Below are 288,358 nucleotides of genomic sequence, written 5' to 3' on the forward strand. Positions count from 1 at the left end.
TGGAAATTTTCTGTCATGTACACCCCTCAAAGTGACTTCAACTGTGATGTGGTCCCTAAAAAAATGATTTTGTAAATTTTGTTGTAAAAATGAGATATCGCTGGTCATCTTTTAACCCTTATAACTTCCTAACAAAAAAAAATTGCTTCCAACATTGTGCTCATGTAAAGTAGACATGTGGGAAATGTTATTTATTAACTACTAGCTGAAGAGCCTGGCATTACCCGGGCATATAACTAACTGTGGTTAGTTATAACAAATTATAATGATTGTATTGCACATAAAAACGTCACATCATATATTCAACACTACAGATTCGCAACACAAATTAACTAAACAATTACCTAAGTATTGATAGTATTTTATTTTCAACTCATTCAGGAGCCTTTTGGTAAACAACATTTTTGGTTTTTCCTTTCGGTGCAAAGATGAACAGATTTTTGGCAGTTCCAACTCTTGAACAGGCCACGTAAAGTTGACCATGAGAAAAGCATGGAGATTGCAAATAGATCCCTACTACTTTCAAGGACTGCCTCTGAGCCTTGTTAATGGACATTGCAAATTCCAGTCGAAGTGGAAACTGGATGAGTTTAAAATCAAAAGGCAAATCAGATGGAATAGTGGAATTCTTGGAATGAAAATGTGCTTTCCTTTGGCACATCCTTTTGCTGAGCCATGTACCTAATTCTATCCTGTGTGATACCGACTGCTGAGGTGTGTATCTTATCCTATCCTGTGTGATACTGGCCAGTGTATCTAATCATATCCTGTGTGATACTGAGCTCCCCCTGCAGTCTGTGTCAGAGGGTGGTCTGTGTTGGCACGGTAATAAATTGTGTTATTTCCAGCTTTACAGAAGGACGATAACACCATAGAAATGATAAGAATAATAGTCCTCAGTTACCACAGCTGTCTACAAGGAAAACTGTTGCTCATAGCAACCAATCACAGCTCAGCTTCTTTTAAACAGCTCTGGTGAAATGAAAGATGCTTAGTGATTGGTTACTATGTGGAGTGGGCGTGGCTGATACACATTTTATATATATATAGATTTTGTGTGATATCTCTCTGATTTAAGGGCATAAAAATTAAAAGTTTGTAAATTGTGAAATTTTAAAAATTGTCGCCATATTTCCGTTTTTTTAATAAATACATGCAAGTCATATCGAAGAAATTTTACCACTAACATGAAGTACAATATGTCATGAAAAAATATTCTGAGAATCAGTGGAATCCGTTAAAGTGTTCCAGAGTTATAACCTCATAAAGTGACAGTGGTCAGAATTGTAAAAATTGGCCTTTTCATTAAGCTGCAAATTGGCTCTATCACAAGGAGGTTAAGTTAGATAGTTTCCTCTGATGAACAGCAACCTTCAAGTCAGACCACAGATTCTCAATTGGATTAAGGTCTGGGCTTTGATTAGGTCACTCCAAAACATTTTACATATTTCCCCTTAAACCACTTGATTATTACTTTAGCAGTATGCTTTGGGTCATTGTCTTGTTGTAAGTTGAACCTACGTCCCAGTCTCAAATCTATGACAATCGCCAAGTAAAGATGCAATCTGTAGTGGTATAGCATGTAAACATGAAATACAGGTGCTTCTCGCAAAAGTAGAATATCATCAAAAAGTTAATTTATTTCAGTTCTTCGGAAGTTAAACTCCTTTGGCATCAATTACTGCATCAATGCGGTGTGGCATGGAGCTGATCAGCCTGTGGCACTGCTGAGGTGTTATAGAAGCCCAGGTTGCTTTGATAGCAGCCTTCAGCTCGTCTGCATTGCTGGGTCTGGTGTCTGTCCTCTTTCTGTGGGGTTAAGGTCAGGCGAGTTTGCTGGCCAATCCAGCACAGTGATACTGTTGTTTGTAAAGCAGGTATTGGTATTTTTGGCAGTGTGGACAGGTGTTATGAGCTCATTTTCTGCTCCACCAGTTGAGAGTTCTCCTTCCGTTCTCCCTCTGGTGGTTACAGGAGGTAGTGAGGTTGGTTTAAGTGGAAGTGATCTGCCACCTGATGAGGAGGATAACGATTGGATCTCTGGAGTATCAGACTGGATATAAGACAGCCGACGCCTTATCCTGGTGCTGGTGATTCAGTTTGCTTCTCAGGTCTTGGACTTCAGCTCTCATCCAGTCTTCTCAAGTTAAGATTGTTATTTGCTAATGTTCACACTTGCGCTTGTTCAATTCAGTTTCTTGTGTGGTCAGCTTGCCCCTGCTGGGGCTATGCTGAACTTCCACTCATATTTATCTGTATTTGCCAATTTGCCTTTTTGTCCCTTATTAGATTGGCCTCTTTTTGCTCTGTTTCAGAATATTTCAGAGTGCTGATATAGTGGGAGAAGTCTAGTGACTTCAGGGTTAATTTTGCTATCAGACGTGTTGGACATTATTTTGGTAGGGTTTTTTGGCAGATTGCAGACAGTGGCTTTCCTTTCCTGTCCTTTCTAGTTAGTCGGGCCACATCGTTTGCTCAGCCTATTTTCCTGCCTTTGTTTGTGTTTTCATCTTGCTTCACAGTCAATACATGTGGGGGGCTGTCTTTCCTTTGGGGTCTGCTCTGGGGAGTTAGTTTTCCTCTTTTCCTGCTTTAGGCTTATGTAGCTCTCCGGTTGTGACGAGGCGTCTAGGACCATCATAGGAACGCTCCACGACTGCTGCTAGTTGTGTGGTTAAGATCAGGGATCTGCAATCTGCATAGTTACCAACCTCTCTGGTTTTCTGAGACTTAGCTTGTTGTTTTTTTTCCTCCTCGGTGACCCGTTCATAACAGACAGGGACCATTTCCTGCTGGAGAATGAAATTCCCATCTCCAAAAAGCTTGTCGGCAGAGGGAAGCATGAAGTACTCTAAAATTTCCTGGTAGACGGCTGCGCTGACTCTGGTCTTGATAAAACGCAGTGGACCTACACCAGCAGATGACATGGCTCCCCAAACCATCACTGATAGTGGAAACTTCACACTAGACCTCAAGCAGCTTGGAATGTGGCCTCTCCACTCTTCCTCCCGACTCTTGGACCTTGATTTCCAAATGAAATGCAAAATTTACTTTCATCTGAAAACACCACATTGAACCACTGAGCAACAGTCCAGTTCTTTTCTCCTTGGCCCAGGTAAGACACTTCTGGCTTGACACTCATGACCAATAGACTGCCGGCAGAAAGGTTTTTTTTTTTTTTTTTTTAAGTATATACTGTACATATTTTCATTATGTAAACTAGGGGACAGGTCAGCAGTCTGCATTATGAATAGCTAAGCAGAGCACCACATGAAACCTCAGGAAAACAAAGCACATTTATTAACTGCACATTGAACATGCAATTAAGCTGCAGCGCAGGTGCCATAGCTGGTGCAATATATAATGCATATATTCATTATGTAAGCTAAGGGGGGCAGGTCATTGAGGGATCTGTGACCTGTCAGCAATCTGCATTATAAATACCTAATCAGAACACCACATGAAGACCCCCACCTGCCACCCCGATGCACAAGCAATTCATTAAAGCCCCCGTTACACACTGCGATATCGCTAGCAATATCGCTGTAAAGTCACCGATTTTGTGACATTGCAGCGATATTGCTAGCGATATCGCTGCATGTGATACTTACCTCCGACCGGCTCCCCCGCTGGTTATCACTGATCGCGCGAGAAGCTCCTGGATCATTCCTCGTCGGTCACTTCCTGCGGCGCTTCCTGCTGTGACGATGATCGACGCGTGGAGCCGGGCGGGAGGACGCAGGATCGCCGCGTCTGACAGGTAAGTAGCGGTCCCCGTCCCCAGCGATGTCGCTGGTGAGACCTGCCTGTGTGGCAGCTCACTAACGACGCACCAGCGATCCTGACCGCGTCTTATCGCTGGTCGGGATTGCTGGTGAGTCGCTAGGTGTAACGGTACCCTAACTCAGAACTGAAAATAAAGATTAAACAACAACCACAAGACGGATTTCATCAACCAAGGTATCATTTTACTCAGCATAACGGCACCGACCTAACATTGTCTGTAGGTTACTGTGCATAATCCTGTGGACAGATTCCCTTTGAGGCTGTGTGCACGCTGCGGATTCTGCTGCAGATCCGCAGCGGATTTGGCCCTGCGCATCCGCAGCAGTTTCTGCTGCAGTGTACAGTACCATTATTCCTTATGGGAATTAAAAACCGCAGTGCAGATGCTGCGGAATTTTCTGGGCGGATTTTGCTGCGGTTTCAGATCCGCAGAAAGAATTGCATGTCAATTCTTTCTGCGGATTCCGCAGCGGTTTACCATCTCCTCCATAGTGGAGATGATAAATCGCAGGACAAAACCGCAGGCCAATCCACAGATAAACCACAGGTCTTTTGACCTGCGGATTTTGCAAAATCTGCTCTGATGAATCCGCAGCGTGTGCACACAGCCTAAGCCTATATTTTTCTCACTTCCCCAACTTAGACTATTTAGTGCTGATGCATCAAAAAGAAATTGATTAAAACCTGTTTAAAAAATGTTTTGTGTGAGATCAGTTCTTTAAGATTTGGGGGCCATGGATGGAGGTGGAATCAAATATGCAATTAGACCAGATCCTGCGCATGTCACCATAATACCTCCGAACTATGGGGATGGGGAGTTGAGATCAGGACCTGGAAATGCAGTACATAACCGCTGTGTATTTGTTCTGGGACAATAATATATAATACTCAGTTTCTTCCTGAAAATGATTGCAAACACAAATTCTTTGGTATTATCTTTATTTAATTTGTCTTAAATGAAAAAATACAAAAAGAATTGTCCTAAAGCCATATTGGATATAATTCCACACCAAACATAAAAAAAAAGAGGGTGGACAAAAGTATTGGCACTGTTCGAAAAATCATGTGATGCTTCTCTAAATTGTGTAATTAACAACAGCTGTAACTTACCTGTGGCACCTAACAGGTGTTGGCAATATCTAAATCACACTTGCAGCCAGTTGACACGGATTAAAGTTGACTCAACCTCTGTCCTGTGTCCTTGTGTGTACCACATTGAGCATGGAGAAAAGAAAGAAGACCAAAGAACAGTCTGAGGACTTGAGAAACTAAATTGTGAGGAAGCATGAGCAATCTCAAGGCTACAAGTCCATCTCCAAAGACCTGAATGTTCCTGTGTCTACCCTGCGCAGTGTCATCAAGAAGTTTAAAGTCCATGGCACTGTGGCTAACCTCCCTAGATGTGGACGGAAAAGAAAAATTTACAAGAGATTTCAATGCAAGATTGTGCGGATGTTGGATAAAGAACCTCGACTAACATCCAAACAAGTTAAAGCTGCCCTGCAGTCCGAGGGTACAACAGTGTCAACCCGTACTATCCGTCGGCGTCTGAATGAAAAGGGACTGTATGGTAGGAGACCCAGGAAGACCCCACTTCTTACCCCGAGACATAAAAAAAAGCCAGGCTGGAGTTTGCCAAAACTTACCTGAAAAAGCCTAAAACGTTTTGGAAGAATGTTCTCTGGTCAGATGAGACAAAAGTAGAGCTTTTTGGGCAAAGGCATCAACTTAGAGATTACAGGAGAAAAAAAAAGGCATTCAAAGAAAAGAACACGGTCCCTACAGTCAAAAATGGCGGAGGTTCCCTGATGTTTTGGGGTTGCTTTGCTGCCTCTGGCACTGGACTGCTTGACCGTGTGCATGGCATTATGAAGTCTGAAGACTACCAACAAATTTTGCAGCATAATGTAGGGCCCAGTGTGAGAAAGCTGGGTCTCCCTCAGAGGTCATGAGTCTTCCCAGCAGGACAATGACCCAAAACACACTACAAAAAGCACTAGAAAATGGTTTGAGGGAAAGCACTGGAGACTTCTAAGGTGGCCAGCAATGAGTCCAGACCTGAATCCCATAGAACACCTGTGGAGAGATCTAAAAATGGCAGTTTGGAAAAGGCACTCTTCTAATATCTTAGACCTGGAGCAGTTTGCCAAAGAAGAATGGTCTAAAATTCCAGCAGAGCATTGTAAGAAACTCATTGATGGTTACCGGAAGTGGTTGGTCGCAGTTATTTTGGCTAAAGGTTGTGCAACAAAGTATTAGGCTGAGGGTGCCAATACTTTTGTCTGGCCCATTTTTGGAGTTTTGTGTGAAATGATCAATGTTTGGCTTTTTGCTTCATTCTCTTTTGTGTTGTTTTCATTTAAGACAAATTAAAGGAAGATAATACCAAAGAATTTGTGTTTGCAATCATTTTCAGGAAGAAACTTAGTATTATCTGACAGAATTGCAGGGGTGTCAATACTTTTGGCCACAACAGTACACACAGTGGATTCAATGCTTCTTTTCCCTATTGTATTTCCCTACTGTTGTAATCGTCTTGTCTTTCCCCCTTAGATTATATGTATGTCATGACAAGTTAAAATTCCCCTATGAGGGAATATGATTTACAGTCTAATGTTCATTTGAATTATGAAAATTTCAATAAAAACCATTTTGAAATTAAAAAATGTTTTGTAATGTAACAAAATAGATTAAAAAAAAAAAGAAGCCATGGGGAGATTACTTTTGCAAGCCACTATATGTAGAGATGCAAAGTCAATCTTTTATCTTGCTTGTAGAAATCTATTTTGAAATTTGAAAGTTGAAATTGTTTGCTAATGTTTCCATGGAAGTGGGTCAGACCTTGCACATACAGCTCTCCTGGCTCTCTCCATATCACCAGCTTCTGCCTGCTTCCTGTCTCTGACTTGTAAGGGGGTGAAGAGGAAGAAGAGCCAGAAGGGGGTTACCTCTCCTGCTCCGTGTCGGGAACCTCATAACACGGGCAGCAGGTTTGCCGGGGGGGGAAGACTTAGTGACTTGGACCGACTGCACCACGTGACTGTAAGGGGCAGTGGAGGAAGAGAAGGGGGGTGGACAGGAAGCGGTTCAGGCTGAGGGCGTGGAAGCAGAGTGCGCCAGGGTCAGAGCAGCGCACGTGAGGCAGAGAGCAGGCTGCAGCGCTGCGCTCTAGGAGAGAATGGACTCCTGGTCGGAGTACTGAGGGAGAAGGACGTGATATAGAGAGCGCTGTCTGAGTATGTGAATGCGGAGGCCCCGGTGACCAGAGGCCGCTGTTGACGGTTCCAACGTTGGATAAAACGACCCTTCAATCAACACTTCATCAGACTGATAAGTTGCAAGAATACCCGTTTAACCATTTTCATTCTGCTTAACTGTTTTACAACTTTGACTTGTTCCGTTAAATTGTTTTACTCAGTCACATTTACCCCCACTGCTTCGCCCTGCGTGGAGATACTATCCCCTGTAAATAAACCCTTTAACTTTTGGTCTGCCTCTGATCCATGGTGACATCATCCACACCTGCTTATTATTACAGACTGACAGGTCACTGAATTATGAGTGACCTAGAAACAAGAGGCAGGCAAAAGGAAAAGAAAAAGTAGGGCTGTAAGTGCAGTGGTTTTCTGAGGTCAACATTTGTGAATAAAAGACAGTAAATGCCTTAAAGGGAAGGTGCTGTGATTTTAATTTTTGTATTAATAATTATTGATTATACAAGTATGTCTTTAATCCACAATTGTCCTGTATAATGCAACCCTGGCACTTCACAACACTAATTACCTAAATTCGGACTTACATAAATCATAGCCGAAAGAAGAGTTCCATAAATGTAATAAAAAAACACATTTTTATTTATATTAATAACAATTAAAATATCAATGAGCACCCAAAATAAGAGATATATGCCAAATGTGTTTAAATATCCTGCAGCTAGTGCATCACCACTTATAATAATCCCTTACTAAATCCACAATAAAACGCTATATAGCCAATAGTATTCCATCAGAAATGTGGCCCTATAATTCCATATTAAATATGTATAATAGAAACAAGTCCACAATATAGCGCTGTGTTTATAAACTACATTTTAGTAATGGAGTCAAATACTCCATATAGTGCTATAACTCTTTATGTCACATATATAATGAAAAACTGGTCACATTACCAGGGAATGCAAATTGCGGGTGAAGGCAGCAGAAACACCGGGATGACACGTCTCTCCTCACCCCGACGTGTGTTTCGCCCCGGAAGAAGCTGGATGTGACAAAGAGTTATAGCACTATATGGAGTATTTGACTCCATTACTAAAATGTAGTGTATAAACACAGTGCTATATTGTGGACTTGTTTCTATTATACATATTTAATACGGAATTATAGGGCCACATTTCTGATGGAATACTATTGGCTATATAGCGTTATATTGTGGATTTAGTAAGGGATTATTATAAGTGGTGATGCACTAGCTGCAAGATATTTAAACACATTTGGCATATATCTCTCTTATTTTGGGTGCTCATTGATATTTTAATTGTTATTTTTAATATAAATAAATATGTGGTTTATTACATTTCTGGAACTCTTCTTTCGGCTATGATTTATGCAAGTCCGAATTTAGGTAATAAGTATGTCTTTAAGTAAAGTTGAACTGTTGAGTATGAACATGCAGTCTGGAATTGTTTGTGTGAAGAACCTTGAATCTGGAGCTGAGTTACAAGATCGGAAGGAACTCTGGGGTCAAATGTGAGCGTTCTACTTTACACACAACAGGTGGGACACTGTTTCCTTTGGGGGGTGGCAGGGTGTGGAGACGCAACAGCTCCTTGCCACGACTACCACCCTGGTCACCTCACATTACCATACTATGAACCAAGTGTGTTATTGCAACTCTGCACCCATTGAAGCTTGGACTACTTGATAACCTGCAGGGAAAATAATCCTGGCGGTCCTGTCCTACATACAGGTCCAGGAAGTGGGAAGCTTAAAAGGGATTATCTGGGGCTATTTTTTTTTCTCTTATGGGCCTAAAGAACTTATCAGTAGGTAGTTGCTAAATACCTGCCTGTTGTGGCCAGGGCTAATTATGTGGCTTCTGAGGACGCTCAGTTATCAGAGCAGCGCAGAAGACAAAAAGCTGCTCTATTGATGTGAAGAAGCAGAATTGCTGGCAGTAGTAGTGAGTGAATGCACTGAGACGGACACAACAGACAGGTAGTTGGAAACTAAAATAGGAGTCCTGGATAAACCCATTAATTGGACTGTCAGCACAGACTTACTGTTCAAAGCAAGTACAGATGCTCCATGCTCCACAGCAGGGGTCAATAAATCTCCTGCACAGATCCATCTTATTTGATTGACAGCTCTGGCTTCATAGAGACAGAAAATGGTAGTGAGCGAAAAGTCAAGCAGGTGGGGAGATGCACTTAAGGTCTACTTTACTTTTAAATTAATTTTTTATTCTTTTCTCAAATGCAATGTATTGGGTGGATCAGTGCTAGGTAATATTTAAAACAGGTGATTGTGCCCTCTACCCAAGAGCAGGACACCACTAAACTGGTTGACATTTCCAATAGGATCACTTGGACATTACCAATGCTCCCCTTATTGTATCAGCATGAAAAAAAACCTTTGAAGTGAAAAAGTTTAACTAGAAATAAGATTTCCAGTCTAGGAAACTTTGATCTTTTTACTCTTAGACCTGTGACAGGGACAAGGGGGCATCCTCTACGTCTGGAGGAAAGAAGGTTTAAGCATAATCACAGACGCAGATTCTTTACTGTAAGAGCAGTGAGACTATGGAACTCTCTGCCATATGATGTTGTAATGAGTGATTCCCTACTAACATTTAAGAAGGGACTGGATGCCTTCTTGAAAAGTATAATATTACAGGGTAACTAGTTTCCTTAATATTGCGTTGATCCAGGACGCTAGTCTGATTGCCGTATGTGGTCGGGAAGGAATTTTTTTCCCCAATGTGAAGCTTACTGATTGCCACATGAGTTTTTTTGCCTTCCTCTGGATCAACATGGTAGGGCAAGTTAGGATAGGATATGGGTTGAACTAGATGGACTTAAAGTCTCCCTTCAACCTTAGTAACTGTTACTATGTTTTGGGCAAAAACCCATTTCATTTAGGAATCTGTTCCGAGCTAATCTGCACTTCCCCCTCCAATGGCATTTTCATTTATAGTGCTAGCATTAATGCTCCCTGCAGGACTGTATGTATTCTATACCTACTTGCATGGATAAAGTATTTTAATCCCTGCTCTATGCTCTCATCTTGGCTGCCTTCACTCCACAGTGCAGAAGCTGGCTTAATGTCAAGCATATTAATCTCCCATCTTGACGTGCAAGTAACCCAATCCTTATACTAATGTCTCATCCATCACTGAGATTTCTTTTACATGTTGATTTTCATTGTGGAGAAAAAGTCTTAGTTACTCACCGGTTAACGGTATTTTTCGGAGTCCATGACAGCACCACCTGAGAGAGGGGATCTGCCCTTCAGGAACAGGAAACCTACAGATACAAAAGGGCGGCACCTCTCCCACGCATCAGTTGGATTACAGAGCACAAGAGGACCACAATGGTTAATAGCAAAATTATATACAGTACTTTACACAACTATTCTTTACCGATGTACATACAAGAGGAAGAAGTGCACACCCAAATTTAAACTAAAGGTAGGGAATATACGGGTGCTGTCATGGACTCCGAAAAATACCGTTAACCGGTGAGTAACTAAGACTTTATTCGGTCATCCATGACAGCACCACCTGAGAGATTTACAGAGAGTAATAACTATTTTAGGGAGGGACTACAGCCTGCAGTACCCTTATACCAAAAGAGAGGTCTGTGGAAGCACCCAAGTCTAGCCTATAATGATTATAAAAGGTGCTCGGAGAGGACCAAGTAGCCGCCTTACATATGTGGTCAATGGAGACTTCTGATCTCTCGGCCCACGAGGACGCCATGGCTCTGGTGGAATGCGCCCTCAGTTTTGCAGGTGCCGGTCTGCCCTTTGAGGTGTATGCAATTGAAATAGCCTCTCTAATCCACCTAGCTAGTGTATTTTTTGACACTCTACAGCCTTTCCTGGGACCTTGATGGGAGATAAATAGGGCATTCTCCTTTTTCCAGGGGTCAGTAACCGCCAGATATTCTTTAAGGCATTCTCTAACATCTAAGGTGTGTAATTTCTCTTCCTTCTCATTAGCTGGATTAGGGAGGAAGGATGGAAGGACTATTTCCTGTGTTCTATGAAAGCTAGAAACTACCTTCGGTAAGTACGCCGGGTCAGGTCTGAGTATTACCCTATCGTCCTTAAACTGTAAATAAGGAGGACGCCTAGATAATGCCTGGATGTCGCTTACTCTACGAGCTGAGGTTAGAGCTACCAGGAAGGCTACCTTGAGGGACAGGTTTTTTATAGAGGCTGATGAGATGGGTTCGAATGGAGCTTCTGTCATGGCTGTGAGGACTAGGTTCAAGTCCCATGGCATGAATCTATCCTTCACCACTGGCCTGGATCTACCTGCTGCCTTGATGAATCTACTGACCCAGTAATTACCCGCGATGTTGCAGCTAAAGAGGGCCCCCAAGGCTGAAACTTGTACTTTGAGGGTACTAGTGGAGAGCCCCATTTCTAGACCTTTCTGAAGAAATTCTAAGATTTGATTTATAGGAGCCGAACCCCCAGCGACTACTCTAGAGTTCTTTAGGAATCTCTTCCAAATTCTGACATAGATCTTGGTAGTAGTGATCTTTCTACTTTTAAGTAGAGTGTCAACCAGGTCTGGGGAGAAGCCTTTATCTTTCAGCAGTGTCCGTTCAAACTCCACGCCGTCAGATGTAGGCCAGCCACCTGAGGATGAAAGACTGGGCCCTGGGATAGGAGATCCGGGATCTCCGGCAGGACCCAAGGATCGGACACTGACATGGTCCTGAGGCATGAGAACCAAGCCCTCCTGGGCCAAAACGGAGCGATCACTATAACTTTCGCTCTGTCTCTCCTGATTTTCCTCACCACTAGAGGTAATAGCGATAGGGGAGGGAAGGCATAGGATAGCCCGAAATCCCACTTTATCAGCAAGGAGTCTACCACCAGGGGGTCTTCTCTGGGATTTAGTGAGCAAAACTGCCTTACTTTCCTGTTTTCTTTGGTGGCGAAGAGATCTATCTCTGGCAGTCCCCACTTCTGTACAATCAGGTCGAAGATAGAGTTTTTTAGGGACCATTCTCCTTGCCTTAAGAGATTGCGGCTCAGAAAATCTGCCGTGGTGTTTTATTTCCCCTTTATATGTAGAGCTGTTAATGATAGGAAATGCTGCTCTGCTAGCTGGAACAGCCGTTCTGCTACATTCATCAGGGATTTGGAACGGGTCCCGCCTTGGTGGTTGATATACGCTACGGTGACCAGATTGTCAGAGAACACTCGCACATGATGGCCCTGTAGATACACAAGCAGTTCTTTAGCCGCCAGCTCTACTGCTGTCAATTCTTTCAAGTTGGATGACATCTCTATCTGATGATGCTCCCATAGGCCCTGGACCAGAATTTCCCCCATATGAGCCCCCCAACCGGAAGGGCTAGCATCCGTGGTGATTATGCGGGATATGTCATATTCCCAGGGAACCCCTCTGGATAAATTATTCTCATCTAGCCACCATTCTAGGGACTCCCTTGTGTTTCGGGACAAGGTTAGCTGGCCCTCTAAGTAACCCCCAAGCATTTTTTGATGCCTTAAGACCTCGCCCTGTAGAGTTCTTGAATGAAACTGGGCCCACTGGACCGCCGGGATACAGGAGGAAAGTGAACCTAGAAGGGACATGGCTTTCCTGAGGGACATGGTCGGGTTATTGGAAGCGTTCAGGACCTGATAGTGTAGGCGAACCAGCTTCTCCGGGGGCAGACGGCATTCCTGTTTTACGGAATCTAGGATGAGGCCCAAGAATTGTTGGATTCTCATCGGCTGTAACCGAGATTTTTTAATGTTAAGCAGCCATCCTAACCGTTCTAGGGCAGACCTTGCCCTTTGTAGCTGTTGCAAACAATGGTTAGCCGTTTTCCCTACAATCAAGAAGTCATCTAAGTAGGGAACTACTAAAATGTCTGATTCACGTAGATGGGCCATAACTTCCGCTACTACTTTAGTAAACACACGGGGAGCGACTGCTACCCCAAAGGGGAGGGCCGCATACTGGAAATGTTGAACTGACCCATCTAACTGCACTGCCACTCTGAGAAAACTCTGATGATCTGCATGAATGGGTATATGGTAGTAGGCATCTTTCAAATCTAACACCACCATGAAGCAGTTTTGAAACAGTAATTTTATTGTTGAATTAATTGTTTCCATCTTAAATGGACGTGTGACCAGGAATTCATGGAGGGATTTAAGATTTATTATGGTCCTAAAGGAACTGTCTGGCTTGCGGACCAGGAACAAAGGGGAGTAGAAACCTTTCCCCTTTCTTCCTCTGGAACTTTAGTTAGGACCTTTTTATGGCAAAGATCCCGAACTTCAGCTTCCAGGGCAGACTGTTCTGATGAGGATGACCTAAGAGGAGTGACCTTAAAACGATCTTGGGGAACCCGGGAGAATTCTAGTCGTAGGCCCGCAGTTACCACCCCCAGTATCCAGTTGCTATTAGAGATTAATGCCCAGGCCGGGTAGAAGGCAGCTAGTCTCCCCCCTACCGGAGCAACTAGTCATTGGGACGGCTTTTTAGTGTCCCATGCTGGACCTTCCTGGCGCCCCCCTCCTCCGAACATGAATCCAGTACCTCTCCTTTTGTCGTCCCATCTGCCCTGATCCCTGGACGGCCTCCTACGGAAATATCCTTTCCTGGTAAAGGGGCGTCTAAAAGAGGGGTTCGGCAGACTGGGGAACTTCTTTTTATCGTCCCCGGCCTTCTCTAAAAGTTCATCCAGGACGGGCCCAAACAGGTATTCGCCCTCACAAGGAATGGAACAGAGTCGAGATCTGGCCTGGATGTTTTCTGGCCAGCATTTTAACCAGAGAGCCCTTCGAGCTGCGTTGGATAAACCTGCGGTCCTAGCCGCCATCCTCGCAGAATCTGCTGACGCATCAGCCAGAAAAGCAGCAGCACTTTGGATAACTGGTAAGGCTTTTCGAATGTATGCTCTCGAGGTTCCATCCTTCAATTGGGAATCCAGCTGATCCAGCCAGACCATCAAGGATCTGGCCGTACATGTGGCCGCTACCGCTGGTCTCAATGCACCCGCTGACATCTCCCATGTTCCTTTCAGAAAAGAATCCGCTTTTTTATCTAGCAGGTCTTTTAAGGAGGCCATGTCATCGAAAGGTATGGAGGACTTTTTGGAGGCTTTGGCCACTGCCGCGTCCAGCTTAGGGGCCTTGTCCCATTTGGTTACCACTGGGTCATCAAACTGGTACCTTCGTTTGAAGGCAGGTGGCAAAGAACCTCTTTTTTCAGGCTTTTTCCATTCTCTATTTATTAGGTTCTGGACTTTATCATTCAACGGGAAGGATCTGCGCTTTCTGGGATCTAGGCCTCCGAACATCACGTCCTGTGCCGAAAGTTCCGGTTTTGTGTCTGCTACCCCCATAGTGGACCTTACTGCTTTAACTAACTTATCCATCTGGTCTAAGGGAAAGCAGAAACGGCTCGAGTCTTCCTCTGAAGATGATGAAGTGGAGGCCGGGGAATCTGAGGAGATATCGATTCCAGGTGCGGCCGAGGACTCTGAACCAGAGAGGTTAACATCTCTTCCCTTAGAGGAGTCTTTTTTAGATAGGGCCTTCATTTCTGTCCTGATTATCTCCCTCAGGCTTGTGGTGAAGTCCGGTGTTTCTTCCGCCACCTGTATGGACGGGGAAGAGTGTAAGGGCCTGTCAATCTACCCCTAGGGTACCCCTATCCAACCCCTACCGTTTGTCGCACGCATGGCTGACACAACTTTTTAGGGTGGCCGTCTGGCAAAGGGCAATTACAGAGGGCACATTCCCTGTGCTTCTGCTTCCCCGTAGCTTTCCTTGCCTGCGAAAGAACAAAAATAAAACACTGCATCAGGGTACATTCACGGAGATCTCTTACCCATGCAGATGAGGCAGGTACCGGGTCACGGAGGGAGGCAGGAGGGTCCTTCAGCCTGGAGGAACTTCTGTGGCTTTGTTCACCCGTCCGTTTCCTCTTCTGCTGGCCACTCGCCTGTGAATTCACTGTGGCCTGTTTCTCTGGGCGCTCCTGCGCCTCGTCCTGCTGCTCTGTGGGGGCTTCTGTCGAATCCATTGCTGGGCCTTCAGAAGCACCCCAGCAGCGTCACCTCCTGTCTTTTAATGCCTCCCCCGGGTCAGCAGGGCTCTGGCGCGGCACCTCCCCCCCGGGTCCTCCCCCCCGCGACTCCCCCCCACATGCTCCGTCCCCCCCCCCTCCCCGGGTACCGCGCGCCGCCCCAGACCGCCGAACACCGGCGGCGCATCCCGGAAAGCCGGCCGGCACTCGACTTCCGGTTTCGGCGTTCCCGGCCCCGCCCCTTCCGCTGCGTCACTTCCGCTGCGCGATCAAGACCGCGGGAGCGCGCGGAAAGGAGCCGGCACGGCGCCCCCGGCTCCGGAATGCCTGCCGCCCCCACATGCGCCGACCTGCGCCCGCCGCACAGGCGCGACCGCCAGCCCCGAGAGAGAGAGAGAGAGAGAGAGAGAGAGAGAGAGAGAAGCAAGCGGAGACCGGGTGGATGCAACAGGAGGGGTTCCAGGGGTCATAAATACCTTGCGCCAGCCCTATGGAGACGGCTGTCCACCGGACCCTCTGCTCCGCCTGCTCCAACCACTGTCGTGGTGACCCACCCGGCCCCACCATGGCGCATCCAGGGACCCGAGCTTGACCGAGGTAGGAGACCCCCCCGCTACCTGGGTCGGTCAGCCGGCCTGGGAATCCCTCGACGACTCCATGATGGACCATCTGTAGGAAGTCCCGTCCTATAGGAACAGGAAACCAACTGATGCGTGGGAGAGGTGCCGCCCTTTTGTATCTGTAGGTTTCCTGTTCCTGAAGGGCGGATCCCCTCTCTCAGGTGGTGCTGTCATGGACGACCGAATAAACCTTTAGTTAGCCTAATAGGGTTATGGCTCTTTCACCATTATCGTTAGGAAAGGCCAGGTGATGCATATTTCCCAGCTTTATAAAAACCCAGTCTCCTCAGACCTTGTGCAAAAAAACAGCAGACATAGGTTCTTTTAAGCGGCTGCCTAACACTCTGAAAATGGTGAAGGCCCACAAAGCAGGAGATGGCTATAAGGAGTTAGAAAGGTGGTTTCAGGTTGCCTTTTCCTCAGTTTTAAATGTAATTAAGAAATGGCGGTGAACAGGAACAGTGGAGGTCAAGAAAAGGTCTGGAAGACCAAACAAAATTTAGGGAAGCTGCTCGTAGGATTACTAGAGAGGCAAATCAGAACCGACACTTGACTGCAAAAGACCTTCCCAAAGCTTTAGCAGACTCTGGCGTAGTCATATATTGCTCTACTGTTCAGAGGCACCTGTACAAATATTGACTTCATGGAAGAGACATCAGAAGAAAACCTCTCCTGTGCCCTCACCATAGAATTCAGCATCAGAAGTATGCAAAAGCATATCTAAACAAGCCTGATACAATTTGTAAACAAGTCTTGTGGACAGATTAGGTTAAAATAGAACTCTTTGGACACTGATTATAAGGCATGTGTGGACAAAAACGGCACAGATTTTCAGGAAAAGAAGATCGCATCAACCATTAAGTATAGGTCTGGCTCAGTCATGCTTTGGGGTTGTGTTGGAGCCAATGGCATGGTGCTTTATCTCTGAAGCCAGTATAGAAGCCGCAAGATGTTCAGCCAGTCTAGATTTAAATCTAGACTGGCTGAACATATTGCAGGTTCTATACCTGCTTCAGAGAGAAAAAAAAAAAAAAAAAAAACGCTCTCAGGTGTCTCAAGGCACTTTTTGGAAATACACCAAGGGAATACATCAGCATTGTCAGCATGTATTATTAAAGGTGTAATTGAGAAACTATTGATTCCTTTTGTACTTATACTCTTTCAATAAGAGTGATGAGAATTTTTGTGAATATACACACAGGAAGCTATCTTGCATGCATTTTTCCTGATACTATATCCATTTACCATCTGCATAATTGTGTACTGGATTGTATATATGAAACCTTATATATGTATTCACTCTACTGTTTTTGTTGCACAATGTATATATGTTTTATTTGTATATTATGCGATTTTATACAGACATATGTTTGTGATAATTGTAGTCTCATCATAATTGGGTGTATTATACCTCCTTCCTTTTTGTATAAAATTTTATATCTCTGTATGTATTTGCTTTGATTAAGGACCCAGTGTGGTCTGGAACTGCGTAAGCAAGGTGTTTATGAAATTACAAGAAAGGTTTTTAATATCCTAGCCTAATTTTCCTCTATCCAATACGCCATTTTTCCTATGACTGGACTTCCCTCTGCTTGTGTATATTGTTCAGACAAAAATATTACCCAATACAACCTTACCATATAAAAGCATGAAACAGTAATGCTTGTACTAGCAAGTAGGTGTATTTAAATCCTAAATGGAAAATAAGCGCATGCAAGATAAAGTGCAGATTATATAAAATTTTTTTTCAAAAAACAAAGTGATCGTTAAAGTGTCGTAGAACAAATCCAACCAAAGTACTGTGCAGAAAAGGTCCCATTACAATAGGGCACAGGCAGTGTCACGCTAGTAGTCAATCACATTAATATCCTGGATCATTGCTAAGGCAAGACATAACCATAGTTCATAAGAGGAAAGCAACCCGATTAGTAGCAAGGGACCCAATTAAAGCCCATTTAGAAATCATTTAATCTTCAACTTGATTAACTGTTAATAAGAGCAATTTTGACCAGGGTTGTCCAAACTTTTACATGCCACTGTATTTTTAATATAATGAATGAAATTAAAAGTTTTTTTGTCATTTCGAATTTGCATCTCAGCAGCCTGGCCTGCAGGCAACATGTCCACTAGTGGAGGCCATGTAACATCTAAACCATCCACACCAGTCGTCAATCTTGGGCAGTGTGAGGATATTTTCACCTTCTGCAAAGCTTATGATGAAAATTGTGGAAAACCGTAACATTTCTGCTATGAGATCCAAAAGGAAAAGCCCAGAATTTGTTGTGTTCTTTTCCTAATGTGAACTATTGTGTGGGTGTACTTTTTTTTTTTGCCAAGCAAGACAAAACTGTAGGGATATCTTATGCTGGTGTAAAGAATCTGATAATGGTAGTCATGAATGAGCTGCTGCTAAATCAAGCCCTGGCACTATACAGAAAATTGTGGGTCGTGGCTGGGTGTTCATGTTGTGAGGGTCTTGTGCCTCTGCGGGCCGCCGGTAACTGATGGAAATGACTGTCCTGGATCCCTAGTTCCACAGATTAATAACGGAGACTTCTGTTCAAACATGGGGGTCTTTACTGAACTTGATAAAGGTTATGTACAAAGGGTAGAGGATACAAAGTCTTATGGACATTTATTTTACAGTGTAACATACATACACACACTATCCTTCCATTGTAGCCGATTCCAGGACCGGTGAAGCACACTGTTTTGTCCTACTTCATCACAGTCTTGCTTGTCGACACAGTCCTGATCAGCGGGTCTCTATGTGCTTAGAGGTTCACGTTAAATCACTTTTGACCACCCACTAGTTCCCACAAACTCAGTCCTGTCAGTTACCATTGGCATTTAGCAAGCTCAGGGTTTCTTGTGACATGTCATCTATCCAAAGGATCCCTTTAAAGTAGAAAGCTACTGTCAGATCCAGGTTGCACTACTTCCTTGTCCCTTCATCTCCTTTGGTGTAGTTCACCCAAAAGGCAGCACTGCTTGCAGACACATCCTACTGCTACTTGGTTAGTCAGAGAGAAAGACGTTAATCAGAAAACAGTCACTTGCCCCAACACCTGCCCCTGTGGGCTAGTAACAACAACTCTTAGAACAAAACCGTTGGCACAACCCTGGTAACCGGAGGTGGTGCACAAGTAGGATCCCAATCCGTGAACTTCAATTAATATAGACTTGGCACACACCAAAAAGATTCTGATGCAGAAAGGTGGTTTTAATGAATTGCAGTACATACATACAGACGTTTCGGTCTAGGACCTTCATCAATGTACAATAAGTTGTACTGTGAGCCCTTGGATTCGCGGTGGATACTGCGTCCACTTGTTATATAGAACCACGTGGGATGGCCGCAGGCGCCTCCTTGCAGTGTTGGTGTCTCCCTTAAAGCCCAGTCACTAAGAGCTCACAGTACAACTTATTGTACATTGATGAAGGTCCTAGACCGAAACGTCTGTATGTATGTACTGCAATTCATTAAAACCACCTTTCTGCATCAGAATCTTTTTGGTGTGTGCCAAGTCTATATTAATTGAAGTAACAACAACTCTGTCTTACCCTACAGTCTGTTGCTGGGCAGACAACCTTTCGCCATCATTCTATGAAAACACTGCAAACACTCATCTCTATCATGCATTACATCACTATACATTATAATACCTTATATTACAACCTAAATTATATTACAATATATGTAAAAGATGCACAACACTTATTCCCATAATGCGATTGGAGTCTTCAGGGATAGCAACAAGACAGTCATGTCCACACCTCTTACACTGGCTTATAGGGTTGGTATACACTATTTTGCAATATGCGAAATCATGTAAAAGCAAAAGGCTACAGCAAAAAAAAGTGAGGGAAGTTAACTCATTCTCCTTCGTGAATTATATGGTCAAAACCTCCACGATGCAGCTTTCATCTTGTGACAAGTCCCGATCTACTCTTTTTTTTTTTAAAGAAAGTGTCCATTTTAAAAATAAGTCTGCAGTCACACAATGTGACTACAGACTTGAGAATCCCGACATCGCATGCACTGCGTGCTTAGGATTCTCCGTTGCCGGCACTGGAAATGGTGGTCATGTGAAAGTAAGTACCGTAAGCAATATGCACACTCTCGGCCATATTCGGACTTGAGCAAGGTCAGAAAGGCTCTACACTTGTATTGAGCAAGGCCAATGTCCATCTAATCGGAATATGGTCGGCAGTATGTAAATCATATATATGCTGACATAGCTGCCGCTCCCGGTGCCGTTAATTCCTCACAGCACATGTCATGTGTGGATTGACTTCAGACCTAAGATTTCATAGCCAGAGTGAAAATAATTATTCCTAGTCTACGTCGCAATTCAGTCATGGAAATGCCAACTTGGATGATTGAGAAATTCTCTTATTGTGAAAGTGCGCTTATGTGTAGTTTTTTTTTTTTTTTTAATTTTTTTAAACCACTAAAAAAAAAAGAAAAGGTTCTGTTACCAAACTTAGAAGGGAAGAATTGATGAAGAAAAAGAAAAGCAACAGGTTTAAAATAGAAAATCCTGCACAAGGATGCACGACAGCTGAAATATCACATTGCTGTCAGAATAGAGATCTATGGGATGAAGTCCACATTTAGTATAAGAATGTGTCACCATTGCCAGAACTCTAAAACAAGGAAATAACCAGAGACAATTGTATTTTAGACATTTTATTACAGTAGGATACCCCTGAGAAAGGCAGCCAACGCCCCTCATAACAAACAGACAATTCATAATCAATCCTTTTGGGTGTCTAGTCACCTCCGTTTCTAGTAGCTCAGCTCATACCAGTCTGATCCAGCAGAAAAGGAGCCAACAGGAATCATCCGTGGGATAAAATGATGAAAGGAAATAGAAATATAAAAATCACCCAATATGGGAGAAAAGGCAAAGGAAAAACAGACACAGGAATAATATTTGTAACGGCACAAAACAATTTTTTTTTTTGAAGAGCAGACAATTGTACAATGAGATAGGATACCCTTAGAATATGAGCCCTACACAGGGTTGGCTATAGATGAGAATTGCATAGTGTTATATTAGTTTGCTTCCAGGCAGCTACAGTGTAGGTAAGAGCAGGGTCAGGCTGACCACCACACACAGATCTCAGACATTTTTGTTTCTAGCATGGCATGGGCACCATCCATGGAGAAGCCTAGCTCTCTCGATTATGCGTATTAGGATTAGAAGCAATGGTAGCTCTAAAGCTCTTTGTCCACCACTCACTACATGTTGCCGAGATCGAAAAATACTTCTTTGAGGTTCTGGGACAACAAAATAGAAAGGGAGGTGACCAAAATAGTTTCTTTGATGCTCTATACTAGTGGTAACTCTGCAGGTTTAATCCAAAAGAAGAAAAGTGTCCAGCTCAACCGATTTTGTGTCATGATTAAGGGAGCTTAGTCTCCAGAAACGCATCGAGATTCATACCCATTTGGTATTTTTGCTGAAGATTTTGTCCTCCATGTTACAAGTTTTGGGAATAAAGAAATTTTATCTTCACAAAATCAGTTGAGCTGGACACTTTTCTTCTTTTGGATTATAAACGCTTGGACACAGCGGGTCCGTGCTCCTGAAGCTTATGAAACGCACTGACAGGTGAGCTGGCAACATTTTTTTTCTTCTAAAACTCTGCAGGTACCCTTGTAGGACACACTTTATTAATAGGGATAAGCTGCAGAGTTTCTTTACAAACTGAGCAAAGGAGATTTGGTAAAAAAAAAAAAAAAAAAAAAAAAAAAAAGTTATCCCTTCTCTGCATGAAAATCCATGGTGGAAATTGACACTGAGGGGTTTAAAATGTGCAACACAAATTTAGCCGCAGCGCAGATTGCCATTCACGACGTCCCCCTTTGCAAGGCAAAAGATGAAAACCATGACAAATCCACATTGAAAAATCGCATGGATTTTGTTACAGATTTTTTTTTTTTTTATTCTTAACCAGTGGTAAAACTGGTGGTATATAATAAAGGGGCACATTTGGCTGCATATCAAATTTTAAACTGTCTATAAAATTCTTTTAAAGTTTTAAAAGGGATGAGCTAGTAACCCAAGTCTGTGGTATGTATTAAAAACTTGACCAAGCTTTACTCTACATGTAATTTTGCCAGCTGCCAGTGACAAATCCAGCTCCTCCAGTGCCTCAAAAATCACTAATTTTAAAAAATATATATATAAAAAACCCAGATTTGTCATCACAGGTAATGTGCAAATTCTGCCACAAAAGTGGTTCAGAAAAAAAAAAAAAAAAAACCCACAAAAGACATTAACAATACATACACGGAATAGCCAACCCCATATTCCACTTCATATGCATTACATATTTAAAAAAGTTTCAATAAAATAGCTAAAAACACATTTATTGCACTTGCAACACCTTTTAAATATCAGCAAAGCCTTTGTGTCCACGTGTTTAACACTTAATGGCATGGAACCAAGCAACACAGAAAAGCACCAAGATGCACGACTGACTGTTCAAGCAATGCAGTGGTCATGAGTCTTTTACAAAAAGATAACAGAATCAGTGCTCAGCCAGATTTATGGACAACCTGCTTCAATATACTTATAAGGCACTTGAATCTTTGGTATAAAGTCCGATTAGTCCTAAAAAAAAAAAAAAAAAGTTGATTCTTTGGGGTTCTTGGTACTCTGTATATAAATATATATCTTAAATACTGACTGCCTGGTCCTCTAACCAAGTCTTTACCTTTGGCATCTGCCCAAAGCTGTAGGGCTTCATATTGATGCACCATCCTTGGTACTTCATATTTATTTGGCCTACAACATATATTTACTGAGCACTGCTACTCTAAAAGCCTCCCCGTGCAATCTGCACTCCCATCCATCATAGCTGAGGATCTTAGCACCATCAGAGAAGCATCACCTTGTAAATACAAGCTAGATGCACTTTACCAAGTCTTGCCTATTCCTTTGGGAATGTCTTTGGCAAATTCATTTTAAAAGATAGTATCTGGCAGGACATTAGGGGTAAATGCTTAAAAAAAGGAGCAAGCAAGTCTTAATCTAGACCCCTCACGAGTGGCCTCAAGTAGAGGATTTAAATGTGAGATTGTAGCCTCAGTTACCATTTTGTAGAATTTTTTTTTTGCAATTGTGTGCTATATACCTATCCAAAGAAGTGAAATTCCTCAAACTCAGATTTTAGGTTTCCCAAAATGTAAGTGTTACCAATGTGCCTGTGTCACAAGGAGAAGACCGCTGCCATTTTCCTATATCTTATACATAGAAGCACACACAAATGATGTGATAAAAGCTCAATAAGTTAAACTTTCCTTAAACAACTTTCAGCTCAAATGATCACTTAAAAATTTTCCATCCAATATTTCAAAACGGCTCCTTGGTTTCCACCTTTACATATGCAGTCACTTTTCTCTGGGAATCAGAGTTCTATCGTGAGTAGAGAAGTAATACTTCATGCCTTGAGGGAGGCTGCTCCGCTTGTGGAGATGTCCAAAGGCAACTTCATAAGAGAACCAAAAAAGATCAGGTAATAACCAGCACCAAAACAGTGGTTAGGGTCAAGATGGACCAGCAAGTTTTCCACCTACATTCTTGTTTTGGACGGGCTCGAGGGAAAGTCAGGATTTTGGTTTTGTCTTAAATAAAAACACCTGTCCTCACCAATGACCTCAAGCAGTTCAACTTCAGTAGATGCCCGAGTGGTTCAGTCATATTTCCCCTGTGGTATCAGGTCCTTTCAAAACAAGCACAAGTTGTGAAATCCATAGGTCATGATGGCCTCCCTCCTTCTCAGACAATGTAGTGTCAACGTCAAAAAAAGAAGAAAAAAAAAAAAAAAGCCATGACTGTTCTTTCACCTTCCCTTTCGAAGATTCTTTGGCAGTGCAAGGGATGAGGCTGTAGGCGCAGTCTAGGCTTCTGAGGCAGCCTGAGGTTTGAGTTCAGCTTTTTCCATAGCAGTTCCATATGGCAAGGAGCGTTTAAAGAAGCCAAGCTGTGCAGAAACCACAAACAAGAATGGTTAAAATTGTAGCTACAATTGTAGTACACATATCTTCATACATCAAATGGAATGAATAATGAATAAGATAATTCAGGGGTAGGTACATTAAAGTTATGGTGTCACCTTTATAGCTGAAGTAAACGTTGCAATTTACTTGTTATTAAAAATCCTCTCTAATCTGAAACGCATAAATCATTTCTCTCCATTTTTAAATCTCATTACCTTGGATACCATCCAACTCTGCAGTCTGAAAGTAGGGGCCAGTCTCTGAGGCAAGGAGTGCAGCACCAGCAAGCACTTTACTATAAAGCTTGTAAGCACTGCTCTGAGCTGTCTGGATTCCTGGATCAGACCAGCTGGCATTTCTATGTATCTACAAAATGCAGGGCCTGTATCTCTCACCAATACTGGGGTCCCCCGATCCACCATTCCTATTGGTGCTGCGGCTGAAATATATATATATTTATTTTTCCCCACTTTGGTCTATGCCATGTATTGCATCTCATAGGAGTGAATAGGGCACAAAAAGACATCAATTTGAGTTTTGAAAAAAGCAGCAATGTTATTCCCAGGAACATCTCTTTAATATTAACCAAGGTGTTACGTAGTGCTATGTGGCGTCCTGGCTGTACAAATAGTAACAGCAACAAGAGATACACTTAGCATAGAACACCACAATGATATTGCTGTAACATGCCCTTATAGTTTTTACAAATGATAATTTTTTTTATAGATTAATGTCTAGAACACAGCACTAGGCACTTGTATGGACTCACCTTATACAAAACATATATAAGTAAGGCAAGCAGCAACAGACCAATTAAGATGGCCAATATTATAATCCATAGAGGAACGCCATAACTACTCTCTGGTTTCAGCCAGTGAATGGTTGTATTGACCTGAAGAAGTAAATAAGATTTTTTTTTTTAAAAGTGTGTCAGTGCATTAAAATAAAGTTCTGCTTATGTGAACATAGACTTAAAAGAGAACCTGTCAGCAGTTTTGGCCGATATAAGATGTGACCACTGCCTTGCAGAGCTTATGTACAGCATTGTATAATGCTGTAGATAAGCAAAATAAGTTTTATTATACTGCAGGGCGGTCCAGTCCAATGGATGTTGCAAATCCGGGTCCGACACCTCCCATCTTCTTGCAATGCCACCCTCCTGTTGCTTCATGGCTCTGCGGCATCGTACTTCCGCGAAGGTGTACTTTTGTGCCCTATTGAGGGCAGAATAAAGTACTGCAGTGTGCAGGTGCTGGGAAAGGTCAGAGGCCCAGCGCCTATGCACTGTGCAGGGCAGATAAGTATGCCTGCGTAGCAGCGAGATGCCGGGGAGCAATGACGCAACAGGGGGCGGCATCGCAAGAAGATGGGAGACGCCAGACCAGCGACACCCATCGGACCGTACCGCCCCCCGGTGAGTATAATGAAACTTATTTTTCTTATCTTTCAGGTCGGACCGGGGGCCGTAACCTATGTCGGCCAAAACTGCCAACAGGTTCGCTTTGAAAGGCAAAACTTATTTTTATTCTCTGCTTCAAATCATCCCACGTCTCCCAACACATCTTTTTCTCTTGCTCACTATGGAAGGAAGAATACAATTAAGCATTTTATCAATGTTTTTGATGTGTATTTTACTGGCATTTCCCAATTTTTTTTTTTTTTTTTTTTTTTTTTTATTTAATTCCATTAAAATAATGTAGAAACCAATGTCTAAGACGAAGACGCTGGCAAATGCTCAAAAAGACATCTGGTCGTCTAAGCTTTTCCATTGACTTGTAAAGTATGGCAAAAAAATGCCTGAAGTGGCCTCACTGTACTTTTATCCACATGGAAACTTGATGCAATGAAGAGACACTGAAACGACTGAACATATGAACAATAGGGATGGGCGAATCTACTCGTTAGGACTCGTTACTCTGCGAGTAGTAGGGGACTCGCAGGAGTCGGTACTCTGCGAGTTTCCAAGCGATTACTCGCACAGTAACGAGTCCAATGCAAATAAGGCTAAGTGCACACGTACCGCAACTCTCGTGGAAATTACCGCGAGAATTCCGGAATTCCATTCCGCGGGAAAATCGCATTTTAAATTCCTGCGATTTTCCCGCGGAAAACAGCGATTTGCAAGCGTATTTAGCTTGCAAAATGCTAGCGTTTTCCAAGCGATCTGTAGCATCGCTTGGAGAACTGATTGACAGGTTGGTCACACTGGTCAAACAGTGTTTGACCAACTTTTTACTACTGAGGCCGCCTATGCGGCATCAGTAGTAAAAGATAGAATGTAAAAAAAAAAAAAAAAAAAAAGTGTTATTCTTACCCTCCGACGTCCCGCACAGCCTTCCCGCCTCTCCATGCATCCGTTCCCAGTAATCCTTTGCGAAAATGCCCGCGATGACGTCCGTTCTCGCGGGATCGCGATGTCTCGCGGTAATTCGCGATGTCGTCGCGCGAATGACCGCGAAACTTTGCGATCCCGCGAGAACGGATGCAATCGCGGGCATTTTCGCAAAGGACTACTGGGAACGGATGCGTGGAGAGGCGGGAAGGCTGCGCGGGACGTCGGAGGGTGAGAATAACAATATTTTTTATTTTTAAATTCTATTTTTTACAGGGATATGGTACCCAAAGCCCGGAGGACAGTCTCCTCTCCTCCAGACCGTGGGTACCATCCGCAATTGTTCTGCTTACTTTCCGCATGGTGTGCACAGCCACATGCGGGAATCAAGTGGAACAAAAAAAATGGCAGCACAGGAATCGCTGCAATACTCGCATCCCCATTCATTAACATTGGACTCGCTAGACTCGCAACGAGTAGCTAGTTTCCGAGTCGGACTCGTTAGAGTCTAGCGATTCCGAGTATTTCAGGATTCGCCCATCCCTAATGAACAACAAATTGTTTTTACACAGAAATGCACATTCATTCTTTTGAGAGTTTAGCTAGTGCTTTTTCAGGTGGTTTTCGGAACAATACGCCTGAAAAAGACATTGTGTGCCCATTCACTAAGAATACACAAACATTTCTTTGCTGACATTTCTCTAACTTTCCCATTCATCTTTTATTTTCTGCAAAGCAACCACATCAGTGGAACGAAGATTCAGCCTCAAGTATCTGCAACAAATCTGTCCTTCGTGATATTGCATGGTATTCACGAAGGGCCCAATTCAGCCGATCCATCAATTGCGACCTTTTTGTGTAAATGTACTCTTAATCTTCCCCTTGGAGTCATTTTACGTACATTATTTTTATATACACTATTTTTGTGCAAATTTTGCAACATTTTCATGGAACATGAGACTTGGAGAGTATAATGCATTTAAAGGACTGCCACATAATGACCCTTACTCTAATGACTCCAACCCCTTTTACAGACGATTTGTACCACTGTCGGTTGTGGATGGCCCGGAACTTTCAGATGTCTTGGCAAGTGATAGATGCAGCACCAACCATTAGTGTGGCGAGTAGAGTTGAGCGACTTTGGTCGGATCGGGTTTCATGAAACAAAATTTGAGTCTGATGAAACTGGTCCGACTAGGGAAAATAAAGCCGGAATTTCGTCCGAATCCCGACCCCAATGCAAGTCAATGGGGAATAAAAGTCAGCTTTGAGTGGATGAATGTCATCCGCTCAATGCCGACTTTTATTTCCCATTGACTTGCATTGGGGTCGGGTTTCGGACGAAACTCCGACTTTTTTTTTGCCCTAGTCGGACCAGTTTCATCCGACTCAAATTTTATTTCATGAAACCCGATCCAACCAAAGTCGCTCAACTCTAGTGGCGAGTCATCAGAACTGCTCTAAACTTGTATTAGAATTTTGTTTTAATTCTACTATTTGACCAACTTTTCCCAACTTACGTGGTGCGTTCCCTGAGGATATGATTCAGGTAGAATTTTGTAAGGAAGTCGATGAATTTGATATGCGGCATCACATTGCAGCGCAAAGCCTTGGTTCTCATTCTGGTAAACAAAAAAAAAAAAAAAACAACCAGAAAATTAAGGATTGATCACTGCATATTAAATTAAAAAAAAAATACACTTGGCATTACATTTATAGAGCTACAGGACCTGCTGCTGTATATGTAGATATATATTTTTAGACGTTTTCCACTAGGTGGCACTAGCTGCACTGAGTAAAGTTTTCCCAGCAGTTAAACAGTTCAAGAAGTTCCGAATGGTCAAAAGATATAGAAAAATCAACTTGACAACTGTAAATTGTGGCTCACAGTATAGAAAACTGTAGAGACTCCTACAGACTACTAGAGGAGAGACTGGAATGTGTTACCTGTACAAAAGTGCTGGCCCAGACACGGAAATGAACCTTAAGAATGGCTCGTCGCGTCTTCTCCAATGGCCCGACATCACAGCGAAGGTGGAAACAATCCGAATGAGGCGGAGTGCATTTCTGTAGAAAGAAGCATAGAATGGATCACATACAATCAGATAGAGCAGTAGAAAGGAATATACACAGGCACATGCTTTTATATAGGAGTTTGTTAATCATTGTATTACAAAATTTGGATTAAGCATTAATGACCTGAACGAATCCACATTCTACAACTATCCACAAAACACACATACCTACTACTGACAATTCCACGATTAATTTACACCATTATGTTATTAACAGTAGTAAATTACACACGGCTAAAGTCAAAAGGGAGTCTTATGTAAAGAAAAAAAAAAAAGAAAAAAAAACAAGCAAAAACAAAACCAAAAAACTATTTAAACCAACCACATGGTCAAATAGAGAATTTAAGCTCGAGAAACAAATGATACGCCATACTATAAAATGTGGGACACTGATTGCAAACAAGGTTTGTCATTTTGCATACACTAAAGGAAGTAATTTATTGATTTTTGTTTATTACTTAAAGTTGGATTTTGGCCTTTACAGTTCAATAAGTATGAGGAGTTCCAGGGAAATACATTCAGAAACTCTTACTAGAAGAAGTGATCCTCCTGCGGAAACTCGAGATGTGTCACGACGTTCTATATGATGGCCAGATGGATTTTGCTCTGCTGATGAATACTAAAAATGAAGAGGGAAAGTTACGGTAAGTATTAAGAAAAAAAATAAGTAGATAGTAGTATTGTAGCTTACGAAGGCTCCTGGGATCAGAAAACCACACACCTACCATTGCTGTATGTATAAATGTTAGGTCAAGTAACTGCTACTCGTCCCAAAATTTTTGACTTTCCCCATTTTCAACAGGCTACTGCTAGACTCCTCCTGTAGTGGCTTAGGTCTCACAAAAGATTGGGCATGTGAAAATCCAATCCTTTTACCCACCATCTCCTGGACAAGAGGAGCTCAGACAACCTTCCAATGTATGTATAGGTGGGTGGTCCTCTCAAAAGAAGATGACCAGCAAATATAGTATAGGATGGTACTGAAATCTGGTCAAGATGATGGCGCATTTACACTGCTCGATGTGAAGTGTTAAACGCCAACATGCTTTCTGGTAGATGATAGTTTACTAGTCCGTTTACACCGGCAGACTGCACAATCTGCATTAGATTGTCCAGTGTGCCCAAGAGGCCATTATTCTCGGCAGCGAGAGTCCCATTTAGACAAAATGATGCACTACCGAGAACAATCATCTTTTGTACAAGCAAAAGATCATTTCACCCGACGAATGAGCGGTAGCCTGTTTACAGTGTAATATTATCGTGAAATCGGTGTTCTTAGGAAAAGAAGGACTTTAAGAGTGGCAGGCGGCATCATTGAAAAAGGGTTCATGTATAATTTTATTCAAAGAACAGATTATTAGTGCTTAAATCAAAAGGCACCGCCACCCGTATGTACCGTGTCACACAATCAAAGCTTGTCCTTACCTGCAGCTGAAAAGGGTTGAGCGGCTGACTTGTTGAACAGTTCCCCAATCCTTGCACTGAATAGTTCATGACATACATAGTTTGTTCTTGGTTGTGAACGATGGGGCAGCTAAGTGTTAAGACTCCATGACTGATGGAACTTGGCCCTTGATTTGCCAGCTGGAAACATAAAAACTAAATTGTAAATTCGTACCTGCATGTACAGGTTAGCTGCATGTTGACACGGTCATTCTTAATTCTTCCCTAGTACAAAAACAAACATTGCGCTCGTACCTCATACACATGATTAACCTCTGGACCTGCGTCTTCTGCTTGGATGAACTGTTTGCTTGGCTTCCAGTTTGCCAGCGGAAAGATTACAATGTCAGGTTTAGAAACCCTGTATAGAAGACAGAAAAAAAAAAAAATGCATTCACTACTGGGCTGTGAGAACCAACCAACACCAATATCTATCTCCCACAAGAACAATCGCACGGACATGGCAAAATTCAACATTTAATGTCTATTGAAGGACCTAAAGCTTCGCTATATGCATACAAAGAAATGAATGGGTGTATGCTACCGAAATCAAGCGCCTTTATGATTTTATTGGTCAGCCTAAGAAAATTTGTCACACAACTGTATTCATTAACTGATCTTTAAGACCTGATAAGGCTGATGTATTTACCTTTAAAATCTAACTTAGAATGGTTGTAATACTTAAAATGAGCATTTTCGGAGTCCACCTGAACATAAAAATTCACATTTTAATATTTGGCAACAACCTCTTTACAAAAAAAAAAAAAAAAAAAAAAAAAGGGTCTACAGCCCTTCTTGCAGGAGCTTTCAAAATAAGTACATCAGCTTCATCAGATAACGTATTATCTTGTGCATACTTGTGACATATCTAGCTTTTGTAACCAATGGCCATTCGACTGCATGGTTGGGAGTACCACTCTCACACCACACCAAGGTTATAAGGACCAATGCGCTCCACCCCACTCAATCTCAAGATCACATCAACCTCTGAATGAAGACCACCACCAATAATGAACATGGCGGCATATCCTACCAATAGGTCAGCCATCAATTTAAGGGATGGTCCAACCCCTTTGATGTTCGCTTGATCGCCAGATCAAACTATGGTCAAAATGAAAATTATTTTTTTTTCACTTAAAACATCTAAGCCTTTATTGAGCTGTTGGAAGAGTTTTATATCCAGAAACCCAGTACAGATATAACAAGAAGATCGACCATATTCTGCAAAATGTCACAACTACAACTTCTCTAGCCGAAACTCGGCATACTGTCCATTGGGGCAGCGATTACGTAGTGTTTCCAGACCTCATGATCGACCTTGTAAGTAGACTTTACTGTGAAAGAAATCCTCACTGGGATTACCTATTTAATGGCAGCTCTGGTTTAGTTTGTTGGCTAATATGTGGGAAGAAGGGCCCCCCGCCGAGTGTCCGGGCCGGAACCAAGGGGACCGTCACCTAGGTTCCGGGGGAAACTGTTCCCAGGGGACAGAGTTCAGGGACAGACCGTTGTCTCCCGCCACCCACAGCCGCCCTGCTCTCACCCGTGGCAAGTCCAGTGTCGTAGGAGGCCACCACTGTCCCGCTCCGGTCCGGGCCGTTGCTTGCCGCGGATTTCCCGTCGCAGCTGCTAGCTGCTTTGGTGGCCTGCCAATCGCCACCCCGCATCGCTGCTGCTTGCCCCAGTCCAGGGGCTGCGGGCCATCCGTCCAAGGACTCCTCCGGGGTCTGTGGTGCCCTGGTGTCACCGGAGCGTTGGAACGCTCGAAGACTATGTCAACTCTTCAGCGGCTGCTATGCTGACTAACCACCATCCAGAACGCCGAGGGACGTCAGGACGGCCAAGTTGATTATATAGTTAAGGACCCGTAGTCGGCCATACCGTGGCCCTATAGTGATCGGCTTTCGCCGGACGAAGTCGTGTTCTAATTTGTTCGTGTTTGCTTGTATTGAGCCCCTGCGAGGGCAACTCGTTACCCCTTTGGTTGGTCAGGTTACGACTGAGGACAGTTACCTCTAGGCCTATAAACGTTATTACTAAAAGCCCTAAACCGTCTCGCGCCTCATCACTGTGCCCTGCGTACCTGCTAGTACCACAAATAAGCCATTATCAATGGCAGGAAGTTGGCTCTTATCAGGTGAAGAGAAGGTGGCTGAACTGCCCCAAGAAAGAGCTAAAAGCCATCCAAGCCATTAACGAAAACAAAATTACAGCCATAGGAAGACAAAAAACAAATGACCAGTGATAAATGGGAGGAATGCCGATATAACCCCCTTTCCTAGTAAAGGGAACACATATACAATATACTTATAAATGTATTTATTTTAATATAAAAATATATATTATATATAAAAAAAAATATGGGAAAGTCAATGATATTCACGGCATAATTTTTTTGTGCAATATTTAACCCGACACGATCACAACACAGATTTTTAAATTCTCGCTATTCGGTAAAAGAGTAGGGTACATGTCGGGCATCTTTCATATATAAAAAAAAGGTTAGTGAACATATTCCAAGATATGCTAAAAACCTGTAAGGTTTATCGAATAGAAGGGTTAGTCAGGAGTAACATGAGAGGCTTGAGGACCAAGGGTCACCCTCAACTGTCAGTTGCCAGTATGTCAGTCACATGGAGGAAGAGTCATGATCTTTTGAAGCAACCATGATCACTATCTAGTATAAATATTTCCCGTCCTTAGCTGGAGGCGCAGGATATCATATGGAGCAGCCAGGATAAGCTTCCGTATGTGAATACAAAGTTGAGCACACAAATCAAGTAAAATTAAGCCCGTGTCATGGCCTCTTATACAGGGATTGACAACTTGAATGCAGATGTTCTGGCTGTTAACAGAATTGGTCAACGAGTATCTACATTGTTTTCTCCGGCTTTTCCACATTTTTCAATGTTGAATTTTCTTTAGCTTTCAAGGTTAAATGTATACAAGGCTTAATGAAATCATCTTATATTCAGCCATTTATTTTAAAAACACAATCTAAAAATGAGAAATTAACCCCTTTACTCCCAAGGGTGGTTTGCATGTTCATGCCCAGGCCAATTTTTACAATTCTGACCACTGTCCCTTTATGAGGTAATAACTCTGGAACGCTTCCATGGATCCTGGTGATTCTGACATTTTCTCGTGACATATTGTACTTCATGTTAGTGGTAAAATTTAATTCATTTAACTTGTGTTTGTGAAAAAAATGGAAATTTGGCAAAAATTTCGCAATTTTCCAACTTTGAATTTTCATGCCCTTAAACCAAAGAGATTTGGCACTCAAAAAACTTAAAAGGGTTGTCCGGGCTTTTCACATAATCTCAGTACATATCTGGGCTGCAGAATTATGACACTCCATGATTACAATACATAACTCATTATCAGTAATTCCTGATTTGTCTCACAATCTGTTGTGTGACAAAGCCTCTACTGTGTGAATGAGACAGCTCTATGTCACCGATTTCTTCACACAGCAGCAGATTTGGTGCAGTGTATGTGTGAGCACTGTGTCTCTAATGACACAAATACTGATGTGAGCAGCCTGTCCAATCAACAGCTGTAACAGTGTGAAGTGTTGGGGTGTATGTATGTATTGTGCTGCTTTCACAAATAATGGATCACTGCTGTGTTCTTTCCAATGCTGGAATGATAAAGATGAGTGCTGGTGCAGTTCACTGCCAGCCAATGAGTGGGCAGTGGGTGGTGCTGGTCACTGGAGCTTGCTGGGCTTTTGGTGGAGCTTCACACATACACTGCACCAAATCTGCTGCTGTGTGAAGACATCAGTGACACAGCTGTCTCATTCACACAGCAGAGGCTTTGTCACACAACAGATTACATCAGTGACTGCCATCCCCTGTGCAGATTAGAATACAGGATGATTTCCCTCCTCCTCACTGGTTTCACTTTCCATAGATATAGATAACTGTGTGTGTCTGGGGGAGGAGCAGCTCTTTGCTCTCTGCACTGAGGCTGCTGGAGGGGAAGAATTAATTACTGTGTATGGAGGGATAGGCTTCTTTATGTGGACTGGGAGGGCCTGTAGCTAGGGAGGGTGGGGTTGTGGCTATAGAGGGCATGTTTGGAGTAGAGTAGGAGGTTACGACTAGTTCTCATTTCAATGCCATAACACCCCCCCCTTGGATGTTCTGTTCAGAATATCTAGAAAACCGTGCAAACTAGTGACAGAAAGTAAATTACTTATTGTCATAATTCTGCAGCCCAGATATGTACTGAACTTATGTGAAAAGCCCGGACAACCCCTTTAATAAGTAACATTTCACATATGTTTACATTACATCAGCACAATTTGGGAACCAAAATTTTTTTTTTTTTGCTAGGAAGTTATAAGGGTTAAAAGTTGACCAGCGATTTCTCATTTTTACAACACCATTTTATTTTTAGGGACCACATCACATTTGAAGTCACTTTGAGGGGTCTATGTGATAGAAAATACCCAAAAGTGACACCATTCTAAAAACTGCACCCCTCAAGGTGCTCAAAATCAGATTCAAGAAGTTTATTAACCCTGCAGGTGCTTCACAGGAATTTTTTGAATGTTTACAAAAAATTAACATTTAACTTTTTTCCACAAAAAAATAATTACTTCAGGTTCAATTTTTTTATTTTCCCAAGGGTAATAGGAGAAATTGGACTGGAAAAGTTATTGTGCAATTTGTCCCGAGTATGCCGATACCCCATATGTGGTGGTAAACCACTATTTGGGTGCATGGCAGAGCTCGGAAGGGAAGCAGCGTCATTTGACTTTTTTGGCTGGAATTGACATCGGACGCCATGTTGCATTTGGAAAGCCCCTGATGTCCCAAAACAGTGGAAACCCCCAATTCTAACTTCAGCCCTAACCCCAACACACCCCTAACCCTAGTGGAAAAATGGAAATAAATACTTTAATTTTATTATTTTTCCCTAACTATGGGGGTGATAAAGGGGGGTTTGATTTACTATTTATAGCGGGTTTTTATGTTTGGCAGCTGTCACACGCTAAAAGACGCTTTTTATTGTAAAAATAGTTTATGCATCACCACATTTTGAGAACTATAATTTTTCCATATTTTGACCCACCGAGTCCCAATTTTTGGTACGCAGAATTAACAAAAACCAGCGTTTCATGAATTTCTTTTTTTGGGGGGGTGGGCGCGTTTACACCGTTCCGCGTGCGGTAAAATTGATAAAGCGGTTTTATTCTTCAGGTCAGTACGGTTACAGTGATACCTCATTTATGCCGTTTTTAATGTTTTGGCTCTTTTATGCAATGAAAACAATTTTATATAAAAAATTACTTTTGCATCGCTTTATTCTGCGAGCTATAACTTATTTTTTCGCTGACGACGCTGTGTGGCGGCTCATTTTTTGCGGGACAAGATGACGTTTTCAGTGGTACCATGGTTATTTATATCCGTCTTTTTGATCGCTTTGCAGGCATGAGGAAGCCGGCTCCCTGCAGGCCCCTGAAGGTCCCCGCCACCATATTGGATCCGGGGACCTGCCAGGAAGGAGGCCCATGGAGCAGTGCAGCACATCGCGCTTCTCCGGGGGTCTCAGGGAGGCACGGAGGGAGCTTCTCTCCTATGCCGCAGGTACACTTCGATCGTGTTTGATCGCAGTGTGCCAAGGTTTAATGTGTCGGGGGGTGGTCCGTGACCTCCCCTGACACATAGCTGATCATCACAGCTGACACCCGGCACTGACACCCGGCCACCCCTCCGTGAGCGCCGCTGATCGCGCTAGATGTACTATTCCGTTCTTGGGACTTAGGTCCCAGGTCACATGGACGGAATAGTACGTCTAATGTAGGAAAGGGGTTAAAATTGAGAAACACTGACCACACTGTGAATCAGTCTGCAGGATTTTCTGCATGCAATGTTGTGCTCTCTGTAAGTTTCTTACAAGTGTTAATGTGGTGGGTTTTAAATCAAAATCCATTGCTTCAAGGGGTTGTCCAGCCTTCAAGTACAAGTCTGCAGTCACATGCCAAATAGATGGGCGCACCATCACTCAATGCAAGTGTATTGAGTGAGGCCGGACACAGCCCAGATGGAATGTGGCCAGAAGTATGCAAATTGCATGCTTACAGTCACATGACAACCCCCCCCATAGGGGAATTCTCAGTTTTGAACAGCTGATATGTGCCCCTAACAGCCATGGGTGGAATTGCGATCCACCCGCGGCTGTTAACCTGCTAAATTCCGCTGTCAATCTCTGACAGCGGCATTTGACGTGATCATGCGGGAAGCCTCTCACTAATCTCGCCCATCAGCGCCCATGTTACAAGACCATGGGTCACTGATGGGTTGGTATAATAACCCGAGGTCTGTGGTTGTCATAGCTGGATTGCTTTGAGTGCGAATCACTGGGCGGCGCTCATAGCAAGTGAGCACTTCTGCTACATAGAGCACAAACCATTGGATGATCGCAGCTTCCCATGGAGACTATTGAAGCAAGTGTAAAGTTACAAATTTTTTTTAAAAATATGAAAAAAATGAAAATTTAAATACCACCCCTGTTTGCTCCATTCAAAATAAAATACACAAATAGCATAACCGCGTTCAGAATCGCACGTTCTATCAAGATATAAAGAGATTAAGATTATTATCTGTAAACGATGTAGTGAAAAAAAAAAAAGGTTAAAAATGCCAGAATTGTGCTTTTTTTGGTTGCTGCAACATTCAAAAGATCGTATCTACACCAAAATGGTATCAACTCTGCACGCAAAAAATAAGCCCTCACCCAGACCCCAAAAAATGGTATTTTTAACAAACTTAAACAAAAAACAGCCTATACATGTTTGGTATCTATAAACTCGCAATGACCAGGATAATTAATGTGGCAGGTCAGTTTTAGCATTTGGTGAACGTGGTATGGGGAAAAAAAAAAAAAAAAAAAAAGTTATGGCTCTGCGAAGCAGGGGAGCAAAAGAAAATGGACTGCGGCGCAAAGGGAGTCAAGTGAATCTGTCACCAGGTTTGCACTAGGCAACCCGAGAGAATCATAATGTAAGGGAAGAGAGCTTGGTTCCAGTGATGAAAATCAAATCGTAAAACTGGAGACAAGAAAAAGAGCAAATCGGGTCTTATCTGATTACCAAGTGCTATAAAATATTATAGGTGTGCTCACCTGATGGGGTTGTGACAGTCGTAACTCCTGTAGAAGCATGTAAAGGCTGCAGCAGGACCACCAAGATGATACAATGCAATTAAGGAATACTGTGGTTCAGAGTCCGCGCTGCCCAAGGTTCAAAAGTACGATCAAGCGCGAAGGTGAAGCATGAGTCCGGTGCATTATGCCAATGTCATCATTCTGGTTTGGTCCTGATGAAGGTTTAAAAACCTTGAAATGCATTGACCTTCATAAACCTCATTCATGCTTCACCTTTGTGCGCGATTGTATTTTTGAACCTTGGGCAGCACAGACTATGAACCTCCACATTCCTCATTTATTGGATCCAGTGATGTGTCACTTATCAGGCTGTGTTTTGCTGCTTCAAAATTATTGTTTTATGAGCAAGAGATGACTACAGGACAACTGGCCTCATGCGTCCTGGTAAAAAAAATGAAATGCCACCAGCGCCGATTCGCAGCTCCCTATCACTATACAATGTACATAAAGCCGTTTTGTGGGCGGATTATATACATCTCAACATATGAGCTCTGCTACATCTGTAAAAGAAAACTGGGATTCTATCACAACTGCTGCACCCAAAAAAACTAAGTGATACACAGCTGGTTGGAATCTGGGTCTCTGTCCCTACATCATGCTACTGTCATATTACAAAACCTAAGCAGCTTTACAAAATCCCTTTAACTGCACAATTCAACACAGAAGGATCCAAGAGGTTATAGTACGGAGAGAATATAGACATCAATATATTGAAAAAATGCTGTTACCTTTATGGGCTAAACTTACCCAAAAAATGAGACAGAGGTTTTTGCTTCCACACCGATGGTTAGCTGCACAAGCTCACTCTGGGAGTTATTAGCATTTTTGCTGTAAAAGAGAAGGCAATATAAAAGTTCTATACAGAACAGATGAGGTTGCTGAACTAAGCCTTGATATTTCTTAGTCGCTGTACATATAACCAGTCCGTACTGCAGCCATGATGGGCTGCTACAATGCTCTGCAATGGTACAATTTGCAGCATGCTCTACACCGTGTACATCATATTAAAGCCTGACTTACACAGCCAATGTACTGTGGAATATTTGGAGTCACTTTTTTGTGCGGTAACTTCTCCAATAAATTTTTTTTTGGGAAAGCACCTGGGAAGTCCATTAAATCTAGATTCGGGTCTTGATGCCGTATCCACTGGAGTCGGATGCATAAAGTTCATTAACTGGCATAAGCCTCGATGAATTTCGCTCATCTGTCAGCAGGAGAGCCCCAAGGGCGGACGATCACAGCACTCACTGTCTGGAGTAGATTTTTGCTACAATTAATGCTACTTTAATGGTGTATAATGAATTTCTCAGGCTGTGACACCAGGACTCCTTTCTCCACTTACTTTTCAAATGATTGGCGGAGCGGACATAGAACCACCAAAAGTCTCAAAATTTTTGAGCAAAAAGTAAAAAAAAAAATAAATTGAAAATGGTGACATTTGCAATAGTTTTACGATTTTTTTTTTGTTTTTTTTTGTTTTGTTTTTTTTACACAAACTGATGAATTGGGTCCATTGCGTCAACCAATTTAATCTGATGCCTGAACACGTGTCCATTTTATAAAAGCACACATTAACAGCTACAGCACTGAAGGTATAAACCTAGCAGGTGGACGAACAAAGTGGCAAGGTGACGCCCCAAATGTATATACACCTACCTGCGAATCTGACAGTCAAACTGCACTTTATGACTGGAATCACGAAGGTGAGGAACAGTGAATCTCAGTCCGCCCCACAGCTAGACAAAAAGAGAAATAGAAAAACGTTGTACAAGCTTATTCCAAGTACAGCATGTCGAAAAAGGGCATTAATAGGAGAATGCCAGGCAAAATCATCAATAAAACTAGATGGGTGGCAATAGGGTTTTCTAGGATGAGCAAATGAAGGGGAAGAGCAAAGTCATTTTTTGGAGATTAAAGTCCCGGGAGAAGGAAAGAGGAAAAAAAAACAAAAAAAAAACACTTAAAATGAATTAGGATGAAAGATTACAATCTAAATACCTTTTACTACCAGGTGTCAAAGAAAAAAATTGGTTGTAAATTCATTTCATTTAACTTCTAATACCTTTATATGACCAATAATTAAAAGGAAATACTTCCAAAAGCATATATACCCAAAAGAAAGGGACGTGAAGACAGCCAAATGCTAAAAGTAAAAAAGAGTAATAAAGAGAGGAGAAATTGTAGATCAGAGTAGAGCCAGGGCAGGTCTGACTTATGTCCTTTCTACCTGCATTTACATTACACATACAGTAGGAACGCCTATGTGATGTGTTTCACCCTCTAGTTGCCCAGACTGTGTTGGTTTTCTTCTTGCCCTTTACTGCATTAATATTCTATCATGTTACTGGGTCAGTTATTTATTTGCCTTATCACATTATGGTGACCTTGTTCTGTGATGTTGTTAGATTTCCCTGTATTGTACACCATGTACCTATTGCCGCTGCCTGGCTCTACTCTGATCTCTATTGTCTCCACTCTTATTTACTGTATTTTATTCTCGTTTCTTCTAAGTGGATAATAAATATTACTATAATGTATAATTTGGGTGTATTCGCTTCCCTTTCTTTTGGGTATAACTAAATATTTCAGTAGCGTTGTTCATAATCCGATTTCATTTTTTGTTCAGATATTTTCTTTGTATAGCATCAATGTAAATGTCTGTACAATACTTCATGAATTCATGTACTCAAAATAATTAGTATCACTTTTGGGATTTGAACACTGAACACACCGACACTTCAGATTATCTGTGTGATCACAGCGCACAATGTTCAACGTTACGATTAGCGGATCAAACGAAAAATTCTAATTTGCCCATTCGCGCGTTCTTTCTTGAGAAATTCTATTCATGCAGAATTTTTTCTCCCCAACTTTAAATATCCCTTATTACGTTCTAGGATCACTCCCGACCTAAAAGCGTAATAAACGTAATTATATAAATGGCCGCATCTTATGATCTTCCACCGGTCACATTGGAAACTTTGGTCCTCTTGCACTGTGACAAACTTTCGGGTCCAATTGCACCCGGAAGGGTTTTGCACAAACAAGCAGGAGGTCAAAGTCACGACAAATGCCAAGAGCACCAATGCAGAACCCTCCTAGGTGCCATAACCATTTCATTTAAAGTTTTTAAAGACCCATTATGGTTCAGAAAAACAGTGCTCAGTGTTTGCCATTTTGCAAAAGCGGATAAGAAAAAAAAAAAAAAAAAAACAACCTCATTGGTAGTTTGGCTAATTTATGTAAAATTTTAATTTATTCGCTCATCTCTAAATTCGCTAATCAACCATTTCATTCTTGCCCTACATTGTTTGCTAGATATGAGTTAAGGTCGTATCGTTCAAAAGTTCATTTGCGCACATAAACAAACCCCCAAATAGTTAACTTTTCCTGGAGGCAGTTGGAAAAAGTTAGTGAAATGCAGAAGCCATAGACTGAACTATATGTGCAAAATGTTCAAGACACCCAATTGCAAAAATGATTTGAAGCTAAAAATATATCCATTTAAAAAAGTAAAATAAATCCCCCGAAGGTGCCCATTCTTTTAAATCTACTTACATTGGTCATAGGTTTCATAGGGTTTCCAAGGTCACATATAGCAAATCGAGTTTCATTCTGCAGCTCATAGCGACAGTTCACAACAGAGGGATTCTGTGGAGAGAAGATTAAAAAAAACAAAAAAAAAAAAAAGTTATAGCTAAAATTTGAGATTCAGGTTTCAGAACTGGTTTAAGGAAAGACACACAAATACAACATTACTAAAGCAGATAAAGTGAAAAAATGTAGCCGCAGCCACATGGCACATGCAGTATCACAATTCAGTGAAGGGGGGAGGGAATAGCAGGGCTGTGGAGTCGGAGCTCATTTTGTGGAGTCTGAGTTGGAGTCGGTACAAAATGGTCCGACTCCTAAAATACATAATAAATTGGGTACAGTAGTTCAATGCAGAATGTGCTGAATATTTTTTCATAGGAATTTGGGAAAGTTATGAAATGTCCTATAAATGGCTGTTCTATTCCTGATCTAAGGCTACATTCACACAGCGTTTTTGCTGCGTTTTTTGAGGATATGTTTTTCAGCTGCAAAAGCAGATCAGGTTTTTAAAAAACCACATCACCTGAAAGGTTTTTGAGCTCATAGATAATGTTTTCAATAGCAAAAGCAGATTAGAAATCTGCTCTATCTATCCATTTATCCATATCTGTCTATCCATATCTTATCTGTACCAAAAAGAATGAAAGCCGCGTAGCACACAGACTAACACTCCTTTTTTTTTAGCACCAGTCAGGTACACCTCAGATGCCCAAAAGTACGCCCAGGACAGGCATTGCTCGTCTTCAGTAACACATCAACATCAATTGATAGTTGGAATAAATAGACTGCATTCACCACATCTTAATGTGCAGGCTTTATTTTCAAGTGTAGGGGTGTGCAGTATAAGGTTCTGCAGCAGCTGAGGTGTGCAGTATGAGATTCTGCGGAACAGTATGAGGTTCTGCCCCCCTAGTTTTGATCCTGGCTAAAACCGTTTCTTATAGATATGGCGAACCCTCAGGTAACCCTAAATGAAGGTCAATGGACACAGGTGGCTGAATTGAAGGAATTGCTTAATCACCTATTTACCATGACTAAAAAATTACAAGCTGAAGATTTAACTCCTGGCATTTTCATAAGGGAGTGGAAGAACTTGCTATTTTGCCTCTCCCAAAGAGGAGATTTAATCGCAGATGGCATTTCTGCTTCGATGAAATGGAGAGAGAGACACAGCTATTGGAAAATAAAATTTTTCTGGCAGCTGTTTATGACTGTGGACCCAAGTCATCGTATATTGCTTGATGATCAACAGCTTACTAAAAGGAAAAGAAGCTCTGAGTGAGGTAGCAGTTAGGATGAGTGGCCTACAGGAGGACTGCCAGGCGTAAGAGGACTCGGGTCCTGACAGTGCTACTGCTGCCATATCTTCATCCTCATCAGATGAGGAGTTTGACCTTGACAAGTATTTGGATGATATGGAGCAGGCAAAGCGTTTCTGCAAGGAAAAAGATTTCACTCCATCTCCTATAGCAAGCAGATTGACCATATTTCAGCAAAACGTTTCACTTGCTCTCAAAGAAAAAGAAAAATTCAACCGTTCATCAAGACTGACTGTGCATGAGGCAATTCCTTTATACTTGGAAATTGTTAGAGATGTTCCCATGTGGTTACAGTTTTGCCTCCAACCCAAGTTAGCGTAGAGAGGTTGTTCTCTGGCCTTAAAATTATTAGGTCAGATTTGAGGTCATTTATGACGGAGGAAATTCTATTTCCTAGAACAAATTCATAGACTGCACAAATGTTTAGTATGTTTTTGTTGAAAACTGTTTTTTCCCCACTTACGTAGTTTATTACATAGAGTGTGTGTGTGTATATATATATATATATATATATATATATATATATATATATATATATATATATATATATATATATATATATATATATTTTTTTTTTTTTTTTTTTTCTTCGATATTACATAGTGTATTACATATTTACAATTTATTATAGTTTTTTGTGTTCTAAAGTTGTATTCCAATAAAAATATATTATGTTCTATCTAAATGTCTTGATTATTGTATCAAAGATTATTAAATGTCTGATGTTCATATTGTACTACAATAAATTTTTCACTTAAATATAAGCGATATATGTTGGAGTCGGAGTCGTGGAGTCGGTGGAAGGGAAATTTAGGAGTCGGAGTCGCAGGTTTGGCTTACCGACTCCACAGCCCTGGGGAATAGAAAACTAAATTGACAGTGTTGGACTAACAGATCCAGAAATAATTTTTCATAAATTAAATAGAGGGGGGTGTCAATTTTTCACATAATGGAGTGGATTTCCAAAGGTTTTAAAGACATTAATAATAAATGTACAATCTGAGCTAGGAGTTAACTCGGAATTATGGCAGCGAGGTGTGACAAACATTCATTTAATAAATGAGACGTGAAGCATTATTAGTTTGACACCACTATGTGCCATTACACAATCACACGCTACACAGACAAAAGACCAAACACCGAGGAGTCTTACTTCATTTCTCAGAATGCCACTGTACTCCGCCTCTGGGGGCAAGATGACGTAGAGCTCGGCCTCATAAGCACCACCTTCACCATCATTTACTGCGTTAAACATTAACACCAAGGAGTTGTCGTCCCCAAGATACACAGATTTTCTATCGCTGCAACAATGAAGCATAAGATACTTGTAAGTGTAAATTACATAGCAAAGTCCATTCATTTATTCCAACAGAGAAAATGTGAGTCATAAGAACACAAGGCTGAAAACCAGGCAACACGAATGCAGGAAAACATGAGTTCTGCTTACACTTCAGAGCTTGAATCACTAGAAATTCTGAAAATCTACCACAAATCAGGATTTCAACAAGGGTGTAACAAACCACCATAAATGCCAATAGAAACATTTAAAAACATGATCCAACTTAACCCCTTAACGACCAAGCCATTTTGTAGGTTAAAGACCAGGCCTTAATTTTGAAATCGGACCACTGTCAATTTATGTGGCTATAACTCTGGAACGCTTCAACGTATCCCGCTGATTCTGAGATTGTTCTTTCGTGACATATTGTACTTCATGTTAATGGTAAAATTTCTTCGATATGACTGGCGTTTATTTATGAAAAAAATGGAAAAATGGCGAAAATTTTTAAAATTTTGCAATTTTCAAACTTCTAATTTTTATGCCCTTAAATCAGAGAGATATGTCACAAAAAATAGTTAACAAACCACCATGGTTACTTACCGGTAGCCGGTTTTTCCGGAACCCATGACAGCACCACATGAGAGAGGGATCCGCCCCGCCAGGACAGGAACCTACTGAGACATAAGGGGCGGCACCTTTCCCCCGCTTCAGTTGGGTTACAGAGCATTGAGAGGACTTCCCGGTTAGTTACATGTTTATCCAACACCACAACACTCAAAACACCCTACTAATTGGGCACACCATACAGTGAAAAAGGGGGGGAATGTACGGGTGCTGTCATGGGTTCCGGAAAAACCGGCTACCGGTAAGTAACCATGGTGGTTTTCCCTTCACCCATGACAGCACCACATGAGAGATTTTTGGAGACTTCGAAACACCTTAGGGAGGGACCACCGCTTGCAGCACCCTTCTACCAAAGGTTAAGTCAGCAGAGGAGGATAGATTTAATCTATAGTGCTTAAAGAAGGTTGAAGGTGAGGCCCAGGTAGCGGCCTTACAAATTTGTTCGATTGATACCTCTGCCTTTTCAGCCCAGGAGGTCGCCACGGCTCTGGTGGAATGAGCTTTGATGCCGTCAGGAATCGGGATACCACTAGCTGAATAGGCTACACTAATGGCTTCCCTGATCCATCTAGCAATAGTCCCTTTTGAAACCCCATAGCCTTTCCTGGCACCCTGAAAAGCTACGAATAGGGACTGTGACCTCCTCCACTGGCTAGTGGCAGATATATATTCTACAAGAGCTCTTTTAACATCCAGACTATGGAATTTTTCCTCCCCCAGATTTTTTGGATTTTCGCAAAAGGATGGAAGAACAATTTCCTGACCCCGATGGAAATCTGACACTACCTTGGGCAGATAACTGGGGTCTGTTCTTAACACTACCCTATCCTGAAAGACTTGCGTATAAGGAGGATTTACTGAGAGAGCCTGTAAGTCGCTTATCCTGCGGGCTGATGTGAGGGCTACTAACAGGATCGTTTTTAGGGTCAAAAACTTTAGGGGTAGCTGATGTAATGGCTCATACGGTTCTTTTGTAAGGGCTTCTAACACCAGGTTTAAATCCCAGGGGGCTATTCTAGGTATTGGAATAGGTCTAGCTCTATGGCAGGATTTAATAAATCTGGCTATCCACCTATCTGATGCCAGTTTGCAATTGTAGAGCGCCCCTAGTGCCGACACCTGAACCTTAAGTGTGTTTACTGCTAACCCCATCTGCAACCCAGATTGTAAGAACTCTAGGATGTCACTAATCGGAGGTTCTTTCCCTAACGGCTTACCCAAGAACTGTAGGAACTTATCCCATGTTCTGCCGTAGATGTTAGTAGTCACCGGTTTCCTGCTTTTTTGCAGAGTGGCCACCAGCCCAGGGGAGAACCCCCTATCTATTAAAAGCGACCTTTCAAATTCCACGCCGTCAGATGGAATCCTTTGACCTGAGCGTGTAATATTGGACCCTGAACTAGTAGGTCCGGGATTTCTGGCAGAACCCAAGGATCGGAGAGGGACATCTTCCGTAGCAGAGCGAACCAGGGCCTTTTTGGCCAAAATGGAGCTATTAGAATCACCCTGGCTTGATCGTTTCTGATTTTTCTTACCACAGTCGGGATCAGAGCTACTGGGGGGAACGCGTAAGCCAGTCTGAAGTTCCACTGGATGTGCAATGAGTCCACTGCCCATGGGTTTTCCCTTGGGTTTAGAGAGCAGAACCTTTCTGTTTGCCTGTTGTGCTTGTTTGCAAAGAGGTCTATCACCGGTTCCCCCCAAAGCTGAATTAACTTTTGAAAAATGGATCGGTTTAGTGCCCATTCTCCTTGCCTCAGGGTATTGCGACTCAGGAAATCTGCCTCTATGTTTTCTGCCCCTTTTATGTGTAGGGCTGTCACGGAGTGTAGGTGATCCTCTGCCCTGCTCAGAATGTTTGTTGCTGCTTCCATTAAGGAGTGTGATCTTGTCCCTCCTTGGTGGTTGATGTATGCCACTGCTACCTTGTTGTCTGACATGATGCGTACATCTTGACCCTGGAGTAGCGGAATGAAGTGGTTTAGGGCCTTGCCCACTGCCCACAGTTCTCTCAGGTTGGAGGATGCCTTCCTTTCTTGAGGTGTCCAGGAACCCTGACCTATGAGGCCCCTTAGGTGTGCCCCCCACCCCGAGGAGCTTGCATCTGTTAAAATTATATCTGTCGCCTGTCTGTCCCATGGTATTCCTAAGGTCAGATTTGTCTCGTTCAACCACCAGTTGAGAGAGTCTCTGGTTTTTAAGGAAAGCTCCAGCTTTCCTTCCAAACGCCCTCTTAGCGATCTTTGTGCTCTTAGTATCTCCCTCTGGAGTTGCCGGGTGTGAAACTGAGCCCACCTGACCGCCGGAATACAGGATGTTAGGGTACCTAGCAGGGACATTGCTTTTCTTAATGTCATACATGGTTGGTTTCGGCCTGCCAAGGCCAGATTTTGCACCTTCTCTATCTTGGACTCTGGGAGCAGACACTCTTGCCTTTCTGAGTCCAGTATAAATCCTAGGAAGGTCTGTTTCTTTAGGGGTTGTAATTTTGATTTTTTGAAATTGACTATCCACCCTAACTCTTGCAAGGTGTTGATCACCTGAGTCAGCTGTGCTGTACAGTGGTCCTCTGAACTGCCCACTATAAGAAAATCGTCCAGGTATGGTATTATGACCGTATCGTGAATCCGGAGAAAGGCTGTCACTTCCGCTATGACCTTGGTGAAGACCCTCGGGGCTATGGATATGCCAAACGGAAGAGCCCTGAACTGAAAGTGCCTTAGTGTGCCCTGAATATAAAGCGCTACCCTCAGGTATTTCTGGTAATCTGGATGGATAGGGATGTGGTAATACGCATCCTTTAAATCGACTACGGCCATGAAGCAATCTTGATGTAGCAGCTTCACTGCCGTAGTTACTGATTCCATCTTGAAGGTCGGGTTCTTTATCCATAGATTGAGGCGTCTGAGATTTATGATTGTCCTGAACGACTGATCCGGTTTTTTTATTAGGAAAAGGGGTGAATAAAACCCCTTTCCTTCCTGTAAGCGTGGCACCTCGGACAGTACCCGCTTGTCTATCAGGCTCAGGATTTCTGTTTCTAAGGCCAGTTGTTCTTCGGTCATCTTCCTGATAGGTGTGATGACGACCACGGATTTTGGCTGACGAATAAAGGGGATTTTCAGGCCTTCTTTTAGGATGCTCAGAATCCAGGTGTTGGAGGAGATCTTTTCCCAGGCCTGGAAAAAGAGTGCCAATCTCGCTCCTACTGGAATACTGGCGTCACTGTGGTGACTTTTTGGAGGTGGAGGTGCCTCCACCAAACATAAACCCTGATTCTTTCTTCTTTTTATCCTCCCATCTTCTCCTGTCAGCGGGAGGACGTCCTCTATTGAATCTTCCCCTCCGAAAGGGCTGTCTCCTCTGATCCATAGGGAATCTGGGGAAGCCTTTTTTCTTATCGCCTGCTTTCTCCAGAATATCGTCCAAGTTTTTGCCGAACAGGAGTCGGCCATCGCAGGGGAGAGAGCACAATTTGGTCTTGGACTGAAGGTCACCCGGACAGCCTTTAAGCCATAACGCGCGTCTAGCAGCATTTGATAGTGACGCTGCTCTGGCTGTTAATCGCATAGAGTCCGCCGAGGTATCTGCCAGAAAAGCCGCTGCCCCGTGCAAGAGATACATGTCTGATAAGATCTTCTCTCTTGGGACCCTTGACGCCAGCTTCTCTTCTAACTGCTGCAGCCAGATCATGAGGGAGCGTGCCGTGCAGGTGCCCGCTATCGCCGGCTTAAGACCTCCTGCTGTTGCTTCCCATGCGTGCCTCAAATATGAGTCCGCTTTTTTGTCTAGCGGGTCTCTAAGAACCCCTGCGTCTTCCAAGGGCAGGGCCGACCTTTTGGAAGACCTGGACACCGCTGCATCTATTTTTGGGACTTTGTCCCATATTTCCGTATCCTTGTATTCAAAGGGGTATCGCCTCTTAGAAGCGGATGGAAGGGCCCCCGATTTTTCAGGCTTTTTCCACTCCTTCTCAATAAGCGCCTGGATTTTCGCGTTTACTGGGAAGGTTCGTTTTTTCCTCTCCTGAAGCCCCCCAAACATGACGTCCTCTAGGGTTTTGGCCGCCCTTTCTTCCTGTAGGCCCATTGTGGTTCTAATGGCCTTTAGGAGGGCATCTGTATCTTCTACAGGGAAACATGGCTTACCCCCTGTGTCACTATCTGAGGAGTCTGAGGAGGATGATTTTTCCGCCTGAGATGATACTGATGCGGAATCTGAGGGGGAACTAGGGAAATCCTTCCTGCTTTTTTTCCCTTTTTTCAATAAGGACTTAATTGAGCCTTCCATTTCTGACCTGAGGGCAGATATTAGATTGGCTGCGAAACTAGGCGCTTCCTCCGCCATAGTTCGCTGAATGCACGAAGCACAGAGATCTTTTTGCCAGTCTCTTGCTAGGGGAGATTTACATATAGCACAATCCCTATTGTTCTTCTTGCTTCCTGCTTTTCTGGGCCTTTCCGGATTTGGAGGCTGCGTCGGAGCACCTGACCCGCGCTCTTTGGACCTTGAGGAGTGCCCCGACCTGCGGCTGGGGCGACTGCTGCTTGAATGGCTTCCATGCTTTCTGCCAGAGGGCTGTGAGGGAGGCAGGGACGCTGAACGTTCCTGCTCGGACTCCATCTTGCACCGCCGATCTACCGCTGTCTTCCCCTTTAAATCTGCATGCCTCCGCCTGGTGAGCGTCTTCCTCCCCTCCCCCCTGCGACCGCCGGCCCAGCGCTTCAGAAAGCCGGCCGGCGTCGCACCCGGCGCCATTACACCGTCGCCTTCTGCTGACGTCAGCCGGCGCACCCAGCATTCCAAGCGCCGCTGACGTCAGCGGCCGGAAGACGCCAGCGTCTCTCCCCTGCCACGGGTATCGAGATGCGGCGTGTGCGAGGGGAGGGCGGCGCGGTGGGGGCTTCCCGGAACCACCGGGATCCCATCCACGCCCGCACGAACCCGGAGCCCCAGGGACCCCGGGGACTGCGCTTCCAGGACCCGACGGCCGGCGCTACAGGTAAGCTACCTGTTCTTCCCGCGCCGGGACGGGCCTGGGTCTTCTTTCTCTTCGCCCATGACAGGCACCGCCACAGTGGGATTCCTTCCAGGACAGGAACCCAACTGAAGCGGGGGAAAGGTGCCGCCCCTTATGTCTCAGTAGGTTCCTGTCCTGGCGGGGCGGATCCCTCTCTCATGTGGTGCTGTCATGGGTGAAGGGAAAATAACATTTCCCACATGTCTACTTTACATCAGCACAATTTTGGAACCAAATTTTTTTTTTCTTAGGAAGTTATAAGGGTTAGAAGTTGACCAGCGATTTCTCATTCTTCCAACAAAATTTACAAAACCATTTTTTTTTTAGGGACCACCTCACATTTGAAGTGAGTTTGGGGGGGGGGGGGGGTCAATATAACAGAAAATACCCAAAAGTGACACCATTCTAAAACTGCACCCCTCAAGGTGTTCAAAACCACATTCAAGAAGTTTATTAACTGTTTAGGTACTTCAAAAGAATTGAAGCAATGTGGATGGAAAAGAAATGAACATTTAACTTTTTTCCCCAAAAAATTTTTATTTGGACACAGTTTTTTTTATTTTGTCAAGGGTATCAGGAGAAAATGAACCACAATATTGGTTGTGCAATTTCTCCTGAGTACACCGATACCCCATGTGTGGAGGAAGACCACTCTTCAGGCGCACGGCAGTGCTCAGAAGGGAAGGAGCATCATTTGAGATTTTGAATGTCAAATTGGCTGGAATCGAGAGCGGATGCCATGTCGCGTTTGGAGAGCCCCTGATGTACCTAAACAGTGGAAACCCCCCCTCAAGTGACCCCATTTTGGAAACTAGACCCCCCAAGGAACTTATCTAAATGTGTGTTGAGCACTTTGAACCCCCAAGGGCTACACAAGGTTATAACGTAGAGCCGTAAAATTAAAAAAAATTATATTTTTTCCACAAAAATGATCTTCAATGAGCTATAGTTTTTCCATATTTCGGCTGACAGTCATGTGCGGGCTTGATTTTAGCGGGAAGAGCTGACGTTTTTATTGGTACCATTTTCGGGCACAAAACGTTTTTTGATCGCTTTCTACTCTGATTTTTCTGTTCATTTTTTGAATGAACAAAAACCAGCAATTTTAGGAATGCTTTCCCCCCCCCCTCCTCCGTTCCACATGTGGTAAAATTAGTATGGCAGCTTTATTCTTCGGGTCACTACGATTACAGCGATACCACATTTATGGTTTTTTTTTTGTTTTTTTTTTTGTTTTTTTAAACACAATAAAAACTTTTATAGAAAAAATATTTTTGCATCACTTTATTCTGCGAGCTATAACTTTTTATTTTTTTGCTGATGGAGCTGTATGGCAGCTCGTTTTTTTGTGGGACAAGATGACGTTTTCAGCGGTACCATGTTTATTGATATTCGTCTTTTTGATCGCGTGTTATTGCACTTTTTCCAAGCGGTATGATGATACTGCTTGGAAAAAGTATAATTTGCTACTTTGTGTTTTTTTACGGCGTTCACTGAACGGGTTAACTAGAGTGATACTTTTATAGATGGGATTTTTACGAACACGGCGATACCAAGCGTGTATTTTTTTGTTTATTTTATTTATTTTTTTACATAAAAATGTGTAATTTTTAGGGGATTTTTTAGGGAATTTTTTATATTTTTTAATAATTTTTGTAACTTTTTTTAAAAAAAATGTTTGTTTTTTTACCTTGTCCCTTTAGGTATAATACATTACAATGCTCCAGCATTGTAATGCATTATACCAATGCTGAGAGCTGCTGACACAATGCTGTGAGCATGATCTCACCAGCTCTCCGTAGGTAAATGACTCGTAGGTTGTCATGACACCTCCGGGTCATCATGGCACAGGTCGGGCCCCGCGATTACATTGCAAGGACGCCGACCTGAGGCAGAGGGAGCCCCCTACCCTCTGCCTCCCCCTCTGAACGCTGCTATCACGCTCAATCGCAGCAGTGAGGGGGTTAACAGCCAGGGGCAGTGGGGGCTCCGCTCCTAGCTGTCAGTGCAGGAGGCTCAGCCACTGCAGCGCTGGGCTCCTACACTGATCAGGCAAGGAGAAGCTCAAATTTCAGCTTCTCCTGCTGATCACTGCTGTGTTTGGTCTGTCAGATTGACCGACCAATCACAGCGCTGTGGGTGCAGGACGGAGTGCAAGGGTCCCTGCCCCCCTTCCTGTGCTTCTCAGCTGTCGGCACTGAACTGAAACTGCGTGTTTACACGCAGTGACAGTTCAAAGGCAGGATGTGCAGAGTCTGCTATGGTGCTGAAAGTTACCTCCTGCCATGACGGACTGTGCACGTCCATAGACATTAAGGGGTTAAAGGGAATCGGTCACCTACTTTGACAGGCTATTTAAATGAGGTCTGTCCGGTCCGATGGGCGGTTTCTCTGATCTTTGCCGCCTCCCCATCCTTGGCCGCCATCCGCAGTTTTTTCATGAATAGGAGTAGGTGTATCCGCCATCTTTCACGCGTGCGCTAAGCATTCTTTGCTCATGCACGCGCAGTATGCTTTGCCCAACTGCGGGCAAAGCCCAAAAGCCTGGCTGCGCATGCACCGGTTAACTAAGCCTCGGAAGTATTTTGCCGTGTTCTGGGGTCTAGTTAACCGGCACATGCGCAGTAAGGATTTTCAGCTTTGCCCGCAGTTGGGCAATGCATAATGCGGTGCGTGAGCCAAGAATGCTTAGCGCACACGCGAAAGATGGTGGACTCCTACTCCATGAAAAAACTGCGGACAGCGGCCAAGGATGGGGAGGCAGCAAAGATCGGAAACACCGCCCATCGGATCGGACAAACCTCATTTAAATAGCCCGCCAAAAGTAGGTGACAGATTCCCTTTAAATTAGAGCAGTCACGTCCACAGTGATGACTATAGTGGTGGACCTCCTTTTGCTGCTGGTCCCCACAGTTAACACTATGCCCAATACCCCAGTAGTATGGAAATACATGGACTCTTCTCCCCCCCCCCCAAAAAAAAAAAAAAAAAAAAAAAAAAAAAGCTCAAAACAGGATCAACTTTGATCACCTACAAATTGTACAATATACTTATACATACCTACACAAATTGGCATCACTGGCACCTAAACTCTAAAAGCTCATGCAGACATCCATGGGCCTTTGTCCTATCATGGACTGCAATGCACACACTGACCGGGCGTCTCCCGACCGGAGTGCGACAGTCTCACAGAAATATATGAAGCTGTCATACTCTGATCGGGAAAGCCTCAGCCAGTCTATGTATAGTGGTCCATCATGGCACAGAAATCCACAGTTGACTGCATAAGCACTTGGTGTGAGAAGTGTAATCTCTCAATTATTCATTTGTACAATTTATGGCTATAATAAAAAAAAAAGTACTTAAAAGTTTTACATTTTAGTCCTGCCAATCAAACTATCCAAATTTTCATACATTGTTAATTGCAACCAACATATCAGCAATCTTAGATTGTAAGTTTGCAAGCAGGGCCCCTCACTCCTCTTAGTATGCGTTGAACTGTTATTCAGTAATGTTTTATTTTGTAACGCATGTAGGCAGAGACCTATCAATCCAGGGCAGAGGGTGAGAAGGCCCCGTGGACCTGCCCGCCTTTTAAAGTATGTTTCTCTACAACGCTGCAGCGTTTCAAAGTCAAACATACCCGGCTGAGATCATAGAATGTCAGAGTTGGAAGGGTCTTCTAAGGTCGTAATGTCCAACCCCCTCGCTCAATGCAGCAGCCGGTACCCAATACATGTGGCCATATATTGTGCAGCACATATAAGCTGTCAGATTCACTAACTTCCTAGATGGTGGAAAATTTCAGAAAAAAACATCTGCTCATTTTTAGAGACTGAAGAATGAACATCAGACCTACCTGGTAACATTGAGCTTCAAGTCTGGGACACAGATATTATTATCACAGTCCAGCTGAATCTGAGCCTGCCAAAGACAAAAACATCACGTGTTAAGTATATTTACACCTATGAAAAAGAACTAGCAGAATTTAAACTAAGTCCATTAAAATGATTTCCAATAAATTAATAATTTTGTAAAAATTTCTGATTATGACAGCAATAAGACTTTATGCATTACCTTGCAATTTCTGAGCAACTATAGTTAGGCCTAAACAATCGGAGGCAGATTAGTTGCTAAGAAAGTGTAGCCTGGCCAAGCATAATAAACTAGTAATACTGTTGTGGACTACCCATGAGAGACTGTTCCTTATTTGTTCCAAGTTATAATTCCCGTTCCTGCTGAAGTAAAAGCAACTGTTATCCCCAAGACCGGTGTATGTCATAATTCCTTCGGCTGCAGACACAAAGGAACGTTCGGCCTGGTCACTCATTACATGTGTTAACTTTTTTCCAAAATATATACACACTACAGATTTGTAGTCCTACATCCCAATCATCCTAATTCAGCAGGACAGGGATATTGAGGGGAGATTCACCACTGTCCCGGGAGGTCAGGACCCTGTACTAACTTTTGTTGGGTCTTTAAAAGGAACTGCCAGAAGAGAATGACGGTTCTAACCAAGTACAGGAGCTTGGTGCATCATGATGGTCCAATCATTTAAATACACCTTCTCACCTGCTTGTTTCCATCCATCTCTGCTCTTTTCTGGTTCTATGAAGGTAGAACTGTCAAAGAAGATGGAGGGTGGAGATAGAGAGAAAGCAAGCAGATGGCAAGGTGAATTAAAAGGACGGGCATCGCCATAATACACAGATTGCTTGTACTTGGTTTGAACAGTCATTCTGTGCTGACCTAATTTGTTTAAGGACACAGCTGAAGTTAGGACATGTTCCCGACTTTCCAGGACAGTGGGAAATCTCTCCTTAATTTTGAACTGTCCAGGTGAATTGGGCTCAGTTGGGATGTAGAACTTTAACTGAAGTCAGGACAATCTGTGCATCATAGCAATCTGCTGTGCTCTGTGCAACATTACATAATGCACAAAGTCTGTTTTCCTTAAAACCTAGTCTTCTCCAGGATTTGAACTCACACCCTCTATCATAGTAGGCAGGAGCTTAGCTGTGAGCCACAAGCTGTATTGCCGAGAATACAAGAACCTTCTGTGACTGCAGTTAAGGCTGCTACCAACCATGCTAGAGCGAGATTGAATCTAGGGAGGGAGGACCAGACTTTATCCCAGGGATAGATCTAAAGATTTAGGCCGGTTTCACATTTGCGCTTCAGGGCGCAGCGACAGCCTGCGCACGGCCGCCGCTATGCCCCGCCCCCTGCCGCGCCTCCTGTTGCAATTTGGTTGCGCTCGGCGCACAGTCAAAAGGACGCAGGCGCCGCCAAACGCATACTGCGCACGGCCTGCGTCCTCAGTGATAAAGATAGGTGACGCTTGACGCATGCAGCGTCATGCGCCCGGAGGCGGAGCTACCGGAGGAGGCGTGGCAGGGGGTGGGGCTTAGCGGTGGCCGTGCGCAGGCTGTCGCTGCGCCCTGAAGCGCAAATGTGAAACCGGCCTTACATATATATTTTAATCTCCAGATTTATTAGTCACTTGACCATCTGCTCACATCAGCAATTTCAGGGATTCATGACAGTGTGCGCACTACACGCTTGTTTGGGCTTGCTTTTTGTTGTAAAAATGGTAGTTTTGAATGAAACCACCCAATTTCTCATACAATCTACTGCAAAATAGTAGGATGAAATGCTTAAAGAAAAAAGTAATTTTGCCATGATTGGGTTTCATTTTTACAGAATTAAAACATTTTTAGTATTTTATATATATGTGGCTAGGGGAGAATGAAGTGGTAAATAGATGTGGCCTAAAAAGTTCCCACATAATCGGTCCCCATTTTACTTCTAAAAAAAAAAGTTGGAAGGTATAATGTAGTGTCCCCACTTTAAGGCTATGTTTAAATATCATTGTTCGGCGTAAGCAACGGGAAAACTTTATATGCACACTTCAATATTATCTTTAAGCCACTATTAAGCCACCCAACCCAAAAGAACGTAATTTTGCCCTTATTTGTATTTTTTTTTCTAAGTTGTGCTGTAAAGGTTTTGCACTTGCATACCTTGACAGGGAATAAGGGACTATTCCTGACATGCACGAGATACAAGAGCCTAATATGTTTTATGAAAAGTTACATAACATGAGCAGATTAGTATCCAGCAACAAGAATAATTGCTCCATCACCTAACCTTCTGCTCTATATGGTTCTTAGTCCGGTAGTTGAAAATTGGCAGCAGTCCATGTGCATCAGTTGGAGCCTGCGCATCCAAGGAGAAGTTCAGAGAGATGAAAATTGGAGAAAGCTTGTCCCGAAACTCAGACTCGTTCTAAAAAAAAAAAAAAAAAAAGTATAATGTATAAATGTAAAAAACACAATCTAATATAACAGTAAAACCCCTACGCTTCAACCTTCCACAGATTTTGGCTCCATCCATCTACCTTGGGCTTTTACCATAACAAACATGTAGAACTGAACAGCTGTCCACATGCTGACAGATCAGAATCTTCGCTAGTTCAAAGCAGTTACCGCTTGGTCTGCAGCCATATTTATGGATCTTGGATTTGCTTTTCTTTTGCATTCCTCACATAAATCATTTAAAGACCAATAAAAAAAATATTACATGTTTCAGGTTCAGGAAATCTCCATGCCAGTTAAGCACTATGGTGATCCTAAGGATAATAATCGACACATATCTTCAGAAAAATAAGAGGAAAGCTTAGCAACACAATTTGGGAGTTTTGGAAACAAAGTTCCAGAATGGAGATGCATATAAAATTGGAACCTGTACTTCTGGTTTCAAGCAACCTTTAAAATTTTTCTGCAAATCAACATTATACTTTAATCTTGTTAACGAGTTAGGTGGGACTTTGGGAGGTTTCTCAGTATGGTGACCGTCCCTCCTTTCCATATCCAAATTGAAAATTTGGACATCATGGTTGGAAGAATAGAAGGAACAAGCCGAAGATGAGGAGCCCGATGGCTTGATGCAATCAAAATACTGGCGGAGAAGACCCTGGTGGACCTATCTAGGCTTGCACAAGATCAATTTTCCTACAGAGCGTTAATCCATCAAGTTGCCATGGCTGGAGATTATTGTTGAAGGCCTTCAACAATAATTAAGAAATTGCATAGTCAAATCACCTGGTACACTGCTGCGGCAGATCATGCATATTTATAGCACTTTTTCACTTTACAAAAATGCCACTGGTCTATGACTTCTGTATTGAGAGCGTTCCCAAGTCACAGACTGAACCTTTGCTACAGACTAGAAGAACACAGTGCTGACAGAGCAGGGGTGAGCAACTAGGACTTCAAAAATTGTTCTCAATAGGAGTTCCATTTTTAAAAGGATTATAACATGGGCTAGCCATTCTTAAATGTGTTTAAAACGAGGGACTAGAACACTTGCCCAGTGCACGAATCGTTACGGTTGTCTACATATTTGTCAAGTTTTCAATTTAGACTGGATGGTCACATCAATATTCTGTGGTCCTATATCAAAAAGCAGCCTTTTGTGGACAGGTCTAATTTTTAAAGCAATCACCTACAGTATATCAATGACTTGTATAAAATGCATATGACCAAGTCATTAAAAAATAATATTCTGCAGCACATAAACGTTATTCGATTTACAGTTTCAAAATGGTTCTAATGCGGAACAGGACAATCATAACTACCATAAAAGTAGGCAATTAACATTGTTACCATGTGGACCCTGCCATCGCACCTGTTATTTAGTTTTGTACAGGTTTTTTTTAATCCAATTCATGTGCTCACCTGTTTTGTTATTGGTTTTCTGCTTTGCGGGAAAAGTTAAAAGATTCCAGATGTTTAATTCACCAGTTGCAAATTTGAAAAAAAAAAAAAAAAAAAAATTGCAAAAACTAGGGGCAAAGCCACTCCAGTCCTCCACTCACCTGCTGCATTTCAGAGAGATTATATAATATATATATATATATATATATATATATATATATATATATATATATATATATATATATATATATATATCCCAAAAATGCAGCCAGAAACGGACGAAATTTCACTGATAATTCTCATCTCCTAGTTACAAAGCTAGTCATCGGAGCTTCTTGTACAACCATAGAATAAGTGAGAGCAGTAGAAAGATATACATACCTTAAGGTAGATTTTCATTTCACTACACTGTTCCTGGCCTCCATTGTGCAGTAGAACACTTTGTGTCAGATGGGGCAGGCCGGATTTTAAAAACAGCATTCTCTTCACGGCTCCTCTCTGCTTCATGGAGTCCAGCTGCAACTCTACATTAATTCCTGGAAGGTATCCACAACCCAAGAAATCAAGCATTGCTCAGGACAGAATTATGCTAGGCCGAGTACAGTCAACTGTCCATACTCACCGATTGTATTCGGTACATGCTTTCCTGAAGCGTTCAGACAGAAACTGAGGTTTACACTGCAAGGAATAGAAACATGAAACAATCCAGATGTTAGAAGTGAACATGAATGCATCAAGTAGTAAAATGTACCCGGAGCATTTTTGTGCAGGCAATTAAACTCAACACACTTCCATTTGTTTCTATAGTATAAGATGAGTCTGGCATAAACCCAAATGAGTAAAATGGGTCCTGAGTCAATTAGTTTAGGCTTTGTAAGAACACATTTGCGTATAGGTTATGCAGAGAGCCTCATGCGGATATGTGGAGCTTCATAAAGTTGGCTGTTCTTCTAGTAAAAGTTACTGTAAAGCCAATACCGAGGATTCAGTTTTTAAACGGGTTTTCCAGGCATACTCTTGGCACTTGTACGTGGAGAGACATCCCAGTCAGTTTCCCAAGGTATTGGTTTAATGCCAAGCAAGTCTTATGCTGCAACCCTCAGCTGTCAGCATTAGCAAGGCTGGTTATTAAGAACAGAGTGGGGGTCGCCTTGCTGTTTTTTGAATTATTAAAATTAAACCGGCATTGGGTCCCCCCCCTTTTTTGACAACCAGCCTTGCTAAAGCCAACACCTGGGAGCTGGTATTCTTAGACTGGTAAGGGGTTATGGATATCAGCCCACCATCCTAAAAATAGCAACCTGCAGCCACCCAGTAAAGGGGCATCTATTAGATGCACCAATTTCGGTGCTTTGCCCAGCTCTTCCCATTTGCCCAGTGGCATGTGGGGTTGATGTCACCTTTGTATTGTCTGGTGACATCAAGCCCACGGGTTAGTAATTGAGAGGCACCCAGTGCCGTGGAACAGAGCGAACAGTACCGCTGACTCCCAGGAACCGATACGTGTCATACAGATGCAGCACATGGGTGACATACATATGCCACAAGTATGACACACACGTACACATCTGACACACTTTCCCGGTATCAGAAATATCAGGACGGGTGTAGCGGGTATGTGCCCACTGCACACAGGATTTCTCCTTTGTAGAGTAAATGCTGTGAAATGTGTGACAAATCCACATTTTCCATAGCAAAAAGGTGAAATCCGCAGGAATAATCTACAGCGGAGTTTTCCTGCAGCAAGTCGATTAACCTTTGGAAAATCACATCCACAATGCTGGCACCGAAAACGCAGAGGAAATATGGCATGCATCTGATCACTGCACATATACTTTGTGCATAGGACTCGAACTACTGGGATCTCAGAAATTTGGCAGGTAGCACCGAGTAACAAGAAAGAAGAATTACTGAAAACCCACCTAATAAAATGTTCATCTATTGGAGACTTTAATAGACATCAACTAAATGTCATCAGCTGCATAGAGGTTAAGCAGATGTTTTCTAGACCCCTCCACAATTGTGCATTCATTGAGTCCTAAGGCACGCTGCCAAGCTTCCCCCCACCCCCATTACCTAGCAACAACCAAAACCGCTGTGTTCTAAAAATACAGATTTCAACCATATAAGCAAATGACATAATCAAGAGCCGCTTGTAGACAGATAACGGTGACTCTATAACCCATCAGATGGAAAGCGGAACCAATACTATGAGACACCAACTCAAAGTTAACCATGAACACATGGTCAGCGGTCAAAGAAAGGTTATAGCCTGATCAAAAACAGATTTATTTATTTTAAAACAGCTAATGAATGGAGGACTAACAAGGATCTGCACAATTCTTACACAAAATAAAGCGCAACCGCAAAATACGCCAAAGCATTTAATTCTCCAATACACCGTAATATATTACAATGTTGGGAACTAGAAAGCCACTTTCCAATCACATACTGCACACAACCTATGTAATCAGAGCACATACAGACAATTCTTGGAAATCTAAAATGCAATAGTCAAGGAGACCAAAAAGGGGGTCCCTAGAAACGAGCAGCGATAACAAAAACAAATACCAACACCCAACAGTAGCTTACTCCACGTTATCCTAACAGAAAATCTGCCAATACACTTCTAAATCTGGTCTCAGATATTACGATTTCTAAAATATGAGGTGTGTAAAAAAAAAAAAAAAAAAAAAAACAAACACTGAAGACTCACCAAGACACAGGGATGTTTGTGCCCTCCATCATACAGGTCTTCTCTTCAGGGTTAATCATTGCTGAGGAAATGGACAAAGATGCGCTAGCATGGACGATAGGACGTCCCCTAAAAAAAAAAAAAACAAAGGATGATTACTATAAATTTGTTGGCACAATGTTTCCACTTCTGTCCGTAGTGCTCAGCCTTTCACAATTCTTTAAAAAGTAGTTTATCATTATTTAAAATTTGAAAGCAGAGACCTAATTATAGCTGGAGCAGAGGACATGGGGTTTCTAAGGTTGAGAAGTGCCATAGCAGTATTTTTTGGGGGGAGGAAATATCTGCTACATAGGTTCCCCTTCAGCAGCAATCGAGTTACGTATGGTAGCAGTCATCAGGAAATTAGACCCCAACTAAAGGCATGTTTTGTGAAGGCCCTTTAAAACTTCCGAGATAGATTGCTCTTCTATTTGCAATCTAAATTTAATCACAAGTACAATGGGTGGACACTGCACTTCCAGCTCTCATGACTGTCCTTATTTCCCCACCCACAGTCAGACCACACCTTTACAAGTCACTTTTTTCTTGCCCAATCCAAGAACAATCACAGACGACAAATCATTGCTTAGGGTCGTCACATAAGACGAGGCGGCGCACATACATTAAAAGGGGTTTTCCCATGAACAAAGTTTTAATCAATAGATCTTGGAATAAAAATGTCACAATTGGATGTATTTAAATAAAATGTCCCCCCTGTGCTGAGATAATCTTATAAATGTGCCCCTGCTGTGTTCTGTGTAATGGCTGTGTCTGACCATACAGTGACATGGTCTGATCATACCACAGCTCCTGGTTAAGGAGGACACAAAAGAGTATACAGACAGGACAGTGTGGGATCACAGCTGATTCTGTGAGGTAAAACATTGCTTAAAAACAAGCAGGGAAAGGTTTTACCTCACAAAAACAATCAGCCATGATCCAGTGCTGTAATGTCTGTATACTCTTATATTACTGTATCTCAGCACAATAATTTTTTTTTTTAACAAATCCAATTCTTGAACTTCTGTTTATTCCAAGTTCTTGATGACTATGTTGGAGCTGACCTAATAATCTGCACATGCACCACACCCTCTGATGAGAGGACCCCTGGCAATGAAATAAATGCGTGCTCAGAATCTCAGGTGGAGGAAGAGAATTTGGACCTGTGTGTTGAAGACTGAAGGCGATGTTTATTGTTAAGAAACAAACAAAAAAAAAAAATAATCTTGCAAATTTTCACACTGGAGCTTTTTAGTTTCATACTTTTCTTTCAGAAAGAAATTTCACCACTAGTCAGCAGAGGCTGAATTACAATGAAAGGTAACACCTATGTACAGCATATCACCTATTGTGATTGTGTTCTCACAACCGACCCCCTTCTCCTCCCATATTAATGACCTTTGCACAGGCTCATTAGATGCTTTTGGATCGCCCGCCAGGGCAGTGGGGTTACTCAGTACCGGGCCGGTGTCTCAGAGGGATGTGTCACGGGGGCGGTGACCCGGTCCGTGGCCCCGGGCATCCATGCAAAAAGGGGTGAAACGTGGCTGGATAAAGTTTATAGGTGGATGATACGTGACGCCACCTGTGGTGCTCGGCAATGAAGGGGTTAAGCCGACGCTGCAGGCAGATCCTCTGGGACAGATGGTATAAGACAGCAAGATGTAAGGGCTCCCCACAGGTAGAGCTGTAGTCCCAGGGCAGTAGTAATAGGTGTTGAGGAAGAGGGTGCAGTGTTAGGCACAGAGATGTAGCAGTGCTGAAGGGGTTGCAGGAAGAAGGCAATGACACAACAGGGTGCAGTTTCCTTTACTTTGTAAGTGCAGTCCAGGATTCGTATTACAGATGGAACAGGAGTTGATTAGCCTGGAAGCAACTTAGGAATCTCTCTATGGAGATGGGTTGTGTAGTCTCCTTTCTAGTGCTTATCTGAGGTACATGCAGTACTGAGTTACACTGAAGTCCCCCTTGCTTGCTCTCTTTAGAACTCCACTCGTATGGCAGACAGCTGTAGCCTCCTTTTTCTGACTCACACAAGTTGCTGCTGTGCCTCCGAGTCTTAGCTGGGAACAGAGCATTTACAGCCTCTTGTTCCTCCGGGTTTTGCTGCAGGACCATCAGCATTCATACAACCTTGGATACCGGACTCCGGACCATGCGCTACAGCTAGAAGTGAGCCTGAATTCTGCTCAGTCCTCCAGCTCCTCTCTCCCATGTCCACACTTTTCCCTTTCCACAGAACAGAACTAACTTCCCTTTCCTGGCCCCAGAGAGCAGCTCCTCCCCCAGTTTGGTTCAGAGCTCCCTCTGCTGGCCTGGAGTGGGAACTGAGTTGTGTGCTGGATTTACCTGATAGAGAGATCCTTTCATTGCTACCAAGCATGACATCCATCACACTCCCTAGGAGGAAGGTAATGCCACTGTGGCAACCATACTCCTGGGGGTTGCCACACTTTCATACAAGAGATACGGTTCAGGGTCTGACTATTGTGGGTATATACACATGTTGTTTCCTGAAGCAGTAGACAGATAGTCCAAATAAAAAAAAAAAAGCCACTCTGGCCAGTGTGAAAATTGTAAGATTTCTATATAATTTTTTTCTTCTTAAAAACAGATTTTCATATGCTAAAAAGTCAAAATTAACACTATAACCAGATTTAAATAATTCTAGATCATTTTCTGATGATGGCTTTCGATTGAACCCATGTCACAAGTTTCTTACAGCTCCATGTAGCTGCCAAAAATCTGTTGCCAAACTGGGAGATTGGGGAAAGCTTTCCTGATTGGATTCTGTCCTGTTCAATCTCATCCTTGATGATATAGGGCTCCTTAATAGATGCATAAAAAAAAAAAAACCTTGTGCACAACATACCTATGTAGATGTGGTTACACTATTTTTTACATCATTATGGAAGCAAAAACTTTACAAAATTAGCAGAAATGTAGCCATTGTACAACTCTGCCCATTAAAAAAAAGACTAAAAATACAAATTACCAGTGTAAAGTGAACCAATGCTATCTAGCTATATTTAACTGGAAAAGAGAACAAGCAAAATTTTGCCATCTAGTACTTTTATCCAAACAAATTGAAACCCAGACATGTTTCTTATCCTTAATCTATAAAATGGAAATTAAGCAACAATTCACTTACCGGTAAACCAAAGCCTTGTCAACACCAAAGGCACCCACTATAAGGTCTAGAGAAAAAAAAATGAATATTGCTTTACACGGTGGAAGGATCTGTTCTGTTATCAGAAATTTTTAAGTCTATAATATAGACAGGAGATCTGTTAATGTGAAGTAGATGGCAATTTTAAACATTTTTGACTAAAAGGGAAGGTTCACAATCACAGTATGGACATTAATTCATCCATATTAATTTAGCTTCTTATACTGAAGAACGTGACAGGAAGACAAAAAAAAAAAAAAAAAGTTTTGCACACAGTACCTGGGTAGCCATTGCCATCAAGATCTTTTCCTCCTCTGATGGAGAATCCAAAGAAAGAAGGAGCCAGAGAGGAGCCCCACATTCCTTCCAATACTTGAGACGGTTTAGGACTTAGTCCCTTCGAGTTACCATTGAAGATGAACACCATTCCGTTTTTATCTTTACCATCAAAGGGAGCACCAATGGCAATATCTGGAAAAGAGGGAAAAAAAATGCTCTCATCAGTCTCATTATGCCGAGAGTTTTAGTTTTGAAATGACCTGAAGAGGTGCAGGGTGAGGATTATTTGTGTTTGCAATTAAGACATCTTGTTTATATAGGATTATTAGTTAAGTATGCTACCATATGGTAGCAAAATACTGATATCATCCATAATACCGCATAAGCGTCTAGACATTTTTAAATATCATAGTCCAATCATGCCCATGTGCACACGCTGCGGATTTGGCCGCTGCGGACCCACAGCAGTTTCTGCTGCGGTGTACAGTACCATGATTCCCTATGGGAATCAAAAACCGCAGTGCAGACGGTGCGGAATTTTCCGCGCGGATTATCTGCGGTTTTCAATCCGCAGAAAGAATTGACATGTCAATTCTTTCTGCGGATTCTGCTGCGGTTTACCATCTCCTCTATTGAGGAGATGAAAAACCGCAGGGCAAAATCACAGAGCAATCCGTAGGTCTTTTGACCTGCGGATTTTACAAAATCCGCAGCGTGTGCACACAGCCTTAGAAAGGGATTTACGTAAATGATCAATTGGATATCATAGTGTGCACATTTACCATTGAAGCCATCTTGGTCCAAGTCTCCTAAAACGGCAATGGAAATGCCAAAACGACCATATTCCTGCAGTCCGGTCAAGACCAGGGACGGGATATTGGACATATTGTAACCCTGCAGATACAAATACACACGACCCACTTCTTGAGTTCGTCCATCATGAGTTTTCTCCATGAATAATGGGGCTCCAATAAGTAGGTCATCCAGTCTGCAAAAATACAAGGGAGTCAAGCAATGCAGCGAGTGTAAAGGATAAGGCCGGGTGCACACGATCCGGAAGTGACAGATTTGGACGCCGGGCCTTTTCGCTGCGTCCAAAGCGCTGCCGTCTATTGAACTTTGGTGAATCCACATGAGTTCACTGAACTGTGCTGATTCATCCCGTCCAATAATTTCTACGGGTGAAATTTCTGTTGTGGAGACAAGAGAATTAGGCATGCTGCGTTATGGAGAGACGCGTCACATGTCCGTCTCTGCGGGTGAGCCTCGGGCATCTCTGAACGCATAGTGGCCATGGGATTTCTTGAAATGCCATCCATTATGCTGTAACATCTGGACGCTGCAGGTTGGACGCTGCACAAGTACGCAGCATCCAATCCGCTCGCTGCGATTACTGATCATCTGCACATAATACTTTACATGCATTGGAAAAGTTATTGGAAACACTAGGAAAAAGATTATATAGAAATATATTATTTCGGTCTAACTTACCCATCACCATTTACATCAGTGGCAGCCAATGAATAGCCAAAGTACGTGGCCATCTACGGAGAAAAAAGCAGGAGTTAATATTTTGATGTACAGCTGTGTACTGTAATCACTAAACCAGAGCAATACAAGAGGTTTACTCCTTCTTAAGCCATAGTTGTATTCTTGGATCTTTATTTTTTAAAGGGCCTTGGAAAGCCTAACATTTTAATTAATGTGTCCTTTTAAATGACTTTTTAAATTAAAACATGCCTGCATTTCACAATCACATACCTGCTCTCCTGAGAAATTATAAAGGGACTTTAGATTAGTCCCATTCAGAATGGTAACCTTCAAAAAAGACAAAAAAAAAGCACTTCTCAGTAAGTCTCAAAATACAAATAACCGCTGAAAAGTGAACCAAAGCGATTGCGCAACATTTAACTGGAAAAGATGACAGGCAATATTTTGCAATCTGACATTTTTGCAGTTTGCCACTTCTTGTTTTTAAGAGGATGGTTAAAGTAACAAATCTAAAAATTTAATTGTAACATTTCATAATATCTTTTTAGAGTCAGGATATATTGGGTCTCCATACAGCACTATTACAGAAATATTCTCCCAGTAAACCACTACTCAGGGAGAACCACCTATAGCGACACGCTCAGTTGAATACCGCATTGCAATTTTTTTCTGTATGGCTATATACATGAGCTCCAAAGGGGGGGAAGCAAAACCTTATATACATGACTAACATAGCACCATGAATTTTATGAACTATATAATTTAAACTAGATTTCTTACATATCCATAAGTATTGTTTCCTTTGGGAACTGCAACCACAAAATCTATTTGGATGGGAAAAATTAAGCATATTAGAAAACGATCACCAAGGTGACTACATGGTTACAAGGGAAGCAAAATATATATTTTAAACTCACCTTCAGTATCATCCCCACTAAATTCACCGACTGTTACAGAATATCCTAAAAAGAAAAAACCAAGTGTGTAAATTTTAAACCATTCAAAACAACATATGGCACATAGTTCACATTAGATCTAGTTTTTTTTGCTGCCACATCTGAGAGCAGCGTAATGTAAGAAAAAAAAAAAAAGGGGGACCCGGAATCCAGTGATGTATCACTTAGTTCACTGGGTGCAGCAGTGATGACAGAGTTCTAAGGTCCCGTTCACACATGGGTATAAAATCAGTACCAGAAAAAAAAAAAAAAAAATTTAGTACTGGCGTCAGTGTGCCATCAGTGATTTTCTGGCATGGATTAGGAATGAATGAAATTACAAAGCTTCTCCTATTCTTTGCAATGTTAAACACGTACAGCATTTGGACAACACATGGATGCCATCTGTGTGCTGTATGTGTTTATAATGGACCCATTGACTTGTATTGGCCCTAGTCATCCGTGCTGCCAGAAAAGAAAAGAAAAAAAAAAAAAAAAAAAAAGATCAGACATGTCTCCTTGTTGTTTGCAAGCACACATGTGAACGTCTCCATAGGTAAAATGGGCACAAGTGGTATACGTGGAGGAAAAAAACAAAAACAAATGTGACACATACTGGAACAGGTACATGTGAAGGGGGCTTTAGATATAGGATGAAGCAGAGCTGAGAAAGCTGATCCCACGGTACATAGTTTATTGACCGTGAGCTGTGTTGGAATATGTTTGGTGCAACAAATCCATTCCTGTCTATGAGTGTTTAGTTACTAGATTTGTATGCTGTTCATAAAGTTAGAACAAAAAAAAAAACAAAAAAAAACTCCCAGAGGCTGACACAGGGAGAGCATGTGACTATTTCCTGTTTTTCTGTGTCTGTGTATGAGAGAAGCAGCCTGCTATAGATGCTGCACAGATAGATACACACAAATGTTGTATTCCTGATCTATTAAGCTTATCATATATTGTTCCGGTTTGTTCCTGAATAAAGAAGCTCTTGTCACACGCTTGGAGAGGATCCTGAATAATCCACTGCCAACAAGCTGATTATTAAAGGAAGGGGCATGGTCAGACACCTGCTTGCTTGCCAGCTAGTCACAACAATAATAATATCCTGGTGATAAAACATTCATTGTAATTAAAAAGCAGCACGCAGCCTGACAAGTGACACATCGTTGAATTCTGTGTTTTAACACCTACCTCATGGTGTCCTGAGATAACATAGCAAAAACCTGTTGACAGACTCCCTTTAAGTTGGCCAAACATTAACGTGTAGAGAGGCACTTCAACCCTTTCCAACAGATGACGTTGGGGGGAGGAGAGGATTGGGAAGTTTTAACGCAGATTACATGTTGCCCAGAAGCTTAATAAGCCCCCAATAGAAGTCTATTAGCTCATAATGTAGTCAGGAGGCATCAGATTTCATTTGGAACTCCTTAGTTAACGTTGAATTGGAGGCCATATTTTCTAAATACCCTGTCAAGAATCAATGTTTCCATGGTAGAATCTAGAACACTGTGCCCATTGGCAGCACAGTACAGCAGCACTGTGTACGGCTCTGCTGTGAGCAGGCGGTCTAAATGTCATCGGAACCAAAAACTTCTTAACACAATACAAAAAAAACAAACAACTTAAATAGTCACCACAATTAAAAAAAAATACACACACGTGAGAATTAACCTATGCCTAGCATTTGTTACGAACTTTAGAACGAGAATCCGATTTCTGTAGCCCAGTGACTGAGTGGACCTTCCTGCCACCAAACACTGCAGACACACTTCTCCAATTATCTACACATTTCTATGCAACACTCGCCATAGATCATCAAGTACTCCAGAACGAAAGCCTACTGTGTGCCACCATTGTTGACCATGCACCAGCAGAATAGGGGGGATTTGCTTTCCAGCCTTTCACTGTTAATAGTCCGCTTGTTCTGAAGCCTTTCAGGTTCGGTGCACATCAAGTGCCAATTGTTAGCTATGACACCACCCGGGGAGAGAGCTACAGATCACAAGGGACTGTGCCATTCTAAAAGTGTAATTGATGAGGTCCTTCACAATATTTGACAGACTGAAGGTTTATAGAAGGAGAAATATTGTGTTGCTATGTAGCATATATCCAGGGAATGCTGGCCAAAGGTATTCTGTAGTTAGGAAAGGATATTGTATTGGGATGAGAACTCCAAGCCTTCTATCTTCACATGCAGGATCAGACAGAAAGAAAACTATTACATATTTGGGATCTGAGCTAGGCCCACCTAGAATTCGAATGTAGGGTTTTAAGCTATAAATACATTGATAAATCCAGCATTGCAAGTTTGGGTGTCTGTACATACATCTCAACATGACTGGTTTGGGCTTTATTCATACTCAAAGGTGCATGATGATCAGCCTGCCATAAAGAGTACAATGCAAGCTATGGCCCTGCCTTATGCAACTGGATGCCTATAAAGCTCTATGGTCTGCCATAGGCAGTGGACGTCTATGGGCACTTTGACATTATACATAAACATAGCAGGAATAGACACCTAGAGACACAATGTTGTATTAAAGGACAACATGATCGCTGCTATAGCCTGCCTGTAGATCGGGCAGCATGTATCAGACACTGGCCGTATGAGTTCAGCCATGTGTATGTGATGCAAATGCAGCAGCTTATCAGAGTAAAACAGACTTTAAAAGCCCTGGCCGCTGACCTGGAGTGACCGGTCTCTCCATATACACACAGGCAGGAAGAGACCTGTCACTCCAGGGCAATGGGAGAATCCGCCGGTAAGGCCTGTTTCACACTTCCGTTTTTTGTGTCAGTTAAAATCTGCCAAAATGGCGGAAAGCGGATCCGTTGTTAACTGACGTGAATGGATGCAACCGGACCGTTTTGTTGATGGATCCGCCGAAAGAAGAATTTTAAAGGAACCGCTGCCCGGGGAGAGGGGAGAATTTTTTCTGTCCGCCAGAAATGATTTCAGGGTTAAATTTCCTCCTGACTTCATTCCTCCGGGCATGCGCACTATAAAAATGCGGATCCTGCAGCACAAAAAAAATGTTACATTTTCCGTCCAGGCATCTCGGCGGACGCAAAAAAAATTAACGGATCCGCAAAAAAACGGATCCAACGGATGGCCATCCGTCAAGATCCGCCGGTAATGCAAATCAATGGGGGGAAAAAAACGGATCCGCCAAAAAAAATGGCGGATCGTTTTTTTTTGCAAAAACAGCGGATTTTGACTGATGGTCAAAAACGGAAGTGTGAAACAGGCCTAACCCTCCTGTCCAACTAGTCACCCAGTGGCTTTTAAAGTATGTTTATGTCTGAAATGCTGCAGGGTTTGAGTCAAACTTATATGGCTGAAATCATGCAGACAGTGTCCGATACGTGCTGCCTGTGGATGGAGCAATATAAATATAGAAAATATTATACGATCCAAGCAATAAAATCTGGTTAGTAAAATTAAACATTTTATAGTGTGCTAAGAATGTACACAGACGCTTGCCCTAAGCCTTGTTAAGCCATGTTCACACATTCAGTATTTGGTCAGTATTTTACTTCAGCATTTGGAAGCCAAAACCAGGAGTGTAACAGTCAGAGGAAAAGTATAGTCACCACTTCTGGATTTATCACCCACTCCTGGTTTTGGCTTATAAATACTGATGTAAAATACTGACCAAATACTGATCGTGTGAATGTGGCCTTAAACCAGTAGTGAATGATCAACTGATGCACTGGTGGGAGACTGACTCGACTCCTGGCACTCCCACCAATTAGCCACTGTCTGCTCTGGCAATGGACAGCTGATTAGTGATGGGTGAGTAGCATCGTTGCTCGAGTCTTCCCGAGCATGCTTGGGTGATCTCCGAGTATTTTGGCGTGCTCGGAGATTTAGTTTTCCTAGTATCAGCTGTATGATTTGCAACTTGTAAACAGGCTGAATTCATGTGGGAATTCCCTAACAAACAGGCATTCCACACGTATGTCTAGCAGTCGCAAATCATGCAAATAAGAGGACAAAAACAATCTCCGAGCACGCCAAAATACTCGGAGGACACCCGAGCAACGAGTATACTCGCTCATCACTACTTCTGATCATAGGAGGTAAAATAGTAATTACTAAAAAAGAAAATTAAAAAAATTATATATAAAAGATGGTAAGACACCTACCCATGTAACTGTCGTCATAGGTTTCATAAACCTGGCGGGTCTGCATTTGTCCTTTGATTTCAAGGATAAAATATTCACTGTAGAAGTCCTTCTCGATGTCATCTGGAGTAGCAGCAAAAACCTGACCTACACGAAAGGCAACATTATTCACATTAGTGCAAGTGCAGATTGACTCCCGACTACCAAAAGTGAAGAGTTAACAGAACTTTGACAAGTTTGATTTACTTGAATTTGTGTAGCTTTGGAGGCAATTAACGTGGGAGGTTTTTTCAGCACTTAAAAATCAAGTTTTTACATTAACAAAGAAACTTTTGGGTTTTTTGATGCAATTCAGATTTTCCAAAGCATCCATTGAATCCTTATATCCCTTGATACAAAGAATCATAAAACAGCCTGTTATGGGGGTTGTGGGGAGAGGGAGGAGATTACACAGCCAAAATAAAAATCGGACACTATGCAAAACGCTTTTTGCGTAGCATTAAATGGGGTTATCTGGCCGTAGACTACAAGTCTGCAGTCAGTGTGCGACTGTAGAATTGTGTATAACCTCATAGTGCATGCTGTGAGGATTCTCTGGTGCCAGGAGCAGGCGGTCAAGTGACCACAGGTATGCAATTTGCATATTTCCAGCCACATTCCAACTAGACGTACATTTCATTGAACGAGGCCGTGCACATCTAGTCGAGAAGTGACCACATGTATGCAAATCACATACTTCTGGCAACATGCCCACCCCGCTGGAGAATCCACAAATCTGCATTCAAAAATGACTTAAGCCCCCGTTACACACTGCGATATCGCTAGCAATATCGCTGTAAAGTCACCGATTTTGTGACGTTACAGCGATATTGCTAGCGATATCGCTGCATGTGATACTTACCTCCGACCGGCTCCCCCGCTGGTAATCGCTGATCGCGGGAGAAGCTGCTGGACCATTTCTCGTCGTCAGCTTCCTGCGGCGCTTCCTGCTGTGACGACGAGCGACGCGTGGAGCCGGGCGGGAGGACGCAGGATCGCCGCGTCTGACAGGTAAGTAGCGATCCCCGTCCCCAGCGATGTCGCTGGTGAGATCTGCCTGAGTGGCAGCTCACTAGCGACCACCCAGCGATGTACCAGCGATCCTGACCGCGTCATATCGCTAGTCGGGATCGCTGGTGCATCGCTAGGTGTAACGGTACCCTTAAGACTTGTATCCTAAGGCTGGACAGCCCTTTAAATATCTCCTATAGTTAAAGATTGCTATAAAAAGGAGCTATTATGGAAATAGGGTGTAGACAAGCAAACAATGGCAATGTGAAAATTTTTAAGTTATTTTTATATTGTCCAAACTAAAAAAAAGGGTTAAAATTAAAAGTTTATTTTAATTAAAAATAAAATGAGTGGCAAACTATTGTAGAAATACGAGAGGCCTGCCATAATCTCAGAGTTGGTATTAATAAAGGCCAATATTTTCTATAACATGAATTTAGAAGGTTACCTTGCCAGAAATAGCTTCCAGGTCCACCCAGGAGTATTTTTCCACTCTAGTTTTATATACATGAAAAGGAAAAAAGAAAAAGAAAAATTTTAAACATTTAAAAGTCCTGGAAAGTTAATCAGCGCTTACATAATACAAAGCATTGAATGCTAAATCATGTTTTAAATTAACTTACTTTTGTAAACTCAGCAGCAAAGCCACCTTGGCAGTATCCCTGCCCTTTTTCAGATTCATAATCTAAAAAAAAAAAAACAAAAAAAACCAATAAGAAGATCATAAAATCTGAAGCCACAGAAAAGCAGAAATCACAAACAACTGGAAAAGTCTGGACAAATTATTAACTGGTAGACTGTCACCTACCTGTGCGACAAGGGGAATATTCCAAAATGTTGGTGAAATTGTCAAAAGACAAGTAGCAAGTTCCCACCATGTCACTAGATACATTCTGCTTTATTGTTCTCCAGCTGTATCTAGGTGCACACGCCTGTAATAAAAAAGGAAAAAGTTGTACAGTAACTTTAAAAAAAAAAAAAAAAAAAACCAAAAAAAAAAAACCAGAATATGAACGACGTGTATTACTAAGTCTTCCTACTAAATGACATTTTCGGCTAATACATTCAGGGCCGCCATCAGGGCATTACTGCCCTTACTGATGTATGGTGCCCGATGAACAGAGGGGGACCGCAGCGGGCCTCCTCTCCTGCTCACCGGGCCTCAGCGGCAGAAACCTGATGCTTCACTAACTGATCGCGTGTCATCAACGCACGATTAGTTAAAATCTGATGCCGTGCAGGAGCTTCTTTCCACAAAGCAACAGTTACCAGCCTCCAGCTGATGTCAGTGCACATGTCGCCGACGTATGATGTCACTGTCATATGCCAGAACGTCGCTGCACACTTCATCAGAAACAGAGATGATGACATCTCTGCCAGGTAAGGAAAAAAAAAGTATATATTTTTTTAAAGCTGCGGTATAGGGCATATTATACTACTATGGGGGTGGGAGGAGAGAGGGAAAGGGGCTGCATTATACCGCTATAGGGCTGCAATATACTGCTATATATGACTATGGGGTACATTATACTATTATGGATGACTATGGGGGCAATATGGAGAGACATGGGGAAAGTATGGAGAGACATGAGGCAGAAGGGGAGGACACGTGGGGTCCAGAATGTGGCTTATTATTAATATAGGGGCTATTTAAAGGATATTACTTTTGAGGATACTGTTCAGTGTGGGGGAGAGGTCCTATTGCTGTGCAGTGTGACACAGTCGCTAATTTTCTTCATCTGGCGTAGTATAGAGGTTGGGGAAAAAGTGGGAAATGTGCTCTTGATAACTTATTTTCTGCAGATACGAGTCATGGCTGGAGGAAGTGACGGCGCTGTGCGCTGATGAAGATGAAAAGCAAAGACGAAGAACTTCAACTAAAGCGAGTCAGTGTGTTATAAGTACACTGACACTATACACTGTATACTATATACAGAGCTCCTGTGTATGATGTTACCGGTGATCACTGTATATTGCCTGTACACAGACACTGTATACAAAGTACAGATCTCCTGTGTATAATGGCACTTATGGTGATTTTAGTAATTTTTTTTTTTTTTCAATTAATCATCAGTATTGTAGTATTCAGTTATTGTGCTGTGGTAATATGTGATCTGGCCAAGGTGTGTCAGTATTTGTTCCTTGTATGTGGTATTATTCGATCACTAAGTGGTGATAATACGTAGTCTGGCCATGGTGCTGCGGTTTGTTCCTCGTACAGTATATGGCATTATTTGATCACTATATGGTAGTATGTGGTCTAGTCATGATGCGGCAGTATTTGATCCTTGTTTGTGATATTATTGGTTATTTTAAAAATTGAAAAAACAGGATTTTTGGGTTACTTACCGTAAAATCTGTTTCTCGGAGCCTTCATTGGGGGACACAGAGACCTTGGGTGTATGCTGCTGCCACTAGGAGGCTGACACTATGCACAAAAAAAGGTTAGCTCCTCCTCCGCAGTGTACACCCCACCGACCGGCAGAGAATTCCTCAGTTAGTGAGAAAGCAGTAGGAGAAGTAACAGAATAGGTTGACAACATAAACAACTCAACTGTAACCATTCAACCAAAGTAAGAACAGGAGCTGTAAAACATGGGAGGGTGCTGTGTCCCCCAATGAAGGCTCCGAGAAACAGATTTTACGGTTAGTAACCCAAAAATCCTGTTTTCTCGTTCGCCTTATTGGGGGACACAGAGACCTTGGGACGTCCCAAAGCAGTCCCTGGGGTGGGAAACAAACTTCCATCAGGCCAGCGGACTCACCACCGCGGCCTGCAGAATCCGTCTACCTAGGCTGGCGTCCGCCGAAGCGTAGGTGTGGACTCTGTAGAATTTCACAAACGTGTGAACCGATGACCATGTTGCAGCTTTGCAAAGCTGCAGTGCGGAAGCTGTGTGGCGCACCGCCCAGGAGGCACCCACTGCCCGAGTAGAGTGGGCCCTGATACCCGGAGGGGCTCCGCGACGCTTAACACGGTAGGCTTCCAGGACAGCCGATCTGATCCAGCGAGCAATGGTGGCCTTTGACGCCGGGTGACCTTTCCGCGCTCCATCAGGGATAATGAAAAGAGACTCTGTCTTTCGCAAGGAAGTCGTCCTAGACAGATAGACTCTTACCGCCCTAACCAGGTCCAGCTTATTCAAGGACCGCTCTCGGGGATGAGTTGGATTCGGACAAAAGGACGGTAGCACGATATCCTCGTTGAGGTGAAACGAGGACACCACCTTCGGAAGGAACGAGGGCGGAGGCCGCAGAACTACCTTATCCTGGTGGAGAACCAGAAAGGGAGAGCGGCACGAAAGAGCTGCCAATTCCGACACGCGCCGGACGGAGGTGATGGCCACCAGAAAGGCTACCTTCCAAGAAAGGAGAGAAAGGGAAATATCCCTGAGGGGTTCAAGGGGCGGACCTTGCAGAACCTCAAGAACCAGATTAAGATCCCATGGATCCACGGGCGCCCGGTACGGCGGGACCGTGTGAGCCACGCCCTGAAGAAAGGTCTTAACCTGAGGACAGGAAGCCAACGTTTTCTGAAACAGAATGGACAGCGCCGACACTTGACCCTTCAGGGAACTGAGGGCAAGCCCCGCATCCAATTCTGCCTGAAGAAACGCTAGGACTGAAGGGAGCGAAAAGGACATGGGCGCGACGTCATTGGTCTCACACCAAGTGAAATAGGCCTTCCAAGTACGGTATTAAATCTTGGAAGATGATGGCTTTCTGGCTCGGATCATGGTCTGAATTACGTGGTCGGAAAATCCTGCTCGTTTCAGAACCTCGGTCTCAACAGCCACGCCGTTAAATTGAGCGGCCGAGAATTGGGGTGGCAAATCGGACCCTGAGACAGCAGATCTGTTCTGTCTGGAAGCTTCCAGGGGGCGTCCGCGAGAAGGTTGACAATGTCCGCGAACCAAGACCTTCTGGGCCAATTCGGGGCGATGAGAATGACCGGAAGTCCTTCTGCCTTGATCTTCTTCAACAGCTTGGGAAGAAGAGGCAGAGGAGGGAACAGGTAGGGAAGTTCGAACTGGGACCAAGGAACGGCCAGGGCGTCGGCGCCCACTGCCAGAGGGTCCCGAGACCTGGACACGAATTGTGGGACTTTCCTGTTGAGGCGAGACGCCATGAGGTCTACATCCGGGGTTCCCCACCGAAGGCAGAGCAGATGAAACACTTCCGGATGTAGGGACCATTCTCCCGCCGCGAGACCCTCGCGGCTGAGAAAATCAGCGGCCCAGTTGTCTATGCCGGGAATGTGAACCGCGGAAATTGTCGGAATGGAAATCTCCGCCCAACGAAGAATCTTGGACACTCCGTGTTCCCCCTTGGCGGTTGACATATGCCACCGCTGTGGCGTTGTCTGTCTGAATCCGTATCGGCAGTCCCTTGAGGAGCCTTTCCCAGTGGACCAGAGCAAGATAGATCGCTCGAATCTCCAGAACGTTGATCGGCAGCGCTGATTCCCGATCCGACCATCGACCCTGAACAGTGTGGTTGCGGAACACAGCACCCCAACCGAGGAGACTGGCATCTGTGGTTACTATCTGCCAGTGAATGGGAAGGAAGGATCGACCCGATAGAATGAGAGGTGACGACAACCACCAGTTGAGAGACCGCTTGATCCGGTAAGAAAGATGGACAGGGCGATCCAGGGACTGAGGCGACCTGTTCCACTTCGACAGAATGGCCTGCTGGAGAGGACTGGCGTGAAATTGGGCAAAGGGAACTGCCTCTATCGCCACCACCATCTTTCCCAGGACCCTCATGGCTGTACGGAGGGATGGGAATCACGAGGTCTGCAGCGATAGTACTTCCTGCTGCAGAGAGAGAATCCTTTCCTGTGGGAGAAAGACCCTTGACCGACGAGTGTCGAACAGAAGACCTAGAAAGACCAGGCGTTGGGTAGGAACCAGACAGGACTTTTTCCTGTTGACGATCCACCCGAAATTGGAAAGAGTGTCCAGGACGATTGACAAACTTTGGTGAGCCTGTTGGAATGAGGGAGCCTTGATCAGAATATCGTCTAGGTACGGGAAAAGAACGAGGCCTCTGACTCTCAACAAAGCCATCAACGCAGCCATGATCTTCGTGAAGACTCTGGGAGCGGTGGCAAGACCGAAGGGCAGTGCGACAAACTGGTAGTGGTGCTGTTGAATCGCAAAGCGCAGGAACTTCTGATGTCCGGAGAAAATTGGAACATGTAAATAGGCATCTTGGATGTCTATTGAGCACATGAATTCCTGCTCCTCCATGGAGGCGATGACCAAGCGAAGCGACTCCATGCGGAAGTGGCGAAGGCGGACCCTCTTGTTGAGCAGCTTGAGATCCAAGATGGGTCGAACTGCGCCGTCTTTTTTCAGCACTACAAACAGGTTCGAGTAGAAACCCGTGAAGCGCTCCGATTCGGGAACGGGCACAATCACCCCGGAACTGAGGAGAGCGGCGATAGCCGTAGAGAACCCCGGGATCAAGGCTGGATCCTTTGGAGGCCGGGATTCGAAGAAACGATCCCGTGGGAGAGAGAGACGAACTCTATCTTGTATCCTGAGGATACGACCTCCCTGACCCAGGCGTCCTCCACGGCGGCCAGCCAAACGTCCCTGAAGGAAAGAAGTCGACCTCCCAATTGGAAAGGCCCCTCGCGTGCCCGATGATAGTCATGCTGAAGTAGACCGTCCAGATCTAGATCTGGACGGTCTGCCCTGGGAGGAGTGGGGTCGCCAGGAAGGAGTGGGTCTGAAGGAAACTTTCTTTCTCTCCTGGCGAGCCTGCGGTCTCTGTTGGCTGGAGGAGTTGTCCGCCGTATTGAAACGGCGGAAAGTCCGAAAGGGTCGAAACTGACGCCTTAGTGGGGGTCTGCGAGGCTTGGACTGAGGGAGGAGTGAACTCGTGCCTCCGGTGGCGTCCTTAATAATCTGGTCCAATTGGGACCCAAAGAGGCGCACCCCCTGAAAAGGCAGGTTAGTGAGGGATTTTTAGAAGACAAGTCCGCTTGCCATGCCTTTAGCCAAATTGTACGTCGAATTGCAACAACGTTGCTTGACGCCTGAACTGCACAGGATGCAGCATCCAAGGAAGCGGAGAGAAGATAGTCCCCAGCATGGGAGATCTGATTGGCGAGATCGGCCAAATGCTCCGGTTGCGCCTTATCTAAGATGCCCTGTCGAAGGTCGTCTGCCCACGTGGCTATGGCCTTTGCTGCCCAGGATGAAGCAAAGATTGGACACACCCCCGCTGAAGCCGTTTCAAAGGCAGACTTCGCCAGGGATTCTATAATCCTGTCATTAGAATCCTTTAGGGACGCCACGCCTGAAAGCGGGAGATCCGTGTTATTGGATAGCCTGGACACGGGCGAATCGACCGAGGGAGAGGCCGACCAGTTGTCCGTGAGCTCCTTAGCAAATGGGTAGAGTATGCCGAGACGTTTTCCTCTTTGAAAGCGTCTGGTCGGATCCTCTCTTTCCTTGGTAAAAATTTTCCCAAACTCGGAATGGAAAGGAAAAACCCTGGAGGGAGTTTCTGCCCGTCTGAACGAAACCTCCTGATCTGAGGATTTCGCAGGGGAGTCAGCAATATCGAAGGTATGATGGATCGCAGCAATGAGGTCCTGCACTGTGACCTTCATGCTTGCATCTTGGTCTGAATCCAGCTCTAAAATCCCCTCAGATGACCTGTCCGAAAGCGCTTCCCCTGACTCGGGAGAGGAGGCCCGAGAGGGAGGCTGGTGAGAAGGGCTATGCGGTGAGATGGGACTAGGAGAGGATTCCGGCTGGGAATCTTGTCTGGGTCTTTTGCGACTACCGCTGGCTGATTCAGATGGAACAATTTGGGACCTGCTTGGCCCTGCTGAAGAGTCCAGGGGCAACTTATCAAGAACGGCCACCAGGGACTGAGACACCCTGGTGAGGTCTGCCACTGATTGGGACAGCGAGGAGGCCCAGCCAGGCATGGGGGGCTCACTCTCACCTGGGGCCGCAGATGGCTCCTGGACGGCGTCAGGCTGAATTGGATTGCTACAATCCAGGCAGAAGGGAGTGGACTGGCCTGAGGGAAGTTTGCGATTGCACGAAGAACATGCAAAGTACTTGACTAAAGTGCAGGGGGGGGGCGGTAGAGCGGGTACGATCAGACTTAGAGTTAGACATAGTGAAAAGCTGAGGTAATGCCGGAAGGTTGGGGGACAGAGGGCGGAGAAGGGTCAGTCTGCAGTGCAGAGCTACTCACGGTCCGGTGTCCCCAGAAGCGATGCTCTGCGACCTGTCAGTGGATGCAGGTCAGAGCGAAATCCGGCCGACAGACCTCCTGAAAAAAACCAGCTGGAGAAGATGCTATCCAGTGAGGAGCTGGTGCCCGGCTAACAGGCTGGGAAAATGGCGCCTTCCTGAGAAAAAGCGCGCGTTCAGGAGAGGAGGGAGGGCGGAGCACCACGCAGGGTTAACAATTCACCGCCCTCTAGCCAATAACAGGCTGGGCAGGTGAAGGACAGGCGGTGGGAGGGCCTGGGAAGAGCGGGAGAGAAGCCCGCTTGGAAGAAAGGGGCGGGGGGCGTGGCCGCGACGCAGCGGTAGGCCCAAACTGAAGCCGGGGCCTAAATTAGTTGCGGCGGCCGCCTGTCAGCAGGGGGTCGGCGCGGAGGTCCGAAAAAGTGGGACGCCGCAGTCGCAAGCCGCTCCCAATGGGAAAAAAAAAAAAAAAACCCTGTGCTCCCTGTCCCCAGAAAGGGGGGAAGAAAGGGGGGAACCCACTGCCCGGGATGCCCAGGAACATTGAGCTGCCTATAGCCTTGTGGCGACTGCGAGCGACCGCAGCGCCTACAACCATTGTTGGCGCCCCTGTGACCATTGAAGAGGCGACCGTCGGGAATGGGCAGCCAGGTAAATAAAAATACTCACCCATCCACGATCCGTTACCTGGGTCTGAAGAAGTCTTGCGTCTCATCCAACCGACAGGCTCTGGTAGGCGAGTGGGAGGGAGACTGGCGACAAGGACCCCTGGAGTCGCTGGCACGTCTTGGTGTCGGCGTCCGTCTGGCTGGTCCTGCCGCGGAGAACTGCAAGGATACGGGGTGGCAGTACACGCCATACTTGCAGACTCCATGTGGGAGTACAGATGTGACTTTTCACTCTGTATCCCTCCGTAGAACCTGAAAAGGAACGACGCACGACGAGGTAGATATGGGTCTAATAAAAGACCCGTGTCCACCTCCTACTGACACTAAGCTAAACTGGGAAATTCTCTGCCGGTCGGTGGGGTGTACACTGCGGAGGAGGAGCTAACCTTTTTTTGTGCATAGTGTCAGCCTCCTAGTGGCAGCAGCATACACCCAAGGTCTCTGTGTCCCCCAATAAGGCGAACGAGAAATAAAGATATGCCAAAATTGTATTGGATATTTTAACAAATGTTTAGTAAGTTAGCTATGTACAATTCTTGTGCGAGTTTCTCTCATGAAAACCCGGCACTGCCACCGGCACTGACACTGGAGTGTGCAGCTGCACAAAAATACATGTAGCCGCACGCTCTAGTCTGAGTGCTGGCGGCAGTGCCAGGTTTTCATGCAAGAGTTTTTCCAAGTGAGGGCAGTGGGACTGGACGGTTTGAGGGATGGAGACTGAGCTGGGGTGAAGCCTGGACAGACTCAAGGGGCCCCAAAAATTTTGCCAATATAGGGCCCTGAAATTCCTACTGGCAGCCCTGGACACAATTGTAAGTCTTTGTGCTGTTTGCACAGGAGGCTACAACATTTGCAGTTTTGACATTTTATATTTATCAGTTTTATACAAAGCTTTGTTATGAAAAAGCAGTTTTGTTTCAGATTTCCCATCCTCTTGTAGCCACATCTGACAGTGATGAAGAGCAGAAAGTGATATGTACCAGTATATACTTGTCATGTGAGCGGACAGTTGCTCCGAACCATTGTCCAGATTTAAAATCCACCTGTTCCCGTGTAGTTGAATTTCCATCAGCAGAGTAGAAGGTATGCTTGCGGTTGCCTATAATGACACAAATAGTTAGAGACTATACAAGAATAGGAGTGCGGAAAACAGCATCAGACAACATTCAACACTATTTAAAGCCACAGAAGTCATCTCGGAATTGTGACCCTCTAGTTGAGGGTTTCCCAAACTCCAGTCCCCCCTCAGGTCAGGTTTTCAGGATTTCCTTAGTACTGAACAGGTAGTGAATCATCAAGGCATCAGGAATTCTCTCACCTGTGCAATACTACGGAAATCTTGAAAATATGACCTGTGTTGGCCCATGATGAGTGGAGTTTGGGAAACACTGCTCTAGTTTGTGTCATATAAACTAATGGAATATATTTCCACCTATTTCCAAGGAGATTATTATAGGGAACCTTCTTTGAAGTCTGGGGGCCAATAGATCACCAACAGGTTTAGAAGTTCAAATACTGAATGTCAAATCTCAGTGAAAAAAGTCAATTTTTTCGGCTTCATCTCTGTTGTGTCAAAATAATCAGATTCCCTATTCTTTATTAAATGGGCGTGTTAAAATGCTAAAACCTTCGTCACATAAAAGGTTAGTGGTTTCGTAGCATCAAACCTAGTAGTTCCCCTTTAAAGGAGAAGAAAAATGTACTCTTGTACATGAGCAGTGTCTGGAATTATAACACAAGCTTATTCATTTGAGTAGAGATTAACTAGACACCCAGCAAAGAAAAATGGACAAGTGGGAACAGGTTCTGGAAAATGCAAAGGTTTTTTTTTTGTATTTTTAAGATCTCATACTTAAGCCCCCATAAACATTAGATTAAAAGTTGTCCGAATCAGCACATGTTTATGGGGGTTTCCAGAGCCTCCTCTGACAAATGCTAGGAGGAAATGATGATGATCAGTCCACTCAACTGATTCATGCGTTTTCAGGGGAAATAAGCAGCTAACAGTCATATCCTGTTCTCGGCCAACTTTAAAGATCTCTTCTTTCGAAATACCCCAACGACAAAAGGAGTTTGATTACACAATGCTATGGCCAAGTGTGCTGTTCCGTCTAAGTTATGCTTCTATGGTTTCCATAGATTGTATTATTTTCCATGCTGTGAGTAATCTAGTCTTGCATGAGCTCTGCTGCCGTCTGCTGGTCTTTCTATATAGCAGCCTGCAGGTAATTCTTGTACATGCCTCTCACTTCCGGTTCAGAGGTCACGCCTTCTTCCTCCAAGCATTCATTCTTAGTTTCACTTTCTCTGGGAGAGACATGCTAGTACCGAGCTGTGAAAGGCATTAGTTTTCGACCACTTTGTTGTACCACCTTGGTTGTTACACCTGCATTTCTGGAGAAGTACTGCATTACCAATCATATGCTGTATGTCCGTACTTCCAAATAAACAAGTCTGGACTTCACAATCCCTGGTCTGCATCATCTCTCCGGATGCCAAACAGCATTGGTCCTGTCTGCTCTGCATTGAGGAAACGGAAGGTAGGAATCTCTCCCAGCCCCAATCAACTACACCTTCATACGCCTCAAGTGGGGAAAGAGCATCAAGAGGTGCACAGCAGTGATGCATCTTATCACTATTTCACAGCCCTAAAAAGATTATAAAATTTGTGCTGGTCCCCACAGATGTTTACAACAAATTTCAGGCAGTCGCTGCGCCCTGAAATGCTAATGTGAATCCACCCTTACAAGGAGTGAAGGATCAAACATGTCCGAGTTTGCCAGGTTCACGGTGAGCAGAAAGCTAATCAGTACCAGCCTCTCAAAATTTGACAACTGTGCAGAGAACTACAGAGCCTGGAAAGCAACCTTCACGGCCGCCATTGCTAACCTCAACCTATCCGCGGAACAGGAGCTCGACCTCATGGTTAAATGGTTGGGTCCTCCTGAATCCACAGACTGTATCAAGAGTCTTTGGACCATCTATGTGGGGCAAGCCGAAGCAGGTCTCGCTGCTGCCTGGCTGAGACTCGAAAGAACCTATGGCAGTGCTGAAGCCATAGAAAAGTCCCTATTCAAGAGACTGCAGAACGTTCCAAGGATCAACCTTAAGGAAGCTGACAAGCTTCTGGACTTAAGTGATCTGCTTATGGAGCTGTAACTTGCAAAAAGAGACCCTCGTCTGTCTGGATTATGCTACCTGGACACTGCCCATGGGGTGAGCCCAATCGTCTCAAAGGTGCCGCATAGTCTGCAAGAGAAGTGGGCAGTGTGAGTCTCCAGGTACAAAAGGTCACATGATGTCACCTTTCCTCCGTTCATTCAGTTCCTCAAGCTCATCGACGAACAGGCCCAAATGAGGAACGACCCTAGCCTAGACTTCCTGGAGCTTAACACCACAGCTCCAGCAACACCGTCATCAAAAGCGTCACACATAGACGCAAGGACTTGAGAAATAGTGTAAGCGTCAGAAAGACTAACCTGCCATCACCTGCAGTAACTGCCGATAAACAGTACACTATTCTGTCGAGGGATAAGTCTTTCAATCGTGAGTGTCCCGTTCACAAAAAACCACACTCGTTGAACAAATGTAGAGGCTTCAGGTCCAAAACCATGCAGGAGCGCAAGAAAATCCTCAGTGAACTTGGGGTGTGTTTCAGGTGCTGTGCCTCAGAACACATGGCCAAGGACTGCAAATCTGCGATTAAGTGTGAAGAGGGTCATAGTGACAAACACCCATCAGCTTTGCATCCAACCTCAGCCACCAGCGATCCAGCAGTGGCAGTTACCTCTAGTCCGGTTACAAGCCATGGCGGGGAGCCACAGAATAACGCCAAGTTTACCACAGCTGTCTCCTTCTCATGCTCAGAGGTATGTGGGGAAAGAAAGTAATAAATGCTGTGCCAGGATATGCCTAATCAGAGTTTATCCAGAAGGGCAACCAGAGAAGGCGGTAAAAATGTATGCATCATTAACTATCAGAGCAATCAATCCCTAGCTGGACCCAAGTTCTTTGAAGCCTTTGGAATCAAGGGACCAGCAACGCCCTATACTCTGAATACTTGCTCGGGCTGCATAGAGATTAGCGGCAGGAGGGCACAAGGTTTCATTGCTTCCATCAACGGAGGCGTAGAAATACCCCTACCTTCGCTAATCGAATGCGATCAAATAAGGGATGAGATTCCTACCCCAGAAGCTGTGTTCCACCAACCACACCTAAGGCACCTAGTCAGCATTATCCCACCTATGGACACAGATGCTGAAATCCTACTTCTGCTCGGCAGAGACAATTTAAGGATACATAAGGGCCGCCAACAGTGTAATGGTCCTGACTATGCCCCCTACGCACAGAGACTCGACTTGGGGTGGGTAATCATAGGAAATGTGTGCTTGGACCGAACAAGAGTCGATTCCTTTAAGACCTACGTATCCCGAGACGGACAAACTACTTTCTGCAAATCATGCCCTCATCACTATGAGATGAAAGAAGCCTCCAGATCCCGTACAGCTGCCTGATGTCATTCCTTCTCCCTATGCAGACGACTTGGGAAGATTGGTGATTCGTACACCTAAGGATGACAACAAAGTAGCCCCGCCAATTGAAGACAAGGAATTTGTCAGGATAATGGATGAGGAGTTCTATAAGGACGAGACTTTTTGCTCGTTTTTTCCCCTATCCTTCCGTGCTACCAGGGTAAGACTCCCGAACAATCGTGAACAAGCCTTGTCCTGATTCAACTCTCTCCAGCGCACACTTAACAACAAACCAGAGATGAAAGAACACATTGTCACCTTTATGAGCAAGATATTCCATAACAACCATGTGGAGCCAGCGCCACCCTTAAAAGGAAAACGAGGAATGCTGGTACCTACCCTCATTCGGAGTATATCACCCACGGAAACCTGAGCAAATTAGAGTTGTCTTTGATTCAAGCACCAAACATCAAGGCGTATCTCTCAACGGTGTCCTTACAGGTCCTAATCTTACAAACAACCTAGTAGGAGTGTTGATGAGGTTCCAGAAAGAGCCCATTCCCATCACCGCCGATATTGAACAGATGTTCCACTGTTTCATAGTCAGAGAGGACCATAGGAATTTCCTCAGGTTCCTGTGGTACAATGACACCAGAAAAGAGATGGTGGAGTATCGCATGAGGGTGCACGTATTCGGGAACAGCCCTTCCCCCGCAGTGGCAACCTGTGGCCTGCGCAGAACCGCACAGGAAGGAGAGTCCGAATATGGAATAGACGCCAGAGACTTTGTAGAGAAAGACTTCTTTTACGTAGATGGACTAAAATCTCTACCCACAGAAGAAGCGGCTATCGACCTAAGAGGACCCAAGGTATGCTGTACCGAGCCAAGCTTAGACTGCACAAAATTGCTTCAAACAGCCCAGCTGTCATGAGAGCCTTTGAGTCAAGTGACCACACACCAGAATTCAAGGACATAGACCTGGGACCAGACTGTCCGTTTGTGCAGAGAAGCTTAGGCTTGAGGTGGAACCTGTCAGTCGACACCTTCAGTTTCCAAATCAACTGTGCAGACAAACCATTTACTAAACATAGTGTCCCGTCAGTGGTAAATAGCTTATACGACCCACTGGGATTCGTAGCACCAATAACCATACAAGGTAAAGCCCTTCTGAGACAGCTTTCTGAAACAGTCAAGGACTGGGATGCCCCACTCCCTCCTGATAAGGAACCAAAAAATGGGAAACCTGGAAGCAGTCCTTGTGTGCCTTGGATGAGATCAACATACCGAGATGTTATGCCTGAACCTCACTTGCTGCTAGCACTAGGAAAGAACTCCATGTGTTCTCGGATGCATCCACAGAGGCCATTGCAGCGGTTGCCTATCTGAAGGTGACGGGACCCGACAATCAAGATCACGTTGGGTTCGTTTTCAGCAAGGCCAAGTTGACTGCCAAGCCTGATCACACTATTCCCAGGCTCGAACTCTGTGGGACCGTGCTTGCAGTAGAACTCGCAGACTTTATACAGCATGAGCCGGACACCAACAGACGACATACAATACTACACTGACAGTAAGGTTGTCTTAGAAGCGCCTTGTTTGGTTGTAGATGTAACCTAAGTGTATGTCAGCAACCACATCAAGAGACTAAGGAGGTCTTCCAAGCCTGAACAGTGGCACTATATCCCATCTGAGCTCAATCCAGCTGACCATGCCACTAGACCTATGTCTATAAGTTCCTTTGCTAACTCTTCTTGGCTTTCAGGTCCAAAGTTTCTGCTGGAACAGAAAGGAAGTGAAAGTGTCCAGGAAGTCTTCAGCTTCCAGGATCTGGATAGCGATCCAGAAGTCCGCTCCGAGGTCGGTACTCTGGCGATGAACACTAAACCAACCTCTAGCCTCGGTTGCCAGCGCTTTGAACGCTTCTCCAATTGGATGAAACTTGTCAAGACTATATATAGCAAGGTTAGTCCACATTGTGAGATCTTACCACAACTCACGTGGAGACAAACACTGTTACGGTTGGCACATCTGCCATAAATCACTCTCTGTTGAGGACATTTCTCACTGTGAGCCTAAGACATTCCAGAGGCCAATCCACGAGCTCATATTGATACTACCAATTGAGGACATTCCGGTAGGATAATCCATTAACAGAACACTGCCCTAGTACTTCGTTCATCGGATTACTGTTGGGTCGGAGACAGTTTGGCCTAGTGCGGCTTCTCCGATCTGAAGATGGGTATCCTTTGAATTATCTCAGGAACTGACTTAAAGACATTCGTCTATCTTGTTTGTTATTATTGCATTCCATGCATATTTGTGTTTGTTTTCTAGGTTATTGAACTTTATTTCAAAGGACATTAATATAATGAAATCCCTTACAGAATTTCAGACAGTGAGTGTGCAGTTCCGTCTAAGTTATGCTTCTACGGTTTCCATAGATTGTATTATTTTCCATGCTGTGTATAATCTAGTCTTGCATGAGCTCTGCTGCCATCTGCTGGTCTTTTTTCTATATAACAGCCTGCAGTTAATTCTTGTGCATGCCTTTCACTTCTGGTTCAGAGGTCACGCCTTCTTCCTCCAAGCATTCATTCTTAGTTTCACTTTCTCTGGGAGAGACATGCTAGTACCGAGCTGTGAAAGGCATTAGTTTTTGACCACTTTGTTGTACCACCTTGGTTGTTACACCTGCATTTCTGGAGAAGTACTGCATTACCAGTCATATGCTGTATGTCCGTACTTCCAAATAAACAAGTCTGGACTTCACAATCCCTGGTCTGCATCATCTCTCCGGATGCTGAACAGCATTGGTCCTATCTGCTCTGCATTGAGGAAACAGAAGGTAGGAATCTCTCCCAGCTCTAATCAACTACACCTCCATACGCCTCATGTGGGGAAAGAACATCAAGAGGTGCACAGCAGTGATGCATCTTATCACTATTTCACAGCCCTAAAAAGAGTATAAAATTTGTGCTGGTCCCCACAGATGTTTACAACAAATTTCTAATTTTACTTGAAAAGTTGACCTTCCTTTGGCTTTTTGGACTGTCACTTCATAGTAATTTCCTGTTAACAACCAGACTAGTGGGAAGTTGGAACGTTCAAGCTTGGGATTGCATGCATTACCCAATTGGCAATATGAGAATTAACCCTCATCATTCCTAATAACTAAACTAATCAAGTTGAAATTTTTATTTATTTTTTTTTTTTTTTTAGGCACACAAAAAAAAAAGGGCATATCAGTTGACAAATCCATTAAGTGATCATTGCTAGGCTCATTAAATACTAGCAGACTCTAAACTTGTAGGACAGTGGTGCACTCTTCTAGTGTACTTGTTGAGCAAAAATAGATCTAAGGTTCTGCTAATTTCTCCAGCTGTCGGGCAATTATCTGGAAATAGAGATGTAACTGGAGAAACACTGTCTCGATACTGCTTTGGGCCTGAATCATTACCACAAAGTTCAAAAGTTTTCAGATTTATAGAATTTTCATTTCTAAATTGCCAGTAACATTACAGAACAGAGATGACTTAAGAGCCAGGTACTTCACACCAATTACAGTGATGTCATCTGTAGTTTAAAAGTGCTTATGCCAAAGTTGGACAGCTTGTTCTACATGTACACCTTCAAAACAGAACAACCTGAGAGGTGAGCTCAACAGCCTTGATGTGATGACAAGGCGCAAGACTCCCTGGAGGCAATTCTCCAAATGATGTTTACTCAAGAAAACTGGTAAAATGAGAAAGACTCAAAAGATCACAAAGAGCAACTTACAGTCAAAGTAAACCTCTTCATTAGCCCCTTTCCAGGTTCATAGATGAACCTGGAAAGGGGCTAATGAAGAGGTTTACTTTGACTAGCTTTGTTATGGGGTCCAAGCTATTCATAATGGCTAGATCATCTTGAAATGACACCAGTTTATTATATTAGGACCACGTTAAAGTAGATCTGATGATTAGGATTAAATTTGATGGACTAGAACAGTTCGTTCAGTTCAGAAAGGATTAATTTCATCCATGCTTGACCAATGCTGAGCTTAATGGGACAGAAACGTGCTCATATGACAGGATATTTAATTGTAACAAGTTTAAAAATGTAGTCATTGTAAGCAAAGCTATATAGTTTAAAAAGGAAAAACATTTTTAATCCCATCTAAGTTTAAAAAATCCTGCATTAAAAAAAACGGGAAAAAAACCCACATAGTTTGCAATAATTCGTACATTTTTGCAGTTTGAAGCAGAATTAGGTTAGACATTACCTTCTTTGTCAAATTCGATTGGTGTGCAGTCATTAGCATTTCTTTCCCATGGGCAGTAATACACAGCTCCTCCTTCGACTACCTCCGGTTGAGTAGTATTCGCTTTGGGAGCTCCAATCAGGATGCTGACACTGTAAAGAAGTAAATGTAGGTCAGACGAAAAAGTAAAGCTGTAGAATAGACTGCCATTACAAGCCAATGTCATATCATTGAGGTCTCCTCGCTCACCATAAAAAAAGCTAAGGCTAGCTTTCAATAAATTTAAATATTCAATACATGTCTAATGGGAGATGAATTTGACCCTTCATATCAACTTGCTTGTTGAGAAAGGGCCTCCATTGCAGAATACTGGCAGTAATGAACCTCTATATTGGTATACATTTGTAAAATTTAGATAACCAGATAAACCTTAATGAAAAATGTGTTTAGATTAGTAGCATGGAGACTCCGTGTGCATTTGAGCCCTGCAGCATTTGGGTCCTGGGAAGAAGCCTACCTATTATGGGGGCTGAGGCAGGATACACACCCAGGCCCTGGTGCCTGAAGGGGCCACATTAGAAGACATGACAAATGGTAGGTGGGCTCCCTCTAAAGCTCATGGTTCCAAGTGTATAATCTGTTAAAGTTACATCTCTGGTCCCAAGGTAACACTCACACCTGACCAATGGCTACATGTGCTTGTAAGTTTTACAGTGTCCTATGCTTGTGTGGGTTCCTTCAGGTATTACGATTTCCGCCCTCCCTCTAATGACATATCGATAAGTTATTGACCTTCCTATTAAAAATTGGTTCTACTGGGTGTCTAAGATGTGGGCATTCGATTGCTTGAGTGATGGCGATCAATGCACAATACTGAAGACTAGGGACAGCGCCCACATTGCAGATTTGTTGCAAAACCTGAAGGGTTCTCTAATGAAAGTAAGATATGTCTTCTCCAGAACATTTCAGAATCTTCCATTCTCTACCCACAGAGGAGACTTTTGCCCATCAGCCCCTGCGACCTCCCTTCTTCACCCATGGCTCACACACTGTGCAGCTCTGTGTAATCTGAGATCCCAGTGAGGATTCCCCCTTCTCAGCTCACACACAAAACCAGTCTAACCTGAATTCCCAGTGTGAGCTCCTTCCTGCCTCATGGCGGGGGGGGGTCCCTTTGTCTCTGAAACATGTGCACCTTCTCATTGACAGTAATGGGGATCTAATCATTTGGTCATAAAATGCGGCGCGTTTATGGTAAACCCACGAAAATTACATTTCTGCAAAATGTGTTGACCCAGCGTCCTAGCCCATGTTTTTCATGGTTCCAGCGCCGACAGAATCCGAGAAATGGATTTCTCCTAAATGGTGTGACATAATTACTGCATGTTTGGTCTTGAATTATTGCCTTTGACAGGCCGGAAAAGATACTATGTTCGTGTTTATACGAAGTACCCTCTGCGAGACATAGTTATTATAAGTTTGGTAGTCGGATTCTAACTCCAAGAGCAGGGGGAAGGACCATCACCAGACAGCCCCTTTTATGTCGTCATGACCCAGAACTATAGAGTACACTTACTCAGTTGGGAGGTCATTCGAGCTGGAGATTCCATGCCAAAAGGAATTCAGATGAGTGGAGACGTTTGGCTCCGCCTTCTCCCCACATGGTTAGCCTAAAACCATCTAAGCAAATTTAAGTGTTGATTTCTGCTTTGAAACCTGTTTATTTTATGCTTGCATTGTACATATCTAATGCCTCAACTTTGTAAAATCTTTTATCTCTGTAAATTACTGCCCGTCTTTTGGGAATAAATTATAACTATTAGTCTGTCTTCATGCTCCAAGACAAATTTACGTGCCTTTGAGGTAATTACGCTACTGAATTGGGTTGGCTTCGAACCCCTCTATTAAGTTTATAAATTATTAAGAGAAATCTGGAGCTGGTGGCGGCGAAGTGTGGTCTGGGTCCCAGGTACTCCTATCAGTGACAGAAAGGGATTTTATAAGCTAATTGGGTGGCTGTGGCCAGAGCATTTTATAATTCCCTCACTGCAGTGTGCCGGGTGGCCAGTCCTCATTGAAGCAGCCGGCTGGCAACCACTTATCCCAGGTGTAGTTCCCTGACTGCCCTGAGGGTAAGGGGGGGCGCCGGAGAGCTGTGAGTTCCAAAGTGGAACTGAGAAAGTGGGATACTCATAAATCCTGACAGCTTGTAACATATTGAAGCAATGGTGGGATAACCCCCCCCTGTGGTAAATTGTTAGGGCAAGACTAGCTTGCTGTTTTTCACATGGTGCCAGCATTGGGATAACTAAGATAAGCCCCCCTGTGCCTGTGATAGCCGTGTGTTGGCAGTATGTCGCGTCCCTCCGTCCGTGACATACCGGTGTCAGTGGTGGGATCGTGACTGGTTTCCCGATGCCAGCAAAATGAATAAGAATCCCAGAGTCTCATGCACACGATTATTTTTGACATGCAGATTTAAATATGCAGCATGTCAATTCTTTCAGCTTTTTAATGTAGATTTCGTTCATACTAACGAGTTGGGAAAAATCTGCACCAAAAACCCCAAACTAGTCAAATTTGTGCCTAATATACGGAGAGTTTTTCCTGCCAAGAGTTGCAGAAATCAACGTGTGCACATACCCTTATTGTCCCAGCAATGAAATAGATCTGCATTGGTATAAATCAATTTTAATGTCATGTACCAAACCATTAATACAGGGGGGTGTAGTAGTCTCAGCATGTGATCACCCATCCTCACTTAATGATCACTACAGATCCGACCTCTGGAACCCCCACCAATCCTGAAAATAAAGGGGGTGCAACGCTGCTTTCACACCAGGTCCTCTTCAGTTTTTCCCTGCCCATTAATAAATCCCACAACCAGGGCTCTGGAGTTGGACTCATGGAAATTGAGGAGTCGGAGTCAGAGGTTTGGCTTACCAACTCCACAGCCCTGCCCGCAACTTAAGGATGACTAGAAGCAGACTTAATCCTCTTCAATGATATGATTGACAGTAAAATCAGACAATTGTCTAAACCCCATGATCCCTTTATCTAACGTATCTGTAGTTCAGGAAACCATACAACAGATGTGAATGATATTATCAGCTCTATTATAAGCCTCATACATTGTCTTATATATAAAGGGGCACAAAACCCAAACAAAATACCCAATACCATGAAAGGACTGAAGAAAAGAAAAAAAAGTTAGCAAAGCATTCCACTTCTAAGAAGTCGGCACAACAGAAATAAGACATTGATAATTCCTGCCAAAAGGTATATGAAGTTGGGATTCACAATTCATACAGTCTCCATTCTGTCGAGGTGGAAGAATCAGTGATTTGGCATCTGTATAACAATTTGTACAGACCAGATGGGATTGTAGAGTCCAATATAAAAAGGGAATGGACTAAGGATGTGTAAGACTGGATAGCCTGAAAATCTAATGTTATTCTGTAAACTAAAGCAAATATTAAGAACAGCTGAAAACAGACGGAAGAAGCCATAGACATCAAAATCCCCATTCATGACATTATATAAAAACCTCACATTCAGAGTTCACCAGAAAAACGTTGTCAGGACTGTGTAATAAAGGAATTCTGCAAGCATCCCAGCTTAGAAGAAACCAAAAGGAAAGATTCAGGTATGGGGAATATCAACTGGACATCAATAAAAGCCCTTATCCCCAGCCAATTACCTTTGTCATGCATGGCTTGTCACTTAAGAAGGCTCCTTTGATGCATAAACAGGTGTTCAAACTAGAACCTTATTCCCCCTCCCCCCCCCCAACTCCAACCAATATAGTGCTGCAACCAAACAGACGGTTCTATTAACGTGTGGAGAAGACGGACTTGGAGGAGTCACAGGTGCACTCTATTAGGAGCGCCATTATCTCATAGCAGCTGCAAAGTGCTAACCTCAAACAGGTAATGAAAATTAATGTCTTAATGGAGCTCCTTTAGGTCATTGCAGAGATATGCAAGAGGAATTCTATATTAACATACAAACCCAAAAAAAAAAAAAAAAAAAATCTATCCACAAGTTACACTAAAACTATCAGATGGCATTTAATTCAACCATATTATTTCAGGTTCAATATTTGTAACCCAAGATTTTTTTTTTTTTATTGACTGCCGTAAATATTAAATATCTGTTGCCTGTTCACAAGGGAGCAACATTCGGATCATCGTAACACGTCATATGCCTGTGACTTCCAATGAAGCGCTCTATAAACGTTACAACACACACACACACACTGAACAGCATCTCAAACAAAAGGAATCTTCATTACACATTAATTGTGCAGATAATTTTGCTCAAGGCAATGACGCTTGTCCATATGAACAGAGCCTTGTGTCCGCCTCATGAAAGCACAATGGCACTATATTCTCTGATGTGCAAGTCAGTGATCATTTACACACAACATTACATAGAGAAAAGAATTCCAAGTATCAACAGCTTCACTGAATAAAGACCTGTTCTACATGTACCCCAAGTTACACAACAGTTAACCTTCAAGGGCTACATACGCAATGCTATTCTGCAGGATAACTAGCCGAGATTTAACCCATAGGAATAAAAATGGAAGTATTGGTGTCCTAGACTAGACTTCACTCTGGAAGACATGATGCCAAGAGTCATCCCGATTTATGGATGTGTCTGCGAAGGGAATTCTCCATTAACTAAGGGCAGGCCAATGGGATCATGATTGGATTTGACTTCTAATTGGTTTATGCAGTCCTATGTTAACGGACTACAAGTTTTGATCTGTAAAGTAGAATTTAATTTGTCTTCCAAAAAAACCCCACACAGTTAATTTAGAGAATTTTCTCTCATCTCATATGTGAAAGTCGTTCTGATATGTTGGATTTTATTTTCAGTGCAATGATTGTAGACTAGAGTAATTTATGCCAAAATACTGTGCATCTGATCAATAATCAAGACCAAGCTAAAGAGCAAGGCAGAGAAACTAGCAATACTTCAAATTATGGCGTTCCAGTATGAAAGCATGCAAATTGTCTCTTCAGAGCGGAAAAGAAATAGAACTCAAGTGCCACCTACAGGAAGTAGCAAACCGAAAAGTCAATGTAGACTTTATAACGAGCCTTATCACATGACTTAGGATTAAAGCCAAAACCTCAGTTTGTAGACAGTGTGTTTCAGGGTACTGGCCCCTCATCAGTGCAAACAGATCTAGTTTGGCTGGGCAAGAGGCATCTGACTGGGATCCAAGGGGTAACAATTTTTCTTGAGGAGAGCGACACGTAAAGCTGACATGCATGCCAAGGTGAGGAGCCTTAAGTCGCAATGCTCCTTTGGGAAATATGCAAGTTGTCTCTTCAGAGAGGAAGACGACTAGAACTCTAGTGCCACTTACAGTAAATAACAATTCTAAAAAGTCAATATCAAATCTAACGAGTTGCATCACATGACTTATGATGAAAACAACCACATTATTCAGAACATGACTGCTTTGCTTCAACACCTTAAAATGGAGACGTTCAAACTTCTTCTCAATGGATAGAAAACAAAGAAGTCAATCCTCAGTTGTTTCTGGCAAACTGGCAATGATTAGAGAGGTGGGGCACATGCACAGCCAATGGTCCATTTCTACAGGGCATTTCATAGCATCATTCTAAGGATCAATGTGGGTCCCAGAGATCAGAACATTATCACCTATCCTAGGGATAGGTGACCTCTTATTTTCACCATCTTCAGGTGGCCTTTACTTACCTTTTAAAATTGCCTGTCGCCCTGATGATCTTACTGGACTTTGGTAACAGTCCTGTAGCAATTATGTCCGGACTATACTCCATGACTACTGCTACCATTCACATGTCAGGTCATGCCATCATCACAGCTGAAGCCAATGACTGGCTGCAGCAGTCAAGAGAGGGTAGTTGGAACATCTTGACTTGAGGACAGAAAAAGACCTGCAGCGCTGGATCAGCAGGCAATTTATCACATTTCTTCAAGGTTTTTTTTTGTCATTTTAAAACATCTCCAGCGTTCTCTTTTCTTTAAAAAAACAAATCTAAGTGACTTAAAACACCCCGTGAAACCGGTCACTGGCAAAATACTGGAGAGGAGATGTGTGCCACTTATACTATGCTGGAGCATTTGTCATATCACTGAGGCTAACATCCTCAGTGTTGAGAGGAGTTAATCGGCCATATTAAGCTCTGGGTTTTTGTGAACAGCTGAAGTGGGTGGGAGGCCGTTTACCTTCAGGACCACACTCTGGGGTCTAGATTTGGTGAATGAGGAACCTTTGGATTCAGTGTGACTGGAGAGGAGGATCCAGAGCTATGCTTGTGTTAAAGAGAACTGAACATTTTGTTTTTTTTTTCTGTTCCCCTGAGCAGGCATATCCCTGCACCACACAAATGTACTGTATGCCATTTTGTTTTTACGGATTTGCCAGAAGGGCAGTGTTTACATAATTTTGGACTGGTTTATGCAGTACAGTTTTAATAAACCAGTTGAAAACTTAAGATGGAAAGTGTTCCTGTGACTACCTCTTTAAGCAACCGAGCGAGTCGGCCTACTACAATTGGTGCTGGAAGTGTAGACAGCGTTCCCAGGAAACGTGACAGCCACAGAGGTATTGCATGTCCTGGATGAAGGTGGCCATAAGCCAATAAGCAATGTTTGACCACATGGAGGACCTTGTGCAAGCTCAGCAGCAGCACCAGCAATAGCTGGCACAACAAGAGACAAGTATGCTGCTTATGCAACAGTTCCAGCAACAGCAGCAGATTGAATTGCTCATAGAGGCTGTTCGTGGCACGGCAGCAGTGCCAACTATAAAGGTCAGCTGATGATTTTTCCTTCCAGAGGTTTTAAAGAAGAGCCCTGCAGAAAATGACCGAGTGACTACAGAGGCTTTTTGACAGTTTTCAAAAAGGGTCACAGAGGGAGAAACTCCTGCCTGAGCAATGGCCATAAGTGCTAGCCCAATACTTAAAACATGGCTGTTGGGAACTCATTTTCTGCTCCACCAGTTGAGAGTTCTCCTTCCGTTCTCCCTCTGGTGGTGACAGGAGGTAATGAGGTTGGTTTAACTGGTAGTGATCTGCCACCTGATGAGGAAGATAACGATTGGATCTCTGGAGTATCAGACTGGATATAAGACAGCCGACGCCCTATCCTGGTGCTTCAGTCTGCTTCTCAGGTCTTGAACTTCAGCTCTGTTCCAGTCTTCTCAAGTTAAGTTTGTTTTTGCTAATGTTCACACCTGCTCTTGTTGGTCAATTCAGTTTTTTGTGTGGTCAGTCAGCCCCGGCTGGAGCTGTGCTGAATTTCCACTCGGATTTATCTGTATTTTCCCATTTGCCTTTTTTGTCCTTTATTAGATTGGCCTTTTTTGCTCTGTCTCAGAATATTTCAGAGTGCTGATATAGTGGGAGAAGTCTAGTGACTTCAGGGTTAATTTTGCTATCAGAAGTGTTGGACATTATTTTGGTAGGGTTTTTTGGCAGATTGCAGACAGTGTCTTTCCTTTCTAGTTAGTTTGGCCCCATCGTTTGCTCAGCCTATTTTCCTGCCTTTGTTTGTGTTTTCATCTTTTTTCACCGTCAATACATGTGGGGGGCTGTCTTCCCTTTGGGGTCTACTCTGGGGCAGTTAGCTTTCCTCTTTTCCTGCTTTAGGCTTATTTAGCTCTCCGGTTGTGATGAGGCATCTAGGATCGTCGTAGGTACGCTCCACGACTGCTGCTAGTTGTGTGTTAAGATCAGGGATCTGCAATATGCATAGTTACCAACCTCTCTGGTTTTCTGTGACTTAGCTTGTATTGTTTTTTCTCCTCGGTGACCCATTCATAACACATAGCCTTACAAAACACCAAAGAATATGTGAAACTGAAAAAAATATGGTATCGAGCCTGGGGGTGACGACTGTCAAGACACAACGGGTTCACCACAGGGCGTATCACAGTGACAAACCCCCCTTGCTTCCAAATGTTTGATACATAGCACCTGGTAAAAAATGGTTGCAGCCAGAATCCTCACCTCTGTGCAGGTGAAAGGGCATATGGTGATGGGCTGGTTTGTGCACTCCCTTCGGAGGTCAATGCAGACTTGTGCTGCCCAGGGTGTTCCCTGTACACCGATGATCTGATCGGACTGGTCAAAAGGCATAGAGGGGGGGGTTCAAGGGTTTTTTGGGTAGGCAATCCACTCCATAATGGAGGGTCCTAACTGGTGGCAGAGGCTCAAAAGGGGGTAGAGCATCCAAGGGCCATAGCAGCAGGTGTGAGGCAGTGCCAAAGGTCCCAGCTGGTGATATTCTACGCTGAAAGTGTCACAGCCTAGGCCATGTTGCCGCCCATTGTCCCCCACCCTCTGAGCAGATTGACTGCAGCATGTGACACTGCTGTTCATACTGTACATATCCAGCCTGCAGTGTGAACTGTCCACTCAGAGGGACCACAAGCTTGTCCCGTAAAAAGTGAATGGTCTGAGCTGGCATATCCTCTCAGCCACACAGATTGTACTGTATGCCATTTTGTTTTTCATGTTATGCCAGAAGGGCAGTGTTTGTTTACCCAAGTTTGGACTGGTTTATGCAATACAGGTGATAAACCAGTTGAAAACTTAAACGGAAAAAGTGTTATGACTACCTCTTTAAGCAACCGAGTGAGTCTATCTACCACACCCCTTAAAAAGGACTACAATTAAAAGTATTTTCTCAACAGTGACAGCGCCATTCAAGCAATAGCCTTATGATGGGCCATGTAACATTCGCACCTGGCGGCTTATTTTAACAAACTATATTTATAGAAGGAGGAAAGAAAATATCACAAGTTTAAAACAACTTTCAAATTATTTCAAGGGTATTCCATAAAGTAAATTATTAATAAAAGCTTGAAAATCAGTGCATACATCAATCACCAACTTCATTAAGATAACCTAGACCGTCTCCTCCCTGCGGGAAACAGCCAAGCTTCCTATTTCCCCTGGAGCCCAGAGACATGCTTGGGTCATTGCATCAGCATAGCAACAATCAGCCGCCAAAATGAACATCCTTCCCAGACTCTGGATGCATTGTGTTGACGAAGAGCCTGAAAACTAAGAAACCTGCTTAGGGAGGGTTAGTGTCCAGAAATGCATTGTTCTTTTTCTTTACTAAACAGCAATCTCAACTGAAAAGACGGAAATGGCAACATTATCCTATGGAGAGCGTCTGGATTGTAACCCTGGGCTCCGGAAAAGAGGGGGAGACATGGAACCCCAATCAATAAAACAATGTAAAGAATTCTGGCCGAGATGAAATCTGTGTAAAGAAAAAAATGTCCCAAGTCTTAACAAGGAAGTGAATACAATGGGAAATGCCATTGTAATACATCAGCGCTAACAAATCCTGGCATTCTAGGGAGCTACACACTAAAAGTTTACCGTAGTTAGCTGTACATCTGTCAATAAAAGATACTGATTAATGGAAAGTTGCAAGGCATGCTTTGTAACAACGCAACTATAAGGTATTAATGCAACAGTAGACGTGTCCATGTACATTTGGCTACTTTCTTATTTTACACAGATGAGAAACTAATGAACATCTACAATATTACATTCTTATAGGCAGCAGTCACAATTATTAAAAGCGTTAATCCAGGAAATTTAAAAAAGTAAATAGTCTGTCTTCTTTAGTCTGTCGGTAATGTGGTATGTTGGGTTTTATGGATTTCAAACTATGTTTGTAACCACTTTTCTCTCATCAGGAACATTTCCTGTTTAGATCAAAGAGGGAACTGCTTCCAATCTGTATTTCGCAGCATCTTCTCTGGCCCTTTTCTTCCTTCTACTGTAACAGTGACCACCCAGTGTGACCTCCCACCCATACTCTCCCTATATCGTACCGCTGTCACATTTTTGGCCAAGACTGTCAAATCCCTTCAGTCATAATTGGACGACAACTTGACTCACAAGTGACACACCTTTAATTTTTTAAATATTAGCAAATAATGTGTGCGCCTAATCACACTTCTTTCTTTTTAAATAACTGGACAATCTCTAACATCACTTGATTAAAAGGAGTGGTCCACTGCTTGGACAACCCCTTCTCAGTCTCCATGTTTGGCCCCGTTAAAATAAAAAACACTCCGCTCCAGTGCCGCCACTTGCGTTCCTGGGGCTAACATGCGTCTGTCATGACACGCGATCCCTGCCCCCAATCAGTGCTGGCATCACAATCCCGACCTTCAGATATATACCTAATCAAGAGGAAGCAAGCGCTGTCGCTGGCCACTCACTCCCTGTTAATCACATACGTCTGAAAGCAGAGACAGCGACGCCAGCGCTGATTGGGCTCTTGGATCACGCGGCATAACTACCACAAGTGAGCCCCAGGAAGGCGAGTGCCAGCACTGAAGGAGAGTATAGGTGTTATTTTTAAATCAGGGTCAAACATGGGGAATGATAAGTGGTTGTCCTGTCCTAGTAGTGGACAACAACTTTAAGGCAACAATGATTTGACAATGACCATAGCCGGATCCCTGCAGAGCACAGATTACACCAATGCAAAGAATTTCCATGAAAATATTTTATTACAAAAGCAGTGCAGGGAACAAGTATTTGGATAACAATCAAGCATAGCCTAAAGGTAAAGTGCTACAACAGGGTGCCGGCTGCTCTAGCAGTGCTGGAGTTAAAGTCTTTGCAACAAAAACATTTAGATAGGACAAGCTCCAAAACACAATCGCCTGCCAACATACACAATACAGCAACAGGTCTGAGAAGCACGCAAGTCAGTAGCAAGACACAGGGATTAGGACAGCCCTATCCCATAAACCAAACTTTTCTAGGACTGAGATTCTGGATAAAGGAGCATGCCAGAAAAAAAATGACAAATGTCAAGACTGGGCCCGTGCCCGAATGGCCAGTACATGACCCAACTTGGGCCCAGCTCTGGTGAAAGGCATCTACTGCCCCTTCAAGCCTTGGTAGTAAGTCACCCTCTTGGGCCTCGAATATCCATCACATAGCCCATTTACATGAGCCAAGAATGGGTCAATAAGTGTGTTGAGATTGTGGTAATTATTTCCATCAGCAGATAAAAAAAAAAAAAGCGTGTTTGCGTTATGGGTGTGCAAAATTACAAAATCGGCAGTACATAGTTTTGTGTTGATATGCGGCCAACAAACAATAATGGTAACAAAATCATCATTAAAGGGAATCTGTCACCCCTTTTTTGAGATATCATATAATGATACCATTCAATTGTGTGTCACATAAGGATCCTCTTAGTACTTTTGCTTCCCCCTGACCCCGCACCTTTCATGCATAAATACCTTTTTTATATCGGTTCAGATGTATGTAAACTGCCGCTGTCCGGTCCGCTGGGCGGGGCTTATTCAACTGCTCCCCCCACCCTGTCTTGCTCTACGCATTTCTTCTTGTGTAGAGCAAGACAGGGAGGGGGGGAGCGGTTGAATAAGCCCCGCCCAGCGGCAGTTTGCATATATCTGAACCGATATAAAAAAGGTATTTATGCATGAAAGGTGCGGGGTCAGGGGGAAGCAAAAGTACGAAGAGAATCCTTATGTGACACACAATTGAATGATATTATATGATCTCAAAAGAGGGGTGACAGATTCCCTTTAATACATGGTGTCCCAATATACAGTATATATCAGCCTTGTATCCGCCACAAATCAGACATGACATGAAAAAATGTCCATAGACCACAACTCTGGCTTATCAATGAATCTTAAAGGGACCCTTCTCACCATGAAAATGCTGTCAGAGCAGGGGGAGCGGAGGAGACTGATCTATTTCTGGGAGAAAAGATTCAGTATGACTTGTGTTTCCATCATTTAAACCTCTGCCTTTTCTGGGATAGTCGGTACAGTGGGCAGTCCCCATCAGTGATTGACAGGTGCATAAGACTGTCAAATCACTGATAGTCCATTGGGCAGTCCTAAAAAAAAAAAAAAAAAAAAAAAAAAAATTATAATAATATTTTATATATATATATATATATATATATATATATATATATATATATATATATATATATATATATATATATATATATATATATATATATATACACATACACAGTGCCTACAAGTAGTATTCAACCCCCTGCAGATTTAGCAGGTTTACACATTCGGAATTAACTTGGCATTGTGACATTTGGACTGTAGATCAGCCTGGAAGTGTGAAATGCACTGCAGCAAAAAAGAATGCTATTTCTTTTCACAATTTAAAAAAAAATTAAACAAAGTTTATTCAGAGGGTCATTTATTATTCAACCCCTCAAACCACCAGAATTCTGTTTGGTTCCCCTAAAGTATTAGGAAGTATTTCAGGCACAAAGAACAATGAGCTTCACATGTTTGGATTAATTATCTCTTTTTCCAGCCTTTTCTGACTATTTAAGACCTTCCCCAAACTTGTGAACAGCACTCATACATGGTCAACATGGGAAAGACAAAGGAGCATTCCAAGGCCATCAGAGACAAGATCGTGGAGGGTCACAGGGCTGGCAAGGGGTACAAAACCCTTTCCAAGAAGTTGGGCCTACCTGTCTCCACTGTTGCGAGCATCATCGGGAAGTGGAAGGCTTATGGAACTACTGTTAGCCTTCCACGGCCTGGACAGCCTTTGAAAGTTTCCTCCCGTGCCGAGGCCAGGCTTGTCCGAAGAGTCAAGGCTAACCCAAGGACAACAAGGAAGGAGCTCCGGGAAGATCTCATGGCAGTGGGGACATTGGTTTCAGTCAATACCATAAGTAACGTACTCCACCGCAATGATCTCCGTTCCAGACGAGCCCGTAAGGTACCTTTACTTTCAAAGCATCATGTCAAGGCTCGTCTACAGTTTGCTCATGATCACTTGGAGGACTCGGAGACAGACTGGTTCAAGGTTCTCTGGTCAGATGAGACCAAGATCGAGATCTTTGGTGCCAACCACACACGTGACGTTTGGAGACTGGATGGCACTGCATACAACCCCAAGAATACCATCCCTACAGTCAAGCATGGTGGTGGCAGCATCATGCTGTGGGGCTGTTTCTCAGCCAAGGGGCCTAGCCATCTGGTCCGCATCCATGTGAAGATGGATAGCACGGCCTACCTGGAGATTTTGGCCAAGAACCTCCGCTCCTCCATCAAGAATCTTAAGATGGGTCGTCATTTCATCTTCCAACAAGACAAAGACCCAAAGCACACAGCCAAGAAAACCAAGGCCTGGTTCGAGAGGGAAAAAATCAAGGTGTTGCAGTGGCCTAGTCAGTCTCCTGACCTTAACCCAATTGAAAACTTGTGGAAGGAGCTCAAGATTAAAGTCCACATGAGACACCTAAAGAACCTAGATAACTTGGAGAAGATCTGCATGGAGGAGTGGGCCAAGATAACTCCAGAGACCTGTGCCGGCCTAATCAGGTCTTATAAAAGACGATTATTAGCTGTAATTGCAAACAAGGGTTATTCCACAAAATATTAAACCTAGGGGTTGAATAATAATTGACCCACACTTTTATGTTTAAAATTTAACTGAGCCACATAATTTTTTGTTTTTTAAGATTTATGCATCTGTTAATAAATCCTGCTCTTGTTTGAAGTTTGAAGGCTCTAACTTATTTGCATCTTATCAAACCTGCTAAATCTGCAGGGGGTTGAATACTACTTGTAGGATATATATATATATATATATATATATATATATATATATATATATATATATATATATATATATATATATGAGAAGGGATAGATAGATATATATCTCTCTATCCATCTATATCTCTCAGAAAAAGCAGAGGTTTAATTGGCTAAAATGCACATTCTACGGAATCTTCTCACAAATGAAATAATCAGTTTGCAGAGCTCCTCCTGATCTATAACATGGTGCCTGCAGATTGGACTGCATTTTCACAGTGATAGGTTACTTTTAAATCTGAGTGATATATCAGTCAGTGTTAAAATGATTGAGACAGGCACCAAATAAAAGGAAAAGAGCGACAAACCTTCATGCTGGTCTGGCTGAGGAGACCTGGTGGAATCAGAGGTGGTTGATCACTAGTAGGCACATGCCTCTTAAAGGGAATCTGTTGGGCAGTTTTCTGTAGCATGCGAATAGTATCCCAAAATAGGGCTTGGGCAGCCCTTTCAGAATATGTAATGTTTATTGCTGTATCTTCTATTGTCTTGCTGCAAGCTCTGGAGAATTCAGAGTCACACATCAGCTAGTCAAGCATATCTAAAGCTATAGTCCCTCCCACCTCTCTGCACCAGCATCAGTGATCTTAAAAATCTTGCGAATGAGAGATTATTGGCAGCGAATTACTCACAAAACTCTCCAAGCGTGTGACAAAGGAACTTGTTTATTCAGGGACAATATACTTAATAGATCAGGAATAAATCGTGTGTCTGTGCATCATCTACAGCAGGCTGCTTCTCTCATACACAGGAAAACAGGAAATACAGTCACATGCTCTCCCCTGTGTGAGCCTCTGGGAGTTTTTTTTTTTTTTTTTTTTTTTTTTTTAAACTTTATAAACAGCATACAAATCTAGCAACTGAACACTCAGATAGGAATGGAGTTGTTGCATCAAACATGTTCCAACACCCCCACTAAACAACTACAGTGCCTTGCAAGAGTATTCAGCCCCCTGGAACTTTTCAACCTTTTCTCACATACATTTCAAAACATAACGATACCAAATGTAAATTTTTGAAGAAGAAACAAGTGGGACACAATTGGGAAAACTTTAAACATCCCAAGGAGCACCGTGCAAGCGATCATATTGAAAAGAAGGCCTATCATATCACTGCAAATAAACCAAGACCCAGCTGTCCCTCTAAACTTTCATCTCAAACAAGGAGAAGACTGATCAGAGAAGCAGCCAAGAGGCCCTTGATCACTCTGGTTGAACTGCAGAGACCTACAGCTGAGGTGGGACAGTCTGTCCATAGGACAACAATCAGTCGTACACTGCACATATCTGGCCTTTATGGAAGAGTGTCGAGAAGAAAGCCATTTCTCAAATATATCCATAAAAAGTGCTTAAAGTTTGAGACAAGCCACCTGGGAGACGGCGCTCTGGTCAGATGAAACCAAAATCTAACTTTTTGGCAACAATGCCAAATGATACGTTTGGCGTAAAGGGAACACAGCTCATCACCCTGAACACACCATCCCCACTGTCAAACATGGTGGTGGCAGCATCATGGTTTGAGCCTGCTTTTCTTCAGCAGGGACAGGGAAGCTGGTTAAAATCGATGGAAAGATGGATAGAGCTAAATACAGGACCATTCTTGAAGAAAACCTGTTGGAGTCTGCAAAAGACCCGACACTGGGATGGAGATTTGTCTTCCAACAAGACAATGATCTCAAGCAAAGCAAAATCTACAATGGAATGGTTCACAAGTGTATCCAGGTGTTAGAATGGCCAAGTCAAAGTCCAGACCTGAATCCAATCGAGAATCTGTCGAAAGAGCTGAAAACTGCTGTTCACAAACGATCTCCATCAAATCTCACTGAGCTCGAGCTGTTTGCCAAGGAAGAATGGACAAGAATTTCAGTCTCTCGATGTACATAACTGATAGAGACATACCCCAAGCGACTTGCAGCTGTAATCGCAGCAAGAGGTGGCGCAACAAAGTATTAAGTTAGAGGGGCCGAATATTGCACGCCCCACTTTTCAGCTTTTGAATTTCCACAAAAATTTAAAATAACCAATAATTTTTGTTCAACTTCACAATTGTGTCCCACTTGTTGATTCTTCACAAAAAATTTACATTTGGTATCTTTGTGTTTGAAGCATGATATGTGGGAGAAGGTTGAAAAGTTCCAGGGGGCCGAATACTTTCGCAAGGCACTGTACTTATCCTGTTAGTCCCATTGCGGTTCTGAAGTCCACAAACTTGGCTCTTGATAATGGCTTTGTCACACCATCAGCTATCATCTTGTCAGACTCTCAAAAAAAACTCTAGTACACCACGTTCCACGAAGTCAGTTAAATGGTGATGTTTTAAATCAATGTGCTTAGTCTTTGCACTAAACTCCTCGCTGCTGGCAAGTTTAATGCATCCTTCGTTGTCCTGATAGATAACTGTTGGTTGAGCTAATGGCTTGCCGAAAACTTCCAAAAGTTGTTTCTCCCAAATTATTTCTTGACTTTTACAGAAGCAGAATGTGTCTGCTGCTTGTGCAAGATAATGCGACTGACACTCGTTTTTTGCTGGACCAAAAAATTGAATTTTCTCCTAACGTGAGCAAGTAACCATTTGTTGATTTCCGATCACTTGAATCTCCAGCCCAATCTGCATCCACATAACCTCTGAGAGTGAGATCTCCTGATGCAGATATCTTAAGATTTACCTTTGAGTTTCTTTTAAGATACTGAAGAATTCTCTTAATTGCATTCCAGTCTCTTTGGCGTGGCTTCCTTACACATCGGCAGAGAATTCCAGCTGTGGCTGTGATATCCGGATGCGTTGTGGTTGCAATGTATAGAAGCGCCCCCACTGCTTGTATGTAACTCATTGCTGGGTAGCAGATCTTCTCCTTCCAGCTTTAAGTAGGATGGAACACTGCAGCAAGATATTCAAGTTTCTGTGGAACTTCATATTTACTGTGAAGCAGGTAGGCGACTGTATATATGCTGTAGTCATCAATAAATGAGAAAATATTTCTTCTTGCTAGGAATTTGAACACTCATTGGACCACGTACATCTGTATGCATCAGATCCAGAGGCTGTACAGATCTAGTGATGCTTATTTTATGAAAGGTTTTCTGGACATTTTCCCTTTAAGACAGCAAGTGCACTTCATCATTTGACTACACTGGTTGATTTCAATACCATTTTGCAAGTTGAGATAGCTTCCTTACTGCTTCTGGGTCTGTGCCCAAGACGTCTGTGCTACACATGGATACAGTTCTTGTCTAGCACTGTACACTCTCTGCATTATAGCTGATAATCATCTTGGATTTTTCCTTCTGCGAGAGTGTGACCCTTTTTGAGATGATGTAGCTGTGATCTTTAAACATAGAGAACATCCTTTATTGGGATCTTTCTGCTTTGTGCTGATGAAACTGGACAGTGGAGGTAGCAGTCTCTTACTCCTTCTGAAGTCATATAGTGACCATTAGCCAAGATGACCTTTTCTGATTTGCTTTCATTAAGGTCAGTGAAGAAATCATTATTTGTCATATGACTGCTTCTAACAGAATCTGTACAACATATATGCTTTGCAGATGGGCTTGTACTGGCATTTAATGCAGCTTCAATACATGCAGAAACTTCCTTTACATCTGTTTTAACCCTTTGATGCTTTTTAAAGCAGACTCCCTTTCCAAATTCTGCAGTTTGCTTTAAGGTGGCCAGGCTTTTTACAGACAGACAAAACAGTCACGAGTTTCTCTTACATTGCTCTTACATTTAGGAAATCCAGGCTGTGTCTTTAATGCTGTTTCTGCTCTGGATTCATTACTGCTGCTAACATGCTGTGTTTTTCTCTTGAATTCATCCACAAGTTGGCCTTTAACATACTGTATTGTCAGCTCATCATCTGGCTGTGCATCTAGTGCAGTCAAGAGAGTGTGCCATAACGTTCTGGAAGACCACTTAATAGAAGTGCAGCAACATGAAAATCTTTAATTTCTTCTCCAATAACCCTGATATGCTCCACAATCTCTATGGCGTTTCTTATATAGTCCTGCATATTCTGTCCATCACTTAGCTTAAGGGGGTTTTACACTAAGCGATATCGCTAGCAATATCGCTAAAACGTCACCGGTTTTGTGACGTTATAGCGATATCGCTAGGTGTGATGCTTACCTCCGACCGGCTCCCCCGCTGTCCATCGCTGATCGCGCGAGATTGGGCGGCTCCATTTCTCGTCGTCAGCTTCCTGCTGTGTGAGACGAGCGACGCGTGGAGGCAGGCGGGAGGACGTCAGGATCGCTGTGTGTGAAAGGCGAGTATCGCGCACTGCGTCGCTGCTGCATCGCTGTGAGATCTTTCTGTGTGAAAGCTCACTAGCGATCATTTAGCGATGCACCAGCGATCCTGACCGGGTCGGATCGCTGGTCGGATCGCTGGTGCATCGCTAAATGTAAAAGGGCCTTTAGACTGATACAGCTTTCTCATGAGATAAAGCTTACTGCTGAGATTTGATCTTTCAAGCAATTTCTGTATCTCATTCCACATCTCCTTTGCAGTTGCAAACTTGCATATATGCACAATCCGATTATCATCTGCACTGAGGGAGATTGTGCTTTCTGATCCTTTTCTAGCCAATCTGGTAATGGATGAGGCTCTATTTCCTGAGTATATTTCCATGTACCTTCTCTTATGAGCAGCATCTTCACCTTGAATTTCTAGGACAGGGAGTTCTGGTTAGAGAGGTTTGGCACTGAGAACTTGACAGGATTGCTGCTAGTGGATTTCTTCTCTGTTCTGTGCTGTTTTTGCTCTGGGCTTCTGTTGCTGTGTAAAGGTACTGTCACACTTAGCGATGCACCAGCGATCCCGACCAGCGATATGACGTGGTCAGGATCGCTGGTGCATCGCTAAGTGGTCGCTAGTGAGCTGCCACACAGGCAGATCTCACCAGCGACATAGCAGAGGACCGGGGTCGCTACTTACCTGTCACACTAGGCGATCCTGTCGTCCTCTCGCCCGCGTCCACGCGTCGCTCATCTCTCCACAGGAAGCTTACAACGAGAAACGGTCCAGGACTTTCTCGCACGATCAGCGATAAGCAGCGGGGGAGCGGTCGGAGGTAAGTATCAGACATAGCGATATTGCTAGCGATATCGCTATCACGTCACAAAAACCAGTGATGTTATAGCGATATTGCTAGCGATATCGCTTAGTGTGACAGGCCCTTTACTCAGGGGTTCTGTGTCACTCTGGGCCCATAACCTGTTGGCAGTGGGTTGCTCACAATACTCTCCAAGCGTGTGACAAAGGAACTTGTTTATTCAGGAACAATATATAAGCATAATAGATCAGGAATAAATCATTTGTGTGCATCATCTACAGCAGGCTGCTTCTCACACAGACACAGGAAATACAGTCACATTCTATCCCTGTGTGAGCCTTTGGGAGTTTTTTTCTTTTGTTCTAACTTTATAAACAGCATACAAATTTAGCAACTGAACACTCAGATAGGAATAGAGTTGTTGCACCAAACCTATTTCAACAGAGATGCCTCACTGATGCCGTTGCCGAGCGGTGGGAGGGATGAATATTGACTTTGATTTACATAAATAATTAGTTGAACAAGACTTGTGAGGACAACAAAAGACATTAAATATTTTGTGCAACTCAAGGATGTGAAAAAAAACTTTGCAACTTGTCAGGGCATTTCGTGCCAGAATTCTGGCGAAAAACACTGAAGAATGAGGGCCAAAGGTTCATGAATTGGGCACCTTGGTCAGTTGCAGCCCACATTCAGTGAGTGCAAAACCTTTGAACTCACATCACTGAAGCTTTGGTGGTGTATCTTCTACAACAGATCCAGACCAGCTCATACATGGAAGTGTGAACACAACCCAACACCAGTTCATCAGGAATGCAAAGTGATTTTCTTATCTTCATTTACAGAAGTGCGGGCCACAGTGGTAGCTTGTATATTCTATCGATAGGTTATGGGAAGGTCTCTAGTATGTGGCTAGCCAGGAAACACAAACTTTACTGTGAAGCAATAATGGGGTTTTCGACAGTGATAAAGGTAGCATTTAAAATAAAGCATTTTTAGACTTTCACATGTGCCAAAACGCAAATACTGACGGGGACCATGATTGCAAGTTGACATAATATTCTAAAATATTTATCTACTACTAATCTGTAAGAGAAGTTACTTCTAGGTCAGGAAACTAAATTCAGAAGGAACAGCTTAAGCGTCTATACATTCACAGCAGAGAACATGCCACGTTCCCATTTATGGGTCACCTGGGGACGCACAAATATGAGCAGAGACGCCTGGAATCTGAATACTGTGTTGTTAAGGGGGGGGGGGGGGGGGTGTTAGGATATGCACGAGGGGGAATCTCTTCTGTCTTTCCTCGTTGCAATTGCTTGGCATCAATCCTCACAAAAGTTGCATTTCTGCCAAGATGAACACGTATCATTCCCCTTGTGTAACTTGCCACAAAAAACACGCCAAGAGCCAAACCAGTAACATACTACCAAAGCTTCCTACAGCTGTTACATGACCAGATACCGATAGGGGAGTTCTGGAATGCTAAGGAAGATCGAAACTTCAAAAGGTGGCGAGCCGCAGAATAAGGCGGCTTTCCTACAGAGGGATTCCGTCTATATAAAAAAAAAAAAAAAAAAAAAAGAAAGCATCTCAAGATCACTAGGTAATCGTATGGAGCAAATTATAGTATGTGTAGTCTAATCTGCAGGCAGCAGGTCGGAGGACAGATTTTAGTTTTATGGGGAGAAAAAAAAAAAAAAAAAAAGTAATAACGAGAGAGATTATATACACGTGTGCGAGAGAGCGCGCGAGAGAAGCCGGCGCGCGAGCGAGATTATACATACTAGGATATAGATATATTAGTACATCATATTTTACAATATTGACTTTTTCTCTTTTCGGTTAAATGGGCAGTCCCAGTGATTGCCAGCTACTCTGTATGCACACCGCTATAAGCAAGACTGACCGTCACCGATTAGACTAAGAAGATCAGAATGAGAAGCTCAGAATGAGAAGAGGAAAAGTAATAATGCGGGTTGTGGCGCATCTTTGTGTGTCAATTGTTCAGATCCTCCTGCTCCAACATGGAGACTGCATGTTCTTTTTGACAGGTTCCCTTTAAATATTAAAAAGGAAGCAAAATTTTAAAGTGTGTTTTTTTAAGCATTATTCATATGTTCTTTTACCACACACATTTATTTTAAGTCATGGGATCCCCACCGGCCTGATTCCGGTGTCCATACAATATGCCCCTTTCATCCAGCTGTTTCCCTGTTGTCATGACAACCAACCTAAAAACACAAAACTTCTCTAATTGATTCCAAGCAAAACAGGCAGCAGAGGTCACATGGACACAGCTGCTTTACTGGGTGTGAAGGGTGGTTGGAGGCGATACGGTCATACAGCTCCAGGCAACATGCAAGTTGAGATCCAACCCAAGGTGTGCCCAGCCAGTACGACCATCCATACAGTTTCCTGTGCTAGTTGGAATGCATAGGATTTACGCTCTTTTTTACCCTTTAAGGTTATATAAATTGCTCACTGATTTGGTTGTTCTTTTGCCATATTATATTAGAGTAAACAGAGCTGCCAAACAGGCAGTTTCACCAGCGATCAGGATCAGCGACATGCGGGTAAAAAGTGATGCACGTCTCTTAGTTACCCGCAGTGTATCTTAGTTACCAGCGCGCTGATGCAGGGAGCTGGTAACTAAGGTACACATCGGGTTTCTAGGTGCCGCACGCCCCTTAGTAACCCAATGTGTACCTTGGTTACCATCTCCTGCTCGCTGGTCTCCCGCAGCAATGCATGCTGACCAGCGGGAGACCAGCAACCCCAAAAATGTCCAGACCTTTCAACAGCGATCCCCGGCAGGGGGACCGGTCGCTGAGAAGTGTCACACACAGCAATGTCACTGGTGAGATCGCTGTTGCATCACAAAACTTGTGACGGGGGCTTTAGGCTATGTGCACAAGCTGCGGATTGATCTGCAGATTTTTCCATGTGGATTTGGTGAAATCTGCGGATTAGCCTGCGGTTTCACACCTCATAAGGATAAGGTGTGAAACCGCTGCGGATTCTGCGCAAACAATTGACATGCTGCGGATTGTAATCCACGGCAAAACAGTGTGGAAAAATCCACAGCATCTGCACAGCGGTTTTTGATTTGCATAGGCTAACATGGTACTGTACACCGCTGTGGAAACCGCTGCGGGTCCGCAGGGCCAAATCCGTTGCAGATCCGCAGCAGAATCCGCAACGTGTGCACATAGCCTTAGGATAAAAGCCAAGCCAGAAACTCAATTTGTCCTAATCATGTAACAAGGCTCGTTAAAGGGTCGACTGACTTTTAGGATTGCTACTTCCAATAGGTGGCACTAGAGTTCTAGTCCTCTTCCTCTCTGAAGAGACAATTTGCTTAATTAGCATGTTTCCCAGAGGAGCATTGCGGCTTTAAGTCTCCTCATCTCGACATGCTTAGTATGTCATTCTCCACAAGGAGAAATGATACTTCTTGGATATGGGATAAAACTGAAATATATATTTTTTTTAAATGTTGGTATTTTTACACCATCTCAGGCCAGCTCCACCAACATCTTGAAAATTGGGCACAACTTTGCTAAACAGGTATGATAGGAGAGATCACAAATTAATAATTTATGCCACAAGGTTGCGTCAATTGGGTCACACATGTAGCAGCTAAAAAGGTGGTTAAAAATGATTAACAAGCTTAATGAACTTGATTCATCTTGTATGCCGGCATAGTTGGAGGTTGCGCTGGAGCAAGATGCAAGTCCTAACAAATCGGGACCTAGACGTCTGCCATGCATTACATAGAGGTATATGGGTAAAAGTAATGAAAAGCAAAAATGTTGCAGTTCTGTCTCCAAACAGCAATTAAGGGGCCTACGACATGTCACCGCCTCTGCCGATCTATTGTACACATCAGAACTGTTAATTCACTAGATGAATAAAATAACGGAGGACCATCATCATCATCCCCAATTCTCTGGAGATGCTCCGACAATTCAAGCCATTAGTATGCGGGAAGGGGTATACCAGCGTCACAGTGCCTTGGGAGGCGAAGGTCATTCACGTGCATTTGGTAGACAACGGCGCAAATTTTTAGAAAGTGTTTAAAATTATTTTTTAAAATGCCTTTGATTACAGCACCCAATCACAGCAGAACTTTTATATTTCTAGACATGAATATGAAATGAAAGCTTCGCTGTGATTGGTCGCATTGGACAATACATTGTTTTTCTGCAAGAGCATAGGAAGGCAGCTTGTTATCTTGCAATCATGTGTTGACAGACAAAAAAAAAAAAAAAAAAAAAGATGCCTTCTGTGGAGCAGGAAATGCAGGAGAAGATTAAAGGTCACCAGTAGACCAAACAAATGAAATCCAAATTCTACTGGGTTACTGGGCATAATAAAAAAAAAAAAAAAATAATATGATCATCAGCTCAGTGACCCTTTAATTGCAGAGACTTTAGGGCCTTTTACACACAGCGAGATCACTAGAGATATCGCTAAAGCGTCACCGATTTTGTGACGCAGCAGCGATATCGCTAGTGATCTCGCTTTGTGTGACACGGACCTGCAACCGCCCCCCCCCCCGCCCCCCGCTGGATATCACTGATCGCGCTCGAATGTCCTGGGCCATTTTTTCGTCGTTGGCGTCCCACTGGCACCGACTAGCGATGCATGGATACAGGCGGAAGTCATCATCGCTGAGGTGTGACAGGTAAGAGCGACTGCCAACGGATCGCTTATCGCTGCTGCGTCGCTGGTGAGATCTACCTGTTTGGCAGCTCACTAGCGACCATTTAGTGATGCACCAGCGATCCTGACCGGGTCGTATCGTTGTCGGGATCGCTGGTGCATCGCTAAATGTAACAGGACCCTTACAGAGGTTGTCCACTACTTTAGCATTGTTGATATATCCTTAGGATAGGTCATCAGTGTCTGATCAGTCAGAATCAGACACCCAGCATCCTCAATCAGAAGTTATCAGGATTGGAGGTGCCCACGGGAAGTACTCACTTGCGGAGCTGCAGTCTTCTGATAGTGGCCGCCGCAGAGTATTACACAGCCATCTCCTATTGATTTGAATGAGAGACAGATGTGTAATACACTGCCGCTAGCAGAAGATTGCCAGATCCGCAAGGGAGTACTTCCAGCGACCACAGACAGCTGATCAGCTAGGGTGCCGGCTATCCAACCCTGACCAATCAGACACCGATCATAGCGTCTCATAGTGAGAATTAAAAATACTAGACATTACTTTCATTTAATCCAAAAGTTTCTTTAAAAATATAAATCCTAAGGATTGATCATCAATGCTAAAGTAGCAGACAATCGCTTTACTTTTCAGGAAAATTATTGCAAATTAAAAGGGGTTTTCAACTAATAGAGGAAATTCATAGCACTATGATGGGAATAGCAATGAGAAGAGAGCCTCTATTCAGACATTTCAGATTAGACAGGCACGGCATACCAACAGCAATTCGGCAACCCTGCTTACATACTGTGGAAAAAGGTGCAGGAATAAACATTCTATCAATCTTAAAAGAACAAGTCCCAGTAATTCCCCCCTAAAATCATCCTAATCATATATGAAAAAGTATTGTACTTGCACCGATTGCCAATTTTCAGCACCGCTCCAGTCCCCTTCTGGGGAACGCTAGCACTCCACTTCGCCATTTACTTCAAAGAATACCAATGGAGACACAGAATGAGGCGCCATACACTTAGTGACAGCGACTTCCGGTCCATACACATATCATTGTTTTTTCAGGTCACGTGATCCAAAAGAAAACTGGATCGGTGATGGAAACCAGGAAGGCTGTGATTGACAATTATTTTAATACCTGTTGCAAGCGGATGTTTTCATGAAAGTTAGAAATTGTTTTTAAGTAACTTTGCTTTTTATTTTGGCCCAAAATCCCAGTCTCAACCCATCTCCAAATATTGCACATTTTATACAGTCCTGGTCATAACCAGAGAAGAGGGACTTTTAGGACTTGCATTTTGAATTTCTCTTCCAGACATTGCAAAGTTATGATGTTGTTGTAATATATGATACAAATGATCTTATTTAGCTTCCCCCGTTCCTAAATTATGCCTTTTCAGAAGCTGCTTTTAACTGCCACCTAGCAAAGTTTGTAAACTTTATTTATACAGTATTGTAGGGGATTTTTCCTGCCTGCTCCCCACCCCTGTATTCAACCGTACACAGACTTGTTGAATGTAGTGTATGAATCTTACAGAGCAGCAGGTGAAAGCAGCTTCTAAAAGGAGAATGTGGCATCGAAACAGAACTGCAGCATAGTGTTGGGAGAAAAGGAAGCAAAATAAAGGTGCTGAAGAGCAGTTCAAAAGCTTTATTACTGAAGGAAAAGTTTAGTTCCTTACTCTCGAAAGATATTCTTTAAGTGAGCATGGTTCATTCCCAGAGGATATAAATGGGAGAGGGAAATATCTGATGAATCGGCAGAAAAATCCACGAGTTACGTTCAGATTTGGAGCGGTTCAGTTTTTTTCTCTATAGCACGTAGATGAGATGTGGTACAGTGAAAATTGCCTAATAGTTACAGATTGTGAGTGGATGGTGAGCCCCAAAGTCGTCTCCTGGTGGTGTTTGGGAATACATACTCTCCTTTGAGTGACTGAGTATTCATTCACATTGCAAACTTAACACATTCATTGCCAACAACCAGCTGTCCATCGACCTTTAACCCGCCAATAGAAACCGTAGCAAGTAAGCTAATATTAGAATATGGACTTGTCAAGACAAGGAGCAACAGATGTAGCACAAAATATATGTACTAAGCCCTTATTTACAAGAATGCATTGTATTAAAAGTTAAATTACCAAGAAAAACTAAATTGAAGGAAACAAGATCCTAATTAGGTTCTCTTCTACAGATGAGACATTTTAGTTTCTTATTGTGATGTAGCCAAAAGGAGAGGAAGGGTTACTTATAACACCACAGGACATACAAATAGGGCCTGTCCTTGAAGGCTACAAATATTGGGAAAAGCAACAGGTGTGAGAAACCACAGACCTACAGCAGGCAGCCAAAACATCTCACCAGACCACTATCACTTTCAGGGTTGTGCATTTGCTCTAGACTTTTTTTTTTTTTTTTTAAAGAAAAAACTTTGGCCCCAATTATTGCATTTGCACTTTAGGCTATTTTTCATGTGTTATGCCTAATTCTATAAGTTATTTTGAAGTCTTTCCACTTGCTGTTTTTTTCTCTCTCTCGCTCTTGTACACCATTGTGGGTAGGATTTTTGTAACCCAGATGTTTTAGGCCCATTTTTTGGAACTTCCTAAAAAGTTGCAACATATTTGCACAAATTTTGACACCTCCCCTTGAGAAAGCTACAAGCGAACACGCGTAGGGGCCGTGTTGGCGAGCCAAAATGATCCTCCCTTACTATGGGTATGCAATATCATATATAATATATCTTTCATGTCTCCCTTCATATTTATGGCCATCTGCCCTGCACTATATAGAGTACACTGAGCTTGATTTTACTGGTGTATTGCACTTTTTGAGCTGTTTGACATGCTGGATCTACTTGTTGCTCTCAATCATTATCCTCATTTCAACACATTTATAAAATGGATAGTAATTATTTTCTATGAATTGTTTCAATAAATGGTTTTTAAAATTCATTGGTGGTTTGCAGTGACTCCATTTTTTTTCTCCTTTTGTCCATGTTTGCACAAATGTAATATACTCCAGTCTCTACAAAGTGATTTTTGTAGTGAAGAGATCATGCGACTTACTGCTCTAAAAATATCAAAAAATAAAAGGGCGAGTGGGAAAAGAGCATTTTGAATTGTGTAAAAAACATTTACTTACCATGTTAAAGACTTCCCTCACAAAAACTAGCAATAAATACGCCCCAAGAAAACCACATTACAAATAATGAATTTAACCCTTTGTTCTTAAAACTAAAGTAAGAGCTTCTCTTGTACAATAGGTGAATATTGTTTATTGAGAATATTAGCACAATCAAACTGATTAGTTATTTAGAGACCCACAATACGAACAGGTTGCCACATTGCTGGATTGTCAAATAACTGGACATGTAATCCCTTAATTTGTAGATCCATTTTATTAGGATAGTGTATATATGACAGCATGCTTTCTTAGAATTACTGGTTTACAATACTGTATAAGGCCCAGGATTCAACTGGACCTGTGCGAATGGAGGATACCTGGGAACTGAAGCATCAAAACTCAGCAGGCAATCCAGCAAAACTTTCAAAACTTATTGACTAGAAGGGGAAAAAAAAAAAAATAACAAAGTCTCAGATTAGAGGGTGTTTCTTGGTCAAGTACAACTTCACAGCAACTGTCGTGTACAGTGAGGACCTTACAGCCAGAGACACTGGTGGTTCCTCAGTCCATCCCCATGATCAACTCCTATTATATACTTCAGCATTACTGGTATTGGGTCGGTAGACTAGACCCCTCTAAAGGCCCTGTCACACTAAGCGATCTCACTAGCGAGATCGCTGATTTCGTGACACGCCAGCGAGATCGCTGTGTGTGACGGGGATCAGCGATCCGGCCCCCTGCCGGTTATCGCTGATCGTGCTCGAGCGGCCTGGGCCATTTTTCGATCGCTGGTCTCCCGCTGCCCAGCGCGCATCGCTGCGTGTGGCAGAGAGACCAGCGATCAGCTACGCTGGTTGCTAATGTAAAACGTCAGGTATCCAGGAGTCGCACGGCTCCTGGATACCTGACGTTTACATTAGAAACCAGCATCCATCTTCGCTGGTCCTGATCGCTGGGGCTGTCTATGTGACAGCTCACCAGCGATCAGCCTAATGATGTCCCAGCGATCCCATCATGTCGGATCGTTGGTGGGATCGCTGGGACAAAGTTTAGTGTGACGGCGCCTTAAGCTTATATCAGTGAAGCAGGTATCTTTTCTATCTGGCTACACATTTTCAGTCCCAATCACAGTCTTACTGTGGCGTGAAGGTCAAAGAAGATGTAACTCACAGGAGATGGTGTCCTTGTAAAGGGGTTAAGCTAAAAATGTTCATTATTGTATTTATGACTTTTTGCTATTGGTATTGTTACATGTACTACCTCATGTATGATATGGTACTGCTACCCCTTCTGGATATTATCATTGCCTCGTCTTCACATTTTATTGTTCTTCCTCATATATAGTTGTGATGTGTACTGCATTTCATGTACAGTATATGGAAAGCATAGTGCTCGTTTGGACACTAGAGGGGGCACTCTAGTTTACAGAACAGTTAGTAGGTAGTATAGGGTTAAGTGTAGGAGGGGCTGCCGGGAGTTAAGGTTAGAGCAGAAGGGAAGTCAGATGGGGCCAGGGTGCCCGAAGTGTCCACATGGGCTATAAGCCCAGAACAGCTTGGCAGCCACGCAACGTTAAGCAGCGACAGCCCACATTATCCACGGCCACTGGGCAGCATTGCAATGGGCCAGTACAGTAGAAAGATGTAGCAACTCATAGCCTGGGCGGACCCCTGTAGGGTGGGAGTCGGTTGGAAAAAGGAGCAGAAGGAAGTTGAAGCTTCGCAGGGAAAGGTACAGACGGGCTGGATGCTTTTCCAGAGGCAACTAAACCGGGTGGCGGATGATTTCAAGTCTGGAGGAAAACAGGCAGAAGGAATTGTCATCACGGCAAGGTTAGACCAGGAAGATACTGGAAAGCAGTCTAAAACGGTCCGGTCAAGACGTGTGCCGTATGGAAGCGTCAGCACAGTGGATATCCCATGATGTGCCAACTGTGGATATAGTGTGTGAAGTCATAAGTAAAGAAAATGTTCAAGTTATTCTTGACTGTGTCTCCATTACTGAGGGTCGCCTCGGAGAAGGGTCATCGCCGCTTGGGAAGTGCCCAGGGGGACCCAAACCTGAAAATGCAGGTATACTGAGCAGTGGGTTACAGTTTTCTGTGAGGGAAGGTCAGGGCAGAGATGCTTTAGTGTCTCTGGCTACGACTATAGTCCTGGCCTCCCTTTACATCCCCATGTGACCCTGGAGCAATCAGGCGTTATCCTCCTCTTGACTTGCAAGGCTGTGTGGACCTGGATGAAATTTGGCCAAGAGTCTCCCCCCGCCCCCACCCCCCCCCCAAAAAAAAAAAAAAGAAAAAAAGTTCAGTGGGGGTGGATTGGGGTGTGCACAGGGTGTGGTCAAAACGTCACCACACTTGAAAAGTTGGGAGATATATATATATATATACATATGCACGAGTTTCACAGATTTCTTATGCAACTTGCCAATTGATTTTAAATGGGTATGTTCACAACTGCTGCTTGCCAATATGGCAAACAGTCATGCTAATCATGTTTGAACCCAGAAACAGTAGTGGATGAAGCTCATTTCTGCTGAATGTTTATCCTTCATCTCTTAAGGTATATTCACATACATATTCTTCTGCAAAAAAAAAAAAAAAAAAGAAAATTGGTGTAATTTTAACATTCATCTGAATGAAACGTGCAGAATTCCATGCACTGTATAAGACTGGTCACATTCAGAGGAAAGTTACTGATTTTCAGTTTTAGAAATTTATTGAACAAACCTGTGAAAAGAGAAAAATTACTACTGTACAGTATTATAAAAGTTTAATCAGATTCCTACCAGCGGAGTTCAGGATTGTCCTTACAAAAGGTTCCTCATATTCCATGTACCGGCTGCATGTATTTAGGATTGTTTGTGTTTTCCCCCCCTCACACTTCAAAATAGCATTTTATGACACTGTAAACTCCCCCCCCCCCCTTAGAAACTTCACCATGTGTAGATATTTAAGCAGAAGAAAATCTGCAGACAGTTATGCAAGGTCTTGAGCAATCTTAGGGCTTTTTAAATTTTCTTGTTTCACCCTTTCCTGGACACCTGTCTGATCAGAGTGTAAAGATATGAGTGAGTAGGATGGAATATAGATAAGATTTTTTGGAAGCACAATGGACCAGAAGGAGAAGTTGAGGTTCTCATCAGTCTTCAGACAAGTGAAAGTTCCAAATCTCAGGCATCATAATAAACCAGGTACATAGCTGGCGGTGTCTGTGCCTCCAGTTTACATCCTGTCATTATGGTCGCAGGAAATGTTCAGTGTCGTGACTGCCGAGAAAAAACATACACAGGAAGAGCTCGCGTTTAACCCTCTAGCTGCTGGTAAGAGGCATGGGGTCTTATTTTCACGGCGATTTATTTTTCTATGGTTCTAATGACATCTTTATTTAAATTTCCTACAATAAATGGAAAGCAAAAAGGTGTATTGTTGGCCTACCTGTTCCATGATTTAAGAAAAAAAAAAAATATTTAGAGGGGGAGAGGGAAATGAGCTATTGCTAGACACCTGGAAGCTACTTAAATTCCTGTGAGAACATAGGATCTAGTGTGCTTCAATTGTAACATCCCCATAGACATGAGTCAGTCAAATCCTACCAAAATTGACGGGACTGTCCTCTTCGATGGATAGAAATTAAAATCAGACAACAGTTTTAAGAGGTCCATACACATGGGAGATACCAAGATTCTGGTAGAAGCTTTTCTTCCATATTAAACAAAAGGATCAGATATGGCAAAACCCAACATTCCCCATAGAGTCCCATAATGCTCATGGTGGCAGGGTGTGAACATCTGCACACAAGCCAGCATTAGCGGCCTACTCATTCAGAGACAGCTGCTTCACAGAATAAAACTTGCCAAAACTACTGGAAATACTTTCTTCTATAATGTTAGGCTTCACATGTCCTGGTAAAATCAATAGAGATTTAACTACGCCTGTATCTATGGGAATAATATGATGAGGATTTTTGTAAAAGGGCCTTTTACAGGGGCAAATTAGCCAAACAGGCATTCATAAATTAGTTTGCTCCCAGTTATTGGCTGATCACCTCCATTCTGCAGCCCAACATTTGATTTTGTTGAAGGTATTTGCTGCTCACAAGGAGAACATTTTGGGAGTATAATGCAAGGCTGATTGTAAATGTAGACATTTTTTACTGTAGGAGACCACAATGAGACCGAGGACCATAAGCAACGCCATACAAGGATGAAATATATGGTAGCAATTAGGTGATCCCGAACACGTTTGTTTGACACAAACGCAACAAGTTGCCTCAGACAGGTTTCTTTGTAATGCTATATGATGTTACAATGGGCAATTTCTGGCCAAAATGGTCTTCAGCAAATGTATAGAAGTGAATAAGCACAGCTTCAGGAACCTGACAGGCGCACACATGGAATTTGCAGGCACAATACATTCTCCTCTTCCATGAGTAGCTGGGTGTACCCCTCTCATACTTTCCTTACAGTCTCACCCATACTTTGGTATTTTCTGAGCAACTTGTGCCATCAAAGTATTTATTTCCTGCCAAGAACAGCTTAACCATTTGTACAAGACGGCTGCCAATAAGAACATAACTGGTAAATAGCACGGATTGTCTTCTGCATATAGAAATAAAAGGAGAAACTCCACTTATCACTCCGCCAGAGAGAGGAAGCCTTAAGAGCAAGTATCAATCCACCCAAAATGTTAGTGGAGGGGTCATACCGCCTTCTAGAATAGAGAGCGTTACAACAACACAACACTAAGGAATACAGGTCATTTCTCATTTCTGCTGCAGACCTCCCACAGTTGGAGATCCCATTAATACAGCTGTGAATTTCATGACTTTTGGATATGGGACGGACCCCCACTCCATCTTAAACCCACCATAATTACAGTAAACCTAGGCCTTACAATACACAAAACACTTTTTTTCATAATGGCCACAGCTATATTTAAATCACAGGATTAAACAATCACATTAGGAGTCAGGTGAAGTGCTAGTATATTGGGTTTCACAAGTACTGTGACATCCCCAGCTGTCTGACATATAGCACCAGGACAGACAACCATAAAGGGGCGGCACACACTGGCTTGCCATTCAAGCAGAGCCAGTAGACTTTCAGGGCACCAATGACCCTATTACCCTCACTCCTGTGCTTAACCACTGTGCCCGCCCCTGATTGACGTTACCATTACAACGTCCTTGAGGCTGGCCACCAAAGCCGAGCCTGTTCACCACCATGAGGTTTTACATCCTCTATTAGGTAAAAGGAGTCCACCTTAACTTGCCTGCAACTTCCACCTGACTCCTAAACCGCAAAGCTGTGACGGGTTATAAATTCCAAGTCACATTTGACCTTTTTTTTTTTTTTAAATAGATCACTTTTGTAAACTTATAAAACTAGAAGTCCCTGCAAAAGCATTAAGGGGACTAAACTTGGCGAACCTCCAACCCACAGAGTCATCCTACAGTGCTCAGGAGAGGAAAAGCCCCCTGTGGAGAAAACCTCTAGGGAACCATGGCGGAAGGATTGCCCTTGCCTTGGGCTTAGAAGGTTAATGATAATGTTAACTCTTTATAGCCATGCCAACAACCAATATAGCATTTACAGATATTCATGAAAGACAATAGAAACCTTCTCAACTAATGAATAAACCAAATTAAAGTCCAGATTATAAAGACTTAAAAAGTTTTTATTAATTAAATTACACAATAAAAGAAAAACCAGACAAATAGAACATAATACAATACCATAAAATGTCATAATGTAAGAAGGTAGTTACATAGTTAACACATAAACCATGAGTAAATATGGTGATCCCTGGAGGGAGCTGGAGATGCATTGAGCCATTGATCACGGGTATCTATGATCTTATTACATTTCCTATGCACTGTTCACTATATGCACTTTTTTGCAGATGGAATTTCTATGATCACCATATTTACTCATGGCTTATGTGTTAACTATGTAACTACCTTCTTACATTATGACATTTTATGGTATTGTATTATGTTCTATTTGTCTGGTTTTTCTTTATAGCCATGATAAAACTGAACCTGGTAAAAGATATACAATGGCAAATTCAAAAGATACAATAAAGCATTCATCATTATACAAGTAATAATTAAAATGTTTTAGGACCGCGATTATAAACAGGGCGGGTAATATTACCTCCAGTTCATCCTGTGAGAGAAAGCGGGAGAGAGCCAAAGTTACCTCCTCTATATAAGCCCCACCCTCCTCATAGCAACACACCTGGCACAGACTTACTGAGCTCCTTCATCTAAGGGGTACTTCACCCTAAGCGAGATCGCTAGCAAGATCGCTGATGCATCACCGATTTTGTGACGCAACAGCGATCTCGCTGTAAGCAGACGCTGGGAGCTGGTATCCAGGGTAAACAGTGGGTAACTAAGCAACGCGCGCGCTTAGTTGCCCGCTATTTACCTTGGATACCAGACTCCTCACTGGTCCGGATCGCTGGCAAGTCTTCCTATTTGACAGCTCACCAGCGATCACGTAGCGACGCACCAGCAATCCTGACCAGGTCGTATCGTTGTCGGGATCGCTGGTGCATCGTTTAGTGTAACGAGACCCTTAACGACCGCCGATACGCCTTTTAACAGCTGTAATTAAGGGTACTAAAACCACAGCGCCATTAATTCACGGCGCTGTGGAGAAAATACATAGCGCCCCCAGTGTCGGATTTTCTCCGGGGTCTTGGCTGCCAGGGGTAGCAGAGACCCCAGAGAACATGAATCAGGTCAGTTTTTACCGACCCCGCTTTTGCGATCGCCGTTATTAACCCTATAACGGCGACCGCAAAAACAAACAAAAAAAAAAAGCCGAGATTATGCATTAAATTTCTCTTTCCTCTGATGTGGTCGCACATCAGAGGAGAGAGAAATAGGGTCCCCAATCCCCCCCCTCCCCCCCGGTACCTCTCAATGATCCTCCGTTCCCTCCCGGTGGTCTCGCCGATGGGCGCCGCCATCTTGAAAATAGCGGGCGCATGCGCAGTGCGCCCGCCGGGAATCTGCTGGCTCCGGCTGGCAGATTCCATTCATTATTTTGATCACTATGATAAACGATCAGTGATTAAAATAAAATAAAAAAAAAATAAAATAAAAAAATATTAGTGCATAACCCCCCCCTTGTATAGGCAAACATATTGAAAGAAAATATTTCGGGTTAGGGCAAACTGGGATTAGGGTTAGAATTAGGATTAGGGGTGTGTTGGGGTTAGGGTTGGAACAAGAATGGAGGGGTTTCCACTTTTCCACTATTCAGACTTTGGGGGGGTCAAAAAAAAAAAAAAAAAAAAAAAAAAAAAAAAACACTATGGTTGCACATGTCTTCCCCTAGCAGTCTCATGTATAATGAATAAAGCAGTAGGGTTACCAGTGGTCAGAAGGTAATCCCCAACTTTATAGATAACTTTTTTTTTTTTTGAGGGGGGAGGTGAGGGAATATAACCTCTTTAATGCTTGCCAACATTAACAGACCTAGACAGTGCTTGTTGCATCCGTTTTGATTAGAAAACAGTAGCATGTGCAGGGGTGGACAAGGGCCCAAGTGCTAAGGGAGTCCACTACCACCTCCAAAGAAGGTGGCGTTGTGCACTATGATAAGCAATTGGACTGCTCAAAGCCCATATCTTGTTCTTGCCCAGGGGCCCTATCCTGTTTGTGTCCACCCCTGAGTGCGAGCCGACAAAAATCGCATGTTATATTAATGATTATCAAAGTGAACCTGTACAGAAAAGAAAAAAAAAAAAAAAAACACACAACCTCTTTACCAAACAGCCCCTCCCAAAGATAAAAGCGACACATGTAGCTTTACACATAGAAAAGGTAAAACAACACGTGTAGCTCTCAGAATTTTAATGATTAATACATTAATAATTTGATCAACAGCTTCTAAATTTAACAGTTATCCACAATCCGTACTTTTCATTACATGACTGCATATGGTATTATGCAGGTTTAGGTGTCTAGATATATGCTCTATAGAAAACAGCATAGAATCGTAGAGTTGGAAGGGACCTCCTGGGCCATCTGGTCCAACCCCCTGCTCAAAGCAGGATTTGCTAAATCATCCCAGACAGATGTCTGTCCAGCCTCTGTTTGAAGGCTTCCATTGAAGGAGAACTCACCACTTCCCGTGGCAGCCTGTTCCACTCATTGATCACTCTAACTGTCAAAAAGTTTTTTCTAATATCTAATCTGTGTCTCCTCCCATTCAGTTTGATCCCATTGCTTCTAGTCTTTCCTTGTGCAAATGAGAATAAAGTTGATCCTCCTACAATGTGACAGCCTTTGAGATATTTGTAGACAGCTATTAAGTCTCCTCTCAGTCTTCTCTTTTGCAAACTAAACATTCCCAAATCCTGCAACCTTTTCTCATAAGACGGGGTTTGCAGACCGGTCACCATTCTGGTCGCTCTTTTCTGAACTTGCTCCAGTTTGTTGATGTCTTTTTTAAAATGTGGTGCCCAAAACTGGACACAATATTCCAGATGAGGTCTGACCAAAGAGGAGTAGAGGGAAATAATGACTTCATGTGATTTAGAGACTGTATGCTTCTGTTAATACATCCTAGAATTGCATTTGCCTTTTTTGCTGCTGCATCACACTGTTGACTCATATTCAGTCTGTGATCTATTAGTATACCCAAGTCTTTTTCACATGTGCTGTTGCTTAGGCCTATTCCTCCCATTCTGTATATGCTTTTTTCATTTTTATTGCCCAGATGTAGTACTTTGCATTTCTCCCTGTTAAAAACCATTCTGTTAGTTGCTGCCCACTTCTCCAGTTTATTTATATCTTTTTGAATCCTCTCTCTCTTCTCTAGTATTAGCTATCCCTCCTAGCTTTGTGTCATCAGCAAATTTAATCAGTTTACCCTCAATTCCTTCATCTAAATCATTGATAAAGATGTTGAACAATACAGGGCCCAGGACAGAGCCCTGTGGTACCCCACTTGAGACATTCCCCCAACTGGATGTGCAGCCATTTATGACCACTCTTTGGGTCCAATCACTAAGCCAGTTATGAATCCACCTAACAGTTGCCTTGTCCATTGCATACATTTTTTCAATAAGGATTGTATGAGATACTTTGTCAAATGCTTTGCTGAAGTCAAGATATACTATATCTATAGCATTTCCTTGATCCACCCAATCAGTGATTCCGTCATAGAAGGAAATTAAGTTAGTCTGACATGACTTATTAGTTACAAACCCATGCTGACTCTGTTTAATCACTTCATTCTTATCCAGGTACTGACATACATGTTGTTTAATAATTTGTTCAAAGATCTTTCCTGGTATAGAAGTCAGACTCAGCGGCCTATAGTTGCCTGGGTCCACCTTCTTCCCCTTTTTGAAGATAGGAACAACAACATTTGCTCTTCTCCAGTCTTCTGGGACTTCTCCTGTTCTCCAAGAATTTTCAAAGATTATGGAGAGGGGTTCAAAAATTTCTTCTGCCATCTCCTTCAGTACTCTGGGGTGTAATTCATCTGGACCTGGAGACTTGAATTCATTTAGGTTAGCCAAGTGTTTCCTCACTATCTTTCTGTTTATAGATATCCTGGATTCTTCTATTCCCTTAATAGGACAGTGAAGAACAGTTGATGTTACATTTCCTTTCTGAGAGAAAACAGATGCAAAATAGGAATTTAAAAGTTCGGCCTTCTCAACATCCTGTCTTACCATTTCATCATTTTCATACTGTAAAAATCCTATAGCATCTTTGACTTTTCTTTTACTTTTGACATATCCCCAAAATCCTTTATTATTGCTTTTGACATCTCTTGCAAGCCTCAATTCATTGTCAGCTTTAGCTAATCTGATTTGTGCCCTGCAGGTTCTGCAGACAGCATTATATGCTTCTTCTTTAGATATGCCTCCCTCTTTCCATTTTATAAACTTTTTTTCTTCCTTTTTAGCATGTGCTTAAGTTCTGTGTTCATACATCCTGGTTTCCTTAAATGCTTCCTATTCTTCCCTCTTTTTGGAATTAACATTTGTGCTTTGAGAATTTCATTTTTCAAGATTTCCCATTCTTCCAGGACATTTTTGTCTTTAAGGATATCCAGTCATTGGATCCCTCCAATTCTCTTTCTGAATCCCTTAAAATCTGCCTTTCTGAAATCTAACCTTGACGTCTGAGTCTTCACAGGTCTTCCTCCTCTAGTTATCCAAAATTCTAAAATAGCATGGTCGCTACCTCCTAAGGTCCCAGCCACTTTTACCTCCTCAACCATTTCCTCCCTCTTTATAAGGATTAGATCCAAGGTAGCAGTTCCCCTTGTTTTCTCCCTTACCTTTTGGAAGATAAAGTTGTCAGCAAGAGAGGATAAGAATTTCCTTGACCTGTTAGTTTTGCCTGAGAGAGATTCCCAACAAATGTCTGGATAGTTGAAATCTCCCATGACAACTATGTCATATTTCTTGGAGAACTTGACCATTTGATGCATAAAGAGTTCATCCATATCTTCAGCTTGCACAGGCGGCCTTTAGTAAATGCCTACAATGGTGTCCTTTCCATTGTTCTGTCCTTGTATTCTTACCCAAACAGTTTCCACAGAACTCCCGGTCTCTGAAGCTTCAATCTCTGTGCAGATATACGCGTTTCTAACATACAATGCGACACCTCCTCCTCGTTTATTAAATCTGTTTCTTGCAAATAAGTTGTATCCTTCTAGCCTTGTATTCCAAGCATCATACCTAGCATCAAACCCACTGCACAGACACTTGTAATACACTTGTAGTATTGGATATCTTCCTTTTTGAAGAATGTTATACATATGTTTCGCAGGCCTCATTTCCGCACCCGACAGATGTCAACATCTGGAGAGGAACCATTTGCTATGCTTACTATTGAAATATATGGAAATCGTTAATATCTATGCAATCCCAATAATAAGCGGCCTCACCAAGGCATCTTAACCGCTGTCTGTTAATTCTGCTTAGATGAATTCCAAGGAAAAACCCATGACACGGTTGTGTTCAAGGTGCGCCACAAGTCCCATTTGTGTATACGAGGGATAACCCCATTTATGACTTATATCCTGCCTTTTCACCAATTAACGCCTCTTCAGTACCTACCTCTTAATTTACAAGTGACTGAGCTGCTGGGTGGAGATGAGCTGCTATGAGGTCTTCCATGCACATCACAGAGGTATCCCTCCTCGTTATCCCTTAGTTAGCACACAGACAAGCAGTGGAGGAATGAACCCAACTCTGGGATGAGGTCTAAGACTTGTTGGAAAGCTCAGCACAATCTCGCTTTCTCCATCTCCAGTTTGCATAGATTATTGTGTAATCTGACTGAGCTGGCAGTCCTTGTCTGGAGCATGACAAAGTTAAGCAGTCTTTTCAGAGAGACTAAAGGGCCTGTCACACTAAGCGATATCGCTAGCAATATCGCTATAACTTGTGGTGTTATAGTGATATTGCTAGCAATATCGCTATGTCTGATACTTCCCTACGACCCGCTCCCCCGCTGGTTATCGCTGCTCGCACGAGAACATCCAGGACCGTTTCTCATCGTCAGCTTCCTGTGGAGAGACGAGCGACGAGCATGGAGCCGGGCGGGAGGACGTCAGGATCGCCTAGTCTGACAGGTAAGTAGCAACCCCCGACCCCTGCAATGTCGCTGGTGAGATCTGCCTGTGTGGCAGCTCACTAGCGACCACTTAGCGATGCACCAGCGATCCTGACCGCGTCATATCGCTTGTCGGGATCGCTGGTGCATCACTAAGTGTGACAGTACCTTTAAGTACAAGAGGTCGGGACGAAGGGGAAGAAGTGTGTCAAATAGAGAAAGAAGCAGATTTCTGAGATTATGGGAAATGGTTATACATTTTATTGCCTGTAGTATTGATTTACACAAAATTTTGTTGAAATTGGAACATTATTTTTGACAGACATTACTCCATGGCACCAAGTCGTATAGAGTAATTGTTTTGTAACTCTTTGTGTTGCAATATAGCATGTGCTTACAGGCAGCGACATCAAAGGCATTAAATAAGTCCCATCATCTTTAGCGCACCATTTTGAGTGTGCATCGCCTTTGGTGGTAATGCTACAAATTTTGGCACAAACTGTCGCCTTTACTGTTGGACCATTGCATCATGTGTTCTAGAAAAATGGGGCCTTATTGAGATGAAACTTGTGGCTTAAATTTGGCAAAATATATCAAAATGAAGGCAACATCCCGAACCCACTACAAAAAAAAACCAAAAAAGAAAAAAAAAAAAAAAAAAAACCCACAGAGTATAGTAAAAACAAAGGTAGTGCAAAGTTACATAAAAGGTCTAAATTTATCAACCATTGTGATCCAGTGTGATAAATTTGATATTCTCAGACTGTCTAGTCCAAACTTTCATGGCCTATGTATTAGACAGTTTTGGCAAATCTACCACACGGTGTATTACAAATTATATGCATATCTACAGCACCAACAACCCCTAATGGAGTTTATAAGGGTCTTTTTCTGGACAGTCTTCACTTTGATTGAAGGATCTGATTTCTTGACATGCAAACTGGAATAAAACCCTGTGATCCTCCGTTGGCAGGTAGCTATGCAGTTAATTTAACATGCCTTTGTTTTACTCCAGCCAGAGACCTTCACGGCACCCCACTTGATTGAAACCAACCGCAACAAAAACAGATTTTCATATGATACTTTGAAAAGCGAGAAGCAAGCATGAATAATGCTGGCAGAGCAAGCCATGAAATTCATCATGGAGAGGGTCAAATTTCTTGGTTGCCTAGACTAAAAGGGAAAGGATTTGCACTGCTAATTATTTACATAGACATAATCAATAATCTGTTCACTCAATCACATTCAGGTCTTTGTGCCTTTACAGAAAACAGCTCTTTGGATATACATAAAAGCTGTAAGCACCCGCAGCGTTGGGAAGCCAAGTCTAATTCCACATGGAGTCACAACCTATGGACTCTGCAGACTAGTGTATGATTGTTATATCGCAGGAGGTTTACGCCTAAGCAATACCACTGCTTTACATGATGCCTTCAATAGCGCTAACAAGATGGCTTTAGGATTTACTACACCAATTTCATATTGAGGATTAGGCTACAATGACACCTCCATTTCAGTTTTTACATGTGTAAAAATCTGACCATTCTTCTGTCAATTTTGCCTCCATCCCCCCCCCATTCTCTTTTTTTAATCCATTGACTTAGCAATGGATTAGATAAAAGTGAAACACCGGAAAAAAAAAAAAAAAAAAAAAAAAATTAAAAACGGCAATTCATTTTTCATGGGATTCCCATGTAAAGTACATGCCAGGTCAATGTTCTCTGGCAGTAGCGACATGAATTTCCTAATCTGCCATGATACCATGTTCCTCTTACGATTAGTCAAGCTGGTGAGATGTCACCTGTGCCTTGCACATCACACATGTCATGCCAGGATGGCGATTCAAAACACCATGGTGGGGAACCTAGAAGCTCAGGAAATTCACCCAGCTCCTACCGATGGCCAGAGAGCACTGACCTGGAACCTAGACTGGGGAAGAGCAAAGCAATCTGCTTATCGATAAATAAATGATTTTTGTGCGGTCCAAAAAAAAAAAAAAAAAAAAAAAAAAACCACACAGACCGCATAATAATGTTCACAAAGGATGTGTGAATGCAGCCTTGTTCTTCATAAACCAGATTGTCCTCATACCAACATCAAGGTGTAAATAAATAGCTATGGACTTATGGCACCTGACAATTCATGGTATGACAACACATCAAGGAGTTGCAGAGACTCAACGTTTAACTACACTGTCCTCTGAATACACCTCTGGTGTATGCCTTCCTAAACATTAGTTTAATATACTGTATGTATGGCAAAATCAGATACATGTGCAGTTTGATTATTTTATGCTGTAGTGGAAATCTCTTCGCAGATTTTGTGGCGAGTTCGTGCATCAATGCAGCGGCAGTCACATAGGAACAAATGTTAAAGGCTTAAATGGGTTTTTTTAGTCTTGAACTGGAATTTCATTCTAATCTGCTACCAAAAGAAAATCCTTCCTAGGGTCTGCTGAACTTGGTAAACCATTAGCCTTTTCATTTCCTGGCCAATCCTATTTCATGTCCTCTTGACCTCCAGAAAGTGGCAGGAAACAAGGTTGTCAACATCAGTCTCACCCTGTTCAGTGATGGACAGGAGGCTGCTGTATACAGAGATAGAGGGAAAGAGGAAGATCATCCAACCAGTGGTTGAATACTATTGGGGAAACAGCCTCGAAAATGTAAATTGACCCTTTTAATTTCAAGATGTAGAAATTCTACATAAAGCAGCATAAAATAAGGCATTACAGAGGACACCAGCTTTAAATGGTTTCCATTATCCTTTAGAAAGTATGGGTAAAACGTGACATTCTAGTTCCACGCGGAAAGTATTTACTCTGTTTATGAAATTTGTGTGTAACCACAAGAAAAATCATTCAGCTGCGTGAGGGCTGTGCGATAGTTGAAGCTAGAGCCGCATTTCGGCATGCGGTCCCAGCCATAAAGGGAAAAACCTACATTTTATGCCAATAATACTATCCCAGTTCACTTATAATTTAGTGGAAAAATTGTTTTAACTGCACAAAACCAACTCGTCAAACCCAATGGTAACAATGGAACAGAGACCGCTATCTGCAGACCGGATATAACCTCAAGAGAAATGTGCTGTCTTCCAGGTGCAAAGATTAAAAATGTGTCCGGCAGGATATCAGAACTCTTCAGACCTACAGATGACTACCCATTCCTGCTAATACATGTGGGGATAAATGACACAGCAAGAAACGACCTGGAAACCATCTGCAGAGACTTTGAAAACTTAGGAAAGAAAGTGAAAGAACTGGGAGCACAGGTGGTCTTCTCTTTCATCCTCCCAGTGGATGGCCATGGAACAAGGAGGTGGAATAAGATTCTGCAGGTGAACAACTGGTTACGTCGATGGTGCCGTCAGCAAGGATTTGGATTTCTGGATCACGGAGTGAATTACCTATACGATGGACTACTTGCTAGAGATGGGGTGCACCTTACGAAGACTGGAAAACATGTATTTGGAAGTCGCCTTGTTACACTGATCAGGAGAGCTTTAAACTAGAACAATGTGGGAAGGGAAGCAAAAGGCCAGAAAAAGCCATACACCTGACAAATGCTATTGAGAATTCTGCTATTAGAAGTGGGAGGAAAGAACAAAGACCAAAAAATCTAAATAATAAAAATATTGGAGAAAGAGAAACCAATCACAAACTAAAATGTTTCTATACTAATGCACAAAGCATGGGCAACAAACAAGGAGAACAGGAACTACTAACACAGGAAAACAAATATGATGTCATTGGAATCACTGAAACTTGGTGGGATGATACACATGATTGGAATACAAGGCTAGAAGGATACAACTTATTTGCAAGAAACAGACTTGATAAATGAGGAGGAGGTGTCGCATTGTATGTTAGAAACACGTATATCTGCACAGAGATCGAAGCTTCAGAGACCGGGAGTTCTGTGGAAACTGTTTGGGTAAGAATACAAGGAGAGAATAACGGAAAGGACACCATTGTAGGCATTTACTACAGGCCGCCTGTGCAAGCTGAAGATATGGATGAACTCTATGCATCAAATGGCCAAGTTCTCCAAGAAATATGACATAGTTGTCATGGGAGATTTCAACTATCCAGACATTTGTTGGGAATCTCTCTCAGGCAAAACTAACAGGTCAAGGAAATTCTTATCCTCTCTTGCTGACAACTTTATCTTCCAAAAGGTAAGGGAGAAAACAAGGGGAACTGCTACCTTGGATCTAATCCTTATAAAGAGGGAGGAAATGGTTGAGGAGGTAAAATTGGCTGAGACCCTAGGAGGTAGCGACCATGCTATTTTAGAATTTTAGATAACTAGAGGAGGAAGACCTGTGAAGACTCAGACATCAAGGCTAGATTTCAGAAAGGCAGATTTTAAAGGGATTCAGAAAAAGAATTGGAGGGATCCAATAGCTTGATATCCTTAAGGGCAAAAATGTCCAGGAAGGATGGGAAATTCTGAAAAATGAAATTCTCAAAGCACAAATGTTAATTCCGAAAAGAGGGAAGAATAGGAAGCTTTTAAGGAAACCAGGATGGATGAACACAGAACTTAAGCACATGCTAAAAAGGAAGAAAGAAATGTTTATAAAAATGGAAAGAGGGAGGCATATCTAAAGAATATAATGCTGTCTGCAGAACCTGCAGGGCACAAATCAGATTATCTAAAGCTGACAATGAATTGAGGCTTGCAAGAGACATCAAAAGCAATAATAAAGGATTTTGGGGATATGTCAAAAGTAAAAGAAAAGTCAAAGATGCTATAGGATTTTTACAGGATGAAAATGATGAAATGGTAAGACAGGATGCTGAGAAGGCCGAACTTTTAAATTCCTATTTTGCATCTGTTTTCTCTCAGAAAGGAAATGTAACAATTATTCTTCACTGTCCTATTAAGGGAATAGAAGAATCCAGGATATCTATAAACAGAAAGATAGTGAGGGAACACATAGCTAAACTAAATGAATTCAAGTCTCCAGGTCCAGATGAATTACACCCCAGAGTACTGAAGGAGACAGCAGAAGAAATTTTTGAACCCCTCTCCATAATCTTTGAAAATTCGTGGAGAACAGGAGTAGTCCCAGAAGACTGAAGAGCAAATGTTGTTCCTATCTTCAAAAAAAATGGGAATAAGGTGGACCCAGGCAACTATAGGCCGGCGAGTCTGACTTCTATACCAGGAGAGATCTTTGAACAAATTATTAAACATGTATGTCAGTACCTGGATAAGATAGAAATGATTATCAGAGTCAGCATGGGTTTGTAACTAATAAGTCATGTCAGACTAACTTAATTTCCTTCTATGACAGAGTCACTGATTGGGTGGACCAGGGAAATGCTATTGATATAGTATATCTTGACTTCAGCAAAGTATTTGACAAAGTATCTCACACAATCCTTATTGAAAAAAATGACTAAGTATGGAATGGACAAGGCAACTGTTAGGTGGATTCATAACTGGCTTAGTGATCGGACGCAAAGAGTGGTTGTAACTGGCTGCACATCCAGTTGTAAAAATGTCTCAAGTGGGGTACCACAGGGCTCTGTCCTGGGTCCTGTATTGTTCAACATCTTTATCAATGATTTAGATGAAGGAATTGAGGGTAAACTAATTAAATTTGCTGATGACACAAAGCTAGGATGGATAGCCAATACTAGAGAAGAGAGAGAGGATTCAGAAAGATATAAATTAACTGGAGCAGTGGGCAGAATCTAACAGAATGGTTTTTAACAGGGAAAAATGCAAAGTACTACATCTGGGCAATAAAAATGAAAAAAGCATATACAGAATGGGAGAAATAGGGCTAAACAACAGCACATGTGAAAGACTTGGGTATACTAATAGATCACAGACTGAATATGAGTCAACAGTGTGATGCAGCAGCAAAAAAGGCAAACGCAATTCTAGGAAGCATACAGTCTAGAGCACGTGAAGTCATTATTGCCCTCTACTCCTCTTTGGTCAGACCTCATCTGGAATACTGTGTCCAGTTTTGGGCACCACATTTTAAAAAAGAAATCAGCAAACTAGAGCAAGTTCAGAAAAGAGCAACCAGAATGGTGACCGGTCTGCAAACCCTGTCTTATGAGGAAAGGTTGCAGGATTTGGGAATGTTTAGTTTGCAGAAGAGAAGACTGAGAGGAGACTTAATAGTAGAAGGAGGAGGAGTAGGAGGAGACTTCACATTGTAGAAGGATCATCTTTATTCTCATTTGCACAAGGAAAGACTAGAAGCAATGGGATGAAACTGAATGGGAGGAGACACAGATTAGATATTAGTAAAAACTTTTTGACAGTTAGAGTGATCAATGAGTGGAACAGGCTGCCACAGGAGGTGGTGAGTTCTCCTTCAATAGAAGTCTTCAAACAGAGGCTGGACAGACATCTGTCTGGGATGATTTAGCGAATCCTGCTTTGAGCAGGGGGTTGGACCAGATGGCCCCGGAGGTCCCTTCCAACTCTACGATTCTATTTAGAATACCCTATTCCAAACAAGCCCACCTTGGTTAAATACCAACTAGATGACATATTGTAATGCCACCAGAGAGTGCAACCACCATTATAGCCAATTACTTGCAGTTGTGCGTTTGAACAGTCTTCTGAATGAGGACATGAAAGGATGATTAATAATCCAGAGTTCAACGTGTCCATATCTTCAAAAAGGTAAAAAAAAAAAAAAATTAATGCGCAACATGTTTAAATGTGGAATACTGAAAAAAAATGCAAGAGTAATGATGCATTTAGAGGAGCCAAAAATCGGCAGTTTTATTCCCGACTAACAGCCCACATAAAAATGCAAAATCGCTCATTCGATGATAAAATATCGTATACCAGCATAAAAATAACCTTTATTGGCAGCACATCACGCGAAGTAAATAATATGAGCTACTAATCATAAAATGTTGCATAGGGACGATCAAATTAACAATGCCAAGCGATATGTACAGGTGCATCTCCCAAAATTAGAATATCATCAAAAAGGTAATTTATTTCAGTTCAATTCAAAAATTGAAACTCATTATACAGAGTCGTTACAGAGTTATTTCAAGTGTTCATTTCTGTTAATGTTGATGATTATGGCTTACAGCCAATTAAAACCAAAAGGCATTATCTCAGTAAATTAGAATACTTTATAACACCAGCTTGAAAAAATGATTTTAAAATCCGAAATGCTGGCCTGCTGAAATATTCAGTGAATGCACTCAATCAGTAGCGTAGCTGCCGGGGGGGGGGGGGGGGGGGGCCGAGGGGGCAGTCGCCCCGGGCCCTGCTCTCTGAGGGGACCCACCGGAGCTACACTAGTGTAACTGTATCGGCGTGCACAGCGCGCCCATACAGTTACATTCTGTGGCAGAGCAGGGAGAATAGATCTCCCTACTCTGCCACCCGGCCGCTATGGGCCCCTGAGAAGGCAGTGGGGGGCCCCGATGCCAGCAGTGGGCTCACAGCCAGCAATGTCATCCTGAGTTAATCTGTGCGCACAGGACCTGTGATGAGGTCACATGTGGGGCGGAGTGAGGGGGGGGGGGGGTCACAACATGATCAGGGACTTCAGTGGCTGGCTGCAGGACTCTGCTGTGCTGGTTGTCATGCATTGGTGCTGGATAAGGTGAAGTTTATGTGTGGGGTCGGGAGGGGTTTACAGCCAGGTGGATGGAGCAGAGCCGTTAGTGTACAAGGTGTTCGGAGCGGAGCCGTTTGTACGGGGCGGAGCCATGTGTACAAGGTGTATGGAGCGAATGGGGGGGTGCTGCCTTATACTACAGTCTGCCTATGGGGGGGGTGGCAGTACTGCCTTATATTACAGGCTGCTTATGGGGGGCTGCAATATACTATTGAGTCTGCCCATGGGGGGGGCTGCATTATACTATATTGAGGACTATCTGGTGTATTATACTATATGGAGGCCATCTAGGGGGCCATCATACAATGTGGAGATTATTGAGGGGGCCATCATACAGTGTTGGAGCCATCATTGGGGGATACTAAGGGGTCAGTATGTATACAGTGAGGGGGCATATTACTGTGTATAGGGGAGCTGTACAGGGGGGAGGACTCAGGACATTAATAAATGTAAAGTGGGCACTTATTGTTATAGGGGAACTCCGGTTACAGTGACTGTCAAACGGGGCACACAGAGGGCAATATTACATTCTAGGAGACAATATGTGGGCACTGTTTTCTAGGGCAATTGCACCCGGCATTACTATATTATAGAGGGATGCTTTAGAATTTAGAGGTCACACAGAACCACACAGTAGGTGCAGTAATAGGGACACATACAGCTGCAGCGGCTCAGTATTGGGGTATCAGGTGCAGTAATAGGAACACATGGCAGCAGCAGCTCAGCATTGGGGTATCAGGTGCAGTAATAGGGACTCATACGGCAGCAGCAGAGGCTCAGTATTGGGGTATCAGGTGCAGTAATATGGACACCTATGGCAGCAGCGGCTCAGCATTGGGGTATCAGGTGCAGTATTAGGGACACATACGGCAGCAGCAGAGGCTCAGTATTGGGGTATCAGGTGCAGTAATAGGGACACCTATGGCAGCAGCAGCTCAGCATTGGGGTATCAGGTGCAGTAATAGGGACACCTATGGCAGCAGCAGCTCAGCATTGGGGTATCAGGTGCAGTAATAGGGACACATACAGCAGCGGCTCAGCATTGGGGTAGGTGTCCCTACTACTGCACCTGATACCCCAATGGTGAGCCGCTGCTGCCATAGGTGTCCCTATTACTGCACCTGATACCCAAATACTGAGCCTCTGCTGCCGTATGTGTCCCTATTACTGCACCTGATACCCCAATACTGAGCCTCTGCTGCCGTATTTGTCCCTATTACTGCACCTGATACCCCAATGCTGAGACACTGCTGCAATAGGTGCCCCTATTACTGCACCTGACACCCCAATGCTGAGCCACTGCTGCCGTATGTGTCCCTATTACTGCACCGCCGCTGATGCCATAGGTGTCCCTATTACTGCACCTGATACCCCAATACTGAGCCTCTGCTGCCATAGGTGTCCCTATTACTGCACCTGATACAGCAGCGGCTCAGCATTGGGGTATCAGGTGCAGTAATAGGGACACATACCCCAATGCTGAGCCGCTGCTGCTGGATGTGTCCCTATTACTGCACCTGATGCTGAGCCGCTGCTGCTGTATGTGTCCCTATTACTGCACCTGATACCCCAATGCTGAGCCGCTGCTGCCATAGGTGTCCCTATTACTGCACCTGATACCCCAATGCTGAGCCGCTGCTGCTGCTGTATCAGGTGCAGTAATAGGGACACATACAGCAGCGGCTCAGCATTGGGGTATCAGGTGCAGTAATAGGGACACCTATGGCAGCAGAGGCTCAGCATTGGGGTATCAGGTGCAGTAATAGGGACAAATACGGCAGCAGAGGCTCAGTATTGGGGTAGCAGCAGGATGAGGAGTTTGTGCAGGTTGGGGATAGATGGTGATGGGGCTGGAATATGAGAAGTGAAATGTGTCTTTGTTGTAGTCTCTGTAACAGAGTCGTGGCTGGAGAAGTTGTCATATCGGTCTGGGCCAGATGGAAAAGACGTGAAAAGTGAACGATTCCATCAGAAAGAACGTCAGCGGTAAGGCACCATCTGTAACTGTGCAGTAATCAATTGTATGTTTTGTAGGACTGGTATTTACCACTGACCATGTAATATCCATGTTGGTCTTTATATTGGGATTATTTTCAGTAACAGCGCAGTCATCTTCCACATCCACTATTAGGGTGCGTCACCGAGTTGTAATAAAAGTTACCTAGTTAGGGGCCTACTCAGAAGTTTCGCCCCCCCTAAAGCAAAACCCTAGCTACGCCTCTGCACTCAATACAGGAGATGCACCTGTATATAGTCAATCTAAATCCACCATTACATGCCCATTGTGTTTTGTTTGTTTTTTTCTCTCTTATTTGTTGCTGACCATGTGTCCATGCAAAAATCATGGAGACATGCCAGTTTTTTTTTTTTTTTTTTTTTTTTATACATAAGTGTCACAGATGAAAAGTATTAATTCAAGTCATCCGCATACAATCCATGTGCCATCCATGATTAACATTGCAATTTATCTATACATTAACAAAATCACTGAAGAAACTGATGGCAAAATCTGACACTTTTTTTTGGCGTTCACAAAAAGTCAAACATTGGAGTGAAGCATTAAAATTAAGAGACTCATATTTCTTCCTGACAGATTCTATATAAGTTTCGGCATAATTGTTGCAACTTTCAGCACCAAAAGTTGCTAAAAAGTTCAAGACAAGAAGAAAGCCTTTTTTTCCCCCCAACTTGGCGGCAGATTCATGAATTGCAAGTGCCATTTTGATTAATTTGGTGCCCAAATGGCAAGTAATACAACAAAAAAGGAGTGTGACAAAAACATACTACATAATGTATTGGGGTTTAGAGTGCCCCCATACAGGGCCTGTGCACATAGATTTTCCATTCATATGAGCTCTCAAATGGTTTTAAGAGCCAAAAAATAGTGGCAAATGTTCGTTTTTTTAATTGGTACATGCAGATAATCCATCTTATGAGTTCTGTAAAGCGCTGTGGCATTAATGGTGTTCTATAAATAAGTAGAACAATGAATGCAAACACTTATCTAGTGCATGGTCAAGCTGAATATCTTGGCCAATAGCCAAGACCGCCATGTATCTGGACATTCTACAGAAGGGCCACTATATTCCTCAGTTAACTAGATAAAATGATCAGTATTGATTGCATCACTGACGTTTCCCAGTGGGTCCGAAGGCCTCAAGCACGCAAGGTTATATTCACAGCCAGGTTTTACTGTATCAAGATGTTTCCATTGCTCTTGCTCCATTTTGAAAGCATCGGTTTTCATTATATGCTGTACATGCGTGCAGCATCCATCTTTTCTTTTAAAAGGGGTTAGCACCTGTGGTGTAAACAACATCCGTATTATTCCTCCAATGCAAAGATTTGGTCCCAGACGATCACACGGACACAAAAATGACCATATTGTGTGCAAGACAGAGCTGAAGCCGCTAGATGTGCCCATTTATTACACGCACACATGGAAAGTTAGCAACAAAAGAGTTAACATCTTTAAATAATCTTTCTCCAGACTCTCTTCCAGAACAGATTTTCTTACAACTCAGTGCTCTGGCAGAGTCTTAAACCAGAAGTGTAAGCCAGGCCCAGATATATAACATTCACATGTAAGAAAAATATTTTTCCAGTTCAACATAAAATTCCTATACAAAACACATTTACCAAAGGCTCAGTGGTTTCCATTAAATCTGGTCATATACACGATATAACAATTACCCCATCTCCGCCATAAACACGGTGGGAGGGAAACATGCAGCCGCCATACATCCCCGGCGGCAGTTTATAGGTCCCCCACATGATAGATTAAGATCAGGGCTATGTGGTGAGGTTTGGCCAAGACACCCATCATACAAAGTTTGCTATGCGCTGCTTCTACATTGAAGCAAAATATAAGTGAATGCGGTCCCGAAGGTTCCGTTTCAAGCAATTGCGAGTAGTCCAACTGCGTCAGATTTTTGGTGACTTGTTTGTTGCAGTATCCTCGTGGTCGCCTGTATATAACTGCCATGTACCAGAAACATCAGTCAACTTCCGTCACACGACAGATTGTGGCTAAAGTTGCCATGTTGCTCCAGCCACAGAAAGAAGATTGTCGGTAAATACTTAAAACAATAATCCTTTTGGTTGAACATTTTCATCAACTTCAACCTAATGCGTATGGAGGCCTTACCTCCAACCAGGAGAAAAGCATTTGTCGTATCAAAATCTCATATGCCAAATGCCTCTCCACGCAACATCTGCTGTCAAAAGAAGACAGTCATGATGTTCCACAAACTAGGATTATATATATATATTTTTTTTTTTTTTTGGTATCGGTATTAGGAGGGTAAAAAAAAAAAAAATCTGTACAGGATCCATTAATTTGAACATGGACAAAAATGTGTTCGGCTCGACTGCAACCATACGCCAATCGACAGAAATCAAGTTGTTAAGACAACTTTAAGTATATGCAAGCTTTAGACCAATGTTTTCTAATCTGACTATATTAACATGGTCTCATTGAGGTTGCGTGGTCTACACACATTTGTAGAATTTCCTCTGATAAAACAATTAGTATCATATGAAACTGGCCCTAGTATGTGGCTGTGGGTGCCAGAAATGGGGAACTCATGAACACAAACGGACATATGTTGAAGTCAGTGGATTCTCTTCACAAAGATGCATCATGCGGGGAACCTAAATAAATAACATGTTGCCATAGGCGTGTGAATAACCAAGGACGTCACCAAGTATACTGGAGGTTCCTATAAATTAAACTTAAGTTACATGAAAGACTTAAAGTAAAAAACAAGGATCAACATGATCGATGTTATGTACAACAAGCATCTATCATATATCTTCAACAGCAAACATCGCCATTGTGACTTCCGTTCCTTTGTGGAGGATCACGTGTATCGTAAATGCATTACAAGGAAAGGGATTTCTAGGAATCTTTGGACTGTCTCTCTAGGAAGCACACGGGGTGACTGATCAGAGCATGTATTGTAGTCACACACAACTTCTACATTTTAATCAGGGAGGGATGACTGCCCCGAGACCGGTATAGCTCTATAGGCATTTACGGAAGAATGTTTTCTTACACGCAGAAGTTCACTCCTTCTGCCAACACTTGCCGCATTTGATTAGTTACAGCAACAAGAACTTATAAAATATCCAGAGACTGAGCTAAAGGTCTGTACAAACAATCTGCTATGGAAGGAAAGCTCTGTAGGAGGGAAGGGTTAACTCATACTGGCCTGGAGGAGAAAAAAAAAAAAAAAAATTACCTGCCAATCCCCCTGTTCCCAGCCCAACATTGAACTGCTTGCTTTTGAAAGTAATACTAAGTCCAGTAATAAAAAAAAAAAAAAAAAAAAAAAAAAAAAAATATTTCTTTCTACTGGTCTAGGTTCAGTCCACAGATGTATATGATGAGTTTTGTTGTGGTTTACAAAATTGCATTGTAAGAAAACATTACAAGGCACCACTACTATATACAAATCAGAGACATTATCACGCCATGCTCTGATGCTCAATTACTATTAACAACCGCACCGCCTCCTTGCCAAACTACTCATACCAAGAGCCAAAGAGTTGGTCAAAAATAACTCCTCTTATGCAGCCCCAAAAATTAGCATGAATTTATAGGCCCCTGATGGAAGCTGGACCATAAGTGTTTGGTTACAGCTTACACTGGAGTACTGGGATGTGTGGGTCTGAAATCCCTTGTCTGACCATCTAAAATGTGACTACGTTCACATGATCTAATTTGCCAATTTGCCAAGAATAGCTCCCTGTGTATATGTTAACACTTCCATAGGCCCCTATCAGGTGGATAACAAGAGTGCTCATTGGGCCCCTGTGAGGTCAACTGCATCCATCCACCAATTTGTGCTCTCAACTACTGTATATAGGAAAGAGGACCTTACAAATAAATAAAAGCAATCTGCCAGAATGATTTACTCACACTAAACCTATCACCCATACCTTCAATTATGCAATCCTTAGCTTATTCTAAAAAAAAACAAAAAAAAAAAAAACCACACACAATTGCATTGTTTATATGCAAATTAGACAAGTGCTTTGACTGATCAAGAGTCTTCCCACAACTTTTACCTTCTCTACTCCTTTAAATCAGGCATAACTACTTCGCTACTGAGCTGTCAGGAGAGCAGAAGAGGTGACTATGCATACCCTTTCCACCCAGCAATGGACATTGGCTTCATTGTTCTGCTGTGCAGGAGAGTCACTGCTATGGAAGTAGCAGTGAGTTGCCTGAGCAGAACAGTGAGGAGACACTGCCCATTGCGGAAAAGATATGCATAATCGGGTGGGATTCTGGTGCCATAACTTCACACATTGCACTGTGATGTGCATGGGAGGGGGGGGGGGGGGGGTGAAACAATTAACACTGGAGGCAGAGTCTGGAAGAACTAATTAACATAAAAGATTAAAAGTATTTCTCAGCAACAAGACAGCAGATATGAGGCATACAGGTAGAACCATTTCCACAATTAGATCACCCATAGTAATAGCTTGAAAGTGTCTCTGAGGTCGACAGATTCCCTCTTAGGTAGGCGCAAATCCAGGTGTGGATGACATTAGGTTTCAGAACAACATTATAGTGTTTGAGGTGTTGGATGTTTGACAGATTCAGCTTAATGTCACTTAATAGAAGCGTGTAAATCAACAGCCGCGGAGACACCATCACATGTTTCTCAACGCAAGCAATGACTAGCCAGGTCTTTCCCCGGGAAGGAACAACCACGGGAAGGGCAGTCTCCAATGAAGGAAACCACCTATGCCAAAACATGGTATCCATCCACAGACAGCTGTTTCGGGGTATTGCCCCTCATCAGTGTGGAGTAGGAAACTGGCTAGTAGGAGCAATGCCTAGTGAAAGGCTATGAACATAAGGATGAGTGACCTCATGGAGATCAACATCCAACACTGCGGAGACACCATCACATGTTTCTCAACGCAGTGATCTAGAGCAATGCCCCCATCCCTTATGGGAAATATGCAAAAGCATGTAAATCAACAGCCGCGGAGACACCATCACAGTTTCCTACTCCACACTGATGAGGGGCAATACCCCGAAACAGCTGTCTGTGGATGGATACCATGTTTTGGCATAGGTGGTTTCCTTCATTGGAGACTGCCCTTCCCGTGGTTGTTCCTTCCCGGGGAAAGACCTGGCTAGTCATTGCTTGCGTTGAGAAACATGTGATGGTGTCTCCGCGGCTGTTGATTTACATGCTTTTGCATATTTCCCATAAGGGATGGGGGCATTGCTCTAGATCACTGCGTTGAGAAACATGTGATGGTGTCTCCGCAGTGTTGGATGTTGATCTCCATGAGGTCACTCATCCTTATGTTCATAGACTTAATAGAAGCGGTCATAGACCTCCAAGTCCTGGTTCACATTCACACGGCTGTAAGTCAATCTATGGATCAGTAGTTTCCACAAAAACACTTAAAAAAAGTCATTCAGATGGGACCTCCAGCAGAACCAATCATAGCTAGGCAGACGGATTCACTTTGTACCTGGTCTTGCCACCCAAGAAGAAAATCCCCCAGAACAGAGGCCAAACATTACATAGTGGCTCCTTCTGTCTCGCTATGGTTACACCAGGGGAGGCTCCATCTGAATTCCATTTTATAGGGCTTTAGACAGGACCCAGCATAGAACCCTGTAGGAGTGTGCATGGAGCCTTAGACATTCACCATGAACACCTATCTAAAAATTGTAACCACGAACAGTATATCTAAAACCCAAGATGATTTATGTAAAGTAGGAAATAGTTCACAGGGTATTCACATATTTCCAATATATTCCTGGAATATGCCATCACACATTATAAAAATCATTAAGGGTTCGTGCTTTGAGAAACCTTCCACTTAAAGTACGAAAGGTACCGATTTAAAAAAAAAAAAAAAAATTATATCCCACTGAAATTTTGCATTTGGAAATCATAATGATGTAGACATTCTACCAACATTTGTAACAATTTTACAACATCAATGCTGACTTAATAAACTGCGATAATTGCAAAGTGGAGCTACTTGCCATCAACAGTCTAAAAGTATGCAAGAAACAGGATGAAAAGAAAAACATCTGAAGCGTGAAGTGGGCCAAACGTCGGCCACCCAGTGTCACAGGAGGGATAAGTTACGTGATTCATAGAAGATCTCTCAATGGTTCAAGCCTCAGTACCAGCAAGTTGCATGTGTCGTGCTGTACAGTGGCAATGTGTTGATGTCAAATTTCGCTTTGGGGCCCCTGCCAACTGATAACTAATCAGACACAGTTCCCACGGCCTAATCCCAGGCAAGGTTTGTAACCTGGCCTCAGCTAAACATCATCTGCGTTACACAAAGAGAAATGTGTAACTAATTGCCTGGTTAATCAGAGGGTTTCCAGCCTTGTGGAAAGACAGGATTCCCACGTGTATAAAGAAAAAAAAAAAAAAAAAAATTATATATCTATCTCTATATCTATCTCCGGTACATCAGATTCTCCAAACATCACTACAACACTTTCTTGAAAATTTCTGGTCAATGACAACTACAGTTTAGGCAATTTTACAGCCTACGGTGTATAAAATAGATTTAAGCAATGCCTGCATGGATTAAAGTAGTGCATTGCCTATGCGTTCCACTTTGGGTTTTTTTTTTTTTTTTTTTAAAACACCACGTGCAACAGGTTCAGAACATTTACACTCTCGTACTAGTGTCCGATAGACACATTTGAGAGTAGAGAGGAGCAAAAGTATCCCTGGCCCAACATCCAGATCAGTACTTTGTGGTAGCCGGGGATCAACGCAGTGTGAACTCGCTCAGCCAAAAGACACCCGAACGCTGGCTTCCTGGGCTCTTTTTGTCATTTGGTTAGGGAAACCTTGGTCAGATTATGCTAATGATAATCTGATCAAATTCTGGAACATGTTTGTCAATTTAACAAGACTGCCATTTTAATTTTATATTGGATTGTCTTTCTGAACAAAAAAGGATATGCATTTTTCTAATTAAAGAAGTATTTAACAAGTTATGCTCAACATTTCCTTTAGTAATTTTTTTTCTATTCTATTCAGTGCTGAGGAACAATAACATAAAAAAAAAAAAAAAAATTATTTTTTATTTATTTTTTTTAAGCAAGACCCATCTCCAGCTGTTTTTAAGAGCTACTCACAGTTTGCTACAGTCATAGAAAAGTAAAGGCTAAAATTGTTCTGATAGTACACGGAAGCAAAATCAGCTCCGGAATATTGTTGCCAAGGGCCATCAAATAAAAAGACTGTTTAAATAAAGTGTTCAAAATACAATAAAGAGTCATAACTCATCTAGAGAGGCAAGTCATACGTTGACCACTAGCCAGATCAGTTTCCAATTTGCTTTCTAGTTTATGATCCTATAAAAAGAAGATGTTCTGACAATTGTAAACTGCACAGTTTATGGGAAATGTGCATCAAAAGTATCAGTTACCGAAAACAAACCTTGCAACAAGACTATCCAGGAATCTTCCATGAAAAGGTTGTGGCTAATTTTATTTTAGTTTTACATCACAACACTATCATATTAGCACTAGAGTCCCAAAATACAAGTTGGCATCATCTTGCTTTAGGTTAGAGAGCACCAAATTAAAAATCATTAAAGGGAACCTGTCACCTGTTTTGACAGCTATAAGATGCGACCACCGCCTTTCAGGGCTTATCTACAGCATTCGATAATGCTGTAAATAAGCCCCCGATCTGACCTGAAAGATAAAATAAATTATTCTCAGCCGGGGAGGGGGAGCGGTCCGGTGCAGTCCGGTCCGATAGGTGTCGCAGATCCTCGTCCAGCGCTTCCCATCTTCTTGCGATGCCGCCCTCCCGCTAGCTTCCTTGCTCCCAGCATCGCACTTCTGCGCAGAAGTACTGTTGAGGGCAGAGCAAAGTACTGAAGTGCGCAGACGCCGAGAAAGGTCAGAGGGGCCCAGTACCTGCACACTGCAGTGCTATGCTCTGCCCTCAACAGGGCAGAGAAGTACGCCTGCGCAGAAGCACGATGCTGGGGAGCGGTGAAGCAAGTAAGAGGGCGGCATCACAAGAAGATGGGTGGTACAGGTCTGGGTCCGGTGCCTCCCATAGGAGCAGACCGCCCTGCAGGTAAGTATAATAAGTTATTTTTCCTATCTTGCAGGTCGGAATGAGGGCTTATCTACAGTATTATACTTGTAGAATGCTGTAGATAAGCCTTGAAAGGCAGTGACCGCATCTTATAGCGGCCGAAACAGGTGACAAGTGCACTTTAAACAAGTCCCCACCTACTGTGTGCCATTACTGGTGGGGTCTCTCAGGCAACAAGTTTTACGCATGCACTCATATGTAGCTATAGGGGTTCACCTCCTTTTAAGCAGATATTACCAAGACCACCCTAGTGAAAACACAGAACAAACCGCAAGGCAACTGGAGCAATAATATGTACTAATGCAAATCATGACAAAACAGCAGGAGCATTCGTTTATTCTACCCAATCTCTCCAGATCCACCACAACCAGTATAAGGCTATGTGCACACGAATGCAGAAATTTCCTGAGGAAAAAAACGGACATTTTTCCAAGAAAGCCGCAATTTTTTGCGTTTTTTTCCGGAGCATCCTAATACAATGAAATCCGCAGATTTTCTGCAAAATTAATGAACATGCTGCATTTTTTTTTTGTGGAAAAAAATGCATCATGGGCACAAAAATTGCAGATTTCATTCTAATAATAGGATGCTTAATGTATGCGTTTAAGCATTTATACAGGGGAAAAACGCTTAAAAAAAAAAAAAACGGGAAAAATCCTGAGCGTGTGAACACAGCCTAAAGCACCACTCCAGAGGTATTTTTACTAGCTGAAGAGCCTGGCTTTGCCCAGGCATAGTAACTAATTGTGGTTAGTTAAAACAAAATTATAATGATCTATATATACACACACACAGTATGTATGTATGTATGTATGTATGTATGTATGTATGTATGTATGTATGTATGTATGTATGTATGTATGTATGTATGTATGTATGTATGTATGTATAGCCCCACCCTCTCCACATAACCACACTCACTCTAAAGCCCCCGTCACACATGGCGATCTCGCTAGCGAGATGGCTGCTGAATCACAAGTTTTGGGAGGCAACAGCGATCTCACCAGCGAGATTGCTGTGTGTGATACCGACCAGCGACCGGCCCCCTGCTGGTTATCGCTGATCGTCCTGGAATAGCCAGGACATTTTTTTTGATCACTGGTCTCCCACTGGCTAGCATGCATTGCTGCGTGTGACAGGCGGGAGACCAGCGATCAGCGCGCTGGTAACGAAGGTAAACACAGAGTTTCTAAGCACCAGGCGGTGCTTAGAAACCCGATGTGTACCTTAGTTACCAGCGCGCTGATGCACGGAGCTGGTAACCAAGGTACACATCGGGTTTCTAAGGGACGCACGCCCCTTAGAAACCCAATGTGTACTTTAGTCACCAGACTACTACCCCTAATATCCCAAATCATCCAATCAGAGCCAATATTGTCAGGTTGGCGCCTTACACTGATTAAAATGATACCTGGGTTGGAAAAATCCATCTTGTGTTTCTTTTTTTAATCTGTGTTTGAAGTTTTAAGTTAATGAGCATGCTACATGCCAGACAAAGAAGTTCCTGATTGACCTGGCCTGGAGGGTCCTGAGAGAGGGCTTCTGATGCAGCACCAGACCCAGGAAGTTACTCCTAGACTTATGAGTGCTGGAGGTCCAGCCCTCCAAGGCAGGCGTACGCAGACAGGGGGTGGGGGGGGAAACGGGATGGGTAATGACCAAGAGGCCAGGGAGAATAAGTAATGATTTATTTTCCTTTGGGTGTCCCTTAAAAAAAAAAATGTCTGACCTCCAGATAATGGACGTCACCTTATAAACCCCTTCTCCACTTAAGGGGTTGTCACTAGGTGGGTTTTTTTTTTTTTACACTTGCAATGCCTAAACCCCTTTAAATCACTGTTTCCCACCCCAAACTCTGTCATGCCGGCCTGCCTTTAATGGAAAGGCTCAGTACAAACTCACTGGAGTGGAGCGGATAAAGACAGCCGCTGGTAAATATATTAAGGTACTCTCCCAATTATCGTTGTCGGGGATCGCTGGTTCTTCGCTATGACGCAGTCAGGATCGCTGGTGCATCGCTAATTAGTGGCGCTATTATACCATTAATTTATATGCACATATCAATAAAAGCAATTTAGGAAACTCAAATTATATCACCACATTTCCCCCCCCCCCCCCCACATCAGTAGGCAAGGCCCATGTAAGGTTAAGTTTCCATGGCATAGCATCTTACAGTCACAGCAAACTGGAAGCGATTTATAGATTTTTTTTTTTTTTTTTTTTTTTTAATACACTGTGTAAATTGACCTATGATGCGCTTTTGAAATCAGCAACATGTCAATTACTTTTGCAGCCAAGCTGAGTTTTATGTGCAGATTTTCAAAGACTTGCATTAGGTGCAAAAAAACAAAAATAATAATTTAGCTAATCAGTACAGCTACAACATCAAAACCAAAGAAATGAGCCAGAGCATAAGTTGTGTTGGAACACATTAGCGCTGTGGCCATTTAATAGAGAAAACACAAGAATAAAAACAAAAATGAGAATATTACGTGTAATAAGCAAATAGTAATAGTACGGCCGGGGTCACACTAACCTGCGCAAAATACAGTCAGTATTTTACATGCGTAATACGGATGAATGACCCCTAAACAGTGCTCCGTAGGTCATCCGTAAGCAAGGTGCGGTCGCGTATTTTGCGCATGTGAGCATCCGTATGTAATCCGTATGGCGAGATTTTCTCGCAGGCTTGCAAAATGGACATATAAAACCTGTCATAGGGTTCCATTATAACAGAAACCAAAGATTAGATATAGACACATAGAAAGTGTGTATATATATATATATATATATATATATATATATATATATATATATATATATATATATTCTCTATGTGTCTATATCTATTCTTTCATTTCTTTATTAAACCTGTCAGTGTGAGTTTACTGTATCGCGCACTGAATTGCCGGCTTTGCTAAAAGACACCTGGTGCGTATTTCTCGCAAGTCACATGTGTGGTCCGTGTGTAATCCGTATTTTTTGCGCACCCATAGACTTGCATTGGCATACTACGGCCGTAGTACGCTGACAATCGCAGCATGCTGCAATTGGCACGGACCGTAGAATACGGACGAGAAATATACGGCTGATGGGAGCTACCCCATAGAGAATCATTGGTCCGTGTCTAATGCGTGCTTTTTGCGCCTCTCACTCGGCCATATTCCTCGCCAGTGTGACCCCGGCCTACATGTAAATAACTGAACGTCGCTAACCCCATTAAAGTTAAAAGCCATCCCATCGCGACACGGTGTACTCAATCAGGACAGTCGTACCCCATCTCTAGTATTATAACCTCACCTTGTGTCAGCAAACCTCACTGTAGATGAGGGCTGAGCAGGACACAAGCCCAACTGTTCAGACATGCCCATGGGAAGCTATATAGATGAAATGCCTAGCTCATGGACATGTCTCCCCTTTGAGATAGGCATTTTAGGAAATTGATCGGGTATACCTTGTTGCGGTGGCATCTTTTACACTTTTTTTATCAAAATCATGTTAAAGTACCGCATGTTATTTACATGTACTGTTACTTATTACAGGGTATATGCTCATTTTAGATTGTTTTTCTCTTGGGCTTTAACATCAATAACTCAGTAAATACTCATCGTGGGAATGTACTGTAATGGCTAAGTCATGCCACGACTCTAAGCATTTTCCTACGAGAAAACAATTGACTAGCACAAAATGTTCTTTGCGCCTTTATTTCCCAAAGGAAACTGCTGAAGTTGCAGCTCAATATCATCTGGCATCACATTAAAATAAATAGGCGACCATGTAATAAATATTTGCTCCACCACAGAGAGACTTCTGTGGTACCCATGGAAAGTGTGTAAATAAACCAGTCGCTGTCAAATCTGCCAGTTTTTAAAGAGTTGTCCATAGGGTGTGTCAAATGTGAGATAGAGATGATTCTTGTGGCGGGACATGAATCAATCCCAAGAACAAGGATCCGATTAGAGCCACTATCTAGTGAAGAGGTAGGGAACCATTTTTCCATGTGCCATTTAGATATGCAAACCATCCATCAGGGTCTGTACAAAATCATCAACTCAAAAATATGCAAGACGCCATCTTAATCTTTGGGGAAGGGGCATATCAGGCACTAACTCCACCCACAAAGAACATCTTGATGCTGGCACTGCATGCATGTGCTTGCAGTGCAAGGTGAAACTAAGGCATGGCAGCCGGGGAAACGGGTTCACTTGCCCGAGCACTGCAGTCCCTGAGAATCTGTCAGTGGGCCGGAGGTTCCCCACCCCTGATCTAATGGGATGGGGGTGTGGACCACACAATCAGATCTCCATTATTTCACATGGGAGGTATGAACTGGCAAAGAAGCTGGCTCAATTTGGTAGTGCACATAGAAATTAATGGGAAAAAAAAAATACGAGCTTAAAGTCTACTTTTAAAAAGGGTGAGAAACCGCTTTATTGGGGGAAAACCATCCATACAAAACTGGCATCTTAAAAACATTTGTTTCTGCTTGGCTCTGACTCTATTCTTTGGACAACTACAGAAGAACTGAAATTTACAGATGTGAAAAGGCATCTTGGCCAACAAACAGTCTTTACCTGGCTCTACACATCAGATAGCTGTTAGTCAATCAATGGTTCGACTGATGGTAATCTCTCTCACCATGCATAGGAATCTGTAGTGCAGCTACCAGGTTGCGGTGGTCTGGCGCCGCCCCGGATCTACTGCTACTCTTAACTGTATCGGCGTTTGTTTAGTGCACATAGAATATCATTGCTTTCTTTACCCCAGGACAATAATTTTAATGCAGATATTAACAATCCAATCATCTGATGGATGAGAATTTTGCTTGATCGTTCGGAGATTGCGGATAGGTTTAAAGCCGCTGCCAATAATTGGTCTAGCGAAAACTTGTTACAGATTATCGGCTCATCTAATTGGGCTTTTTCGACCTTTCTAACTGGATCCTAACAATGTGAGAGATAAGACATACTAGTCTATAAGACTACATTATGCTTCATGGGAACTATGCTTCATACCAAGAAGTGGCCAACATTTAAAGAAAAGCAAATAACCCATGTATGTTGTGTAGAAATATCATTCATTTGGTACTGATAAAGTACATTCCTTAAGTAGTAAAGCAACCAGGGTCATATGTTTTATTGCCCCCTGTCAAAAATGCTGCCAGCCAGACAAAGCAAGCACACAGACCCTCTAGGAAGAGGAATTGTAGTCTTGATCTCTGCAAGAGAAAAGTACAGGCTGCAAGATAAACGACCTGGCGGGTCTAAGAAAGACCTGTGTGTGTGCGTCATTACTCATTCTCTTTACAGAAAAATATTCAGGATTGAGAGTCCTCAGTAGTTGATACCTTTTAATGGCTAACTGAAAAGATGGTAACACATTGCAAGCTTTCGAGACTACTCGGGTCTCTTCATCAGGCTAGACTAATACAAAATCTGAAGTCACATATTTATGCACAATACAGCACAGAAAAAATGCAATAGATAAGACAAGTGACGTGAAGCAGAACTATCAATATGGGAGAGGGAGAAACATAAATATAAACATTGGACCAGTTCATAGATAAACTGAGGAATATCTTCCTATCTTTACAGAGGAAGATATTCAGATGAAAGAAAAAGCAGTTAAGGCATCCCAGCATCTTACAGGGAGCAATGAATGGCATGGAGCGCCGATCACATTACAAGTCTATTCATGAACATCCCTTAGAAATGAGGAAGCCCTACCAGTACCAGGCAGCCATGTACTGCCAGATATATTCTCAAAATCTCTACCCTCATCATTACCTCAAATTTAAGATATCAATTTTGTGGCAAAGAATTACAGAATGGGGTTCAGTTATTTCTACCACTTCAGAGACTTTAACCGCAGGAATAGGCCAATCCTACGCGGTCAAGAACTTCAAAGAAGTTTAAAAGCTTCAACAGAAAGTTGTGGGATACTAAAAATGGCAAAATATAAAATACCCAATATAGTAAGCAAAGCCTCATCGTTTTATATTAATGAACACAATTCAACATGCAAAAGGAAAATTTCCAAACAGAAACCCATCTTTTAAAGATTTAAAGTGTTCTCAGTCTACATAAAACAATTAGTTATCCATAGGAAGACCCCCACCGATTGCTAGAATACTGGACTTTGATTCCCACCCTCTGTTTCTCCTGTGCACAGAAGATTTAGCTCAGAATAGTTAAATGAAGTGGACAATTGCACACACGCCTTGCAGCTTCATTCAATGGAGTATAGGAATGACGTCAGTAGCCGATCACAGCACTTGGCCATCTTATGATGCATTTACACAGGCAGATTTCAGGCCAACAAACAAGTCATTTAGAGCCAGTTTAAATGGACAGACAATGCTGGGAACAAACTGATAGTCTTTGTGGCTCTCTCTCCATACAGAGATGTGTTACTGATAATCTTTATAGTGTAAACTTCTGATGATCCAACAAACCAGTGATTTGTTGTTTGTAAAGGCCCCGTCACACACAGTGATCTCGCTAGCGAGATCGCTGTGTGTGACTGGTATCAGCAACCAGCCCCCCCCCCCGCCGGGTACCGCTGATCATGCAGCATTGTCCTGGGCCATTTTTTCATCGTTGCTCTCCCGCTGGCCAGCACGCATTGCTGCTTGTGGCAGCGGGAGCCAACGATCAGCGAGGCTCCCAGCGCTCTAAGCGGGAGCTGGTCTCAAAGGTAAATATCGGGTTACTAAGCGGCGCACGTCACTTAGTTACCCGATGTGTACCTTAGAAACCTGCGTGCTGGCAGCTCCCGGCGCGAGCACGCAGGTTTCTAAGGTACACATCGGGTAACTAAGTGACGTGCGCTGCTTAGTAACCCGATATTTACCTTAGAGACCAGCGTCCTCACTGGTGCTCATTGCTGGTGAAGCTGCCTGTTTGGCAGTTCACCAGCGACCATGTAGCGATGCACATGCGATCCTGACAAGGTCGTATCGTTGTCAGGATTGCTGGTGCATCTTTATGTGTGACGGGACCTTAAGAAGATTGCCAGACAGTGAGGAAAAAAAAGAGCTCCTACAAATGTTCGGTTGCCAGTTACAGGCTGATCTAATTGCATCATTAATCAGTGACATACATTGAAGAACTATCCTGGATCTTCTCATACCTTTCCAACCGCACATTCAGTGTCTCCCACACCACCTCCTCATCCCACCCTCTCTCTGTTGGAGTCCCCCAAGTCTCTGTTTTAAAGGCCCCTTTACATTTAGCGATGCACCAGCGATCCGACCACAATATGACCCGGTCAGGATCACTGGTGCATCGCTAATTGGTGGCTAGTGAGCTGCCAAACAGGCAGATCTCACTAGCGATGTAGCGACGCAGCAGTGGTAGTTACTTACCTTTCACACGCAGCGATGATGACGTCCTCCCGCCCGCGTCCACACGTCGCTCGTCGGCACCAGCAGGAAGAGCCCGACGAGAAATGGACCCGGCCGATCTCGCACGATCTGCGATGGACAGCAGGGGAGCCGGTCGGAGGCAAGTATCACACATAGCGATATCGCTGCTGCATCACAAAATCGGTGATGCTTTAGCGATATCGCTATGTGTAAAACCCCCTTTAGGACCCCTACTCTTCTCAATCTATACACTTGGTCTGGGGCAATTCAAAGTCCCACGGATTCCAGTACCATCTTTATGCTGATGACACTCAGATCTACCTCTCTGGCCCAGACGTCAACTCTCTGCTGTCCAGAATCCCAGAGTGTCTATCAGCCATATCCGCCTTCTCCTCTCGCTTCCTGAAGCTCAATGTGGACAAATCTGAACTCATCATCTTTCATCCATCTCACAGATCTTCCTTACCCGACCTAGCTATAACAATTCGTGACATCACGCTTTCCCTAGTACCGGAAGTCCACTGCCTTGGAGTAACCTTTGACTCTGCCCTGTACCTCAAAACCACACATCCAAGCTCTTTCTACCTCCTGTCACCTCCAGCTCAAAAATATTTCCAGAATCCATCCTTTCCTCAACCATCAATCTACTAAAATGCTTGTGCATGCCCTCGTCTCCCGCCTCGACTACTGCAACATCCTTTTCTGTGGTTTCCCTGCTAACACCCTCGCACCTCTCCAGTCCATCCTTAACTCTACTGCCTGACTAATTCGTCTCTCTCCTCTGCAAATCTCTTCACTGGCTCCCATTTCCTCAGTGTATCCAGTTCAAATTACTAATACTGACCTACAAGGCCATCTATAACCTGTCTCCCCCATATGTCTCTGAACTAATCTCCCAATACCTTCCCTCATGTAATCTCCGGTCATCCCAAGACCTCCTTCTCTCCTCCACACTTATTCGCTCCTCATCCAACCGCCTCCAAGACTTCCCAAATTGCCCCTGTCCTCTGTAATTCTTTGCCCCAACAAGTCCGACTATCAATCACATTTGGATCCTTCAGACGGAACCTGAAAACCCACCTCTTCAAGAAAGCCTACAGCCTGCAGTGACACCGCTACCTCCATCTCTCTCACCACTACCGGAGATATCACCTCAACCAACACTGGAACTGCTGCAACCCACCAACCTACTGTCTCCTTCACCACCATCCTGTAGCATACAAGCCCGAAAGGGCAGGGTCCTCTCCCCTCTGTATCAGTCTGTCATTGTTAGTTTGTTTACTGTAAGTGATATCTGTAATTTGTATTTAACCCCCCTTCTCATGTACAGCACCATGGAATAATAATATTATTATTAATAATAATAATAATAATAATAATAATAATAATAATAATAATAATAATAATAATAATAATAATAATAATAATAATAATAATAATAATAATAATAATAATAATAATAATAATAAAACAGTGGACATAACTTCCCTGTTCTGTCGATGGTGGGGAGGCACAGCAGTAGGAGCCACATCGCCAGAACAATTTATCACCCATCCGGTAAATAGCTAATAATTGTAAGTTGGCTTATGGGCATATTAAACTTTGTGGGACTAATTTATTAATGATGATGAAATAACTGCCTTTTCTGTGGCAAGCAGCCATGAATGTAGCCTAATTTTTTTCCCCCGTAGACAAGCATTTGGTTAATATGGGCAACGTTGTTTTGGCTTGCACCATTTTTCATCGATAGATGGACCATATTTTGAAAAATGATCAAATCAAAAGCCACAGCTCTTGCACATGGAGAGCAGTGACAGACTTATCATAAAAGTAGATCTTCACGTCATTTGAAATCCCCGAGCCAGTCAGCCAACACACCTAGCAATGTACGCTACAGTTAACTTTTTTAGGTCATTTGCTGTGGACTTCTATTGTGGCTCTGATTGCTCTACGTACAAATATGCAAATTTAATCTTTATTAATTCATCACTTGCATAAAAATACATAAACTAGAGATTAGCAACTCGTTCCTCTGGATCGATTCAAAGTTTCCTGAAGTTCTACAAAAATTCAAATATTTTGAGATTATATTCTCTAAATTAATTTAAAATAAATGCCCAGCACCATTTCCAACACTGCTCAAGTATCAGATAATGGGTTAACATTTTGTGTGTTGATGCAGGCTTCCTCACAATGTTATGCAGCCATAACATCTTACAGATCATACCTTACACAGTGGTGGTCAGTACTTGGGCCTGTCAGAAGTCAGTGGTTCCCAGTGGAGCACAGTTTGTACGGTGGATTCATTTACCATCTCCAGAGTCCCTGGCTAAAGTCCACGGTCACAAGGGCAGTATTCTACCTCAGTATTTGTAAGGCAAAACCATGGGTAGAACAATCAGAAAAAGTATAAATCGAAACACGTCAAAATTTCTGCATTATTCACCCACTGTAAGCTGTAGTACTGTTATGTCCCACAGCTTGGGAATCATACAATATTGTATTATCATTGTATTGTTACTGTTTCCTATATAGAAGTTTGTCCTCCCTTCCTCCCTATAGCCCAGCTCTGATGTAAGTAACCCCTCCCTTCTTCCTCAGTTGGTGTATGTCAGCCATGTTAAGAGGTTGATATCTGCACATCTCTGGTTCATAATAGTCTTTTTACCTACTGCAATTGCATAATACAAGAGTTCAGCTTCAGAGTAAACGTCTCCAGGAATCTGCACTCGAGTTAAGCTATCTGATGAATCACTTTGTGCGAGTACTGGTCAATAAAGACATGCATAGAAATACTGGCTAAGGAGCGCCACACTCGCATCCTAGCCATGGAGTCCGAATCAGTACAGCAAAGGGATCCAAGCATGATCCAAGTGACCCAACATTCCCAATGCACATTTTGTCAAAGTTTCTTCATGCATTTTTATGCAAGTGATGAATTTATAAAGTTTACATTTGTTTATTATTAAGGCCAGCACGTGTTCTTTGCTGTCAATTTATTAAAGGGGTTGTCCAGGCATGATGGTCAGTTGTTGAAACTAGTTGCAGCTTCCGTTCAACTATTTTACAAAACACAAACTGGTTGGTATAAACACCATTATTGCATAACATGCAACAGCCAGACTTAAGGTGCCAAAATTGCCTGTGAGGTCCACCTCAAGCCTTAAGGGCCCTTTACACATAGCTAAAGCGTCACCGATTTTGTGATGCAGCAGCGATCTAGCTACATGTGATACTCACCTCCGACCAACTCCCCCACTGTCTATCGCTGATCGCGTGAGATCGTCCTGGTCCATTTCTCGTCGTCGGCTTCCTGATGGCGCCGACGAGCGAACCATGGACGTCGGCGGAAGACGTCACCCTCGCCGCGTCTGACAGGTAAGTGACGACCGCCGAGCATCGCTGTGTCGCTAGTGAGATCTGACTGTTTGGCAGCTCACTAGCGACTATTTAGCGATGCACCAGCAATCCTGACCGGGTCATATCGGGGTCCGGATCGCTGGTGCACCGCTAAATGTAACGGGGCCTTTACTGGGTGTGCTCACACGCTTCATATTTTGTGGCATAAATTTCTATGACCATTTCATGAACATGAAAGACTCATTAAAATAAACTGAATGGATTTTCAGTTGCAGTAATGTCTGCAGCTTGTAGGTAAATCAGCAAAGATGGTTTCCATTATATTGGAAAAGTTTCTATAGGCCGGGGGATATGTGACTGAAGCCTAAGAGTTATGTCCCATTACATTTAGCGATGCACCAGCGATCCCGACAGCGATACGACCCGGTCAGGATCGCTGGTGCATCGCTAAATGGTCGCTAGTGAGCTGCCAAACAGGCAGATCTCACCAGCGACATAGCAGCGGTCGGCAGTCGTTACTTACCTGTCAGATGCGGCAATGAAGACGTCCTCCCGCCCGCGTCCACGCGTCGCTCGTCAGTGCCAGCAGGAAGCCGCCGCCGAGAAACGGCCCAGGACATTCTCGCGCGATCAGCGATAGTCAGCGGGGTAGCCGGTCGGAGGTAAGTGTCACCTATAGCGATATCGCTAGCAATAATCGCTACTGCGTCATAAAAATGGGTGACGCTTTAGCTATCTTGCTAGCGATATCGCTATGTGTGAAGCCCCCTTAAGGGCTCATTCAGACGTCACTCATTCTTGAATGTTAAAAAAAAAAAAAAAAGTCCAAATTTCATAAGAATATTTGATCAGATTTTTTTTTCTCCTCATCTGAGAAATACTGATGAATTTCTGAAGAAAATCCTATGTTGAAACTCACAAGTTGAACACCCAACGTGGACTATTGTTTTTAACCTCCGTATTTGTAGGCCAAATTCAGGAGTGGTACAATCAGAGGAAAAATTGTAATAGAAATAGGTGCACCACTTTTATATTTTTCACACGCTGCTGGTTTTGGCTGAAAAATACTGGAAGTGTGAATGTGGCAAAACAATGATGGAGGTTTCTCAAGCTTCTACCAAACAGCCCATGAGAAACAGATACCCAAATGGGATCAAAAGCAGACAGGTCTCCGTGATTTGGGGCAGACAGATGGGTCCATAAAAATACACAGAAATGTGAACAGCTCCATAGACTATAATTAGGTAGAGTTCTATCCATGAAGAACACCGCTAGAAGTCATACAAGAAATGCCAACATCTGAATGAGCCCGGACAGTGCAACAATTTATACCAAGTTGCAGCCAAAGGCAACTTTCAAACTTTGGGGGGAGAAAACTATGAAGGGCACAAGAGTAAGAGTATGTTCAAATGATCTGGAAGTGGCAGCGCTTTGGGCGCAACGCATGTTCGCTGCATCCAAAGCACTGCCGTCTATTGAACGCAGGTGAATCCGCATGTGTGCACTGAGCCGTGCAGATTCACCACGTCCAATACATTGTATGGGTGAAATCTCTCTTGCAGAGTCGCTAGTCTCCGCAAGAGAAATTGAGATGCTGCGGTTTGGAGAAACGGGACGCATGTTTGTCTCCGCGGACATCTCTGGACTGATAGAGGGCATCTGGCTGCTGCTGGTTGGATGCTGCACAAGTACGCAGCATCCAACCCGCAGCGTTTACTGATAGTGTGCACATACCCAAATGCCACGTCAGAAGTAACCATTTTGATATTGTTATCTAGGGTGTCCTCCAGAAGGGCATCATAACCCAGAACAATTATCTGAAAATGCAGAGATGTAATTACTGCTGATAAAGCACAATTTAGAATGAATAAGGTTTGAAAAATATTTTGCCAGCAAAAAATATTACATTGTAGATCACACATACTGTATCACAGTACAAATGGTACAGTGCCGGCAAAAAAAAATCTTTACAAGTTCAAAGAAACCACAAAATCTTAATATTCAAGTGGATTCAAGTGTTTTATTGTGGATATTTTATTGCAATTTGTATTTTGTCATGTCACCCTTACATTTTATCACCATCTGCAGTCGTTTAGGCATGGATTCAGCAAGGCTGGCTAAGTATGTGGAGTCCATGTTTACCCACAGTGTCTTCAGCACCTCCTTTAGATTGTTGATATTGCTGGGTTGTGTCTCTTGAACCTAGTTTTTCATTAAATTCCAGGCATTTTCTATGGGGTTAAGGTCAGGGGAATTACCTGGCCACTCTAAAATGTTAAGGTTATGGTCACTGAGAAACTTTCTCACGGCCTTGGCTTTGTGGACAGGGGCTCCATCATGCATAAAGTAATCACACTGATGTATGACCCAAAAAGTAAGCATGTGTTCTTCCAAAACAGTAATATAATTGCTTGCTTTCATAGTTACATTCTTGGGGAGGAAGTACAAACCTGCCCTGCCCATGCTTCCACTGAATGCACCCCACACCATCACACTGTCAGGGTGTTTAACAGTCTTACCTGTATATTTTGGGTCATACCGTGACACGGTACTCGGACGACGCACAACCTTTGAGCCTCCCCTGACCAGCCTGAAAGTGCTCTCATCACTAAACATCACTTTCTTCCACTCTTCAGATGTCCAATCTTGATATTTCTTACAAAAGGCAAGCCTTTTCTTCTTCATTGCTGCTGTGAGCAGGGGCTTCTTTGCGGCACGGCAACTTGGTAGACCCAGGTCCTTCTACAGGCGGTGACGAATTGTCCTAGTTGCGATGTTCTGGAGGAGCATAGGGTACTTGTTTTTTAGTTCAACAGCAGTTATAGAAGGATGTGACATCACCTCACGTTTCAGAAGCTTATCAGTCCTTGGTGAAGTCTTCTTAGGTGCGCCAGAGCCTGACTTCCTCTGCGGTACCATCCCAGGAGGCAATGATGCTGCTGACCGCTTCAGTTGATAAATTGCTTCTCTTGACACTCCCAGATCTCTAGCTACAGCAATCCCCCTTCTCGAGCAGAGCCAAGGCATGGGATTTCTCTTCCATTTTAAGCTTCTTTCGACCCATTGTGGGAGATAATAAAAAATTGAGAGAGAGATAATAAAAGACTGCCTAATGGCAAAACTGGCTGAGCTGCACATATCAACTAGAGTGCAGCTTTCGCTTTACCAGAGAAGTGAAAACTGAGCGTTGATTGGTTGATATTTGCAACAAAGCCAGCTTTAATATTAGGCTAGTTTCACACTAGCGTTTATTCGACGCAGCGCACGGCGCAGCTAAGCCCCGCCCCCTGCCGACTCCCTGCCCGCCCCATCCGGTCATCGCCGCCTACTATCGCACATGGACGCTTGCGATCTGCGCACCCCATCTTTAGCATAGGGTGCGCAGATCGTGCGCTAGTAGGATTTTGGCGTGCACTGCGCACTTTTGATGGCACGCCTGTGCGCGCCGAACGCAGCATGTTGCATTTCGGTGCGCACGGCGCACCTTCAAAAGTGTGCAGCGCACGCAAAAATCCTACTAATGCACAGCCAGCACACGATCTGCGCACCCTATGCTAAAGATAGGGTGAGCAGATCGCAAGCGTCCATGTGCGATAGTAGGCGGCGATGACCAGATGGGGCGGGCAGGGAGCCGGCAGGGGGCACGGCTTAGCTGCGCCATATAAACGCTAGTGTGAAACTAGCCTTAGACAGTTTTTTTATTATCTCCCCCATTGTGTACACTTTTAAAAAGTGAAATTATGATGTGGATTTTATATGCAAAGTTTTTTTTGCTGTGCAAGTGTAAAGATTTTTTTTTTTACCAGCACTGTAGATTCCCATTCACAACATCTGTATTATCTCAGCGAACAGTCTTGAGTCAGGATTCCTGTGGGTGCCATACAGGGGCTGGACACAAGCCTCACTGTTGCTGCGTGTCCGGTTTCAGGAAGCCCTGTCCTGTTAAACATTATTACTCACTTTCCTCATGTAGCTCTGAACTGTATTGAGAAGACCTCAGAGGTCCTGCGCCCACAGAGCTGACTGGGCACAGTCATCTATACACTGGTAGCACCAGATCAAAGGGCTGAATGGGCCACGAGGATTGTAGGGTTAGGACTAGATGACAATACCTTTGATTTTCTTAGAAGGGACAATTCATTGCGTAAAGTTACAGCCCACAGACGAGCAAAGCGTGATTACATTTGCTATAGATGCGGTATTATGAACCTATTGCCACATTTTTATTTATTTATTTTTTTTACTTATGGAAGTAGTGGTATGGCTAAAAAGGTGCTTGTCACCCAATAAGTAGGGTACCCATTCTATAGATATCCAATGTGCTAGTCATCCAGACTACACATGCAAATCAGACCAGAAGTGCAATGAGGAAGTGTCATTGCGCTTCAAAAAAGCCCCTAGTGCACTTCCAGGCTGATTTGCACACAATCTATGGAAAGATTTCTCACGACTGGCACATCGGATCTCTACAAAATCGTTATATTAGGGGACAGCACCTACATAGCCATACCACTACCTTCACGTATAAGAAAAACGTGCTGACAGGTTCTCTTCGACTGCAACCATTTTGCGCTCTTGAAATTCATAGGGTATGTCCACACAAAGGGGCAAACATACTGTTGATCCAATCAGTGCAGGCACACAGGGGCCCAAGAGGTAGGGGGCCCACATCCACCCCCAAGTCAGGTGGAATTGTGCATTATTATTTGACTGCAAAGGGCCCAAATACTGTACTTGGACGGTCTGCAATGGCCACACGTAACCAAAAGTGGACACACAGACAGAAGTGACCCTTGTGCAAGAATATAGGAGTCCCATAGCTCATCATAATGCACAACTCCTCCAACTCCAGATTACAGCACCAGTCATGTGGATCAGATCAGTCAGTCGCACCCACGTGCTGCAGAGATTTTCAAATCTGTAGCATGACAGTTTACAGCGCATTCAATGTAATATGTGAATGTGCTGCAGACTTTTCCCACCAGTGTGAACCAACCCCCAAAAAAGTAAAATAAATAAATAAATGCAGGGCGATTGCCACTTTAATGCTGGCACAGCCCAGTAATATAGTCAGTACATAAAACACAACTAAAGCCCTGCATTGCCAATAGGATCAAAGCATTGGGGGTCAAAATGTGAAAGCATATAGCGCTCAGTAAAATATTCTCGCTCGCCCACAGACTGTAGTTGCACCTAAATACTACAGGAAACTGGGAGTTGGGTCATCACCAGGTAATATCAAACAGATGGGGAGAGCAGGATCCCTCTCCAAATCCAGACACAAAAGATAGGACTGCCTAGGAGTTTACTAGTAAGGCCTGTTTCACACTTCCGTTTTTTCAAATCCGTCAAAATCCGTTGTTTTCCGTAAAAAAACGGATCCGCCATTTTTTGCAGGATCCGTTTTTTTGTCCCATAGACTTCCATTACGGTTACCGCGGATCCGTCAAAAAAACGGATCCGTTTTTAAAAAAACGGATCCGTTTGCATCAGTTTCCGTCAAAAAAACGGAAACGGATCCGTTTGGCGGACACAAAAACGGAAGTGTGAAACAGGCCTAAGCAGCAATAGGAGGGGGCTGAGACATACAAGAGTGTGAATCTATTAAAAAAAAGAAAAAAAAAAAAATTTACACAGAGGGGAGGAAAAAAGGTAGAGGGAATGTCTGCAAGAGAGGAAGCATGGAAAAAAAAAAAAAAAAAAAAAAAAAAAAAAAAAAAAAGGAAAATGTATTGGTGGTGGGGAGAGAAGGGAAATGAGTATATGGAAGGGAGTGTGTAAGTAACGGAACAGAATCAGGGGCGGGATGATACGGAGTGGCAACATAAGAACAAAAAGAAAGACTCAAAAGTTCTGCGAAGAATCAAACAAATAAATACTAAAATCACAAACAGCCAATGTGAGCCAGGAGTGATCTACAGGGCCCAGGCTGCTCACATCCACCAGGACTTTTCACACTTATTTGCCAACAGGATTTATGAAGGATGTGAACAGTCTAACAACACAATGACAAGAGCCAACAGAGGCTGCCAAGGGTTAATGTAGGGCTCTGTCTGTGTCAGATAGGGAAATTAGATTGTGAGCCCCATGGGGACAGGCATTGACAAAAGTGAAAAATTCTCTGTACAGCGCTGTGGAATATGTTGGTGCTATATAAATAACAGGTAAATTAAAAAGAGAATTCACACCCCGGGGTAATTTCTGGTATTGATCAGTAAAACTAACCTCTTTTTATCCGGGAAGTAGAAATCCGTGGAATAACCAAATAAGCTGCCTTCTGGTCCAGAATACACAGCCGGCCGCTCCACATCCAAATTAAATCCATGAATAGAGATGAAAGTAAGGAGGAGGCAGGCTGACAGCAAGACAGGGGTCTCCTGGAGGCACTGCATGACTGTCTGCTGAGGGCTTCTTTACTTGGTTACAGGAGCAGAGACCATGTGAAGTGGGAGCTGGTAGGATGCAAGCTGACTTTGAAAAACCCAAAAACTACTCCAATGAAAAGCCCCTCCTAAATTAGCTGCAGGGTGTTCCCTACTGCCAGAGGAGGGGAGCAGAGGAGGGGCTGCACGGCTGCACTGCTCCCCACCTCCTTTTTGTTCAATGAACAGATCCTGTCTCTCTTTTCTGTGCTGTATGTGGATTTAATTAGGCCTCTTTTCTATGTGTGTTTTCTCTTCTCTCTCATTTTGCATCTTAATAACCCAGAGTCCCACAGGCTGATGCTTAATGCAATTATGCTAAACCGCTTTCTTTCTGGTAAACTGTTAATTAAATCACACGTGTGACTGGAGAGGAAGGTAAACTGATTTCACATCAAAGTCACATGGAGGTAGAGCTAGACCTAATGGAAGAAAGGGACAATGCTGGCCATCCTAATGATGGAGCGCAGAAGACGTGATGAACTCCGCCGTTCTGAGCTTTGTTATATCCCATTCTGCTAAGGATGACATTCCAAATACTGATATTATCAATAATTCTATATAGCACCGGGGTGTTCGGTCGTAAAGGGAAGCAGCATATTTACGTAAGAAATTAAGAGCCAGAAATTTCTTTCTAATGAGGATGACTGCAGACGAGCGTATGAAAAGTCATCCAAGTCATCCAAGTTTCATGCAGAAAACTTGGGACAATGTTTCTATAAATCCGAATAAAAACAGGAAAACACGTGCGATTTATACGCTCGCCTGCCCGAGCCTATACAGGCAAATTTCTGCACCCATATTATTTTGCCAAGTCTGCTTGATCATGGTTCTGACCATACAAACCAACCATATCATAAGAACCTAAAGTGCTGTTATTACAAATATCAGGCCCATGATCAGGAATACTATACATATGTAATACAGGCTGGATGCATCCATGTTACAGGCTTGTGGGAGTCCACACACCACACTCTCTTACGATAGGAAAGCTGAATCAAAATCAGCAATGCAAGTTTATTGGTCCATGGAAAAGTAAAAAAATTTGGACAGTACTTGGATGCCACCATGTGTCGTCCGATTTTCATGGACTGTCACATAGGAGAGGGTAGAGGAACTATTTTTATTTCTCCACATACGAGAAAAACGGATGACACATGGACTATACTCTGATCAAAATAATCAGTCCGTTTTTCCCGTTCATGAGAAAAACAGACGTCTGAATGAGGCCTTAAGTAAAGAGCAGCTGGCAAGTGCACAGAAACAGGGCATATAAGTCATAATATCTAGTGTGCTGGGTGCTGTGTATTACCTAATTTAATACATTCTAATATTCACAAATGGGAAAACTACAATCATATAGTTCATTATAAAGGTACTCAGAAAAAAGCCTATTTTCATACCTACAATAATAAACCAGAAGAATAAAGGACCCTGCTTGTTGGATTTTACTATCATGCATTCGTGTACTGCGCAGACAGCATATACATCCCGCAGCATCCCTGCAGGGAAATTTACTGTATCCACAAAAAAAGGCTGGGTGACATACAGCTTTAGGCACATAGGGCTTCATTGTTCTGCAGAGGGAATGAATGGAGTTACAGCTTTCAGACACTGTCTGCATGTGGAGAGCAGGACAGCCAGACCCCCTCACTTATCACACTGTGGTCAGATTGATGCATGACCAAGATTGCTGGGATGCTGGTCTTTAGAAGTAGATAAAAAAAAAAAAAGGACAACAGATGTCAGAGATAGCGAAGTTTTCTGGAAGTGGAGAGTAAGATAACACAGGGTTAATCCTCTCCGTAAATAAACTGCATGAGGACATTGCTGCAACCTATGTTTGCTTGTATCTGGGAATGGTTATACCTGGTTACTTATAAACAGTGGCGTAACTACAAAGTTATGGGCCCCGGTTGCGAGCTTTCAAATGGGGCCCCCCACATGCCAAAATACACACACATCTACACTCCGTCCACCTCGTACACATGCTGTTCCGCCACGTCCACCTCGTACACACATAGTTCAGCTCCGTACATCTCGTACACACGTGGCTCGGCTCCGTACACCTCATACACATGCGATTCGGCTTCGTACACCTCGTACACACGCGATTCGGCTTCGCACACCTCGTACACAGGCGGCTCGGCTCCGCACACCTCGTACACACGCGGCTCAGCTCCGCACATCTCGTACACACGCGGCTCAGCTCCGCACACCTCGTACACACGCGGCTCCGCTCTGCCCACCACGTACACACGCGGCTCCGCTCCCCACACCTCGTACACACACGGCTCCACTCCGTACACATCGTACACACACGGCTCTGCTCCGTACACGTCGTACATACACGGCTCCGCTCCGTACATCTCGTACACACGCGGCCCCACTCCGCACACCTCGTACACACGCGGCTCCGCTCTACACACCTTGTACACATGTGGCTCCGCTCCGCAAACCTCATGCACACTCGGCTCCGCACACCTCGCACACCCTCGGCTCCGCTCCGCACACTTCATACATACACGGCTCCGCTTCGTACACCTTGTACACACACGGCTCCGCTCCGTACACTTCGTACACACACGGCTCTGTTCCGTACATGTCATACACACACGGCTCCGCTCCGTACACCTTGTACACACACGGCTCCGCTCCGCACACCTCGTACACACACGGCTCCGCTCCGTACATCTCGTACATACACGGCTCCGCTCCGTACACCTCGTACACACACGGCTCCGCTCCATACACCTCGTACACACACGGCTCCACTCCGTACACGTCGTACACACACGACTCCACTCCGTACACCTCGTACACACACGGCTCCGCTCCGTCCAAAATTGTACACACACAGCTTTGCTTCATCCACACTGTAAACCCCTCCTGACCCTACACATAAATTACTCTACCCTAATCCAGCACAATGACAACCAGCACAGCAGATTCCTGCATACACCGAAGGCTGTGCGCACAGGGCCTGTGATGAGGTCACAGGGGGGAGGAGTTAGGGGTCACATATTCAGGGGCCTCGAACAGAGGCCGCTGATCATGTATTTTGTGCAACAAATTTGTATGCTGTTTATTACGTTAGAATGAAAAAAACTGCCAGAGGCTCATACAGGGAGAGCATGTGACTGTATTTCCTGTTTTCCTGTGTCTGTGTATGATAGAAGCAGCCTGCTGTAGATGCTGCACAGATAGATACACAAATGATTTATTCCTGATCTATTAAGCTTATCATATATTGTTCTTCTTTGTTCCTGAATAAAGAAGCTCTGTTGTCACACGCTTGGAGAGTATCCTGAATAATCAGCTGCCAACACTTATTTACCCTGACATCCTCTATTGGAGAGAGTTGGAAAGATAGGGTTGGAATGGGCACAGCTAGTGGAAGCCCAGACATGACAGGAGTTTGAAATTAGGATGTAGGTAAAGGGTTTAGTATAACTATTGTACGTAGGAATGAAGAAAGGGGGAAAAAGGGGAGCATGAGTTAAAAGGACAGGTAACACAAGGGGCATTAGGTTTCATTGGGCGAAAGTGATAGGGGGAGGAGTAGTGTAGGGTGCCTTTATAATGAAGAGGAGGACTCCCGGACCAACACTTCTTCCAAGGATTCAGGACCAGTGAACATGGCTCCCACCTGCGCTTTATTTTGGTGGTGTCATTGACCAAATTTGGTGGTGTACTGTGAGATTCAATTTGTTATGTTTGTCTTGTTATAGCACCTGGAGGTGAGGACATCAGGGATGGCCTTGGTTAATTAGTGTTTGGGCACATCAGAGGGATGGTGACCCTTATCAGTGTGGTTAGTTCCCGCTGGATTGGTTTCCGGGAAACAGAGAAAAGGTTATGTGGGCAGTACTATGACAGTTTGTCATCCCCGAGTTGGAGTGGTGTGACTGGGGAATGTTTTAGTTTGTAATGCCCAGTATTTTCTGGTGGGCCATCCAGGATCTCCTCTGAAAGAAGGGTGATTTAAGTTTTTGTCATATTTATATTGTAATCAATAAAGGCTGCTGTGGCCATTATTCTCCATCGTCATTCAGCATCATGTTAATTATTTTAATTATCTAATTAGTACCATATACAAAATTCAATACCATAAGTCACGCCCCATACATGATATGTGACCAAAATCTGAAGGTTTGGACAATTCTGACCTAACGCAATGTTTCCCAACGTGACTCTCCAGTAATTTAAAAACTACAAGCTCCATTATTCCCTTACAGCACAGACTTTCATAGCATGATGAGAGTGGTAGCCTGAGGCTATGTGCACACGTTGCGGATTCTGCTGCGGATCCGCAGCGGTCTACAGTACCATGTTAGCCTATGAAAAACAAAAACCGCTGTGCAGATGCTGCGGATTTTTCCGCGTGGTTTTGCCGCAGATTACAATCCGCAGCATGTCAATTGTTTGTGCGGATTCCGCAGCGGTTTCACACCTTATCATTATGAGGTGTGAAACCACAGGGCAAAACAGCAGGCTAATCCGCAGATAAACCGCAGGACTTTCGTCCTGCGGATTTCACAAAATCCGCGCGGAAAAATCCGCAGTGCAATCCGCAACGTGTGCACATAGCCTTACAACAACCACAGGGTTGTCCTGGGCTCTGTCCTGGGCCCTGTATTGTTCAACATCTTTATCAACGATTTAGATGAAGGAATTGAGGGTAAACTGATTAAATTTGCTGATGACACAAAGCTAGGAGGGATAGCTAATACTAGAGAAGAGAGAGAGGATTCAAAAAGATTTAAATAAACTGGAGAAGTGGGCAGCAACTAACAGAATGGTTTTTAACAGGGAGAAATGCAAAGTACTACATCTGGGCAATAAAAATGAAAAAAGCATATACAGAATGGGAGGAATAGGGCTAAGTGACAGCACATGTGAAAAAGACTTGGGTATACTAATAGATCACAGACTGAATATGAGTCAACAGTGTGATGCAGCAGCAAAAAAGGCAAATGCAATTCTAGGATGTATTAACAGAAGCATACAGTCTAGATCACGTGAAGTCATTATTTCCCTCTACTCCTCTTTGGTCAGACCTCATCTGGAATATTGTGTCCAGTTTTGGGCACCACATTTTAAAAAAGACATCAACAAACTGGAGCAAGTTCAGAAAAGAGCGACCAGAATGGTGACCGGTCTGCAAACCCTGTCTTATGAGGAAAGGTTGCAGGATTTGGGAATGTTTAGTTTGCAAAAGAGAAGACTGAGAGGAGACTTAATAGCTGTCTACAAATATCTAAAGGGCTGTCACATTGTAGAAGGATCAACTTTATTCTCATTTGCACAAGGAAAGACTAGAAGCAATGGGATGAAACTGAATGGGAGGAGACACAGATTAGATATTAGAAAAAACTTTTTGACAGTTAGAGTGATCAATGAGTGGAACAGGCTGCCACGAGAAGTGGTGAGTTCTCCTTCAATGGAAGTCTTCAAACAGAGGCTGGACAGACATCTGACTGGGATGATTTAGCGAATCCTGCTTTGAGCAGGGGGTTGGACCAGATGGCCCAGGAGGTCCCTTCCAACTCTACGATTCTATGATTCTATGATTCTATGATTCTATGGTTGGGGATCACTGATCTAATGTGGATGGAGTCAGGACAAATGAAAGTTCAGCAGAGGATCCTATCCGCACTGCGGAGATCTTGCTGGTTTGTGTTGCTCTGATTTTATACGGCTACTAGTCAGCACTCAGTGTGTTAGGGTTCAGGTCTCGTCATTGCTGCTACAAAATATATTAAAGCCCCTTATTTACCTAAAGAAATACTAAGCTGTGTCCTTCCCCTAAGCACTAAAGCCGCCTACAGGGCATCCAATTACATTGTCCTCCATAGTTCCATTAATGGCTTGTACTTTAATTAAAATCACCTGGAATGCCGCAGTGAGGAGGAGGACGTGACGAGGCCTAAGGACGTCACAGACGTCTAGCTCGTACCTTATAGTCTATGTCTGGAGAAGAGAATGACCTCGCATGAGACATAACTACAGACTCTGATCATGTAGAGATGATTCACAAGTTCCGAGTATTCCCAGACACACCGAGATGAATCAATCTCCCAGAATACGACCAGGAAGCTGTATTTCATGTCAAATAAAACAGTTTACAGGGTATTTCCCTCTAAAATCAAGATGTTACCCTCAAATGATTTAGTCTGATAAGATGTTAAATTCAGTCAGGTCTGTTTCTAGGAGAACTGGGTGACAAGCAAAATGGCTGCTCTAAACACTATTGTCTCACAGTTATCTCAGATTTCTGAATAACACTACAACTAATTATTCAAGATATATAGTAGAAAGAGGGTGAGTCGTGTCAGGTTCACATGTTCAGTATTTGACCTCTGTATCTGTAAAGGTACTGTCACACTTAGCGATGTACCAGCGATCCCGACCAGCGATATGACGCGGTCAGGATCGCTGGTACATCGCTAAGTGGTCGCTAGTGAGCTGCCACACAGGCAGATCTCACCAGCGACATCGCAGGGGTCGGGGGTCGCTACTTACCTGTCAGACGAGGCGATCCTGCGTCCTCCCGCCCGGCTCCACGCGTCGCTCGTCGTAACAGCAGGAAGCGCCGCAGGAAGCTGACGACGAGAAACAGTCCTGTACGTTCTCGCGCGATCAGCGATAACCAGCAGGGGAGCCGGTCGTAGGTAAGTATCACACACAGATATCGCTAGCAATATCGCTATAACGTCACTAGTTATAGCGATATTGCTAGCGATATCTCTTAGTGTGACAGGCCCTTAAGCCAAAACCAGGAGAGGAACAATCAGAGGAAAAGTATAATAGAAACCCGTCACCACTTCTGTATTTATCACCCACTCCTGGTTTTGGCTTACACATACTGATGCAAAATACTGACCAATTACTGAACGTGTGTATACTGAACCCAGGACCCAGTTTTGGGTGCAGTAGTCTTGTGGCCATTCCCGACATCATAGTCGGGAAAAAAAATCGGATTGCACTCTGACCAATGTTATTCAATGGGTTACATCTCATCTGCAATTTTTTTTTCAGCTGAATTCGGTCTGAGAAAAAAAATCGCAGCATGCTGCGATTTGCTGCATATCTCGGACAAGACTCGCTAATGCAAGTCAATGGATGCGAGAAAAAAAATCACACAGCACTCGGACCATGCGTGTGCCATCTGTTTTTTTATAGATACTTTACCATTCCGTGGCATAGAACACTGTAAATGGTCCTGTAAATGATTGTAGAATAATAGTTCCAGAGAAAAAAGTACCCAATGTTATTTATATGCATTATTGATTTTTACTTAATTATAGCAGGGCATGTGTTTACTTTTTTTCTATCTTAGGTTTTGTCTTTTTAACTAGTGTGAACGTGCTCCTGCACGTTGCATGTGTACCAACTTATAATCCAGTTATTTCTTTCGGTTTTGTTAGTTTTACTATTTAGCAGTACCTATGGTTACTCTCCACTCTGTAGGAAATGTAATACAGAACCTAAGGAAAATAATGAAATTAATACTTAAGCACACAGAGCACTTTGGCTTGTTCCATAGGACAATATATCACAGATATATACATCATAAGCAGAATATCTCTGTAAGGTTTTTCATGTTGCATTTTGCTCTTTCCATTGGTTCATGTGAATTCCTGAAAAATGGGATTCAGATAGACTCCCTCCTCCCCACCCCAAAGGAGCCATAGTAAGCAATAGGACAAATGGAGTTCTAATAAACTGAGTTTACGCTTTTTTCAAAGGTGTCTGTCTTTTTGGGCAGGCACGAAAACATTGTCTTCGACTATGTCCAATTGGGCAAAACGCAATGTGAAGGGACTGTGCTGAAAGTTTACCCTTGTTGTCTGATACGCCTAAATAAAAGCTCAAGTGACCAATTCCCTCCTGAAGTCATATAATTAGTAAATTGAGTCAACTTGTGTATAATTTATTCTCAGTAAGTTTAGGTAAAAAGTTGTGGAGAAGAGTAAAGCAGGGTTAGGTTATAAAAAAAAAAGTGCTACATCTGAACGTTTCATGGAGCGCTGTTCAATCCATCATTCAAAAATGGAAGGAGTATGGCACAGCTGCAAACCTACCAAGACATGGCCATCCACCTTAACTGACATCCCAAGCAAGGAGAGCACTAATTACAGAAACAACCAAGAGGCCCATGGTCACTTTGGAGGAGCTGCAGAAATTCACAGCTCAGGTGGGAGAATATATCCACAGGAAAAATATTAGCTCTATACTCCATTCTGCATTCTGGACTTCATGGGAGAGTGGCAAGGAGTGGCAAGAAGAGAGCAGTTTGCAAAAAGATATGTAAGGAACACAGCTAGAATGTAGATGAAAGTGCTCTGGTCAGATGAGGCCAAAGTTGAACTTTTTGGACTAACTGCAAAACACTAAGTTTGTCGGAAAACTAATAATGCACATTACATTGAAAACAGAATCCCCACCGTGAAACATGGTGGTGGTATCATCATGATGTGGTGATGCTTTTCTTGAGCAGGGACAGGGTAGCTGGTCAGAGTCAATGGGAAGATTGATGGGGCTAAAAACAGGGCAATTCTGGAGGAAAACCTATTAGAGGCTGCAAAAGACTTGAGACTGGGCATAGGTTCACCTTCCTGCAGGACAACAACCCAAAACATACTGCCAGAGGTACAATGGAATGGTTTAGATGAAAGCATATTCATGTGCTTGAACCGCCCAGTCACAGTCCAGACCTAAATCCCATTGAGAATCTGTGACAAGACTTGAAAATTGCTGTTCACAGACACCTCCATCCAATCTCACTGAGGTAGAGCTAGTTTGCAAAGAATAATGTACAAACATTTCAGTGTCTAGGTGTGCAAAGCTGGGAGAGACAAACCCCAAGAGACTTGCAGCAGTAATTGCAGCGAAAAGTGGTCCTTCAAAGTACTGAATCAGGAGGGCTAAATATGAATGCACGTCACAGTTTAACAATTTATATTTTTTAAATATTTAGAAAACCTTGTATCTTTTTTTATACTTCACAAATACTTGTTCCTTTGTGTTGGTAAATCACATAAAATCCAAATAAAGTACATTTCAGTTGTGGGTGTAACGTGAAAAAATGTGGAAAAGATTACGCGATATGAATAAATTTTAAGACTCTGTATGACTGACTGTGGCTTCAAATGCAGTGTGCATTTAGCAGAATCCATAACTGTACAGAGGCAGCAAATTTGCACACAGATTTCCTACTTTGCCATAGTATGTAGGCTATGTTGCTCCATGTGCTGGTCGCTTTGGTATGTGTATGGTCTTTAGACATATTTTCCAATAAAAAAAAAATAAAGTTGGGTGACGGGGAGTGGTATAACTTGAAACTTGTGGGCCGCAATGCAAAATCTCCAATAGAACCAGAACTATCACAGGTCTTTAATTACATTGATCTTCTCATATGGGGCAATGGGAACTTTTTTTGTCCCCCTGGGCTCCAAGACGGTTCACAGGTGCGATGGCATGCCCTCCACCCACTATAATTATTGTATGCCACAGGTGGAGGATCTTGTATGAGGTCATCTTCTAATTTACTGGTAAATTTTGTTATTATAGGGGAATGGCACTTTAAAGGAAAGTATGCTGTGACATAAGGTACTGTATAAAATGAAAAGCAACTTTCTTTGTTTATAAATGCATTATTGGTGAAAACTTTAGTTGATTATCAAAGGAAAAACTGTTTATCCACGCTCCATGGTTTATGCACTTAAAACTGAAAACATAAACTCCATGGCTACAAATCCTGTCATTTAGTGGCATTGAACTGAAGTGCACAGTATCACTAACACACGCGTACCCCGCCGCTTAACCGGGTTTATCCAAATAGCTGCGTGCAGCTCGTCATCCCATTAAAGGACAGCTCACAGACAAATTGGTAGGATTGGGTTAACCCTTGAAGCCCCTACTGTAGACGCTAGCATGCCACAAAGGAGGTTTCCATGAAAATGAGTCACTGCCTTAAGAAAAAATAAGTCCATATGTATAAATAAAGGGTAGTCTAAACGGTGCAAAATTTATTTTTACAGTTACATGTTTTATCTTTATAGTGAGCCAAATACAAAACAGAAGCCAAATTTACAAGCGCTCCACTGTATGTAGAAACATGCCGCATATATTTCCATTATTTCAAACGCTAATGTGTTCCAGTAATAATATTCCTTCTATAAGACTTGCTTTATAAATATATCCAGTAGACCATGATTTCAGCCTCTTCTTGGCTCAGTCTGCTAGATTAACTTGCATGTATTGTTCAGTGGTGTTCTTAATATATTGCTAGTGTCTGATCATCTACGAGATCTAAGAAGAAACTAGAGAACATGCAGTAATACTGGAGCTCTATGAATTAAGACATTGTTTAAACCAAAGAATAGTTTCCAAGGGGCGCCAGAAAGACCCAACCTCCAATACTGGCATAGTCCAATAAGAAATAAGATACTTATATAAACAGCACCAGAGAATTCCCCAGTAGAACTCCATTACTGCTCCCATAACCAATGCTAAAGTTTCTCTCTACAATACTGGAGAGTGTATTTTTAGTGCAAATATGGGCCCTCATAAACATTGTCAGAAACAATGCTTTAGCTAAGCTCTGGGTTTTCAGGATATATTCCTGTCCCCAGGGAAAAGAGGCAGGTAGTGGTGTTGCTTTTAGAGATGCAAATGTAGTAGTCAAACCTCGGTTCTGGTGTTTGAGAGGCCAAAAGTCAATGACTAGAGTTGGTGGGAATTAATTTGCAGAGCCTGGTCCACTAACCATGTCAGTACTCTGTGACTACTGGACATAAGTCCTGAAAACTGCCTCTTACCTTACAGCCTCCCCAGTTGCTCTTTAGATTAGCCTGACTGGAGGGTTGTCATTGTTATGGCGTGACGCACATGTAACGTCATGCCAGGCCGGCTAGTCAAAGGAGTTCAAATTACTAATAATGACCTACAAAGCCACCCTTAACCTGTCTCCTCCATATATCTCTGAACTAATCTCCCAATATCATCCCTCACGTAATCTCTGGTCCTCCCAAGACCTCCTCCTCTCCTCCACACTTATTCACTCCTCACCTATCCGCCTCTAAGACTTGTCCCGAATATTCCTCATCCTCTGGAATTCTGTGCCAAAACACGTCCAACAATCAACCATTATCAGTTCCTTCAGACAGAACCTGAAAACCCACCTCTTCAGGAAAGCCTACAGCCTGCAATTACCCCGCTGCCTCCTCAACACTACCGGAGCTAACGCCTCACCAAAACTGGAGCTGCTGTAACCCCCCCAACCTACTGTCTCCTTTCCCACCATCCTGTAGAATGTAAGCCCACAAGGGCAGGGTCATCTCCCCTCTGTGTCCGTCTGTGATTGTTAGCTTGTTTACTGTAAGTGATATCTGTAATTTGTATGTAAGCCCATCTTATGTACAGCACCGTGGAATCAAATCAAATAATAATAAAGAGCTGTAGATGTTGTGAGGTAAGAGGCAGTTCTCGGAACTCCTATCCTATCCAGTGGTTACAGATTACTAACGTGGCCGATAGACTGCGTCCAATGAATCGATTTGCACCAACAAAGTTGTGTTCACTATAATAAAATTTGATTGCTGATTATATTAGTGTGTGGTGATCGCTATTTATGTGCATATACTTTTCTCTTTATTTGTCACTGTGTTAATTTATTTATATGCACTAGGAGATCTCACCTGAGTATATATTGTGGATGGTGCCCGTTTATCCCTTTTAGTCAGATCCCTGCTAGGTCGTATCGTTGTCGGGATCGCTGTAGCGTCTCTGAGTGTGACTGGAGCTTTACAGTATAACAGATTATGAGTACTAACAATTGTGTGAAGTCCAAGCTTTATATACTGTAATTTATCACAGCTGAAAACGCTAACTCCACTTAAGGTACAATTTTAAATGTCCATGCAGTCATCAGATAATGTTCCTATTTCTCTGTCAGCTTGGAATGGCCGGGTGTGGACATGCTTAGCTGGGAGTGGTTCTTCTTTGAAGTTGTTTTGTAGTAGACTGCTTAGAAAGTGGTTTTCCAAGACAAAAAGTATTATCTTGCAAAGAACATTATGTATTCTTTAATATATGTTTAAGAATCAAAGTGATATCAAAATGGAAAGATTTATAATTTCCTTCATAAGCTCAAGTGTTCACTATAATGTGTCTAGAAAATTGTCTCTAAAGTGCTTTATAATATTTAATTAATTGTGAAGACATACTAGTAATAATGATGTTGAGGAGTGATGTGCAGGGTGCTCACCCTCCTCATGAAAGAATCTAATTAATAAAAATATTGGAGAAAGAGAAACCAATCACAAACTAAAATGTTTCTATACTAATGCACAAAGCATGGGCAACAAACAAGGAGAATTGGAACTACTAACACAGGAAAAGAAATATGATGTCATTGGAATCACTGAAACTTGGTGGGACGATACACATGATTGGAATACAAGACTAGAAGGATACAACTTATTTGCAAGAAACAGACTTGATAAACGAGGAGGAGGTGTTGCATTGTATGTTAGAAACGCGTATATCTGCACAGAGATTGAAGCTTCAGAGACTGGGAGTTCTGTGGAAACTGTTTGGGTAAGAATACAAGGACAGAACAATGGAAAGGACACCATTGTAGGCATTTACTACAGGCCGCCTGTGCAAGCTGAAGATATGGATGAACTCTTTATGCATCAAATGGCCAAGTTCTCCAAAAAATATGACATAGTTGTCATGGGAGATTTCAACTATCCAGACATTTGTTGGGAATCTCTCTCAGGCAAAACTAATAGGTCAAGGAAATTCTTATCCTCTCTTGCTGACAACTTTATCTTCCAAAAGGTAGGGGAGAAAACAAGGGGAACTGCTACCTTGGATCTAATCCTTATAAACAGGGAGGAAATGGTTGAGGAGGTAAAAGTGGCTGGAACCCTAGGAGGTAGCGACCATGCTATTTTAGAATTTTGGATAACTAGAGGCGGAAGACCTGTGAAGACTCAGACGTCAAGGTTAGATTTCAGAAAGGCAGATTTTAAGGGATTCAGAAAGAGAATTGGAGGGATCCAATGGCTGGATATCCTTAAAGACAAAAATGTCCAGGAAGGATGGGAAATCTTGAAAAATGAAATTCTCAAAGCACAGTTGTTAACAATTCCGAAAAGAGGGAAGAATAGGAAGCATTTAAGGAAACCAGGATGGGTGAACACAGAACTTAAGCACATGCTAAAAAGGAAGAAAAAAATGTTTATAAAATGGAAAGAGGGAGGCATATCTAAAGAAGAATATAATGCTGTCTGCAGAGTCTGCAGGGCACAAATCAGATTATCTAAAGCTGAAAATGAATTGAGGCTTGCAAGAGATGTCAAAAGCAATAATAAAGGATTTTGGGGATATGTCAAAAGTAAAAGAAAAGTCAAAGATGCTATAGGATTTTTACAGGATGAAAATGATGAAATGGTAAGACAGGATGTTGAGAAGGCTGAACTTTTAAATTCCTATTTTGCATCTGTTTTCTCTCAGAAAGGAAATGTAACACCAACTGTTATTCACTGTCCTATTAAGGGAATAGAAGAATCCAGGATATCTATAAACAGAAAGATAATGAGGAAACACTTAGCTAACCTAAATGAATTCAAGTCTCCAGGTCCAGATGAATTACACCCCAGAGTACTGAAGGAGATAGCAGAAGAAATTTCTGAACCACTCTCCATAATCTTTGAAAATTCTTGGAGAACAGGAGAAGTGCCAGAAGACTGGAGAAGAGCAAATGTTGTTCCTATCTTCAAAAAGGGGAAGAAGGTGGACCCAGGCAACTATAGGCCGGTGAGTCTGACTTCTATACCAGGAAAGATCTTTGAACAAATTATTAAACAACATGTAAGTCAATACCTGGATAAGAATGAAGTGATCAAACAGAGTCAGCATGGGTTTGTAACTAATAAGTCATGTCAGACTAACTTAATTTCCTTCTATGACGGTATCACTGATTGGGTGGATCAAGGAAATGCTGTAGATATAGTATATCTTGACTTCAGCAAAGCATTTGACAAAGTCTCTCATACAATCCTTATTGAAAAAATGACTAAGTATGGAATGGACAAGGCAACTGTTAGGTGGATTCATAGCTGGCTTAGTGATCGGACCCAAAGAGTGGTCGTAAATGGCTGCACATCCAGTTGGAAGAATGTCTCAAGTGGGGTACCACAGGGCTCTGTCCTGGGCCCTGTATTGTTCAACATCTTTATCAACGATTTAGATGAAGGAATTGAGGGTAAACTGATTAAATTTGCTGATGACACAAAGCTAGGAGGGATAGCTAATACTAGAGAAGAGAGAGAGAGGATTCAAAAAGATTTAAATAAACTGGAGAAGTGGGCAGTAACTAACAGAATGGTTTTTAACAGGGAGAAATGCAAAGTACTACATCTGGGCAATAAAAATGAAAAAAGCATATATAGAATGGGAGGAATAGGGCTAAGTGACAGCACATGTGAAAAAGACTTGGGTATACTAATAGATCACAGACTGAATATGAGTCAACAGTGTGATGCAGCAGCAAAAAAGGCAAATGCAGTTCTAGGATGTATTAACAGAAGCATACAGTCTAGATCACGTGAAGTCATTATTTCCCTCTACTCCTCTTTGGTCAGACCTCATCTGGAATATTGTGTCCAGTTTTGGGCACCACATTTTAAAAAAGACATCAACAAACTGGAGCAAGTTCAGAAAAGAGCGACCAGAATGGTGACCGGTCTGCAAACCCTGTCTTATGAGGAAAGGTTGCAGGATTTGGGAATGTTTAGTTTGCAAAAGAGAAGACTGAGAGGAGACTTAATTGCTGTCTACAAATATCTAAAGGGCTGTCACATTGTAGAAGGATCAACTTTATTCTCATTTGCACAAGGAAAGACTAGAAGCAATGGGATGAAACTGAATGGGAGGAGACACAGATTAGATATTAGAAAAAACTTTTTGACAGTTAGAGTGATCAATGAGTGGAACAGGCTGCCACGAGAAGTGGTGAGTTCTCCTTCAAGGGAAGTCTTCAAACAGAGGCTGGACAGACATCTGACTGGGATGATTTAGCGAATCCTGCTTTGAGCAGGGGGTTGGACCAGATGGCCCAGGAGGTCCCTTCCAACTCTACGATTCTATGATTCTATGATTCTATGATTCTATGACAACTTTAGAGTCTGTCCAAAAAGGTCATAAATCCTTGTGTCTCTATATTATGCTCTGTGCAGTGGAGTATTATTATAATAATAATAATTATTATTATTGTTATTATTAAAGGGACGGAATCTAGAAATAATTTTGAGTTGGAGGCAGCAGGAGGTGGAAAGAGCTTTGATGTGCATTTTAATAGACAGGGCACACTCAAGGGTTACTCCGAGGCAGGGGAACCGTGATAATATTTACTGTGATAGACAGATCAGCTAGAGTTGTTGAGCGAGATGGATGAAAGATGATGAGCTTGACTTTGTCCACATTGAATTTTATAATATGTGATGAGAAGAAGGAGGATATGGCTGATAGACACCATGGGACAGCAGAGAGGTGATGTCAGGGCCAAAGTGGTAGAGTATGAGAATGGGAGAAACTAAATGTGCGGTTAACGAATTATGAGGAGATCCAGGAGAGGGCAAGGTCAGAAGTTATTTCTGCTTAGAAACAGTTTTATTCAGATTGATTCATAAGAAATCGTAGAGTAAAAAGTCAGCATTCCTATATATGATATCATAGGCATGTACCGTATATACTCGAGTATAAGCCGACCCCCCTAATTTTGCCACAAAAAACTGGGAAAACTTATTGACTCGAGTATAAGCCTTGGGTGGAAAATGCAGCAGCTACTGGTAAATTTAAAAAAATAAAAATAGATACCAATAAAAGTAAAATTAATTGAGACATCAGTAGGTTAAATGTTTTTGAATATCCAAATTGAATCAGGAGCCCCACATAAAGCTCCATACAGTTCATGATAGTCCCATAAGATGCTCCATAGAATAATATGCCCCATATGCTGCTCCATAAAGGTTATGGCCCCATAAGATGTTCCATAGATTATGCCTCATATGCTACCCCATAAAATGTTCCATAGAATAGGCCCCATATGCTGCCCCCATAAGATGCTCCATAGATTATGCCCCCATATGCTGCCCACATAAGATGCTCCATAGATTATTCCCCATATGCTGCCCCTATAAGATGCTCCATAGATTATACCCCTATATGCTGCCTCCATAAGATGCTCCATAGATTATGCCCCTATATGCTGCCCCTAGAAGATGCTCCATAGATTATGCCCCTATAAGCTGCCCCTATAAGATGCTCCATAGATTATGCCCCTATATGCTGCCCCTAGAAGATGCTCCATAGATTATGCCCCTATATGCTGCCCCCATAAAATGCTCCATAGATTATGCCCCCATGTACTGCCGCTACTGCATTTTAAAATAAAAAAAAGACATACTCAAATCTCTGTCGCTGGGGCGAGGTGCTGGTGTCACTGCTGGCACCTGAGATATTCACCTGTCCCCCGGTCCATCGCTGCTTGCTGCTGTCTGGCACATCATCTGTCAGTGGCGTTCAGACTGCAGGGGGCGCGGCATGCACTAACCACGTCACCGTGCCCTCTGACAGATGACATGCCAGACAGCAGCAAGCAGCTATACTTACCCATCCTGGTACGGTCTCTGCAGCCCCCAGCTTCTCCTCAATCTTGCTTCCTGCCTTCAGCGGTCATGTGGTACCGCTCATTACACTCATGAATATGCGCATATTCATGAGTGTAATGAGCGGTACCATGTGACCGCTGAAGTATGACCTGACACCCCTGCCCCCCTCCCCCTCCGACCCCCTGGTGTATATGACTCGAATATAAGTCGAGAGGGGGACGTTCAGCCCCAAAAAATGGGCTGAAAATCTCGGCTTATATTCGAGTATATACGGTAAGCTGTATGGCACTGTGGCTAACCTCCCTAGATGTGGACGGAAAAGAAAAATTGACAAGAGATTTCAACGCAAGATTGTGCGGATGTTGGATAAAGAACCTCGACTAACATCCAAACAAGTTCAAGCTGCCCTGCAGTCCGAGGGTACAACAGTGTCAACCCATACTATCCGTCGGCGTCTGAATGAAAAGGGACTGTATGGTAGGAGACCCAGGAAGACCCCACTTCTTGCCCCGAGACATAAAAAGCCAGGCTGGAGTTTGCCAAAACTTACCTGAAAAAGCCTAAACCGTTTTGGAAGAATGGTCTCTGGTCAGATGAGACAAAAGTATAGCTTTTTGGGCAAAGGCATCAACATAGAGTTTACAGGAGAAAAAAAGAGGCATTCAAAGAAAAGAACATGGTCCCTACAGTCAAAAATGGCAGAGGTTCCCTGATGTTTTGGGGTTGCTTTGCTGCCTCTGGCACTGGACTGCTTGACCGTGTGCATGGCATTATGAAGTCTGAAGACTACCAACAAATTTTGCAGCATAATGTAGGGCCCAGTGTGAGAAAGCTGGGTCTCCCTCAGAGGTCATGGGTCTTCCAGCAGGACAATGACCCAAAACATACTTCAAAAAGCACTAGAAAATGGTTTGAGAGAAAGCACTGGAGACTTCTAAGGTGGCCAGCAATGAGTCCAGACCTGAATCCCATAGAACACCTGTGGAGAGATCTAAAAATGGCTGTTTGGAGAAGGCACCCTTCTAATATCAGGGACCTGGAGCAGTTTGCCAAAGAAAAATGGTCTAAAATTCCAGCAGAGCATTGTAAGAAACTCATTGATGGTTACCGGAAGCGGTTGGTGGCAGTTATTTTGGCTAAAGGTTGTCCAACCAAGTATTAGGCTGAGGGTGCCAATACCTTTGTCTGGCCCATTTTTGGAGTTTTGTGTGAAATGATCAATATTTTGCTTTTTGCTTCATTCTCTTTTGTGTTTTTTCATTTAAGAAAAATTAAATGAAGATAATAATACCAAAGAATTTGTGTTTGCAATCATTTTCAGGAAGAAACTGAGTATTATCTGACAGAATTGCAGGGGTGTCAATACTTTTGGCCACAACTGTACGTGTTACACCGATATCGGTGTCACCAGTGTTTTCAATCAGTGTGCCGTCCATGTGCCATCCGTGTTTTTCCAGTATGGATAATGGAAATGAAATTACAAAGCTTCTCATATACTTTCCATGTTAAACACTGACGGCACATGTACGTCATGTTTGCACGGACCCATAGACTTGTATTGGCCCTTGTCATCTGTGCTGCTTGGAAAACATGGACACAAATGCAGCACCTTAGGTCAAATAGGGGACACGTGGCATCCGTGAAAAACATGATTGGTCATGTGAAGGGGGCCGTACAGTGACATGGGTCGCACTCCCAGGGCTGTGGGGTACTCGGGACCTGGCCGGTCTCTCAGAGGGGAATGTCACAGCAGCAGTGACCCTGTCTGTGGCCCTGGGCGCCCATGTAAAAGGGATTAAGTGATGAAATAAAGTTTATGAGTGAATGATTCGTGACGCCACCTGTGGTGTTCGGCAATGAAGATGTTAAGCCGACGCTGCAGACAGATCCCCTGGGACAGATGGTGTGGTGCAGCTATGATGTTGTGGCCCTCCACAGGTAGGGCAGTAATCCCAGGGCAGTGAGGATAGGTGTTGAGGAAGAGGGTGCAGTGCCTGGCACAGGGATGAAGCAGTGCTGACGGGGTTGCAGGAAGAAGGCAAGGACACAACAGGGTGCAGTTTCTTTACCTTTACTTTGCTTGGCAAATGCAGTCCAGGGTCCAGATTACAGATGACACAGGAGCTGGCTAGCCTGGAAGCAACTGAGGAATCTCTCTATGCAGATGGGTTGTGTAGTCTCCTTCCTAGCGCTTATTTTTAGGTACTTGCTTGCAGTACTGTGTTACACTGAAGTTCCACTTCCTTATTCTCTTTAGAACTCCCTCGTATGGCAGACAGCTGTAGCCTTCCTCTTCTGGCTCACACATCACTGTTGTGCCTTCGAGTCTCATGTGGGAATAGAGCATTTACAGCTTCCTATTCCTCCGGTTTCTGTTGCAGGACCATCAGTGCCCATACAACCTTGGAGACCGGGCTCCAGATCAAGCGCTATAGCTTGGAATGAGCCTGAACTCCCTGCTCAATCTCCCAGCTCTTCTCCTCCACATCCACACACGTTGCCCTCCTCACACGAACTCCCTTCTCTCTCCTCCTGGCCCCCAGAGAGTAGCTCCTCCCCCAGGTTTTGGTTCAGAGCTCCCTCTGCTGACCTGGAATGGAAAACTGTGTTGTGTGTTGTGGTTAACTGCCAGAGAGATCCTATATTTCTTCCAAGTATGACATCACACTGCCTAGGAGGAAGGCAATGACATTGTGGCGACCATACTCATGGGGGCGCCACATTCATAATAGAAAATATTAGCAGAATTGACGTGTTTTTCTACATCCTACCTCAGAAACAGCAGAATAAAAAGCGATTAAAAAAAGTCCTACATGTCCCCCAAACTACTCTGCTACATCCCCTCTGGCTCCATGGCCGATTGTTCGGGGTCCCTGATGGTTATTAGTTATTTTGCAGCTATAAGATAAGGTGCAGCCACACGATCACTGCTGCCCAGTGCTAATACTGGCAGAGACCCCCGGAGCCACTAGACCACTGCAGCCAGTGCTAAGACTGGCAGAGACCCCCAGAGCCACAAGACCACTGCAGCCCAGTGCTGAGACTGGCAGAGACCCCCAGAGCCACAAGATCACTGCAGCCCAGTACTGTGACTAGCAGAGACCCCCGGAGTCACCATACCCCTGCAGCCCAGTGCTAATGTAGTAATAACAGGCACACGGGATGCAGTGACGAGACAGGAGCCGGAGTAACCTTTAACTGTAACTTTTATAGACATATGGATTTCCCTTTAGGGCTATCTTGAGTAACCAGCAAAATCACAAACGTTATCCTTGCAGGGATCAGGACAACAGTACACGAGTAACACACTAATAACTGCCCGGTTGGAACCGGTAACTATAAGGACGCAATGCGGCCCACTACGGGTCCAAAAACTAGGATTAAACAACTATGCCGTGTCACTTATCCTCCTCTGACATCCGGCAGAGTGGTGATCGATGTCTATTTGATGTCTCAGCCGCTGGGCCCAGCTGACGAGGAGCTGTCGCAGGCTTCTGGTGCTCCTACACCCAGGCGGAGTGAGGGCACAACAGGCCCTGCTGGAGTTCCTCTGCGTGGCACCTCCTGGCGATGGCAATGTAACAGCGGTCGGGGCCCGGAGCATGTGGGCCCCGGCCGCGGACTGGAATTGAACTGCGCCGGCCACGGGCAGCAGCGGGCAGGCTGCAGCCGTGGGCTGAAGTTGGTTGGCAGTGGCCGTGAGCTGCAGTGGACTGCAGCGGGCAGGCCGCAACTGCGGACTGGAGCCGGGCAGTGGCGGCCGTGGACGGCAGCGGGCAGGCCGCGGTCGCGGGCCGGAGCGGCAGGGGCGGGTGCACGGTCGTTTGGTCGGCGTCCCTCTCCTGGAACACCCGGGGATGTCTCCCTCCTGGCAGTCGTGGATCTCCCTCCATCCTCTCTGGCTGTCGCTCACTCCTGCGGGCTCTGGCTCTCTGACACCGCCCAAACCTCCTGCTCCTTCTCTCCTGTCCTGTCGAGTGCCCCCTGCTGGCATCCTCAACTCCTTTTATATAGGCCCTGCCCCCACTCCTTCTGAAACTGTCTCTGGTCCGTCCACTTAATATGTCCCCCGGAAACAGTCTCCCTGGGAACCTTGGTGACAGTCCCCTTGGTTCCGGTCCGGTTATACAGTGGGGAGACTCCTACATTGAGACTGGCAGAGACCCCCAGAGCCACAAGATCACTGCAGCCCAGTACTGAGATTGGCAGAGACCCCCGGAGCATCAGTGCTGGAGCCGCAGGGGATTTATCAGTTCATGCTAATTATTTTTACATTCTCAGAAAACCCCTGTAGTGTCTGTTCATACACCATTTTGCTGTGGATTGATCTACAGTGTTGGCAGGAAATATTCTGCTTTTCACTTGCATTTTTGTGTCCCATTCATTTGAACAGGGGAAAAAAAAACGCTGCAGAAAAGCTGAAAGACGACAGCAACAGATTTATTAAAAAAAAAGGCACTGGTCGGTGTCCATGTCTGGCTGCTGCACTAGGACAGTGCGGAATAGTATAGTAGACTGCACTATTGCACACAAAAGTATATTAAGCCCTGTTCACACTGTGCTTCTGCAGTGCGTCCGGGGGCTCTGCCTGAATTCCCCTATAATAGGATTCACATAAATCCCTGACGGGGCCACAGACTGCACCGACACAAGCAGAGATCAAATTAATTTGTTTTTTTTTTCTGAAATTGACTGATTTATTTTCTTAGGCCCGATGCACACGATCAGGAATTTGCAGCGCTTTGGACGCAGCACATATCCGCTGCCGGCTATTGAACGCTGGTGACTCCTCTGTGATCACTGAACCGTGCGGATTCATTGCGTCCAATACATTGTACTGGTGAGATTTATCTCGTCTACGCAAGAAAAATAGACATGTTGTGATCTGGAGTGACGCACTGCATGTCCGTCTCTGCGGGTGAGCCGCGAGCGACTGTAGACGCATAGTGGGCATGGGATTTCTTGAGATCCCATCCACTATGCTGTAAGATCTGGAAGCTGCACAAGTACACAGCGTCCAACCCGCAGCGATTACTGATCGTTTGCAGACCCTCAGAGTCTGTTTCTGGTTTTTTCGTCTAAAGTGTCTTTTTTGTGGGTGTTGGAACAGACAGACACATTCAGAAAAAAAAAACATCACATATTGGATTCATGTGAGCTCCATTCCTGTCATTGCAATCTATGGCTCTATAGGGAATTCAGGCAGAACCCATCGGGAGCAGTCAAGAAAGACACTGTGAACAGGCCCTAATGTAAGACACAGGCATTAGACGTAAACTGCTGATCCCTATTAAGTCGACATTACAATTACAGAACTATATATGCAGCACATATACACAGATACACACTATACATGTACACACATCATATATAATTTATAAATATAGAAACATACACTATATATAGTATACAAAGTGCGCTATAAAAATGAATAATAATAATATACAGACGCATACAGTGTGCACAAGCACATATATAAAGTATATACACACATAAACAATCAGTTTATATACAGTATATACAGTATGCTCACATACATATACAGTTTATATATATATATATGTACACAATATACTGCACACATGCAGTATACAAATAGAATATACATACACATACTATATGTACATGTATACATATATTATATATATATATGTATATATATAAACTGTGTTCCAAATTATTATGCAAAAAGAGTTTAGGAGTGATAAGGTTAGAATTTTTTTGTTTGTCATTTAAACTCATTGATGGTGATGTGTGTCAGGGCTCTTTATATCACTTAAAGCAATTGCAGATACCTGTGCAAATTAGTTTGGCAGGTGTGTCCAAATAAAGGCAAGACTACTTAAGAAGGCTGTTCCACATTATTAAGCAGCCTACATTTTTTGCCAAAATGGGAAAGAAAAAGGATGTGTCGGCTGCTGAGAAGCAACAAATTGTGGAGTATTTAGGTCAAGGCATGTCTACAAGCAACATTGCTAAGACACTTCATCGTGATCATCGCACAATCAAGAAGTATGTAGCTGATTCCCAGCACACACGTGTGCGTGCTGAAAAGGAAAAATTGAGGACTCTTTCCAACAGGCAATTGCGTCAGGTTAAAAGAGCAGCTGCAAAAATGCCTTGTCATAGCAGCAGACAAGTTTTTGAAGCTGCTTGTGCCTCCAACGTCCCCCGAACAACAAGATGCAGGGTCCTTCAGAGGTTTGCAGCTGTGCGTAAGCCATCCTGTCGACCACCTCTATCCACTGCACACAAGCAGAAACGGCTCCAGTGGGCCAAACGATACATGAAGACTGACTTCCAAACTGTTTTGTTCACCGATGAGTGCTGTGCAACGCTTGATGGTCCAGATGGATGGAGTGGAGGATGGCTGGTTGATGGACACCCCATGAAAACACGGCTAAGGCGCCAACAAGGAGGAGGTGGAGTAATGTTTTGGGCTGGAATCATGGGGAGAGAGATTGTCGGCCCCTTTAGGATCCCTGAAGGAGTAAAGATGAACTCCATAATCTATGTGGAGTTTCTAAAACAGCACTTCCTGCCATGGTTCAAGAGGAAGAACCATGCTTTCCGCAGCAAGATCATTTTCATGCATGATAATGCACCGTCTCATGCTGCAAATAACACATCTGCATCTCTGGCTGCTATGGGAGGACAAACTTATGGTGTGGCCACCATCTTCCCCTGACCTCAACCCCATTGAGAACCTCTGGAGCATCATTAAAAGGAGTGTCTATGATGGCGGGAGGCAGTTCACATCTGAGCAACAGCTCTGGGAGGGTATTCTGTCCACACGCAAAACAACTGAAGCACAAACCATCCAAAAACTGACAAATTCAATGGACGAGAGAGTTCAGAAGCTTCTTTCGAACAAGTGGTCCTATGTGCAAATGTAACATCACCTAGAATAAAGTTTTGACTTGAAAACTGTTTGATTTCATTTTGTAATAAGCTGATAATGCTTATAATTTCACAATTGACCATTTTTTTGTTCAAAATAAAAAGGTTGAAAACTCTGCTGTGCATAATAATTTGGAACATGCATTTTGAGTGTTTATTATTTTAAAAAATATACTGTTTTCATAGGCAATTTGTTCAAAAACATTGCAATTATACTGGAATAGTAGATGACTGGAAAATAACAATGACTGCAATTCATATAGGTAATTTAGAGAGGAAATATTTTTTGCATAATAATTTGGAACACAGTGTACACTCACATGCGCCACAGATATACACAATCATACTATATACTGGATTATTATTATTTATCTATATAGCGCCATTAATTCCATGGTGCTGTACATGAGAAGGGGGTTACATACAAAGTTATAGACATCGTTAACAGTAAAGAAGTTTCCACAACAAATTTACAATGACAGACTGGTGCAGAGGGGAGAGGACCCTGTCCTTGCGGACTTACATTCTACGGGATAGTGGGGAAGAGACAGAAGGTCTGGGGTGCAGCAGCTCTGGTGATGATGAGGCGGCAGCTCAGGCGGTGGTGAGGCGGCAGAATGGTTATTGCAGGCTGTAAGCTTTCCTGAAAAGATGGGTTTTCAGGTTCTGTTTGAAGGATCCGAGGGCGGTGGATAATCGGACGTGTTGAGGCATGGAATTCCAGAGGATAGGGGATATTCACACACATACTGGATCTGGATATCCACTCTGGATATATGCACACACATACTACATACACATATACAGACACACACACTGTATACTGCACATGTACACACACAGATACACGTATAAATATACTTACCAGGTTCTGCGGCTTCACTTGTACAGATCCATTCTCAGGACAGTGCTAAGAGCAGCCATGATGAGGACTCAGGAGTAGATAACAGACACACAGAGCTGCAGGCATCTTCCTAGCCGGCTGTGACCTCTGTCTGCTGTGCTGTAATCGGCCCCTCACTATCACCTTCTATCCTGACTGCAGGGAGAAAGAGAGAGGGGGCTGCAGGGGGACATTTGAGAGATGCTTTGGGGCTTCAGAGGATGCACAGCATTATTCACTGCTGTACACCCTCTGAGCACTTCATAAAGGGGCTGCAGATGCAGGGGGCCCCCTTTGTAGGTGGGGGCCCCAGGCATTTGCCTGGTCTGCCTGTCCCAAATGCCTGCCCTGGCCTTAAGCACATTATTATTATCGTTTTCACAGCTCTATTGTTTCCAGGGTGCTGTGCATGAGAATAGCGTGTACATGCATACATAACAATACATACAGTAAACAGTGACAAACTAGTTTCAAAGGTGGGAGGAGATAGGAGATCAGGGGTTGGAGCAGCACTGGTCTTAATGAGGTGGCAGCAGGGTTATAAGAAAAGTGCCACATATCTGTTATAAGTGGAATAATTACTCTCCTCAACATTGAAATTGGAACAAGAAGTAGGAAAAGGCCTGGAATTATGAAAATGACAGTATCAACTGACATGTTATTGATATGCAAATGAAGAAAAAAATGAAGGAACATTTTTGAAAATATCTCACGCTGTTCAGTATTGAGTAAAAATGACCACACACAGAAATATCCACACATACACTTCTTGGCATACTATTAGTCAGGTTATTAATAGTTATCTAAGGAATGTTTTGCCATGTTGATTGCAGTTAGGCTCCCAAGTCATCAAGACCTGCTGCTGGCAGCTCCCAACCACTGCGGTCTCACATGTGCTTGATGGGAGACAAGTCTGGAGATTCTGCAGGCCATGGTAAAGTGTTTAAGTCCCAGTAGCATGAGTAGCATGCAGCCTGGTGTTGCCATGTTTAGAAAATGACTCATGAAAAACTTTCGCATTCCCTGGGCCTCAGCATTGCATTGCCTACATGGTGTCTAGTGCAATCTCAGGCTATTATTGCATCTAAGACAAAGCGGACTCATTGCAGAATCGTCCTCATTGAGAGTAGACCTCCATTCTTGCCTCCATTTCCATCTTGCTTTGCACAATTATTGCCTTTGAGAACAGTGGTGTGAGGTGAGTAAGTGGGACACCTGAGCTGGATGTGTAGCTTGTAGCCCAATGTGATGAGCGCTCATGGCCAGTAACTTCTCTGAACTTGTCTCCCATCCAGCAGATCTGGGAAAGCATTGATCAACAATTGTACAGGGAGTTGCCAGCAGTGCAGTGAATCTTGATGATTTACGTGTCCAAGTGCATTCAGCGTGACAGAACATTTCTCAGACAATCAATAATAACCTCATTGATAGCAACCAAGGCGTGTAAGTGATGAGATTTCTGCACGTGGTGCTCATACTTGACACTAAGCAAACCATATTGTTTTGAAAATTTGGTTTCCATTTTTTCATCATCTTCATATCAGTAACATGTCTATCCATCCTGTGATTTCCATTTTTCACTACTTCCCTGCTTGGTGCTGCAATTTTAGGCTGCATTCACACATTGCGTGTTTTTTCGCGTTTTCGCAGGGATTTTCCGCTGCAAAAACGCTAAGAAAACGCATCCCATACAATCCTATGGGATTCCGCACATGCTGTGCTAATGATGCGGATTTTACCACTGCGGAATCGCATAGCGGTAAAATCCGCAGCATGCTCATTCTTTTTGCGGAATTGTGGCAATTCCGCACCCATAGGAATGCACTGATCCGCTTACTTTCCGCATGTGGCTATCCCCGCCGTGCGTAAAGTTAGCGGATCATGTGCGGATGGTACCCAGGGTCTGGAGGAGAGGAGACTCTCCTCCAGGCCCTGGGTACCATAATCCTGTAAAAAATAGAATAAAAATAAAAAATAGTGATATTCTCACCTTCCGCTGGCCGCCGGAGTCCTTCTCGTCTCTCACTACGCTCCCGGCATCTTCCGGTCACAGTAATGCTTTGCACGAATGACCACGATGACGTCGCGCTCTCACGAGCGTGACGTCATCTCAGGTCCTTCGTGCAAAGCATTACTGTGACCGGAAGATGCCGGGAGTGCCGCAGAGCAGATCGGGGGCCGTCGAAAGGTTAGAATAACAATATATATATATATATTTTATTATTATTTTAACATCCTACCTATCACATTCCAAGCATTCCAAAGTTTGCAAACGCTTGTTTTCCGTGGGAAAACGCATGCGAATTTGCATGCGTTTTACCCACGGCGGGAGTGCGGAAATGTGGAGGAAATTTCCGCAACATTTCTGCAACGTGTCCACATAGCCTTAATGTTGACGAGTGTATGTCTTGGTACTGGCATGAAACTGTAGCAACTATGCTTTGTTACATTTTTCCATGCTCATTAAAATGACAAATAAAAAGTGTTGCTGATCATTGGTGTATTCATGACACCATACAATGTATGACACGTGCTATGTTGTGTTAGGCCTTTACAGTACTTGGTGGTGGTGACCATAGTAGACAGTCACTGCAATGTCACATAAAGGCATTTTCCTTTATTTCGGAAAGTCATATGATGAAAAGACACAACGTAAGTGCTGAATGGGAAAGAAACATCCAGCAATGTTGGCCAACAGCTGGCGGTTACAGCAGCAGTTCATCCACATAGGAAACAAGAACATCACTGAGACTGCAACATAAAATTGGTTACAGATGAGCTTAACATTTTCAAAGCATATTCTTCAGAAAGAAATCTATAAATATAAAAATGAGTGTATCAGCCACACCCACTCCTCATAGCAACCAATCACTAAGCATCTTTCATTTCACCAGAGCTGTTTATAAGAAGCTGAGCTGTTATTGGTTGCTATGAGCAACAGTTTTCCTTGTAGATAGTTGAGGCCTATTATTCTTATCATTTCTATGGTGTTATCATCCTTGTGTAAGGCTGGAAATAGCACAATTTATTACCGTGCCAACACAGACCACCCTCTGACACAGACTGCAGGAGGTGCCCAGATTCATACAGGATAGGAATAGATACACAGCCCAGTATCACACTGGACAGGATTAGATACACAGCCCAGTATCACACAGGACAGGATTAGATACACAGCTCAGCAGACAATATCACACAGGATAAGATTAGTTACACAGCTCAGCAGACAGTATCACACAGGATAGGATTAGATACATGGCTGAGCAGTCAGTATTACAAAGGAGAGGATTAGATACATGGCTCAGCAGACAGTAACACACAGGATAGGATTAGATACACGGCTCAGCAGACAGTAACACACAGGAGAGGATTAGATACACAGCTCAGCAGACTGTATTACACTGGATAGGATTAGATACACGGCTCAGCGGACAGTATCACACAGAAGAGGATTAGATACATGGCTCAGCAGACAGTATCACACAGGATAGGATTAGATACATGGCTCAGCAGACTGTATCACACAGGATAGGATTAGATACATGGCTCAGCAGACAGTATCACACAGGATAGGATTAGATACACGGCTCAGCAGACAGTATCACACAGGATAGGATTAGATACACAGCTCAGCAGACTATATCACACAGGATAGGATTAGATGCACAGCTCAGGAGACAGTATCACACAGGATAGGATTAGATGCACACCTCAGGAGACAGCATCCCACAGGATAGGGTTAGATACACAGCTCAGCAGACAGTATCACACAGGACAGAATTAGATACACAGCTCAGCAGATGGTATCATACAAGAAAGGATTAGATACACAGCCCAGTAATAGGATGTGCCAAAGGAGAGGACATTTTCATTCCACTCATTCCACTCATTCCATCTGATTTACCTTTTGCTTTTAAACGCCTCCGGTTTCCAGTTGGACTGGCATTTGCAATGTCCATTAACAAGGCTTAGGGACAGTCCTCAAAAGTAGTAGGGATCGATTTGTGATCTCCATGCTTTTCTCATGGTCAACTTTACGTGGCCTGTTCAAGAGTTGGAACTAGAGTTGAGCGAAACAAGTCGGTCAAATTAAAAAATAGCCGACTTTAGCTAAAGTCGGGTTTCCCCGATCGAAACCCGACCATAGCGTGAGGTCGGCCATGAGGTCACCGGTCAGAGCGCCAAAGTCGCGTTTCAAATAATGCTTCCAGCGCCTTTTCTCAGCCAATGATGGGGGACGCACACTGTGGGAAACGTGATTACATGGGCAGCAGCCACCACCATCTTAGAGAAGGGCATTGAAGTGATTGGCTGGCTTTGTGTGGCGTCACTGGGTATAAAAGGCTGTGACTGCCGACCGCCATCTTACTTCTGCCGATCTTAGAATAGGGAGAGGTGCTGCTGCTGCTGATTCTGAATAGGGAGAGCGTTAGGCAGGGAAGAAGAAAAACAAAATTGCTTCTACTGATAGTGCTTTTCACTGTACAGTTAGTGTGCAGTGAAAGGGGAGGATTTTTGTTGTGTGCAGCAGCGCTGGTGGTGATTAGGCTGCCTTTTAAGGCTACCTGCTAGCTGCATTGCTGTGTGCACACTGCTGTTCAAACTGCTTTTTTCAAAGCACTCCAACTTTTATTATTTTGTTCTGCTGAGTTACTGAGCATTCATTTTTTCACACTACCGTGTACCGGCTGGTATCATGGACAAATAGAAGCTTTCTGGGTGTGACTCTAGAAAAACAAGCCGAGGAGATTTTCCATTTTTCCAGACCTACACCTTAGAGAGCTGTCCACTTTTCAAGCAGTTTCATATATCTGCTGTTTGATTACGGTCAAAACTAGACAGAGACAGCATGTGTCAGTCCGTATAAAAATAGACTGAGATTGACAATTTTCCATACACACACCGTATAGAGCTGTCTGATTCTCAAACAGTATTGTATATCTGCCGTTCGCATTACAGTCACATCTATACAGAGTCAGCATGTGTTTGTGTGACACTCCGTAAATACATATACGGATATTGTTAGTTACACAAAAAACGTATACAGCTGTGCACTTCTGATACAGTTCCGTATATCTGCTTGTTAGATTATGGTCAAATACATACTGTGAGAGCGTCTGTGACTAACAAAATATATACGTAGATTTAATTTTTTTAATACACCTTACGCAGGTGGATGCTCCTCATACAGTACCATCTCTCTGCTGGTATTTTTGGTACATTTTCCCAAACATGAGGAAGTATGGTGGAAGAGGCCGCGGACGCGGGCAGGGGGGCGCAGCTGGTACTGATGGTGGTGGTGCATCGGCTGGTTCTGGCAAAAGCACAATAGCAGCTAAGGCAGGAGGTGTTGAGCCTGCATCATCGTCTGGCCCAAGAAGGCCTGTAAGGTTTCCTTTTCTTGGAGTAGGAAAAATGCTTTTAAAGCCGGAGCATCAGGAACAGGTTTTGGCGTACATTGCCGAAACAGCCACGAGCTCTATTGCCTCCTCTTCCGAACGGTCGAAACCTGCAAGCACGGAGTCATTCGTGCAGGGTTCTGGTCAGGAAAAACACCTTTCCTTGTGTCCTTCACCCCCACCAAAAGTTAAGGATGCGGCAGCCCACACTTCAGATCACTCTATGGAGCTCTTTTCACATACCATGCCTGGGTTATCCAGTCAAATCCTGAATTCCCCAGTACAAGATGAATCTGACATGGAGTGCACTGATGCACAGCCACTGCTAGATGATTGTGCTGGTACATTGACCCAGAGCACTACATTGCCCTCGCAGTCTATTGAGCCAGAATCTGACCCTGATGAAACTCAGGTGCCCCTTCCCGCATACTATATCACCTTACACGGTGACACTAAGGAAGGTAAAGAGGAAGGTGCAGATGACTTTGAAGAGGAGGTGATGGATGACCCAGTTCTTGACCTGGATTGGCATCCATTGGGGGAGGAGGGTGGCGCTGGCAATAGTTCAGATAAGGAGAAGGATCCACAGCAGGCATTGACATCGCAGCAGCGGTTATCTGGCAGGCCCGTAGCTGTCCAAAAACGTGGACCAAAAACTTAAAGAGTTGCAGGACAGCTTGGCCAGATGGTCAATTTAGCACAGCGTGCAAGGCCAGAAAATGTATACCATAGTAGGAAGAGTGCAGTCTGGCACGTCTTTGTCCAAAATCCTACTGATGAGGCAAAGGTTACCTGTAAGAAGTGAGGAAGGACTTTTAGCCGAGGTAAACAACTCAGAAATTTGAATACCAGTTGCATGCTTAGACATTTAATCAACATGCACTTGCAAGCATGGACGGACTACAAAACCTCAGGTAGCACACGTGCACCTGCTCCGACTGAAGGTAGCCAGCAATGCTCCATCGCTTCCCCCACTGTAAGACCACTGCCACCGTTAAGCACACCTCCAGCACTAAATGTGGAGGTGTCGTCGCAAGGCCAAAGCACTCAGGGAATCACAATGGTTTTGCAACACAACACTGAATCTAGGCCATCACCATCAATACCATCACCAACCCCCTCTCACTCCATCCAGTCCACCGCTACTTCCCCCATATGCAGCTCTCCAGTCCAGCTCACCCTACCAGACACTCTGAGTAGAACAAGAAAGTACTCATCCTTTCATCCGTGTACACTGTGTTTGAACGCCTACATTGCCAAACTAATCTCATTAGAGATGATGCCCTACCGTTTGGATGAAAGCGAAGCTTTCCGCGAGCACATGGCCTACGCTGTCCCACGCTATGACCTACCCAGTCGGCACTTCTTTTCTCGAAAAGCCATCCCTGCCCTCCACAGGGGACAGCGGCGGTGGAACAGTGCTGCCTAGCCCACGGTATAGGAAACAGTTGGCTGTAGGCTTTCGACCCTCCTCCTCCTCCTCCATCAGCGAAAGCTCATCCACATAGCACAGTCACACGAGCACTCCATCGGCAGCTGGCAGTGTTGCACACGAGGTGTCCCACTATCGAACAGCTAGTGGTAAGCGTCAGCAGGCTGTGTTAAAGATTATGCCTTTGGGCGACAACAAAGAGAAGGCTGGTAGTGCAATAAGAGACTGCGCTGCTGTGGTAGAATTCAAGGTATCTTTATTGCCAGCGCGTTTCCTGAGCCAGTCCCAGCTCACTTCATCAGGGCACCGCTGTGTAGTCTGGGCAGTTAAAACCTTCACAGGGCGGCCACTAGAAATTTGGTGTATTGATCGATGATGGTTAAGATGTATTTATGGCCTGTCCTGCTGACCTCTACCTTCAGATGATCAATGGCTACCATTTGTAATGGACGTCAACTTACAAGCGGATGAAGTGGTGCTTTATGATCACCTTTCACTGTTGTGATAGTCACAGACGTGTGACATTCCTGCCACCATTTTTCAATGTCTCCTCTCATGCCAATCCAATAGAATCGCCTACGGCCTGTGGCTTCTGTCTTTTGCACTCCAAAATGACCAGACACATCATGATAGGCAGTGAGGACCATGTCTACATCTCTCCCTGTGATCACAATTTGATGGAGATGAGTAATGGTGATGTGATCCACACTACTGCGATAAAGCAATCCTTTCTTCACAAAGAACCGTTTTCGCTGTCACCACAGACACAGTAATTGAGGGTCTGCATCGCCTCTGCAACTTCTACCGGGAGGTTTTCCCATGATGAGTAATTCCCAAGTTTCTGCAAACACTCGACTTTCCATCTGTACTTGTATCCATGTAGTTTCCAGTAGCGGAGAGTCTGGATTGGCTTACTGAGATTGAAATATATACGAAGATTTAAAAGTACCACAACACTGTATACTGTTGTACACTTCGACTACCTTTCCCTTTTTCTACTTTTTAAATTCTGGTGTAATACATAGTGAGCCTGTGAGTGTCTGTGTCTGACTCCGGAAGCATAGATGGAAATTTACAATTACTCCTAGACTGGATACACCTGGTAAGTGCTGATACAGTACCTTTGTTCAAAAATTTGTGTTACGGTATCATCCATAGTGAGTGAGCGTGTGTGGTTTACGCCTTCTATATATACGGTGAATTAGAGATACCAATTTTTACCCTATACTCGATACAGCTTGTATCTTGTTATACAGTACCTTCGTTCGACATTTAGTATTACGGTCAAATCCATATTGAGTAAGCGTCTGAGAGTGACTACGGGACTATGTATATGGAGATTTCAATTGTACCCTATAATATATATACTTGCTATCTTGTTATCCAGTACCTTTTTTACATTTTTTATTATGGTCAAACCCAGACTGAGTGAGCGTCTGAGGGTGACTCCAGAAATATATACAGAGATTTCAAATTTGGCCAACACTGTATACAGCTGTACGCTTCTGATACAGTAACGTTTTTAGCTACTTAGATTCTGGTGTAATCCATAAGGAGCCTGTGAACGTCTGTCTGTTACTCTGGCAATATATTAGGAGCTTTAAGATTACCCCAACACTGTATACAGCTGTACGCTTGTGTTACATTACCCATTTACAGCTTTTCATATTCTTGTGTAATCCATACTGGGCCTGAGAGCGTTTGTGTCTGCCTCCTGAAATGTATATGGAGAATCAGAATGTTTACACTATATTATATATACTTTGTATCTGGTGATACTGTACCCTTTTTCAACTTTTTATTTTATTGGGTAATCCATACTGAGCCTGTGAGCATCTGTGTATGACTCATGAAATATATACGTAGATTTTCTGTTATCCCTAGAATGTATAGAGCTGTACGTTTCTGATACAGTACCATATATCTGCTGGTATTTTGGGTCCATTTTCCAAAACATGAGGAAGTATGGTGGAAAAGGACACGGACATGGGTGTGGGGGGCCACCTGGTACTGATGGTGGTGGTGGTGCATCTGCTGGTAGTGCCAAAAAACAATAGCCGCTAAGGTAGGAGGTGTTGAGCCTGGGTCATGGTGTAACTCTGGAAGGCCTGTAAGGATCCGTTTTCTGGGAGTAGGTAGACTGTTTTCAAAGCCAGAGCATCAGGAGCTGTTTTTGCCTTACATTGCTGAAACAGCCTCCAGCTCTATCGCCTCCTCTTCTGAAGTTTAAAAAAATGCAAGCACTGAGTCGTAAGTGCAGGCTTCTAGTCAGGAGCAACCCCTTTCCTTGTGTCCTTCATCCACCCTAAAAGTGAAGGATGCAGCAACACACACTTCAGATTACTCCAAGGAGCTCTTTTCACATACTATGCCTGGGTTAATTAAAAATGGGGCCCATCATATACTGGAGCATTCCAAATGGGGGACATCAGACACTGGAGCAGCATTTACGGGGCCCATTATACACTGGAGCATTAGAAATGGGGCCCATTATATATGGAGCATTACTACGGCCCATCATACACAGGAGCATCATCCATGAGGCCCATCATATACTGGAGCATTCCAGATTGGGAACATCAGACACTGGAGCAGCATTTACGGGGCCCATTATACACTGGAGCATTAGAAATGGAGCCCATTATATATGGAGCATTATTTGGGCCCATAACACACTGGAACATTGTCCATGGGGACCATCATATACTGGAGCATTATAAATGGGGCAGATCAGACACTGGAGCAGCATCTATGGGGCACATTATACAGTGGAGCATTAGAAATGGGGCCCATTATATATGGAGCATTATTAGTGCCTATCATACACTGGAGCATCATCCATGAGGCCCATCATATACTTTAGCATTCCAGATGGGGGACATCAGACACTGGAGCAGCATTTATGGGGCCCATTAAACACTGGAGCTTTAGAAATGGGGCCCATTATATATGGAGCATTATTAGGGCCCATATTACACTAGAGCATCATCCATAGGGCCCATATTTCACTGGAGCATCATCCATGAGGCCCATCATAAACTGGAGCATTATAAATGGGGCAGATCAGACACTGGAGCCGCATCTATGGGGCACATTATACAGTGGAGCATTAGAAATGGGGCCCATTATATATGGAGCATTATTAGGGCCTATCATTCACTGGAGCATCATCCATGGCCCATCATATACTGGAGCATTCCAGATGGGGGACATCAGACACTGGAGCAGCGTTTACGGGGCCCATTAAACACTGGAGCATTAGAAATGGGGTCCATTATATATGGAGCATTATTAGGGCCCATATTACACTGGAGCATCATCCATGAGGCCCATCATATACTGGAGCATTATAAATGGGGCAGATCAGACACTGGAGCAGCATCTATGGGGCACATGATACACTGGAGCATTAGAAATGGGGCCCATTATATATGGAGCATTATTAGGGCCCATCATACACTGGAGCATCATCCATGAGGCCCATCATATACTGGAGCATTCCAGATTGGGGACATCAGACACTGGAGCAGCATTTACGGGGCTCATTATACAGTGGAGCATTAGAAATGGGGCCCATTATATATGGAGCATTATTAGGGCCCATCATACACTGGAGCATCATCCATGAGGCCCATCATATACTGGAACATTATGTGGAGCTCATCATATACTGTATGGAACATTATATGTGAGTGACCAATTATTCAGTATGGAGAAATATATGGGGCTCATTATTCTGTATGGCGCACAATGTGGTGGCCATAATACTGTATGGAGTAATATACTGTCCTTTTTTTGAGCTATTGTACAATTTAAAATAGATCAGTCATGTCATGTAAGCAGTGAAGTATTTGTCATTGTAATATACCTATATTTCTGTGCCGTATCGGAGCATCATGAGTTGTGGTATGTGTTAAAGGGGCGCACTCACACTCTTTGGTCCAGGGCACATGAAAACCTGGAGCAAGCCCTACCCCCCCACAACTTTAGCCAAATAACCCCCAGTTTTCAATGCATAACTATTATTATGAAGTAAATTAAGGTTGACAAGCTTCAGTAATAAGAATTGATGTTTTTGGCATTGAAATGGGCACTGTAGGTGTGTTTACTGTCCTCCACTCCCTGCCGACTTTGCTTCCCCATTGACTTGCATTGGATTTCGTGTTTCAGTCAGACTCCGACTTTTCCCTATAGTCGGCCGATTTTGTTCGACCCGACTTTTGCGAAAGTCGGGTTTCATGAAACCCAACTCGACCCGAAAAAAGGAAAAGTCGCTCATCTTTAGTTGGAACTGCCAAAAATCTGTTCATCTTTGCACTGAAAGGAAAAAACAAAAATGTTGTTTATCAAAAGGCTCTTGAATGAGTTGACAATAAAATACTATCAATACTTAAGTAATCATTTAGTTAATTTGTGTTGCAAATCTGTAGTGTTGAATATATGATGTGAAATGTTTTTATGTGCAATATAATCATTTTAATTTGTTATAACTAACCACAGTTAGTTACTATGCCCGAGCAACGCCGGGCTTTACAGCTAGTATGGTAACAATTTTTCAAAGGCTTTCTCACTATGACATTATCATATGAATGCATGTCCTATAGACCAACAATGGTGTACACATACAACGAGTGGAATACTGAGTATGTGGCTGCTGTGGCCAGTGAATATCTGCAGTGGTCACATATTTTTCAAGACAAAGCAGCGATAAGAATTTTATATAGCAAAAACAAAGCATCATATAGGGTAATAACATCAAAAGGTAAGAAAGAAAGGTTCTCGCCTTAATCAGTTGTGATAAATCATTTGATCTGGCTACACAAGGTGTCAAATCCAGCAACAGCTCAACTGGGGAGTACAGCTGGGGTAAACTTGGTCCAGACGTTCAAAGAAAAGAAGTAGATTGTTTTAGGCAAAAAAACTATGGATATCTGATGATGAAGGGTTTTCTTACCCCAAAAAGCAAACCTTTTTTAGACAATAAAATCTTTTTGTTTTACAGAAAGAGCTGGCGTTAAAGTTTTCTTATATGATATATATATATATATATATATATACACACACAATGCTCAAAAAAATAAAGGGAACACAAACAACAGAATATAACTCCAAGTAAATCAAACTTCTGTGAAATCCAACTGTCCACTTAGGAAGCAACACTGATTGACAATCAATTTCACATGCTGTTGTGCAAATGGAATAGACAACAGATGGAAATTATTGGCAATTATCAAGACATACTCAATAAAGGAGTGGTTCTGAAGGTGGGGACCACAGACCACATCTCAGTACCAATGCTTTCTGGCTGATGTTTTGTCACTTTTGAATTTTGGTTGTGCTTTCACACTCGTGGTAGCATGAGACGGACTCTACAACCCACACAAGTGGCTCAGGTAGTGCAGCTCATCCAGGATGGCACATCAATGCAAGCTGTGGCAAGAAGGTTTGCTGTGTCTGTCAGCGTAGTGTCCAGAGGCTGGAGGTGCTACCAGGAGAAAGGCCAGTACACCAGGAGACGTGGAGGGGGCAGTAGGAGGGCAACAACCCTGCAGCAGGACATCTACCTCCGCCTTTGTGCAAGGAGGAACAGGAGGAGCACTGCCAGAGCCCTGCAAAATGACCTCCAGCAGGCCACAAATGTGCATGTTTCTGCACAAACGGTTAGAAACCGACTCCATGAGGATGGTCTGAGGGCCCGACGTCCACAGATTGGGGTTGTGCTCACAGCCCAACACTGTGCAGGATGCTTGGCATTTGCCACAGAACACCAGGATTGGCAAATTCACCACTGGTGCCCTGTGCCCTTCACAGGTGAAAGCAGGTTCACACTGAGCACGTGACAGACGTGATAGAGTCTGTAGACACCGTGGAGAGCGATCTGCTGCCTGCAACATCCTTCAGCATGACTGATTTGGCAGTGGGTCAGTAATGGTGTGGGGTGGCATTACTTTGGAGGGCCACACAGCCCTCCATGTGCTTGCCAGAGGTAGCCTGACTGCCATTAGGTACCGAGATGCGATCCTCAAAACCCTTGTGAGACCATATGCTGGTGCGGTTGGCCCTGAGTTCCTCCTAATGCAGGACAATGCCAGACTTTATGTAACTGGAGTGTGTCAGCAGTTCCTGCAAGATGAAGGCATTGAAGCTATGGACTGGCCCGACCCGTTCCCCAGACCTGAATTTGATTGAGCACATCTGGGACATCATCTCTCGCTCCATCCACCAACGTCACATTGCACCACAGACTGTCCAGGAGTTGGCGGATGCTTTAGTCCAGGTATGGGTGAAGATCCCTCAGGAGACCATCCACCTCCTCATCAGGAGCATGCCCAGATGTTGTAGGGAGGTCATACATGCACGTGGAGGCCACACACAGCATCTTTTCCTTGTCATGAGGCATTTCCACTGAAGTCGGATCAGCCTGTAATTTAACTTTCCACTTTGATTTCGAGTATCATTCCAAATCCAGACCTCCATGGGATATTCACTTTGATTTTCATTGATAATTGTTATGTTTAATTGTTCTGAACACATTCCACTATGCAATGAATAAACATTTGCAACTGGAATATTTCATTCAGAGATATCTAGGATGTGATATTTTAGAGTTCAATTTATTTTTTTGAGCAGTGTGTATATATATATATATATATATATATATATATATATATATATATATGCAAATCGATTTACATTGTGCTTCTCTTACTTTGAGGTGAGGGACAAGGGACCAAACACTAAACCCTGCAGTTATTTAGCATATTGCTACCTCGGTTCCATTTATATTTTCGACTTTGGGTTCTTAGTTTTTTGGACTGGTGGAATTTAAAGCAGAAGGACCCGACATAGGTCATACATTTTGCAACTATTCTATAAATACATGATAAGTGTATATTTTATTTCCACAGAGAAAAGCTTCTTCAATCTTAGTGTGCATAATTATTAATAAGCATAATCAGAAGACCTTTTTAATGAATGTATGTGACTAAATAATTTTATTTTTTTCCACAGATTTTGTTTTTTTACTAGGGGATTCCAGCTGTGCCTGCTTGATACAATTAAAAATAATTATATGAAATGTTGACATTTCTTTTTCTTAGATTTTGACCATTGTATACTTAGGTTAAAGGGGTTATGCATTTCTACTTAACAGCAATAGTCAGAGGTGTATCTAGGCTTTCTGGCACCCGGGGCAAGAATTTGTTTCGGCGCCCCCCTTCCCCCAAGTACATATGCGACTTGCACACTTAGCCATGTACCCACGAGCTGCTCTCAATGTTCAGTAAAAAACTGAAAGCAGGATGAGAAGCTCGTTGTCACAAGACCATAACTATGAAAATCGCATATGAGTGAAGTGTCCATGTGATGAGTACTGGAACCTGCAGAGCTGAAACCTGACATTGCAGGCTTCTGAATTCTCACAACGAACACACTGCACACTTTTAGGATTCTCCCTTGCCGATGTACAGTCATGTTAGCACAAGTATGTAATCTGTATACTTCTGGCCACACATTTTCATTGAGTGAGGCCACACATGTCTAGTCAGCATGTGACCGCATGTATGTAAATTACCAGCATGAGAGAATCCTAACAGCGTTCAGTGAGCACGGTGAGAATTCAGAAGTCTGCAGTCACATAGAATGTCTGCAGACTCAGCACAAACCTGGACAACCCATTTAATGTTCCTAACATAAATAAAAATATGAGAATTAGTCAGTATCACAAATAATATTTACATCCAGGTACCTTATAGATGATGTCGTTTCTGGAGTCGTTCTCCTTTTCTTCATCGTGTCCAGACCCCATGATGAGTTTTCTCACCCACATCTCGTCTCTGCAGACTTCCATCTTCTCTGGTCTTCTGCAGCAAATCTCCACACGATGCCCTTAAAGATAGAAGTGTCAATATAATGCACCTAAATAAAAAATATCTGCAATATACTGTCTCCTCACACTATTCCCCTCCTTCCTCATACGGTCTCCTCTCACATCCCTCTGTTCACCATACTGTCTCCTCATATATTTACCCCCTCACTATACTGTCTGCTCACACATACCCCCGACTCCCCATACTGTGTCTGCACACATCCCATCACCCTCACTCCCCATACTGTGTCCACATACATTTACCCGTTCGTACCCCTTACTGTCTGTACCCATCCTGCAAACTGTTTCCTCATACATGCCCTCATACATATATACTCTTCATTTTGTGTCCTCAAATCTCCCCACACACATTAAATCCCATCCCCACTCCAAATCCCCCATCCCCAATCCCCCACACACATTAAGTACCCCCATCCTCACTCCAAATCCCCCCACACACATTAAATAACCCCCATCCCCACTCCAAATCCCCCACACATTAAGTATCCCCATCCCCATTTAATAACCCCCCGTCCCTACTCCCAAATCCCCCCACACATTATGTACCCCCCATCCCCACTCATTAATCTCCCACACATTAACCCCCATCCCCACATTAACCCCCATCCCCACTCATAAACCTCCCACACATTAACCCCCATCCCCACTCATTAACCCCCATCCCCACATTAACCCCATCTCCACTCATTAACCCCCATCCCCACTCATTAACCCACCACACATTAACCCCCATTCCCACTCATTAACCCCCATCCCCACATTAACCCCCATCTCCACTCATTAACCCCCACACATTAACCCCCATTCCCACATTAACCCCCATCTCCACTCATTAACCCCCCACACATTAACCCCCATCTCTACTCATTAACCCCCATCCCCACATTAACCCCCATCTCCACTCATTAACCCCCATCCCCACTCATTAACCCCCCACACATTAACCCCCATTCCCACTCATTAACCTCCATCCCCACATTAACCCCTATCTCCACTCATTAACCCCCCACACATTAACCCCCATTCCCACATTAACCCCCATCTCCACTCATTAACCCCCCACACATTAACCCCCATCCCTACTCATTAACCCCCATCCTCACATTAACCCCATCTCCACATTAACCCCCATGTCCACTCATTAACCACCATCCCCACATTAACCCCATCTCCACTCAATAACCCCCCAACACATTAACCCCTATCTCCATTCATTAACCCCCCACACATTTACCCCTATCTCCACTCATTAACCCCATCCCCACATTAACCCCCACATACATTAACCCCCATCTCTACTCATTAACCCCCATCTCCACATTAACCCCCATCTCCACTCATTAACCCCCATCCCCACATTAACCCCCACCTCCAATCATTAACTCCCATCCCCACATTAACCCCCATCCCCACATTAACTCCCATCTCCACATTAACCCCATCTTCACTCATTAACCCCCACACATTAACCTCCATCTCCACTCATTAACCCCCCACACATTAACCCCCATCCCCTCATTAACCCCCATCTCCACTCATTAACCCCCATCCCCACATTAACCCCCATCTCCACTCATTAACACCCCCACCTCCCATCTTCGGTGGTTCTTCAGCTCCACAGAGGACACTTACCACAAGTGTTCGCTCTGGGCGCCGGGGAGTGACGTCAGCAGCGTGATTGTGGCGCCCCTGAGGGTTCAGTCGCCATAGAGGTACTGCACCTCCTCCTGAGGTGTGGTACCCCACCATTCAGGTAAGGTGGAGACACCTGACCACGCTCCAACACCTGCATCCCACACAACATAGCAGTGTAGCAAAGCACCCTTTGGTGGCTCACTGCTTGGAACACGAAGCGTGCTGGGAGGTGGGTGGAGTTTAGTCTGCACTAAAAGAGCGGGAAGAGTGTAGGATTTAGTCAGTTTGTCACAGGAGTCTGACGAGGACAGTCTGTGAAAGAAGATCCCCTGAGTGGGATGGATGAAGGAAGTGCTGCAGCCGACCTCAGTGACCTGGGTCCACTGGCACAGGAAAGGAACATTTTTAGAAAGCCTGACTCTCCTTAAGAAGGAAAGGATTAGTACGGAACATGAGGAGAAGAAGAGAAATAAGGATTAGGGTTAGAGGAGAACCCTTTCCAAGTTAAATAGAATCATAGAATCATAGAGTTGGAAGGGACCTCCTGGGCCATCTGGTCCAACCCCCTGCTCAAAGCAGGATTCGCTAAATCATCCCAGTCAGATGTCTGTCCAGCCTCTGTTTGAAGACTTCCATTGAAGGAGAACTCATCACTTCTCGTGGCAGCCTGTTCCACTCATTGATCACTCTAACTGTCAAAAAGTTTTTTCTAATATCTAATCTGTGTCTCCTCCCATTCAGTTTCATCCCATTGCTTCTAGTCTTTCCTTGTGCAAATGAGAATAAAGTTGATCCTTCTACAATGTGACAGCCCTTTAGATATTTGTAGACAGCTATTAAGTCTCCTCTCAGGCTTCTCTTTTGCAAACTAAACATTCCCAAATCCTGCAACCTTTCCTCATAAGACAGGGTTTGCAGACCGGTCACCATTCTGGTCGCTCTTTTCTGAACTTGCTCCAGTTTGTTGATGTCTTTTTTAAAATGTGTTGCCCAAAACTGGACACAATATTCCAGATGAGGTCTGACCAAAGAGGAGTAGAGGGAAATAATGACTTCACGTGATCTAGACTGTATGCTTCTGTTAATACATCCTAGAATTGCATTTGCCTTTTTTGCTGCTACATCACACTGTTGACTCATATTCAGTCTGTGATCTATTAGTATACCTAAGTCTTTTTCACATGTGCTGTCACTTAGCCCTATTCTTCCCATTCTGTATATGCTTTTTTCATTTTTATTGCCCGGATGTAGTACTTTGCATTTCTCCCTGTTAAAAACCATTCTGTTAGTTGCTGCCCACTTCTCCAGTTTATTTATATCTTTTTGAATCCTCTCTCTCTCTTCTCTAGTATTAGCTATCCCTCCTAGCTTTGTGTCATCAGCAAATTTAATCAGTTTACCCTCAATTCCTTCATCTAAATCGTTGATAAAGATGTTGAACAATACAGGGCCCAGGACAGAGCCCTGTGGTACTCCACTTGAGACATTCTTCCAACTGGATGTGCAGCCATTTACGACCACTCTTTGGGTCCGATCACTAAGCCAGTTATGAATCCACCTAACAGTTGCCTTGTCCATTCCATACTTAGTCATTTTTTCAATAAGGATTGTATGAGAGACTTTGTCAAATGCTTTGCTGAAGTCAAAATATACTATATCTATAGCATTTCCTTGATCCACCCAATTAGTGATTCCGTCATAGAAGCAAATTAAGTTAGTCTGACATGACTTATTAGTTACAAACCCATGCTGACTCTGTTTAATCACTTCATTCTTATCCAGGTACTGACATACATGTTGTTTAATAATTTGTTCAAAGATCTTTCCTGGTATAGAAGTCAGACTCACTGGCCTATAGTTGCCTGGGTCCACCTTCTTTCCCTTTTTGAAGATAGGAACAGCATTTGCTCTTCTCCAGTCTTCTGTCACTTCTCCTGTTCTCCAAGAATTTTCAAAGATTATGGAGAGGGGTTCAGAAATTTCTTCTGCTATCTCCTTCCGTACTCTGGGGTGTAATTCATCTGGACCTGGAGACTTGAATTCATTTAGGTTAGCTAAGTGTTCCTCACTATCTTTCTGTTTATAGATATCCTGGATTCTTCTATTCCCTTAATAGGACAGTGAAGAACAGTTGATGTTACATTTCCTTTCTGAGAGAAAACAGATGCAAAATAGGAATTTAGAAGTTCAGCCTTCTCAACATCCTGTCTTACAATTTCAACATTTTCATCCTGTAAAAATCCTATAGCATCTTTGACTTTTCTTTTACTTTTGACATATCCCCAAAATCCTTTATTATTGCTTTTGACATCTCTTGCAAGCCTCAATTCATTTTCAGCTTTAGCTAATCTAATTTGTGCCCTGCAAGTTCTGCAGACAGCATTATATTCTTCTTTAGACATGACTCCCTCTTTCCATTTTATAAACATTTTTTTCTTCCTTTTTAGCATGTGCTTAAGTTATGTGTTCTTCCATCCAGGTTTCCTTAAATGCTTCCTATTCTTCCCTCTTTTCGGAATTGTTAACAACTGTGCTTTGAGAATTTCATTTTTCAAGATTTCCCATCCTTCCTGGACATTTTTGTCTTTAAGGATATCCAGCCATTGGATCCCTCCAATTCTCTTTCTGAATCCCTTAAAATCTGCCTTTCTGAAATCTAACCTTGACGTCTGAGTCTTCACAGGTCTTCCGCCTCTAGTTATCCAAAATTCTAAAATAGCATGGTCGCTACCTCTTAGGGTCCCAGCCACTTTTACCTCCTCAACCATTTCCTCCCTGTTTATAAGGATTAGATCCAAGGTAGCAGTTCCCCTTGTTTTCTCCCCTACCTTTTGGAAGATAAAGTTGTCAGCAAGAGAGGATAAGAATTTCCTTGACCTGTTAGTTTTGCCTGAGAGAGATTCCCAACAAATGTCTGGATAGTTGAAATCTCCCATGACAACTGTCATATTTTTTGGAGAACTTGGCCATTTGATGCATGAAGAGTTCCTCCATATCTTCAGCTTGCACAGGCGGCCTGTAGTAAATGCCTACAATGGTGTCTTTTCCATTGTTCTGTCCTTGCATTCTTACCCAAACAGTTTCCATAAGAACTCTGTTATGATTGAGTCACCGTAGGAGGCAAAAACAGAAATGCTAGCTAAGTCCAGAAAACCAGAGAGGTTGGCAGCTATCGGATTGCAGACCCCTGATCCTATCACAACAACTAACAGTAGCCGTGGGGGGTTCCTACGATGCCCTAGACCCCTCGATCACAGCCGGAGAATTAAATAGGTCTAAAGAAAGAAAGGGGAAATCTAAACTGCCCCAGAGCATACCCCTAAGCAATAGGCAGCCCCCAACATATAATGACGGTGAAGCAAGATGAAAACACTAACACAGACAGAAAGATAGACTGAGCAAAGACGGGGCCCAAACTACCTAGATAGGAAAGGACAGGAAGGCTGCTGTCTGCAATCCGTGAAAAACCCTATGAAAATAAGAGCCAACAGACTGACAGTGAAAAAGGCCCTGAAGACGCTAGGCTTCAAAAAAGCTATGTCAGTACTCAGGAATATTCTGAAGACAGAGCAACAGGCAAAAGGAGATTCAACTCATCCCAGCAGGGAATGGCAGAATCCAGAAAAGCAAGGAAAACAAAACAAAACAAAAATGCAAACAGGAAAAGCAGAAAACTTAGCTTTAGGGAAGCAGGAATCAGACTGGTGTCCTAGAAGTCCACAGAGAAATCACCCGCAGGGCAGAAGGGCGTCGGCAGCCTTATATCCAGTCAGTGACTCCACTCAGCCAGTCATCCTCATTAGGCTCAGGTGCCTGATAATCAGGCTCATTACCTTCCTTTGCCAGAATAGGGAGTTCACCAGACCTCAGTGATGAAGGGGAAAATGAACTCACAACAGTACCTCCCCCTTGAGGAGGGGTCACCGAACCCTCAACCACGCCACCAGGGCGATCAGGGTGAGCCCGATGAAAGGCACGCACCAATCTTTTGGCATGAATATCAGAGGCAGAGACCCAGGAATTATCCTCCTGACCATAACCTTTCCACTTAACCAAATACTGGAGTCTCCGTCTATCCAGACGGGAATCCAGTATTTTCTCTACCTCATATTCCATGTTACCTTCAACCAATACAGGGTCTGGAGGTGCCACCCCAGGAACATCTGGTTCAACAAACCTCTTCAACAAGGACTTATGGAACACATTATGGATATTAAATTTGACAGGAAGAGCCAAACGAAAAGAGACCGGATTAATAATCTCCAAAATCTTGTAAGGTCCAATAAATCTAGGCTTAAACTTAGGAGAAGTCACCTTCATAGCAATATTTTTTGATGATAACCACAACATATCACCAATCTTAAACTGGGGACCAATGGTCCTATGTCGATTGGAAAACCGCTGGGCCTTTTCCTGGGAGAGAGATAACTTATCCACCACTTGGTCCCAGATCTGGTGCATTCTCTCCACCACAGTGTCAACACCTGGGCAGGCAGAAGGCTCCACCTGCCCTGAAGAAAATCGAGGATGAAACCCAAAGTTACAAAAAAAAGGTGACATCAAAGTGGCAGAACTAGCTCTATTATTTAAAGCAAATTCGGCCAAGGGCAAAAATGAAACCCAATCATCCTGATCAGCGGAAATAAAACATCTCAAATACGACTCCATGGTCTGGTTTGTTCTCTCTGTCTGCCCATTGGTCTGAGGGTGAAAAGCAGAGGAGAAGGACAACTGAATTCCCAGCTTGGAACAGAAAGTCCTCCAAAATCTAGACACAAACTGAACTCCTCTGTCAGATAAAATGTTCTCAGGAATCCCATGCAAGCGAACCACCTGTTGCAAAAACAGGGGCACCAACTCAGAGGAAGATGGCAACTTAGAGAGTGGTACAAGATGAACCATCTTAGAGAACCTATCACAAATCACCCAAATAACAGTCATTCTTTGAGAGACCAGCATATCAGAGATGAAATCCATTGAAATATGGGTCCATGGCCTCCTGGGGACCGGCAAAGGCATCAACAACCCACTAGAGCGAGAACAAGATTTAGTCCGGGAGCAAGTCCCACAGGACTGCACAAAATTCCTGACATCATGAGACAAGGTGGGCCACCAAAAAGAGCGACTCACCAGATCTCTAGTACCAAAAATACCTGGATGACCAGCCAATGCAGAGCAATGAACTTCAGACATCACTCTTCTTCCACTGGTCAGGAACATACAACTTTCCACTGGGACAACGCTCAGGTTTGTCCTCCTGGAACTCTTGCAGAGCAAGTCTCAAATCGGGCGAGATGGCAGAAAGAACTACCCCTTCGCCTAAGATGGTAGCAGGCTTGGTCACCACAGGAGAATCAGCAAAGAAACTCCTAGAGAGGGCGTCTGCCTTGACATTCTTAGTTCCAGGAAGAAAAGAGACCACAAAATCAAAACGTGTAAAAAACAAGGCCCACCTAGCCTGTCTAGGGTTCAAGCGTTTAGCCGACTCTAGGTAAATCAAATTCTTGTGGTCAGTGAGGACCACAACTTGATGTTTAGCTCCCTCCAACCAATGTCTCCACTCCTCAAATGCCCATTTCATGGCCAACAGTTCCCGATTCCCCACATTATAGTTACGTTCAGATGGAGAGAACTTTCGGGAAAAGAAAGCACAGGGATTCATTTTAGATGTTACAGGATCCTTTTGGGACAAAACAGCTCCTGCACCAATCTCAGAAGCATCCACCTCTACCTGGAACGGGAGTGAGACATCAGGTTGCCGCAAAACCGAGGCGGAGGTAAATCTTCGCTTCAGCTCCTGAAAGGAAGCAACAGCCTCCGGAGACCAATTCAACACATCAGCACCCTTCTTAGTCAGATCAGTCAATGGCTTGGCAATACTAGAAAATTTTGCTATAAATGTCCGATAAAAATTAGCAAAACCCAAAAACTTCTGGAGGGCCTTCAAAGAAGTGGGCTGAACCCAATTATAAATGGCCTGTACCTTGGCCGGGTCCATTTCAATAGTTGACGGAGACAAAATAAATCCCAAAAATGAAATCCTCTGTACTCCAAAAAGGCATTTCGATCCTTTGACATACAGGGAATTCTCCCTCAAGATCCGGAACACAGTCCGAATATGTTCCACATGAGAATCCCAATCCTTGGAGAAGATCAAAATATCATCCAGATAGATAATCAAAAATTTATCGACAAAGTCTCGGAAAATATCGTTCATGGAGCACTGGAAGACAGAAGGGGCATTAGTGAGCCCAAAAGGCATCACCAGGTACTCAGAATGTCTCTCCGGAGTATTAAACGCCGTCTTCCTTTCATCCCCCTGCTTAATGCGGATAAGATTATATGCCCCCCTGAGGTCAAGCTTGGTAAACCAGCAAGCACCTCTAACTCTAGAGAATAGATCCGAAATCAGGGGTAACGGATACTGATATTTAATAGTAATTTTATTGAGGGCACGATAATCAATACAAGGCCTTAAAGAACCATCCTTTTTGGCCACAAAAAAAAAACCGGCACCTAAGGGTGAAGAGGATGGTCTAATATGACCCTTCTCCAACGCCTCCTTAATATAGGACCGCATAGCCTCGTGCTCGGGTACAGATAAATTGAAGAGCCGACCCTTGGGAAATTTACACCCCGGGCTTAGTTCAATTGCACAGTCATAACTCCTATGAGGAGGCAAGGACGCAGACTCATTCTCACTAAATACATCATAAAAGTCCGCCAAATAGTCAGGAACATCATGCGACTGAGGAGAGGTGGAAAAAACCGGAGCCTCACTAAAGGCACACCGACAACCCCAACTCACCACAGACACAGACTTCCAATCCAAAACTGGATTATGAATTTGCAACCAGGGAAACCCCAGAACAACGGCATCATGCAGACCATGCAACACCAAAAATCTGCAATTTTCTTGATGGTCTGGGGCAACCCGCATGACCACCTGGGTCCAAAACTGAGGTTTATTTTTAGCCAAAGAGTAGCATCAATCCCCCTCAAAGGGATAGGCGTCTGCAGAGGTGTCATCGGAAATCCACAACGTTTAGCAAAATCCAAGTCCATTAGGTTTAGCGCTGCTCCCGAATCCACAAAAGCCTTGGCGGAAAATGTGGACAGGGAGCAGATCAGAGTAATTGCCAGAAGAAACTTAGGTTGAACACCACCAACAGAAAACGTGTGTGCAAAGCGTTTCTCTCGTTTAGGACAAACAGAAATAATATGCGAGGCATCTCCACAGAAAAAACACAGCTTATTACGCCTTCTGAACTCCTGACGTTGCGCCTTAGACAAAATTCTATCACATTGCATAGGTTCAGACCTCTGTTCAACCGGTGGCAACACATCTCGTGCAATCCTGCGTTCACGTAAACGCCGATCAACCTGAATGGCTAATGACATAGAATCGTCGAGGGAACAGGAAATCCCACCATAGTATCTTTTACAGCTTCTGACAAACCCTTCTGAAAGAGAACAGCCAAAGCATTATCATTCCAGGTAGTAAGGACCGCCCACTTTCGGAACTTTTGACAGTACAACTCTGCAGAATCTCGACCCTGGTTTAATGCCAACAGGGTCTTTTCAGCCTGATCAATAGCATTAGGTTCGTCATACAACAACCCCAAAGCTTGAAAGAATGCGTTCACATTAGTCAGAATAGGATCATCTGGTTTCAAAGAAAACGCCCAATCCTGGGGATCGCCACGCAGCAAAGAGATGACAATTTTAACCTGCTGCGCGGAGCTCCCTGACGAGTTAGGATTCAAGGCAAAAAATAATTTACAATTATTTTGGAAACTCAAAAATTTAGATCGATCCCCAAAAAATACATCAGGTGTAGGGATCTTTGGTTCCACAGCATGCGAACGAGCAAGGTAGGCGGAAATTCCCCGCACTTCCGCAGCGAGCTGCTCCACACGATCAGACAATTGCTTTATCTCCATTGAGAGAAAAAAAAATTCCCCCTACGGCCTCAAAGATATAGAGGAAAGAACATACACACACCTTTTTTTTTTTTTTTTAAACACAATTCTTTCCTGCTATTGAGTACCCTAGGATCTGCGGTATGGCGGGTGATTCTGTTATGATTGAGTCCCCCTAGGAGGCAAAAACAGAAATGCTAGCTAAGTCCAGAAAACCAGAGAGGTTGGCAGCTATCGGATTGCAGACCCCTGATCCTATCTACAAGAACTAACAGTAGCCGTGGGGGGTTCCTATGATGCCCTAGACCCCTCGATCACAGCCGGAGAATTAAATAGGCCTAAAGAAAGAAAGGGGAAATCTAAACTGCCCCAGAGCATACCCCAAAGCAATAGGCAGCCCCCAACATATAATGACAGTGAAGCAAGATGAAAACACTAACACAGACAGAAAGATAGACTGAGCAAAGACGGGGCCCAAACTACCTAGATAGGAAAGGACAGGAAGGCTGCTGTCTGCAATCTGTGAAAAACCCTATGAAAATAAGAGCCAACAGACTGACAGTGAAAAAGGCCCTGAAGACGCTAGGCTTCAAAAAAGCTATGTCAGTACTCAGGAATATTCTGAAGACAGAGCAACAGGCAAAAGGAGATTCAGCTCATCCCAGCAGGCAATGGCAGAATCCAGAAAAGCAAGGAAAACAAAAACAAAACAAAAATGCAAACAGGGAAAGCAGAAAACTTAGCTTTAGGGAAGCAGGAATCAGACTGGTGTCCTAGAAGTCGACAGAGAAATCACCCGCAGGGCAGAAGGGCGTCGGCAGCCTTATATCCAGTCAGTGACTCCACTCAGCCAGTCATCCTCATTAGGCTCAGGTGCCTGATAATCAGGCTCATTACCTTCCTTTACCAGAATAGGGAGTTCACCAGACCTCAGTGACGAAGGGGAAAATGAACTCACAACAGAACTCCCAGTCTCTGAAGCTTCAATCTCTGTGCAGATATACGCATTTCTAACATACAATGCAACACCTCCTCCTCATTTATCAAGTATGTTTCTTGAAAATAAGTTGTATCCTTCTAGTCTTGTATTCCAATCATGTGTATTGTCCCACCAAGTTTCAGTGATTCCAATGACATCATATTTCTTTTCCTGTGTTAGTAGTTCCAATTCTCCTTGTTTGTTGCCCATGCTTTGTGCATTAGTATAGAAACATTTTAGCTTGTGATAGGTTTCTCTTTCTCCAATATTTTTATTAATTAGATTCTTTTGTCTTTGTTCTTCCTTTCCACTTCTAATAGCAGAGTTCTCAATAGCATTTGTCAGGTGTATGGCATTTTTCTGGTCTTTTGCTTCCCTTCCCATGTTGTTCTAGTTTAAAGCTCTCCTTACAAGTGTAGCAAGGCGACTTCCAAATACATGCTTTCCAGTCTTCGTAAGGTGCACCCCATCTCTAGCAAGTAGTCCATCGTATAAGTAATTCACTCCTTGATCCAGAAATCCAAATCTTTGCTGACAGCACCATCGACGTAGCCAGTTGTTCACCTGCAGAATCTTATTCCACCTCCTTGTTCCATGGCCATCCACTGGGAGGATGGAAGAGAAGACCACCTGCGCTCCCAGTTCTTTCACTTTCTTGCCTAAGTCTTCAAAGTCTCTGCAGATGGTTTCCAGGTCATTTCTTGCGGTGTCATTTGTCCCCACATGTAGTAGCAGGGATGGGTAGTCATCTGTAGGTCTGAAGAGTCCTGATATCCTGTCAGACACATCTTTAATTTTTGCCCCTGGAAGACAGCACATTTCTCTTGAAGTTATATCCGGTCTGCAGATAGTGGCCTCTGTTCCTCTCAACAGGGAATCCCCCATGACCACCACTCTCCGTTTCTTCTTCACAACATTTTTCTTTCTCCATCCAGGAGGACTCTGAAGGCATACAAGGTTGCTGTTTGTTGGCAAAGTCTTATCCTGATGTATTTCTTCATTGTTTTCCTGCGTGAGAGGCTGGTACTGGTTCCTGAGCAGTATGGGCGCTGACTGCCTCCTGATCCTCCTGCTTCTCTTGGTCACATGTCTCCATTCCTCTGTTTCTTCAGGTGCACTTTGAATTTCTTCTCTTTCTGTAACATGAAGAGATAATTCTGCTCTGTCCAAGAACTTCTCACCTTCCTTAATGATCTTCAACGTAGCTAACCTCTCTTCGAGATTTTGCAACTTTTCCTCCAACAGGGACACAAGCTTGCATTTGTGGCATGTGAAGTTTGGCCTTTCCACTGGTAAGTCTGTGAACATGTAGCAAGAAATGCAGCTCACCAAATGGCTCCTGGCCTCTTCCATATTGAGATTTCTTAAAAACGATGAAAGATGAGCAAAAATTCGCACGCCGATAAGCGCGAGGTTTTCCGATTTCCTCTTTTCAGCTGCAACGGCCAAAACCCAGTGATCGTTGAGCTCGCGGAGACTCTTCACTTATCCCAGAAGGCACTGGGAATATGCAAATGATCTCCTCAAGACTCTTCCCCTGGTTCTAAGCGCAAGGCCGGGGTCCGGTCCCCGAGGTTGTATGGATACTAATGGTCCTGCAGCAGACACCGGAGGAATAGAAGCTGTCACCACTTTATTCCCACACAAGACTTGGGGGCACAACAGCAATGATAGTGAGCCGGGACTTGGTAGCAAGGAGTCCCCGAAGCAGGCTACAGCTGTCTGCCGTACAAGTAGAGTTCATAGGAACATCTGACATGAGGAACTCCAGTGTAGCTCAGTACTGTGAGTATTTCACTAAAGGCGCTAAGAGGGAGACGTTCATAAAAGGCACATATGTTGACGGAGTGTTGGAAAGGAGTACTACATCTTGCCTGGAAGTTGGCTGAGCTCCTGACCCGGAGGACATGGCACGGATGCGGGCTCTTGTGCCACAACAGACTGTGAGTAAAGCTTTGGAACTACATGCCCTGGTGTCCTCCACTTATTCCTGCGTCAACCTGCCCAGCACTGCTACCTCCCCTGCGCCCGACACTACACCATCTACGTGTCACTTCACCTACTCTGCCCTGGGACTACAGCCCTGCCTGTGGAGGGCTATAACATCATTGCTGCACCACACCATCTGTCCCAGAGAATCTGCTTGCAGCATCAGCTGAACATCTTCATTGCCGAACACCACAGGTGGCATCACGACTCATTCATTCTAATCATCAAAAGCACACTGAACTATCCCCCTTTTAAAATGGGTGCCCAGGGCCACGGGCCGGGTCCCAGCTGCCGTGAAAACTCCCATTGAAGCTCATCGGGCCTGGTACCGAGTACCCCACTGCCCTGGCAGGGCAGCACATGATCACATGACCTGATCACGCTGCTGACGTTGCTCTGACCCGGTGGTCAGAGCTTCAATTGTACTGGCGTCTGTATAGACGCCAGTACAATTGCTGCCTGGGAGCCGGCGCGGCCTCCTCTGCACCAGCTGTCAGCTTGTCAGCCATCACAGAGAACAGCCGACTCACAGGACGGGGAGCGTCAGAACGCAGCCAACGGGGGAGACACTGCGGACCGCTGCATTAGGCGGCCCGACTGTGCCCCCCTGCTGGCTGCACCCGGGACAAATGCCCCGGCTGCCCCCCCCTGGATACGCCTCTGGCAATAGACATTGAGATAAATAAAAATAAAATCACTCTATTACTTATCCCTGGTGATTTGCTCACATTTTGTTCACATAGTGCAAGTTAATTTCAGTTTTTATAGACATTTTGGTATCCCAAATTAGAATTTTATCATAAAGTCTTAACATTGCTATGTTATTTTGTCTTTTGGCAACATCCACTATTTAACTTGGTTACTGAGCCCCAAAGCTCGGTTCGCAAATAATTATTATAGTAATGAGGTAATAGTTCCATGTGGAAACATCGGGTGCAGTTCATACATTAAAAATTCCATTGGAACCACATAATATATAGATTTAAATGTTAACTTATCTTCACCAGTTATCATCTATCCAAAGGGAGCACTGAGACTTGCACTAAAGTGGCCATTTCTATCCCCATCTAGAATTGAGTATCAGTCATGCCTGTGTAAGCCTCATGTGCTTCCTCTCTCCTGAACACCGAGCACATGTGTCACGTGCGACACTTTGTTGTTTTACTAATGTAATGTGTGGTTTACTAAGGTTATTATACTGTAATGTGAAGCACTTGTTATGTATTGTGTGTAAGATTAGGGACAGTTTAGGACTGTTGGGGGATTAGAATAGAGGGGGGGCTTCATAGAGATAGGATAGCATAGAATAGATAGAAGTGTTAGATACAGGCAGCATAGGGGTTAAGCAGATGAGAGGAGTCACAGAGCAGCACAGAGCAGGGGGTATAGGACAAATACTTCCTCGTTCTTTCAGATCCCCGGGCAGCTTGCCCAAGGGCAGGACGTGTCAGCAGAGTATTACAGGGAATAAAGCTGTTGCAGTAAGGGGCCCCGGGCTGAGAATTGTGCAGGCGATCACCCACTTAGACAACCATTCCAAGGAAGGATCTGAAGGTAGCGGCTGGGATTAGGAGGCAGCTAAGTCAGCGAGTCTGTTACCCTATAACTCACAGCCAGACCAGGGAAATGGCAGGAAGCTGGTGGGCCTGGAGCACAAGTGGGACAAAGATTGTCCAGAAAAGGGACAGGGATTGTCCAATAGTGGGTCAGACATTGACCAAGAGTGAGAAAGAGGTTGCAAGGATATAGACAGAGTTGACAGGAAGAACTGAGTTTGCCCGGATGACAGGGAAAGATAAGATGTCTCTGTGTTTGAACTGTGCTACCTGTGAGATGAATATGCTGCTGTTCAGTAAAGTTTAACCGTTGGAACAGAACTGCGGCTTTGTGGTGTTTCCTGAGATCTGGTCCCCAGAAATCGAGGTAACCAACCATACCGCAGGATTGAGATGTCACTCATCTCTCCATATACAAGGTGCCAGGGTGCACACTGACTGTGACTTGGGGAACTAGCCCACGAATACCATCCTGTGCCACCTTGTTACACCTGACCACTACTCCATTCATTCTCTATGGGCGTGGCAAGGGCTGTGTCCTGTTTTTTTCTATTTGACATTAAGTAAATGGTGCACCGGTTGGCCATACACTCAGCTATATTCTAAATGGGGATAAAAGTGTTGTCCTGTTCTGGTGATCAGTGAAGGAAAAAACGGTAAATGATTTATAACTTATCACTCATCTTCAGGACAGTTGATAACTTATCATCAGTGGACAACCCCATCAATCCAAACAATTCCATTTTAATATACTGTAGGTAAGGGTGAGGCATTATAAATCTTCTAACGTGTCTCAGTTACACATCAGATGTTATTAATTGGGGATGTTATCTAAGCCCCCCCCCACAGAAAAATGAAGAGGTCATGGTACTCTAGTGATGTCCCTTCATCTTCCAAAATTTCAATGGGAATGTTTCATGGGGCCATTTTGAGTGTGGCAAACTCCAAAGGTAATTGTCCAATGCTCTCTTTTTATAAAAATGAAACAGGAAAACATTGTGTTTTACTGCCATCACCATTAATTGCGTACTTTTCAAGTTTTTGAATTCCAAATTCAGACATGTAGGCCATGCCTAGGGAGAAATTATTAACTTCTAGTAGTGTGGCAGCAAATGCATTCTCTTGCTTCATCAATTACTATAGAGTAGAGTCAGAGTGAGTCAAAGGCTAACACAGCAAAAAGGGGAGCTGGGCTATTGTAGCATATCTATCATCAAATGGCTCATCACAATCTATGAAAAAGGGCTTTAGGCCTGCAATAGATACTGAGATCATTTCAGGTTTTTGTTTTAAAAGCATTATTCAGGTAAATTTAAAGAAGACAAAGTCAAACTGTCATATCAAGTGTTATAAAGGGTTGGTCCGATACCTAAAATGTCCTTTCTAAATATTTATCTTTCAAACAGGATGCCACAGGAGGCTGAGTCTGCACTCACTTCTTTGCAGGGTCTATGGCCCCTCCTGGAACAGGATGTTATCAGGGGGCAGAGGTGCAGCTACTTACTACAGTTTCTTACATCTACTTCTGAAGAAGTTCTGGATCACTTGTACTAGTCGCTGTGGGAGAGGTGAGTGCAGTGCCAGCTCTCACCTTCTATCTCCACCACCATATCTGTTAACTGTGAAAGAAGACTTCATGGGGTGGAAATAGAAGCAGGAGTGACATCAGCACTGTCCCACAACTTCTAGCACCACTCTCAAGTTGTCATCAGGGGGTAGTGATAGAAGCTGTGAGTGACACCAGCACTGCCATCTGATGAGCCATTTAAGGGCTGTGCTAGAAGCTGTGAAGTGGCACTGATTTCAGTCAATGCTTATATCTTCATCCCTGATGACATCTTGTTTCACAATTAATAGTAGCAGCAGAGGCCTGAGCTGCAATCACCTCTCCCACAGATTCTATCACAATGGATTCAAGATGTTTTCAGTAGGCTGTGATGCGAAAAACTGTAGTTAATTCCTGCAGCCCGGCAGATAAAGGCTTCCGGGGTGGTGAGTGCAGCCCCATCCTCCTGTGACATCCTGTTTGTGACTCCTCTCAAAAGAAACATCACAGGAAGCAAAGTGAAAAAATATTTAGGCATTAGCTGCATAGGAAGAAGTGTAGGGTATTTTATAATAAGGCATATTACAAAAGTGATAATGGTGTAAAAATAGATATTTAGAAACTACATTGTAGGTATTGGACAAACCATTTTGACTTTTTCTTAAGCTAGTTTCACACTAGCGTATGGCCGAGCTGTGGAGGGATGCGGACTTCCTCCTTGAAGCTCCACCCCCGACCATACCTCCTCTGGTCAGCTCCATCTACGTCGACATGCGGCGTGTGTACCCTATCTTTAGCATTTGGTACGCAGGCCGTGCCAATGTATGCGGAAGCCTCTGCATGCATCGTTTTGATGGTGCGGCGAACGCACCAAAATGCAACTCATTCCATTCGGCGCAGGTCGCCGCATCGTCAAAACGACGCATGCGGAGGCATCTGCATACATCGGCATGGCCTGCGTACCCAATGCTAAAGATAGGGCATGCACGCCGCATGCCGACGTAGGCGGAGCTCACCGGAGGAGGTGCGGCCATGGGCAGAGCTTCACGGAGGAAGTCCGCATCCCTCCGCAGCTCGGCCATAAGCTAGAGTGAAACTAGCCTTAGTTATATCTGTTTTCGGGTAAGCAAGATTGGTGACTATTCCAATTTCCACATAATTTCTTGCACATCTTTCCCAAACTTCATCAGAGAATGATATATCCTTGATAATTCAGGGGTCATTCAGTTGTCTCCATAAAAATTCTTTATTTTTCCAGTAGTAAGTGCATTTAGTCACTTTTGCTTCATTCCTCCAAGTGTTTGTATTTGATGTGGTAAAGTACTAGTAATAAAGCTCTAAGGCTTATACACTGTACTCTACCATGTCCATGGAAATAGTTGTCATGCTAGCGGTTCATGGACCTACTGCACCATGGGCCCGGCTTACCCTGGAGTAGCGTGGTTAAGTGACTACCTGGTTTTTGCTAGAGCTCCAGATGGTAGATTTAGGCAGGTAGTTGCCAGGTACAGGGAAGGGTGCCTTAAGTGATTCCTCCCAGCCATTAGCTGGGTACACATCAAGAGTGCACTCATTACCCCTTTAAAATACAGGGAGCACACGTGCGCGCACTAAGAGCGCAGTTGGGAGGCATGTGCGACACAAGCACGGAGCAGCAAGCTGTGGCAGGAGAAGGAGATGTAGCCTAAGCAATGATGTCTCTGCTGGGAAGGAGGGAGAAGGACCATGCAGGGACGCTGGCGTTGGTTTTTCAGTGGTGCAGTACAGTTCTTTAGTACTGAGATGCACAATCTACTTGGGTTGCTTTTAGGCTTCTAATATGCCAGAAGTTTGTAGATATTTAACCTAGGAGCACTGTGTCCAATTTAAGAAACTTTTTTTTGCATGTCTTTGTAGTTAACTTAAATATACAGCAGAAATTTTATATTTTTTTCAATTCATCTTAGATATACAGAGGTACAGTAAACACCCCCTGAACCTCTATGAAAGCCCTATTTCAGCTTTCTACAAAATAAGGCTGTGTATGAGACCTAGGTCCCCACATTACATTCTTGTGAATGTGATGTTAGTTCAGGGTAAAAGTCTTCATTATGTGATTTATGACTGTGAAATTTCGTCCCAGCACTCCGTTTGTTCTCCTCTTAATAATTTTCCATCAGGTTTCCATTTTCTCTTTAAATCAGAATAGCAGAGTACGATGCAATATTTTATATAGAAAAAGATATCGAATCCAGACAGGCCCAGTGTATGAGATTCATAAGGATCTGTTACATGACAGACCGCAAAGAAACCGATTAATGACTTTTTTCAGTGTCACATTCCTATTTATTGATGGCTGGATTTCCACTGTTATTTATTACCTGGTTATGTTTTTCTCTCTTCACAAATTGACAGTTTCAAGCATCTCTGCTTTCACCTCTACCTGCTACACAGCTGAAAATCCACCATTAGTGTGAAAGTCAAAAGTGGAAGCAAGAGAGTGTTCCCACAAGAAGTGTCAAATAATATCTATTTGTGTCTCTGCCTGGAATTACCATAAGTGCAACCTATGGATAGTTGGTTATTAGGAAACTTCAAAAATGATGTAATTACACTAAAGGGGTGAAAACACATTATCCTATGGATAGTTGATAATTATTGATGAGTGTGGGTCCAACCGTCGGGACCCACAATGATCGTCAAAACATGGAATTTTTATCCGCATTAGAATAGAGGGAAAGTGGGCATGGTCATGTATGATCACCCACTGCTCCTTTCATAGTCTTCGGGGCTGTTGAGTGTGGAGCTCAGATTTTTCAGGTAGCACCATATAGCAGATCGCCCATCTGACCTGTTACTTCATTCTAATGGGGATAAATGTGTCCGGTTGGAGATAAAAATTCACCATTCTTCCAATCAGTCTAGATATCTGAGGTCAGACCTGTCACGATTCCACCTTTTAGTATGTCTGAACGCAGTGAATTACTGTCTACTGTTCAATCTAGAGCTGTGGTGTACTTCGTTGTCAGCATTTGATGGACAGAGCAGTTGCTCAATTGGATGCTGGGGCACGCTAAGCAGTCAGTGTCTTCGATGACAGTTTAGTCGTCCAATCGGTGAGGGGTGTTGCCTGAGCTTCTTCCAGGTTTCTCCTGTTCGGATAGTTACCTCGCTATTTAGCCAGCTCATTGCCTCAGGCTAGTGCCAACTGTAGCTTCTTGCTCACTGGTGTGTGTTTGCCTTGTTTCATTGTGCTCAGTACTCTGATCTACTGCTGCATGACCTAGGACCAGGCTCTGACCATCCAATTGCCTAGATCCTTTGCTTGATCCGCTATCTTCCTGGTATTTTGACCCCTGGACCATGACCTGAGTATTCATTTGTATCACCCATCTGTCTATGACTTAAGGTACTGTCACACTTAGCAATGTACCAGCGATCCCGACCAGCGATATGACGCGGTCAGGATCGCTGGTACATCGCTAAGTGGTCGCTAGTGAGCTGCCACATAGGCAGATCTCACTAGCGACATCGCTGGGGACGGGGGTCGCTACTTACCTGTCACACCAGGCGATCCTGCGTCCTCCCGCCCGGCTCCACGCGTCGCTCGTCCTCACAGCAGGAAGCGCCGCAGGAAGCTGACAACGAGAAACAGTCCTGAACGTTCTCGCGCGATCAGCGATAACCAGCGGGGGAGCCAGTCGTAGGTAAGTATCAGACACAGAGATATCGCTAGCAATATCGCTATAACGTCACTAGTTATAGCGATATTGCTAGCGATATCTCTTAGTGTGACATGCCCTTTACTCTCCTGGCTTTTGATCTCTGACCTTTTTGATTACCTAGCCTCTTGGCCTGTCCATGAGTAGTGATTAGCATCACAAGACCAGTAAAAAGTTATCACCTATCAACTTGTTTTCACAGGGGTAAGAGTTAACTTATTTTCACCAGACAACCCCCTCTCAGCTTTGTGGGAGTCTTAAGGGCCTGTCACACTAAGCGATATCGCTAGCAATATCGCTATAACTTGTGACGTTATAGCGATATTGCTAGCGATATCGCTGTGTGTGATACTTACCTACGACCCGCTCCCCCCGCTGGTTATCGCTGATCGCGCGAGAACATCCAGGACTGTTTCTCGTCGTCAGCTTCCTGTGGAGAGACGAGCGTGGAGCCGGGCGGGAGGACGCCTAGTGTGACAGGTAAGTAGCGACCCCTGTCCCCAGCGATGTCGCTGGTGAGATCTGCCTGTGTGGCAGCTCACTAGCGACCACTTAGCGATGTACCAGCAATCCTGACCGCATCATATCGCTGGTCGGGATCGCTGGTACATCGCTAAGAGTGACAGTACCTTAACTTGCCCTATTTTGCGTGTGACAATCTCCACACAGATGAAATTCAGCCAAATCTGTCATTTTTTATGGGATTGGATGACCATCTGTATGTGGTCTCCTAACTCTTCCTGATATATGATGATAGGGGTGAAATGGAACATGTCATTTGACTTTTTAAAGGCTGATCCTTTTGTTTTCAATGGAGATAAGATGAGGCGACGGAGCTGAGCACTCGTCTATTGGGGTGTTGAGAGATGGCTCTCATGTACGTCCAGCTTAAAGGGAACCCATCATGTCAAAAAATGTTATTAACCTGCAGATATTGGGTTCATCTAGAGTCTGATAGCGTACTAAAGCTGCCCATCGCCTGCATTGAAATACCGGCTGCCAAAAGGGAAAAAACTTTATTCCTCCCAGCAACGTTGGGCTTTCAGTCATAGAGACGCATCTTAAGTCACCGCTCCGTTCATAGTTAGCGGCGTCTGTAGCCACACCCTGGCACTGACAGACAGTCGTCTCCACGGTGTATCACTGTGTCTTTTTTTAGGGGAAACTCCTGTTTAATGTAGGAGAGCTGGTGTCCTCTGATCCACCAATGAAGTAATTCAATAACTCTCCTTGATAAAATCTTACCTCCATTTCTAGGTGCCTTCCTTGAATCAATGGTATAATTGACTCAAGACTATTTGATAACTAATAACATTTAAAGCTTTAAAACATAGATATTACCTTGCCGTTAGGTCCATGGACTGTAAAAACTATAAAACTTTTACTTGTTTTCCAACACTGTCACAGGTTTGGACCACCATCAGCAAACTAGACTGCGGCATGTAGCCAAAGGAATTTTTACTCCTCATCCTTAACCTCTGATCTGAGTTTTGGTGTTCCCTGCTTGGGAATTCCCAGTTTTCAGTCCCTGTACAATATCAGATTTCTGATTTGTAGGTTGTCAGGTCACAAGAATGGCACAGCTGACGACAGTTGTATATGTAGATGCAGTACTTTATTGTTTCCCTGATTGTATGTGTTCTTGAATATGTTATTGCTACATAAATTGCTGATATAATTTTTTACAAGAAGTATAAAAAACAAGCAATCGCTACCTTGAAACTGTCAAGAAGTCAGCTAGCTTATGATTGATGAGAAATCACATTCTAACTATAGTTTATGTCCAGTGTTAATTCATACCCAGCTTATTGATGCATGACTATCTCAAGGTTATTAAGACTTCAACATCCACCACGTTTCAGGGTCTTTAGCTATGATCCGACCAAGGACAAAATCTACATGGAATTTGTATATTCTCTTAGTTTCTGCTTTAGGTACTTCCAGCCACGCAAGTTTCTTCTTATACTTCAAAAACATTCATAAAATAATTGATCACCTATAACATTGACCAGAGAGTGTCTGAGACAGGGAAATTTCAAATTATAGTAAAGATAAAGTCAGATATAATTATGAAAGTGTATGTGTATTTATAAATATATACACAGTCATGGCCGAAAGTGTTGGCACCCTTTAAATTGTTACAGAAAATGAAGTATTTATCCCATAAAATTATTGCAATTACCATATTTTTCAGACTATAAGACGCACTATTTTCCTCCCAAAATGTGGAGGAAAATGGGGGGTGCATCTTATAGTCTGGATGTACCGGCTGTGGTGGGGAGGTAGGGAGGTGGGGGAGCGGTTTCGGGCCTAGTAGTGGGTCACAGAGGCAGGAGCCGGCTACTGCCGGGGAAGGTAAGAGTTCCCCCGGCTGTGCCGGCAGCTCCGCAAGCGGCCCCCACCACTCGGCCGCAGGGCGCGGCCTCCTGTGCTCCTAGAAGCCCGGCGGCGGAGGGCTCTGCGGCCTCCGCCGGGCTGAGCGAAGCCCCTGTTCCCGTCCCTGAGCTGCCTCGCCCGGCGGCGCCATGTCCGGTGTCGCCAGTGCGGAGCCAGTCCGCAGCCGACGCTGCTGCGTTCCACCTGGCAGCGGCGGCCCCATCCCTGAAGCCGGCCACTAATCCGGCCCCGTATGCGACTCCGGTTGCAGCCTGCCCCGCGGCCGCATCTGCATCACCACCGGAGTCGGCCGCGGCCTGCGTGTCAGCCTCTGCGGCCTATTTATCAGGAACCATGGCTGCCCCTACCCGCCGCCCGGCTCCAGCGGCTGCTGGGCCGCCAACATCTACGGCCGCCTCTGCCCCGCTCTCAACTCTGGCTGTATCCCGCCCACCGGACTCCGGGGCCTACACCGGACCCTCCGTTTGGGTCGTGGAGGTCATCCAGCAGAAAAAGGCCAGGGAGCAGGAGGTCTGGAACCTGCTCCATGAGAGAGGGGAGGCCGGGATGGCGGCTGCATGATCGAAGGGACGGCTTGTGTATACCAACCTGAAGAAGGGATACGGGTTCATTCGGGACCTCGCAACCGGCCAGAAGGTGTACATTAACGTGACCTCCATCCGTCACGGTCGGGCATTGCGAGAGGGGGACTTGGTGTCATACTACAAGGAATACTGTCCCCGCGGCTACTACGCTGTAGCCGTAATCGCTGAACCCGAAGCTCACGAGCCCCCATAGAAAGGACCCCTAAAGACACTCCCTGCATTCTGGGAGCTCCACGGCGGTGGGTCCCCTTGCTACCGGCCACCAGGAGATGGCTTGGACTGTCGGGATTTCGCTGCACCGTTGTGCAGACCACGAGGTCAGTGTTCGTCCAGGTTGATAGAAAATGTTTTTTATATGGCTAAGCTTGTTTTTCCTGACATAGCGGGGATGCGTAACAGGGAGTACTACTGTTAAAGGGAGGGGGAGTACTTGTTTCAAAAATGCTGTGCGGGGAATATTGTGTTAAAAATAATGTTAACGTGATTGGAAAAAAAAGAGAACAAAAAAAAAAAGAAGAGAAAAAGGGGTTACTCCGGTTGAGTAACTCCCATGGTTATTAAAGTAACAATAATAGTATGTTAAGAGTTGATTTAGTGAATAGTGTGTATAACAAAAAATGTGTATATAACAGGTTCCGGGTACGAGGTAGAGGTGACGAATACGCCGACCATGGCTCTTTTAAGTGGAATACGAAGACACGAGGAACATTGAGCCAGACAGTGATCCGCCAGTCAAGTCCCCAACACCACGGACACCCCAAAAGGACGAGCGGGCGTCGATGACCTGGTAGGCGAAAGGCCTCGGTCATGGCGTTCCGGACAGCTGAAGGTAGTGGAAGGGGAGAGCAGTGGGAGGTTCACGCCGTAGAGTAGTCCGGGTGGACCTCGCCAACCCAAAAGACGTTGTCATGTGGCGTGCGTGCTGGTGAGTAGCGGTAGGATGCTCAGAGCATGGTGCTCCCGGTTTAGTTCAGCCCCCGTGGGTGGCGGGTGCGGCCAACCACCAGTCCGACAACAGACTGTGGATAAGTTTTAGAATGACGTAGGTAGGATGATTGTCGGGATGACAATGGACAAAGGGAGGGGGGGTGTGGGAAGGTGACTTGACAGACAGACGTGACTGGCAGTAGGAGGGGACGGTTTGTGCACAAGAGACGGAGATTGACAGAATAGAAGGGTGACAGCTAGGAAAGGTAGATAGGAGGGTGTAGTACCGAGAAATGACCACAAGATGGCAGGGGAGAGTAGTTGAGGATTTCACAACAGCTTATGGCTCGAGAAACGCACAGTCATGGGGGGCGGGGAGATAGGAACCCAGGAGGGCAATTCCCGGTGAGAGAGGGGATAGGTAGGAGTGGTTGGGGTTCCAGAGTGTTCAGTCCCGGGAGGAGCTTAGCAGAGGAAGGCAGAAGACAGAGAATGGAGAAATCTCGGCCAGGGGACTGACAGAGAGGACAGTCAGGGGGGGTGGCCTTGACCCGACGTACCGCAGGACAGGCGAGGTGACGTACCGCAGGACAAGTGAGACCTCGGGAGTAGCGATTGGACGGCGACCTCGGGCAGGTGAAGCGCTGGCGGTGGATGGGTCTAGGACAGCCCCAGTGAAAGATCCGTGAGGGACGCCAACACGACTAAAAGACAGGTGAACAGGTGAAAGTGCCTAGAAACGGAGAATTGTACAGTCGGCTGCGGTGCGTGGCAGTGGTCGTCAGGAGGACGACGAAATAAACCTGGAACTGTTACAACTGGATTCTGTCTCCGTCTCGTCTGTGCCTCGTCTGGTAAGCAGTGGTCCACCCCCCAATTCCGGCCCCCACCACATTTGGCGTAGTCAGCAGGATCGCCGCCGCTAATACGACATCTTCCGACATCTGCATCTGAAGAATTCAAAAGAACTTGAACTGCCTACCTGTGGATTACAAATATTTGTGGATTACAAACACCTGTGGATTATAAATTGGGGATGAGGTTCCGGATCATCGCTGCCATCAGAGGATCCGAGGTGGCACCATATTCCGTCCAATTTGTTGGTGGTACTCCAGCGCTGGGAAGAGGCCTGGGCGTTTGCAGTTGTTCTGGACGGACTGGGGCCCCCTCCAACGTACCCGTAGGGGGAGCGGTGTGTGTCTGGCGACCGCCACCCCCTCATACTGGACCCGAGCGGAGAAGAGGAGCGACTGCGAACCCTGCGGGAGCAGCCGCTGAAGACGTCACATGGGAGCCTCCCCGCGGGATCCCCGAGCCCGGAGGCTAGCCTTGCCGGACGGCGGCGTGAAGAACGGAGGCTGCGGGAGGAGCCGCGGGATGATGTGTCGGAGGCCTCGGCGCCGGGGAAGGTAAGAGTTCCCCCGGCTCTGCCGGCGGCTCTGCAAGCGGCCCCCACTACTCGGCCGCAGCGCGCGGCCTCCTGTGCTCCTAGAAGCCCGGCGGCGGAGGGCTCTGCGGCCTCCGCCGGGCTGAGCGAAGCCCCTGCTCCAGTCCCCGAGCCACCTCGCCTGGCGGCGTCATGTCCGGTGTCGTTGGTGCGGAGCCAACCCACAGCCGACGCTGCTGCGTTCCACCCTGCAGTGGCGGCCCCGTCCCTGAAGCCGGCCACTAATCCGGCCCCGTCTGCGACTCCGGTTGCAGCCTGCCCCGCTGCCGCATCTGCGTCACCACTGGAGTCGGCCGCGGCCTGCGTGTCAGGCTCTGCGGCCTATATATCAGGAACTACGGCTGCCCCTACCCGCCGCCCGGCCCCAGCGGCTGCTGGGCCGCCATCATCTACAGCCGCCTCTGCCCCGCTCTCAACTCTGGCTGTGTCCCACCCACCGGACTTCGGGGCCTTCACTGGACCCTCCGTTTGGGCCGCGGAGGTCATCCAGCAGAAAAAGGCCAGGGAGCAGGAGGTCTGGAACATGCTCCATGAGAGAGGGGAGGCCGGGATGGCGGCTGCACGATCGAAGGGACGGCTTGTGTACACCAACCTGAAGAAGGGATATGGGTTCATTCGGGACCTCGCAACAGGCCAGAAAGTGTACATTAATGTGAGCTCCATCCGTCACGGCCGGGCGTTGCCAGAGGGGGACTTGGTGTCATACTACAAGGAATACTGTCCCCGCGGCTACTACGCGGTAGCCGTAATCGCTGAACCCGAAGTTCACGAGCCCCCATAGAAAGGACCCCTAAAGACACTCCCTGCATCCTGGGAGCTCCACGGTGGTGGGGCCCCTTGCTACCGGCCACCAGGAGATGGCTTGGACTGTCGGGATTTCGCTGTACCATTGTGCAGACCACGAGGGCAGTGTTCATCCAGGTTCACAGAAAATGTTTTTTATATGGCTAAGTTTGTTTTTCCTGACTTAGCGGGGATGCGTAAAAGGGAGTACTACTGTTAAAGGGAGGGGAGTACTTGTTTCAAAAATGCTGTGCGGGGAATATTGTGTTAAAAATAATGTTAACGTGTATGGAAAAAAAAAGAGAAGAACAAAAAAAAAAAAAGAAGAAAGAGAAAAAGGGGTTACTCCGGTTGAGTAACTCCCATGGTTTTAAAGTAACAATAATAGTATGTTAAGAGTTGATTTAGTGAATAGTGTGTATAACAAAAAAATGTATGTAACATGTTCTGGGTATGAGGTAGAGGTGACGAATACGCCGAACATGGCTCTTTTAAGTGGAAGACGAAGACACGAGGAGCATTGAGCCAGACAGTGGTCTGCCAGTCAAGTTCCCAACACCACGGACACCCCAAAAGGATGAGCGGGCGTCGATGACCTGGTAGGTGAAAGGCCTCGGTCATGGCATTCCGGACAACTGAAGGTAGTGGAAGGAGAGAGCAGTGGGAGGTTCACGCAGTAGAGTAGTCCGGGTGGACCTCGCCAACCTGAAAGACGTTGTCACGTGGCGTGTACGCTGGTGAGTAGTGGTAGGATGCTCAGAGCATGGTGCTCCCGGTTTAGTTCGGCCCCCGTGGGTGGCAGGTGCGGCCAACAACCGGTCCGACAACAGACTGTGGATAAGCTTTAGAACGACGTAGGTAGGATGATTGTCGGGATGACAATGGACAAAGGGAGGGGGGTGTGGGGAAGGTGACTTGACAGACAGACGTGACTGGCAGTAGGAGGGGACGGTTTGTGCACAAGAGACGGAGATTGACAGAATAGAAGGGTGACAGCTAGGAAAGGTTAGATAGGAGGGTGTAGTACCGAGAAATGACCACAAGATGGCAGGGGAGAGTAGTTGAGGACTTGACAACAGCTTATGGCTCGAGAAACGCACAGTCATGGGGGGCGGGGAGATAGGAATCCAGGAGGGGAATTCCCGGTGAGAGAGGGGATAAGTAGGAGTGGTTGGGGTTCCAGAGTGTTCAGTCCTGGGAGGAGCTTAGCAGAGGAATGCGGAAGACAGAGAACGGAGAAAGCTCGGCCAGGGGACTGACAGAGAGGACAGTCAGGGGGGTTGCCCTGACCCGACGTACCGCAGGACAGGCGAGGTGACGTACCGCAAGACAAGTGAGACCCCGGGAGTAGCGATTGGACGGCGACCTCGGGCAGGTGAAGCGCTGGCGGTGGATGGGTCTAGGACAGCCCCAGTGAAAGATCCGCGAGGGACGCCAACACGACTAAAAGACAGGTGAACAGGTGAATGGGCCTAGAAACGGAGAATTGTACAGGCGGCTGCGGTGCGTGGCAGTGGTCGTCAGGAGGACGACAAAATAAACCTGGAACTGTTACAACTGGATTCTGTCTCCGTCTCTTCTGTGCCTCGTCTGGTAAGCAGTGGTCCACCCCCCCAATCCTGGCCCCCACCACAGAGGCATGCATACCAGGATGGGGATGAGGGCCATGTACAACAGGATAGGGATAAGAGGGCCATGGACACCAGGATAGGGATGAGGGAGCCATGCATAGCAGGGTAGAGATGAGGGGGTCATGTATACCAGGATGGGTATGGGGGGACCATATATACCAGGATAGGGGATATTAAGTACAGAATTGACCACATTTTTTGCTTAAATTTTTTCCCCCTAATTTCCTCTTCTAAAACCTAGGTGAGTCTTATGGTCCGGTGCGTCTTATAGTCCGAAAAATACAGTATACATGTTTTGTTCCAATACACACAGAAGGAAGTAAATATGTGTATAACATCACAAAAAAAAACAGAGAAAAAAGGGAAATTGGACATCATTTCACACAAAATGCTCGAAGTGGGCTGGACAAAATAGTTGGCAACCTCAGCTTAAATTTTTTTTGATTAATATAATTAATAACTTCTTATAACCATCAACAAGCTTCTTCCCCCTTTCAACTGGAATTTGTGACCACTACTCTTTAACAAAGTCAACCAGATGCCTTCTCCCAACAGCAATTTTAAGATCTCGCCACAGGTGTTCAATGGGATTTAGATCTGGACTCATCCTGGCCACTTCAGAACTCTCCAGCGCTTCATTTCAATCCATTTCTGAGTGCTTCTTGAAAAATGTTTGGGGTCATTGTCCTGCTGAAAGACCCATGACCTAGGATGCAAACCCAGCTTTCTGACACTGGGCACTACATTGCGACCAAAAATCCTTTGTTAATCTTCAAAGTTCATGATGCCTTGCACACAGTTAAGGCACCCAGTGCCAGAGGCAGCAAAACAACCCCGAAATACAGTATAGTTGAACCCCCACCATATCATATATGACTGTAAGTACTGTATTCTTTTCTTAAAAGGCCTCATTCTGTTTTTGTAAACTATAGAATGATGTGCTTTACTTAAAAGCTCTTTCTTGTCTCATCTGTCCACAAGACACTATCCTAGAAGGATTTTGGATTACTCACGTACATTTTGGCAAACAGCAGTCTAGCTTTTTTTCTGTTTCTGTGTCAGAAGTGGGGTCCTCCTGGGTCTCCTGCCATAGTGTTTCATTTAGTTCAAATGTTGACATATAGTTTGCACTTACACTATTTCACCCTGAGCCTGTAGTTAGGGATGAGCGAGTACTATATTATTCAGACTCGCTGTACTCGTTACGAGTACCTCCTAATACTCGGGTACTCGTAACGAGTACCGAGTCCAATGTAAGTCAATGGGAAATATGATTAATGGGCGGGGACTGTGATGGACTGGGTGGGGACTGTGCGAAGACTGTGCCAGGCTATGCGGGACTGTGCTGGCCTGTGCGGGGACTGTGCCAGGCTATGCGGGACTGTGCTGGCCTGTGCGGGGACTGTGCCGGGCTGTGCGGGACTGTGCTGGCCTGTGCGAAGACTGTGCCGGGCTGTGCGGGACTGTACTGGCCTGTGCAAAGACTATGCCGGGCTGTGCGGGACTGTGCAGGGCTTTGCAGATACTGTGCTGGGCTGTGCGGGACTGTGGTGGGCCATGCTGGGCTGTGCGGGGACTGTGCCGTGCTGTGCGCGACTGTGCAGGGCTGTGTGGGGACTGTGCGGGACTGTGCTGGGCTGTGTGGGACTGTGGTGGGCTGTGCTGGGCTGTGCGGGGACTGTGCCGTTCTGTGCGGGACTGTGCAGGGCTGTGCGGGGACTGTGCAGGGACTGTGCGGGCTGTTGTGAATATTGCGAGGTGAGTAGTGAAATACTCGCGAGGATTCGAGTACCGCGAGTACCACAATACTCGCCGAGTACCGAATCCTCACGAATATGCTCGCTCATCCCTACCTGTAGTACATCTTGAATTTCTTTGTAACTTGATTGGAGCTGCTTATCCACCATCCAGACTATGCTGTGTTGCAAGCTTTCATCAATTTTTACCTGCCATCCACATCCAGGGAGATTAAATTTGGATGTTTTGTAAACTTGTTGATTTTGTTGCGCACTGTGGAAAAAGGAACATCAAGATCTCTGGACATGGACTTTTAGCCTGTGATATTTTTCCACAATTTTGGTTCTTGAATCCTCAGACAGTTCTCTTCTACTCTTTTTGTTCTCCATTCTTAGTGTGGCACACACAAACACACAAGGCAAAGATTAAGTCAACTTCGTCCTTTTGGTCTGGTTTCAGGAGTGATTTTCAGATCGCCCCCACCTGTTACTCGCCACAGGTGAGTATAAACAAGCAGCTCATGCTTGAAACAAAATTGTTTACCAACATTTTTGGAAAGGTGCCAACAATTGGAGACATACATACATACATCAAAAAGGTGGGTGCAAGGTCTCCTAAACAATGGGAGGGACAGGTCTTGTTTAATTCTTTAATTTAAAAATAATGACCGTCACATACAAGCATAAATTAAGAGTGAACAGGTGCTTAGCCTAGAGTCACCAACTCATATACATTCAAACAAAAATGGAAGCACACTGTAGCGCCATAACATGCAAACATGAAACATGAAAAATGAATTGCATTACTGCATTAGAAATATGAAAAATTGAGAAAGCTTAGCGCATAAAATGGCCAAGTTATGTGTACCTGGAAACCACGGTAAGGTGTTTCTCGTATTCCAGGACCCTAACCTAATGCCAACAGAGGTTGAGTCTTGGATTCAATGAAAGGAGATAAATTATCCCTTGCAGGCGCACCTCACATCACACACTGAGAATTATGTACGTGACAAGGATAAAAACTCCAGTAAACCAGAGCCAATGTAACAAACGCTAACAAAACAGCACAATTTGCTGTCTACTCAATGCAGTCTCCAGCATAAGCCTGCAGATGTTGAATACTCTAGTAAGAACAAATCATTGAGCATATCTGCTGCAACCGACTTAAAATTCTCAAGCACCTTTATAAACTCTCCATTAACAATCACTTGCCCAATATATATGAATGCTCAATTCAACCGATCTTTCATGCTTTCTCTATGGGGAAAGTGGAATAAGCTGCTGCCAGACTCACCTGCCTACAGAACGAAAGGAATAGACAGAAATGTAAACTACCAGATCCCTATCTGCATCAACAATTGGGGGAAGTCAGGAGGCCCCCATATACATTAGATAATTAGCATCTGCTGATCCCACCAGAGTCAGTGGGTTTCACAATCTTTTATCTAATGTGCGTGGAGGCTTTCAATGCTTGTCTACACGAACGAATAAAGACCAACCAGAGGATTAAAAAAATATATTTTAAAGGATCTGGAGGTATCCAGTAACATTCTGCCAGCCTACTTTCCAGGTACTTGGTATTCTACTCCTGGCCAAAACTCCTCTCTGCTGCACTCCTTTATCCCTAGGTTGCACACATTGTCCAGCAGCCATCTTCCTAAAGGGCCAGCACACACTAAATGCCTCTTTATTGCAGCCAATCACCATTTGCGAATGAGTCATTGTACATTTGATATTTATGGTTCAGTTGTCAGCAGTCCACAGTGCTGCTCAATGCAATAGTGTAAACTGCTAGTTGCACATGTCAGACTCTGTTCACACTGCCATGATGTCCGTTCTGGTGTTTGCTGGTAATAGGGAAACGGACTAAACCTTTCTTGTATTAAAAACATTATAAACCTCAAAGAATATACTGTAATCTATGACTGATATGAACAGCCCCATACTCAGGGCCGGCCCGAGAGATTACGGCGCCCTAGGTGAAACTATTTTGTTGCGCCCCTACTATTCTTGGCAGTAGATGAAAACTTGGGATATAAATTTAGGAGCAAAATAAACCACAACAACAATGATTAATTAACTCTCTCCTAACTCTTTAATCTTCTGAGAAGTTGTATAGGACAAATATATACAAAGTAATCAATAACACAAAACAAAAACGACCATAGGTAATTAAAATTTTTGTTTCCTTGTCTTTTTTTTTTAAAAGGATGACACTAAGTCACCGAGATTAATTTGTTTAGCAACTTCAGATTCTATCGAAATTGTTGCCAACCCAACCAACCTCTCTTGTGTCATATTTGCCCTTAAATATGTACACTTTTCTTTCCATCCCTAAAACTTTTTGCCTTTTGAAAAGATTTTTTATAATTTTTTCTATTTTTTCTCTGGTGCCCCCTTTGGGTCGGCGCCCTAGGCGGCCGCCTAGTTTGCCTATACGTTCGGGCCGGCCCTGCCCATACTGCATTATGCCCCACTATACAAAATGAGGTGTACCCACAAGATTCCACCATATCCCTTGTATTATTCCACTTAGCAGTTAGTCTGGTCTGTTTGCTGTTAAACATGTAGAAAGTTAAGTGATGTAGAACTCAGCTGTTCTGCAGGAAGGTGAAGTATCTGGATCAGAAGACCACACACGTTCAACAGGCCATTTTCTTATCATGTGTTTTCAAGCAACATGTTTGATAATGATGAATTCTTCAGATCATTTTAACTGTTTCTGATCATTTGAAAATTTGAAAACCGCAAAGGGGCTTATTGGTACCATTATAGCAGTATACAGTATATACAGTAATGGGCGAAAGTGTTGGCACCCTTGAACTTGTTCCAGAAAATGAAGTATTTATCCCAGAAAAAAATGTTTGTTATACATGTTTATTTTCTTTGTGTGTATTGGAACAACATAAAAAAAAACAGAAAAAGGCAAATTGAACATCATTTCACATAAAATCCTGGAAATGGGCCACACAAAATTGTTGGCCCATCAACTTAATATTTGGTTGCACACCCTTTGGAATAAACAACTGTAATCAATTGTTTCCTATAGCCATCAACAAGCTTCTTACACCCCTCGACTTCAATTTTGGACCACTCTTCTTATGCAAACTACTCCAGGTCTCTCATGTTTGAAGGGTGCCTTCTCCCAACAGCAATTTTACGATTTCTCCACAGGCGTTCAATGGGATTTAGATATGGACCCATTGCTGGCTACTTCAGAAATCTCAAGTGCTTTGTTTCCATCCATTTGTAGGTGCTTCTAGTATGTTTGGGGTCATTGTCCTGCTGGAACACTCATGACCTAAGATGCAAATCCAGCTTTCTGACACTAGGCACTACATTGCAACCAAAAATTCTTTAGATTTCATGATGCCTTGCATACAGCTAATGCACCCAGTGCCAGAAGTAGCAAAATAACCTTAAAACATCTTTGAACCTGCACCATATGGACTTGTAACCTTGAGATTGTTGATGTTGTTCAACAATTTTGGTTTTCAAGTCCACCGACAGTTCTCCTCTTGTCTTTGTTCTGTTCTCCTCTTGTCTTTGTTCTGTTCTCCATTCTGAGTATGGCACACACAGACACACAATGCAAAGACTGAATCAACTTCTCCCCTTTTTTGTCTGGTTTCAGGTGTGATCTTCATATTGCCCACACATGTTATTTGCCACAAGTGAGTTTGAACGAGTTTCACATGCTTGATACAAAGTTGTTTACCCACAAATTTTTTAAAAAAAAGCAACAACAAAAAAAAATCGCAAACATTTTAACGTGGTTCACACGGTGGCGCCGTAGTTAGCAATGTTGCCCTGCAGAACTGGGGTTCTGGGTTCAAATCCCTTCAAAGTCAATATCTGCAAGGTGTTTGCATGTTCTGCATGTTTATGTGGGTTTCCTCAGGGTTCTCCAGTTTCCTTCTACACTCCAAAGACATACTGATAGGGAAATTAGATTGTGATCCCCAATGGTGACAACAATGATACTGTCTGTAAAGCGCTGTGGAATTAATAGCGCTATATAAGTGAGTAAAATAAATAAATATATGTAACATAAAAACCTTATTTAAGCAGTTCATTTTCTGACAACACATTCCCTTTAAGAGTAAAGGAAATGTTATCAGCAAAGGGTATTGATTACCTTTACTACATATAATAAACTATAAAAGGTCTTCTTTATGCACCTTCAGTGACCCCAGAAATTATGTATCTGATAACAGAAAAGAGTAAGACGTTACACGCTCTCCTAATCGCATCCTAGTTGTTCTGAGCATATTGTGGAATGAGCATCTGTTACTTGGTATGGAAAATACATAAGCACAATGGTAGGTTTCTGAAAATCAGTTCTGCAGGACAAGACACAATGGTCATCACTGTTCTGCTGAACCCACATTACCTTGAACCTTAGTACATTATCAGCGTAAGTAAACACATTCGTGCTGTTATTTTAACCTTTTGATGTATCCATCTGGCTATGTGTAGTCTAAGTTGTAGTCCATGAGAGAGGCCTTTATTGTTACAAATTTAATTTTTGGGATGTCCATAGATTAAATGTGCGGTTACAACAGAGCATAGATTTGGCAATAGATATAAATGCACAATTTATTGTACTTGTCCACTACGCTATGTGTATAATGTTCTTGTTTGGTTTCTTTTATTTCTTTATTTGTTTCACTATTAGGCTATGTGCCGACGCTGCAGATTTTCATGCGGATCTGCATCATTTTTTGACGCCCGGAATTGCATGAAATCCCCAGTGTACGGCACATCTAATGTTAGTCAATGGTAAATCAAGAATTTCTGTGCATATGCTGCGGAAAAATCCGCGCAGATTTGCAGCGTTTTTTTTCCGCAGCATGTCAATTCTTTTTGCAGATCCGCAGCAGCTTTTTCCACTCTGGCACATAAAAATCTCTCTCTCTGTCAAACTATTGTGTTTTCTCTATTTAAATCATAATGACAACACATAACATCAAAATGACCCTGATCAAAAGTTCCCTTACCCTGGTGATTTTGGCCTGATAACATGCACAGAAGTTAACACAAATGGGTTTGAATGGCTACTAATGGTAAAATCCTCATCTGTGACCTGTTTGCTTGTAATCAGTGTGTGGGCATAAAAGCTGAATGAGTTTCTGGGATCCAGACAGACCCTTGCATCTTTCATCCAGCCACTGATGATTCTGGATTGTGAGTCACGGGAAAACAAAAGAATTGTCAACGGATCTATGGGAAGAAGTAGTAGAACTGTATCAAACAGGAAAGGGATACAAAAAGATATCCAAGGAATTGATAATGCCAGTCAGCAGTGTTCAAACTGTGATTAACAAATGGAAAATCAGGGGCTCTGTAACAACAAAATCACGGTCAGGTAGACCAACAAAGATTTTGTCTACAACTGCAAGGAAAATTGTTAGAATGCAAAGAAAAAAACACAAATAACATCAGCTGAAATACTGAACTCTCTGAAAACTAGAGTTGTGGCTGTTTCATGATGCACAATAAGGAGGCACTTGAAGAAAACTGGGCTGCATGGTCGAGTTGCCAGAAGAAAGTCATTGCTGCCGAAAATGCCACAAAGTATCTCACCTACAATATGCAAAACAGCACAGAGACAAGCCTCAAAACTTCTGGAACAAGGTAATTTGGAATGATGAGACCAAAATTGATCTTTTTGGCCACAACCATAAATGTTACATTTGGATAGGAGTTAACAAGGCCTATGATGAAAGGAACACCATTCCTACTGTAATGCATGGAGGTGGATCCCTGATGTTTTGGGGATGTGTGAGCTACAAAGGCACAGGAAACCTGGTCAAAGTTGAAGGAAAGATGAATGCAGCATGTTATCAGCAAATACTGGAGGGAAATTTGCAATCATCAGCCTGGATGCTGTGCATGGGATGTACTTGGACGTTCCACCATGACAATGATCCAAAACACAAGGCCAAGATGACCTGTCATTGGCTACAGTAGAACAAAGTGAAGGTTCTGGAGTGGCCATCTCAGTCTCCTGATCTCAATATAATTGAGCCACTCTGGGGAGATCTCAAGCACGCAGTTCATGCTAGACAGACCAGGAATTTACAGGAGCTGGAGGCTCTTTGCCAGGAAGAGTGGGCAGCTTTACCATCTCAGAAAATAAAGAACCTCATCCACAACTACCACAAAAGACTTCAAGCTGTCATTGATGTTACAGGGGGCAATACACAATATTAAGAAATGGGGTATGTGAACTTTTGATCAGGGTCATTTGGATGTTTTGGGTTCTCATTATGATTTAAAAATATTTAGAATTGAGAGTCTTCAGTGGTTGATACCTTTTAATGGCTAACTGAGAAAAGATGGTAACAAATTGCAAGCTTTCGAGACTACTCAGGTCTCTTCATCAGGCAAAGACTAATACAACTTTGGGTCTGTATGTGGGGGAGACTGGGCAAAAACTGAGAACAAGGATGACCACACAATAAGAGAGAAAAGAATCGATCTACCTGTGGCAAAACAATTTTGTATCCCCGGTCATAGCATGATGGACATTAAATTAGTTGTATTAAAAGGTAACTTCAAGTCTCAGAGAGACAGGAGGTTCTGGGAGTATAAATTTATGACAACTAGAGTTGAGCGACTTTTGGTTTTTTAGGGTTGAGTTTCGTTTCGTGAAACCCGACTTTTCCAAAAGTCGGGTCGAGCAAAATCGGCCGATTATAGGGAAAAGTCGGGGTCGTCCCGAAACACGAAACCCAATGTAAGTCAATGGGGAATAAAAGTCGGCAGTGAGAGGAGGACAGGAAACACACCTACAGTGCCCATTTGAATGCCAAAAGCATCAATTCTTGTTATTGAAGCTTGTCAACCTTAATTAACTTCATAATACAAGTTATGCACTGAAAAATGGGGGTTATTTGGCTAAAGTTGTGGGGGGGTAGGGCTGGCTCCAGGTTTTCATGTGCCCTGGGCCAAAGAGCGCCCCTTTAACACATACCACAACTCATCATGCTCCGATACGGCAGAGAAATAGCGGTATAGTACAATGAAAAATACTTCACTTTTTACATCTCATGACGAGGCCCATCTATTTCTCCATACAGAATCATTGGTCCCATATAATGTTTGAAACAGTATATGATGAGCTCCACATAATGCTACAGTATATGTTGGTCCCCATGGATGAAGCTCCACTATCTTATGGGCCCAAATAATGCTCCAAACATAATGGGCCCCATTTCTAATGCTCTAGTGTATAATGGGCCCAGTAAATGCTGCTCCAGTGTCTGATGTCCACCTTTAATGGGCCCAGTAAATGCTGCTCCAGTGTCTGATGTCCACCTTTGGAATGTTCCAGTGTATGGTGGGCCCCATCTATCATTCTCCAGAGTATAGTGCTCCCCAAAAATTGCTATCCCAACATTGAAAACAATCAAATAAGTCTCCTCGCTAGGGAATCCCTGTACTAGTCTGGACTCCTCGTCGTCCCCATCTTCCATCTCACTGCACAGTATTTCAACCTTGCAAGTGCTGTGATCCTGAGCAAGCAGGGGAGGCCCACTCGTTGGCGACGGCACTGGCACAGGGCCCCTGATAGTACGGTGGTGTGTCTGATGGCGGGTGGGCCGAACCTGCACTTTCATCTGCAGCTTCCTCTTTGTCACCGTGTAAGATGGAACTGTATATGGGAAGGGTAACCTGAGTTTCATCAGGGTCAGATTCAGGCCGTGTAGCGTGCGAGGGGAATGTAGTGGTCTGGGTCAATGTACCAGCAGATTCATCGAGCAGTGGCTGGGCATCAGTGCACTTGTGTCGCCCCCAGGAGTACGGTCGCCACAGTGGCATTACCTTCCTCCTAGGGAGTGTGATGTCATGCTTGGGAGCAACGAAGGATCTCTCTAGCAGGTTAACTGATTGGGCGGCGTTATTCCCACGAGTCATGACCTTCCAAACAGCGTTCATGAAGGCAAAGTGTTTGTTTTACGTGGGCAGTATGGTTGCAAAGCTGAACCTTAAAGGAATGTCCAGAAGAGCACCACCAGGAGTGGAGCCTACGGTTAAATTCGACTCCACCTGGGAAACCTCAACCATGCCAGCTACAGAAAAGATGCACACATTGCAAGCTTAATTCCGTTAACGAACGAGACTCCGCCATGCCCCGCGGTCCGAGTCCGGCTTACTAGAGGGACACGTGAGGCTCTGGCACATGAGATTGGCCAATAACTGGTGTGTCATGCCCTTACATGTCCGTGGCTGCATGTGCGCTACACTGAAAAGGCCAGTGTTTGTCGCTTACAGGTACAGATAACCCGCTGAACAACGTTAGTGATGGGGATCACTGATTACAATTATTACCCGCGAACGATGATTTCCCAGTAAGTGCAGGTCAACCGCAGTTCCGGAATTAGGCCTAACCGTCATTCCTGAAAAAATGAAAAACTTACGTGTGCAAACCACAGGTGCTGTAGCTTGCTTAACAGCTCGCCAGCCGTTCTCACGCCCAGTATGGATTACACGTGATTGCACAAAGGTGAGAAAGGGTACCGTATCCCCGGATAACATGTATGGATAGCGTACACATTCAAAAGATATGTCAATACATCAGGAGGCAGTTTCAGACGGTGTTAGGCCCAGTGTGGATTGCACGTGATTGCACAAAGGTGAGAAAGGGTACCGTATCCCCGGATAACATGTATGGATAGCGTACACATTCAAAATATATGTCTATACATCAGGAGGCAGGCTCAGACGGTGTTAGGCCCAGTATGGATTGCACGTGATTGCACAAAGGTGAGAAAGGGTACCGTATCCCCGGATAACATGTATGGATAGCGTACACATTCAAAATATATGTCTATACATCAGGAGGCAGGCTCAGACGGTGTCAGGCACAGTATGGATTTGACGGCCCGGACTACACAGCAGAGGAGCAGGGAGAGGTAAAGATTGCAAATGCTGGGGCCCTGCCCAAGCAAGGGGGGCCCACTCGTGGGCGTCGGTACTGGCACTGGGCCCCTCATAGTACGGCGGTGTGTCTGACGGCGGATGTGCACCACCACCGTCAGAGACACTTGATTGCACTATGAGGGACCCTGTGCCAGTGCCCGCGCCCAAGAGTCGGCCTACCCACCTGTCCAGGGCAACGGCACTCGCACGGTGTCGTGCGCTAGGTGGTGACCCCGGCCATGGGGGGGGGAGGCAGCACAGTTAGGGAGTTTTAGAAAGTGGCATATGCTGATGTTGGACATTCAGCTGATGCAAAAGGTGAAATAGGTCAAGTCCCAGGAAGAGGTGGACCAAAGCAAGCCATTTTTCTGTCACCCTATGTGTCATCAGGGGAAGGTGGGACAAAATCCTTGGAAAACCATGCATGGTTCATTTTAATGAAGGTTAGATCATCCACATTTTGGGTTGACAGACGGGTCCTTTTTTCTGTCAGGATTGATCCAGCTGCACTGAAGACTCTTTCCGATAGCACACTTGCAGCTGGGCAAGCGAGCTCCTGTAAGGCATATTGTGCCAATTCAGGCCAGGTGTGCAGTTTAGCGGCCCAATAGTCAAAGGGGAATGACCTGTGTGGGAGAACATCGATATGGGAGGAAAAGTAGTTTGTAACCATAGTTGACAACTGCTGTCTCCTGTCACTTTCCATCGATGCAGTATTACCAGTTGTGTGAGCGGTACTTGAAAAATCAGTCCACAACATTGTCATGAAACCCCTGTCTCCAACGCCACTTCTGCTGTGTGCACCATGAACACCTCTGCCAAGCTGCCCCCGGCCCGTACGGCTCGTGTGAGAACCATCACAGCTGCTGTGTGCTGGGAATGCCTCAAGCAACCGATCTACCAGAGTTGCTTGTTTATTAGCCAATATTAGGTCAAGGTTCTCCTGTGGCATGATGTTTTGTAATTTGCCTTTATAGCGTGGATCCAGGATGCTGGCCAACCAGTAGTCATCATCGTTCATCATTTTGGCAATGCGGGGGTCCCTTTTTAGGATCTGCAAGGCATAATCTGACATGTGGGCCAATGTTCCCGGTGTCAATGATGAACTGCGAGTGCTGGTTGGAGGAGCACTTTCTGGCAAATCCACATCCCTCCAGTCACGCACAAACCCTGTACCAGACCTTGCCACGCCAACATTTTCACTTGCCCCACGAGATGCATCCTCCTCCCCTAAGTAATCATCCCCATCATCATCCTCCTCCTCCTCTTCTTCCTCCACCTCGTCCAGGAGAGGTCCCTGAGCAGACAATGGCTGAATGTCATCAAGGATTCCCTCCTCCTCTTCCTCCTCATCAACATTGGCTGCAGACGCCTGCTCCTTAAGGTCCGTCAAAGTTTGCATGAGCAGACGCATAAGTGGGATGCTCATGCTTAGGATGGCGTCGTCTGCGCTTACCAACAATGTGCATTCCTCAAAACACTGAAGGACTTTACAGAGGTCTTTCAGCTTCGACCACTGCACACCTGTCAACTCCATGTCTGCTCTCAAAGTGCCTGGCCGTGTATCCTCCCACAAATGCATTATGGCCTGCCTCTGCTCGCACAGCCGCTCCACCATGTGCAGGGTGGAGTTCCACCTTGTTGCAATGTCGATAATGAGGCGGTGGTTGGGAAGGTGGAGCAATCGCTGCAGCTTCTGCATACGAACGGAGTGTACAGGCGACTGGCGGATGTGCGCACACAGTCTTCGCACCTTCTGGAGCAGGGCTGTTAACTCCGGATAATTTTTGAGGAAGCACTGCACCACCAGGTTCAAGGTGTGAGCCAAGCAAGGTATGTGGCTGAGTTTTAAAAGGGCTATGGCTGCCACAAAATTACGGCCGTTATCACTAACTACCTTGCCTGCCTCAAGATGTACACTGCCCAGCCATGACTCAGTTTGTCGCTTCAAGTACTCGGCCAGCACCTCGGCGGTGTGTCTGTCGCCCAAACACATCATCTGCAACACAGCCTGCTGACGCTTTTCACTAGCTGCTCGATAGGGGGACACCTCGTGTGCAACAGTGGCAGCTGCAGATGGAGTGCTCGTACGACTGCGCTCTGTGGACGAGCTTTCGCTTCTGGAGGAGGAGGAGGAGGAGGAGGGTCGAACGCCTACAGCCAACTGTTTCCTATACCGTGGGCTAGGCAGCACTGTCCCACCACCGCTGTCCCCTGTGGACCCTGCATCCACCACATTAACCCAGTGCACAGTGATGGACACGTAACGACCCTGGCATTGCCGACTGGACCATGCATCAGTTGTGAGGTGCACCTTTCCACTCACTGACTGCTTGAGTGCATGGACAATGCGGTCTTTTACATGATGGTGGAGGCCTGGGATGGCTTTGCGAGAGAAGAAGTGGCGACTGGGTAGGTCATAGCGTGGTACTGCATAGGCCATGAGTTCGCGGAAAGCTGCGCTTTCCACCAACCGATAGGGCATCATCTCAAACGAGATTAGTTTGGCAATGTGGGCGTTCAAACCCAGTGTACGCGGATGAGAGACTGAGTACTTTCTTGACCTACTCATAGTGTCTGGGAGGGTGAGCTGGACTTGAGAGCTGCATATGGTGGAAGTAGCGGTGAACAGGGCAGACTGAGAGAGGGTTGATGATGGTGATGGAGTTGGTGTTCTTTCTGATGGCCTAGATTCAGTATTTCGTTGATATAACAGTGGGATTCCCTGACTGCTGTGGCCTTGCAATGACACCTCAACATTTGCTGCTGTGCTAACCGGTGGGCTTACAGTGGGGGAAACAATGTAGCATTGCTGACTACCTTCTTTGTGATCAGTTGCACATGTGGCATTTGAGGTTTGGTGTTGTGTCCACGCTTGCAAGTGCATGCTGGTTAAATGTCTGAGCATGCAACTGGTATTCAAATTTTTCAGATTTTTCCCTCGGCTAAAGGTCTTTGCGCACTTCTTACAGATAACCTTGGCCTGATCATGAGGATTTTGTTCAAAAAAGTGCCACACTGCACTCTTCCTACTTTGGCAGACATTTTGCGGCCTAGCACGCTGTGATATTTTGACCCTCTGGACAAGCTGTCCAGCAACTCTTTTGATTTTTGGAACCTGTCTTTGGAGTGCTCCGGGCCTGCCAGATAACAGCTGTTGCGATGTCGATGTCTGCTGTGGATGCTCCTCATCTGAGCTATAGGAAGCAGCACCCTCTTTCCCCAATGGATGCCAATCTGGGTCAACAACTGGGTCATCCATCACCTCCTCTTCAATGTCATGTGCACCTTCCTCTGTGTCACCGTGTGTGGTGGTATAGTGTGCGGGAAGGGGCACCTGAGTCTCATCAGGGTCAGAATCTGGCTCTGTACACTGCGAGGACAATGTAGTGCTCTGAGTGAATGTACCAGCAGAATCATCTATCAGCGGCTGTGCATCAGTGCACTCCATGTCAGATTCATCTTGGCCTGGGTAATTCACCATTTCACTTGATAATCCAGGCATGGTATGTGAAAACAGCTCCATGGAGTAATCAGTAGTATGGCCTGCGTCATCCTTCAATCTTGGTTGGGGTGAAGGACACAAGGAAAGGTGTGGTTCATGAACATGAGCCTCCAATGACGACTCAGTGCTTTTACTTTTTACAACTTCAGAAGAGGAGGCGATAGAGCTGGAGGCTGAGTCAGCAATGTAAGACAAAACTTTTTCCTGATGCCCTGGCTTTAAAAGCGGTTTGCCAACTCCTAGAAAACTAAGCCTTCGAAGCCTTATGGAGCCCGACGATGACGCAGGCTCAACACCTCCTGCATTCGGTCCTATTTTGCTCTTGCCACTACCATCAGATCCACCACCAACACCATCATTACCAGCTGCCAACCCCCGCCCAATTCCATGGCCTCTTCCACCAGCCTTCCTCATTTTTTGTAGAAATGTAGACAAAATCCAACAAACTATATAGTAATGTAAAACAAGGTACAAGGTGTCTATAGGACAGGGGAGATTTTGAATTTCTGCACACACTTGTGGACACTGGACACTTATGGATTGTGTGAGGCCCACTGAATATCATAGTGCTATGTCACAGGCTCGATGGCACAGGTGTGAAAAAAGTGACTACAGGATAAGGGAGATTTTGAATTTCTGCACACACTAGTGGACACTGGACACTTTTGGATTGTGTGAGGCCCACTGAATATCAGAACGCTATGTCACAGGCTCGATGGCACAGGTGTGAAAAAAGTGACCACGGGATAAGGGAGATTTTGAATTTCTGCACACACTAGTGGACACTGGACACTTTTGGATTGTGTGAGGCCCACTGAATATCAGAGCGCTATGTCACAGGCTCGATGGCACAGGTGTGAAAAAAGTGACCACAGGATAAGGGAGATTTTGAATTTCTGCAGACACTAGTGGACACTGGACACTTTTGGATTGTGTGAGGCCCACTGAATATCAGAGCGCTATGTCACAGGCTCGATGGCACAGGTGTGAAAAAAGTGACTACAGGATAAGGGAGATTTTGAATTTCTGCACACACTAGTGGACACTGGACACTTTTGGATTGTGTGAGGCCCACTGAATATCAGAGCGCTATGTCACAGGCTCGATGGCACAGGTGTGAAAAAAGTGACTACAGGATCACAGAGATTTTGAATTTCTGCACACACTAGTGGACACTGGACACTTTTGGATTGTGTGAGGCCCACTGAATATCAGAGCGCTATGTCACAGGCAGAAATTGGCTAGTGTATCACAAACTACAAGGTGTATGTAGAATTGGGCAGAATAGGAATCTCCCTAGAGTGTAGGTCTGTAAGAACGGAAGGGTGGTGGGTTCAGCTTAGGGCTGGACAGGAGACAGGGACAGGGTGGAGGCCCAGGCAGGCACACCTTCAGTGTAAACCCTGGGTTGAGGGACAGACAGGGTTTTCCCTAGTCTGAGGGACACCGCAGGGCTCCCGGGGTTTTAGCCTAAAGTAACCTAAGCATACCATGACATTATAGTCGGCCCAAATACTAAAGTAAAAAGAAAAAAAAAAAAAAAGGGAAAGAAAGGGAAAAAAAAAAAAAATAGATAGGGAATATAGGGGTTACTTACTATGGATCCTATACTTTCCCTAACCAAGCAGCTGGAGGCTCTATCCATACAGGTCACTGAACTTAGGGGGGCGGTCCAGCAACAAGGCCTGTCAGCTCCTGCAGTACCTGCTGAGGCTGCAGCCAGGGCAGCTGAACCCAAGTTTCCCCTTCCTGAACGATTTGCTGGTGATCGTGGTAAGTTCACGGTTTTTCGTGAATCATGCAAATTGTATTTCCGTATGCGTCCACATTCCTCAGGTAATGAGGCTCAACGCGTGGGCTTGGTGATTTCTTTGCTGAGTGGTGATCCACAGGCTTGGGCCTTTTCACTCCCTTCTGACTCACCGGCATTTGAGTCTGTAGATTTTTTTTTCTCTGCTCTGGGTTTGATCTATGACGATCCGGATAGATTAAACTTAGCAGAGTCTAAGATACGCTCACTACTACAGGGTGAGCGACCAGCTGAGGATTACTGCACGGAATTCCGGCGCTGGGCGGTGGACACGCAGTGGAATGTCCCTGCGCTTAGAAGTCAATTTTTGCATGGGGTTTCTGGAAGGGTTAAACAGACTCTCCTAATGTACGAGACTCCCCCTTCTCTGGAGGCTGCGATGGCACTTGTAGTACGCATAGACCGCCGTCTCCGTCAGGGGGCGCTGGTTTCGTTGCCTCCGGGAGGTGGGGGAGTTGCAGGTGAGGTTGCCTCGGGTGAATCCATGGAACCCTTGCAGATCGCTGGTATAGCACAGTCACCGAGTAACAAGCCTAAACGTCCTTGGCACAGAAGGCAGGGGGTTTGGTTTTTTTGTGGCAAAGGAGGACATTTTATTAACGCTTGCCCCCTGGTACCTAAGAAGGGCGCGCCGGCGGAAAACTGATAGGCTCAGAGGGTTTGGAGGAGTCTAGTCTGAGCCTTTGTGTATCCTCCGTCATGGTTTCCCAGTGTATGCTCCCTGCTAGGGTAGCACTCGGGGGGCAAATGCTCTCTATTACAGTGTTTGTTGATAGTGGCTCAGCTGCCAATCTCATTGATGAGAAGTTCGCGCATACAGCGGGATTTCCGGTGGAGAAACTGCCGAACCCCATCCGGGTGGTTACCATCAATGCTTCCCCGTTGTCTCAAAGGGAGATCACAGAGTGTGTGTTGGATATACAACTCCACATTGGAGTATTACACTTAGAGCGGGTAACTTGTAAGGTGCTTAGTAACTTACCGGCTCAGATGGTTCTGGGCTTTCCATGGTTGTCAATGCATAATCCTGTTATTGATTGGAAGACCCAGGACATAATTCAGTGGAGCAGGGAGTGTCAGGAGAGGTGCCTGGCTACATGTATTTCCGCTTTGACTCCCAGTATCCCGGAGCCGTTGCTGGACTATGCGGATGTATTTTCTGAGAAAGGTTGTTCAGAACTACCACCGCATCGCCCCTATGACTGTGCTATTAGGTTGAAACCAGGGGCCAAGTTACCTAAAGCTAGAATGTTTAATATCTCAGGTCCCGAGAGGCTAGCTCTCAAGGAGTACATTGCGGATAGTCTGAGCAAGGGTCATATTAGACCTTCCTCTTCTCCTCTGGCTGCTGGCTTCTTCTTTGTTAAAAAGGATGGCGGTTTACGCCCGTGTCTGGATTTCAGAGAACTCAACCAGATTACGGTTCGTGATCCTTACCCTATGCCACTTATACCCGATTTGTTCAACCAAGTGGTTGGTGCCAAGTGGTTCTCCAAACTGGACCTCAGGGGGGCGTACAATCTTATAAGAGTCCGTCAGGGGGATGAGTGGAAGACGGCATTCAATACCCCTGAGGGTCACTTTGAGAGTTTGGTAATGCCGTTTGGGTTGACTATGGCACCGGCGGTCTTTCAACATTTCATAAATGATGTCTTCTCTCATTTGTTGGGGAGATTTGTTATAATTTATCTAGACGACATCCTCATTTTCTCTCGCAACCATGATACACATATAGAGCATGTTAGACAGGTCCTGCAGTTGCTCAGAGAGAACAGGCTCTATGTCAAGCTTGAAAAATGTGTGTTTGTCGTACAGGAGCTACCGTTCTTGGGTTATATAATCTCCGCCTCAGGGATTAAGATGGACACCGCAAAGGTGCAGGCGGTACTACATTGGGATCGGCCTGATAATCTTAAGGCGCTTCAGCGATTTCTTGGCTTCTCCAATTACTATAGGAAATTTATTAAGAATTTCTCTATGATTGCAAAACCACTTACTGACATGACTAAGAAGGGTACCGACTTTTCTGACTGGTCTGAGCCTGCGGTACAGGCGTTTGAATTCCTCAAGAATAGTTTTGCCTCAGCGCCCATTCTGGTGCAGCCCGATGTCTCCTTACCGTTTGTCGTGGAGGTTGATGCGTCGGAGGTTGGAGTGGGGGCTGTACTGTCTCAGGGCCCATCTTGGGCCAAGTTGCATCCGTGTGCCTACTTCTCCAAGAAGCTGTCGCCTGCGGAGCGTAATTATGATATTGGCAACAGGGAATTGTTGGCCATCAAATTGGCATTTGAGGAGTGGCGACACTTCTTGGAGGGGGCTGTTCATCAGATTACTGTGATAACCGACCATAAGAATTTGCTTTATTTAGAATCTGCTAAGCGCCTGTCCTCCAGACAGGCTCGCTGGGCATTATTCTTCACCCGGTTCAACTTCATTGTTACCTATCGACCTGGTTCGAAGAATATTAAGGCAGACGCTTTATCCTGGTGTTTTCCTGGTGGAGAGTTATGTGAAGAGCCGGTGCCTATTCTCCAAAAGGGTGTGGTGGTATCTGCCATCACGACAGAAATTGAGGCAGAGATTGCGGAGGCTCAGGAGGAGGTACCGCCGGGGTTGCCTGCTAATAAATCTTTTGTGCCACTACATCTATGCTCTAGAGTGTTAGGCGAACATCACGACACGGTACTGGCAGGTCATCCAGGGGTTAAGAGCACTCTGGAACTGGTATCGCGTCGTTTTTGGTGGCCTAAAATCCGGCAGGATGTGGCCTCATATGTGTCTGCCTGTACCACGTGCGCACGGGCCAAGACTCCTCGTTCCCGTCCCGCTGGTAGGTTGCAGCCTCTCGGAGTGCCCAGTAAGCCATGGACTGAGATTTCCATGGATTTTATTACAGACTTGCCCGCCTCGGCGGGGAACTCGGTCATTTTGGTAATTGTTGATAGGTTCTCCAAAATGTCACATTTCATTGCTTTACCATCTTTGCCCAATGCTAAGACTCTTGCTCAGATATTTATTCGCGAGGTGGTCAGACTTCATGGTGTCCCGTCTGACATTGTGTCTGATCGAGGTACGCAGTTTGTGGCAAAGTTTTGGAGAGCTTTTTGTTCTCGCCTTGGGATCAAATTATCTCATTCATCGGCTTTCCACCCTCAGTCGAATGGGCAGACTGAGTGGATGAACCAAAGCCTGGAGCAATACTTGCGCTGCTTTGTTTCCGACAATCAGGAAGAGTGGTCAGCGTTTCTTCCTCTGGCAGAATTTGCAATAAACAACCATTGCCAGGAATCGTCTGGGGAATCTCCTTTTTTTTGTGTGTATGGTCAACATCCTCAATTTTGTACCTTGCGTCAGGGGTGCTCGGTTGGCGTCCCTGAGGAGGACCAGTTGGGAGCTCAATTGTCGTCTGTTTGGAGGAGAGTCAAGCAGCGCTTGTTAAAGGTGGGTTCCAGGTACAAACGGGTGGCTGACTGCAGACGTGTGCTAGGTCCGGACCTGTGTGTGGGTGATTGGGTGTGGTTATCTACAAGGAATATCAAGCTCAAGATACCGTCACTTAAGTTGGGTCCCAGGTTCATTGGCCCATTTAGGATCTCTGCAGTGATCAACCCCGTGGCGTTTCGTTTGGAGTTGCCGGCTGTGTATAAGATTCATAATGTGTTTCACAAAGCATTGCTAAAAAAGGTCGTGGGTTTGGTGGATGGTTCTCCTGGGCCACCACCTCCCGTCTTGGTGGATGGCGCGTTGGAATTTGAGGTGTCCAAAGTGGTGGACTCTAGGGTTGTGCGTTGCACTCTATAGTACCTGGTCCACTGGCGTGGCTATGGTCCTGAGGAGAGGACATGGGTGCCGGCCTCAGACATTCATGCTGATCGACTGGTTACTATGTTCCATCGTCGCCATCCGGACAAGCCAGGTCCTCGACATGGTGAGGTTCCGGAGGTCCCTCGTAGAAGGCGGGGTACTGTCATGTCGGACACTGTTCACACCAGGGTGTCCGGCAGACAGCGGTAATACCCTATTCCACTACAGTATGCTCAGGGACTTTGTTGGGTATTCTGTTCCAGTCGGGATAGGGTTAACCAGGTTGTCATGCTGGCTGAGGGCTGGGCCACGCCCATGGTCTTTAAATAGTCCTTCCTGACTATGGGCGTCGCCGACTATAGCTTTTGCCTAGTGCTAGCAATACCGGTCAGCAGTGGTGGTTTTGGAGCGTCTGATATCTGGTGCAGTATATCTCTCAGTTGTTCTTCCTCCTATCTGTTATATATATATTTGGTTGCCCGTGCACATTATTGTATTCCCTGGTGTATTAACGGTGTGGTGTTTCTTTTACCCCTGTCCATACGTATTTGTGGGGTCTGGTGTCTGGTCCCCTCACTGGGTGGAGGGTGGTGGGTTCAGCTTAGGGCTGGACAGGAGACAGGGACAGGGTGGAGGCCCAGGCAGGCACACCTTCAGTGTAAACCCTGGGTTGAGGGACAGACAGGGTTTTCCCTAGTCTGAGGGACACCGCAGGGCTCCCGGGGTTTTAGCCTAAAGTAACCTAGGCATACCATGACAGACACACAGGTAGCTCCACTGTGGCTGTGATAACAGCTGTTACACGGTACTGTGTGAGGAGCGTACACCGCTGTATGGTGTGAAAAAATGAACGCTCAGTACCTCAGCAGGACAAAAAAAAAATTGGGATTGCTTTTAAAAAAGCAGTTTGCGGAGCAGTGGGTAAACAGCAATGCAGCTGTCAGGAAGCCTTAGAAGGCAACCTAACAACCAACACCGCTGATCCACCACAATATAGCCTCCCCTTGCACTGCACACACAGCGACTGGTGTGTTGTACAGGCAAAATCGCTAGCAGCAGAAGCAGTTTTTTTTTCTTCTTCCCTGCCTAATGCTCTCCCTACAGAATCAGCAGCAGCAACCTCTCCCTATGCTAAGATCGGCAGAAGTAAGATGGCAGTCGGCGTGCACGCCCTTTTATAACCCCTGTGACGCCCACCAAAGCAAGCCAATCACTTGCATGCCCTTCTGAAAGATGGTGGTGACCCCTGCCTATGTCATCACGTTGCCCACAGTGTCCGTGGATCCTGATTGGCTGAAAAAGAGCGCAAAACAAACTTTTGAAACGCGACTTTGGAGCGTAAGTCGCCGACCTCGTGGCCGACCTCATCCTAGGGTCGGGTTTCGTTTCATGAAACCCGACTTTGCCAAAAGTCGGCGACTTTTGAAATTTTTCGACCCATTTCGCTCAACTCTAATGACAACCTTTGACATACACAGTGCAGGAATGAATGTGTCGCATGGATTTATGTTTTTTTACATCAGTTAAGGAATTTTCTCTTCAGACCTTCTGGGGTCATCACACAAGACAGAACCAGACCCCAGTCAGAGGACAATAAAACTTTCACACTCCTTATTTATGAACTGTTCAAATATTTATGTTTATCCCTCTCCCATAATGACAGTTCTGCTTCACATCACTTGTCTTATCTATTGCGTTATTTCTGTGCTGCTTAGTGCATCAATATGTTATTCTTCAGATGTTGTATTAGTCTTAGCCTGATGAAGAGACCTGAGTAGTCTCGAAAGCTTGCAATTTGTTACCATCTTTTCAGTTAGCCATTAAAAGGAATCAACCACTGAGGACTCTCAATTCTAAATATTTTTCTATCTACTGAGTAACATGGTACAAAGATATATATCTTTCCTGTATCATTATGATTTAAAAAGAGAAAACACAATAGTTTGACAATAAATGGCTTCACCCAACCACTAACCATGAGTCAAGAAAACGTTTTGATATTATCATTCATATTCCTTGAAAAAAGGCCAAAGAAGCAAAAACTCTGTCGGGGTATGTAAACATTTGAGCACAACTGTATAAACTGCAGTGTGACCCAGAGAGTCTGAATTGCCATCATATGACTCCGAAGAAGACAGGAACGGTATACTCACCTACCTTAGAAGATGGTGGTAGTTAAGTATATTTACACACACTTTCACTAAATATGTTTATCTGTACAAGTACTGTATATGTAGTTTACATTACATGGGAGGGCTTCTTTATGGAAAGGATTGAGCAGCAGTGAGAAGTCTGCATCGGAGGTCTATGTGAAGTTATCACCTGGCTGAGTCAATACTTTCCAGAGGGAGAGAACAATAGCCATTCTGTACTAAAGACTAGTTGTGTTCTAGAACATTTGAAACAATAGTGTCATCCAGAGTGTACTACAACCATCAAGCTTCCTGAGTCTTCTATGAGACTTGTAACCATCAAGTGTGCTTGTGACTAAACTTTGATCTGCAACTATAGCTTTAAAGTGAAAGAAGCAGATTTCTTTGATAATATATGACAAAGTTGCTTATTTTCATGTGTACTATTGATTTTTATGAAATAAAAATTAAAGTGATGGCTACTCTTTAAAGAGGGATCACTTTAATAGCAACACTTTACAATGTGACTGCCATGACGGTTGATGGAGTAAAAGATATTGGGGCTGCTTGATTTAAACATATAAAGTAATATCTTTTGTCCATTTAGGGCCTAAAGGCCTTGTCACACTAAGCAATATCGCTAGCAATATCGCTATAACATCACTGGTTTTGTGACGCAGCAGCGATATCGCTATGTGTGATACTTACCTCCGACCGGCTCCCCCCGCTGGTTATTGCTGATCGCGCGAGAACGTCCTGGGCCGTTTCTCGTCGTCAGCTTCCTGCTGGGCTTCCTGCTGTGGAGACGAGCGACGCGTGAACGCGGGTGGGAGGACGTCTTCATCGCCGCGTCTGACAGGTAAGTAGCGACCCCCGACCCCTGCGATGTCGCTGGTGAGATCTGCCTGTGTGGCAGCTCACTAGCGACCACTTAGCGATGCACCAGCGATCCTGACCGCGTCATATCGTTGTCGGGATTGCTGGTGCATCGCTAAGTGTGACAGTACCTTAAGAGCAACTTATTCCGAGTTCGCTTTTAAAATAAACCTGCATGCTTGGCCGAGACCATTTGTATGGCTGTTCCTTAAGTCATTCATTATGCAAATTTAGTTTGAAAGGAACAACATACCTGTATGGATATTTTGCATCAAAAAATTATTTTCACCATGTCGGTTCCAATATATACTGTATTATCAAACAAACCGATAGATAGAGAGATAGAGAGAGAGATAGATAATAGATAGATAGGGAGAGAGAGATAATAGATAGATAATAGATAGATAGATAGATAGATAGATAGATAGATAGATAATACACTGATAGTTAAATAATAGGTAATAAATAGTTATGAATAGATTATGATTGGTAAATTTACTTAACCTCTTACCATAAGACTATCCATACACTATATATTTTCCAGTGGATTTAAATGGAGCACCAGCATGAAACAGTGTCTCTGTTGTTCCAAAATTAAATTGTTACGTTCTATACATCTATATGCGGTAAATGTATATTCCTACATGATCCCCAAGAAAATGATACCTACATCAAATTTACTATCTTCACCATATGAAAATTGTAGAACTTAATAAAATTTTCCCACAAAAGAAAACTATTGGCTGAAAGACACTTTTTTATCCATGTTCTCCATTGACGTTTCAGAAACCATATATGGACAGACCTGTAGGAAAAGACCGCGTAAAATCATAAATCAATGAGGATTTATATAATGGATGTGATGCACACAGTACAGTACACTGAGTGATTTTATTGTATTTATGTTCTAGTTGTATTTACTATTCTGACTATTTGAGACTTTCTTGCCAAAATACAGCTGCTGCTTTTTGCTGGTTTTATGTCTGGCATTAATTACACATAGCAACATCCTTATTTAGTAAATAGAGCTAAACATTAGCTGTGCTTCGCTGTCATCCAAATTAATGGGGGTGTAGCGAGATTAGCACTTTTTGTAAATACAGCTTTTTATGTGAAGGCATCCTTTCATAAAACACTGAGCAGTATAATCTTCCAGCGCAGCACTATTTACAGTAGAGCAATATTGCTATTTATATGACTACTGTTAACTCATAAAACTGTGACGGATGATTTTTATTTTATCAGTGGTAGCAGACTATATATTATCTTTAAGACATTAAATTATTTCCTTTACTGTTTTGTGTCTGTTTTTAATAAAATAGGATTGCCTGCCTCTAAATGAGGATGGAGCGTGTAACCTTTGAAGAGAGCATTAGCCAAATACCTCTATTGTTATTCAGCACTCATACACCCATTCACTTACTTTGGTCTATGTGCTATCTGTGTACAGTTTGCTGTGTACATGGACAATACATGGACGAAAAAAACAGACTTAACAGGCCATAAAGAGGACCTCTCGCTAGGTTAAAAGTAGACAATTCTTGTTGATTCTTTTGGGGGGTGGCGTGTCTAAGCTGCTTTGTAAAATTACCTTTTGAGCAATGCCCCGTTGGTAAAGACCTTAAACTTTAGAACTAAATGAAAAACCCAAATTTCTAGAAATGTTTGGTGGATAAATGAAAAATAAAACGACAAACTGCTCAAAGGAATAGCGGAAGTAAAATAAGAGCAAATGCTGACCAAGTCTGACCTGGTGACACATCCTCTTTAAGTTACACCATTTAACATTTTTGACACACGTTGAACCCTCTTTTAATAACTTTAGATATAGATTTCCCCACTCTTGCTCTTTCACTGTGCTTACCTATACCCTTTCAGTTTTTGCTCCAATTGTCTTCACTCCTTCACTATCCCCACATCCCAGCACATTCTAGCTAAATATTCATCTCGCCTTCCCACTTACCTCCCCACCTAACCTCATCTGCAGACCTCTTCGTCAACTTCAGATCTCTCCTACTAAAGCATAAAACAAGCAGGCCAATCTCCTTCTCCCAACTGCTCTCCCTCTCTCTGCTTCTCCTCACTGCTGGCAACATAGCTCCCAATCCTGGTCACCCACAGCTGATGCCTTCCATTAATTTCCCCTTCTCTCACTCCCTACCTGATTGGAACTTCCGCAATCTCTCATATGTAAAACCCATGTCCCTGAGGTCTACCCCCTGCTCCCTTTCTTTGGAGAATTCTGGAACGCTCGCTCTGTCTGAAAATAAGCTACATGATATTCACAACCTCTTTACCTGTAACCGAAACATTGCTGACTTCTTCCAACATGGCTTCCCCTGCTGCGCTGTGTTATGGTAGCCTCCACTTCACCCACACTCCTTGCCCTGGTAACAGACAAGGTGGAGGAGTGGGTCTTCTTTCTAACTTCTTCACCTTCAACCCCATCCCACCGATACCGTCCCTTATCCTCCCTTCTTTTGAAGTCCACTCTGCCCACATCTATTCTCCCTCCAACCTCCAAGAAGCCATCGACCTACAAGCCCGGTCACTGCTTTTTTTTTGCCATTTCTCCACCTGGCTTCTTTACTTTCTCTGTACTGGCATTAACACCATCATCATGGGTGATGTCAACATCGTTATTGACACCCGCCAGTCAGCAGCCTCCAAATTCCTGTTGCTTGCTTCATCTTTTGGACTTACTCCGTGGTACTCCTCAGCCACCCACACAGACATTACAATACATTAGATCTTGTTTTTACTTGTTTACCTGCCTCTGCTCCCTACCTAACCTCACAAGCTCACCTCTCCCCCTATATGATGACCATCTACTCACATTCTCATCCTGTTGTTCTCCTCTGTCATCCATGTTCAGCAACTAGTGCACACCTGCAAAAACCTCGAATATCTAGACGCTCGCACACTCTCTCTATTCTACCACTAGCATCCATATCTTCACTGCAGAACACAGACAGCACCACTGCTTTTTACAATGCCACTGTCGCATGGGCTAAAGTCGCCCCTCTCATTAAATGGCAGAGTGAGACGAATCAATAGACAACCCTGGCACAACAACCTCAATAAGAAGCATCGGCAACTGTCCAGGGTTGCAGAGCGGCATTGGAAGAAAACACATTCACAAGATGACTTCACCACTTTTAAACAAGCAACACTTTCCTTCAAATCAGTCCTCACCTCTGCTAAACAGGCCTACTTTACATCTCTCATATCGTCCTTATCCTTCAACAGCAAACAGTTATTCAACACTTTTAACTCCATCCTTAGCTGTTGTGAGTTCATTTTCCCCTTCACTACTGAGGCCCGAGGAACTCCCTCTTCTGGTGAAGAAAGGTAGTGAGCCTGATTGTCAAACACCTGGGGCTGATGATGATGACTGGCTGAGTGGAGTTAATGACTGGATATAAGGCTGCCGACGCCCTTCTGGCCTGCGGGTGATTTCTCTGTGGACTTCTAGGAAACCAGTCTGATTCCTGCTCATCTAAAGCTAAGATTTCTGCTTTGCCTTTTTGCATTAGTGTTTTGTTTCCTTGCTTTTCTGGATTCTGCCATTCCCTGCTGCGTGATCTGAATCTCCTTTTGCCTGTTGCTCTGTCTTCAGAATATTCCTGAGTACTGACATAGCTTTTTTGAAGCCTAGCGTCTTCAGGGCCTTTTTACTGTCAGTTTGTTGGCTCTTATTTTCATAGGGTTTTTCACGGATTGCAGACAGCAGCCTTCCTGTCCTTTCCTATCTAAGCTAGCGTGGGCCCCATCTTTGCTCAGTCTATCTTTCTGTCTGTGTTTTGTTCTTTCTTCTTGCTTCACCGTCATTATATGTGGGGGGTTGCCTTTTGCTTTGGGGTCTGCTCTGGGGAAGTTTAGATTTCCCTTTCTGTCTTTAGGCTATGTAGTCCTCCGGCTGTGATCGAGGGGCCTAGGGCATCGTAGGAGCCCCCCACGGCTACTGCTAGTTGTGTTGATAGGTTCAGGGGTCTGCAATCCGATAGCTGCCAACTTCTCTGGTTTTCTGGACTTAGCTAGCATTTCTATTTTTGCCTCCTACGGTGACTCAATCATAACAGAATCACCCGCCATACTGCAGATTCTAGGGTACTCAATAGCAGGAAAGAATTGTATTAAAAAAAAAAAATAAATAATAATAAAAAAAAAATTAAAAAGTGTGTATATTTTTTCCTCTATATCTCTGAGGCCGTAGGGGGAATTTTTTTTTCTCTCAATGGAGATAAAGCAATTGTCTGATCGTGTGAAGCAACTCGCTGCGGAAGTGCGGGGAATTTCCGCCTACCTTGCTCATTCACATGCTGCTGAACCAAAGATTCCTACACCTGATGTATTTTTTGGGGATCGGTCTAAATTTTTGAATTTCAAAAATAATTGTAAATTATTTTTTGCCTTGAAGCCTAACTCGTCAGGGAGCTCCGCGCAGCAGGTTAAAATTGTCATCTCTTTGCTGCGTTGCGATCCCCAGGATTTGGCGTTTTCTTTGAAACCAGATGATCCTATTTTGACTAATGTGAACGCATTTTTTCAGGCCTTGGGGTTGTTGTATGACGAACCTAATGCCATTGATCAGGCTGAAAAGACCCTGCTGGCATTGAACCAGGGTCGTGATTCTGCAGAATTGTACTGTCAAAAATTCCGAAAGTGGGCAGTACTTACTACCTGGAATCATAATGCCTTGGCTGCTCTCTTTCGGAAGGGGTTGTCAGAAGCCTTAAAAGATACTATGGTGGGATTTCCTGTTCCCTCTGGTCTGGACGATTCTATGTCTTTAGCCATTCAGGTTGATCGGCGTTTACGCGAACGCAGAGCTGCACGAGAGGTGTTGCCACCTGTTGAACAGATGCCTGAACCTATGCAATGTGATAGAGTTTTTTCCAGAGAGCAGCGTCAGGAGTTCAGAAGGCGTAATAAGCTGTGTTTTTTCTGTGGAGATGCCTCGCATATTATTTCTGTCTGTCCTAAACGCGAGAAATGCTTTGCACACACGTTTTCTGTTGGTGGTGTTCAACCTAAGTTTCTTCTGGCTATTACTCTGATCTGCTCCCTGTCCACATTTTCCGCCAAGGCTTTTGTGGATTCGGGAGCAGCTCTAAACCTAATGGACTTGGATTTTGCTAAACGTTGTGGATTTCCGATGACACCTCTGCAGACGCCTATCCCTTTGAGGGGGATTGATGCTACTCCTTTGGCTAAAAATAAACCTCAGTTTTGGACCCAGGTGGTAATGCGGGTCGCCCCAGACCATCAAGAAAATTGCAGGTTTTTGGTGTTACATAATCTGCATGATACTATTGTTCTGGGGTTTCCCTGGTTACAAATTCATAATCCAGTTTTGGATTGGAAATCTGTGTCTGTGGTGAGTTGGGGTTGTCGGTGTGCCTTTAGTGAGGCTCCGGTGTTTTCCACCTCTCCTCAGTCGCATGATGTTCCTGATTATTTGGCGGACTTTTATGATGTATTTAGTGAGAATGAGTCTGCGTCTCTGCCTCCTCATAGGAGTTATAACTGTGCAATTGAACTGAGCCCGGGGTGTAAATTTCCCAAGGGTCGGCTCATCAATTTATCTGTACCCGAGCACGAGGCTATGCGATCCTTTATTAAGGAGGCGTTGGAGAAGGGTCATATTAGACCATCCTCATCACCCTTAGGTGCCATTTTTTTTTTTGTAGCCAAAAAGGATGGATCATTAAGACCTTGTATTGATTATCGTGCTCTCAACAAAATTACTGTTAAATATCAGTATCCGTTACCCCTGATTTCTGATCTATTCTCCAGAGTTAAAGGTGCTTGCTGGTTTACCAAGCTTGACCTCAGGGGGGCGTATAATCTTATTCGCATTAAGCATGGGGATGAATGGAAGACGGCGTTTAATACTCCGGAGGGACATTTTGAGTACCTGGTGATGCCTTTTGGGCTCACTAATGCCCCTTCTGTCTTCCAGTGCTTCATGAACGATATATTCCGAGATTTTGTTGATAAATTTTTGATTATCTATCTGGATGATAATTTGATCTTCTCCAAGGATTGGGATTCTCATGTGGAACATATTCGGACTGTGTTCCGGATCTTGAGGGAGAATTCCCTGTATGTCAAAGGATCTAAATGCCTTTTTGGAGTACAGAGAATTTCTTTTTTGGGATTTATTTTGTCCCCGTCAACTATTGAAATGGACCCGGCCAAGGTACAGGCCATTTACGATTGGGTTCAGCCCACTTCTTTGAAGGCCCTCCAGAAGTTTTTGGGTTTTGCTAATTTTTATCGGAAATTTATAGCAAAATTTTCTAGTATTGCCAAGCCATTGACTGATTTGACTAAGAAGGGTGCTGATGTGTTAAATTGGTCTCCGGAGGCTGTTTCTTCCCTTCAGGAGCTGAAGCGAAGATTCACCTCCGCCCCGGTTTTGTGGCAACCTGATGTCTCACTTCCGTTCCAGGTAGAGGTGGATGCTTCTGAGATTGGTGCAGGAGCTGTTTTGTCCCAAAAGGATCCTGTAACATCTAAAATGAATCCCTGTGCTTTCTTTTCCCGAAAGTTCTCTCCATCTGAACGTAACTATAATGTGGGGAATCGGGAACTGTTGGCCATGAAATGGGCATTTGAGGAGTGGAGACATTGGTTGGAGGGAGCTAAGCATCAAGTTGTGGTCCTCACTGACCACAAGAATTTGATTTACCTAGAGTCGGCGAAGCGCTTGAACCCTAGACAGGCTAGGTGGGCCTTGTTTTTTACACGTTTTGATTTTGTGGTTTCTTTTCTTCCTGGAACTAAGAATGTCAAGGCTGACGCCCTCTCTAGGAGCTTCTTTGCTGATTCTCCTGTGGTGACCAAGCCTGCTACCATCTTAGGCGAAGGGGTAGTTCTTTCTGCCATCTTGCCCGATTTGAGACGTGCTCTGGAAGAGCTCGAGGAGGACAAACCTGAGCGTTGTCCCAGTGGAAAGTTGTATGTTCCTGACCAGTGGAAGAAGAGAGTGATGTCTGAAGTTCATTGCTCTGCTTTGGCTGGTCATCCAGGTATTTTTGGTACTAGAGATCTGGTGAGTCGGTCTTTTTGGTGGCCCTCCTTGTCTCGTGATGTCAGGAATTTTGTGCAGTCCTGTGGGACGTGCTCCCGGTCTAAATCGTGTTCTCGCTCTAGTGGGTTGTTGATGCCTTTGCCTGTCCCCAAGAGGCCATGGACCCATATTTCAATGGATTTCATCTCTGATATGCCTGTCTCTCAAAGGATGACTGTTATTTGGGTGATTTGTGATAGGTTCTCTAAGATGGTTCATCTTGTACCACTCCCTAAGTTGCCGTCTTCCTCTGAATTGGTGCCCCTGTTTTTACAACAGGTGGTTCACTTGCACGGGATTCCTGAGAACATTGTATCTGACAGAGGAGTCCAGTTTGTGTCTAGATTTTGGAGAACTTTCTGTTCCAAGCTGGGAATTCAGTTGTCCTTCTCCTCTGCTTTTCACCCTCAGACCAATGGGCAGACAGAGAGAACAAACCAGACCTTGGAGTCATATTTGAGATGTTTTATTTCTGCTGATCAGGATGATTGGGTTTCATTTTTGCCCTTGGCCGAATTTGCTTTAAATAATAGAGCTAGTTCTGCCACTTTGATGTCTCCTTTTTTTTGTAACTTTGGGTTTCATCCTCGATTTTCTTCAGGGCAGGTGGAGCCCTCTGCCTGCCCAGGGGTTGACACTGTGGTGGAGAGAATGCACCAGATCTGGGACCAAGTGGTGGATAAGTTATCTCTCTCCCAGGAAAAGGCCCAGCGGTTTTCCAACTGACATAGGACCATTGGTCCCCAATTTAAGGTTGGTGATATGGTGTGGTTATCATCAAAAAATATTGCTATGAAGGTGGCTTCTCCTAAGTTTAAGCCTAGATTTATTGGACCTTACAAGATTTTGGAGATTATTAATCCAGTCTCCTTTCGTTTGGCTCTTCCTGTCACATTTAAAATCCATAATGTGTTCCATAAATCTTTGTTGAAGAGGTTTGTTGACTCTGTTGTTCTGGGGATTGCACCTCCAGACCCTGTATTGGTTGAAGGTAACATGGAATATGAGGTAGAGAAAGTACTGGATTCCCGTCTGGCTAGACGGAGACTCCAGTATTTGGTTAAGTGGAAGGGTTATGGTCAGGAGGATAATTCCTGGGTCTCTGCCTCTGATATTCATGCCAAAAGATTGGTGCGTGCCTTTCATTGGGCTCACCCTGATCGCCCTGGTGGCGTGGTTGAGGGTTCGGTGACCCCTCCTCAAGGGGGAGGTACTGTTGTGAGTTCATTTTCCCCTTCACTACTGAGGCCCGAGGAACTCCCTCTTCTGGTGAAGAAAGGTAGTGAGCCTGATTTTCAAACACCTGGGGCTGATGATGATGACTGGCTGAGTGGAGTTAATGACTGGATATAAGGCTGCCGACGCCCTTCTGGCCTGCGGGTGATTTCTCTGTGGACTTCTAGGAAACCAGTCTGATTCCTGCTCATCTAAAGCTAAGATTTCTGCTTTGCCTTTTTGCATTAGTGTTTTGTTTCCTTGCTTTTCTGGATTCTGCCATTCCCTGCTGGGGGGAGCTGAATCTCCTTTTGCCTGTTGCTCTGTCTTCAGAATATTCCTGAGTACTGACATAGCTTTTTTGAAGCCTAGCGTCTTCAGGGCCTTTTTACTGTCAGTTTGTTGGCTCTTATTTTCATAGGGTTTTTCACGGATTGCAGACAGCAGCCTTCCTGTCCTTTCCTATCTAAGCTAGCGTGGGCCCCATCTTTGCTCAGTCTATCTTTCTGTCTGTGTTTTGTTCTTTCTTCTTGCTTCACCGTCATTATATGTGGGGGGCTGCCTTTTGCTTTGGGGTCTGCTCTGGGGCAGTTTAGATTTCCCTTTCTGTCTTTAGGCTATGTAGTCCTCTGGCTGTGATCGAGGGGCCTAGGGCATCGTAGGAGCCCCCCACGGCTACTGCTAGTTGTGTTGATAGGTTCAGGGGTCTGCAATCCGATAGCTGCCAACTTCTCTGGTTTTCTGGACTTAGCTAGCATTTCTGTTTTTGCCTCCTACGTTGACTCAATCATAACACTTAGCCCTCCACTGCCCCCTCCGACCTCCCTCATCTCTGCTGAGAAAAAATTAAAAATAAGATCGACCAAACAAGGCAAGTATTTATTGTTCGATCATCACAACTCCTTAGTATACCTGACCAATGCCCGAACCCCATAGCCACCCTCTCCAACATCACTGAAGGAGAGCTTACTCGTCTCCTCTCCAAATCAGACCTCATCACTTGTGCACTTGACCCAATCCCATCCCAACTCCTCCCCAATTTCACCACCAAACTTATCCTATCCCTAATCCATCTCTTCAACTTATCACTAACTTCTGGCATCTTCCCTGCTTTCAAACATGCCATAATCACACCTATCCTCAAAAAGCCATCCCTCGACCCAACCATTATGTCCAGCCATCAACCCGTATTGCTGCTCCTATTCGCTTCCAAACTCCTTGAGCAGCACGTCCATGCTGAACTTTCCTTCCACTTCTCATCTAATTCATTATTCGACAACCTACAATCTGGCTTCCATCCCCACCATACCACGGAAACTGCCCTGACCAAAATTACTAACAACTTATTTACAGCCAAAGCTAACAGACAATTCTCTTTACTCCTCCTTCTTGATCTGTCCTCTGCCTTCGACACAGTTGACCACTGCCTCCTACTACAGATCCTCTTTTCCCTTGGCATCAAAGACCTTGCACTATCCTGGATCTCCTCATGCTTTACCAACCACACGTTTAGTGTCTCCTACTCCCACACTACCTCCTCATCCTGCCCTCACTCTGTTGCTGTCCCTCAAGGCTCTGTCCTAGGCCCCCTACTCTTCTCCATCTAATCCCTTGGTCTGGGACAACTCATAAAGTATCATGGCTTCCAGTACCATCTGTATGCTGATGACACTCAGATCTACCTCTCTCGCCCTATGTCACCTCTCTGCTGTCAAGAATCCCACAGTGTCTATCAGCCATATCCTCCTTCTCCTCTCGCTTCCTCAAGCTCAATATGGACAAATCTGAACTCATTATCTGTCTTCCATCTCACGTATCTCCCCTATCTGTTCTGTCCATCACAATAAAAAATATCACACTTTCCCCTGTACCGGAAATCCGCTGTCTCGGAGTAACCCTTGACTCCGCCCTGTCCTTCAAGCTGCACATTCAAGCTCTTGCAACATCATGTCGTCTCCAGCTCAAAAATATTTCCAGAATCTATCCTTTCCTCAACCCCCAATCTACTAAAATGCTTGTGCATGCCCTCATCATCTCGTGCCACGAATACTGCAACATCCTCCTCTGTGGCCTCACTGATAACACTCTTACACCTCGCCAGTCCGTCTTTAACTTTGCTGCCCGACTAATTCATCTCTCTCCTCGCTACTGTCCTGCTTCCCCCCTTTGCAAATCCCTTTATTGGCTCCCAATTCATCAACGTATTCAGTTCAAACTACTAACACTTATCTACAAAGCCGTCTATAACCTTTCATCTCAAAACTAATCTCCCGATATCTTTCCTCATGTAATCTCTGGTCCTCCAAAGATCTTCTCTCCTCCACACTTATTTGTTCCTCACCCAATCGCCTCCAAAGCTTCTCCTGAATATCCCTCATCCTCTGGAATTCTGTACCCCAACACGTCTGTCACCACATTTGGATCTTTCAGATGGATCATAAAAACCCATATCTGGAAGGAAGCTTACAACTTGCAATGACCGCTCTGCCAGCACAAAACCATCGGAGCCACTGCAAGCCCCGAACCTACTGTCTCCTTCTCCATCATCCTGCAGAATGTAAACCCGCAAGGGCAAGGTCCTCTTCCCTCTGTACCAGTCTATCATTGTTAGTTTGTTCACTGTATTTTATATGTGTGTTTTATATGTAACACCTTCCCATGTACAGCACCATGGAAACAATGGTGCTATATAAATAAATATTAATAATGTGTAAATCTCCTGAAACTGGCTTCTTGCAGATTGTGGGCAAATTCAATTCAGTCTAAATAATATCAGTCTAAATCAATAATGCTCTCATTGTGCTAAAAAAAAATGGGGGGGAGATAAAGTTATACTCTCCTGTTCTAGGTCTTCGCCTGACTCCTTCCAGTGCCAATGCAGATCCCCAGTCCTCAGCACAGTTTTCATCTTTTCAAGCTGTGAGGATCACCCAATCACAGCACAGAGACAAAGACACAGCACTGGTCCCGGGGAGGGTAAGTAAAGAGTAGTTTGCTGCTTCACACTGGACTGCGCCTGGGGACATAGGCGGATTATAATGAGGGCAATCTGGGCTAGCAACTGGGGCCCTAGGCTCCTGTGGGGTGAGGTACATGGTCAGATTATCCTCATTATAGTATTTTGTGCACCACCATTAGCAGCGTTTATTGCTGGGCATTAGTGATTAGCGAGCATACTCGGTAATGCTTGGTACTCGCTAGAGCATCGCGGTACTCGTGGTACTCGGCCAGCGCCGAGCATTTCCAGGATTATTCGGCAGGAGCTCGTGCTTCCGCCCTGCATGTTTGTTGCTCTTTAGGGCGCCAGTCAACAAGCAGGGATTGTCTGCCATGTACTGTAATGCTGCAGCCATCTTGGTTGTGGCTTAACAGTGATTGGCTGGCCACGCAGTGTCATCAGGTCTATATCAGACCTGGCACCGCCCTGCTCATCCCAGTCAGCTCTGAAATCACCAGTGTAGGGAGCGTTGCTACAGCGTTAGGGAAAGAATAGGTGGGGAATCAGTTACTGTGGCTATACTATTGTTGAATCCACAAATCCAGCTAAACCAACAGTCCTTCTAAGGACTTATTATGGCGGGGTATATAGATATCAGTGATAGGTAGGCAGGCAGTGTATGGTCTATAGGTATCAGTGCTAGGCAGGTGTGCATTTTATGTGGCATACTTTATTGCATACAGCATGAGGGTCCATTCCATTACTGCCTGGTGCTGCTGCCTATTACAGATATTGACCATATATACATAGCCCCAGGTATCAGTGGCCAGGAATAATTTTTTTGGCATCTTAATCCTGATTATTTTATTCAAAGCAATCCAGGGCACACCTTTTCTGCATTTGGTTGTTGATACTGCAAAATACAGCCAGATCCTTTTCATAGTACAGCGTGAAAATCCAGCCATTTTAACCTGGTTTACCTGTCCCAGTGATCACATCTGAGTGTGCAGAAAATTCTGCCATTTTTGTGCTACTGTAAAAATTTTTTTGGAGTGTCTTATACAATTTCTTGACACCATTGCCAAAATATTATTTAGCTGCCAAAAAAGTATTTAGCTACAGGGCAGATATTTTCCACCTGGTTTGTTGGCCACACGGATTGCATATCATTGCGTTTAAAATTGTGCGATTTCAGGCCTCCATAAAATTGTTTTTGTTGAGTCTTAGCCTACTTATTGACACAATTTTACTGGCCAAAAAATACAGATATTTGAAAGTGTAGTATCTCCGTCACACGACTCAGATAGCTGTGGGATACAAACTGTGGCATTTCAGGCATACATTGAAGTGTTTTTGCTGTGTGCTACCCTAGTTAGTGACACTGTATTGCTGTAAAAAAAAAAAATACAGGCCAAGTGTGGTATCTTCGTCACATGCCTCATCTATATGTGGGTTACAATTTGTGGCATTTGAGGCCTCCATTCACCTGTTTTTGCTGTGTGTTACCCTAGTTCTTGAAACTATTTTCCTGTAAAAAAATAAAAATACAGGCCATATATTTTATAGTGTAGTATCTCTGTCACACACCTGATCTATCTGTGGGCTACAAATTGTGGCATTTCAGGCCTACATTGAACTGTTTTTGTTGTGTGCTACCCTAGTTACTGACACTATTTTGCTGTAAAAAATTAAAATTACAAGACACATATTATACAGTGTGGTATCTCCATCACATGACTTGGGTATCTCTGGGCTAAAAATTGTGGCATTTCAGGCCTACATTGAGCTGTTTTTGCTGTGTGCTACCCTAGTTAGTGAAACTGTTTTTCTGTAAAAAAATAAAAATACTGGCCACATATTTTACAGTGTGATATCTCCTGTTCTGTCCTCTTAATAGGGCAAAGAATGTTTTGTATTTTGTGCTGGGTTAATTATAGCACCATCTAATGGTGGCTGAATATATAGCAGTGTTTTTTGATAGCATTATATGTTATGAATGAGTCACCGTAGGAGGCAAAAACAGAAATGCTAGCTAAGTCCAGAAAACCAGAGAAGTTGGCAGCTATCGGATTGCAGACCCCTGAACCTATCAACAACAACTAGCAGTAGCCGTGGGGGGTTTCTACGGTGCCCTAGACCCCTCGATCACAGCCGAAGAGCTAAATAGCCTAAAGACAGAAAGGGAAATCTAAACTGCCCCAGAGCAGACCCCAAAGCAATAGGCAGCCCCCAACATATAATGACGGTGAAGCAAGAAGAAAAAACACTAACACAGATAGAAAGATAGACTGAGCAAATGATGGGGCCCAAGCTAACTAGATAGGACAGGATAGGAAAGCTGCTGTCTGCAATCCGCGAAAAACCCTATCAAAATAAGAGCCAACAGACTGACAGGGAAAAAGGCCCTGAAGACGCTAGGCTTCAAAAAGATTATGTCAGTACTCAGGTATTTTCTGAAGACAGAGAAAAAAGGCAAAAAGGAATTCAGCTCACCCCAGCAGGGAATGGCAGAATCCAGAAAAGCAAGGCAAACTAAAAACCAAAACACAAATGCAAAAAGGCAAAGCAGAAAACTTAGCTTTTGAGGAGCAGGAATCAGACTGGTCTCCTAGAATTCCACAGAGAAATCACCAGCGAGGCAGAAGGGCGTCGGCTGCCTTATATCTAGTCAGAGATCCCCGTCGCCCAGTCATCCTCTCCCAGCTCAGGTGCTTGGTAATCAGCCTCACTACCTTCCTTCACCAGAAGAGGGAGTTCATCAGACCTCAATGGTGAAGGGGAAAATGAACTCATAACAGTACCTCCCCCTTGAGGAGGGGTCACCGAACCCTCATCCACGCCACCAGGGCGATCAGGGTGAGCCCGATGAAAGGCACGCACTAATCTTTTGGCATGAATATCAGAGGCAGAGACCCAGGAATTATCCTCCTGATCATAACCCTTCCACTTAACCAAATACTGGAGTCTCCGTCTAGCCAGACGGGAATCCAGTATCTTCTCTACCTCATATTCCATGTTACCTTCAACCAATACAGGTTCCGGAGGTGCCACCCAGGAACTACTGGTTCAACAAACCTCTTCAACAAGGACTTATGAAACACATTATGGATTTTAAATGTGACAGGAAGAGCCAACCGAAAAGAGACCGGATTAATGATCTCCAAAATCTTGTAAGGCCCAATAAATCTAGGCTTAAACTTAGGAGAAGCTACCTTCATAGCGATAGTTTTTGATGATAACCAAACCATATCACCCACCTTAAACTGGGGACCAACGGTCCTATGTCGGTTGGAAAACCGCTGGGCCTTTTCCTGGGAGAGAGATAACTTATCCACCACTTGGCCCCAGATCTGGTGCATTCTCTCCACCACAGTGTCAACACCTGGGCAGGCAGAAGGCTCCACCTGCCCTGAAGAAAATCGAGGATGAATCCCAAAGTTACAAAAAAAAGGTGACATCAAAGTGGCAGAACTAGCTCTATTATTTAAAGCAAATTCGGCCAAGGGCAAAAATGAAACCCAATCATCCTGATCAGCGGAAATAAAACATCTCAAATACGACTCCAAGGTCTGGTTTGTTCTCTCCGTCTGCCCATTGGTCTGAGGGTGAAACGCAGAGGAGAAGGACAACTGAATTCCCAGCTTGGAACAGAACGTCCTCCAAAATCTAGACACAAACTGAACTCCTCTGTCAGATACAATGTTCTCAGGAATCCCGTACAAGCGAACCACCTGTTGCAAAAACAGGGGCACCAACTCAGAAGAAGATGGCAACTTAGGGAGTGGTACAAGATGAACCATCTTAGAGAACCTATCACAAATCACCCAAATAACAGTCATTCTCTGAGAGACAGGCATATCAGAGATGAAATCCATTGAAATATGGGTCCATGGCCTCCTGGGGACCGGCAAAGGCATCAACAACCCACTAGAGCGAGAACAAGGTTTAGACCGGGAGCAAGTCCCACAGGACTGCACAAAATTCCTGACATCACGAGACAAGGCGGGCCACCAAAAAGACCGACTCACCAGATCTCTAGTACCAAAAATACCTGGATGACCAGCCAATGCAGAGCAATGAACTTCAGACATCACTCTCTTCTTCCACTGGTCAGGAACATACAACTTTCCACTGGGACAACGCTCAGGTTTGTCCTCCTGGAGCTCTTCCAGAGAACGTCTCAAATCGGGCGAAATGGCAGAAAGAACTACCCCTTCGCCTAAGATGGTAGCAGGCTTTGTCACCACAGGAGAATCAGCAAAGAAGCTCCTAGAAAGAGCGTCAGCCTTGACATTCTTAGTGCCAGGAAGAAAAGAGACCACAAAATCAAAACGTGTAAAAAACAAGGCCCATCTAGCCTGTCTAGGGTTCAAACGTTTGGCCGACTCCAGGTAAATCAAATTCTTGTGGTCAGTGAGGACCACGACTTGATGTTTAGCTCCCTCCAACCAATGTCTCCACTCTTCAAATGCCCATTTCATGGCCAACAGTTCCCGATTCCCCACATCATAGTTACGTTCAGATGGAGAGAACTTTCGGGAAAAGAAAGCACAGGGATTCATTTTAGATGTTACAGGATCCTTTTGGGACAAAACAGCTCCTGCACCAATCTCAGAAGCGTCCACCTCTACCTGGAACGGGAGTGAGACATCAGGTTGCTGCAAAACCGGGGCAGAAGTGAATCTTCGCTTCAGCTCCTGGAAGGAAGAAACAGCCTCCGGAGACCAATTCAACACATCAGCACCCTTCTTAGTCAGATCAGTCAATGGCTTGGCAATATTAGAAAATTTTGCTATAAATTTCCGATAAAAATTAGCAAAGCCCAAAAACTTCTGAAGGGCCTTCAAAGAAGTGGGCTGAACCCAGTCATAAAAGGCATGTACCTTGGCCAGATCCATTTCAATAGTTGACGGAGACAAAATAAATCCCAAAAATGAAATCCTCTGTACCCCAAAAAGACATTTCGATCCTTTGACATACAGGGAATTCTCCCTCAAGATCCGGAACACCGTCCGAACATGTTCCACATGAGAATCCCAATCCTTGGAGAAGATCAAAATATCATCCAGATAGATAATCAAAAATGTATCCACAAAGTCTCGGAAAATGTCGTTCATGAAGCACTGGAAGACAGAAAGGGCATTAGTTTGCCCAAAAGGCATCACCAGGTACTCAAAATGTCCCTCCGGAGTATTAAACGCCGTCTTCCATTCATCCCCATGCTTAATGCGGATAAGATTATACGCCCCCCTGAGGTCAAGCTTGGTAAACCAGCAAGCACCTTTAACTCTGGAGAATAGATCCGAAATCAGGGGTAACGGATACTGATATTTAATAGTAATTTTGTTGAGGGCACGATAATCAATACAAGGCCTTAATGAACCATCCTTTTTAGCCACGAAAAAAAAAACCAGCACCTAATGGTGAAGAGGATGGTCTAATATGACCCTTCTCCAACGCCTCCTTAATATAGGATCGCATAGCTCGTGCTCGGGTACAGATAAATTGAAGAGCCGACCCTTGGGAAATTTACACCCCGGGCTCAGTTCAATTGCACAGTCATAACTCCTATGAGGAGGCAAAGACGCAGACTCATTCTCACTAAATACATCATAAAAGTCCGCCAAATAGTCAGGAACATCATGCGACTGAGGAGAGGTGGAAAAACCGGAGCCTCACTAAGGGCACACCGACAACCCCAACTCACCACAGACACAGATTTCCAGTCCAAAACTGGATTATGAATTTGCAACCAGGGAAACCCCAGAACAATGGTATCATGCAAATTATGCAACACCAAAAATCTGCAATTTTCTTGATGGTTTGGGGTGACCCGCATTACCACCTGGGTCCAAAACTGAGGTTTATTTTTCGCCAAAGGAGTAGCATCAATCCCCCTCAAAGGGATAGGCGTCCGCAGAGGTGTCATAGGAAATCCACAACGTTTAGCAAAATCCAAGTCCATTAGGTTCAGGGTTGCTCCCAAATCCACAAAAGCCTTGGGAGAAAATGTGGTCAGGGAGCAGATCAGAGTAATTGCCAGAAGAAACTTAGGTTGAACACCACCCACAGAAAACGTGTGTGCAAAACGTTACTCTCGTTTAGGACAGACAGAAATAATATGCGAGGCATCTCCACAAAAAAAACACAGCTTATTACGCTTTCTGAACTCCTGACGTTGCTCCCTGGACAAAACTCTATCACATTGCATAGGTTCAGACACTTGTTCAACAGGTGGCAACACCTCTCGTGCAGTCCTGCGTTCACGTAAACGCCGATCAACCTGAATGGCTAATGACATATAATCGTCCAGACCAGAGGGAACAGGAAATCCCACCATAGTATCCTTTATGGCTTCTGACAAACCCTTCCGAAAGAGAGCTGCCAAGGCATTATCATTCCAGGCAGTAAGGACCGCCCACTTTTGGAATTTTTGACAGTACAATTCTGCAGAATCTCTACCCTGGCTCAATGCCAACAGGGTCTTTTCAGCCTGATCAATAGCATTAGGTTCGTCATGCAACAACCCCAAGGCTTGAAAAAATGCGTTCACATTAGTTAGACTAGGATCATCAGGTTTCAAAGAAAACACCCAATCCTGGGGATCGCCACGCAGCAAAGAGATGACAATTTTAACCTGCTACATGGAGCTCCCTGACGAGTTAGGCTTCAAGGCAAAAAATAATTTACAATTATTTTTGAAATTCAAAAATTTAGACCGATCCCCAAAAAACACATCAGGAGTAGGGATCTTTGGTTCAGCAGCATGTGAATGAGCAAGGTAGGCGGAAATTCCATGCACTTCCGCAGCGAGCTGCTCCACACGATCAGACAATTGCTTTATCTCCATTGAGAGAGAAAAAAAAAAATCCCCCTACGGCCTCAGAGATATAGAAGAAAAAATATACACACTTTTTTTTTTTTTTAAATTCTTTCCTGCTATTGAGTACCCTAGGATCTGCGGTATGGCTGGTGATTCTGTTATGAATGAGTCACCGTAGGAGGCAAAAACAGAAATGCTAGCTAAGTCCAGAAAACCAGAGAAGTTGGCAGCTATCGGATTGCAAACCCCTGAACCTATCAACAACAACTAGCAGTAGCCGTGGGGGGTTCCTACGGTGCCCTAGACCCCTCGATCACAGCCGGAGAGCTAAACAGCCTAAAGACAGAAAGGGAAATCTAAACTGCCCCAGAGCAGACCCCAAAGCAATAGGCAGCCCCCAACATATAATGACGGTGAAGCAAGAAGAAAAAACACTAACACAGATAGAAAGATAGACTGAGCAAATGATGGGGCCCAAGCTAACTAGATAGGACAGGATAGGAAAGCTGCTGTCTGCAATCCGCGAAAAACCCTATCAAAATAAGAGCCAACAGACTGACAGGGAAAAAGGCCCTGAAGATGCTAGGCTTCAAAAAGACTATGTCAGTACTCAGGTATTTTCTGAAGACAGAGAAAAAAGGCAAAAAGGAATTCAGCTCACCCCAGCAGGGAATGGCAGAATCCAGAAAAGCAAGGCAAACTAAAACCAAAACACAAATGCAAAAAGGCAAAGCAGAAAACTTAGCTTTTGAGGAGCAGGAATCAGACTGGTCTCCTAGAATTCCACAGAGAAATCACCAGCGAGGCAGAAGGGCGTCAGCTGCCTTATATCCAGTCAGAGATCCCCGTCGCCCAGTCATCCTCTCCCAGCTCAGGTGCTTGGTAATCAGCCTCACTACCTTCCTTCACCAGAAGAGGGAGTTCATCAGACCTCAATGGTGAAGGGGAAAATGAACTCATAACAATTATATAGTCTGTGCCTTTAACAGAAGCAATGCAGTGGGATTGAAGCAATGCTTTGTGGGAACGAAGCATTGTATTCTGGGATGAAGAAGAGCCATTTTGCTTCTGTGGATCTCATAGGCTGCACATGTTATTTTGTCCTCCTGTGTAACCTTTGATTTCCTGCAACTTCTCTACTTGAGTCACTACCCGGCTAAAGCATATCTGTGAGAGTCAGTGTTTTCTTGCAGTGCAGTGATTCAGAGAGGTGTTATTTACTGTCTAGCAGCCAAGAGATGTCATTAACCCTTTAGTTGCCAGTTCTCAGTAAATGTAATCATAAACTAATGTATTCCTATGTAATTTTTGCATCTCAATGTGCACTTCTGTGATTGTGTTAGCTGTGATCATCTGCCCAATACTTATGCATGTTATTTGTATTCCTTGTAGTTTTACTGCACATGTTCTATACTCTTCACAAATAAACAAGTTAGACTACAAAGAACAGTCTGCTTATTTTGGAAGACAGAGCTGTGGTTTATACTGTATGCTGGATTGCACATCGTGTCAGCGTGCCTGAAGGCAGAATAGTAAAACAGATGCCAGATGCCTGCGATAGTGAATTCAGGCTGTAAGGGACTGCTATCACCCAGACTGCTCCGCATTCGGGTACTACAGCAGTCGCCATACAGCCGCAGGAGACAAATCCAGGGCTCAGTAAAGGACCGCCGGTCGCACGCGGTGATTGCATGGACTGTAGGGACTGCTAACACCCACACTGCTTCGCATACGGGTACCACAGCAGTCACCATACAGCCGCAGTACGCTACCGCAGCCCACCAAGAAGTGCTACATCTTCCCCGCCACGCGGAAGCTGCATACATAGACTGGTTCCCGCCAATATACTAAGCAGTGCTCAGCTAAATGCACAATGTCTCAGAAAAGTACATCCTCACTCAAAACAAGGTCACGAGCAAGCTCCAGCAGGTCGTCCTTTGCAGAGTTAGCTGCTGTTGCTCGCGCCGAGGCCGAGGCAGCCAAAGCGAGATCCTCCTTCGCCAAATGAGAGATGCATCTAAAGCTGAGACAGGCAGATCAAGATGCAGAAACCACCCATTTGCAGGCAGTGAGAGAGACGGAAGCCGCACGTCTACAGGCAGAGAGAGAGGCAGAAGCTGCAAGCCGAAACTGCACGTTTGCATGCAGAGAGAGAAGCGGAAACTGCACGTTTGCAAGCAGAGCTAGAAAGACTTTCGGCAGACAAAGAGACAGCAGCTGCAATAGCTAAAGCAGAATATTTGGAAGCTATGAAAGATCCTGATTATGAAAGACGCAGCAACATTCTCGGACCAGATCTAGAGCAGCAAGATCCAGCGCAACACGTCGCAGAGTACGTCCGTCAACATTCCAGCATAAATGATAGCCCTGGCGCATCATATCGATCAGCCCATGCCGATTACCAGCGATCTAAATCTGAGCTTCACTACCGTAGGCGAGGAGACATCCAGCACAGAGAGGTCGACTACAGCTACCGTTCCACTGAAAAGAAGGTACAGCTCCCATCCCGCCTTAAAGAGACACCTTCTTCACCAACAAGGTACTTCATAGACTATCCGGAGTCACAAGCTCCTTAAAGGTATGGTGATGCACCACACACTAGACGTGACAATCACACACCGGCTCGTGCCAGCACTGACGGAGCCATCAAGGACCTTGCAAAGTTCCTTGCCCGCCAAGAACTGGTTACAAAGGGACTTGCAAAGTTCACTGACAAACCCGAGAACTGTCGGTCATGGCGAGCCTCATTCCGGAACGCCATTCATGGTCTGGACCTTTCTTGTGGTGAGGAGTTAGATCTCCTGGTGAAGTGGCTCGGAAGTGAGTCAGTCGAGCATGCCAAAAGACTGAGAGACATTAATGTAAAGCATCCTCGCACAGCCCTACATTAGGTGTGGGAAAGACTCGATGAATGCTATGGGGAAAAAGAAGTCATAGAGAATGCTTTTTATAAAAGAATTGAGGCTTTTCCTAAGATAGGACCTAAAGGTTATCTAAAGCTTAGAGAACTGAGATATTTGTTGAATGAGTTGCAGGTTGCTCAGCATGAAGGAGACTTGCCCAGATTGGCATTCTTAGATACCGCTAGGGGTGTCAATCTGATAGTACAGAAGCTTCCTTACAACCTACAAGAAAAGTGGATTACATGTGGTTCAGAGTATAAACACAATTATAATGTATCATTTCCTCCTTTCAATGTATTTGTTGATTTTGTCACCAAACAATCTAGGATTAGAAATGACCCTAGTTTTGATTTGACTCTGTCGTGTTCCACTGCCACTGGTGTCAAACCCGGTAAGACACCCGTGGCAGTACACAAAACTAACATTGATTCCACAGGCCCGCCTCACAAGGTTAATAAACCCCCTCCGGACGAGAACAAACCTCAGGATGTCAGTAAATATTGTCCCCTATACAAGAAACCACATCCTCTACTAAAATGCAGAGCCTTCAGGGAGAAGTCTTTAGAGGATCGCAAAGGTTTCTTCAAGGAGAATAACATCTGCTTCAAATGTTGTGCCGCAACCTCTCACTTCGCCAGGAACTGGGATGCTAGTGTGAAATGTGTGTGGTGTTTGCAGGTACGCAGGATGCAGTGACGAGTCGCGAGACAACCTGGTGCTTTCTAAAATAACTTTTATAAGACTGGGAGAACTTTCCTCAGTCACGGATTGAACACCAAAAAAAGGATAACACGTGTTGCCCTCGCAGGGGCTCTAGATAAGCAAACACCAAAGAGTAGAACACGACTATTTCCGGCAATAGCCGGTCAATATAGGGCCGTGGTTTGGCCGACTACGGGTCTTTAATTGAAAAGTCAACTTAGCTGTGGTCCAGACGTCCCTCGCCGTTCGGGTTGGTGGTCTTTCAGCGTAGTAGTTGCTGGGCCCAGTTGCTGAGGCGTTGCCGGAGTCTTCGCGCTCTCCGGTGCACAGGCGACACTGGGGCCCCACAGGGCCCGGCGAAGTCCTTGGACAGGTGGGCCGCAGCTCCCGGACTGGGGCCAGCGGCAGCGATGTGCGGTGGTGGATGACAGGCCACCTGCGCAGCTAACGGCTGCGACGGGGAGTCCGCGGTCAGCAGAGGCCCGACCCCTGCTGCGGGCCTGAGCGGGACGGTGGTGACCGCCGACGGCACGGTACTTGCTGCGGCCATGGGCGAGCACTGGGCGGCTGCGGGTGGCGGGGAACAGGCCCAGCCGCGGGCGGAGGAGAGGCGACAGCAGCCGTGGGTGACCATGGGTAGGCCGCAGCCGTGGGCTGAGGGGAGGCGGCAACAGCTGCGGGTTGGACTGGGGCTGCTGTGGCTGCGGGCTGGAGCAGGGCAGCAAGTCTTGGACGATCCCCTTGGCACCGTCCCTCTGGAGTTCTCAGTGAGCGTCCTTGCACTGGTTAGTCGCTCTAACTTCCCGTCGCTTCCACGCACTCCTGCAGTCTCTGTCCTGGTCTGCTGACTCATCGTCCGGGGAATTCCCCGCCTCCTTTATACTGATCCCTCCCCCAGCCCATCTGTCTGTCAGAACGGTCCGTCCTCAAATTCTGTCCCCCGGGAACAGTTTCCCCGGAACACGGATGACGGCTCCCTTGGTTCCTCCCACATGTGCAGAATGCAGCAGCACGGATCACAAAACAGCCTTGCTCCCTGGATAACCTCCACGAGTGTTGTTGCAAGCAGAGGAGCACGATGGAAAGCAGAAGGACACTGACGAAGACACCCCGGATGTCAGCTCTAAATGTACTGAGATCTGTAGAGGACTCACAGGAGGAAGGTCCTATTCAAAAATCTGCCTTGTCCAAGTTTATCCTGCAGGCCGCAAGGACAAAGCCTTCAAGATTTATGCAATCCTGGATGACCAAAGTGACAGGTCTCTAGCCAGGTCCATCTTCTTTGACAACTTCAGCATTGTAGGCCCTGGTTCTCCCTACACCCTGAGAACATGTTCAGGTACCGTTGAGACGGCGGGGAGAAAAGCAACCGGATACAAAGTGGAGTCCATAGATGGCCAGACCTGCCTATCACTACTAACCATCCTTGAGTGCAACCAGATTCCTGACAACAGGTCAGAAATACCTTCACGGGAGGTGGCAACATATCACCCCCATCTAAAGCATATAGCCCACCTGATACCTGAACTAGATCCAGGAACCCCAATAGCTGTACTTCTGGGAAGAGATATACTACAAGTCCACAAGGCTAGAGAATGTATAAACAGCTCCAGGAATGCTCCATACGCACAGAGGCACGACCTTGGATGGGTCATCATAGGGGACGTCTGCCTAGGAGGAGCACACAAGCCGGCCTTAGTCGACAGCATGCTTACCAATACTCTTGAAAATGGACGTCCGTCTCTCTTCCAGCCATGTAAGAGGAACTTCCTAGTAAAAGAGTTGCCACACAATGCTCCTCTACCTTGTCCATTAGCTGATCCTTCCTGTGAAGACCACTCATGTGACAGCGACCAAGATCACATAGGGTGCACAGTTTTCCACAGAACAAGAGAGGACAACAAGGTAGCAATGTCCATAGAAGACAGACTGTTTTTGGACATCATGGATCGAGAGATGGTAAGAGATGAGTCAAAGAGTTGGATGTCCCCTCTACCATTTAAACCCCAGAGGCAACTCTTACCCACCAGTCAGAAGTCTTGTAAAGGTTGGCACCATTGCAAACACGCATTTACCGCTCCGAACCTGGAAAATGCCAAAAACACGATAATTCGTACCATACAACGCGAGTGTTACGCCAAAGAAATAGACAACCTCAACAAAGGTCAACCCATTTCTAGAGATACTGTCTTGAAAAAGCTTGATCAAATAATTGACTAAAACAAGCTGATAGGGATTGGAGGTCGTCTTCAGGAAACCAAGGTGGAATTCGTGGAAAAACACCCTGTAATAATTCCTGGTCATCACCATGTAACTACTCTGCTCATACAGCACCATCATGTTTTGGTGAAACATCAGGGCCGATTGTTTACCGAAGGGAAACTACGAACAGCTGGACTATGGATAGTCGGAGCAAAGAGATGTGTGAGTAAACTCATCTTCAACTCTGCGGCGCAACTCAAAGCCCAAAGATGGACTGGATGTATTTGGGCAGCGGTCTGTGGTTGCACGGCATAATAGAAGAGTCCAAGCCAACGCAAAATGCTGGGCAGTTATGTTTGCCTGCATGTCCATCAGAGCTGTCCACATCGAATCCATGGACACATCAAGTTTCATAAATGCACTCCAACGCTTCATTGCCATCAGAGGCACCGTGAAACACATTCGCTCTGACATAGGCACAAATTTCGTAGGAGCAGTGAAAGAACTCCAAATTCCTTCCAACCTAGACATTACCAGTGTGGAAAGATACCTGAGTGAACAGGGATGTACCTGGACCTTCAATTTACCACACTCTTCTCACATGGGAGGTGCTTGGGAGAGGATGATAGGAATAGCTCACAGAATCTTAAACTCTATCTTCTTGCAAGAAGATAGCACAAGACTCACACACGAAGGTTTGACTACATTCTTGGCAGAAGTTTCAGACATCATAAATGCCTGACCATTGACTGCACTCTTCAGTGATGCTGAATATCCAACCATTCTCACTCCTGCCATGTTACTCACTCAGAAAACCGACACTCCTAGCGCTCCACTGGGAGAATTCAGCAACAAGTCTCTCCAATACTTTCTGCGACAGATGGAGAAAGCAATACCTCTCCACCTTACAGCCTAGGAAGAAGTGGCAGATCGACATATTTGAAAGTGTGGTATCTCCGTCACACGACTCAGATAGCTGTGGGCTACAAACTGTGGCATTTCAGGTGTACATTGAAGTGTTTTTGCCGTGTGCTACCCTAGTTAGTGACACTGTTTTGCTGTAAAAAAAAAAAAAATACAGGCCAAGTGTGGTATCTTCGTCACATGCCTCATCTATATGTGGGTTACAAATTGTGGCATTTGAGGCCTCCACCTGTTTTTGCTGTGTGTTACCCTAGTTCTTGAAACTATTTTCCTGTAAAAAATAAAAATACAGGCCATATATTTAATAGTGTGGTATCTCTGTCACACACCTCATCTACCTGTGGGCTACAAATTGTGGCATTTCAGGCCTACATTGAACTGTTTTTGTTGTGTGCTACCCTTCTTACTGACACTATTTTGCTGTAAAAAATTAAAAATACAAGACACATGTTATACAGTGTGGTATCTCCATCACACGACTTGGCTAACTCTGGGCTAAAAATTGTGGCATTTCAGGCCTACATTGAGCTGTTTTTGCTGTGTGCTACCCTAGTTAGTGACACTGTTTTGCTGTAAAAAAAATAAAAATACTGGCCACATATTTTACAGTGTGATATCTCCTGTTCTGCCTTCTTAATAGGGCAAAGAATGTTTTGTATTTTGTGCTGGGTTAATTATAGCACCATCTAATGGTGGCTGAATATATAGCAGTGATTTTTGATAGCATTATATAGCCTGTGCCTTTAACAGAAGCAATGCAGTGGGATTGAAGCAATGCTTTGTGGGACCGAAGCAGTGTATTCTGGGATGAAGAAGGGCCATGTTGTTTCTGTGGATCTCATAGGCTGCACATGTTATTTTGTCCTCCTGTGTAACCTTTGTTTTTCCTGCAACTTCTCTACTTGAGTCATTACCCGGCTAAAGCATATCTGGTGAGAGTCAGTGTTTTCTTGCAATGCATTGATTCGGAGAGGTGTTATTTACTGTCTAGCAGCCAAGAGATGTCATAAACCCTTTAGTTGCCAGTTCTCAGTAAATGTAATCATAAACTAATGTATTCCTATGTAATGTTTGCATCTCAATGTGCACTTCTGTGATTGTGTTAGCTGTGATCATCTGCCCAATACTTATGCATGTTATTTGTATTCCTTGCAGTTTTACGGCATTTTCTATACTCTTCACTAGTGTTGAGCGACTTTTGGTTTTTTAGGGTCGAGTTTCGTTTCATGAAACCCGACTTTTCCAAAAGTCGGGTCGAGCAAAATCGGCCGACTATAGGGAAAAGTCGGGGTCGTCCCGAAACACGAAACCCAATGTAAGTCAATGGAGAATTAAAGTCGGCAGTGAGAGGAGGACAGGAAACACACCAACAGTGCCCATTTGAATGCCAAAAGCATAAATTCTTGTTACTGAAGCTTGTCAACCTTAATTAACTTCATAATACTAGTTACGCACTGAAAAATGGGGGTTATTTGGGTACAGTTGTGGGGGAGGAGGGCTGGCTCCAGGTTTTCGTGGGCCCAGGGCCAAAGAGCGCCCCTTTAACACATACCACAACTCATGATGCTCCGATATGGCAGAGAAATAGCAGTATAGTACAATGAAAAATACTTCACTTCTTACATCTCATGACTGATATCCATTTTAAATTCTCCAATACCTCCAAAAACGGACAGTATATAACTCCATACAGTATTATGGCCAGCGCTTAGTGCGCTATACAGAGTAATGAGGCCCATATATTTCTCCATATGGAATCATTATTCCCATATAATGTTTCAAACCGTATATGATGAGCTCCACATAATGCTACAGTATATGTTGGTCCCAATGGATGAAGCTCCACTGTCTTATGGGCCCAAATAATGCTCCATATATAATGGGCCCCATTTCTACTGCTCTAGTGGCTAATGGGCCCTGTAAATGCTGCTCCAGTGTCTGATGTCCACCTTTGGAATGCTCCAGTGTATGGTGGGTCCCATATATCATTCACCAGAGTATAGTGCTCCCCAAAAATTGCTGTCCCAAGTCTCCTTGCTAGGGAATCCCTGCACTACTCTGAACTCCTTGTCGTCCCCATCTTCCATCTCACTGCACTTGGCTGTTTAGGCCCTCCCACCGGCAGAGACACTTTTGCGTACTATGCGGTGCCCTGTGCCAGTGCCATCGCCCATGAGTATGCCCCCCCACCTGCTCAAGGAACCTGCACTTTCATCTGCACCTTCCTCTTTGTCACTGTGTAAGGTGGTATAGTATGCGGGAAGGGGAACCTGAGTTTCCTCTGGGTCAGATTCTGGCTGTGTAGTGCGAGGGGAATGTAGTGGTCTGGGTCAATATACCAGCAGCATCATCCAGCAGTGGCTGGGCCTCAGTGCACTTGTGGTGTCCCCAAGAGTACGGTCGCCACTGTGGCATTGCCTTCCTCCTAGGGAGTGTGTTGTCAAGCTTGGGAGCAATGAAGGATCTCTCTAGCAGTGAAACCAACACACAACACATTTCCCACTCCAGGCCAGCAGGGAGGCCTCTGAAACTGACTGCTGAGGAGCTGCTCTCTGTGGTCAGGAGGAGGTAAGTTAGGGCACTCGGTGCAGGGAAGGGGAAGTGTGTGGACGTGAGAAGGGGAGCTGGAGGATGAGCAGAGTTAAGGCTCACTCCTAGCTGGAGCGCATGGTCCGGATTCCGGTCTCCGAGTTTGTAGGGACACTGACGTTCCTGCAGCAGAAACCGGGGGAAGTAGCAGCTATAAATGCTCTGTACCCAACTAAGGCTCGGAGGCCCCAGCATCGACGTGTGCGAGGCAGAAGGAAAAGGCTACAGCTGTCTGCCATACAAGTAAAGTCTGAGGAACATCTGTTAGACAGGAGGCGTTTCAGTGAACCACGGTCCTGTGAGTGCTTCCCCCACAAGCGCTAGAAAGGAGACGTTCAGGAAGGTACATGTTGGCGGAGTGTTGGAAGGGAGCTTTCCATTCTGGTCCCGGAGGTTGGCAGAGGTCCTGACCCGGAGGACACAGCACGGAGGCAGGCATCTGTGTAACCTGCAGACTGTGAGTAAAGCTTTGGAACTGCACGCTCTGGTGTCCTACAGTTATTCCAGCACCGCTACATCTGGGTACCAGTACCTACACCGCCTGTGCCTTTCCCCCATCACTACATCTACACTTCCCTGGGACTCCTGTTCCACCTGTGGGGAGCTTCACCATCTTTGCTGCACAACACCATCAGTCCCAGAGGATCTGCATGCAGCGTCGCCTAACATCTATGTTGCCGAACACCACAGGTGGCATCAAACTATCTATATAAACTCTTTACCATTATACCACGCCATTTACATGGGCGCCCAGGGCCACCGTCCGGGTCACTGCAGCTGTGACACATCCCACTGACACCGGCCCGGTACCGAGTACCCCACAGCCCTGGGAGGGCGACCCATATGCCGACTGCTGATCGGGCGGCGTTATTCCCACGAACCTCCAAACAGCGACTTTTGTGAGTTCATTTTCCCCTTCGTCACTGAGGTCTGGTGAACTCCCTATTCTGGTAAAGGAAGGTAATGAGCCTGATTATCAGGCACCTGAGCCTAATGAGGATGACTGGCTGAGTGGAGTCACGGACTGGATATAAGGCTGCCGACGCCCTTCTGCCCTGCGAGTGATTTCTCTGTGGACTTCTAGGACACCAGTCTGATTCCTGCTCCTCTAAAGCTAAGTTTTCTGCTTTGCCTGTTAGCATTTGTGTTTTGTTTTTGTTTTCCTTGCTTTTCTGGATTCTGCCATTCCCTGCTGGGATGAGCTGAATCTCATTTTGCCGGTTGCTCTGTCTTCAGAATATTCCTGAGTACTGACATAGCTTTTTTGAAGCCTCGCGTCTTCAGAGCCTTTTTCACTGTCAGTCTGTTGGCTCTTATTTTCATAGGGTTTTTCACGGATTGCAGACAGCAGCCTTCCTGTCCTTTCCTATGTAGTTAGCTTGGGCCCCGTCTTTGCTCAGTCTATCTTTCTGTCTGTGTTAGTGTTTTCATCTTGCTTCACCGTCATTATATGTTGGGGGCTGCCTATTGCTTTGGGGTCTGCTCTGGGGCTGTTTTAGATTTCCCCTTTCTTTCTTTAGGCCTATTTAATTCTCCGGCTGTGATCGAGGGGTCTAGGGCATCGTAGGAACCCCCCACGGCTACTGTTAGTTGTTGTGGATAGGATCAGGGGTCTGCAATCCGATAGCTGCCAACTTCTCTGGTTTTCTGGACTTAGCTAGCATTTCAGTTTTTGCCTCCTACGGTGACTCAATCATAACAAGCGACCCTGAAGGCAAAGTTTTTGGTTTCCGGGGGCAATATGATTGCAAAGCTGAACCTTAAAGGAATGTCCAAAAGGGCACCACCAGGAGTGGAGCCTGTGGCTTAATTGGACTGCACCTGGGAAACCACTACCATACAAGCTACAGAAAAGATGGACAGATTGCAAGCTTTGTCGATTCTGTGTGTGGTATGGTATGTCCGTTTGTAGTTGTGCTAGCGATTTCTCAGCTTTATTCCGTTAATGACCGAGACTCCTGCATGGCCCCGCGGTACGCGTCAAGCTTACTAGAGAGATACGCGAGGCTGTGGCACGTGGGATCGAGCAATAACAGGTCTAGCATTCCAGTACATGTCCGGGGCTGCATGCACGCTACACTGAAAGGAACAGCTTTTGTCGCTTACAGGTGCAGATAACCTGCTGAACTCCGTTAGTGATGGGGATCTGGGATTCAGATTATTCCCCGCGAACGATGATTTCCCAGTAAGTTCAGGTCAACCGCAATTCCGGAGTTAGGCCTAACCGTCATTCCTGAAAAAATTACGTGTCCAAACCACAGGTGCTGTAGCTTGCTTAAAAGCTCGGCAGCCGTTCTCAGGCCCAGTATGGATTCAACAACATTGTAGAAAGTTGATAAAGGGTACAGTTTCACCGGATAACACGTATATATGTAGCCTAGTTTACACATTAAAAATATATGTCTATAGATCAGGAGGCAGACTCAGATGTTCTCAGGCCCAGTATGGATTTGACCAGATTGTACAAAGTTGAGAAAGGGTACTTTATTACTGGATAGCAGGTATATATAGCATAGTTTAAACATGTAAAATCTCCGTGTTCTCAGTATGGATTACACAGCAATCTAAATAAAAAGTGGAAAAAAGGAAATGCATTTGAGGCGTACACAACTATATACTTTTGGTGTTATTTTTAAATCTTCATATATATTTCTGTCTCAGTAATACAGTCCAGCCTCTCCGCAATAGGAAATTAGATGCATACAATTAGTGACATAAAGGCTATTGATTGCAGAAATCTCGGAATTATTATTCACGGGAAAAACTTCCGTCACAATTCTCATAGGCGATGCTGACCCTCAATTAATTTGTGTGTTGAGACAGTGAAAACATTTTTTTGTGAATAAAGTCTTGCTGTATCGCACTTCCGTTGATTCCATCACTGTTACTCATCTCAATCCAATTTTTATCACAGGGAGCGATGTAAACATGGTGCTCACTGGCTATCATGATCTGTCACGTAACTTTGGAGTGCAAAAGACAGAAGCCACAGGCCGTCGGCGATTCTATTTGATTGGCATGAGAGGGCACATTTTGAAATGTGCGCTGGAATGTCACATGTTTGTGAGTAGGAAAACTGTGAAAGCTGATGATAAACCACCACTGCATGTAATTGTGAGTCGACTTCCATAAGAAATAGAAGCCACTGATCATCTGGAGCTAGAGCCCGGCCAGCAGGACAGGGCATATCTACATCTTAACCATCATCTTTCAGTTCAAGCAATTTGTAGTGGCGGTCAGCGGAGGAGCAGGGAGAGGTAAACATTGCAAATGCAGGGGCCCTGCCCAAGCAAGGGGGGCACACTCGTGGGCGTCGGTACTGGCACTGGGCCCCTCATAGTACGGCGGTGTGTCTGACGGCGGGTGTGCACCACCACTGTCAGAGACACTTGATTGTGCAATATGAGGGACCCTATGCCAGTGCCCGCGCCCAAGAGTCGGCCTACCCACCTGTCCAGGGCAACGGCACTCGCACGGTTTTGTGCGCTAGGTGGTGACCCCGGCCATGTGGGGGGGGCCGCCCACTTAGGGAGGTTTACAAAGTGGCATATGTAGATGTGGGTCATTCAGCTGCTGCATAAGGCGAAATAGGTCAAGTTCGCGGAATAGGAGGAGGACCAAAGCAAGCCATTTTTCTGGCAACCTATGCGTCACCAAGGGAAGGTGGGACAAAATCCTTGGAAACCCATGCATGGTTCATTTTAATGAAGGTTAGATCATCCACATTTTGGGTTGACAGACGGGTCCTTTTTTCTGTCAGGATTGATCCAGCTGCACTGAAGACTCTTTCCGATAGCACACTTGCAGCTGGGCAAGCGAGCTCCTGTAAGGCATATTGTGCCGATTCAGGCCAGGTGTCCAGTTTAGCAGCCCAATAGTCAAAGGGGAATGACCTGTGCGGGAGAACATCGATATGGGAGGAAAAGTAGTTGTTAACCATAGTTGACAACTGCTGTCTCCTGTCACTTTCCATCGATGCAGTATTACCAGTTGTGTGAGCGGTCCGTGAAAAATCAGTCCACAACATTGTCATGAAACCCCTGTCTCCAACGCCACTTCTGCTGTGTGCACCACGAACACCTCTGCCAAGCTGCCCCCGGCCCGTACGGCTCGTGTGAGAACCATCACCGCTGCTGTGTGCTGGGAATGCCTCAACCAACCGGTTAACCAGAGTTGCTTGTTTAGTAGCCAATATTAGGTCAAGGTTCTCCTTTGGCATGATGTTTTGTAATTTGCCTTTATAGCGTGGATCCAGGATGCTGGCCAACCAGTAGTCATCATCGTTCATCATTTCGGCAATGCGTGGGTCCCTTTTTAGGATCTGCAAGGCATAATCTGACATGTGGGCCAATGTTCCCGGTGTCAATGATGCACTGCGAGCGCTGGGTGGAGGAGCACTTTCTGGCAAATCCACATCCCTCCAGTCACGCACAAACCCTGTACCAGACCTTGCCACGCCAACATTTTCACTTGCCCCACGAGATGCATCCTCCTCCCCTAAGTAATCATCCTCCTCCTCCTCTTCTTTCTCCACCTCGTCCAGGAGAGGTCCCTGAGCAGACAATGGCTGAATGTCATCAAGGATTCCCTCCACCTCTTCCTCCTCGTCAACATTGGCTGCAGACGCCTGCTCCTTAAGGTGCGTCAAAGTTTGCATGAGCAGACGCATAAGTGGGATGCTCATGCTTAGGATGGCGTCGTCTGCGCTTACCAGCCGTGTGCATTTCTCAAAACACTGAAGGACTTTACAGAGGTCTTTCAGCTTCGACCACTGCACACCTGTCAACTCCATGTCTGCTCTCAAAGTGCCTGGCTGTGTATCCTCCCACAAATGCATTATGGCCTGCCTCTGCTCGCACAGCCGCTCAACCATGTGCAGGGTGGAGTTCCACCTTGTTGCAATGTCGATAATGAGGCGGTGGTTGGGAAGGTAGAGCAATCGCTGCAGCTTCTGCATACGAATGGAGTGTACAGGCGACCGGCGGATGTGCGCGCGCAGTCTTCGCACCTTCTGGAGCAGGGCTGTTAACTCCAGATAATTATTGAGGAAGCACTGCACCACCAGGTTCAAGGTGTGAGCCAAGCAAGGTATGTGGCTGAGTTTTGAAAGGGCTATGGCTGCCACAAAATTACGGCCGCTATCACTAACTACCTTGCCTGCCTCAAGATGTACACTGCCCAGCCATGACTCAGTTTGTCGCTGAAAGTACTCGGCCAGCACCTCGGCGGTGTGTCTGTCGCCCAAACACATCATCTGCAACACAGCCTGCTGACGCTTTCCACTAGCTGCTCGATAGGGGGACACCTCGTATGCAACAGTGGCAGCTGCAGATGAAGTGCTTGTATGACTGCGCTCTGTGGATGAGCTTTCACTTCTGGAGGAGGAGGAGGGTCGAACGCCTACAGCCAACTGTTTCCTATACCGTGGGCTAGGCAGCACTGTCCCACCACCGCTGTCCCCTGTGGACCCTGCATCCACCACATTAACCGAGTGCGCAGTGATGGACACATAACGGCCCTGGCCATGCCGACTGGACCATGCATTAGTTGTGAGGTGCACCTTTCCACTCACTGAATGCTTGAGTGCATGGGCAATGCGGTCTTTCACATGATGGTGGAGGGCTGGGATGGCTTTGCGAGAGAAGAATTGGCGACTGGGTAGGTCATAGCGTGGTACTGCATAGGCCATGAGTTCGCGGAAAGCTGCGCTTTCCACCAACCGATAGGGCATCACCTCTAACGAGATTAGTTTGGCAATGTGGGCGTTCAAACCCAGTGTACGCGGATGAGAGACTGAGTACTTTCTTGACCTACTCATAGTGTCTGGGAGGGTGAGCTGGACTTGAGAGCTGCATATGGTGGAAGTAGCGGTGGACAGGGCGGACTGAGAGAGGGTTGATGATGGTGATGGAGTTGGTGTTCTTTCTGATGGCCTAGATTCAGTCTTTCGTTGATATAACAGTGGGATTCCCTGACTGCTGTGGCCTTGCAACGACACCTCAACATTTGCTGCTGTGCTAACCGGTGGGCTTACAGTGGGGGAAACAATGTAGCGTTGCTGACTACCTTCTTTGTGATCAGTTGCACATGTGGTACTTGAGGTTTGGTGTTGTGTCCACGCTTGCAAGTGCATGCTGGTTAAATGTCTAAGCATGCAACTGGTATTCAAATTTTTCAGATTTTTCCCTCGGCTAAAGGTCTTTGCGCACTTCTTACAGATAACCTTGGCCTGATCATGAGGATTTTGTTCAAAAAAGTGCCACACTGCACTCTTCCTACTTTAGCAGACATTTTGCGGCCTAGCACGCTGTGATATTTTGACCCTCTGGACAAGTTGTCCAGCAACTCTTTTGATTTTTGGAACCTGTCTTTGGAGTGCTCCGGGCCTGCCAGATAACAGCTGTTGCGATGGCGATGTCTGCTGTGGATGCTCCTCCTCCTCATCTGAGCTGTTGGAAGCAGCACCCTCTTCCCCCAATGGATGCCAATCTGGGTCAACAACTGGGTCATCCATCACCTCCTCTTCAATGTCATGTGCACCTTCCTCTGTGTCACCGTGTATGGTGGTATAGTGTGCGGGAAGGGGCACCTGAGTCTCATCAGGGTCAGAATCTGGCTCTGTACACTGCGAGGACAATGTAGTGCTCTGAGTGAATGTACCAGCAGAATCATCTATCAGTGGCTGTGCATCAGTGCACTCCATGTCAGATTCATCTTGGCCTGGGTAATTCACCATTTGACTTGATAATCCAGGCATGGTATGTGAAAACAGCTCCATGGAGTAATTAGTAGTATGGCCTGCATCATCCTTCAATCTTGGTTGGGGTGAAGGACACAAGGAAAGGTGTGGTTCATGAAGTGCTTTTATTTTTTACAACTTCAGAAGAGGAGGCGATAGAGCTGGAGGCTGAGTCAGCAATGTAAGACACAACTTTTTCCTGAAGCTCTGGCTTTAAAAGCGGTTTGCCAACTCCTAGAAAACTAAGCCTTCGAGGCCTTGTGGAGCCAGACGATGATGCAGGCTCAACACCTCCTGCATTCGGTCGTATTTTGCTTTTGCCACTACCATCAGATCCACCACCAACACCATCATTACCAGCTGCCAACCCCTGCCCAATTCCACGGCCTCTTCCACCAGCCTTCCTCATTTTTGGTAGAAATGTAGACAAAATCCAACAAACTATATAGTAATGTAAAACAAGGTACAAGGTGTCTGTAGGACAGGGGAGATTTTGAATTTCTGCACACACTTGTGGACACTGGACACTTTTGGATTGTGTGAGGCCCACTGAATATCACAGCGCTATGTCACAGGCTCGATGTCGCAGGTGTGAAAAATGTCACTAGAGGATAACGGAGATTTTGAATTTCTGCACACACTTGTGGACACTGGACACTTTTGGATTGTGTGAGGCCCACTGAATATCACAGCGCTATGTCACAGGCAGAAATTGGCTAGTGTATGACAAACTACAAGGTGTATATAGAATTGGGCAGAATAGGAATCTCCCTAGAGTGTAGGTCTGTAAGAACGGAACAAGTCCTCGACTTATCCTTACAGAGCGACATACAGATAGCTTCACTGTGGCCGTGATAACAGCCGTTACACGGTACTGAGAAGAGCGTGCACGTACACGGCTGTCCGGTGTACGTAAAATTGTCAAGCTCCGTGTTTTTTAAGTATACGGACTGACACACGCTGTCTCTCTATAGTTTTGAATGTGATCAAACAGCAAATATATTTAACTGTTTGAAAACTAGACAAAACTAGAAGGTGCAGGTCTGTAAGAACGGAACATGTCCTCGACTTATCCTTACAGGGCGACACACAGATAGCTTCACTGTGGCCGTGATAACAGCCGTTACACGGTAATGAGAGAGGAGCGTGCATGTACACAGCTGTCCGGTGTATGTAAAATTGTCAAGCTCCGTGTTTTTTAAGTATACGGACTGACACACGCTGTCTCTCTCTAGTTTTGAATGTGATCAAACTGCAAATATATTTAACTGTTTGAAAACTAGACAAAACTAGAAGGTGCAGGTCTGTAAGAACGGAACATGTCCTCGACTTATCCTTACAGAGCGACACACAGATAGCTTCACTGTGGCCGTGATAACAGCCGTTACACGGTACTGAGAGAGGAGCGTGCACGTACACAGCTGTCTGGTGTATGTAAAAGTGTCAAGCTCCGTGTTTTTTAAGTATACGTACTGACACACGCTATCTCTCTATAGTTTTGAATGTGAGCAAATAGCAAATATATTTAACTGTTTGAAAGCTAGACAAAACTAGAAGGTGCAGTTCTGTAAGAACGGAACATGTCCTCGACTTATTCTTACAGAGTGACACACAGATAGCTTCACTGTGGCTGTGATAACAGCCGTTACACGGTACTGTGTGAGGAGTGTGCACCGCTGTATGGTGTGAAAAAATGCATGCTCAGTACCTCACCAGGACAAAAAAAAAAATTGGGATTGCTTTTAAAAAAGCAGTTTGCAGAGCAGTGGGTAAACAGCAATGCAGCCGTCAGGAAGCCTTAGAAGGCAGCCTAACAACCAACACCGCTGATCCAGCAAAATATAGCCTCCACTTGCACTGCACACACAGTGACTGGTGTGTTGTACAGGCAAAATTGCTAGCAGCAGAAGCAGTTTTTGGTGTCTTCTTCCCTGCCTAACGCTCTCCCTACAAAATCAGCAGCAGCAGCTCTCCCTATTCTGAGATCAGCATGAGTAACATGGCGGTCGGCATGCACGCCCTTTTATACCCCCTGTGACGCCCACCAAAGCAAGCCAATCACTTGCATGCCCTTCTGAAAGATGGTGGTGACCCCTGCCTATGTCATCACTTTGCCCACAGTGTCCGTGGATCCTGATTGGCTGAAAGAGCGCAAAACAAACTTTTGAAACGCGACTTTGGCACTTAAGTCGCCGACCTCGTGGCCGACCTCATCCTAGGGTCGGGTTTCGTTTCATGAAACCCGACTTTGCCAAAAGTCGGCGACTTTTGAAATTTTTCGACCCGTTTCGCTCAACTCTACTCTTCACAAATAAACAAGTTAGACTGCAGAGAACAATCTGCTTATTTTGGAAGACAGAGCTGTGGTTTATACTGTATGCTGGATTGCACATCGTGTTAGCGTGCCTGAAGGCAGATTATCTCCGTCACACGCCTCATCTATATGTGGGCTACAAATTGTGGCATTTGAGCCCTCCATTCAACTGTTTTTGCTGTGTGTTACCCTAGTTCTTGAAACTATTTTCCTGTAAAAAAAAATAAAAATACAAGCCACATATTTTACAGTGTGGTACCTCCGTCACATGCCTCATCTATATGTGAGCTACAAATTGTGGCATTTGAGGCCTCCATTCAACTGTTTTGCTGAATCTTACCCAAGTTCTTGAAACTATTTTCCTGTAAAAAAAATAAAAATACAAGCCACATATTTTACAGTGTGGTATCTCCGTCACATGCCTCATCTATATGTGAGCTACAAATTGTGGCATTTGAGGCCTCCATTCAACTGTTTTGCTGTGTCTTACCCAAGTTCTTGAAACTTTTTTCCTGTAAAAAATAAAAATACAGGCCACATATTTTACAGTGTGGTATCTCCGTCACACACCTCTTCTATCTGTGGGCAACGGTTTCTCAAAAGCTACCCGGAGCTGCCGGATCTGCTTGTCAAAATATGCCACCTGTGTGCCCATTTTAGAAAGTCAGCTACAGCTTTCACCGCCCTTGCCGTGCTTCAGCAGCGTTTGCAGCTTCCCGCTCCCCGACTGGTGTGTGATATCCCCACATATTGGATCTCTACACTGCATATTTTGGAAAGGATTTGTGAGCAGAAGAGGGCAGTTGTTGACTACCAGAATCAACAAGGCCGTTGGTATTCAGTTCAGACTCCACACATAAGACCTCAGGAGTGGACATGGATGTCAGACATATGTACCATCCTACAAAACTTTGAGGAATCCACCAATATGGTGAGTGGCGATGATGCCATAATTGGCGTCACCATCCCACTTCTCTGTATTCTGAAAAGCTCTCTGTTCACAACGTAAGAGGATGCATTGCAGGCAGAGCACGATGAGATGGAGCAAGGAACCATACAGGGTGATTACACACAGCCCAGCCTCATGTCATCCCAACATGGATTAGTTGACAATGAGAAAGAGGAGGAGGAGGAAGAATAGGAGCTAATTTCATGCGCTATAGACGGTACCATAAGCACAACTGTCATACCGGCTGTTCAGCGTGGATGGCCTTAGGATAGGGAGGAGGAGGAGGAGGAGAGCATGGTCAGTCGGTGAGGAGAGGGAAGTCTTGCCCGTTAGCTGTCTGGCATGCATGGCTGACTTTATGTTGCACTGCCTTTCCCGTGATCCTCGTATTCTCCAAATTTTGGGTGACAGTCATTACTGGTTGGTGACAGTTCTAGACCCACGCTACAAGGAGAACTTTCAATCTCTTCTACCAGATGCAGACAGGTTTACTTAAACGGTGCAGTACCAGAAGGACATTGTTGCAGAATTATTAAAAAATTCCCATTTGAAACGCTGGCGGCAGAGGTCACAGTTCGTTGACCAACCAAGGAGTACAGGCGAGAGAGACACAATTCCAATGCAGCAGAGGCAGGGGAACACTGGTAAAGTTCTGGGAGAGTGTTCTCAGACCCTCCCATCGCACTGGTCCTGAGGCATGGGGTACTCTCACAAGGAGTGCAAAGTTTTGGAAGATGCTGAGGGAGTACCTTGCTGACCATACCAACGTACTCTATGATTCCTCTGTGCCTTTTAATTATTGGGTATCCAAGCTGGACACGTGACATGAACTGGCTCTCTACGCCTTGGAGGTCCTGGCCTGCCCTGCCGCTAGCGTTTTGTTAGAGCGGGTTTTTATTGCCGCTGGTAGAATTATAACTGATAAGCACATCCGCCTTTCAACTGAAAATGCTGGCAGGCTGACTCTTATAAAAATGAACATGGGATGGATTGGGCCAGACTTCTCTACACCACCGAATGATAACAGCGAAACATAGCATAAAATCCAGTGTCATTTTTTTGGGAGGTATATATCCATGCATCTCTTCACACCCACACATGGGTATACGCTTCCTGATTTTGCATATTTGCTGTTATTCTCCTCCTTCTCCTCATCAGCCACCACCACTAGATCACCATGGTGATCGTGATCTGTGATGCAACAGGCAAGTTATTGTGTTAAAGAGTAAAAAAAAATTTAGACACATTTTGTTGATGTGTTTTCCCCCAGGGGGAAATGTTTGGCAGGACATAAACTTAGTGTATGGGCATTACAAGTATAGGAGACCCGCTTCTTTAAACTGGGAAAACATTTTTAGGAGGCCATACTCCACGTCTCTTCCGACACCACCACTACCTCACTAGGATGAACATGTTCTATGATGAAGCAGCCAAGTAATTTTTTTCAAGGGTTTTTATGATGCCCATTCCAAAAAAGTATACACATTATATTGAGGTGTACCCCCAAGGGGAAAATGTTGCATTATGTCACGCCGCGCTCACCTGGGAGCGGGACCTTGGCCCCGACGTCATCTCTTCCAGAGCCGCTGTCGCTCCAGGGGTCCCGCCGGGTGTGCACACGCACCTCTCGGACCTAGGTTTCTGTCTCCTCCATGTTATGTGTGCGCTTGCGCGCTCCTCTCAGTTTGGCCTCCAGGTTCGTCCTCTCTATGGTACTGGAGGACTTGACCCTGAAGCCCTAGCGATCATGTGCTATATCAGGCTACCTCTTCCTAGGGGAGGTGCCAGATTATTGTTGTGCTTCCTGGCTTGGTCTGCCGTGTCCCTGCCTGGCTGTGCGCGGTATTCGGGTGCCTTGCACTCTGTTGTGCCTCTTGGCACACGCTCTGAACCTGCACTCTGAATTGTACTCGGTTGTGCCTCCTGGCACACGCTCTGACCTTGTGCTCTGTCTCATACTCAGTTGTGCCTCCTGGCACACACTCTGATCCTGTGCTCCACCTTATACTAAGCTGTGCCTCCTGGCACATACTCTGATCCTGTGCTCTGTCTTGTACTCAGTTGTGCCTCCTGGCACACACTCTAATCCTGTGCTCTGTCCTATGCTCAGTAGTGCCTCCTGGCACACACTCTGATCCTGTGCCTTTTTTATACTCAGTTGTGCCTCCTGGCACACACTCTGATCCTGTACTCTGTCT

General features: G+C 44.3%; 1 protein-coding gene across 1 annotated transcript; it reads right to left on the reverse strand.

Annotated features, from left to right (window-relative positions):
* Window positions 1-20,363: 20,363 nt before the first annotated feature.
* Window positions 20,364-159,958, reverse strand: ITGA5 (integrin subunit alpha 5). The gene is made up of 30 exons (XM_073546277.1): window positions 159,510-159,958; window positions 86,710-86,840; window positions 78,956-79,074; window positions 70,890-71,013; window positions 70,705-70,766; window positions 70,530-70,575; window positions 69,053-69,178; window positions 64,883-64,927; window positions 64,746-64,789; window positions 64,236-64,292; window positions 63,966-64,018; window positions 63,257-63,462; window positions 62,475-62,666; window positions 62,178-62,223; window positions 59,006-59,113; window positions 56,912-56,967; window positions 56,671-56,825; window positions 54,722-54,859; window positions 52,428-52,492; window positions 42,796-42,943; window positions 40,288-40,380; window positions 38,386-38,465; window positions 37,477-37,557; window positions 29,806-29,911; window positions 29,533-29,691; window positions 28,640-28,726; window positions 27,980-28,099; window positions 27,553-27,654; window positions 24,470-24,592; window positions 20,364-23,684 (listed from the first exon to the last, which is right to left on the reverse strand). Exons 1-30 carry the CDS (start codon window positions 159,674-159,676, stop codon window positions 23,601-23,603), a joined length of 3,123 nt encoding a protein of 1,040 aa, XP_073402378.1. The 5' UTR covers window positions 159,677-159,958; the 3' UTR covers window positions 20,364-23,600.
* Window positions 159,959-288,358: the final 128,400 nt, after the last annotated feature.

This window comes from Dendrobates tinctorius, unplaced genomic scaffold (genome assembly GCF_039654945.1).
Source record: "Dendrobates tinctorius isolate UK_male_01 unplaced genomic scaffold, ASM3965494v1 ptg000145l, whole genome shotgun sequence".
In the NCBI taxonomy this organism is placed as follows: domain Eukaryota; kingdom Metazoa; phylum Chordata; class Amphibia; order Anura; family Dendrobatidae; genus Dendrobates; species Dendrobates tinctorius.

What these genes read in the sequence shown, in the direction of transcription:
- ITGA5 (XM_073546277.1), bottom strand. Translation starts at nt 159,676, where the DNA reads ATGCAGTGCCTCCAGGAGACCCCTGTCTTGCTGTCAGCCTGCCTCCTC. An exon ending in CACATGACAAGTATATACTG is followed by an intron (nt 71,014 to 78,955) that starts GTACATATCACT and finishes TTTTTATTACAG; the next exon opens with GCGTGTGCACCTAGATACAG. An exon ending in ACAAACATCCCTGTGTCTTG is followed by an intron (nt 56,968 to 59,005) that starts GTGAGTCTTCAG and finishes TATTCCTTGCAG; the next exon opens with TGTAAACCTCAGTTTCTGTC.